This window comes from Leucopleurus acutus (genome assembly GCF_964270905.1).
Source record: "Leucopleurus acutus genome assembly, chromosome: X".
Classification (NCBI taxonomy): Eukaryota; Metazoa; Chordata; class Mammalia; order Artiodactyla; family Delphinidae; genus Leucopleurus; species Leucopleurus acutus.
This window is the reverse complement of record NC_139148.1, coordinates 15,148,784-15,405,838: the sequence shown is the minus strand read 5'-3', so window position 1 is coordinate 15,405,838 and position 257,055 is coordinate 15,148,784. Positions and strand designations below refer to the sequence as shown.

Genomic DNA, 257,055 nt, shown 5'->3' with positions numbered 1-257,055 from the left:
AGGGGCTGGGGGGGGCGGGTTCCAGGAATTGGGCCAATGCCTACTTTTTGGCCTTTTAGGGTCAGCCTCAGAACTCTCATGGCGCCTGTGGCTGTGGCCTTTAGCATATGCTAATGCATTACAATGAGTGTCTTAATATAACAAGGCTCAAGACCTAGTGGAAGTCAAATCTTCCATCATCTTGGGCCTAATTGATTCTAACCAGTTTTTGTATCCTCAAGGGCTTAGTCATTCTTTTAAAGGTTGTGCCCTGCCCCCTTCCCTCCTGTCTCAAATCCACTGTGAGTCAAGAGTCAAGATGAAGTAGAAGGTTTCTTGGTCAGAGCACACCTAATAATATCTCCCCTTGCCGTGGTTATATTTGTGAGACTTGTACTTTTTAGTTTTGGTTTGAGCAAGATGAACAAGACATTTGGAAGAGGTTAAGTGCTTGGGGGATTTTGCTGATGACGGACCATAATGAAAGTGATTTGGGAGTTGAAGAAAGACAGAATATGGGGTGAAATTAGGTCAGCTGCTCCGAAATTTATTTTTACCATGACCCACAGTATGAAATACGGTTTACAGCATGACCCAGTATACACACATAGACATATATAATGGAAATAAAGATTTCATATGAGCAATACTTAATCTTTACTACATGCATCACATTCTATTTCCTATTTTATTTTCTCCTCTTCTGTGCTATTCTGTTGCATTTTATTCTGTTCTCTTTTATTCTATTTAATTTTTAATATGTTGGTCAAGATTCTCTAGATTGACTTTACAGCCCACTACTGGGTTCCAATATGTGGTTTGAAAACACTGGGTTAGGAGCCATGTGGGTTTGGGAATTGGAGGAAAGAGAGGTGACTTGGGGTTCTGGGCTTCAGACAACAGAGATGGAGGCTGTATTATTTTGCTAGGGTTGCCATAACAAGGTGCAGCAGAGTGGGTGGCTTTAACAATAGAAATTTATTTTCTCACACTTCTGGAGTCTGGAAGTCCGAGATCAAGTGCTGGCGAGTTGGTTGCTCCTGAGCTTGTGGATAGCCACTCTCTTGCTGCCTCTTCACATGATTGCTCCTCTGGTGTCTCTTCCTCTTCTTTTTTTTTTCTTAGAATTTTATTTATTATTTTTAAATAAATTTATTTATTTAATTTATTTCTGACTGAGTTCGGTCTTTGTTGCTGCCTGTGGGCTTTCTCTAGTTGCGGCGAGCAGAGGCTACTCTTTGTTGCGGTGTGTGGGCTTCTCATTGCGGTGGCTTCTCTTGTTGCAGAGCACAGGCTCTAGGCTCACGGGCTTCAGTAGTTGTGGCACGTGGGCTCAGTAGTTGTGGCTCGCGGGCTCTAGAGTGCAGTCTCAGTAATTGTGGCGCATGGGCTTAGTTGCTCCACGGAATGTGGGATCTTCCCGGACCAGGGGTCGGACCCGTCACCCCTGCATTGTCAGGTGGATTCTTAACCACTGTGCCACCAGGGAAGTCCCTCAGGTAATTTCTTTCAGGAAGATTCCTAAAAGTGGAATCACACAGTCAAAAGGTATAAACATTTTAGAGCGTCTTGATATATAACGCAAATTCTTACCAAAGGTGGTTCCAATTTTTACTTTGAGCTGCAGTGTAGGAGAGTAGAAAGGGCACATTCCTGCGTTTCTAAGGGTAGGTGGCTGGTGGCTGCACTGACTGCTGGAGTTACAACCAGAAAGCCCTGGTTTAAACCCTGACTTGCCAACTATGTGACCATGTGGGTCACTTTTAGAAGACTTGGTTTCTTCAGTGTCTAATGGGACTAGTGACACCTTCTCAAAGAGCTATTGGAATGAATACCTGAGAAACTGCACATGTGAGGCTTACTTCACACCCCCTTTCAGTGCTGCTTGGAGACTAGTTAATCTTGGAAATGAATGAGAGTTTACATTTTAATGACCAGTGATGGTCTAGTGGATAACCCTTCCCAACAATCTTCACCAGAGCAGACTACATGGGAACAATCTCTTCTCTTCCATTCCCTTCCCTTCTCCTCTTTGTGACTGGCCAAGCACAGAGGCTGGAGGTGGGGCTTCCCCAGAACCCCTAGACCACATCACACCAGTCTGCCTGCCCTGCCTCCTAGTGGAGGGCCCTTCCATCCCACTTTGGTAGAGTAATAAGCCACATGGTAGATGCAAAACTTTGGACTAACATTTCTGGTTTAGAAATGGTTTCACTGTTTTGAATTCGGCTGAATACCACACTTGCCAACAATAGCAAAGTAAGAATACAATTCAGCACCTCATTAATCCCAACATTATCACATGTGTGGTTTTCATTTCACATTTAATGTTTATCTTTCTCAAGAGAAAGCCAGGACCAAGTTAGGCAGGTTATAGTCATCCAACCTGAAGGTCAGGAAGACACTGGTGGAGGGGGAGAGGCAAGGGTTTCTGGGGGAAGCAAAGACTGTGGCTGACTTCAGTTCATGTCCTGATGGGTAACACTCATGATCATTTTTATGGACTACAACAGTGAAGTGGATTTTTGGACTGACTAAACTAAAATTATGGGAAGCATGAATAAATTTAGTCTCTGAGCCTTTGAATCTACCCACCTATTTATTCCCAGCAACCACAGCTTCAAATCACAGAACCTTGTTAGTAGCACGTTAGCTCTAAAGTGGATCTGAGAGACAGCCTTCTTGTTTTCCAGATGAGAAAACTGAAGTTCAGAGAAGTTACGTGACTTGTTCAATATCACGTGAGCTATTAAGGGCAGAGCCAGGCTATAGCTGAGGCCTCTTATGTTGCTTAGTTCCGCATGGCACACCGTCTCCCTCCCTCTGTCTGCATTTGGGAAATGTTTATCATTACAGTACCTATTGTGGTTTAAACAAACTAGAAAGCAATTGGAAAATCAGTGGTTTAATTCCTCCAGAGAATTTAAGTTAAATTCCAGTATACGAAACTACAGGAGGACTTTCACCTGCAGAATTTGTTCCAGTTGGGCTGATAAGAGCCCTAGCTCTGGAATGAAAGAACTGGGGATGAAAAAGCTGTTTCTAATCTAGTCATAGAAAATTGTGGGTCAAATGCTGGGGAGGGTATGGGCAGATTAAGATCCCGCAAGCTGCGAGGCACGCCAAAAAAAAAAGGGAGAGGGGTTTGGACTTTTGTTCCCACTTATAAGGTGGGGTAATAGTTAAGGATTCAGAGCAGGGGGAACAACAGATCCAAGCAATGCTTTAGGAGGAGGGATGATCTGGGAGCAATGGGTGGTAAGGAAAGACGAAAAAGTGATTGCAGGCCAGAGGCCAGGTGGGGAATGTATAAAATCATCAAGGAGAGAAGTGGGGAAGACCTGCCTAGAGTTGCAGAACCAGGAATTATCTCCATTTGGGATCTTTCCAGAAGCAGACTCCGAGACAAGGATTCAATTGCAAATAGTTTCTTTGAGAGGTGATCCTAGGAAACCCTGGTTGGGGAGAGGGGGAGTGAGACAGGGAAAGAAAGGAAGACACTGGCAGGTCTTTTAGCAAGCCAGTTAGTGGAGTGGGCAACTGAAGGTCAATCCCGCTGGGGAGCTCTGGGATACAGAGGAGAGCATGCCTTGGGGTTGTCCCCACAAGGGACCCGGAAGGTGGAGGATCTATTCACCCATTCCCCATCCACCATTGGTTTCGAACTGCTTCCAGAAGCACTAACTCTCCAACACTCTGGGCTTGCCCTGCTTACGGGCCAAATGTGCTCCAACAAAAAATGCTCTCAGGATCCAGGAGTGGAGAGGTGAATGTCAAGGGAACACCAACAGTCTGATACACAGACACCTGTTTCTCCTTGGAGATACTCAAGCAGTCCTGGATATTGTAGACAGGACTTAGCACTCTGTACATAGTTGGGTGGGAAGACCTCAAACTTGACCTTTTCTAAGTTCTGTGATTCCTTTGTCTTCAAAAACAGGCCACCCTGCCTATGAGCACCCAGTACATTCTTGCCTGTATCTAATCCCAGGTTTTAATCCATGCCCCTTTAAAAATTCTACTCCATAATACAAATTTCCTTGAAGAACATGTGATTAGTGTTTTGTTGGGTTTTTTTGGTGGTGCCGCAAAGCATGTGGGATCCTAGTTCCCCGACCAGGGATCGAACCCATGCCTTCTGCGTTGGAAGCACGGAGTCCTAACCACTGGACCACCAGGGAAGTCCTGTGATTAGTGTTTTCCATGTCTTTTATGGAATTGTATTTTTAAAACACTTCTCTAATGAGATTACAAAAGACTGGAAATTATAGTAATGAAGGTATTAGTCAGGCACGTGATACCCAAGGTAGGAAAGAAGAACACATTAACTCAACCTGCCTTAACTTGCTTCAGTGAAGCTGGCAACAGGCAAGCTATCTGTCGCCATCATTTACCAGAATTAATTCAAAGTCTGGCTAGGATTCAATCCCGCATAGAAATTGGCCAGGACTTCAAATTGGAAACCATTCAACATTAAAACCAGTATGACATATTTTCTTTTTAGAACCACACAACTCAAAATTTAAGAAATTTGAGGAATTTCTGGAAAATTCCACAGTAAGTCAATGACGTTTATTTCAAGAAGACAGAAGTGACTTTCTTAGGGAAACAATAAGTTGCTTGCATTTATGGACCTTAAAACGGACCTTTCTGTCTCCTTCTGTTAGTTTAGTAAGGGGGTAGGGAGTGGGAAAGTGCTAACGGCTCCCAGGATGGATTTTTGAGTGCTGAGGTCCACCCAGTGAACTCCGGAGCCAAGTAACCAACCCTTGAAAATACGTTTACATCATGAGTAGAAACGCCAAACACCAGATGGCCTTCCTGAGAGGGAATAAATGTAAAGTCCAGGATGAAAGAAAGCACGGCGTCTCTGAAGAGGCAGCTTTTCCTTCATTGTTATTTGCCCCTTTCCTTTGACCGCAGACCCATGCAGCCTCTCAGGGTTTGGTTTGGAAGATTGGAGGCGGCTTCTGTTACTTTTACACCCAGCTGGAGTGGCCTGGGTGTTGACCCAAAGCTGGGTGAAGCCGTTTTCATGAAACTAGTAAATATTTATTGAGCACCTACTAAGTGCAAGGAACTGAGTCAAATGTTACATGGTTTATAAATGTCTGTCCTGGAGGACCTTAGACTTTGGAAGGGGAGATAAGGCTCACAGATAAAGAACTCTAAAAAGTCAAGAGGAATAAATGCTCCTCCTCTGTTCCAACTTCCCTTTGTACTTGTAACCGTTAAAACAATCATAACAATATTAATAATGATAGGAACCCATTTATAGAACAATTTCAGTAGTCTAGACTCTGTGAGGTGAGAGTTATTGCTCTCTTATTGTACAGAAACTAAGGCACCTGCCCAAGTTCACACAGCCAGTTAGTGTTGGAAGTGAGATCCAAATCCAAGCAGTCTGGTTGCAGAGCCCACACTCTTAACAACTATACTTCCTACCACACAATAATGTTTTTACTATTAAGTTGTTCATGTACACAGCTGTTTCCTGGTTATTCTGCAAAGTTCTATGAGGTAGGAGACTTGTGTTTTCATTCTTGTGTTCGAGCACTTCCCACAGAGCCTGGTCCCAGAAGCTTCTCAGTAAATACTGAATGAATGAATGGTTGAACTTGAAGCAGGGGTGAGGCTCTGTGGCTGTTCAGAGAAGGAAAAAATGACATTTATTCATAGGCATGAGGGAAGGCTGCATGGAAGAAGTGGCCTTCGGTCTCTGCTGTGATGGGTGGATAGGATCCATGGAGCTGGAGGAACGTTTTTCAATTCTGTACTGCAGATGCAGACCTTTGGTCACTTGGGAGGTTGCTGGCTGGTTGGAGGGCCTATAGCCTGTGACGTAGCAGGCCTGCTCCCCAGAAGGAATGGACATTCCACTGCCAAGTGCCTAGAGCCATGGGCCCATCTGCCTCCAGAGGCTGGGGGACTGCTGGAGACAGAGCGAGGGGACAGATACCCCACAAATGGAGGACTGAGCATGTGGGAGGCCAGGGAGTGAGAGGCAGCACCACCTGGCTGTGCTGTGCTGGGTCCCACCCTGGAGCCCCAGGACTCTGGACAGAGGCGTTGCTAGTTCATGGAATGTGTACACAGGGACTGCTGCTGCCGGGAAGGACCCATCAAAGTGAATCACGGGTGCAACGGGCCAGGGGATGCCATGCCCAGTGGAGCCCACCTGGTGGTGCTGATGGTGGGGTGCATAGCAGCAAAAAAGGATATTGGCAGATTGAGAAAAGCCCAGACAGAGTCCAGGCCTGAGCAGGAGTCACGTGGCTCTGAGCGATGTCCCATCTGTTGGGACTGGGTGAGCTCTTGAGCGACCTTACTTGGATTGGTAACTTTGGTAAATCAGACCTCAAGGGCGCTTAATATATTTGTGATGAAGGGAACCATTCACAGGGGGCCTGTGGAGAATCCAGTCATGGTCCAAGGCTAACTCCAGGGGCTGATCCCTGGATTGTGTAAGCTGCATTGACAAAGAACCCAAACAGAATTGCTTAGGGACTCATAATACTGTAAGGTTGATGGGAGACTCTTGGGGCTCTGCTTGGTTGTTTAACCCCCCGATCGCAAATTTGGATTGTGTGAACTACTGTGGAGAGGTGACTCTCAGTGTTAAGTGGCTGGCTGTGTGTAGGAAGCAGCAGGGAATGCAATTGGACAACCCCAGACACAAAATATAGGCTCCGTAGTTTTAACCTCCTGTTTAATGACATCTCAGCTTGGCAGTATCAGTAAAGCCCAGGCAGAGTGGTTAGACAGAACTGGAGGTACTCACTCAGAACCTGAAATTCTTCACCCTCACGGTCCCACTCTCTGATAGCATCCTCCCTCTCCCAGTGTCCACAGCAACTGTTTCAAAGTTTCACAGCACACTTGAAGTCCTCTACTTTCAGCATGTGACATTCTCACACAACACAGAAAATTTGGTCTCGTCTTGCATCCACCTGGGCAAGGTCACCCCTTCCTTCCTACTTCTTTGGTTACTCGATTCTCCTGCATCTTCAACCCCCATAACTCCTCTGCCTTTTATTCATCTAGGATATAAACACTTTCAAATCAAACTCTCTCTTTACTTTCTCTCCCATCTCGCCACAGCCAATTTTTTTTTCCTTCCCTTTCGATCCAGCTTCTTTATTATGATCTTCACTTCCTGCTCCCATTCATTATTCAAACCACTTCAGTTTGTCTTCAGCCCCTAGCCGGTCCCAGCAACCGCTCACACTAAGGCAGTTAAGGAGCTCATTGCCAAATCCGGTTCACACCATGGTGCTGGCCATTGCCTTCTTTTCAGAACTTGCCTCCCTTGACTTACGTGATGCCGTGTTCTCCTCCTGTCCCTCCTGCCCTTTGATTGCTCTTCCTTCGTCGTCTTCATGGGCTTCCCATGGTTGCCACCTCTCTCCTTAAATATTGCTGCTTTCCAAGCTCCTGTCCTCGGTCTTTCAGTCACCTCTCCTCCCCTCACTTCTCCTCCCTCTTCACACCTCTTCTTTCACTGCCTCACTTCTCATTCCCACTTTTCTCTTTTTATTCCTCTCTCCACCCAGTTCTTTCTCCATAGATAAGTCCATTCCCAAGATTTCAACTACACCCATGTGTAGATGGCCCTCGCCTCTGCCATTTATATTCTCCTGCCAGGAATACCCTCCTGAACTCCAGACCCATGGGGTCAACCCCTCTGGACAGTTCCACTTGGATACACCCACACTCAGCATGTCTGAAACTGAACTCACCTTCCACAAAATTCTCTCTTCTCCGTGATCTCCCATCTTGAGGAGCAGTGCTAGTGTCCAGCCTGTTACCCAAGTCAGAAAGCCCAGAGACCTGGCGATGTCTCTTCACTACTTCCTCTCCTTTCCCCCTTCATACATGGAGCTGCCAATATCTAGAGGGTCATCCTGTCCCCTCTGTCATTTCAATCCCCCACTTTCCATAGCTCTTTTTTCTCCGCTGGATCCCAGCACTGGTCCAACCCATCCTCTGTCAAGTACCCCTTTGGAAATGAACATCTGTTAGATCATTTCCCTGCTTTCTGTCCTCATGTGCTTCCAAATGATCCAGACCTCTGAGGGCTCTGGTCTCTGCCCAACCCAACATGCCATACTTGCCTGGCTCCCTCCTCACCTGGCTCCCTTCTCGCTCCCCTGCCATTGTTCCTACCTGAAACACTCTCCTTCTTTTTCCTTACTTCCCCTTCTTCGAACTTGATCTCCTCTCCTCTGGAAAGTCTTCTCCAGCCTTCCTCTCCCTACCCATCTCCAGGCTGGACTAGCTGCCCCTATTCTGCCTACCGCCCCCTGCCCATTTCTAGTGTAATCCTCAGCACACTGCTGAGTTTCTTTGTCTTCCATTATTGGTCTTATGTGTAACCTGACCTTGTTAACCTGTGTACTCTAGCATCGAGTACAATACTTGACACATACTCAGTAATGTTGTTAGATCCATGCAAGAAAAATCCTGGACACCATGCTTGAGAGGGCCACAGATATCCCAAACACCGCCCCCCCCACCCCAGAAAAGAAGTATTGAATACTGGGGCACCTCTGTCATGAGGAATTCATTGCTCAGCCTGGCACAGCACAACCTGTAACTTAAAACATTTATACTCTCATGACTAACACTGTTCAGGCTCAAGGGAAATGCTTCTGCACATCTCTCATCCTGTGGCCTTAAAACAAAAGGCAGCTGTGTCCAACTGCTGTAAGAGTTCATGGTTACACAGCAATTGGCCTAAAAAAACATCTGTAGCTTTGGAGTACACGGAAGATTTCAGTTGTGGAAATGCCTAGATAAGAGAAAATCCAAGTTAATTAATTAACGTTCCTTGTCAAATATAATGGATGTAATGGATCCTTGCATAATGAAATATTGCTTCCGGCAGTCCCAGGCATCCAATTGTTTCCTTCCCTTCTCGATTCAAAAATATTTGTGAGTTAGCATGGTGTTCACTGTGGTTGCACATGGTGGCTGGCAAACAGTTCACAATATTGAACAATTCATTAGGCTTAATTTTGTGTTTTTGTGTATGCATAGATAGATGAAAAATGTGTGAAGCATGAATGACACTGATTTTATTTTGGTAAGGCTGCACTAAACTTTCTTTTTTAAAAATTTTTATTGAAATATAGTTTTACAAAGTTGTGTTAGTTTCAGGTGTACAGCAAAGTGATTCAGCTACATATATTCTTTTTAGAATATATATATTCTTTCCCATTATAGGTTATTACAAGATATTGAGTATAGCTCCCTGTGCTATACAGTAGGTCCTTGTTGGTTATCTATTTTATATATAGTAGTGTGCATATTTTAATCCCAAACTCCTAATTTATCCCTCTCCCCCTTTCCCCTTTGGTAACCATAAGTTTGTTTTCTATCTCTGTGAGTCTATTTCTGTTTTGTAAATAGGTTCATTTGTATCATTTTTTCAGATTCCACATATAAGCAATATCACTTGATATTTGTCTTTCTCTGTCTCACTTACTTTACTTAGTATCATAATCTCTAGGTCCATCCATGTTGCTGCAAATGGCATTATTTCATTCTTTTTTTATATGGCTGAGTAATATTCCATTGTGTATATGTACCACATCTTTATCCATTCATCTGTCGATGGACACTTAGGTTGATTCCATGTCTCAGCTATTGTAAATAGTGCTGCAATGAACATTGGGGTGCATGCATCTTTTCAAATTACAGTTTTCTCCGGATATATGCCCAAGAGTGGGATAACTGGATCATATGGTAACTCCATTTTTAGTTTTTTAAGGAAGCATGAATGATACTGATTTTATTTTGGTAAGGCTACACTGCACTTTCTTTATGAAGCATTCTGTGCTTTAGGAAAACCATCATTTTATTATTAATCTCAAATCACTTAGTTGCAATGACTTTTAAATAATTCCATTCATGCAGTGGTTTGTTACTAGTTCATTGCAATGTGCGTGTGGTAAGTGTGCAGTATGTTGATATTCATAAATTCAAAGGCTTTTAGAGAAAGGAGAGACAATAAAATTGAATAAGCTTCCTAACATTCCTTTAAAATATCTTCAACATGAATCTTTTGAATCTGAAAGAGAACAACAAAGAAATAATTTCAGTAATGAACTGCAGCCTGTTACATGGTCTGGTAGTGGCAAAAATCACAAACAGCTTGAAACATCCTTTGATTTCGGGTAAGAATCAGTTCAAAGTAAAATAATTTGTAATTCCACAATTAAAAACCGCTTGATTATTTCAACAAAAAATACAAGTAGCTTATTATTCCTACTTACATAATGTTAGGGGCAAATGGACTCAAAAGTTGTATCACTAATATGGAAGTGCCAAACATGCATTTTTATCAAAACGGCAATTATGTTCTGTTAAAACTCATGGTTCCAAAAAAAAATGCACAGTCATCAATCACAAAAAATTTGAAATAACATCAAGAATCAATTCCATAGGGCTTCCCTGGTGGCGCAGTGGTTGAGAGTCCGCCTGCCGATGCAGGGGACGCGGGTTTGTGCCCCGGTCCGGGAAGATCCCACATGCCGCAGAGCGGCTGGGCCTGTGAGCCATGGCCGCTGAGCCTGTGCGTCCGGAGCCTGTGCTCCGCAACGGGAGAGGCCACAGCAGTGAGAGGCCCGCGTACCACAAAAAAAAAAAAAGAATCAATTCCATAAAGCTTTTGAAATAGTAAAAACATTCCAAAAATATTTAATCAAAAAGTCAAAAAAGCAAGTAAAAAACATTTAGAAAACAATCAGAATTTTAAACGCTGTCTACTGTGTAGTTAAAAATAATCAAGCTTCTTCAGAAAGGAAAATTTTATGGGAACTTCAAAGAAAGAATAATACTGATATAAGCATATAATGCAATCTAGACTTAAAGTCCTTCTTATTATAAAACTTATTTAGTAAAATGAGAAAATAATTTTCAGGAAAACATGAAACAAGAAGATACAAATTTTAATAATTATCAAAGGTGCTCTAGCTAGTCACATAAAAGAATTTTAATGACATACTTAAATTATGAAATTCAAGACTAAATATAGTTTAATGAGTTTTGTTGATATCCAGAAACCAAAAGGAGTAATATATTAAACTCTACTGTTGGTGCTTGGGAAAAAATATTTAAATGACAAATATTTACAGGAAAATCTTATTGCTTGATAAAAAGAATGGAACTTCGGTCAAAATTTTAGGAAACTTTCTGTATATTTTAGTTTGGAAATAAGCCACTGCATTCGATTATTTTGGATGATGCAATAAAAAGGTCAATTAGATAGAATAGAGATTGTTCTCTGGGCCCATGTGCCAAATCTGGCCCACTGCCTGAATTTGTATGGCCTGTGAACAAAAGAAGAAAAATATTTTGTGACATGTGAAAATTATATAAAATTCAAATCCCAGGGCCTTCCCTGGTGGTGCAGTGGTTAAGAATCCACCTGCCAATGCAGGGGACACGGGTTCGAGCCCTGTCCCGGGAAGATCCCACATGCCTCAGAACAACTAAGCCCGTGCACCACAACTACTGAGCCCAGGTGCCACAACTACTGAAGCCCACGCACCTAGAGCCAGTGCTCCACAACAAGAGAAGCCACCGCAATGAGAAGCCCGTGCACCGCAACGAAGAGTAGCCCCCGCTCGCCGCAACTAAAGAAAGCCTGTGTGCAGCAACAAATACCTAACTCAGCCAAAAATAAATAAATAAGTTAATTAATTAAAAAAATTTTCAAATCCCACTGTCCATAAATACAGTTTAATTGGAGCCCAGCCCCGCCCATTCATTTACAAATTTGTGACCGCTTTCATGATACAACAGCAGAGTTGAATAGTTACTACAGGCACCGTGTGTCCTGCAAAGCCTAAAATAGTGACAGAAAAAGTTTAACAACTACCAAAGTAAAACACTGAAAATCCTTTCTCCATAAATTTTATAATATGCTGCCATACAAAAATAATAATTGGAAATAAATAAATTGTCTGAAAATCTGGAAATTGAAAGTAATGAAAATGAGAATATTTTGATCTCCTGGGGCAGTCTGTAGGGCTAGAAGCTGCAAAAGCAGTTTGGAGAGGATAGCTAGCCTTGTACCGTCACGTTAATTGAAATTATTAAATGGAATTAATTAAATATTCTGAGATGTCAATAACTTTCTTCAGCTCTCCAAGCAAGAAAAGTTTTGATATTAAAGCTGGCAGATTAATTTGATGAAAGGGAAAAGTTATTGAGTATATAAAATAAAATAAATCAAAGTGTAAAGAGAGGTGGATGATATTATTAGAGATAGAGAATTAGGGCATCCCTTTGAAACTAAGTAAATATCAATTCCAAGAAGAGCTACCATTCACTTGCCTTAAAAATTATTTTAAAATGGTTGTGTTGTTTAATGACAAATATGAGGGAAAACTTCCTAATATTAAAACCTGAAATTTGACCAAATGATGTTTATGAATCTCTTTAAAGTAGAGCAAAAAGTGTTTAAATGAAGACCTTTAGCAGTAATAGCCCATGTCGAACAAAAGACCACACTAAGATTTTCTGAAAATCACCAAATAATTTAGAAATTAAATTTTTTGATGAATGATTTAATAAGCAGCTTTATACTATATAAACATATAGATTTTAGAGAATAAAAGGATTTATAAGCATTTCATTCTTATTAATGTTATATACTATATATCAATATACCAAATAATGTCTTTACCTACATGTATTACATTTCTATATCTGCAGCTCTATGTTACTTTACCTGTTGTGAAATATTTTGACCATGGCCCCTAGGCCCACACACAGTCCATACTAGTTTTCTGTCCTGGCCTCACCTTTCGAATGGCACACATGAAATTGACTTGGCAGCTCTGACCGTGGCTCCAGTCAAGAACTATTCTGGTTCTCCCCTGCAACTGGCTGCACAGCCTCAGACTGCCTTGAGTCACACCCGTTTTAATTCAGTGCAGGCCTCAGACAGTCTCAACAGGGCCTGAGTAGTTGAAGGAAGCCCGCTTACTCCCTTTCTGCCTATATCAAAGCTTACAGTCTGGGAAGCATCTGAACTCTTGGTCAAAATGTTCTTTTCCCAGGGGCCATTTTTATTTCATATCTCGCAGAAGGAAAAACTCTATTCCTCTATAGAAGAATTTCAGGTATCAAAGGCAAGTGGGGAAGAATTTTGGGAGCTGAAGAATCTAGAATCCTAATGTTTTATGAGTCCACCTGTAAGTCAAACGAGAAAAAACTTGGACTTTTAACATATTATTTTTCCAGAGCGGGAAAGAAGAAGCTTCTCTACATCCTCTGGTTTCTGATTTATCATTTGGATGGATCTTATGAGTGTACAGGCCTAAATGAGGTGAAGTTGCTGACTGATACATCACTTGTTATGTCATGGAGTATAAAGTCATGAGGTTTAATGGAAAAAGACAGCTTGAAAAGACATCTGTGTAAGCCAGCTTTTAGAATCATGTTCAAGAGGTCTTAAATCTTGACATTGATTGATAAACTGACTATAACTTCAAACGAATAAGTATGTCTATACTTTCAATAGTCCATACAATAAAAATAATCGCTAGTGTTAACTGGCTGCTCCTCTATGCCAGATGTTGTGTTAAGAATTATATATGCAATCTCATTTAATCCTCAAAACAAATTTAGGAGATAGGTACTATTTTTATCCCCATTTACACATTTTACAACATGCTGAGTATTCTCTGTTTGAATCCCTCTTCCTAATCCATTTTTGGCCCATCCGGGTCCTACTCTGTGCCCCAGGCCTCCCTTATCCTCTGGATTCTGTTTGGGTTCGGCCATTGGGAGTCACCACCGGAGATTGGAGGGTGGGAGCTGGAAACACCAGTTTTTCCCTTTCTCCTTTCCAACCCAAGGGTAGTAAGCTTCCCGCTGTTGCTGGTCTCTGAGCACCCTGACATCTCTTGGTTCCCTTAGCCCTGAACACACTTCCAGAAATAGTCTCTTCACTAAATTGTCTTCATAGATCCCAGCTGAGTGTGCCTTCTATTTCCTGCTGGAACTCTGACAAGTTAATATTTGATCTCTGAACTCCCTGCCAAAGATCCTGTCCACTTCTTCACTTACTGCCTTCTTCTAAATGCTATATTTTTGTTTGTTTGGAAATGTCTGTTTGGCTTTATTTGAAGGGAGCTGATCTTACCTATAAAGTTACCCATTTTTCAGGTGAGCATCGATTATTTCGACCCTTCACTGTAGGAACCATCTTCTGTAGCTATATTTACATATTCATGGGTATCAGTCCTCTCCGTGGTATTACTACTTCTTATTCGCCAGTGTGTGGTTAGAAAGTCTCAAGGGCTGGCATTCAGCTTGACACAAGCACACATTTTAGTAACTGGCAAGCAGTTTTTATCCCTTTAAACCAAAATAAACATTTGGGGGCATTTCTGGAAAATGTGATTAGGCAAATTTCAGTAAGATGCTGTTCATGGCTTTAGCCAGGTTGTGTGGAGAAGGATTTTCTTTATTGGCAGCTCAAGGAGTTGAGCAGCTCAATTGCACTCTTTGGAAAACTTGAATATTTACAATATAATTTTATAAATGGATAAATGTTCTTGTGTCTGGGCAAATTAATATGCTTTTAAAATCAGAGCAGAGATTGGAAATAGAGGCTTGAGTTGCAGCTTCACACTGGCTCCCAATTTCTTAGCAGTGAAGTAAGAAAATATATTTAAAAACTTGTCCTGGGATCTATATGCCTAGACGTAACTCAGTATTAAATAATGTGTAAGACAACCACACATATAATAGATTTTAAATAACACGTAAATGTAATCCAATTTTCCTTTTCACAACCCTCATGATTCATATTTTCTTAGCCACTGGCATTCTTACATATAGTTTCCAAGTTGATAGGATTGACTTTTTTTTTTAATGGTGGTGTGACTAAGCAGGGATAGCTTCCTGTTCGAGCTACGGTGCTCCAGGCACCAGTTCACCACCTGGGTATGTTATGCCATGGGCATGCATGTGCTAAGATAATTGTGACTTATCAAAGTCCAATTCTGGATTTTAATTTCCTCAGCACAAGCCCAGGAAACAAACAGAAAACACATTATAATAGTGCACAAGTCTGAATTCCAATTTTAGAAAATGGGATTTTTATCCAAGCCAATCAAACTTGGTAATTAAACATTTATTTACCTATTATAAAGTGTTCTTTTTTGCACTTAACCATTTAGATGAATTATTGCATAAGAAAATAACACTTCAAATGTTGCCTTATAGATTGAATAACATTAAAGAGTTGCTAAGGTAGAAAATTATTACAAAACACAGCTCCTAATTTTATAGATATTAAGGCTGTGTTCCAGAAGAGATCTCAAAATCCCAAAGAAGATCTAAGACCTCAATATCCTATCTGCTGACTTCCGCTTGAAACTTTAGGGTAGAGTTTCATTCTTTTAGTTTAAATTCTTATTTATTTATTTATTTGTTTATGGCTGCGTTGGGTCTTCGTTGCTGTGCACAGGCTTTCTCTAGCTGCGGTGAGAGGGGGCCACTCTTCATTGCAGTGCGCGGGCTTCTCATTGCGGTGGCTTCTCTTGTTGCAGAGCACAAGCTCCAGGCGTGAGGGCTTCAGCAGTTGTGGCTCGCGAGCTCTAGAGCGCAGGCTCAGTAGTTGTGGTGCACGGGCCCGGTCGCTCTGAGGCACGTGGGATCCTCCTGGAACAGGGCTCGAACCCGTGTCCCCTGCATTGGCAGGCAGACTCCCAACCACTGCGCCACCAGGGAAGCCCCTAGGTTAAATTCTTAATGCCTGTTAAAATGCAAATACCACCACTGGAAGGTAGGAGTTTGTATTAGATTTAGCTTCATGTAACCAAAAACCCCACATAGCAGTGGTTAAACACGTAGGAGTTTATTTTCCCCTCATGTATAGTAATCCTAAAGTAGGCAGTCCAATGTTGGGAAGGAAGTTCCATGATCATCAAGAAAACAGCTCCTTTTGGTCTTTTACTTTATCATCCTAAGTGCACGCATTCCATCTCCAAATTCCACTCAGAGTCCAAGATTGTTGCTGAAGCCGAAACCATCATATATGTATTCCAGTCAGCAGGAAAAAAGAAAGAAAGGCAAAAGGCCCATTGGTACCAGTTTCTATCCACTTCTAAAGAGGCTTCCTAAACATGCCATCCAACAACTTCTTTTTATATCGCATTGTTCAATCCTACCTGAAAGGTTGGGTAATGTAGTCTTGTCACTTGTCTCATTAAGATCTAGTGTAAAACTAAGATGCTGGGCTTCCCTGGTGGCGCAGTGGTTGAGAGTCCGCCTGCCGATTCAGGGGACGTGGGTTCGTGCCCCGGTCCGGGAAGATTCCCACATGCTGCGGAGCGGCTGGGCCCATGAGCCATGGCCGCTGAGCCTGCGCGTCCGGAGCCTGTGCTCCGCAACGGGAGAGACAACAACAGTGAGAAGCCCGCATACCGCAAAAAAAAAACAACCTAAGATGCTGTACCTGAGGAAGAAAGATAATGAGTGGTCTTGACCACAGAAGGATAATGTTTTCAATCTTTTATCAGTCCTTTAAGCATTAGTGGGGGGACTTCCCTGGTGGTCCAGTTGGTAAGACTCTGCACTCCCAATGCAGGGGGCCCGGGTTTGATCCCTGTTCGGACGACTAGATCCTGATACATGCCACAACTAAGAAATCGGCATGCCTCAACGAACATCCCGTGTGCTGCAACTAAGACCAGGCACAGCCCAAATAAATATTTATTTATTTTTTAAAAAATCATTAGTGGAGATAAGGGACCTGAATAAATTATTTAAAGAGAGTATAGAAAAGCACTGAGATCTGAGATGAGAAGAAGGGAGAGAGCAAAACTGAATCAGGGAAGGAAAGCTAAAGAAAATATTCAGTGCTTGGCACTTAACTAGTTAATCAAGAAGGATTTGTGGAAGGAAGGGAGAAGAAATGGAGGAAGGAAGGAAAAAAGAAGGAAGGAAGGAAGGAAGGAAGCAAGGGAGAAAAGATTGCTTTTTTGTAAATGCTTTGGAGATATAGACCTGTTTTGTTGGTTTTTCTACCCCTAAAAGCCCCCAGCACAGTCTCTTGCCATTTAAGCAGTTTGGATGTAAAGTCACTCCTTTCTTTAAGATATGATATATTTTGTTCTCCCTTGAAAATGTCATATCATTTTGTCATCTCCTTATATATCACTCTCTCCCACTAAACCATGCATTCTCAATGGGAGAAACATGGTCCCCAAGGGACCAAAAATCTTAGATATGACAATGATTTATGGCTCTTCAAAGGGCCACAACTACATAAAGAGATAAACAGTGTACCTGTGCATTTAAAATTTCGTGAAGGACGGTCTCTTAGGGGAAAAAACAGGCCTACAAAGGCTCTTTAAGTGGGGAGATAATGAAAAGAAGGTTGAGAAACACTGTGCTAAACTCTGAGTTCCTTGAGATTGGAAAGAAATCTCATTTATTCTGTGTTCCCAGAACCTAGCATGGTACCTGGTTTCAGAAGGTAAATGAATGTCTGTTGAATCAATAAATAAATGTCCAGAGGGACAGCTTGATAGAGAAGAGTCCAAAGATACAAAGAAATATTTTATTAATATCACAGTTTGGGACCACCTCTAACCCCTGCCCTACCAACTATGCCAGACAGCAAATAAACTCTATCTGCCCACCCCAGGATGTATGAACCTCGATGCAAACGTAGTTGATGAAAGAGAGAATAAAGATGAAGGCAGAATTTAAGCAGGAGAAAAAGAGTTAAAAAAAGAAAAAAAAAATGTATTGTTTCTAAAAGTACTAGAAGAATAGGAAAGAAAAGGCCAGAGTGGGGAATGTGGACAATTTCCTGTTCCCATCTATCCCTTCGTTTCTCTCTCCCTCCTATTTTAATATTTTCTCCTTTTACAAAAGTTTTTAAAAGTTAGTTCTGAGTAAACCAGCAGGAAGGCATTGAAACTTCAAAAATAATTCATCTTTTGGAACACTGGAGAAGATCTGAAAGTGTTTCTCACAATGAATACAATATTATTTAAAGCAATGGCTCCCAAGCATTTTGGAGTTTCGATGTGTAGTTGTTTGAACATATGGACTAAATGCAGATTGTATAAATGCCTGCACATGTGCACACACACACACACACACACGTGCACACACACAGAGACACACACATACATGACACATGTTTTGTTACCCTATAGAAATAACCTAAAAGGAAACTCTTTGTGTGGGGCTTTACAATTTTGATCACCCTGAGGATCCCTGAGGTATTCATTTTGGTAGGTCAGTTCTAGATCATTCCAGCTGACAGGGACTTAAGCACCAATGCTTTCTAAATTTTTTTTTTTAAATAACAGTTTTATTCACATACAGCTCACCCATTTAAAGTGTACAATTCAATTTTTTTATATTTACAGTTGTGTAACTGTCACCACAATAAATTTTAGACCCATTTCATCACCCTAAAAAGAAACCCTCATACTCATTAGCAATCACTTTCCATTTTCCCTCAAACCTCCCCCTTGCCCCGCTCCAGCCCTAGGCAACCACTAATGTACTTTCTGTTTCTATATATTTGCCTATCCTGGACATTTCCTATAAATGGAATTATGCAATATACAGTTTGTGGCCTTTTATGACTGACCTCTTTCACCTGGCATCATGTCTTCGATGGTCATCCATGTTGTAACATGTATCAGTACTTGTTTTGTTTGGCAGCAAATTATGCTTAGAGACTGAGATTGTCTTTGCCAATAATTTATTTAACACAAGTTCAGTGCAGGAATTATAATAATTTCACAAGCCAGTAGCATACAGGATAATGTCTCTTAATAAGCCAGTAAAGAGATACACCAAACCAGTGAGAGGTTAATCACACTACTATTCCAGACAAGGAGGAGATGAAAGGAAAGTCCACATTTAGATGACGTGTACAACTTGGTTCTCAGGAGGGTCGGCTTCGCCAACCAAGCGCTGACATCCAGCTGCGGGCTGCAAAAGTTCAAGTCCCTTATTTTTAGAGCATATTGCCAAGGAATACAAGCACTGGTGTTGGTGGGCAAGATGATCTCCTTCACGGGGAGCTTCACAGTTTTCACCACTGCCAGGAGAGAGTTACTTTGCCTGGGCAGGAGCTAATGCCCCAAGGTCTTTGGAGAGCTCTTCAGTTCAGCAGAGTAGACTCGTCCAGACTGGACACTCTCTAGTTGCTGGTCAAACCTCTCGGTATCTAAAGCTTAAATATCCCCCAGCCACAGTGGCTCTAACACGTGTTCAGTAGCTCAGTAGCTGAGCTACTGAGGGCTTATAAACAACCACAGATGTTAATGACAACATCCTGACGTGGCCTCCTCCATGTAAACAACTTTACTCTTAGAACTAAACAACTTCATTCTTAGATCAAAACAAGTGGTTGTGAAATCATATCAAACGAATACACAAAAGTACCTCCTTCCTTTTCATGGCCAAATAATACTTGGCGGTATGGATATGCCATGTTTTGTTTATCCAGTTGATGGACATTTGGCTGTTTCTAATTTGGGGCCGTTATGAATGATGCTGCTATGAACATTCATGTGCAAATTTTTGTGTAGACATATGTTTTCATTTTTCTTGTGTATACACCAAAGAGTAGAATTGCTGGATCATATGGTAACTCTATGTGAAAGCTTTTGAGGAACTGTCAGACTGTTTTCCAAAACCACTGCACCATTTTACATTCCCACCAGTAGTGTATGAGGGTTCCGATTCTCCATATTCTTACCAATACTTGTTATTTTCTCTTCTTTTAATTATAGCCATCCTCATGGGTATGAAATTGTATCTCATTGGGGTTTTGATTTGCATTTCCTTGATGACTAATGATGAGTAAATTTTCATGTGCTTATCGGCCATTTGTATATCTTCTTTAGAGAGATGTCTGTTCAGATCCTTTGCCTGTTTTTAAATTGGGTTGTCTTTTTATTATTGAGTTGTAAGAATTCTTTATATTTTCTAGGAACAAGTCCCTTAGCAGTTATATGATTTGCAAATGAGAGGGAGCAGAATTTGCTACCCCCAGATGTGCCTCTTTGGCATTTTATTTTGAGCTGATTCTTTTCGAGAGGCTGCAGACACAGGAAAAATCTCTGAAATCTGAGTGGAAGTTGCCCTTTTGTTAGAGATGTTTTACATTTTTATAAGGAAAATCTCCATTTGTAAGGGTGTCTCCATCGCTGTAACAGGAAGAGAAAAATGACTAAATCTCTGGTAACTCTTACCAATGGAGAAGGCGTGAACTTATATCTGCATAACAACCTTACCCTTGTTTGTTGTTTCCTGGTAACCTCCTATTAACTGGCCTTCCCCACTGCTACCCCCAACATCTTTTTTCTTTAGCTGGAGCTGTTACTGAAGGTGGTGGCTTGGGCCTTTTCAGGGAGTTACTCAGTTCCCCTGGGTCTCTCCCTTGTATACCGCAGGTGTGCATGTTCTTAAACTTCTATTTGTTTTTCTCCTGTTAATCTGTCTTTTTATTATGGGCAGGGGTCTCAGCCAAGAACCTAGAAGGGTAGAAGGAAAATTATTTTTCCTCCCCTACACAAATATTTTCTTCCAATCTGTGAGTTTTCTTTTTATTTTCTTGATGCTGTTCTTTGAAGCACAACAGTTCTTAATTTTGATAAAGTACAATTTATTTTTTGTTGTTTGTGCTTTTGGTATCATTCTAAGAAATCATTGCTTAATCCAAGGCCAGGAAGATATAGGTCTATGTTTTTTTCTAAGAGTCTTACAGTTTTTACTCTCATTTCGGTCTTTGATCCATTTTTTGAGTTAACTTTTGTACATAGTGTAAAGTAGGTTTTTATGCTTTACACAGTGTAGGTCTCCAGCTTAATTCTTTTATGTGTGGGTATCCAGTTAGCCCAGAACCATTTGTTGAAAAGACTATTCTTGCCTTATTGAATTGTTTTGGCACGCTTGTTGAAAATCAATTGACTGTAAATGTGGAAGTTTATTTCTGGACTCTTAATTCTATTCCACTGATCTATATATATGTCTGTCCTTATGCCAGTACCATAGTGTCTTAACTAATGTGGGGTTTTTTTTTATATGTATTTGAATTTTTTATTTTTATTTATTTATTTTTTTCAGGCATTCTCAGGTTGGCTTTATCAAACATTTCTAAGCTTTTAGTTCAAAATGTTTTTGCCCTTTTTGTTTTACTTTCTACAAAACTGCTATAAGATGCCAAAGATGAGCAGAAATTGGGAAAACTTTCTATCTCAAAAATAATGACAGAAGTTTAGAAACAAATGTTAAGAGAAAAACGGCTTGAGTGTTAAAACATAATTATCAACCCATATCCCTCTAATGTATGATAGTCCAAGATGTTGATCATGGAAGTAATTGAATAATTCAGTAAGTCTTGTGTAGACCCTATTAATTTCTTTTTTTTTCTTTAACCAAGGAGACACAGACATACACTGAAAACTATAAATTGTTGCTGAAAGAAATTAAAGATCTAAATAAATAGAAAAACATCCATAATTAATGTGGTTTTGTATTAGGTTTTGAAATCAGTAAGTTTTTTTTTTTTTTTTTTGCGGTACGCGGGCCTCTCACTGTCGTGGCCTCTCCCGTTGCGGAGCACAGGCTCCGGACGCGCAGGGTCAGCAGCCATGGCTCACGGCATGTGGGATCTTCCCGGACCGGGGCACGAACCCGTGTCCCCTGCATCGGCAGGCAGACTCTCAACCACTGCGCCACGAGGGAAGCCCGAAATCAGTAAGTTTAAGTCCAAATTTGTTATTCTTTTCAAAAATTGTTTTGGCTATTCTGGGTCTTTTCCCTGTCCATACGAATTTTAGGAACAGCTTGTCAATTTCTGTAAAACACCTAGCCTAGATTTTGCATTTAATCTGTAGGTCAACTTGAAGACTACTGCTATCTTAACAATTTAATTCTCCTGATCCATGAACATGGATATCTGTCCATTTTCTTAGGTCTTTAATTTCTTTTAACAATGTTTTATAGCTTTCAGAATATAGGTTTTGAATTTCTTTCTTTAATTTTATTCCTGAGTGTTTTATTCTTTTTGATGCTACCGTAAATGAAATTTTAAAAAATTTCATTTTCTGATTGTTCATTGTAAGTATATAGAAATACAATTGATTTTTGTATATTGATTTTATATCCCGCAACCTTTCTGAACTTGTTTATTAGTTCTAGTAGATTTTAGAGAATTATTTGGGATTTTCTATTAATTATTTGGGTCATGTTATCTGTGAAAGAAGATAGTTTTACTTCTTCCTTCCTGCTATGGCTGCCTTTTATTTCTTTTTCTTGCTTAATTTCCTTGCCTAGAACCTGTAGTACAATGTTAAGTTGAAATATTGAGAGCAGACATCCTTCTCTTCTTCCTGATTTTGGGGAAAGCCATTAAGTGTGATGCTAGCTGTGGTTTTTGTTGTTGTTGTTGTTGTTTGTTTTTTGGCAGATGCTCTATCAGGTTGAGAATATTCCCTTATATTTCTAGTTTGTTGAATGTTTTTATCATGAGGAGGTATTAAATATCTTCAAATGCTTTTTCTGCATCTATAGAGAGGATCATGTGGTTTTTTTCCTTTATTTTATTAATATAGTATATAACACTAATTGATTTTTGCATGTTAAACCAACCTGCATTCCTGGGATAAATTACACTTGGTCACAGTGTTATAATCCTTTTTATAAGATGCTATGGATTTTTACATCTGTATTTATGACAGATATTGGTCTGTAGTTTTCTTTCCTTATGATGTCATAGTCTGGTTTTGTTATCAGGGTAATACTGGCCTCATAGAATGAGTTGGGAAGCATATCTTCCTCTTTTATTTTTTGCAACAGTTTGTGAAACCCGGTATTAGTTCTATAAATATTTGGTAGAATTCACCTGTGAAGCCATCTGGGCCAGGGCCTTTCTTTGTGGGAGTTTGTATGGTTACTTATCCAGTCTCTTTACTTGTTATAGGTCTACTCACCTTTTCTGTTTCTTCTTGAGTCAGTTTAAGTAGTTTGTGTCTTTCTAGACGTTTGTCATCCAGGGTATCTAATTTGTTGTCATACAGTTGTTGATAGTATTCCTTATAATCCTCTTTATTTCTGTAAGGTTGGTAGTAATGGCCCCTCTTTCATTTCTGATTTTAGTAATTTGAGTCTTCTCTCTTTTTTTCCTGGTCAGTGTAGCTAAAGATTTGTTAATTTTGTTGATCTTATCAAAGAACCAACTTTTGTTTCATTGATTCTATTGTTCTTCTATCTTATTAATTTATGCTCTAATCTTTATTATTTCAATGTTTTTTTAATATTTATTTTAATTTAATTTAGTTTATCTTTATGGCTGCATTGGGTCTTAGCTGCGGCATGTGGGATCTTTTGTTGTGGCCTGCGGGTTTTCTCTTCCCTAGTTGTGGCGCATGGGCTCCAGAGCGCATGGGCTCTGTAGTTGCAGCACGCAAGCTCTCTAGTTGTGGTGCGCAAGCTCAGTAGTTGTGGCACACAAGCTCAGCAATTGTGGTGCATGGGCTTAGTTTCCCCGCGGCACGTGGGATCTTAGTTCCCCGACCAGGGATCAAACCTGTGTCCCCTGCATAGGAAGGCGGCTTCTTTACCACTGGACCACCAGGGAAGTCCCAATGTTTTCTTTTATAAATGAAAAGAACTATGGCTTTAAGAGGCAGAGAGAGTTGCCCTAAGAAATTAACACACATACCTTTTATCCTTTCTTTCAAATGTAAGTCTTAAGCTTTGGAAGTATAAGATGAATCAAGTATCAAGATTCAAGATGCACAGTACAGGGTTTTCATATAACCCTGTCCACCATAATTAATCAATCTTGCGTGAATGAATGTGTTAGAGTGGCTAGCTGATCACTAAAACTAGATCCTCTTCCTCCTGGGCACCTAGGTGAACCGCATTTCCCAGCCTCCCTGCAGTTAGGTATAGCCATATGGCTGAGCTCTAGCCTGACCAATAAAATGCAAGCAAAAGTGAAGTGCACCATCCAGACCTGGCTCATAACACTACCCATTCACAGTCCTCCCTCCCTTCCCCCCAACCTGCTGGCTGGATGTTGGCCCTCAGGGCAATCTTGAAAGCCATAGACTGCAGATGGTAGAGCCTCTCTTACTGGCTGTGTCTACCCTGTTCATCCACACTCAAGAGTAGTGTAACCAAGTTCCATTGTGATTTTTGTTATAAAGAAGAAAGAATTGAGGCTTTCCAGAATTCAACCCTGAGATGACTCTAAACCCTGTAGATACAAAGTTTTCCCACTTGAATCTGCTGTAGCCTCTGTGTGCCTGAATCTTTAGAATTTGCATGGTGACTTAGGAGGTATAAAGGGCTGTCATATATTATCTCATTTAATCCTAAATGAATGTAATGTCAATGAGAGTGGAGAATATGCATAACTTGGCCCCTTCCTCATTCCCAGCACCTCCCGAAGTATCTGGCACATAATAGGTACTCAATAAATACTTGCTAAATGAACGGATAGGAAAGCTTGATTAGTTTGAGGGCATGGAGAGAGAGACTTACAAGAACCTAGAAGCAGTTTAAACTGTGGTTCTTATGTCTAGAGCAATATTAATGTACAGTATCAGTGCCTGACACATAGTAGGCATGCAATAATATATATTATTTATATACCTATAATGTATATATAGTATATACATCATGTATTAGATATCATATATACTATTATTATATACTTTAATAAAGCATAATTTTACTAATTAATTTATTTAAATATATATAATTGGCATTAGAATGACTTGAGAACTTGACCATCTAGCCAGAGTAAACTTGATGAATAGGCAGAATCCAATAAGAGGCATTCAAGTATTTCAGCCCTCTGAGATAGGAAAAAATTTCACAATAGAGTGAAGCCGTAGATAGATTAGGTAAATCCAATCAGACAGTGAAGCACTCTGGATTGAAGAGTTTTTTATTGACTCTTATCAGATGAAAACGGGGAAAGAAGTTACAAGAGTAAATAAGCCTTGACTCGAACTTACTCCGGGGATTCTGAGAGCAAAACTAACCTCATTTATGGGATCTGAACTTGGAGTTTTCTGTTGGGATGGCCACTATGACAAAATGTTGGGGCAGAGGGTGGGACCATAAGGCCGTTTGGTCATAAGAAAGATCACTATGAATGTCTGTAGTTCCAGATCGCACATTCTGACCAAATCTCAGCCAACTGAGAAGATAACCCCAAAATTCACATGGGGTGTGACCCCAAATTGCTTGCAATGACATCATTGTCTCCTTAAATGGACCTTTAACCCAAGGTTTCTCCACCTTGGCACCATTCTTATTTTGCACTGGATAACTCTGTTGTAGGGGACTGTCCTTTTGCATTGTACCATATGTATCAGCGTCCCTGATCTCTACCCGCTAGATGCCAGCGGAATTTCTTCCCCACTCAGATTGTGACGGCAAAAACGTCTCTGGACATAGGCAGATATGCCCTGAGAGGCAAAATCACCCTCTATTGAGAACCACCGCTTTAACCCTATGAAGATTTACAGTTCAGTGTAGAGCTAGATAAATAAATCAAACCCACAGTGTTAATATTTTTGTCTTAGATGTGGAAATTCTCTGTGTATATCTATTTGCAATGTTTAACATAATTTTGAGTATTTGACTGTCTAACAAATTGGCCTTATGTTTCTAATTTAAAATGTGTACATGACTAATTGTTTGTAAACAATATTAGAACATTTGAGAGAACTTATTTAGAAGTTTAATTTATTAAATATATTAGAATCAGTGACATTCTTGAGGAAGTTCTTTGTTAGGAAACAACTGATATATTTAAACAGAAAATAAAATATATTAAATGTGTAAATTTGGCTTAAGGACTTCCCTGGTGGTGCGGTGGTTAAGAACCTGCCTGCCAATGCTGGGGACACAGGTTCGAGCCCTGGTCCGGGAAGATCCCACGTGCCGCAGAGCAACTAAGCTGGTGTGCCACAACTACTGAGCCTGTGCTCTAGAGCCCGCGAGCCACAACTACTGAGCCCTTGAGCCACAACTACTGAAGCCTGCATGCCTAGAGCCTGTGCTCCACAGCAAGACAAGCTACCCCAGTAAGAAGCCCGTGCACCGCAACAAAGAGTAGCCCCCTCTCGCCACAGCTAGAGAAAGCCTGGGCGCAGCAACGAAGACCCAACGCAGCCAAAAATAAATAAATTTATTAAAAAAAAAAATTTGGCTTAAAATTATTTAAAAGAGCTTACCTGTCAAAGTCCCTGTAAAGTTATTGATAAAATGCAATTATGTTTATAAGGAAAACAACAAGATTTGTAAGTTGATCTTAAAAGCTGAAGAAAGATCAGGTTTTTAAGTTTTAAAATTTGCTAATTTAAATCAAATATTATTTCCAAGAACCAAATTAACCTCTGAATAATATTTTCTGTGTGCGAAAGCCATCCTTGAGGACAAAAAAGAACTTCACGTTGACAGTAAGAAGTTAGTTACCTCATAAGGGGTGTGACTGATGGTTTTACACATAGTCCCTGGGGGGCTGTGAGGAACAGTCTTTCATCCTCTTATTTCACAGAATCACTTTCTGGAATGATGAATAAAATGTATGACTAAAAATGAGAAAATCGAGGGGATAATATGGAGAAAAGTATTCCCTCAAAATGAGGGAAAATGTTATGGGGTATTTACTTATTTAAACGACCATTTTATTTTATTTTATTTTTTAATTAATTAATTTTAAAGTTTTTGGCTGCGTTGGGTCTTCGTTGCTACACGCGGACTTTCTTTAGTTGTGAAGAACGGGGGCTGTTCTTTGTTGTGGTGTGTGGGCTTCTCACTGCGGTGGCTTCTCTTGTTGCGGAGCACAGCCTCTAGGCACGTGGGCTTCAGTAGTTGTGGCTCACGGGCTCAGTAGTTGTGGCTCGCGGGCTCTAGAGCGCAGGCTCAGTAGTTGTGGCGCACGGGCCTAGTTGCTCCGCAGCATGTGGGATCTTCCCAGACCAGGGATTGAATTCTTAACCACTGCACCACCAGGCAAGCTCCTTGGGGTTTTTTAAATTGAATTTGAGGGGGAAAATATTCAGGATAAGTTGTCAATACTCTCTTAAACGTGGAGTAAGAACCAGCACATCTAACTTACAGGCCCCGATTTCCCAGCCCAGCTCCCGGGAAGAGCCTGGTGTTGGAAGGACAGGGGCGTAGAAGGTGGCCCTGGTCAGCTACACGCTCCACCTGGCACACGCCTCAAGGACAGTTTGGGGACAGCTCTCTGAAAACACAGAGCAGGCAAACACGTGAGCTGAGAGCTGTCTGAATAAACTAGGCCCTGCACATGCTCTGCTGGTGGCTCTCGCCTCCAGTCTCTGTCCTGGAACCAGCTGCTGGAAGGCGGGCCTCAGGGGCACAGGCGCTCTGCTGGCTCTGGGGATGCCGCCATGTTGCAGCTCTCTCCCGCCAGGGGCCGCTGGTGCTGGGCTGCACACTCAACACTTTGCCTTTATTATCAGTGAGTCCCCCCAGAGCTGGCTGCTGTCTTACCCCCAGTGACGGATGGAGAAACTGAGGCTCAGAGGGGTGGCCACTCAGCTAGGGAGGATAAGCTGTCAATCTTCTAGGCAAAAACCAGTGAGTTAAAAATAAAGTGTCAGAAGAATCAGAAAATAATCTTATCATAAAATGAGACTGATTTGGTGAAGTCTCAGGTAGCAAATGCTACATTCAATGAGCTTGGGGTTTAGGGTTGTGTTGATTTCTGAATTTGTTTGGTAATATGGTGAACCGTACGTCCAGAAAACACTAAACCTTTTTTTAAAAATCACAATGTCATTGGGTTCTTTGGTTGTCAAATTTCACTTGCATATAATTGCCTCAAAGTGTAGGTACAGCATTTGAAACAAAATGAAAAAAAAATTAAACTGATAATGATGATAAACAGAGATGTTTATCTCTGTTGAAAAAAACCCTTAATTTAAACCTTATTAAACTATCAGCTAAGAAAAGCCTACAGGGCACTTACCATAAGACACTAAAGGGACTTCCCTGGCCGTCCAGTGGTTAAGACTCTGCTCCCATTGCAGGGGACACAGGTTCAATCCGTGCTCAGGGAACTAGATCCCACATGCTGCAACTAAAGACCCGGCACAGCCAAATAAATAAGTAAATATTTTTTAATAACAGACACTAAAGAGGATCTAAAGTAATTTACATTATTTTGAGGAAAAAGTGTACTTGATTGTTAAAAAAGCAGGATCAGAATGAGCCTCAGAAACCCAAAAGAATGTAAGGAGTGGTGGATATGCTGGGTCTTAGAACAATTCTTTTTTTAAAAATTAATTAATTTATTTAATTTTTTATTTTTGGCTGCGTTGGGTCTTTGTTGCTGCATGCAGGCCTTCTCTAGTAGCGGCGAGAAGGGGCTACTCTTCGTCGCAGTGCGTGGGCTTCTCACTGCGGTGGCTTCTCTTGTTGTGGAGCATAGGCTCTAGGCGCCCGGGCTTCAGTAGTTGTGGCACGTGGGCTCAGTAGTTGTGGCTCGCGGGCTCTAGAGCACAGGCTCAGTAGTTGTGGCGCATGGGCTTAGTTTCTCCTCGGCATGTGGGATCTTCCCGGACCAGGGCTCGAACCCGTGTCCCCTGCATTGGCAGGCGGATTCTTAACCACTGCACCACCAGGGAAACCCACCACAATTCTTCTAGTCTATACTGGGAGAAAATTAAAAAAAAAAAAGAACAACAAACTGTACTTTGATTGGGTGCAGTAAGATTGTGTGACTATATCAAGAAATTTCACACCTATCCCCAGTGTGCATAAGATTACCAATTTTGAAGATTTCTAGATTCACTAAGAACAGTTTACACTATTTATGAAATGATTCATCCACTCATTCAACAAATATTTGTGAAGCACCTGCTATATGCTAGACACTAGATCCTGAAAATATGGCAGTAGACAAGACAGATATAGAGGTTACAGTCCGAGAAGGGTGCTGCCCGTCCTAATGCTCTTGCCCTTGACTTAAAGGGGAGGAGGCATGTGACTTAGGCTTAGCCAATCATTATACTCCATCCTCCTCACCATGTGATGGTTAAAGCTGGGCCAGTGAGAGTGTGTCCCTGAGATTATTATATTCAATACACCGAACCCTGAAGCAGGAATTCTGTTTCTTCTCTGGGATTGCCATCTGGGCTAATAGAAGCTAAGGGTGTCTTCAGCCATGTCTCATGCAACTTAGCGTGGAAGAAGCCCTGTGAGAAGGGAGGGGATTGGGACCAGCTGCTGAGAGAGAGACAGAAATCCGATGACATAATTTGAATTCCTGTATCCAGAATGTATTCCACCTCTGTCCTTCCCAGATATGTGAGCTGATAAATTCCCTTTCTTACTTAAGCTGGTTTGAGTCAAATTTCTGTCATTTGCACCCAAAAGAGCTCTGATTCAGACTTACAGACTCACTGAATGAACAAGCAACATGAACCTCTGAGTTTTTCTAATACAGTGGCTCTCAGACTGTGGCCCCTGAACCAGAACCTCGGCCTCACCTGGGAACTTGGGAGATGCAAATCCTGGAATCGTATCCCAAACTTACTGAATCAGTAAGTGTGGAGGAAGGGCCCAGACATCATTTTTAACAAGCCCTCCAGATGATTTCAATCCACATTAAAGTTTGAGAAACTGTTCTAATACAGCCCTTTCCATAGATGTGAAACTAGAAGCCCAGAAAAGGGAGGTAATTTGCTAAAGTTCACAAAACTAGTCAGAGGTTGCTTTAGACCCTCTTCGTAATCCAAGGACTGTAGGGTTTAAGAAAGGAGGGCCACTTGGAGTTTTGAGGGAAGTAAACACATGGATAGGCAACTAGAAGGGGGAAAAATATTTTGGGTCAAATAATACAGTACGGTTGGAAACACTGGCTGTGTGTTTCCACGGGAGTTTGGAGAATGTCTTACTCATCTTGGCTCCCCAGCTGAGCCAACAACAATGTGTTAAAGCTCCATGGCCAATGGCAGGAATCCAGGAGAGTCCTTTCTGTGTGCCAGCAAAGAGGAATTTCTTAGAAAAGCTACAGAAATTACGCTACTATCACATTTCACTTTGTGGAGTGAAAGAATAAAGAGGATGAAACAAAAAGCAGGGAACTTCAGTTATTCCCAAGAGTCCCACCTCTGCAGCTGGGAGAAAGGGATTTTATTGTTGTTCCTGCCAGGGCAGAAGTTCCCCGGAGGGAAACTGGGCACCTCACCTGGTGACTTGGAGAATAACTTGCTTTTTTTGAACTTTTTTTTTTCAGGTGGAGGAAGAGAGCAGCAGTGTTCCTGAGTGTCCCTGGAAACTCTATTTAGTAGCCTGCTTTCCGAAGATTTGCCCACCCTGCCCTGGGGACGGGGTCTATCCAGAGGCAAACCTAAGAAAAGAGAAGCCCTGGCACCATATGTATGAAGACTTCTTCTTCTGTCCTTCTCCTCCTCTTGAGTATACAGATAAGCATAGGAGGGGGCAGAGCAAAGAATCAAGGGAAGTTTCTGGCACTACCAGTTTCAGAGAGTACAAGCTTTTAATAGCCAATATACACTTTTGCTTTGGTATATCTACTCAGGCAAGGCCAATGCCCTCCAGGAAGTTACCTGATAGGAAAACAAAAGCATCACCTCCTCTCATAAAAATCCATGATTCACACATTCATCAATTACTTATTAAATATCAACTACGTGTCAGGCACAGGTCTAGGCACTAGGGAAACAGCAGCAACAAAAATAGTAAATACTAGGGCTTCCCTGGTGGCGCAGTGGTTGAGAGTCTGCCTGCCGATGCAGGGGACACGGGTTCGTGCCCCGGTCCGGGAAGATCCCACATGCCGCAGAGTGGCTGGGCCCGTGAGCCATGGCCGCTGAGCCTGCGCGTCCGGAGCCTGTGCTCCGCAACGGGAGAGGCCGCAACAGTGAGAGGCCGCGTACCGCAAAAAAAAAAAAAAAGTAAAAACTACAACAACAAAAACAACCTTGCCCTTATGGAACGTATGGAACTTTCTGTCTTTTTGGGGAGAAAGACAATAAACAAAACAAGCAAGTACATAGGCAATTAGTGCTATGGAGGAAAACTAAAACAGGGAAAGAGTAGAGACAGAGCTGGGGGTGGTGAAGAAGGGAGTTTGAAAGAATAAATAAATAGGGCGACCAGGGAAGGCCTCACTGGAATTCAGTGTGGCCTTGGTCATAAACCCTCAAGAAAGATCTCTTGAAGCTGGAAAAGACCCTGAGAAAGAGACTCAAACAATCGATCAAGAAATAATTTCATCAGGTAACTACTGATATCTACTATGGTATAGATGAGTGCTCATCAAATATTCCATGTACTTTCCTACATTTCCCAGCCTTCCCTGCATTAGGTTGGAGCCATAGGACTAGTAGTCGCCAATCGTTTGTGAGCAGAAGTGATATGGGGCTTCGCTGGTGGTGCAGTGGTTAAGAATCTGCCCGCCAATGCAGGGGACACGGGTTCGAGCCCTGGCCCGAGAAGATCCCACATGCCGCAGAGCAACTAAGCCTTTGCGCCACAACTAGTGAGCCTGCACTCTAGAGCCCGCGAGCCACAACTACTGAAGCCCATGTGCCTGGAGCCCGTGCTCGGCAACAAGAGAAGGCACTGCAATGAGAAGCCCGCGCACCACAACGAAGAGTAGCCCCCGCTCACCACAACTAGAGAAAGCCTGCACACAGCAACGAAGACTCAACGCAGCCAAAAATAAATAAAAATTACAAAAAAAAAATCCTGTTAAAAAAAAAAAGTGATAAGTATCATTTCTGGGCTGAGGCATTTAAAAGCCCAAGTGCTTCCTTCCCCTTCCCTTGCCTACCTTGGCCATCTTGGAGGCACATGCTCCTGGCTGATTGTCTACCCTCAACCCGCTCCTCTCGTCTCCTCATTTTTTTTCAGGCATTCATCTTTCCCTCATGCAGCCCATGTGACTCAAGGTACACTGAGCCCATCCTTAGCTGCAAAGCCAGTCTGCTGGGTCTAACCCAGTGGTTCTCTTTAAGTGTGGTTCTTAGGCTAATGACATCAGCATTATTTGGGATCTTGTTAGAAATGTACAATCAGAAAAGTAAATTCTCAGCCCCCAACCCCTCAAGACTACTGAATCAGAAACGCGGGGGCTGGGGCCCTGCAATTTGTATTTTAATAAGCCCTCCTGCTGATTCTGATGCAGGCTTATATTTGAGAACCACTTGTCCTCACCAATCATGTTAATCACATTCCCCTTGATAGTGATTGGTTCCTGAATCCAGGTTTAAGCCAGTCAGTGTCTGGCATTCCCCTGGCAGCTGAACTGGTCCAAAGGGAGTCATGTGACTTAAGTTGGCCCAAGTCAGACTGAAGAGAAGGCTATTGAAGCCACAGTTGAAGGAGGGTTTTTTTCCCTTCCTAAGCTTTCCAGGACCCTGCTCCTTCCCTTACCCCTTTTGATGGACATGAGTGAGGTTGCCTTCTTTGCCGACCATGAGGGAAACTAGGCTGAGGGCAGAGCTGAAAGGATCACAGTGAAAAGGAGCCAGAATGCTTGCACTGTGCCTGTTCCCTGAAATAACACATTTCCTTATGATTTAAGCCAGTTGGACTTGTGGTTTCTTGTACTTACAGCCAAAAATGTCATAACTACAAAGAAGTTATGAGACCAAGGAAGTATGGGGCCAATGGGCATACCAAAAATATTCTAGGATGATGAAGGACGTATTTAGTTAACAGGGATTTTTTTTTTTCCACCAAGTTCTCAAACACTAGACCCAGCTAGAATGACTGTTATAACTTGGGAAAAGCAATTTAGGACAAATAAAATGGAGCATTACTTCATGCACTGGGTCCCCAGGTGGTGAACTGACTAAAAATACACAACTAATATTTTTTTAAAAAGAGGGGGACTTAAGTAATCTTCTTAAGTGAAATGAAAAAAATGGAGTAATACACAAGATGAGCCCAGAATATATTGTAGTTCCAGAAAGTAAGAAAGTGCTCAAAAAAGAATGGAATGCAGGAACCAGCCTGAAGGAACTCCCAATGACTGAAGCCAAGACAGTTTGACAACAAAATAAATAATGATAGCATTGGATAATAAACCAGACTAAAGTAATTACCCATGAGTCCGTAATGATATAAACAAATAATTGAATAAGTAAAGAAATGGGAGAGAAGATATAGCTCTTCCCTATAGAAGAGTTCCAATGAATTAATGTAGAAGGAATGAATGAAAAATGGAAAAGCAGTTAGAACACCACAGCAATCATTGTTGCAAGTGTGATCCACTGATGGATGCTAAAATTAATGGAAGAAGGTTTGAAGAGAAACAGGATATTTGTATAGTCTCAAAGTATCTTCCTCAAGGGAGAAAATGAACATAGAAGACAAACTAGGGTGTCACAGGGCTGTGTATGTCCAGGGTTTTCCCCTGAAATACGCCCTGTGGTTTCAGACACAGGTAAACAGATTTGGTTTAAAATTGCATGGCCAGGACTTCATGGGTTCCTCCAAGAAACAAGAAGGGGATCAGAGACCTTCAGTTAGGACTGAGCTGGATGAGGCCTGGCCCAAAGTGTCCTCTGTGTTCTACTGAAGAACCCAATGGGTTCGTCTTCCTCACCGCCCCCTGCATCTCTACTCCAATGCCAAGGCTGCTCTCTGGAGGCAGGGTGGTGGTCAGTTGCACAAGCCAATGCCAGTGTGCAGATCTACTGGGATGCATCTAGTTTCCTCTGGATTTTCTGGTTGGTTATTTGTGTTGGCAGGGGGCCATGCTCAGTTCCTCCCAAACTGGAACACATTCTCTGGAAGGGCTGGTCCCACCATTCTCATCTTGGTCGAGGCCAAAGTTTCATTGTTCATTAAACTACCATTTGTAATTTTCATCGAACAGAATGACAATCTGTCCAACCGTCTTCATTCAGTATTTCAACAAGAGAGAGTCTTTTTGCCTCCCACGAGAGTGTGTGATTTACTTATCTCTTCCATTGTGCAGTAGGTTCACCACCATCACAACTAGCGCAATGTTCTGGAGCAAAATTTTGTTGTATCACACGGTGACTTCACTCACATCGGCAGTGACTGGTTTCTCACCTAAATCCACCAAAGCCTACACCACAGAGGATAAGATCACATCAGCAGACACTTCTCTGGTCTGAGTGTGAGTGCCTTGGAGGGCTGGGATCACCTCTTGCCCATCTTCATCCTGCCCAGAGTCCGGCACATAGTAGATGGGATAGTCATCAGTGCAGTTCATCAAGTATGATGAACTACCTCTTCACTTCCTAGGTCCTTGTAGGGCTGCATTTCTCGGCCCTCTGTGCCTGGGTGCAACTATGTGAACAGTTCCAGCTGATGAGTTCGGAGCAGAAGTGTTGCACATCACTTCTGGGCTGCAGCACTGAAATGCTTGTGGTCCAGAACTCTCTTTTCCTTCTAGCTAAGCAACCAGCCGTGTTTGAGAAGGTGGCTCCTCAGTCAGCCTGGGTCGCTGAGTGACGGGAGGAAGTAGAGCTCCCTGTTCCAACCTATAATGACAACACAATGTCAGACATAAACCTTTGTTGCATTAGCCATAGAGATTTTGAGAGTTGTTTGTTACTGCAGCATAACCTAGGATATCCTCACTGATACTGTAGGCATTAAAAACAAATGTTTGTTGAATGAATGAATGACTTAAACCAGAAAGGATTTCTGAGCAGTGGTAGCTCCAGAGTTTCTATAAAAGGGAAATTCAAACTTGATAAGCTGATTACAGTTTTGTGGGAATTGGGGGCCATGTTGGGTTAGGGGAGTTTTCTTGTTTTCTGTATGTAGTACACTGTTTTTGTTAGATGCCTTTTATTTGGGCTGTTGGAGCGTTGATGGAGATTATGGGGGCCTAAAGGACCCCATGCCAACTCTTGGCACCACCACTGGAGTTTAGATTGACATTGTTACCAGCTATGTATTTTTTTTTTTTTTTTTTTTTTGGCGGTACGTGGGCCTCTCACTGTTGTGGCCTCTCCCGTTGCGGAGCACAGGCTCCGGACGCGCAGGCTCAGCGGCCATGGCTGCTGGGAGGATCCCACATGCCGCGGAGCGGCTGGGCCCATGAGCCATGGCCGCTGAGCCTGCGCGTCCGGAGCCTATGCTCCACAATGGGAGAGGCCACGACAGTGAGAGGCCTGCGTACTGCAAAAAAAAAAAAAAAAAAAAAAAGATGTAAAAACCGAGTATGTTCATCATCATCATCATCATCATCATCATTCTAGTTCCTCATCCCACTCTTTTGCCTTGCACCCAAGTCCCATGTTCTCTTTGTGCTCATTTCCCTTGGGAAATAATGAATCTGTTTGAGGCCATTGTGTAGTATATTTTTAGACTAGCCACAGGTAAAGTTGCATTTCCAGTTCTAAGGAGAGAGCTGGGCCCTGAGCACTGGCGAGCTGTCCTCCTCTGCCACGTCCCTTTGCTGCCCACATGAAGGGGTCCAACCAGTGGAAGAGGGCAATGAGACAAGGACTTATGCCCTCCCCACTCAGTCTCTGCCATGTTTCCTGACCAACCGATGTCTGGGGATCAAACTCTATCACTGGTTCAAAGACCCTGTGGGGCAAGAGCCAAAATTGCCCACTCTCCAATTGCTGGGACGTCAGCCCACGGGCTGTGGATGATTTAACCGCAAATCCTAAGCGGCCACGGCCTTCCTTCATGTCACCAGACAGTGCCTGTGTAGGAAGCGCGTGACCAGGGCCCCCTCTCTCGGAAAAGGCAGAGAGCCCCATGGCTGGAGGGGCCCCTCTTCAGCCCCAGCCTCTTTCCTCTTCTGTTGATCCTGATGGCAGAGTTTTGTTGATCTGAGCGTTTGTCAAGGAGAATGAAAGTTTGCCTGGAAGTCCATCAAAATAGGAATTTTAAGTTTTAGGCAGTATCTCATTTGTGTATTTTAGATATAGTTCCCCAAAGTGCCTTTTTTTTTGTTTTTTTTAACGGCCAGGTTGTTTAAAGGAAAAGCATACTTATTCTGGTATTGCTCTTTAGAATTTCAAGCAACTTTTTTTTTTTTAACATCTTTATTGGAGTATAATTGCTTTACAGTGGTGTGTTAGTTTCTGCTGTATAACAAAGTGAGTCAGCTATACATATACATATATCCCCATATCTCCTCCCTCTTGCGTCTCCCTCCCACCCTCCCTATCCCACCCCTCTAGGTCAAGCAACTTTTAATATGAGCTCTACATATATTAACTTTTTATTGAAGTAGAACATACATAGGGAAAAGTACACATATCATAGGTGAGCAGCTCAATGAATTTTCACAAACTTAACAGATCCATGGAAGTAGCACCCAGATCAAGAAACATTACCTGGGCTTCCCTGGTGGCGCAGTGGTTGAGAGTCCGCCTGCCAATGCAGGGGACACAGGTTCATGCCCCGGTCCGGGAAGATCCCACATGCCGCAGAGCGGCTGGGCCCGTGAGCCATGGCCGCTGAGCCTGCGCGTCCGGAGCCTGTGCTCCGCAACGGGAGAGGCCACAGCAGTGAGAGGCCCGCGTACCGCAAAAAAAAAAAAAAAAAAAAAGAAACATTACCTGTACCCCATAAATCCTTATCATCCTTATAACTGCTTCCAGTCATCAGCTCCCCAGTGACCACCATTCTGGCTTCTAACTTCACAGATCGGTTGTGCCTGTTTTATACTTTGTATAAATGGAACCACATAGTATGTATGCTTTTGTGCCTGACTTCCTTCGCCCAATGTTGCTTATGAGGTCCATCTACACTCAGCGTGGCAGTGGCTTGTGCATTCACTGTCTGGTATTCCATTTTGAGACTATACCACTGCAATGTTTTCAAGCCATTCTACTGCTGATGCACATTTGGGGAGCTTCCAATCTGGGGCTATTACAAATATATGGCTATGAACATTCTCGTTCCTTTCCTCTGGTAGACATAGGCACTCATTTCTGTTGAGTATATACCTAGGAGGGGAATTGGGACATCAGGTAGTTGTGTGCTCAGTTTTAATCGATTCTGCCAAATAGCAGTGTATGAGATTTCTGGTGGCTCTACACAACGTGAAGTCTTTTCTAACATATGCAAGTGTTAAGTTAATGCCAGTGGAAACAATTTAACCCTTTGGAATAGCATTCAATCTATTTATTAAAATATACTATTTTACTCTTCATCACAATTCTGCCTCCAACTTGTTATGTAACCTGGGTGAGCTTCCTGCCGTCCACTCCCCCTTAATCCAACCCTTTCCATTCATTTATCTAGCTAGAATGTTGTGAGTGTTAACAAACTGGTGTTTGCAAAACAAAATCGACCCCCTCCTGCAAAGCGGAGTATATATCTCACGGGTGTTGTGTTTAATATGGCAGAGCCAGACAGGGGTGTGCTCTGTAGATCTGCACTTTATAAACATCCTCTCCAAAGCTCTGAATGCAATTCAGAATCTAGAATTTTGTTTTACTGGTAAAGAAAAATGGAATATTCTCCTGTAGATTTTAACGAAAGAAAGAGAATGGTGCTTTGAAAGTGATAAAGCATCGTGCAAATATTGGAGTTAGTTGACTACAAAGAGGAGGGCTGGAGAGGGTAGTGTGGGGATGGTGTAAAAGGGGCCAGAGAGGGAATTCAGAGCCCTTTTCCCCCTGGCCTGTACAATCAATTCTTATTGTAGAACCGAGCTAAGTTCCCCTGGGCCTCGGTTTTCCCATCTGTAACATTGGGTACTTTGACAAGCTGGTTAGGTGATCTGTAAATCTTATCCGGATCTAGCTTTTATTCTAGAATGTGCAGAGGCAGGAGATGCTGACAGAAAAGGTAGAGGGGACCAGGGACAACTCACTTCATATACTACCCCCCACCCCCCAGCAGTCAGAGCGCTGGGGATCCCAGTTTCTAGGTATCCGGTGTGCCAGGTAACCATGGAACCGAATTCGTTCTCAGGACCCTTTCCTTTTACCGACCTCTGTAAATCCCCCTCCAAGCGGTCTGACCTCTGCATCAGGAATATTGTGGCAGAGGGGCGACCTCGGGGTTCCCACCCATCACAGTACACGGTGCTGAAAGTGGTGGGACACGCATTTGGGTAACAGGGCGACCCCTAAAGGTGAGCGGCTGGGTCTGGAGACTGGAGGCCCCTAGGAGCACGCCGAACCGGACGCGGGGCAGCGGAGGTGCTCGCGGTCCAGGGAGTCCAGAAGCGCCACGCGGGCCTCTGCAGGGTGGTGTGGGCCGCTCGGCCCGCGGCCCCTACTTCTCTCCCCGCCCCGCAGCCTGGAACTCCCCCCGGCTTCGGGCGGCCGGAGCTACTCGCTCACACCCTCCCCCCTCCGCGCCCCGCCCGCTCCCCGCTAGCTCCCCACCTCCGCGTCCAGCCTCGCAGCTGCCGAGCGACGGACGCGCCGGACGAGCCATGCCGCGCTGGGCCGCTGAAGAGCAGGCCGGCAAACCGTCCGGGAGCGGCGGGGGCGGTGCCCAGCCCGCGGGCGGGAGGAGGAGGGCCGCGGCCCGAGCGAAAGGGAAAAAGGAGGGCTGGAGGGCGCCAACAGCCAGCCCGTTGGCGGGGACCGGCAGGTAAGCGCGCGGCGCCGGGATGGGTCTGTCTTTCTCGGGTTCCTGAGACCCGGCCGGGGAGCCGCGGAGCTGGCGACCAGCGTGGGCGGCTCGGGCGCAGCGCCTGGACCTGGAGTGCGACGGGACGGCGGGGCGAACGCTCCCTCCGCCCGACTGCGGCTCTGAGCCGGGGCCCTGGGCCGCCCTAAAAGGCGGAGGCTGAGGGCCGAGCTCCGGGAGCTGGCACCCCGACAGTGGGAGAGGGCGCGCCGTGGGAAAGGGGGCTCTGGCGACGCGTTCTCCGAGGGAGAGGGGCGTGTGTATCCAAAAGCTTAAAACGGGCTCCAGCTCTCCCCAACCCTCCGCGAAAAAGAGCCACGAGCTTTGTTCGCGCGGGCGGTCTTCGAGACCCGACTGGTGGGGACTCAGTTTGCCGCGCCGCGCGGTGGGTGCGGCGGAGCCTGCGGAGCGCGGACGCGACCCGGGCCCCAGACGACTTGGCGCGGCAGCGTCTGGCTGGACGCAGAGCAGGTGGCTAAGGGCGCGGCGGGATGGAGCGGCAGCCAGGAGCCTGAGGCTGGGGACAGGAGACTGGAGGTCTCGGGTGAGCGCTTTTCGACAGGGAGTTGCCATTTCAAGGCTCCGGAGCTAGATACGTTTCAGGTGAGGAGAGGGAGCGCTGACGGTCTCCTGAGAGCCAGATGAGGCAGGCAGCAGAGGTTTTCCGTGGCTGCTTCGACAGTGACACTTATTTGTATGTACCGTACACACGAATTCCCTGGGGATCTTGTAAAAATACAGATTCTGATTCAGTAGGTCCGGCCGGGGTGGGGCCCGACAGTCTGCATTTCTGACAGGCTCTCAGATGCTGCTGCTCCATGGATCACACTTTACACGGCAGGCCCTGCAGAAGTACTTTTTGTCCAACAGGCTGAAAACCTTAGGAAAACTGGGACATTGGGAGAGGAGGTCCTAAGACTTTACAATCCCACCTCCACCCCAAATACACACATTTAAACGATTGCTACTCATTTAGTAGCAAAATGCTTTACTCTTCTTACTGGGTTACCAGCCAACTACATTATCTGATAGTAGAGCTGGCTTCATGGGCATGCAACCTGTATTTGGTTTAATGTTCTGCTGTTGCTGTCGAAATTCTGAATAATTTTTGAACAAGGGACTTCGCATTTTTATTTTGCACTAAGCCCCACAAATTATGTAGCCGATCCGTAGGCAGAGAAAGGACCCATTTCTTTCTTTTTTTTTTTTTTTGGCTGTGTTGGGTCTTCGTTTCTGTGCAAGGGCTTTCTCTAGTTGTGGAGAGCGGGGGCCACTCTTCATCGCGGTGCGCCGGCCTCTCACTGTCGCAGCCTCTCTTGTTGCGGAGCACAGGCTCCAGACGCACAGGCTCAGTAGTTGTGGCTCACGGGCCCAGTTGCCCCGCGGCATGTGGGATCTTCCCGGACCAGGGCTCAAACCCGTGTCCCCTGCATTGGTAGGCAGGTTCTTAACCACTGCGCTACCAGGGAAGCCCAAGGACCCATTTCTTTGATCCGTGTTCAGAGCTGGTGGGTGATGGAGAGTGAAGGTTTATTAAGCAAAGACAAGCTAGATGTTGCAGTTCCTTCCATCTTTCTCAACTTCTTTTCAGCTATTTTAAGAGATAAGCCTATGAGTATAATTTCAGTTCTACATGGTATGACAATATTTATTTTAAAAATAATATTAATAACCTATTAAGAGCTTAATTATTAATACAATTAAGTTCGATGTTGTAATAGTTTGTGAATTGAGTGACAAAGGCGTGTGCTATTTTCAAAGGATTTGGAGAGTTTTTATTTAGTGTCCCAAAGTTTTGCTTACTTAAGATCTAAAATGAGCTGGACATTGCTAAATTGGCTGCTTTTTTCAGCTCAAATGCAAAGCTGGAAAATAAAAAGTGGCCAAATTTTGAAGCTGTTCAGGGGTATTGCTTTACAGGGCCTCAGTGCGACGCCAGCCCCTATCGGATTCCCTCTGCTTTTATCATTCCCACATCCCTGCAAGGTGACTTTCATTAAAAGGGGGATAGAGCAGACTTTGCTATTGAAAAACACTGAAGAAATGCAGGGCCAGCATTAGTGTTTTCTGTGAATAATTCTTGCCCCAAACCCACAGACTGCAGGTGTGTGTACTTTTCTAGAGAAAAAATAAAAAATGTTGGAGACAGAGAAAAGAAAAAAAAAGGAACTTTAATTATGGATATGATTTTGTTCAGCAGAGGGAGGAAAAAGCCTGGGAAATGGCATTTCATTGGCGGGTTTGGCAGGCAAAGGAGAGCTGCTGTGTTTCTGGTACCATGAACAGCCTTACAGAAATGGCAAAGTGAGTTTGCTCAGGTGTTAGGGAGAGCCAGTAAGGAAGCTGCACTTCCACGGCTAATGTGGTCATTCTGGGTGCTCCAGTGTGGCTGTGGTGTGCCTGAAGCTGGTTGGGGACTCAGCGAGGGGGACATCACCGTGAGTTTCCTAGTGCTTTCACAGCGTACATGAAACTGACACACATATTTTTCCATTTTGTTGCCTGAGAGTGCCAAGATAGTTCAAATACACACTACAAACTGGGAAGAGCACCATTACATTGAAAAGAAAGAGCTGGGCGTCGGGGGGAGGGGAAGAATGCATTTCTGTGGTGGTAATAATTCTGAAGATAGAAAGGAGAGATTCTGCCTTTAGTAAAAACCTGGGAGCTGCCTTTTATGCCTCACTGAGAAAGGCCTTCGCTACCTCAAGATAGAGGAAAACAATTTTTCTGCTAAAATGTTCATGGTGTTAAAAATACATGGGTCTTTAATCCACATGGAAATTATCTGGGGGTTGTGGTGTGAGGTGGGAGATGTTGGACGTTAAGAAATGGGGTAAACATTTGGGAAAAATTGTCATAAAATAAATCCCCTCAATCAAAGTCTGTGAACACTCTGTTCCATTTTATTTATTTATTTATTTATTTATTTTATTTATTTTTTTCTTTTGCGGTACGTGGGACTCTCACTGTTGTGGCCTCTCCCGTTGCGGAGCACAGGGTCCAGCCGTGCAGGCTCAGCGGCCATGGCTCACGGGCCCAGCCGCTCCGCGGCCTGTGGGATCCTCCCGGACCGGGGCACGAACCCGTGTCCCCTGCATCGGCAGGCGGACTCTCAACCACTGCGCCACCAGGGAAGCCCCTGTGTTTCATTTTATAAATCTGCTTAACTCTTGAGCCGATTCCATGTTTTAAAAATTGAAGTACAATTGTAAAGCAATTATACTCCCTTAAAGATGTTAAAAAAAAATTGAAGTACAGTTTATTTACAATAACATTCACCCTTTTTAGTGTACAGTTCTGTAAGCTTTGAAAATACATGTAATCATGTAACCACCCCCATGGTCAAGATATAGAAGAAGTCCATCACTCCAAAAAGTTCCTTGTTGACGCTTTGTAGTCAACCCCTCCCACCACTCTCAGCCCCTGGCAACCACTGATTTGTTTTCTGTCCCTATAAATTTGTCTTTTCCAGAATGTCCTGTGAATGGATTCATACACGATGTAGCCTTCTGAGTCTGGCTTCTTTCACCTGGCATAATGCACTTGAGATTCACCCGTGTTGTGTGAATCAGTAATTTGTTCCTTTTTATTGCTGAGTAATATTCCACAGTTTGTCCATTTACCAACTTTTGGTGATTATGAATAGGGCCAGTGTAAACGTTCACATACAGCTTTCTGTGTGAACATAAGTTTTCATTTCACTCCAGTAAATACCTAGAAGGAGGATTGCTGTATTGTGTGGTAAATTTAACTCGATAAGAAACTGCTGAACTTTTCCGAAGTGGCTACACCAGCGTGCACTCCCACCAGTGATGTATGAGAGGTCCTGTTGCTTGGCATCCTTGCCAGCCCTTGGTATTGTCAGCTTATTTTATTCCAGCCATTCCAGTAGATTTGTGGTGGCATCTCTGTCGTTTTAGTTTGTGCTTCCCTGATAACTAATGATGTTGAGCATCTTTTTGTATGCTTTTTGGTCATTTGTATATCTTCTATGAAATGTCTGTTTTTTTTTTATTGTATTGTGTGTCATTATTGAATCGTAAAAGTTCTGCATACATCTGCACACAAGTCCTCTGTCAGATATATGTATTGCAAACATTTGCTTTTAGTCTGTGGCTTGCCTTTTCATTTTCTTTATTTTTTAAAAAAATTGTGGTAGGAATACCTAACATGAGGTTTACCCTCTTAACGAATTTTGAAGTGTCCAATACAGTATTGTGAACTATAGGCATGGTGTAGTACAGCAGATAGCTAGAACTTTTTCATCTTGCATGACTGAAACCTTGTACCCTTTGAACAGCAATTCCCCATTTCCCCCTCCCTCCAGCCCCTGGCAACCACCATTCTACTCTCTGTTTCTGTGAGTTTGACTCTTTTAGTTGACTCATACCTCATATAAGTGGAATTAATGATTTTTTTTTTGAAGAGCACAAGTTTTAAATTTTGAGAAGGTCTAATTTATCAGGTTTTTTTTCTTCTATGAATAGCACTTTTGGTAACCTGTCTGATAAATCTGTGTCTACCTCACATTTACCAAGATTTTCTCTTGTGCCACCATCTAGACATTTTATAGTTTTATCTTTTGTATGTAGGTTTATGACTTCATTTTTCTAAAATTAATTTATTTTTGGCTGCGTTGGGTCTTCATTGCTGCACGCGGGCTTTCTCTAGTTGTGGTGAGCGGGGGCTACTCTTCATTGCGGTGGCCTCTCTTGTGGAGCACAGGCTTCAGGTGCACAGGCTTCAGTAGTTGTGGCATGTGGGCTCAGTAGTTGGGTCTCGTGGGCTCTAGAGCGCAGGCTCAGTAGTCGCGGTGCACGGGCTGAGTGGCTCTGTGGCATGTGGGATCTTCCCGGACCAGGGCTCGAACCTTTGTCCCCTGCATTGGCAGGCGGATTCTTAACCACTGCACCACCAGGGAAGTCCCACAACTTCATTTTGAGTTAATTTTTGTATGCGTCAAGGTTCATTCTTTTCCATATAGATAGTTGCCAGTTGTTGCAACACTATTTGTTGAAAAGACTATACTTTTCCCTCATTGCATCCCCTTGGCCCCTTTGTCAAAAATGAATTTACTGAGTATGTGTGGGTTTAATTTTGAACTCTCTTCTGTTCCATCGATCTATACATCTGTCCTTATGCCTATACCACACTGTGTAGGTGTTACACATTCTTTTTTTTTTAATAAGAGGGTATTTTGTTGTTTTCTTTAAAATTTTTTTTGTTTCTTTTTTTATTTTTTGGCCGCGCTGCGTGGCATGTGGGATCTTAGTTCCCCAACCAGGGATGGATCCTGCGCCCCCTGCATTGGAAGCTTGGAGTCTTAACCACTGGACTGTCAGGGAAGTCCCACACATTCTTGTTAGGTGCATTCCTAGACTGTTTTGTTTGTAATTTGTATTGCTTTTAGAAATTGTATCCTTTTTTGCCCATTTCATTTTATTTTTATTATTTATTTATTTATTTATTTATTGGCTGCTTTGGGTCTTCCTTGCTGCGCGGGCTTTCTTTAGTTGCGTTGAGCAGGGGCTACCTTTGTTGTGGTGCGTGGGCTTCTCATTGCGGTGCGGTGGCTTCTCTTATTGTGGAGCGTGGGCTCTAGGTGCACGGGCTTCAGTAGTTGTGGCTCGCAGGCTCTAGAGCACAGGCTCAGTAGTTGTGGCGCACGGGCTTGGTTGCTCCACGGCTTGTGGAATCTTCCCGGCCCAGGACTCGAATCCGTGTCCCCTGCATTGGCAGGCGGATTCTTAACCACTGCGCCATCAGGGAAGCGCCCCCCCCCCATTTTATTTTGTTGTGACTATACTATTGTATAGACAGGCTTTTTAATTTTTTTGTAGGTCTAGCATATTCAAGCCATGTTACTGAACTTTCATAAGTTCTTATAGTTTTTCAGTCAGTTTTCTTGAATTTTCAAGGTCGACAATCAAACGGGCTGCAAATGGCAATGGTATAGGGGTCCCTCCCCGCCCCCAATATTTTTTCCTCAGTTTGTCTGGTCTCCTTAGTGGCTAGGCTGCCCTGTTAGAGCAGTGTTGAGGAGTAGTATCTGACTCAGGTGGGAACGCTTCTCATAGCTTACCAGTAGGTATTCTGCTCGCTGTGGAGTTCTGACAGTTACCCTTATTAGTACCTTCAGGGGGTTTTCTTTCCATTTTTAGCTTTGAAATGTTCTAAAATTTAATTTTAAAATTTCTTGTTCTGCTTGGTTTTTTTTTTTTTTTTTTTTTTTTTTTTTTTTTTTTTCATTGAAAGCCTAACAGTTTAGAGGTGAGTCAGTCTTCCCAGCTTTGGGAGGTCATATTTTGACCTTCTTCCCTGGAGAAGAAGATAGTGTAGCAGAAGTCAATTCATTTTATTTAGACTAGGAAGAAACTACCTTTGGAGCTTTTTTTTATAATGTTCTCATTTGCGGGGGATGCCAGGTACAGCGAGGAAGGGAGAGAATAAAGGAACAGTTTATATATAAATAAATATCTTAAGTATAAATAAGATAAGATAGCTTTTTGTAGTGTTTTTCAAACTTTCCTGCCCACCATTCACAGTGAAAAGTATAGATCTCAACCCAGTATGAACATACCTGTATATAATTGAAACAGAATCTCACGAAGTATTATGCATTTTTCCTCTGTGCAGTGTATTCTGAAAATTTCAGTTCTCTTCCATCTGTTCTACTTCATTTAAAAATGATGATCATGACCCTCTGCATTGATTTGACACTCTTTCATATAACCCTGTTTTATAAAACTGTTCATTTATGTTCTAAGCCCCCAAACTGCTGAACTGTGTCCAGGACAGATTCATTTTATATCAGATCCTGTTATGATACAAAGTGAGTTCATTCTTAATACCCTGAGATAGTGGTAGCTACCCAGATTTTTCTCTTGAATTAGGATATAGCCTCTAACCCAGTCTCCCAGCACCCAGTCTTGACCCCAGAGAATTGCCAGTAAAGGCAGTCTTGTAAATCCACTGCTCAAAACCTCTAACAGCCTCTACCACATTTACGCTAAACCCCCAGCTGCTCCCTGTAGCCTCTGAGGCCCTATATGACTTTTATCTCATTCTTCCCACACTTCTCCAGATATACCAGCCTTCTTGCTATTCATCACCCAAGCCAAGCATTTTCCTGCTTCCCAGCTTTAGTATTTGTGGTGCTACCTGCCTGGAGCACCATTTCACCAGATAATCACATAACTTGTCCCTCTGTTTCATTTGGGTCTTCTCTAACCCTCATTCTAAATCAGCATTCCTCACCTACCACTATAAATGTCCACCCCTCATCCCACTTTTGTTTTCTTGTAACACTGTTATCTGCAATTATATTATTTAGTTATTCATTCACTGATTCTGTGTCCTTTTTTTCCCTGCTAGAATACAGGAAGGCAGGGACTTTGTGTATCTTGCTCACCGTTGTATTTTCAGGACCTAGAACAGTGGGACATAGTAGGTGCTCAATAAATATTTGTTGAATGGATGAATGAGTGCACCTAGAATCTAGAAGAAATCAGGCACTAATCCTAAGAGAAATTCAAATTCAGTTTTGGTGTGGAAATTTCTTTAGGTTAAGCATAGAGTATATTTTATTTGTATTTTTAATTAATTTATTTTTAGAATATATTTTAATGTAAGTCATTAATCAACAGACATCTGGTATCAACTACATTTCTGACTCTGATAATAATAATGATAACTAACAGCTAATATTTATTGGGCAGGCAGTGCTCAATTTACGTATATTAACTCATTTAACCCTCCCATCCTCTTGGGGCAGGTACTATTATTATCATTTTACAGAGGAGGAAACTGAAGCACGGAGAGGTTAAATACTTTGTCCAAGGTCATACAAATGGTAAGCAGTAGATCCAGGGTTTGAACACAGACCATCTGATTTCAGAGCCTGTGTTTTGTTTTTTTATTGAAGTATAGCTGATTTACAGTATCATATTAGTTTCAGGTATATAACATAGCGATTCAGTATTTTTACAGATTATGCTCCATTAAAAGTTATTACAAGGTAATGGCTATAATTCCCTGTGCTATACACTACATCCTTGTTGCTTATCTATTTTATACGTAGTAGCTTGTATCTTTTAATCCCATACCCCTAACTTGCCCCTCCCTCTTCCCTCTCCCCAGTTGTAACCACTAGTTTGTTTTCTATATCTGTGAGTCTTTTCTGTTTTGCCATATACATTCATTTGTATTATTTTTTAGATTCCACATATGTGATATCATACCGTATTTGTCTTTCTCTGTCTGACTTATTTCACTGTCCATCAACAGATGAATAGATAAAGAAGTGGTGTGTGTGCACACACACACACACACACACACACACACACACACACACAGAGGAATATTACTCAGCCATGAAAAAGAATAAAACTCTGCCATTTGCAGCAATGTGGATGGACCTAGAGCCTGTGTTCTCAACCACAGTGCTCATAGGAACAAGGAGCATACACAATTCCTGATCTTTATAAACATGTAATGTTATGGTTAGAAAACAATAACTTTCAATGTTGATAAGGAGACCAACATTTGGTAAACAGTTCAGTTGAATTAGTAGGATGGATCTTACAAGCCTGATCCAGATTCTTGGGTCATCTGCCTATCACTGCTCTTGTCGTCTTCTTGTCCTGATATGGGTATCATTTGGGGGTCAGCAGGCCTTTCTATATATCAGTCCAATGCAAAGGCCCTTCTTAAGTGGGAAATATGAATTCAAGAGTCAATTCCCTTCAGTTTCTCTGCGTATGAGCTAGTTAATAGCACCTGATAAGGGTCCTTTTATCTAGGTTGGAGACAGTCCTTTAAATGATGCCTTTTCCAGTATGCATAATCTCCTGGTTGCAGGTCACGGGGCATCTGATCTTCATCCAAAGATAGATTGCTGTGATAAGCTTCAGAAACAAACTTTGAGTGTTCTTTTAATAATTCAATTAAACTTTCCAATAATATAACTTAACAACAAGGAGCTATCTGGGAAGTGAGTCTTAAGCGGTAAATACAGACCTCAATGAACAAACCTAGAATTTAATACTCACTGAAACAATCTTTTTCTCTCTAAAATTACCCTCATTTCTACCAAATATAGCCAAATTAAGACTGATTTGTTTGCAGAATAAGTCTGGCTAATTGACCAAATAGGCTCTTTTAAATTGGCTGTGCTGGAACTTTTCCTAAGGAATCTCGGGTCGAACTTTTAAAAGGCCTCTCCAGGCTGGGAAATCCATGGCAAGGGCTAGCCAGATTCCGCCTGTGATATGTATAGATTTGGGTGAATTCCTCTCTTCTTGAGGTCCACCAAACATCTTGAGATTCTTGTACATGTCAGGAGGTGACCTTCCTTATTCACCTGATAAGACATCTGGGAACCTAAGAGTTTCCAATTTCTGGACGGATTTGGTAGAGAGAAAATATAAATGTTTCGATTCCACTTACAAAGGTATAATTTACCAAGTTGCTGTATGCCATAATTACCCTGAGGGGAAAGGTTTCCTTATATCTGGAAAACACAGATTAAAAGCCAGTACTATTTCAGACAAAAACCATGCAAATTATAATCATATTCACCAGTCCACTCAGTCCAATGTAACGAATCCTTTTTGTTAACAGTTTTAGGAAGCCATCAGGTTTTCTGTTAGGATTCTTTAAATTTCTTACCTTGTTCAGCAGTATGGTCTGAAAGTTATTAGAAACCTGTACTTGTCAAAAAGTCCTTTCTATGAATCTTGAAGATGAAACATTTTTGCAAAAGGATCAGAGTAAAACAATAACTGTCTATGAATGACAAAAAAAACTTAAAAAGGCATGGTTAAACACATGATTACAATGCCATTGACAAAGAAACTTGATTACTGCTGTGACAAACAACATTTTAAGATAATAACTAGAATTATGACTGATACCATTTTACTAGGATGTATTCAAATTTTAGGAATTCCATATAATTTCTAGTATATCTATATTAATAACATTTACCCATACAGTATAACTTAAGGTTTATCCCTCATTTGACAATGCTTCCTATGTAATTTAACATACCAAGCAAGCCTAATTAGTTTAGTATTTCTCTTTGATATGCCTTAGGGGCTCTTTGGAAAACTCAAAGTTAGCTAGAGGTCAACGGACTTTAATTAGAATTTGATCTTTGGGAAGTTTGTCAAAAATATCGAAAAGTTTCAAAACACTTGGTCAAACACATAGGTCACTGGGAAACAATACTTGTTCACTTAACCAAAGTGACAATAAAAGATTTCAAAAGCAAATACAGAATGTAACAACAAATTACTTAAAAGGTAAAGAAAGTTTACAATCTGATATCAAAAGCAGCTCAATAGTCCAAAAAACTTTGTTTTCTTAACAGAGGGAAAACCAAATTCCAGTCTTGTACCAGCTTACTTTTAATAAAATCAATTTACTTAATTAAATTCAATCTAATCTTAGCCAACCCTGACCATGCACAAAACACTTTTCTCAGGGTTCCTTTTTTACAAACCTTCCACAACTTTTTGTATCCGTATTAATTTGTCCCTTATTTTCTTTCCCATCCAGAAACAATTAGCTCTAGGACAAAATTACCACTTTTTTCCCTTAGCAAAATGTATTTCTATTCCTCATACCTTCTTTTACTGAAAACACACATCCTACTTTCCTTGCATACTGAAAAATTTCCCTTGTTATTTCTAGTAGCTCTAATTACATATATATTAAAATTTTTTAAAATTTTTATTCATTGTGAACTTTTTTCTTATAAATTTATTTATTTTATTTTTGGCTGCGTTGGGTCCTCGTTGCTGCGCACGGGCTTTCTCTGGTTGCTGTGAGCGGGGGCTACTCTTTGTTGTGGTGCACGGGCTTCTCATTGCAGTGGCCTCTCTTGTTGCAGAGCACGCGCTCTAGGCATGCGGGCTTCAGTAGTTGTGACACGCGGGCTCAGTAGTTGTGGCTTGCGGGCCCTAGAGCACAGGCTCAGTAGTTGCGGTGCACGGGCTTAGTTGCTTTGCGGCATGTGGGATCTTCCTGGACCAGGGCTCGAACCTGTGTCGCCTGCATTGGCAGGCGGATTCTTAACCACTGTGCCACCAGGGAAGGCCTATCCTTTCTACTCTTGATGGGCCTTTGGTTTGTTTCTAGTTTCTGGCTTTTATGAATAGTGTTGTGAGGATCACCCTTGTACATGTCTTTTGATAAACACATATGTGCATTACTACTCGGTAAATGCTGTATTCCCTCTACCTTTCTAGGTTCTTGGCTGAGACACCCCTGTAATAAAAAGACAGATTAACAGGAGAGAAACAAGCACGTTTAGTAACATATATACCTCCTGTATACATAGGAGAGACCCACGAAAACTGAGTAACTCCCCCAAATGGCCCAAGCCCAACCACCTTCAACACCTTCTTCAGCTAAAGACAAAAGAAGATTTTGGGGGGTGGTGGCGGAGGAGGCCAGTTATAGGAATTATCAGGAAAAATACAGTAAACAAGGGTAAGGTTGTTATGCAGATTTAAGTCCACGCCTTCTCCATTGACAAGAGTTTCTAGAGATTTAGAGTCACCCTTCTCTTCCTGGTACAGAAAGGGAGATACCCTTAAAGTGGAGATTTCCCTTATAAATGTAAATGTCTCTTACAAAAGAGTAACTTCTACTCGGTTTTCAGAGCTTCTCCTTTGTGTGCCGATTCTTAAAAATAATCAGCCTCAAGATAATTCTTATGCCAAAGAGACATTTTGGGGTGTCATATTGTGCTCCCCTTCAATACCTAAAAGAATGCTTCAGATATATTTCTACTCATTTTCATGCTTGTCAGTTATTTTCTTCTCTGAATGCAATTAGGATTAGTAACCACCGCTGCATAAACTTCCATATCTGTATCTATATACAGTGTTGAGGCTTTTTATTCATAACTTGAATTGTTTTAGCATCAGTTGTTTTTCTACTTCAGTTTTTTTCTAAGAGTGTTTCTATGTTCATTTATTTACCAGCTTACCTATATCAAAATGTCATTTTTAAGTATCTCAAGAATTTTGACTTTTTCTTTTCCTGTGAGACACACACACACACACGTAATTATTTTGAAATGAAAAACACTCCTGGAACTGTCAAATGTATTTTGCAGATATTGAGGCAAAGGTTTACCCCACCTGAATAGTCCTGGAGTGGTATAGGCTTATTAAGCACTGATTCCTAATTTTGCCAAGGGGGGAAAAAGGGAAGAACAAAGTGAATGAAAGCGGTTTTGAAAAACTAAAGTATGCTTTATTGTGTTGTGATTACACCCAGGTCCGCAGGTTGACATTATTATCTCCCTTTGTCCCAGACTGCATTAACTTATTCCATTCAGCAAATCTGAAGTTAACTCGACAAGCTGAATAGAGCAAATATAGCCTGAAATCGAGCAAATACCTTCCATCTGATTTTGGTAGGAGTCACAGCCGCTGAATGTACTCTTTATGTAGAGAACACAGCGAACACTATTATCTATGGCACTGCTTTTCACATGTACACATCAATCAGCTGGGGATCTTGTTGAAATGCAAATGCGGATTCTGGGGTTCTGGGATGGGGCTGGAAGATGCCTGCTTTTTTGGGGACCACACTTTGAATAGCGAGGCTTTAGAGCACAGCCGGGTTTACGTGAGACCTTGGTCGGTTGCCCATTCAGGGGTCATCCCTGCCCCAGTGCCTCTCGGGTTGGCCTCCCAGTGCGGGCTGAAGAACCAGGTGTGTGCAGTCCCCGTTAGAGCCACAAAAGCCCAGTGCTCTTTGGATGTTTCTTTAAATCTCAAGTAGCAACTCCTTTCAATCTCCCCTCACCTAGTCTCTCCTCAAACATTCCGAACACCTGAAGAAAAACGACTGCACTCCTCAAAAGCACGCCAAACCAACATACACACACACCCACACCCCAACCCCCGCCCTTACGCGCGCGAGCACACTTAATCCCAGGTACTGACCTGGAGGAAGGAGTGGGGCAGGGCAGGCACGAAGCCGCTCTCCCCTCCCCTGGCTTCAGTGCTTTGTACTTCCTCGTTCATTCCACAGAGACTGGGTGTCCGTTTCAACATCCCGGTGGGAGCACTGCGGTACACACCAGCCCCCTTCCAGCCACTAGCTGTGCATTTCTCTGCCCGCCCATGTGGCAGCCTGGAGGGCTGGGGAATTAACAATCCCCAGCCCACCCTGGGAGCAGCCCTCAGCCAGCGCCTGATGAAAGCTGGTAGATAAAGAGCCCAGCTCTTTGCCCATGAGCAGGACCACTGAGACGGATGGACGGTCTGCGCTGGCTCCCAGAGCTCCCCAGGACTGAGACTCAGCTGCCCCCAGTGGTAACACCTGTATTAGCTGCCTTCCTGCCTCCGTCTCTCTTCCCCATTCTCCTGTGTCCTGGGATCACATCCTAAATAAATTGCTTGCTCTCGAATCTTTGCCTCGGAGTTACCTTCTGGAGGAACCTGAACTATGGCAAGGCTCTTTGAGGCCAACAGTCAGGAAGTACTTTTGTTTGTTTTAATAAGACCCTATTACAAGAAAACCCAGGAGCCCCTTGGGTTTGTCCTAGGAGGGTTTCACCACTGTCTAGTTATTTTGTTGGCATGACACCAACCATTCAGATGGCTGGAAATAAGCCCGATCATGGAGAGCGTGCTTCCGTGTTCCTGGACTGTCAACAGAGTTGATATCTGGGGTCCCTAGAGAGCTGATTCTTGTCTTTCTGACTCCTGACCAGGGGCATGTATCTCTGAGTTCTGCCTCAGAGCCCTGAGCACATCCTGTGGCCCCTGCAACCCTCATCCTGGCTGCCTCCTACTTCCATGCTCCTTTCCGTAGGCCTCCTTCCCTGGGGTTCTCTGTTGTGAGTTCTCTGCCCAGCCCTTTGGGACAAGGAGTCCTTTCTTGGACCTTCAGTTTACTGCATGGAGGCTCCTGACTTTAAGTTTCAGGGACGTACCACCCCTGTCCTCCAAGCTTTGCACCAATGATCAGTGCTTCTCATAGCCGTGTCTTTAGCTTGTCCCCCTCCTCCTGCCTTCTTCCCCAGACTGGAAATGGATCCAAACCTTGGCATAATTTAAACTTCTGAGTGCATTTTAGAACTGCCTGTACCCAAATGGGGGATCTTAGCCCTTCTATATGTTCAGAAGTGTGCCTTTTCCCCTCAAGACCTTGTATGCAGTGCTCCGCTTTCTGTGGTTCCTTGTATGATGGGAACCCCCACCAGGCAGGGATATTTGGGAGGGTAGCCTGACCTGGCACTCTAGAATGGATTGCTCACAATCTTGCTGTACCCCTGCCAGGGTGCATTGCCCACCAGGCTGAACACCCATGTCTTTGTTTGGGCCTCTTGGGGTTCCTGATTAGAGACCCTTGTTCCTTTCGATTTGGTATTTTAAGAGTACACACGACATCAGTAGGACTGTCTTTAATGTAAACATCCATGAAAACATCAAGGATGGATGGCTAGGTGACTGCTTCCCTGAGAGAGAGAGGGGTGGGGGGTGGGGGAAGAGGGAGGGAAGGAGGGAGGGAGGGAATCTTTCTCTTCTTATAAGGCCACAGCCCTATTAGATTAGGGTCCCACCCTTATGACCTCATTTAACCTTAATTATCACCTAGAGACCCTGTCTCCAGATACAGTCATGCTGGAGGTTAAGGTTTCAACATATTAATTTGTGGGGGGAGAGACACAGTCCAGTCCATAGCAGTAACTGTGCCCAGCTTCCCCCCCACCCCCTCCATTCATCTAGCTGTATCCTGAAATTCCACAATTTGAGATTCATTTCTTTGGTTTAAAGAGTTGTTAAAATGTAAATGGGCACAGAATTTGGTTGATGTGTCTTGATATGAGGTCGGCCCCTGAGAGCAGGTAGGGTTCAAAAAGTAGGAGGCCACTGGGTACCTGCAAGTTGGGAATGGGCCCCATCTAGAGGAGAGAAAGGGTACTAAAATGAAAGTTGGTTTTCTCGGAGCAGTGTCTTTTTGTTAACTTTGCCAAGGCCTGTTCAAGTCCTCAGAATTATTTTATCAGTTCCTGCAAAATAACCCTTAAGATCAAAGAGCTGAGTACTTAACGTTGCTTTCTTGGATCTATGAACAATTTGAAAGACATTGCCTTTTATTTTTATTTATTTATAAATTTATTTTTTATTTATATTATTTATTTTCGGCTGCGTTGGGTCTTCATTGCTGCTCGCAGGCTTCCTCTAGTTGCAGGGAGCGGGGGCTACTCTTCGTTGCGGTGCGCAGGCTTCTCATTGCTGTGGCTTCTCTTGTTGCAGAGCAACAAGAGAATGTTTAAATGTTGCAGCCAAAAATAAATAAATAATAAATAAAATTTTAAAATAATGATAAAGAGGGAGTCTTATTGTCTCTCTGCAAAGGGAGAAGTAGGAGTACAACCTCTCATTGGTTTTTCCAGCCTTCTCTCAACACTTTTTATTAGCCACAAATTATGTGTAATGACAACAGCTGTTTGTAGTAATGATTCTTATGTGTCATTGGAGCCTAAAGTACTTTTTGAATCATCAAAGATTAAGTTATGTATGGGATAATTTTCATATTAACTGTGATATTGATGAAGTCTTTTTTTAAAAATTTATTTAATTAATTTATTTTTGGCTGTGTTGGGTCTTCGTCGCTGCGTGCGGGCTTTCTCTAGTTGTGGTGAGTGGGGGCTGCTCTTCGTTGCAGTGCACGGGCTTCTCCTTACAGTGGCTTCTCTTGTTGCGGAGCACAGGCTCTAGGCGCGTGGGCTTCAGTAGTGGTGGCACACGGGCTCAGTAGTTGTGGCTCGCGGGCTCTAGAGCGCAGGCTCAGGAGTTGTGGTGCATGGACTTAGTTGCTCCGCGGCATGTGAGATCTTCCGGGACCAGGGCTCGAACCCGTGTCCCCTGCATTGGCAGGCGGATTCTTAACCACTGCACCACCAGGGAAGCCCCGATATTGATAAAGTCTTGGTTACTGCTTGTTACTGAATGGTAATCCTTTATCAACCAGGATATTTCCATTTTAGTACTTCATCCTTCTCCCACGCTAACATCAAAATGGTACCTGAGGTAAAGTGAGCCCTTTTCGTGGCTTCTTATTGTTGGGATCGGCTGCTTGTGGATAATTAGCTCAGCTAATCAGAACATTGTGTATGAGTCGGGCATATGGCTTTGACCCCATGTGGCCTTTGCTCCTAGGGGGACCCATAGAGGGTGGGTCAGTGCTGTTTCAGTTCTGCTAAGGAAAGTGCATGGAATTCCATCTCCTTTGGACCTGCTCCATCAATGGTGTCATCTAGAAGTCTTTAACCCTGGCCGTACATTAGCTTTAAAAAAGTGCACAGAGGTAAGCACTATCCTGAAACTGGTGTTCATTTTCTCATATATTTCTTTATACTTATATATGAATATGTCCCTAGGCAAGAGAGAATGCTACTTGCATGCTTTTGAACTTTATATGATTGGTATCTTTTTTACCCTCATATTATTCTGCAACTTTAATTTTCAGTGTCTTTTTTTTGTGAGATGTGTCCTCGTTGCTACATGTAGCTCTAGGTCATTTCTTTTTCTTTGCTCTGTAGTAGTCCATTGTGTAAATATATAATCTATTTGTACATTCTTCTATTGATGGTCATTTAAATTGCTTCAGATTTTGTTGTTAAACATGAAGCTGCTATGAACAGCCTTGAACATGTTTCCTTGTGCTAATATATAAATATTTCTGTAGGGATTATATTCAGGAATGGGAGTACTGGGTGGTAGGGTATGTGCCTCTTCAACTGTACTAGTTGTTGCCAGATTACTTTCCTAAGCAACCGTGTAAGAAACTTCCTGTTGCTCAGCATCCTTGCCAACACTTAGCATAGTCAGACTTTTGAATATCGCCAAGATGATAGGTATGATATTTATCTCTTTTTGTTGTGATTTGCATTTCTCTCAGTACTAGTGTTCACTGACTAAGTTTCATCTTCGTGAAATTCTAGTTCAAGTTTCTTACCTATTTTTCTCTATCAGTTTATCTGTATTTTAAAAAATTGATTTGTAGATGTTCTTTATATGTTCTGGATACTGATTTTTAGTGATATATGTTATAGATAATGTCTCCCAGTCTGTGGCTTATTTTTCACTTTTTATGCTGTTTTCTGATAAAGGTCTTTCAATGTAGTCAAATTTCTTCTTTTTTTCTTTTATGGTTTGCACTTTTTTTTTTTTTTTTGCGGTACGTGGGCCTCTCACTGTTGTGGCCTCTCCCATTGCGGAGCACAGGCTCCGGACACTCAGGCTCAGCAGCCACGGCTCACTGGCCCAGCCGCTCCGCGGCATGTGGGATCTTCCTGGACCGGGTCACGAACCCGTGTACCCTGCATCGGCAGGCAGACTCTCAACCACTGCGCCACCAGGGAAGCCCTATGGTTTGCACTCTTTGTGTTCCTATCCCAGAGACATAAAGATATTCTTCTCTATTGTCTCCTAAAAGTTTTAAATGTTGGCTTTTGAAATAATTTTAGTCTAATTGGAATTGAGGGAGGAAATCTGTGTGTGGATTGTTTGTCCATGTGGAAAACCAGTTGTCCCAGGATCATTTATTGAAGAGTTGATCGTTGCCCTCCCTGAGCTGCATCTACCCTGGCACCTCCTTTGCTATATCAAGTGCCCATATATGTGTGAATCTGCTTCCAGGCTCTCTCAAATTTGGTTTCCTGGTATATTTTTCAAACCCTGAGTGAATACTACACAGCCTTGATTGCTGTAACTTTCTCAAGAGTCTTGGTATCTGGTAAGTCAAGCCCTCCTTTGTTATTCTTTGTCAAATTGTCTTGGCCACTTTGTTTTACATACACATCTTGCCCTCCATATCCATTGGTTCCATATCCGAGGATTCAACCAACTACAGATTGAAAATATTTGGAAAGAGAAATTCCAAAATGTTCCCAAAACCAAAACTTGAATTTTCTGCAAGTCGGCAACTATTTACATAGCATTTACATTGTATTAGGTAGTATATGTAATCTAAAGATGATTTGAAGTATACATCCTTTGTAGGTTATAGGCAAATACTATACCACTTTATATAAGGGAGTTGAGCATCCTTGGATTTTCGAACCTGTGGGGGTTCCTGGAACCAACCCCCCATGGATGCCAAGGGACGACTATACACCTTAGAGTTACCATCAAGTTCCATAAAGAACCTCATTAAGATTTTGAGTGAGGGCTTCCCTGGTGGCGCAGTGGTTGAGAGTCCGCCTGCCGATGCAGGGGACATGGGTTCGTGCCCCGGTCCGGGAGGATCCCACATGCCGTGGAGCGGCTGGGCCCGTGAGCCATGGCCACTGAGCCTGCGCGTCGGAGCCTGTGCTCTGCAATGGGAGAGGCCACAGCAGTGAGAGGCCCGCGTACGGCAAAAAAACCACAAAACAACAACAAACAAAAAGATTTTGAGTGAAATTACCTTGAATTTGTAGCATTATATATTTTTTTCCAAATTACTTTGATATAGATGATGTCATTTGTGTCTTGCAACAACTTGAGAGGTAGGTTAATATTACCCCCATTTCTCAGATGAGGAAACATATTAACAAAGAAATTAAATGCCTTGTCCACAGCTCACAAAGCTAGTCGATTGCAGAGCCTGGTCTTTTTTTGTTTTTAATATCCCTCTCTTCTTTTTTTTGTTAAGAAATAATTCACATACCATAAAATTCACCCTTTTAAAGTGTACAATTCAGTGGTTTTTAGTATATTCACAAAGTTGTATAGCCATCACCACCATCTAATTCCAGAACATTTTCATCACCTGAAAGAGAAGCCCTGCACTCATTAGCGGTCACTGCCCGTTTTCCCCTCCTCCCCACAGACTCTGGCAGCCACCCATCTACTTTCTGTCTCTGTGGATTTGCCTGTTGTGGAGATTTCATGTAAATGGAATCATGCAGTATTTGGCCTTCTGTGTCTGGCTTCTTTCACTTAGCCTCATGTTTTCAAGAGTCTTCCATGTCATGAATCAGAACTTCATACCTTTTTCTTCCCCTTCTTCATTTTTTCTTGGGTTCATTTCCTTTCTTCATTTTCATGTTCTTTCTTTTTTCATTCTATTCCTTTTCCTTCATGTCTTCAGTCCTTTAGCCAAGTCTTTTGACTCCAAATCCAGTGCTCTTTTTACAGTTACCATGTTAAATCAATCAGTAAGTGGAAATTTATTTCTTTAAGAAGTTAAGGATGAAATGAAATGATTACGCGTGAGCCTAACAACGAAGTTCTTCAGCCTCACTCCTTGCTGGCATGCGTTAGGCACTCAAACATTGAGCTGACTGCACCAGAATAGAGGGTTCAGCATCAGAGTTCTTTAGAAGAGTCTTGCCAGTGTTGTTTATGCTAAGCCAAACTTTCGCTAAGCACTGTGCCTGGGAAGTGGAATATTGTTCAGGTTGTGAGCTGTGCATTAGATATGCAAACTTGCTTTTGTAGAAGAGAAGTCGTATTTTCTTCTAGCAAACATCAGGTTGTTCAGTTGATTGTGTTACATAGATCTTGATTTGAAAGACAGCATAAAGCACTGTATATAAAGAACCCTTCTCTCTTTAAAAATGTACTTATTCAGTTAATCAATATTTTGATGTTAACCTTGAGCTTGAGTTGAACTATGAAGAAAAATCAGAAAGAATGACACTACAATTTGCCAAGCCCTGAACTAAACTAGGGACAAATATGTATGTTTCCCTGCCAAGTCTGCTGAATTAATTCCTTACCACTCCCCAGACCACTCCCAGTGAACAAACTGAACCCACATTTGGCAGGGTAGTGGAAGAGGAGAGATTAAACATGCACACACATGCACACACACACTCACACACACTCATAATTAGTTGATCTGCAGCAAACCTCAAGCTATTCTCTTAACTAAACTTAAATCAAGCCAATAATTCATTTAGATTTTAACCAGCTCTTTTGAAAATTGTTTTATAAGGCTTTAGTTCTTCCAAATGTTCACAGCCCACAAAATTGGTTTTGGAAATAATCCTTTTTCCCTTTGCCTACAAGGAACTGCAAAGTTGAGTTTGAGTTCATTTGCAGTAGTTTTTCTTTCCGTAGGTTTCCAGATATCATCCTTTTTCTCTGTTTCCTTTTTTAACTTGCCATGGATTTTCCCTTCTTCCCCAATAGTATGTCCAACTCCTTCAAAATCTCTCCATTCATTCATCCATGTACTCTTTCAACAAGTATTTCTAAAGTTCCTACTATGTGCCAGGCAACCTTCTAGTCACTGGGGACTCAACAGTGAACCCAAAGGACAAAACCTCAGCCTTCAACAAAGCTTATTTTCTAGTGGGCAAAGCAGATAATAAGTAAATAAAATACACATTATGTTAGATGGTGATTAGTGCTATCTATAGAGGAAAATGAATCAGAAAAGAGGCACAGGGAGCATTGAGGGGCTTCAGTTTTAAATAGCATTTCTCTAGGTCAGGAGTTGGCTAACTTTGGCCTGTAACCTTCTACCTTTTCCTGTGAATAAAGTTTTATTGGCACACAGCCACACCCATACATTTAGATGTTGTCTGTGGAGTTTATTAGTTGGAACAGAGACCATATGGGCTGCAAATATTTACTATTTGGCCCTTTGCAGAGAAAGTGCAGATTTTTATATATGATAACTTTTTAGAATTAATATGCATGTCACACTTTTCAGCTTCCAAATCATCTTTACAAACGCTGCCTCATTGGAGTGTGGTAGAGGTGTTGGGAGAGGTCTAAGTAGCTTTGTTTTATAGGTGACTGAACTGGAGAGGTTACTGAGGTTGTCCAGGGCTGCTGCGCTTGTAAAGTGGTGATGTTTAATTCTAAAAGCTGGTGCTTTTTCCAGCCTAATCACCTGCTCCTGATGATAAATAAAACCCAGCTTTTTAGCACCGGGAGCTTCCTAGCGTACACAACACAGAAAGGCAATACTACGTAGGCATCAAGAGTGTGGGCTGTAAAGCTTGGCTGCCCAAGTTCAAATCCTCACTCTGCCACTTACCTCTGTGACCTCTGTGCCTTGTGACAGTTTCCTTTTCTATAAAGCAGTTATAATAATATGCCTCTGGGTACGGGGGTGATACATCCCAGTTTGCCTGAGGCAACCCTGGTTGATGCCTATTTTCTCTGCGTTTATTAATAGTGTCTCATTTTACTCTCAGGTGCTCCAGTCTGGACATTAAATTATATACGTACCCTAGCTAGGGTTGTCACTGGGATTGAGTTAGTACAAATAAAGGACTTAGAATCCTGCCTGACCATAGTCTGTGGCAGTGGTTTCTTATCTCAATGTTGTGCCTACTCATCACTTAGTTTTCTTCTGACTCATTTTTTGATTCCATTAAGTCCAGACTGGTTGCTGTCTGAAGCGACTTTGTCTGTCTGGGTTAACAGGTGATGGAGGATCCTTCTTCTAGGGCACAGAGCCCTCCATCTGCAGTGTTCATCCCCCCGCGAGCCTCCCGGCTCACTCCCTGGTCTCCTTTGGCGGGTCTTTGCTCAGATGTCATCTTCTCATGATGCTTTCACAGGCCACGTCTCTAATTTGCCATGCCCTCCCATACACTTCGTGTCTACTTCCCTGCTTCTACCTACCTAGTTTTCTACCTAATACTTACTACTGATAACATGTAGATTTTATTGAGCGGCTAATAATGTTTTTAGTGTAGTTTTGTTTTGCTGTTGGATAGAAAGAAAAAAAAACCAAATACACTATGCCTGTGAGATTTATTTTTCTGTTTTTAAAAATAGTGTAGCTTTATTGTTAAAATTTGAGAAATTACAGAAAACCACAGTGAAACAAATATAATCCACCCATAGTCCCACCCCTCCCCCAGGGTTGTCATTTTGGGGTGTATTAAGAAGAAAGCAATTTTACACCAGCTCTAGAGGGGATGCATTTTCTAGTCTAATCATAGAACTTTAGCTGAACAACTTATAAGCAAATGAAGATTTCCTATGTTCTGTAAGTATTATAATTTTGATTCCTTTAAGATAAACTTTTCTTCATATTTTCATCTGAAACTGGTCTGAGAGAAAATATCAAAGCAATACTGGTCCAGCCTGGTCTCAGCCCCAGAAGTAAAGAAAAAAACATGGCAGAGCAGCTGAGTGAGACGGCAAGTTTCCCCACTTGGAATTAAGGTTTCCTGGCGTGTTGGCAGTGTGTTAGTCCGACTCTTGCCAATGTAAACGCCTTAATAGAAAGGGTCATGTGGTGGCATACTTTTTATTTGCTGACTTCCTTTATAATATAGAGCAAGTTGCACATTCTTTGTGTGTCACTCTCTCCTCCAAGAATATAATTCAGCTCCGTGTTTGCTCCACAGCCCTCTTTAAAACTTGTGATTGTTTCATATATTTGTTCGTTTACATTTTTATTTGAGTGCCCCACCAGCATGTAAGTACCAGAAGGGCACAGTTGTATCTGTCTTGCTCACCACTGTGTTCCTAGTGCCTCACGTAGTGCCTTGCACATGGTATTTACTCACTATACATTTGTTGAATGGGGAGTCCACTGAGCCTGGTGGTGCACACTCGCCCACCGCGCAGGGGTCCAGGATGGGGACGACCCGTGTGCCGGGTTCTCAGCTGCGAGAGAATGAAGCCCTAAAAGATGGCCTTGGCCCCACAAATATCATCCTCACTTTCTCCCTCAGGCCCCCAATTCCTTTAACAAATGGCAGAGTCATCAATTCAACCATCTGAGTTGGTTTCAAGTACCAGTGCCTTTTGAGACAAGGAAGCTCATTAAGATCTTCACACTCGGAGATCAAGAGGGATGTTAGCTGCGGTCTTGGGGGGTAGGGGGTAGTGGTGATAGGGTGGGGATGAGGAGAAGAGCACAGGGCAGGGAGGGGGAAGAGGGCCTGCAAGGTGGGATGGCCAGGGAGGAAAGAGCGCAGGAAGGGCAGCGTGCCCGCCGCCCAGGCTTCTCTAGTCTCTGCTAGAGAAGCTCGTTCAGTTTCACGTGCCGCCCAGGCCGATGAAGCAATCAACCGAGTGCCTGACACACCTGAGCAGTGGATGATGGCAATAAGGCAATAGCTACATTTTTTGAGCATGTACTGTGAGCCATACTCTATGCTGAGCACTCTTCCTGTACTTACTACTCCTTTGCAAGAATTTTAGGACACAAATATGATGATTATTCCCATTTTATGGATAAGGAATCTGAGGTGGAGAGGCATTAAATATCTGAGACGACTTCATCCTGCAGCTTGTGGTAGGCTAAAATTTCATATTCATTCTCATCAGGACTCAGTAAAAATGTCTTGCTGTCCCTGCCCTCCCCCCCCCCGCAACTGTTGCTTGAGGTCTGGGTGGCAGAAGGACTTACAGGAGCTGCTTCTGCAGAGTGGCCTTTCTACTATCAAGTTTGCTGACCCCTCATAGAGTTCAAGGTCAAACCAACTGGCCCACACATGATATCCCATGGCTTTCCTTGCAGTGTATTAGAGAGTTACAGACCTTTATAACAGGCAGGCCCAGTGCGCCTCATGGTTCAAGGAGACTTTGAGGTCTGGTGGCAAGTGAGTAGCTTTGGGACCACTCATGTGGTCTGCTCCAGTTTTCAGAAAATATCCGGGGAGTTAGACTCTTGCTGCAAGGGAAAAAAATAATACTCTCTCACCACTTGGAACACCTTGGTTTTGGAAGAATCATTAAAAAGTAAAATACTGCAAAGCCCCTGATGCTGCGTGATTGCTGGAGGGTCATTAGGGAAGAGGCAGTGTCCAGACACTTGTGGGAGGTAGGATTTTTTTATAGGCTGTTCGTGTGTCCAGTTTTGCAGTTTTTGGAGGAGGACTCCACTGGGGCTGTGAATGAAAACCATTAAATCTGTCACATTGTTGTTAGCCAGGTCACCTGGAAAAACACCCTGACAAATTGCAGCCCTGGGCGGGTCAAAGAGGGGAACATTAAAAAGAGAAGAAGAGAGAGCATGGCCCTGCTCTGGTTTGAGGCCAGGGCTCGGTGTCATAGCAAAATTCCCCGGTGAGAGAGGAGTTTCCACCATCGGAGGCTTTCCCCACCCTACTTTACACCATTATTTTTTACAGTCTGAAAAAATAATTCCACTTCTGGTGGAGCCAAGTAGAGTCACTTGAGGCAATGTAAACAAAAGGAACAGGTAGTGTTGATGCTTTAAGAGAACATCCTGATGAGGGAGGGAAAAAAATGAGAAGACCAGCTAGCAAGTGGGAGGTTTTCCTGGATGTAGGCGAGCTGCTTGGAATGGCACTGACTTCTGGTTTCTAAGGACCAGCCCAGCAAACCTAAACCTATAATGTAGGCAAAGCCTCCTTGGGGGTCTCTTCCCCATCCCTCTCCCTTTGCCCTCACTGAGCTAACAGCAGGTTCCCAGCTCAGTGCCCCTGTGTTGTCTGTGCCTGACCTCAATGGGCTCTCCCCAGTCATCCCTGCCTGTGGGATCCCTACTCACCAGCAAAGCTGATCTGATCAATGGAGGCACGCTCGTCTGTTAATGACCACAGTCATTGAAATTTGCATCTTTAATGGGTTGCAATGCCTTACAAAAAAAACAAGCCTTGAGAGGTGATCTTTTGGTTATTAATCAGAAATTAAGAACTTTGAGGGTAGGAGAGGAGTCCTACTCCAGGCAAGCTTTAACAGGGCATCCTCTCCTTCAGTCCCTTTGATATGGAACACATTTCTCTGTCTTCCACTTCCCAAACACAAAAAGAGTCAGTCACTCCCATCTTTGTGTCCTCAAAGCACTGCTCTTAGGACTAGAACGCATTTTATAACACTGTTCATCTGCGCATAGGGGTTGAGTGAAGATGTTTCTTGCCTTCCCAGAACATACCCCTTTATCCTTTCCCTGTGCAAATATGGACCAGCCTCCATTTAGAAGAGAGTCTTAATTAGGAGCCACAACTTCCTGTAGATGATGTGATCAAACATCCAAGGCTGCTGACAGGAGGATTTAGCCTAGGACTGAGAAGTGACTGCTGGGTTAGGTGAGGTGGGAGTCCCGGGCGACCTTGATAAGAGTAGCACAAAAGCCTATTTGAAATCAGTTCGAGAGAGGCTGGGAAGAGAGGAAGTGGTGATCGTGAGTACGGCCAAGCCCTGAGCAGATTCAGTTAAAGACTAGTTACAAGGAAAAACTTTGCTTCCTTCAAGGATTGTGTTTTCTCCTCTTCATGGATGAGTTCAGCATGGAATGTGATTCCTTTTCTCTCTGGGCACCAGAGAGCCATGTTTGTGGTTTGATATTTGATAATACAAATGTGAAGGCCTTATGACCGTGTTATTTGTTTTCTAATTCCCCTCCTTGGTTTTGATCTCCTTTTCTAATTTATATTCTCCTTGAACCTGCTTTCCTTTGTGTGGGGAGGGGACTACAGAATGCCATTTTGTCATCTGTGGTCTTGGTGGTTGATTACCTCTTGGCCTTTTGTCTACCATAAATCACCATACAAATGGAAGGGATTGTTACTATCAAGAACAGATGAGAAGGAGGGCAAATAGTTCTCTTGAAATAGGGAGGTTCGGGCTTCCCTGGTGGCGCAGTGGTTGAGAGTCCGCCTGCCGATGCAGGGGACATGGGTTCGTGCACCGGTCCGGGAAGATCCCACATGCCGTGGAGCGGCTGGGCCCCTGAGCCATGGCCGCTGAGCCTGCGCGTCTGGACCCTGTGCTCCGCAAGGGGAGAGGCCCGCAACAGTGAGAGGCCCGCGTACCACAAAGAAACCTAAAAAACAAAAGAAAAACAGGGAGGTTCTATAGACAGTTTTGGAACATGGGAAGGGAGATATTGGAAGACAGTTGAGGCAATAAAGTCTTCCTCTGCTCTTCCAGAAGATGGCATTGAGAAATCGAGAAAAATCCTAGAAATGTGTTCCAGAGGGTATACTTTCGATTTATTCTTGTTGATGGAAGCCATTAAAATCTCTGTACCTGACAGACAGTTGGTGGTCAGTTTCAAAATACGTTCACACATGCACCTAGAGAAGAAGTGAACTTGTGCAGGGAGTCCTAGGGAGAAAAGAGTTCCATTTAAAACACCATTAAAAAAAAAAAAGTGAACATTTATTCAACCCTGACATCTCATTTGCCCTTCCTAAACATTAATGTTGTAACCACAAACAAATGACAGGTTCCAGGACACCAGGGAAAAGTAAGCTTTTAAAAAGTCTGAAAAAACATCATTCAGGGGAAAAAATAAGTTAGAGTGGGAATAAAGTACGGACTATAAATGTGGAAGAGGAAAGAAAGCGTTTTAAGAAATAACCTTCTGGCTTCTGAGTTGTACTGAGTGGTTTGATGTCATTAGTAAGATGATCCTATTGATTTTCTTTTATTCATATAGTAAAGAAATGGAAATCTAACCATTTTACCACTCACAGTGCGTTGTTTCCTGTAGTTATAAATGTATCTTACAGTCGCTTAGGCTGGGCAGCCAGGTGAGGGAAGGGGGTTGGGGCTGTGCCCCTTAAACCTTGGGTGTCTGGCATGAAAGGCCTGTTTTCTTATTGTACTTCCCGTCTGGTTGCAAGGAGTTGACCGGTCAAGAGCGGAGGGCTAGAATGCTTCAGTAGTCTACTCAGCAGGTCACTGTGATAAATGACTCTCCCAGGGAGATTATCACCAACAAATGCCCGGAGACGGACTGCAAACTCTGCCAGGAGTCCACCCTCTTGCCTGGCAGTCCCCAGAAACATCTTGCTGAATCACTTTATGAGTGAGTCCCAGAGACCGTGTCTATAGACTCTGCTTATGCGGGCTTCAGAGGGAGTGGGCTAGAAGGAAATGAGGCCTTGAATTTGAACTAGCCCGGGCCAGTGTCTTTTGTACCCAGTGGGTCCTTAAACGGGTACTTGTAGTACTTGCAGAAGGAAAAGAGGAAAGCAAGAAGCGTGGGGGGAATAATGAAAGGGAGGAAAGGTAGGCAGAGAGGAAGAGAAAGAATGAAGAGGATGGAAAGGAAGAAGGAAGGTACATAAGTTAGTTTGCTCTGTGTAACAAAACACCCCGACACTTGGTGGTTTAAATAAAGCCACAGCCATTTCATTTGTTCCCAGTTCTGGAGTGTGCAGTGTGGGCTGGGCTCAGCTGGATGGTCCTGCTGGTGTCAGTTTGCTCACTGACACCCCTTCAGTCCCCTGCCAGTCAGCTAGATGACTCTGTTCTGGGGGGTGGAACAATGGTGGTGACTGGGCACGTGCCTTTCACCATCCAGCAGACTAGCTCAGGCTCGTTTCCCTGTTCACAGAGTGGCTCGAGGTTCCAAGAGCAGCAAGAAAGTACAGACTTCTGCGGTCAAGCTCTTTTCGAGCTTCTGCTTGTATCACATTTGCCAATGTCCCATTGGGCAGAGCAAGTGCAAGTCCGGCCCACATTCAAGGGGTTGAGAAGTAGACTCCGCCTTTTGCTAGGAGGAGCTGAGGTCACATTGCAAATGGACAGGCATATTAGCATAGGGAGAATTTTTGGCCAGTTTTGCAATCTCCCACAAAGGGAAGGGCTAGAACTTTCTTTTGCTGGCAAGGTTGGCAGAGACACAACAGTATAGAGGATGAGTTTGAGGCCCTCACCTTGAATTTTATTTTATTTTATTTATTTATTTTTAACATCTTTATTGGAGTATAATTGCTTCACAATGGTGTGTTAGTTTCTGCTTTATAACAAAGTGAATCAGCTATACGTATACATATATCCCCATATCTCCTCCCTCTTGCATCTCCCTCCCACCCTCCCTATCCCACCCCTCTAGGTGGCCACAAAGCACTGAGCTGATCTCCCTGTGCTATGCAGCTGCTTCCCACTAGCTATCTATTTTACGTTTGGTAGTGTATATATGTCCATGCCACTCTCTCACTTCATCCCAGCTCACCCTTCCCCCTCCCCATGTCCTCAAGTCCATTCTCTACGTCTGCATCTTTATTCCTGTCCTGCCCCTAAGTTTTTCAGAACCATTTTTTTTTTTTAGATTCCATATATATATGTTAGCATACGGTATTTGTTTTTCTCTTTCTGACTTATTTCACTCTGTATGACAGACTCTGGGTCCATCCACCTCACTACAAATAACTCAATTTCGTTTCTTTTTATGGCTGAGTAATATTGCACTGTATATATGTGCCGCATCTTCTTTATCCATTCATCTGTTGATGGACATTTAGGTTGCTTCCATACCTCATTGTAGTTTTGTTTTTTTTTAAATTTCTGCATTCCATATCAAGTGACCTTTATTAGTAAACAATCACGATCCATTGCTATAAGAGGTGTCCATTGAATTCTGGAGTTCAAAGAGACCCAATAATTTTTTATTTTTATTTTTTTACTCACAAATGACCTGTGTATGTTTATTTATTAATTCTCTTATTAGTCATCCATTTTATACACATCAGTGTATACATGTCAATCCCAATCTCCCAATTCATCCCACCACCACCCCGCCCCCCACTGCTTTCCCCCCTTGGTGTCCATACGTTTGTTCTCTACCTCTGTGTCTCACTTTCTGCTCTGCAAACTGGTTCATCTGTACCATTTTCTAGGTTCCACATATATGTGTTAATATACGATATTTGTTTTTCTCTTTCTGACTCACTTCACTCTGTATGACAGTCTCTAGATCCACGATGTCTCTACAAGTGACCCAATTTCGTTCCTTTTTATGGCTGAGTAATATTCCATCATATATATATATATATATATATATATATATATATATATATACCACACCTTCTTTATCCATTCGTCTGTCGTTGGGCATTTAGGTTGCTTTCATGACCTGGGTACTGTAAATAGTGCTGCAATGAACATTGGGGTGCATGTGTCTTTTTGAATTATGGTTTTCTCTGGGTATATGCCCGGTAGTGGGGTTGCTGGATCATATGGTAATTCTATTTTTAGTTCTTTAAGGAACCTCCATACTGTTCTCCATAGTGGCTGTATCAATTTACATTCCCACCAACACTGCAAGAGGGTTCCCTTTTCTCCTCACCCTCTCCAGCATTTGTAGATTTTCTGATGATGGCCATTCTGACTGGTGTGAGGTGATACCTCATTGTAGTTTTGATTTCCATTTCTCTGATAATTAGTGATGTTGAGCAGCTTTTCATGTGCTTCTTGGCCGTCTGTATGTCTTCTTTGGAGAAATGTCTATTTAGGTCTTCTGCCCATTTTTGTATTGGGTTATTTTTTTTAATATTGAGCTGTTTATATATTTTGGAGATTAATCCTTTGTCCGATGATTCATTTGCAAATGTTTTCTTCCATTCTGAGGGTTGTCTTTTCATATTGTTTATGGTTCCCTTTGTTGTGCAAAAGCTTTTAAATTTCATTAGGTCCCATTTGCTTATTTTATTTTTTTTTATTTCCATTACTCTAGGAGGTGGATCAAAAAACATCTTGCTGTGATTTATGTCAAAGAGTGTTCTTCCTATGTTTTCCTCTAAGAGTTTTATAGTGTTCGGTTTTACATTTAGGTCCCTAATCCATTTTGAGTTTATTTTTGTGTATGGTGTTAGGGAGTGTTCTGATTTCATTCTTTTACATGTAGCTGTACAGTTTCCCCAGCACCACTTATTGAAGAGACTGTCTTTTCTCCATTGTATATCCTTGCCTCCTTTGTCATAGATTAGTTGACCATAGGTGCGTGGATTTATCTCTGGACTTTGTATCCTGTTCCATTGATCTATGTTTCTGTTTTTGTGCCAGTACCATATTGTCTTGATTACTGTAGCTTTGTAGTATAGTCTGAAGTCAGGGAGTCTGATTCCTCCAGCTCCGTTTTTCTCCCTCAAGTCTGCTTTGGCTATTCGAGGTCTTTTGTGTCTCCATACAAATTTTAAGATTTTTTGTTCTAGTTCTGTAAAAAATGCCATTGGTAATTTGATAGGGATTGCATTGAATCTGTAGATTGCTTTGGGTAGTATAGTCATTTTCACAATATTGATTCTTCCAATCCAAGAACATGGTATATCTCTCCATCTGTTGGTGTCATCTTTAATTTCTTTCATCACTGTCTTATAGTTTTCTGGATACAGGTCTTTTGTCTCCCTAGGTAGGTTTATTCCTAGGTATTTTATTCTTTTTGTTGCAGTGGTAAACGGGAGTGTTTCCTTAATTTCTCTTTCAGATTTTTCATCATTAGTGTATAGGAATGCAAGAGATTTCTGTGCATTAATTTTGTATCCTGCAACTTTACCAAATTCATTGATTAGCTCTAGTAGTTTTCTGGTGGCCTCTTTAGGATTCTCTATGTATAGTATCATGTCGTCTCTAAAGAGTGACAGTTTTACTTCTTCTTTTCCAATTTGTATTCCTTTAATTTTTTTTTTCTCTGATTGCTGTGGCTATGACTTCCAAAACTATGTTGAATAATAGTGGTGAGAGTGGACATCCTTGTCCTGTTCCTGATCTTGGAGGAAATGCTTTCAGTTTTTCACTATTGAGAATGATGTTTGCTGTGGGTTTGTCATATATGGCCTTTATTATGTTGAGGTAGGCTCCCACTATGCCTACTTTCTGGAGAGTTTTTATCATAAATGTGTGTTGAATATTGTCAAAAGCTTTTTCTGCATCTATTGAGATGATCTTATGGTTTTTATTCTTCACTTTGTTAATATGGTGTATCACGTTGATTGATTTGCGTATATTGAAGAATCCTGGCATCCCTGGGATAAATACCACTTGATCGTGGTGTATGATCCTTTTAATGTGTTGTTGGATTCTGTTTGCTAGTATTTTATTGAGGATTTTTGCATCTACAATCATCAGTGATATTGGTGTGTAATTTTCTTTTTTGTAGTATCTTTGTCTGGTTTTGGTATCAGGGTGATGGTGGCCTCATAGAATGAGTTTGGGAGTGTTCCTTCCTCTGCAATTTTTTGGAAGAGTTTGAGAAGGATGGGTGTTAGCTCTTCTCTAAATATTTGGGAGAATTCACCTGTGAAGCCATCTGGGCCTGGACTTTTGTTTGTTGGAAGATCTTTAATCACAGTTTCATTTTCATTACTTGTGATTGGTCTGTTCATATTTTGTATTTCTTCCTGGTTCAGTCTTGGAAGGTTATACCTTTCTAAGAATTTGTCCATTTCTTCCAGGTTGTCCATTTTTTTGGCATAGAGTTGCTTGTAGTAGTCTCTTAGGATGCTTTGTATTTCTGCAGTGTCTGTTATAACTTCTCTGTTTTTATTTCTAATTTTATTGATTTGAGTCCTCTCCCTCTTTTTCTTGATGAGTCTGGCTAATGGTTTATGAATTTTGTGTATCTTCTCAAAGAACCAACTTTTAGTTTTATTGATCTTTGCTATTGTTTTCTTTGTTCTATTTCATTTATTTCTGCTCTGATCTTTATGATTTCTTTCCTTCTGCTAACTTTGTGTTTTGTTTGTTCTTCTTTCGCTAGTTCCTTTAGGTGTAAGGTTAGATTGTTTATTTGAGATTTTTCTTGTTTCTTGAGGTAAGCTTGTATAGCTATAAACTTCCCTCTTAGAACTGCTTTTGCTGCATCCCATAGGTTTTGGATTGTCGTGTTTTCATTGTCATTTGTCTCTAGGTATTTTTTGATTTCCTCTTTGACTTCTTCAGTGATCTCGATACCTCATTGTAGTTTTGATTTGGCAGTCGGGATTGATTTAATGAGGTGGTAGTTATCCAAATTCAGTTTTCCTGGTGAAATGTTTTCATACCAAAGGAGAAAAGTTCACCTCTAGTTAACTTCGTATGAATACAGCTTAATATAAGACTGTCATTAAGAAAATCCAGTAGATAAGTGTTCTGTTTTTTAAAAAATTGTTTATTTATTTACTTATGGCTGTGTTGGGTCTTCGTTGCAGTGCGTGGGCTTCTCATTGAGGTGGCTTCTCTTGTTGCGGAGCATGGGCTCTAGGCACGTGGGCTCAGTAGTTGTGGCACGTGGGCTCATTAGTTGTGGCGCATGGGCTCTAGAGCACAGGCTCAGTAGTTGTGGCACACGGGCTTAGTTGTTCCGCGGCATGTGGGATCTTCCCAGACCAGGGCTCAAACTCACGTCCCCTGTGTTGGCAGGCAGATTCTTAACAACTGCGCCACAAGGGAAGCCCAATAGGTGTTCTTTTTGTGAAATAGAAAATTAATGTTCTGAGAAAGAATTCATTGGTATATTTATTTATTTATTTGGCTGCGTTGGGTCTTCGTTGCTGCATGCGGGCTTCCTCTAGTTGGGGCAGTGCACGGACTTCTCATTGTGGTGGCTTCTCTTGTTGCGGAGTGCAGGCTCTAGGCATGTTGGCTTCAGTAGCTGTGTCGTGCGGGCTGAGTAGTTGTGGCTCGTGGGCTCTTGAGCGCAGGCACAGTAGTTGTGGCACACGGGCTTAGTTGCTCTGCAGTATATGGGATCTTCCCGGACCAGGGATTGAACCCGTGTCCCCTGCATTGGCAGGCAGATTCTTAACCACTGTGCCACCAAGGACGTCCCAGCATGGCCTAAGTTTTGAAACACCTTTAGTTCCACCATGGTGGGTTGAGGCCTGTGGTAGCCTCACCAAGAGGGTTGGGTCTGCTGATCAGGGTCCTTCGAAACTGGGTCCCTCACTGTGTGCTCTTTAATACCCTCTTCTCCAGCTCTGGGCAGAGGTAACCAGCAGTATTCTATCCCCTGGGATACATTTGGGAAGCCTTAAGCTAGGTAAGGGGAGGGAAGGAAAAGAGGGAAACTGTGGGATCAAGGAGAGTAGAAGGGAAGAGAGGACGAGAAGACTGGAGAGAGGGGAGGAGAGAAAAGAAAGTGTTCAGTGCTGCAGAAAAATAGCATCGGACCAACAGTTGCAAGAGGTCCACCAGCTCCTTTCCCTGGTCTGGTTCATTCCACTTCTGACGCAGCCTTATCAGGGTGACCAAGAGGTCATCTTCTTAGATGTTTCGGAAAGCAATTCCAAAAGCTCTCTTCGTCACTTCTACAGTTGAACAATGCTCCATATCAGGACGTTCTTCCTCTTGTTAATTTAAATCCCTTGGAATGTGGTTGAAGCTACCTTTTAGACATCACCTTGTGCCCATGGCAGAGACGAAAACCACCTCGCTGCAATGGTTCTTTCTCAGAGGGCCTTGTATACATCGTGGATATTATTCATAATCCATCGTAACCTCCACCTGGACATGCAATGTGGATTGTTCCCAGTCTATTCACAGATTAAAAATTTAATACGTTCCATCGGTTGTCTGCTCCTTTCCTCCAGGTCCCTTCTGGCCATTCTCTGATTTGCTTGTTATGCTTCAGCAACGTCAAGCAGATTCTAAGCCCTGCCTACTCCATGCCAGTCTTTGACTCTGTGTCTTGGTTCAGGTACTTTCCTCTCTTTGGAATGCCCATTCCCATCGCTTCACGTAAAGGGCGTTGCACATCCTTTAAGATGCAGCATGACTGTTATCTCCTTGAGGAAACTCTCCCAGATCCGTTTCCCTACAACAGGTTAGGTTCCCTTCCTTGGAGCTCCCGCTGTGCCTGTGACAGAGCCCGCTGCCAGTTCATCTGCGCTTCCAGAAAGCCTGGCCATCTGCATTCAGCCTCTAATGGTCCTCTTGGCCAAGTGCCCTTGGCACACCCAAACAGAGCGGCCCTGTTCTTTGGCACACAGTAGGCATTTGGTAAAGTTTTGTTGAATTAATTATCTTTGAAGTCTTTCAGAGCCATATCACAATTTAACTCCTCTTGAATGGTGGCATCCAGAACTGAACAAACCAGTCTGTGCAGGTAAAGGTCCTTTTAGACGGGCTCCCATCAGTAATGGGGCCACCACAAGGTTTGAGAACCATTCTTGTTTGTTCCTCGATGGCCATACCTACCACTCTACAGCCAAGACCTGCATATCCCTGACCTTCTCCTGTATATGCCCACAAGCCTGACCTTCACCATTCTCTCCATCTGTGCAATTTGCTTTTCCTACTAGTGTGGAGAAGCTTCTCCTTGCTTATTTCTACTCTCATTTTCAATTTATCAAGGCCTTTGTCCTCTGGTCCTTTCTTCCGTGGTGTTGGTGTCATTGCCTGGAAGTGTGAGCCACTCTCTGCCCCTCAGTCTGGGCCAGTGATTAATCATTAGGTTGTAAATGAAGTGCCGAGCCCTCAGGATGCTGCATGTCACTGGGTTTTGTTTTGTTTTGTTTTGGTTCCTCCTTGGACCAGCATCACATTACCCAAGAGGACAGTGGGAAACTGTCTGGGGCTGCTGTTACCTGTGCCCTTTGCCCGTTGTTTTGCTGATTGTTCCAGGATGTGTGGGCCCTGTGGTCAGCACCCAGGGCCCCTGAGCAGGCTGTGAGCACAGGAGTTCTAATTCCTGGATGCAGCCTCTCTGAGAGCTTCCTCTGTGCTGGAGCAGGGCTCTAAGTACATACAGAGATCATTTCCTTCCCACCCAAACCACTTGTACAGTCTGCTTGCTTTTTTCTTTTTTTCTGGTTATGCTGGTATTACCCTGGGTTTTAGCCAGCTTGATAAATAGAGGAAGTTGGATGCCTTTCCAGACTTCCTGATGTCATGGTTTGGTGGAGTCTGCAGTTGTGGGAGGTTTCAGTTAATCCTAGCAATTGGTGAGTTTGCTGTTCTTCTCTGAGAAACTTCTCTGTCCTGTGCCATGTCTTACATAAGTCAATATGGCTCCTTTTGTGACTTGCCTTTTCCTTTCAATGATGTAAGAAGCCCAGACATTGGCAGGCACTCTGTCCTGCTCGGTTCCTCGCGGAGATAAAGGACGGTGGATGTGCTGTGGCGATAGTGGCAAAGAGGGATCCAGAGGCCGACGGATGCACAGTTCTTTAATTAAGTTTAGGCCTCTGTGTCCATCAGCCATTTTCACATCATAGCTTTTGACATTCTCTTCCACAACTTACTCAAGTGAGTTCTTGCTCCCTGGCTGGGAAGCTGGTTTCTTGGCTCTGAGACCAGAAGTCTGTGCTCTCAGTGGGGCCTTTCTAATTGTGTTAGAGCAGGGCCAGGGGAGGCGGTATCCAGCTGAACAAGTGATGGCATTACCTCCTAGTTAGCCCCCCTCCGAGCTTGCTTTACTAGTTCTGTTTGGAGAACCTGGATGGCTTGGCCCAGCCTCCCTCTGTTATGCATTTTCCTAGAAGAAATACATGTAATTGTATAAGTAATCCATGAACATGTGCGGGTGTTCTTTTGGGCTTCGTCCTTTCCCCCATCACACGCCTCTCTGTGGAGGTTTGGTGGGTTTCCTTCCAGGATTTTTGTATGCAGCCATACTTGTCACTATATAAATAAGCATACATATGTATAGCTTTGTTTGTTTCTTAACATATCCTAGTATCTATATTATTAAGAAATTTGATTTTATTCACTTGACTTATATGTATTGACAATCTCTATGTGTCAACACATATAGATCAACTTCATTTTTTTAAGCCTTGTATAATATTCCAGAATATGGATGGACCATCATTTTTTAACTATTCATCTACTGATGGAGACTTAGGCTTTTCCCCCTTGCACAAAGCTGCAGTGACAGTATTTGTTTGTATATTTTTGTGTATGTATGTCACTATTTCTGTAGGGACAATCTCCGGAATTAGAATTTCTGGATCAAAAGGTATGCACATTTAAAAATTCAAAACATAGCTAAACTGTTCTCTCAAAGTTTACATTGCCACCAGCAGTGTAAACAAGAGTTCATTTCCCCACATGCTCTCCAGCTTTGGGTATTATTAGGCTTTTTAATTGTTTCATTCAGTGGGCAAAACAGATTTCACTGTTGCTTGCCCTATTTTTCTACCTGAAAGTGTTCCAATGGAGCAAAGAGAGCCTCGTGTTGTTTATTAATAAACTTGGTTACCAGGAGCCACTCAGCATGCTTTATCGTGGTTATCCATAAGGTTTTGGAAGAGGCAATGTACTTGAATTGTGAAATTTCATCAAAAACCCCTATGTAGAAAATTCTCATTTGCACAAATACGAAGTGAAATTATTTCCGTACTTGAAGTCACAGTTGATCTGTTTCCCTGTTTGATTATTTTAATGTTTTTCAGTTGTTGATCCTACATTCATTCCACGTTGAATATTGGTACATGTGTTTGTAATTTGCTCATCCTAGGACAGGACAACATGCTCGGCTTTCATTTTTGCCTTCTTTAAACATTGCTTAATGAGGTTTTCCTGACATATTAGGCTTTATTAAAAACTACTTCTTTTTTCCTCTTAAAGAGCATATAATCAATAGAAACTCACCATGACTCCTTATTTCCTCTTTGAATTCATATTCTGGATCCTCCTTGAGCATTGAACTTCTGTCTTCACGGCTCATTGACTGAAGCCAGGAGTAGGTCAGTTGGTTCCAAGATCACCCTATAGATTGTTAACCTCTTGCACCTCTTTACCTTTATGTCTGTATTTCACATGAGGGGATATCATAGTGTGAAGTGACTGTCATCTTTGAGCTAAGAGCTGTACTGATGTTTTGGTTTTGAAGTGAAGCATGATGGAATATTCTTGAAGATACAAGTCAGGTTGTCAGCAGTGCTTTCTGTCCTGGGTGGGCACACAATTTCCTTTCCCCAGCGTGCATCTGCCTTGTCCCTCACTCAGGTCATTGCCAATGCCTCTGCCTCCCCCTTCTGAGCCAAACATATCAGTAGAGAGTTATTTTTTTAGCCCCTCCATGGAGAAAGAATTCTGCCTCTGGCTTTGGGGATGCGAGAGACATAAATGACCCAATCCTTGATATCAAGGAGTTTAGTTTCTGGGGAAGTTAAGTCACAAAAACTGAAGAAATAGCTAATGAAGCATGGTCTCTAGAAGAGACCATCCCTCCTCAGATCCGATCACTTCATTGTCCAGGGCCCCTGTGATGCAGTTAATGAAACCTGAGACTGAGCAGTAATACATGCTACTAAAACATTAACAAGGTCAGCCCCCAAGCGGGCTTTGAGCTTGTCTTCCAATCTGTAATAAGTTCCTTAGGAGTTGTTGCGGTGCGCGGGCTTCCCATTGCAGTGGCTTCTCTTGTTGTGGAGCACGGGCTCTAGGTGCACGGGCTTAAGTAGTTGTGGCGTGTGGGCTCAGTAGTTGTGTCTCGCGGGCTCTAGAGCGCAGTCTCGGTAGTTGTGGCGCACGGGCTTAGTTGCTCCGCGGCATGTGGGATCTTCCAGGACCAGGGCTCGAACCCGTGTCCCCTGCACTGGCAGGCAGATTCTTAACTGCTGTGCCACCAGGGAAGTCCTCCTTGTGCTAGTCTTGTTAGCCAACACTTACAAATCAGTGTGAATATCTCAAAGGCATAACATTTTCTAAAACACTTAGGGAGCAATTATCACACCTCTTGTTACTCAGGTCTAAAATATTGATAATTGCATACATCATTGCAGCCATGGTATAATCAGATTACATCAGTTAACCTGTGGTAGCACAGAATGACCCTCACTCAGACCTGCTTTGCAGTGGTATCAAGCTATTTCCCTCCTTTTAAACTTTATTCTATACCTAGATGAAGTTAGATTTATCATTTATTACCATTCAAGATTGCACCGATGGTCTACATTTTAAAAAATATGATACTTGTACTATTTAATGAAATTGAAGAGATGCAGAATAATCTCTTGGAGTGGTACAAGCGGGGCCATGGCATTCAGTCATGTAGCTTATGTACTGTTCAACCCTAGGGGTTGCCATTTACCTCAGAGTCTACAACCACAAAACATGAACCTGGGGTAATCGTTAATGAGTGGTTATCTAGTGTCAAGGTCTAGATTCTACTGTTTAAGTGCTAGCAAATAGTTTTCTTTGTAATGGATGCTATCTCACAAGCCATCCTTAGCACCTTGAAATTTTGCTAAGAACCAGTGGCTGTTCATCTTTGCTGTCGACGTAGATAGCATTGAAGCAACCCAACTTGCACCAGAAGATGAAGAGAAGTTCCAGCTGAAAAAGATAAAAATGACTTTTATATATAATGAGTAAGGGTTTCAAACTCTATAGATTTCCCTCTTTAATCAGTGATCCCAGAGACGTCATGACCCAGCAGGATGTCCTCTAGTTTATGCAGAAGGCAGTAGGAGTGGCACTATTTTAAATACCATAACACTTCTTCTCCTATTAGGAAATATATATTCAGCCTTGAGGAAACGTATTCCAGGCTTGGAATATGGACAATGGAAAGCAGTCTTTTCAGTGGCGCCAGGTCTGTAGTAAGTTCTTCCTGAGCCATATTCTCTTTTCAGGATGGTTACTGGAATCACCCTTCGTTGTGCCCTTTCCTGCCGTCATCTGGGAGCTGAGTACAAGCTCTCTTCAGTGGAAAAGCATGGTTTATTTTGATCAGAGGCCCAAGTCACAGCACATACTAACCAGTCACCCAGTGCCATGACTAACTTAATTTTGACCATATCTTATACACCACTTAGGCCCTACCCTAGAAGTTGGCAAAGCTCAAGAATGGGTTTGCAGAAATTTTGAAAATTCTATAATAGCATTTTGAGTTTGTTGATTTATTTCACCTGACGAACTCAAAACAGTTTACTTCCAAGGAGATCAATTCCCAGGAGGCCAGCATTGTGGCCTGGTAGAAAGAGTAGGAGTCCCACCAAACAGCCAGATGACCTTGACCCATCCCCTAGAACACGTTGGGCCTCTCTCTACATCTGTAGAATAAGGGTCTCAGCTAGGTGAATTCTGAATTCCTTTCCAGAAACAGACTGCTCTGATACTCTTTCCAGAACTAAAATTAGATACTTGTGTAGTAAATCTTCTAAGTCAGCTCTGTAAATTCCAGGTAGAGTCAAACCTGAGGCATTTGTATAGGAGAGTTTTTTTGTAGAGGTTCATTAAATATAGCTTATAAAAAAAAGGGGGAATGCTTTTGGAGGGGAGCTGAGTTAAAAACTAAAAATAGGTTAATTTTTAAACTTTATATACAAATTTCTTTTTTTTTGTTTTTTGTTTTTTTTGTGGTACGCAGGCCTGTCACCGTTGTGGCCTGTCCCGTTGGGGAGCACAGGCTCCAGACGCACAGGCTCAGCGGCCATGGCTCACGGGCCCAGCCGCTCTGCGGCATGTGGGATCTTCCCGGACCGGGGCACGAACCCGCATGCCCTGCATCAGCAGGCAGACTCTCAACCACTGCGCCACCAGGGAAGCCCTACATATGAAACTTTTTATGACATATATATTAGTGTATAATTCAATGAATTTCAGAAACTGAACACACCATGTAACCAGCACACAGAATATTACCTGAACCTCAGAAGCAGCACTGAGTCCACTTCTAATTGTTGTATCCTCTGCCCGCTTCCAAGGATAACCATGCTCCCACCCTCATTCCATCGATTAGTTTTGCCTGCTTTTGTTCCTCATCTGAATGGGATCATGGACAACATGCATTCCTTTATGTCTGGCTCCTTTATCTAACATTGTATTTCAGAGATTCATCATTATTATTGTGTGTAGCTGTAGTAGACACTTAAATTTTCCTCCAGAGAGACATTGCTTTATCTTTGCACAACAACGTTATCATTCAAGTGACTCATTCGGGAGGGTCAGTAATATGCCATTATGAACAGAGAGAGGATGAAAGTGCTGGAGAGAAACCAGAGGCACTTTATAATTTATTAACATAGTGTGTTATTAATATATAATACAATTTACAGTATTGATTTTAAAAATAGAAGTCCTCTTCGGAAGGACAAGGATTCACTTTCTGCTCTAAGACGTTATCATGCCTTGTCCAAGGAAAGAATCATTCCTCTGGTACCGGCAATGGCTGTTAAATTATAGGATTCTTAAAGATTGCCAGCTTTTCCTGGAGACTGAGAAATCGTGATTTATTCCCACCTTTCTGTGTCTTTATCCCTGCAATCCCTGCACTATCTTACCCTGCACATATGAGGTACAAAATAGCTATTTGTTGGGCTTCCCTGGTGGCACAGTGGTTCAGAGTCCGCTTGACGATGCAGGGGACACGGGTTCGTGCCCCGGTCCGGGAGGATCCCACATGCCGCGGAGCGGTTATGCCCGTGAGCCGCTGAGCCTGCGCGTCCGGAGCCTGTGCTCCACAACGGGAGAGGCCACAACAGTGAGAGGCCCGCGTACCGCAAAAAAAAAAAAAAAAAAAGCTATTTGTTGACTGAATGAAGGGTCTAGCTAGCATTTATAGTGCCTTCACAGTGCCAGCCCCTGTGCCCAGATCTCTTGTTTACTCACCACAGCGACACTATCAGGCTGGTGCTATTATCACAGTTCGCTAGATGGGGAATCTTGGCCATCGGAAATAACTTATCCAGAGTCACTCAGACATTGTGTGGCAGAGCCAGGACCTTTGATCCCATGCTCTTTAGCCTTCACCGCGGTGCCTGCACACTCTATCTCAGGCCAACAGAAGCTGCGGTGGTGGCTAGGTGCTTGGATGCCCTGCGGCCAGGAGCTCTGCCAGCTGAGAACACGCGGCCTGGTCTGTCCCGGCCCCTTCCCCTGTGGCCATGTAGAAGGAGCCTGCTCCGTGGGCTCTCACTGCCCGAGCCCCGTGGGTGGCGTGTGATTTCCTCGCTGGCTTCTTCCTCCCTCAGTATCCCCCGCCAGAGCCTGCTGCTGGTGCTGACTGCCTGTCACGGGGTTCCGTTGGCCAACTCCTCCATCGGGAGAGGAACGGACGCAGCCTTAGCATCTGCAGTTTTCTCCACGTGCCGAGCTCCTCTCAGCCTCTGCCCCACCTCCCCCATGTGTATTTCATCTAGTTGCTGCCTAGTTAACCCACACATCTCATCTGGTATATATTGGCCCTTGATGATTATTCGTTGGAACGAAATGAATAAACGAATGGTAAATGAGACTTAAAAATTCAGTATTGATATAAACTTCACTTTTTAAAAAATGTTGACTCTGCCCTCCCCACTACTAAAAATGTAAGCGATGGGCTTCCCTGGTGGCGCAGTGGTTGAGAGTCCGCCTGCCGATGCAGGGGACACGGGTTCGTGCCCCGGTCCGGGAAGATCCCACATGCCGTGGAGTGGCTGGGCCCGTGAGCCATGGCCGCTGAGCCTGCGCGTCCGGAGCTTGTGCTCCGCAACGGGAGAGGCCACAACAGTGAGAGGCCCGCGTACCAAAAAAAAAAAAAAAAAAAAAAAAAAATGTAAGCGATGATAATGAATTAACATACAATAAAGAGGAAATGCAACACACCCATCCTTTTACGGTATGACATAAATGGGATAGATCATTTATAAGATTCTGTGACCTCTTCTGATTCTTAGCATAGTTTTTAACCAGCCTTTATATAGTGGTAATCATTATATATACGCAGCATTTTGTGTTTTTAAATTCTTTTCTTGATATTTTGCATGTGTTGATGTTTTCCATAAATCTACATGGACTACCTTGCTTATCATTTTTATTATAATATCCCACTGGATGGGCCTCCCGTAATAAACATGGGTTTTGCTTTTTGTAGCCAGTGCCCACCTGGCATTGCCAATTCTCTGGACTAGAGTAATTTAAAGGAAGCAGGTTGCAGGTTGTCTTGCTTGAGGAACTGGCCTTTTGGGCATTGTTGTGTCGTGATTATGGCAAAGCTGTGATGATGTGTCCCCCTATTTTATTCCAGGATGCTTTTCTCTGGCAGGCAGTGTGGCCATGTTGGGAGACCTGAGGAACTTTTACTGACGTTCAAGATATTCCTTGTCATCATTTGTCTTCATGTCACTGTGGTTACATCCCTGGAAGGTAAGGTGCCCATTTTCCTTCATCTTTTCCTATTTTATCTGTGTGTGTGTGTTTATTTGGGATTGTTTTACTGTGGTAAAAAAAACATAACATAAAACTTACCATTTTCACCATTTTTAAGTATATAATTCACTGCCATTAAATGTATTCACAGGTTTGTGCAACCACCACCACTGTCCAGTTCCAGAACACTTTCATCATCTCAAACAGGAACTCTGCACCCATTAAGCAATAACCTCCCTTCCCCCCTCCCCCCAGGCCCTGGTAACCTCTGTTATTTCTGTCTCTATGATTTTGCCTATTCTAGGTACCTCATGTAAGTATAAGGAATCATACAATATTCATCCTCTTGTGTCTGGCTTATTTCCCTTAGCATGTTTCCAAGGTTCATCCATGTTGTAACATGATCCAGAATTTCATTCCTTTTTAAGGCTGAATAATGCTCCATTGTATGTACATATTTTGTTTATCTCGTCAATGTTGATGGACATTTGGGTTATTTCCACCTTTTGGCTATTATAAATAATGCTAGTGTGAACATTGGTGTTTAAGTATCCGTTTGAGTCCCTTCTTTCAATTCTTTGGGGTATATATACCTAGGAGTAGAATTGCTGGGTCATATGGTAATTCTGTGTTTAACTTTTTGAGGATCTGCCAAACTGTTTCCCACAGAGGCTGCACCATTTAACATTCTCACCAGCAAGGCACAGGATTCCAATTTTTCTGTATCCTCACCAACACTTGTTATTTTCTGTTGTTTTGATAATGGATGTGAAATGGTATCATTGTGGTTTTTATTTGCATTTCCTTAATGATTAGTGATTTTGAACATGTTTTCATGTGCTTATTAGTCATTTGTGTATCTTCTTTAGAGAAATGACTATTCGAATCTTTGGTCCATTTTTGAATTGGGTTGTTTGGGGTTTTCTGTTGTCATTGAGTTTTAGGAGTTCATTATATATTCAGGATACTAATCCTTTATTATATATATGATTTGCAAATATTTTCCCCCTTCTGTGAGTTGTCTTTTCACTCTTTTTTTTTTTGGCTGCGTTGGGTCTTCGTTGCTGTGCATGGGCTTTCTTTAGTTGTGGCAAGCGGGGGCTACTCTTCATTGTGGTGTGCGGGCTTCTCATTGTGGTGGCTCCTCTTGTTGTGGAGCATGGGCCCTAGAGCATGCGGGCTTCAGTAGTTGCAGCACACAGGCTCAGTAGTTGTGGCGCACAGGCTTAGTTGCTCCACAGGATGTGGGATCTTCCTGGACCAGGGATCAAACCCGTGTCCCCTGCATTGGCAGGCAGATTCTTAACCACTGTGCCACCAGGGAGTCCCTTTTCACTCTTTTAATAGTGTTCTTTGATGCACAAAAGTTTTTAATTTTGATGAAGTCCAATTTGTCTATTTTTACTTTATTGCCTGTGTTTTTGCTGTCATATCCAAGAAATGTCATGAAGATTTTTCCCTATTTTTCTTCTAAGAACTTTATAGTTTTAGACCGGGGCATGAACCCGTGTCCCCTGCATCGGCAGGCAGACTCCCAACCACTGCACCACCAGGGAAGCCCCTATTTGTTTTTAAAAGTACCTACTCGAAGGCACTTCTGCATGGAAATTTAAGGGAGATAGAGAATCACCCTAATGAAGCAGCATCCATTTCAGAAAAGAGGATCCTTAGAAGCTTATGTGAGAATGGGAAAACATACCTGAGGAAGGCGATAAAAAGTCCAGAAACCCCAGGGCTGCAATATCTTTGAGTACAACTGCCAAAAGAATACAGTGCTATGCAAATATAAAAAATCAGTATTGAAGAAGACATTATTAAGGACATACAGAGAAATACCTTACCTATTTAGAAGAGAGTTGCAAGACCAAGGAATCTTTGTTGGATAAAGCAAATATCTACTAGCAGCAAACAACAGCATAAATACAACAGACACACACAGATGCACACAAACTAAATGGAAAACTTGCAACAGATTAAAACACAGTTGAGGGCTTCCCTGGTGGTGCAGTGGTTGGGAGTCTGCCTGCCGATGCAGGGGACACGGGTTCGTGCCCCGGTCCGGGAGGATCCCACATGCCGCGGAGCAGCTCAGCCCGTGAGCCGTGGCCGCTGAGCCTGGGCGTCCGGAGCCTGTGCTCCGCCACGGGAGAGGCCATAGCAGTGAGAGGCCCGCGTACAGCAAAAAGCAAACAAACAAACAAACAAACACAGTTGACAGTCCTTCAAAAGTAGGCACTGGGGCATATTGTCAAGAAGCCATGATACTTTACACAAAGAAATAAGAGCTAAATGTGTATTGACTGCTTACAATGCGCTGGGTTCCTATGTGCTGTATATACATCCACTCTCTTAAGCTGCTCAACCAAATCTATTAAGGGGAGATCCTAGTCTTAGCACCATTTCTCAGATCAAGAAACTGAGGCTCAGAGAGATAAGTAACTTGCTCAAGGGAGTGGCCGAGCTGGGAATTGTACCCAACTTGGAATTTTGTGCTCCTAACCGCAAAACCAGAGTTCTCAAACTTGAGTATGCATCAGAATCACCTGGAAGGCTTGTTAAGCCAGATTCCTGGGTCCCTCCCTGAGAGTTTTTGATTTAGTAGCTCTGGGGCGGGCCCTGAGAATTGACATTTCTAACAAGTTCTCAGGTGATGTTGATGTGACTGGTTCAGAGACGATACCACTACCTACACAACTGGCAGAAGACATAAGTAGGGAGAGAAAACTCCTCCAGATATATATCATGGGATACAAATTCTTTTATGGCCATGTGATGTTCATGTAAACTGTGCTCAGACACATCATCTCCTTGGGGCATTAAGACACCACTGTGGGGGCTTCCCTGGTGGCGCAGTGGTTGAGGGTCCGCCTGCCGATGCAGGGGACACGGGTTCGTGCCCCGGTCCGGGAAGATCCCACATGCCGCGGAGCGGCTGGGCCCGTGAGCCATGGCCACTGAGCCTGCGCGTCCGGAGCCTGTGCTCCGCAACGGGAGAGGCCACAACAGTGAGAGGCCCGCATACCGCAAAAAAAAAAAAAAAAAAAAAAAATTATGAAAATGGGGCAGGTAAACATGAGAGTTTCATGGCTCTGAAACCAGCCTGAGTAGGGAAAACCTGTGTGGATGCTAAGGTCGCTGAATGTATTTCTTGCTCTGGCTCTCTGATGAATTGATTTCTTAAGGCAGTGGTTCTCAGAGTGTGGCCCCCAGACAAGCAACATCAGCATCACCTGGGAGCTTTGTAGAAGTGCAGATTCTCAGGCCCAGCCTAGACCTGCTGAATTGGAAACTCTGAGGGTGGGGTCCAGCAGTCTGTGCTTTAGCCATCCCTCCAGGTGATGCTGATGCATTCTCAGAGAGCCACAGTCTTAAAGAATTGGCTGAAACATTACTGTGCCCCATGATATAGTAGAAAGGTGGTGAGATCTGGAGTTAGAGCCCTCCCCGTGCCTGCCACCTGCTATTTGTATGATCTCTATTTGCCAGTAGACTGACATGGGACTCTATTTCCTCATCTTCAAAATGGGTGTAATCCTGAGCTCCCCCAGTGGGCTCTTGTTTTTTGTTTTTTTTAAACATTATTTATCTTTTATTTTTTAAAATATTTTATTTATTTATATTTGGCTGTGTTGGGTCTTCTTTGCTGTGCACGGGCGTCCTCTAGTTGCGGCGAGCGGGGGCTCCTCTTCCTTGTGGTGCACAGGCTTCTCACTGTGGTGGCTTCTCTTGTTGCGGAGCACGGGCTCTAGGTGTGTGGGCTTCAGTAGTTGTGGCACGTGGGCTCAGTAGTTGTGGCTCACGGGCTCTAGAGCGCAGGCTCAGTAGTTGTGGCGCATGGGCTTAGTTTCTCCACGGCATGTGGGATCTTCCCAGAGCAGGGCTCGAACCTGTGTCCCCTGCATTGGCAGGTGGATTCTTAACCACCGCGCCACCAGGGAAGCCCTGGGCTCTTGTTAAGGCTCAGTATATGTTTTAAAAAAAGAACCTCCATGATGGCAAAGGTTTTTCTTTTTCTTTTCTCTGTTTCTTTTTCCAGCTTTATTGACATATAACATTTAACATTGCATAGGCAAAGGTTTTTCTGAATGAAGTGTTTTGGGATCTGGAAAGGGCTAAATAGGAGTTCGTTATTGTCTTTCAGAACTCCAACTAAGAGTATTCATGTTATTTAATAATCACTTTGATAATATTTACCTGTGCCAGCCGCTGTTCTTTGAAGTAGGCACTAGCATTAGGCTCCGTTTTACAGACTTACAGGAAACCGAGGCCCAAAGAAGGTAAGCAACTTGCCCTAGGTTAAACATTTTGGTTGCAGAGTTGCAATTCGAACTCAGGCCATCTGACCCAAAGTCTGTGTGTTTAGCCACTACGCTATCCTGTCTTCAGCATTCTTAACCTCTCTGCTACACTAGGTTGTGTACTGTGCTTGGTGGTTGTGTAGCTGTAGGTTAAACATCAAGGTGGAATCCACTTTTGGACTGGATATTGGACTGGATCATCCAGACGGCTTATAGGCATCATCTCTCTGAACAGCTTTGGACTGGGGCAGGTTCTTTTCGGTTCAGGATGGCTTAGGTCTGGTCTTTGATGAAGGCCAAGGGGACCTGCTACTTCTACATTGGATAATCAGTTGCGTGGTAATGAGTGCCTGCTGTGTGCCTAGCATTACTGGCTGCTGAGAGGACATCATCTCTGACTCCAGGAAATTTGCACTCCAGTTGGAGGGACATGACTATGACACATGAGAACAGTACAAACTGTAACTAAATCCTGAAGCGTGAGTCAGTGCTATAGGGCTTTAACATATGGCCTTCGGCCAAATCCGTGGGTGAGTCTAGTTAAATGTTAAGCCACCTGTAGCAGATGCTATTGGTGCGCTGCCCATCTCCCCTTGGCCCACCCAGAGGTCACCTAGAGACAGATCCTGCACATGCTGGTGGCTCCCATGTCTCCCTGACTGAGAATGATCTGTACCCATGCACCCATGCTTGGCCTGCACATGGAACAAGCTAGTAGTGCCGGGGAGTTAATACCCCAAAGCAGTGAAGAATGGGAGTTCGTGTTTACCTATGCCAGCTTCCTTGTCCCTTGGTGGGACAATGCTAAGGTGTGTTCTATACACCTAGGAGATTGTTGGATTGGGCCACAGTTGCCCATAGTAGCAGTGTGCTAATTAATGTACCCATTATTGGCTTTACTCTCTTCCCTACCTCACTCCCCTACTCCCTCCCTCTGCTTCCTGGGGTCATCCCCATTTGGAAACACACTCATTTTCCAAGTCTAGCCCAGTATTACTGCCTCTATGAAACCTCCCCTCATGTCTTCATAAGAATTAAATCTCTTCTGCCTTTTCTGTTTATCCCTTTTCTGTTTATCCATGTCTTTTTATGCTTGTCACTTTGTATCATGTCATGATGTACTTCCTTTGCATCATGAGTCGTTTCAGCACATGGTCTCCCTTTTCTGTTTATCCATGTCTTTTTATGCTTGTCACTTTGTATCATGTCATGATGTACTTCCTTTGCATCATGAGTCGTTTCAGCACATGGTCTGTGCCAGGTGAGAAGGGAGAATGAAGGTTTGGCAAGGTGGGTGGGAAACTAATGGGGTGAAAGCAGGCAGAGGGCCTGCTCTGGGGCAGGCCGTGATGTAGATCATCACATTTAATCCTCACAAAAACTCTTTATGGTAGATATTTTAAGTCTCAGTTTGCAGACGAAGAAACTGAGTGTCAAAGAGAGTAAGTCGTTTGCCCAGAGTCACACAGCTTGGAGGATCCCCCATTGGAATCAGTAGCCCGTACTGTTCATACTATACCAGGTTGCCCAGTAAGTGAAGACTGAATGAACGTGGCACTGAGGCACGGAGAGAAGAGGGAGAGGGAGCCTGGAGTAGACTGCCAGGGAGCAGCCGTTGCCCCTGGCTCTGGGGTATCTGGACTGCAAACACAGTAGCTTCGCCCTGGAAGCCTGAGAGATGACTCAGTGGCTCTCGACAGTGAGGAGGGATCGGACTGACACTCCCTTTTTTTTTTTTAACATCTTTATTGGAGTATAATTGCTTTACAATGGTGTGTTAGTTTCTGCTGTATAACAAAGTGAATCAGCTATACATATACATATATGTATGTATATGTATAGCTATACAGCTATACATACACATATACATATATCCCCGTATCTTCTCCCCGGACTGACACTCTCTTGTTAGGCCACTGACCAATAGAGAAAACCCTTAGACCTTGACACTTCCAGTTGTGTAATTTGGTGATGTTCGAGGGAGTCATTCGTGGTCTACCAGAAGCCCAAATAAGTTTTGGCAGGTAACTTACCTCTAGCCTCTAGCTCTCTTGGGCTGTGCCAATACCTCTTTTCTTTTCTTCCTCCCTCCCTCCCTCCCTCCCTCCCTTCGTTCCTTTCTTCCACTGCTTTTTTTTTGTCTTCCAAGAAGGTCTTCTTTTAGGTACAACTGTTTTCCAGAGCGTGAGATGACATATTAGTGGAAGATGGTTATAATTTCATTCTTGCAGAGTTGTCGTCCCCATTTGGAAACAAGTACACATTTGAGCCAGTTTGGTGACCTCATGAGCTATAATCCCAACTTACTGTCTTTCTGGGCTGGATCTAGATCTTTCTGTGCTGAAGGCATTTCTAGTGATAGATTTCTCTCTAATTCCCCTTGTCCAAGGCCTCACTGGCTTGTCTCCTCTTACCGTCTCATGCTTTGTCCATCCAAGTCTTTGTTCTTCTTTCCAAACCCAGTGGTGGTCTCCTCGTCTCTCACTTTTCTATCTGTAAAATTGCGATTATAAATACCATAGTGCTGATCTGATACTCAGCCAATTTCCCAAGCCCCCAGAATCCCACACAGGCATGAGGTCACTTCTGCTGGGCCCTGACTCTTTCCCTGGCAGGTAGAAGTGGTGACAAGGAATGATAGAGAATCTAGATGGGTTGAGGGGGAAACTGAGAGCAGAGGACATTGTGTCCCACTTTCCACTTAGAACTCCGGATGAGAACCCCTCACAGTGGACTGTAAATCAACATGGGGCAGTGGCAGAGATGAGAAATGGTGGCACAGTGTGTTTAGGCAGAGTGAAGGCTGGAGGTGGTGTCCTCTCCAGGTCTTTCTCATCTCTTGTGTGACAGGGAAGGGATTCAAAATTGCCCTCGTGTTCCTAGTGGGTAGCTCTGTTGAGAGCCAGGGGCAGGGACAGGGCTGCAGAGATGACGGTGTGGACAGCTGAGACCAGGGGCCAGATGGAGGATGTGACAGACACCCAGTGGTGAGAGCTGAGAGGACCTAGGTCAGCAAGAGAGGGACCCCCCAGGCCAGGGTGGGATTCTGAGAGACTAGAACATGGGGTGCACTGGACACAGCCTTTAGCAGTGGATGCCAGCTGGACCCCCAGGAACCCTGCAGGGTGAGGGAGCTCCCTGGAGAGACCCTTGAGAACCCAGGGCTCAGCACGAGGTGATGTAGGTCCTTTCTCCCTGCTGTGCAGAACACTGGCACCCCATTCCTAACCTGGAAGCCATCTTGACTACCAGAAGGAAGAGGAGGGAAAACGAAGATTGTGCATTTATCTGGAAGACACTGAGTTACCTAGAGACCATTTTAGAGCGGAAGAGAGAGCTACCTTAAATCATCAGGTTTAAGGATCCCTTTCCTGTACCTCTGGAATGGAGGCTCCAAAACAAGATGGAGTCATCCTAGACATCAAAGGAAAGCTCAAGGATTTCTTTTTAATTTGTTTATTGTCACTATTGTTTGTACATCTAAATTACGTCTATACATTTTATAAGATTTTTTTTTTAATTTTTATTTATTTATTTTTAGTTTTGGCTGTGTTGGGTCTTCGTTTCTGTGCGAGGGCTTTCTCTGGTTGCAGCGAGTAGGGGCCACTCTTCATCGCGGTGCGCAGGGCTTTCACTGTCGCGGCCTCTCTTGTTGCGGAGCACAGGCTCCAGACGCGCAGGCTCAGTAGTTGTGGCTCACGGGCCCAGTTGCTCCGTGGCATGTGGGATCTTCCCAGACCAGGGCTCGAACCCGTGTCCCCTGCATTGGCAGGCAGATTCGCAACCACTGCGCCACCAGGGAAGCCCCGTATGTCTATACATTTTATACTAACTCTAAAACATCCATACTGAACAGTTAGGATGTGTCAGGACACTGCTAGCAGTGGTGAAGGCCATCATGATATCCTGAATTCTGCTCCTCCTCCTGGTTTTATCTTTGCAGGTATGAAGGAATATCTGGTCAGGTCCTGTCTATATCCTCCATAGTGTTAGCACATAGTAAGTGCTCAATAAACTGGCTGTTTGGTTGGTTTTGATTTGTGGCTCTAGTCTAAAGCCTAGAGATACACTAAAACATGGACTGCTCTCCTCAGCTTACACCACCAGCATTATCCTTATCTGAACCCAATGAGTTCTGATACAACATATATTCCACTAAACTTTTGTGTAGACCTCAGTGAGGTGGCTGTACATTGGCTCCAATTACCCTTAAGGAATGTATTTCCTTTCCTCCATGTGATGAAGGGGCTCAGCTGATTGCCTGTTAAGAGTCCTTCACACTTTGACATTGTGAGTTCGATTACCCAGTAGGATCAGTCTTTGGATTCCTGATTTGTTGTCCTGGGATACCCGGGATCCTTGAGGTCTGCCTCGAACTAAGAACCACTCATCTCTGCAATCCCATTTTAAGGCTGCTCTCCTATTCAAAGTTCCTAATATGAAATTGGAAACAATTTAAAAGTCCTATTTTCTCCAGACTACTTTTTTTAACTTGACGTGATTTCGAAAGCTCTTAAAGTTACAGTGAAGCCAGTGAATCTCTTGATTTCCATATTGATAAAAGCTCCAGACATGGCTTTTGCTGACTGGTAAATCTCCCAGTTGCCAGTGCTATCCTTGCCTTGTTGTACATGGAAAAGTCCCAGTGTCTCTTTGTAGGATCCAGTGGCAACAGCACATAGCACTGAACATTAAGAACAGCGGTAGCAACCCATCTGGACATTTCTGTAGGTCTTCATGGTCTACAGAGCACCTTGGCATACATCATCTCCTCACGTCCCCCTGAGGTGGGTGGAGAAGTTTGTATTATCCCCACTTTGCTGATGAGAAGACTGAAGCGCAAAGCAACGGATACTTTTCTAGGTTACCCAGCAAGAGACAGTATCAAGGTGCTGAAAGCAGCTCTCCAGAACTCTTTCTTGTACACCAGCCTTCACGAAGTGCTTGCTTTTGGTTATAGGAGTATGTTTTAGCCAAGATCTTTAACAAGGGTGACTTTAACCATGAGGAATGTCCCTCTAAATGAGGAGTTGGCAAACTTTTCTTCGAAGAACCAGATAATAAATATTTTGGCTTTGTGATCCTTATGGCCTCTGTGACAACTACTCAACGCTGCCCATGCAGCTCAAAAGCGGCCCTAGACAATATGTAAATGAATAGATGTGGCTTTGAGCCAGTGGAACTTTATTTGCAAATACAGTTGGTGGGCTGGATTTGGCCCATGGACTGTAGTTTACAGACTCCTTCCTGATCTAGACAGTGCAGAAGTGGTGCGGCACTTACTACTGATCATTTATATTACACCCATTCCTTGCTTTTCTTCTTGCTGGCTAAGCCTGGCTTCGTAGGGTGCTCCCCTCTTTCAACACTCAGGAGTAAATGCTGATTATTCTAAGCCACCCGTGGAAATGCTGTTCCTTGCCAATATTTGATTTAGGAGTGGGTATGTGACTGAATTTTTTTTTTTTTTTTTTGCGGTATGCGGGCCTCTCACTGTTGTGGCCTCTCCCGTTGCGGAGCACAGGCTCCGGACGCGCAGGCTCAGGGGCCATGGCTCACGGGCCCAGCCGCTCCACGGCGTGTGGGAATCTTCCCAGACCGGGGCACGAACCCGTGTCCCCTGCATCGGCAGGCGGACTCTCAACCACTGCGCCACCAGGGAAGCCCTGTGACTGACTTTTGACCAAAAAGACACCTGGGAAAATCTGCTGGGGGACTTCTAGGAAAACATCCCCACTCCTGAGACTCAATGAAAAAGAGTTTCTCTTCTTACTCTGGACACGCACTGTCCAATATGATAGCCACTAGGCACATGTGGCTATTTAAATTTAAATTAATTAAAATTAAGTGAAATTAAAAATTCAGTTCCTCAGTCACACTAAGTCACATCTCAAGTGTTCAGTATTCACATGGGGCTAGTGGTTGCCGTACTGGATGGTGCAGATATAGAATATTTCCATCGTTGTAGAAAGTTCTATTGGCTAGTGCTGTGCCTAGACATTTTCATGTTTGGATTTGATGCCTGAAACAGTGGTAGCCATCTTAAAAACACTGAGAGGAGCTAGGGAGTGCAAGTAGAAAGTGGAGATAACCTGAATTTTTGAAAGGTTGAGTCCCTGAACTAACTGTATCCTGAGGCTGAATGAACCGACGGCTGGAAAAGGCCTGGGTCTTTGTTGCCATCACTGAGCTGTAGGACCAGCCTTAGAACTGTCCGCTTTTGGAGTTCTTGTTAGGTGGCTTAATTGAATGTCCTTAATGTTTGTGATACTTTTAACTGAATGTTCTGCGACTTGCCTCTGAAAGCATTCTAACACATCTAAGTTAACTTTACAAAGGTTTACTGTGTGTCACATCGTTTTAAATGCTTCGTGCGTTACCTCCGTGAATCCTGATAATAGTTACGGTCAGGTGTTAATCCTTCATTTTCTAGATGAGGGAACTGAGGCTTGGACGGTTTGAGTCACTTCCAAGTTCACACAGCTGGAAAGTAGAAGTGGTGGCATTTTAGAACTTGTGTCCTTAACCACTTCCTCAGTGTTTAGTCCCTGAAGCAGTTGAAAATGTTTTTTTACACGACTTTGACTGAAACTTTGCCATATTCATTTATCCTGGGATGGGTTTGTACCTCCAAAGGACTAGATAAAGATTAAGAGAGATCTGAGGAATAAAAGCAATAGTTCCGCTGATTTAATCTGTTAAGAAGTAAGTTGTTCCAAGAGAACATGCTGTTGAAATGTACCTTGATGTGGGTACAGCTTTCCTTCAAGGAAATAACAAGAAACAGATTGATCTTGGCAAGAAGCCTCATGTTCACAAGATCACAGCGCTGTAAAAGAAACCCATCAAGATAGATTGAGAGTGCTTTTGCAACAATGTCTGTGGCAATTGTGTTTGTTTTTTTTTGTGTTTTTTTTTTTTTTTTGCGGTACACGGGCCTCTCACTGTTGTGGCCTCTCCCGCTGCGGAGCACAGGCTCCAGACGCGCAGGCTCAGCGGCCATGGCTCACGGGCCCAGCCGCTGCGTGGCATGTGGGATCCTCCCGGACCAGGGCACAAACCGGTGTGCCCTGCATCGGCAGGCGGACTCCCAACCACTGCGCCACCAGGGAAGCCCAATTGTGTTTGTTTTTAACATCAGTGTCCTATTTGACCTATACCCTTCCCTCTTCTTTCCCTTTAGGAATGCACACAGCATAAAGTAAAAGTTACTCTCTTGTTGCTCTAGTATTTAGTATAGTATAGAATTTTGTTAATTTAAGGACGAGACAAATGAAAACTATCAAATGGGTGGTGGTGTTGCTTTGGTGAATAAATGAGAATTGCTTATAATTATCTGATTAATTGAATAAACAAGGACTGAACACATAGCTGTCTTGTGTCTCAACTCTGTAGCCTTTTTCGCCTTGCTCCTAATGTAAAATAGGCCTTGTCGTTACACTGGTTACTGGTTTGGATTCACAGTGAAGGCTAACCAATTCTGGGTTTTGATGTACAGGCAGGAGGGATGAGTTAGTGAAGAACTTTCAGTCATAGGATTTTTTTCAAAGTAGAATTTTAAAACTTTCAAGTGAGTTGCATAATATCACTAAAATGTAAACTCTGTTTGAGGCCAGGGGTTTGGTTTTATTCCTGCTATAACCCCAGTGCCTGGCATACAATTGGCCTTCAAAAATTGGAATAAGTGAATAAGCTTTGGGCAAATCCCTTCATGTTCTGAGCTTCTTTCCTCCCTTGTAGACTGAGGGGCTTGGACTAGTTTGGTATTTAGTCTTTTCCAGACCTATGGCTTATGTTGTAATTCTTTTCTTCCAGTGAACTCCAAGTCCTAAAAGATACTATCTTTCAAATGGTTTATTTAGGTAAAATTTTCCTCCCATTTTTGTGCTGAGCAAAGACAACAAAGATAACTGCATCCAGTGTTTGTGATCAGTAGTAGAAAACCAGGAGAGATGTAATTTCAAACAAAGCAAACATCACACTCTGTTTTCTCATGCAGTCTATTGTGGGTAAATAAACCATTTTTGAAGTAAAGAAATATAGTGTAAGTCACTACCTTTGCCACTTTTCTGGATTCACAATATTATACTAGGTCATCTTCAAGTCTCCTTCGCCTCTGAAATGGATTTCTATGAACTTCCATTTCCTGATGTGTAATACAAAGTGATGGAACCCCACGGTCTTTCTAGGAGATGTCTTCCTATGATGCTAACCCATGGAAACTTGAATTAGACAAACACAGTTTTGTAATAGATATTCTCACTAATCAAGCATTAGTGAATAGATAGGAATGTTTTAAAGTTAGAATGGAAATCACATACATGCAAATCTTGGAAAGAAACTATCTTTATGATTTCTTAAAAACGCCCCTCTGCAAATTACTGATATCACGTTGTTTGTTTTAAGGGAAAAAAAACCAGTTTATTACATAAAGGTAAACTTTATCCAAAGACACAGAATCATGCAGAGTGAATTAATAATAATTACAGGGACTTCCCTGGTGGTGCAGTGATTAAGAATCCGCCTGCCAGTGCAGGGGACACAGGTTCGAACCCTGGTCTGGGAAGACCCCACATGCCGTGGAGCAACTAAGCCTGTGCGCCACAACTACTGAGCCTGAGCTCTAGGGTCCACGAGCCACAACTACTGAGCCCGCATGCCACAACTACTGAAGCCCACGCACCTAGAGCCCATGCTCTGCAACAAGAGAAGCCGCCGTGATGAGAAGCCTGCGCATCGCAATAAAGAGTAGCCCCCGCTCGATGCAACTAGAGAAAGCTCATGTGCAGCAACAAAGACCCAGTGCAGCCAAAAAATAGATAAATAAATGAATTTTAAAAATAAAAAAAAAAATAATAATTACAACTTACTGTTGGAACTGTGATAAAAATACTTTGTAAATGTAATATAATTTCCTTCAAAGCAAGCACCCCCATTTTTACAGTTGAAGAAATATAAGCAGAGAAATGTCAGAAACTTACTCAAGGCAGAGCAAGGATTTGGACCTCTCTCTCAAGAGCCTAGTCTCTTAATCACATTTAAAGTTGGTTAAGGAGGCATGCTCATTCATCCATTGGAAATATATGGACATGGGCCTTTTATCCACATGGAGATTACTAACTCAAGAGTTACACATTATTAAAAGTGAGGAGTCCCAGATCAGACTTCAAAGCTCATGACAAGCCAAAGACAATAGAAGGGGAAAACAGTAGAACAGGAGCCGCCAACATACAGAGGCCTTAGGGCCTCCTAAGCATCTTCTACCCAGAAGTGCTACAGCAAAGGTTAAGGTTTACATGGCTTCAAAACAGAGGGAACTCAAAAATACAACTTTTTCACCTAAGGATGCAGCAAGAATATCCATAATTCAGCCGTTCTCTGTGGCTTTTACTAGTATGTCACTGTTTACAGAACTGGTTTGTCACACAGGAGTTCTACAGTTGGGGGTCATGAAAAAAACATGATATGGATGTTAGCTAGGAGCAAAGCTGGGGAGGTGAGTCACAAAGAAGGGGGGATTCATATTCAGCCTCAGAGTGGCAAGGACTCCCCCTCCTCTGATTCATATTGATTCCCTGACTTTTGACCTAGTCAATATGAGGGCAAAGAACTGGAGAGAAAATGACTGGGGAGAGTGATTTTAGCATTAATTTTGACCTATCATTAGTTTAATGGGTATCATTACTCTACAACACTCAAATTAAGTCTGATGTGGCAGAGACTGGCTGGCAGCTCACCAAAGCTTTCTTCCTTAGCACACAGCTAGACTACATTTCCCAGCCTCCCTTGCAGTTAGAAGTGGCCATGTGGCTGAGTTCTGGCCAGTGGGTGTGGGGAGAAATGATGTTTGCCACTTCCGGGCTTAGTCATTAAAAATCTCCCACCTGGGGCTTCCCTGGTGGCGCAGTGGTTGAGAGTCCGCCTGCCAATGCAGGGAACACGGGTTCGTGCCCCGGTCCGGGAAGATTCCACATGTCGTGGAGCGGCTGGGCCCGTGAGCCATGGCCGCTGAGCCTGCGCGTCCGGAGCCTGTGCTCCGCAACGGGAGAGGCCCGCGTACCGCAAAAAAAAAAAAAAAAAAAAAAAATCTCCCACCTGTTTGCCTGGCTGGATGTTGCTCTCCAGAGCAAACTTGGAATCTTCATGTTGAAAATGGCAGTGCCTCTGTCAGCCTGGGTTCCTGAGTGATTGCATGGAGCAGATGCTGCTCTCTCTGTCCCACCCTACCCTCCACTCTAGGCTGCTGATTGGACTTCACACCTGGAAAATTAACTTTTTTTTTTTTAAGTGTCTGAGATTTCAGCGTTTATTTATTGTAGCAACTTTCCTTACCTTAACTAATGAGGCAGGGTAGTTGGTACATCTCATTCATTCTGCCATTGGAAGGTGGGGTGGGATGGGCTAGGCATCCCTTCTTTCTTGAGATTATGTATGAACCCAGGTTCATACAATCTAAGAAAGCTGGAGGAGGCTATTCTGGGCGCTATCAGATTATCACTGTCCAATCAGGAGAGAGTCATTTGTAGTCAGGAGACTCCACCAGAGCTGCCCGCTCCCTTTGTGCCAACCCAGGCCACTGGGACCTCCACAATGTGGTATAAGGTTAAGACTACAGGCTCTGGACTTCCTGGGGTCAAGTCTTAACCTCTGCCATTTATTAACTCTGACTGTACCAAGGTATTTAATCATTGTGCTTCAGTTTCCTTATCTGTAAAGTAGCAGTATCTCTCTCATAGAGTTACATGCAGATTAAATGAGTTAATGCGTGTAAAACAGATGGCTGAAATGCGTTTGACACGTTGTAAGAACTCCGTAAAAACTATAGCCGTCATCACTAGAGACCAGCATGATCTAATAGAAATTTTTGTGATAATGGAAGTGTTCTATATGTGTCCAGTACAGTAGCCACCAACCACATGTGGCCATTGACCACTTGAAATGTGACTGAGAAACTGAATTTTAAATTTTATTTAACTTTAAATTTAAATAGCCACACGTGGGTAGTGGCTACCATATTGAACAGTACAGCTATAGGCCATTTGTTCTAATTGTTTCAGAATTTTTTGAATTAGTGGTTTTGGGGTTTTTTTGGATATATACCCAGGAGTGGAATTGCTGGGTCATATGGTAGTTCTATTTTTAGCTTTTTGAGAAACCTCCCTGCTGTTTTCCACAGTGGCTGCACCAATATACATTCCCACCAACTGTACGAGGGTTCCTTTTTCTCTACATCCTCGCCAACATTTGTTATTTGTTAACCTAGCTGCCGCACTTGAGGGATTCAGAGCAATGTCATCTGCACTGTTGGGGTTTGATAAGTTAACTATTCTGCTTCTCCCTCACCGCAACATCCCCTACATCCTCTCATCTTACCTTAGAAGTGTCTGTTGAACCTCTCTTTTCATGCCAGCTTCCCAAGCACCGGTTCAAGTCGTCATCATGTCTTGGCTAATCTACTGCAGTAGCCTGCTGTCTGGCCGTCCCACTATAGATCACCCTCCTCGTTTATTTCATAGCTATATAAAAAAAATATTGTTCTGTGCCAGGGGCTGGGGAGGATGGGGAGTCCGTTGTGCAGCCAAGTCCTTACCTTAGGCTCCGCACCCCCGGAGGACCTAAGCTAAGATGCCAAGGGGGTCACTGCTCACCTGTGAGCTGGCAAAGAGGGGCATGATCGGAGGGAGACTGGAAGAGTTTCTGTACCCTACCCACTGGTGCCCCACCCCCCCACTTCCAGGTGCTTCTGCACTTAAACATCTACCACAGGGAACTCTCACTACCCATAAATGACAGGTGCTTTGGAGTGAAAGAACATGTCAGCTGACTAACAGCAGAATCACCCGAGACACTAGTGGGCATCCGGGAGGAGAGGGGCACCCAGGCAAATGTTGCTTTCCTTAAGCTGGATCTCTTCGGGAGGAAATGGAGATAGCCCTGGAGTGTGCATTCTCTATGGGGGCCACTTCGCCCCCATGGGAAGGAAAATCGGTTCTTGGGGGCCAAAAAAATTTGTTTTTTTGGCTGCGTTGGGTCTTCATTGCTGCGCGCAGGCTTTCTCTAGTTGCGGCGAACCGGGGCTACTCTTCGTTGTGGTGCACGGGATTCTCATTGCGGTGGCTTCTCTTGTTGCGTAGCACGGACTCTAGGCGCGTGGGCTTCAGTAGTTGTGGTGCGTGGGCTCAGTAGGTGTGGCTCACGGGCTCTAGAGCGCAGGCTCAGTAGTTGTGGCGCATGGGCTTAGTTGCTCCGCGGCATGTGGGATCTTCCCGGACCAGGGCTCAAACCCGTGTCCCCTGCATTGGCAGGTGGATTCTTAACCACTGCATCACCAGGGAAGTCCCAAAATCTTACATATTACAGAGGGCTGGGACTTGGATGAGGCAAGTGAGGGGTCTAGGGCACAGAATGTTAGGAGACACCCCCTCTTAGGGCTGTGTGTGTGTGTGTACACACATACATAAATACACGCATACATAAATATATACATACTGTTTGGATGGCAAGGAGTGTTGTGGGTAAGGGGATGGAAAGGGTCGGGCAAAGGGAGAAAGTGTTGTGATTTTAAATAGAGTGGTCTGGATCAGTCTCTCAGAGAAGGTGATATTTGAGCAACATTTGAAAGAGGCAGCAGGGCAAACCAAGGGGTTCTCTGTGGGAAAAGTATTTCAGGCAGAGGGAGCAGCAAGTGCAAAGGCCCTGAGGTGAGACTATGCCCAGTGTGTTGGAGGAACAGCAGGGACACCAGAGTGGTTGGGTGAGGGGAGAGGAGGGGGAGATGAGGTCTGGATAGAGGGCCATGTTTCACGGGCATGTGGGGAGATTCCATGAAGAAGCATGGGTATAATGCCACTGTAATAAGTGTTCAATAGAGGCCAGTTTGCCTCTCTCCCTCCCTGTCCCCTGAAACACTAAGCAGTATTTACCTTTCAGACTGAAAAAGCTCCAGAAGCTACCAGCCTTCAGAAGTAGAGTGAACCCAAGTTGTGGCTAGCATTTTATAATGGAAAGCACAACCCAAATACTCCATTATCTGCACTGGCCTTGACGGGCAGCCTAGATTACTGTCTATGTGTCTAACTTCAGGGGGGCTGGGAAGGGGGGATGATGCCCTAAAACCCCCACCTGTCAGAAACAGTTTATTTCAAGGCTCTCCTCCTTCCTAAAGTATACATCCCTCCCAGTGGAATGGGGTGGGTGGCCAGCAGGTCAGTGGCTCTTCACTGTTTTAGACCACAGCCCAAGATGAGAAGCAGCCCAGTATAGTGGGGCTGGAAAGCCTGGGCTCAGATCCTAGCTCTGTCCCTTTACTACACACGTTATTTGACCTCCCTGTGCCTCGGTTTCCCCATCTGTAAAATGGGGTAACTTGCCTCGTATTGTTGTTATGAGGACTAGATGAGTTAATATTTATGAAGTGCCTGGTCACAGTAATGCTATATACATGCTTGTTAATTTAAAATAGAGTCCCTTTTGGGACTCTACTGTTCCCAGAAAAAAACACATATGAATACACACAAATTTGCATTCTATTCTAGGGCATTTATGGACACTCCAAAATGTATCTCCTAGATCCTCAAGGGAAGGGACTGTCTGTTAACCTCTGAGAGAGGCCAGATCAGTTCTAGAGGGGTTAAGGGGCGAGAGGGCGGGTGAGTGGTACCGTGTGAGGACAGGAGAGGAGCAAGACCCAGGGGCTGGGGAATCAAGGCCACGTTTCACCCACTTCCCATTTTGGCCAAGACCCACCTAGAATTGCCAATCGTTTGCACTTTGGGAAATTCCACCAGCTAGGAGGTGAAGTTTTCTTTAGGAATGTCATTATCGATTGTTTAATAAAAACGTTGTGTCAGAGTATTTATTGAGCACTGTGACGCGAGATGGTCACAGCTCAAGTAAACACATTTTGGCTGTGCCGAAGTAGAAATGTCTTCAGTCATTTTGTTGGTTCTGTAGTAAAATCTGAAAAATACAGTTCTTGTAAGAGTGTCTGTTGTCCCAAGCCCTGGAGAGCCACTGTCATAATAATTTTGTTTTGTTTGGGGTTCCTGTATAAGAGTGCCTAGGCGTGGCACCTTGTTTTGAATCATCTCTCTATGGAACAGTAATTCAATCCAGAGAAGGACTGTCACCGGATTACAAATTTTAGTTGGTTCTAAAACATTCATGCAAGGGGGGGCTAGTTGTATTCTCTTTAGATCCACTCCTAGAAGATTAAGCCTTTATCTTTCCCATCCAACTTCGGGGAGAATGTGCTGGGTGTAAAGAGAACCAACTGTCTGACGTTTTAAGTCTTACATCTCCCACATATCAAATAGCAGAAGAAAAATGAAAACCTCAGAACCCTCAGGCATGACCTTGTATGTCTTGGGTGCAGGTTATTTGGGAGGTGATCCCAGGAATCAGGAGTGAGCGAGCAGGGAGAGGGCATTAGGAAGAGGAAAGGTTGATAAAGGGTACGGTATTGAGATCATTGCTGTAGGCAACGTTTGTGATACGGCAGTTGAATGGCCATTTTAGTATACGTTTAGAAGATCTGTTAAGCAAGCTACCTGCTGTGATTGGCAGTTATAGCTATGATTCCAAAGTACAGATTCTGAACCATAGCCATCTAAGAAGTATTCTCAAGTCTTTCCTTCATGGACTCTGCCTCATTGCTCTCAGATCTTTTGCCCATCTTTCCCCTGCTGTGCTTTGTATCACAGGGACCTGACCCCTTGCAATATTTGCATTAAATTGCTGCTCTTGAACTACCTGTCATATATTCATGACTGCTGGAGACTCCTTAATGATGTCATCAGTCAATGCAAAAATGCAAAGCCCTGCACTGGATTCCTGGAGGATGATAAAGAATCAGGCAGCTTAGCATTTAGTTGGGAAAACAAGACATACAGTGGAAAAGTTAAATAACAGTGCCTAACAGTATATGTCCAAATGCCAAGTGAATGGTGTAGCCAATGAATAAACTTCAAGATACTAAGAGGAAAGAGCCGTCTCCATCAGTTTCATGCCAGGGCATGCTTTAGGGGGCTGGAGAGCTGACAGAAAGGGGTCATCTAAAAACTTCCAATTTTGGAAGGGTAAGAATTTGGAATTTTATTTGAAATCTCCTAATTCTTAAATGTTGGTAAGAAATTCAAACTTTCAAAAACTTCAGTGTGAGTTCCATCGTGTGGGCAAGATAGAACTCGTCGGGGAGCTGAGCTGGGATTGGGAGCCAATGGTGTGCGTGCGGGGGATGGTTTACTGAGTTGGGTGAGAAGTCAGACGCAAAGAACGTTAAGATCCTTGCCAATGAGAAGATTCCGGGTTCTAACATTTCACTTATATGTGAGGCGATCAAGATCTGGGCTTAGAAGGGGGCAGTGGGCATGGGAAGAAAGGAGAGGTAAGAGACAGATTAGGGAATATGAATACCCTCCATTTATGTACTAGTTTATGGTCTACACAGTTTGTCATTGGAGGTGGGATAGAGTAGAGGCCCAGAGGGTAGGCTTTGAAGTCAGACTGCCTGGGTTCGTATCCCAGCTCTACAGTGAATTCCCACGGAGGCCTGGAACAATTCACGGAACCTTGCGCAGCCGCAGTTTCTCAAGCGCTAAAAAGGACTGATGCTAAGGAATCCACATATTTCATAGAGTCGTTGGCTGATGTTAAACAATAAAATGTGCAGGAAGCTCTTCGTGCGTTAAGCCTGGCTCACAGGAAGCATCAATCAGTGTTCACTCTTACTGTCATCACACACATCATTTCTCTTTAATCCTCGCAACAGCTCCCTGTTAGGGTGAGAAGAATGCACAGGATGGATGACGGAATCTGGGGGTGGGATGGGAGGTGGGGAACAGGAGGAGTCAGGAGCGATGGCCAGAGCGTTAGCCTTCGGTTTGTAGACTCAGCTGTATTGCTGAAACTGACTCTAGTTTTCTGGGCCCTTCACTTAACCCCTGTGGGATTTTTCTTCCTAAAGTGTGGTTCCTTGCAAGTCATATTCTCCATAATTTAAAAAAAACTGGATTTTTGAGTATGTAGGAAGAATAATGGCTCCCCAAAGATGTCCCCTTCTAATGCCTCAAACCTGTAACTATGTTGCCTTACATGACAAAAGGGATTTTGCAAATGTGATTAAAGCTCAGGACTGGGAGATGGGGAGGTGATCGTGGATTGCCTGGGTGCTCCCGGTCTAATCACTCGAGTTCTTAAAAGTGGAAGAGGAAGGCAGAAGAGTGAGTCAGACGGATGCTGCATGAGAAGGACTCCCCCTACCCCATCCCACTGTTGCTAGCTTTGAAGATGGAGGAATGGGGCCAAGAAATGTGGGTGGCTTCTAGAATCGAGGAATGGCCCTCAATTTATAGCCAGCAAGAAAATGAGGACCTAGGTCCTCCAACTGCAAGGAACTGAATTCTGCCAGTTATCCAAATAAGGAGGACACAGGTTCTCCCCCAGAGCCTCCAGAAAGGTGTGCAGCCTGTTGACACCCTGATTTTAGTCTGGTGAGACCCATGTTGGACTAATGACCTACAGAACTCTAACGTAACAAGTTTGCATTGTCTTAAACCACTAAGTTCATGGTAATTTGTTACAGCAGCAACAGGAAACTAATATACTGAATTTTCCAGTTTCAGTTGTTTGGCTGGTGTTACCAGAGGTCCATCAAATTCAAGAATGATATGGAAATGCTGTGGGGCGATGGGGGACAAGGTCTTGGATATATGGGGTTGGAGAGGCAATGACAGTAAGGCATTCACATGGCAGTGCTCAGACCACACTTGATCATGTGGGATTGGATTTGGGGAGGTGGTAGCAGTAAATTTGAAAGAATGTGCCAGGGAGGCGATGTAGGGAAAGAGACCCCGTCGAGGGGGGCCGCTTTCTTGAGTTGCCAGTTCCTCTGTTTGGCGTCCATTCGAAGCTTAGGCATGCCAAACTCCTGGTCATCATAATTGCAATATACGGACTTTGTTTTAAAAAATCATTAGGGAGTCATATTGAGTAAATTTTATAGACAGCTCACAATTTTATTTATGGATTTAAATCGAGACTTCAATAAATGAATAATGCTTTAAATTTTGCTCTTTGTAAGTTTCCAAAGGAAAATCTGAAAAATTTAAATGTTTTTCCTTTCTTTGCTTGCGAATCTTTTTTTTTTTTTTTTTTTTGCGAATCTTTTTAACAATGGAAATGTTTTGTCTCCTAAGAGTGACATGGAACTCAAATATATGACTCACTGGAAATGCCGACCACCTCCTTGGTTTTAACAAATGAGAAGTGAGTTAGGAGAGAGCCCAAGAGAAACAGAGGCTGATACTCAGGAAAATGTAAGGCCTATGGGACGTCTCTATGTGGCACCAAGAGGAGTGATGTGGAGCGTTATAATGAGAGACAGAAAAAGTGAATAAAATGTTAGTCACTGAGTAATCGGGCCCCTAGAAGAAAAAAAATGCCAAAAGACAAAAAGCGGACAATAACAATTTAAAAACCTTTAACTTTTATTTACTGGGTTCCCTCCCTTCATCAGTGTAGGTCTCTGCTGGGAGCCCTGTAGGCTGGGCTGGGCTGGCCCTTGATCTATTTTTTTTTTTTTTTTTGGCTGTACGCGGGCCTCTCACTGTTGGGGCCTCTCCCGTTGCGGAGCACAGGCTCCGGACGCACAGGCTCAGCGGCCATGGCTCACGGGCCCAGCCGCTCCGCGGCACGTGGGATCCTCCCGGACCGGGGCACGAACCCACGCCCCCTGCATCTGCAGGCAGACTCTCAACCACTGCGCCACCAGGGAAGCCCTGATCTATATTTTGATCAGGTTTTACCTCTTGATTGTGAATCCATGCCTATCAAACCTGTCTACCCAGAGATGGCCAACCAGGAAAGTTCCTTCTCTACTCTGGCTCTCCTATTACCCTTGAGTTGTCCATTTCCTCTAGCATCTAAGAAAGAGATAAAACTCAGATGAGCCCCTTTCCCTGTGGGTATACAGCTCTTGTCAAAGGATTTAGCAATGGAGAAGGTTGAACAATTGGTGATTCTGGTCAACCACTGGGCAAAATTGAAAAGGAAGCAGTATTAGCCCCTGTTGCCCTTCAACATCACTCTCCTTCCCTCTTCCCTGGTACTCAACTCTTCCTCAGTGCCTTCATGCTGTTCCCTGCCTGTGCCACGCTCCCACACCACTCTACCTCACCTGCCTAAACTGATGTGTCATTTTCAAGTAGCCCATATTGAATGTTGATTCTTCCCGGAAATTTTCAACATGGCCCAGTATGGTAGGTCTTTGCTACATAATCAGAAGACTTCAGCCAATTGGAATTAATTCATACTAAGCTGTGAATGACTGATTTCCCCTTAGTGCTCCCAGGAGCATTCTCAAAATTAAACTCCTGTTAATTCAACAGACTCTTTGATTGGTGGGATATTTAAGGTAGCATGAGGGATATACTGAAGGACAGAGACTAAGAAGAGGCAATGCCAATTAAATTAGGGCATCAAGACACTAACTACTCTGCGCCAACCACTGGAGCACTCATTCAGTCCTGCTTTCAAGAAGAACTGTGTTTTAATTATACCAGAAAATAATCAGTACCCTACCACCATTTAAGGAAAATAGGCTCCTGGAAGCTACCAGGTATGTTTCACTGTGCAATTTTAGTTTCTAAGTATACTTATTCTTTCTTTTTAATTGTATCTCAAGATACCACTATGGAAATAACCATTCCTTTGTAATTAAAAACAGTTTAAGAATTTATAAGGTAATACCCCATTGGGTGAGAGTTTGCGAAAGTAACACTCTGATGTACTGCAAAGAGTGGTATAAATTGGTTTCTTTTCTGTAAGGCATCTTGGCAATCAAAATTCATGGAATTTCTGAAAGAAATAGCAAGTATGTATGCAAAAATTTACCAAGAGGATTTCTTGTAGCGTTGTTTGTAATCATGAAAAACTGTGCACACTAAAATGTCCATCAAAAGGAAATTTGTTATATAAATTAATGGTACATCCAATCAATGAAATGCTATGCAGTCATTACAAAATGGTATTGGGGAAAATTATTTAATGATATAGAACAATGTTCAGGATGTAGTGTCATGAGAAAAGCCAGGTTACAAGTAGTTTTAAGTGACATGATCTTTCTTGTCGTACATATAAGTACATATGTATACACATACATTCATATATTTATATTCATATGTAGATATACATTAACACATAGAAAGAGAAAAGAATATATGTCACAATGTTAATGTCATTTATGTCTGGGTGGTGAAATTATAGGTGGTTTTAATTTTCTTCTTTTTGTTTATCTGTAATTTCTGAAGTTTCTCCAATAAGTGTATTATTTTTCATAGAGAAAAAAATAGAATTACTTTTCTTTTAAGGAATCTAGCATCCTCCCAAAATAAATAACACAGCAGTTCTTGTAGTTTATATACCCAGAGGTGTCTGATTGGCTTAATTAAAGGTATAACGTCTGTGCTAATAGGTATAAAAAGAAGTACAGTTACGGGAAGTTTAATTTATGCAGATGTATACATTTACACATTCTAATGAACATTTGCCAACAACCGAAGTTCTTAGTCATCATTTTTATTTTAAAATGTACTAAACCATTATATAACAAAATATATAGAGTACCATCAACAGTTAAATTGGAAGAATTGCTTCACCAGAGATATGTCTTTGTGGAGAATTGAAAGAACTGTTTAGGCTGTTGAAAATAATAGTAAATTAACATACTGCCCTCTTTTGGTAGCTATTTGCAACTCATTTTACATTCACTGCCGTTAAAGATGTTAATCTACAAATTCATGTACAAACTAATTTTATTTACTTTTACATTTTTTAATTGAAGTATAGTTGATTTACAATAATGTTGTGTTAGTTTCAGGTGTACAGCACAGTGATTCAGATATATATATATATTCTGTTTCAGATTCTTTTCCATTATAGGTTATTACAAGATACTGTAATAATTCCCTGTATTATACAGTAGTTCCCTGTTGTTTAATCTACAAACTAAAGTAACTTTAAATCACCTTTTTCGTCAACAGAGCATGCTGATAATTCCAGTTTGTTGTCACCTTCTGGTAAGATTGTTATTTCATGACTTTGGGGGCATTTCAGCAAAATATTCTAAAAGTTCTCCATGCAATGTCAGATACAGAAAAATTGTTTTCTTCTATGAAGCTTAATTAAATTCTGTCATTAAACCTACTCCCGAAAAATCAAAGCAGACACAGACAACAGGATAGTCTATCAATCCCCCCCAATTGCTAAAGAAAGCTAGGGACTAAGTTGTGGGTTTTCATCATGGTAACTGCTTCAGTTCTTCAGTGTTATTTTTAGTATTCTAGTTCATGTCTCCTGAAGAGTATCAAGGACATAAACATGCTAAATGTTTCTATATTTGAGGGTTGAGATGTTCTCTTAAATATACTTCCTCAGCACCCCACTGAATTAATATTTTTCAAAAGGCTTCTAAAGGCTTAGCACTCATGAGAATGGGAAGGCAAATCATTAAAGAGAAATTTATAACTAGGACCCGTCTTGGCAGGAACCAGGAGCTGAACCTGCATTCCAGACTGCTGGCTACAACGGGACCTCAGGGATAAAGTGGTCCCACCCCATCCCTTAGTTAATAATACGGTGCAGCCTGGAGAGGCTGCGTAACTTATCTAAGTTCACATGGCTTCTTGCCGTACATCACAGAGGCAGCACATGGCTTCTCTAACTCCTACTTCTGTGTTTCATTCTGTAATATATATACCATATAGTACAGAACAATCTTTTACGGTAAGGAGTGAGTCAACTCACATTGTCCTTAGTTGTGTGAAAATGAGCTTCTACTGTTATTAATTCATTTAACTAAAATTAGTAATGATCGCTATTACTGCTCACGCACATACTAAATGTCTGGGAGTCTTCCGACATCTCTTTTTGCTTCCAATCTTGCAGTATAGGGATCGTTATATTCATGCTATAGATGAGGAAACCGAGGGTCAGAGAGGATGAAACTTGCTCATGTTCACACATTCTCTGGAGCCGCACTACTTGGGTTTCAATTTGGCCACCCCCCCGCCCCCCCACCTCCATTGCTATCTGTGTGGCTTTGGACAAGTTCCTTCACCTTTCTGTGCCTCAGTTTTTTCATCTGTAAATTGAAGAGAATAACAGTACTCGCTTCATAGGGAAGTTGTGAAGATGAAATGAGATAACACATGTGCCTAGCACAGAGTAAACCCTCAGTAAGTAATAACGATCATTATTATTATGTTTTACAAATTTACTTATTTAAAATTTTATTTATTTATTTATTTTCGGCTGCGTTGGGTCTTCGTTGCTGCGTGCGTGGACTTTCTCTAGTTGCGGTGAGCAGGGGCTACTCTTCATTGCAATGCACTGGCTTCTCATTGCGGTGGCTTCTCTCGTTGTGGAGCACGGGCTCTAGGTGTGTGGGCTTCAGTAGTTGTGGCATGCGGGCTCAGTAGTTGTGGCTTGCGGGCTCTAGAGCGCAGGCTCAGTAGTTGTGGTGCACGGTCTTAGTTGCTGCACGGCATGTGGGATCTTCCCAGACCAGGGCTCAAACCCGTGTCCCCTGCATTGGCAGGCAGATTCTTAACCACTGTGCCACCAGGGAAGTCTCTGATCATTATTATTAAGTTATTAAGTAACGGGGCAGAGATTCAAACCCAGGACTGCAAATCTCCAAAGCCCAAGCTCTTTTAACTAAGCCAGTTTGCCCCCTTGTTATTAAACTTCTAGGATAAAATGAACCACTGTATTTTTCTTCTGCTGCAGTAGCCTTCTCAGACTTAATCATGGTGATATCTTTGCAAAACTCTGTTTGCATGGAATGAGGTCGAGGGTTTGGAGGCACACAGTGATGCCAGGCACAGCCCCAGGGCCCCAGGGGAAAGCCAGCACACATCCAGGGATGGACAGGCGGCAGTGCCTGCAGGCCTCTTTGGATGGTGTCACCCATTCCTCTCCAATCAGAAAATGAATAGCCATTGATTAAAAACCACCTTTGGGCAATTGTATTGTTCTGCCCCAAGAGCAAAGGATTCCAAACCCAGGCTTTGAATCTTATTGCTCAGGAACTGTCTTACTTCTCAAGAAATATACTTGGTAATTTAAAAAAATGACAAAATTTGGAAGGAATAATGTAGGACAGACAGGGTGTGTGTGTTTCAGCCAACGCATGATTGGTCTAAAACAGACAGGCCAGCCAAGCGCCTCGACACACCCAAATGTTGTCCTTACCAGCTGAATATCAGGCTCCCTATTGCAGAGCTCAGTTTAGTTGTAAAATGTTTACTTGTCCTGTGTATACGGAGAGGTCAAGCCATTGGATCTTTTTAATATTTAAACATGCAAAGTGTGTGCAGTAGACTGACCTCTTAGCATAAGTAGAGTTATTCCACAGGAAATTTACAACTTGATTGTCTTAATAGCAGCCATATTTTATTTTATTATTTTTTTTAATTAAAAAATATTTTAGCTATGTTGGGTCTTCGTTGCTGTGCATGGGCTTTCTCTAGTTGCGGCGAGCGGGGGCTACTTTTCATTGAGATGCACGGGCTTCTCGTTGCAGTGGCTTCTCTTGTTGCGGAGCGCGGGCTCTAGGCATGCGTGCTTTAGTGGCATGCGGGCTCAGTAGTTGTGGCGCACGGGCTCTAGAGCGCAGGCTCAGTAGTTGTGGCGCACGGGCTTAGTTGCTCCGCAGCATGTGGGATCTTCCTGGACCAGAGCTCAAACCCGTGTCCCCTGCATTGGCAGGCGGATTCTTAACCACTGCACCACCAGGGAAGTCCCAGCAGCCATATTTTAAAATAACTTACCAGGAAGTTGTGTTAGGTAGTACAGTATTGAGTGATAGCAGTGTCATTTTTTTAAATCTTAAATTCATTGTGAGAAAAGTTACCAGGTGTCATTATAAACAGAGTAGAACCTATGTGCCAATATGTTTCATAATTGTAGTGTGACAAATTATTAAACTATAAAATGTTTTCTAGGACTCTGTGGCTGAAAAATTTTGAAAGTAGTATGTCTCTATTTTGTTGTGGTTCCTAAAGTTATTTCCATAATATTCCATAGGTCAGAGCAAGCTTCGTGGTCATGAGTCTCATATTCTTTACCTGTAAAATGAAACAGTTGTACTCATTTCATCTCTTGGGTTCTTTCTTTATGATTTTCTGATTAAATGTATACTCACTGAGTGATTATGGGGCTTGCAGATTTAACTACATGTTGGTCTGATAGCCTGTTTTCTACTTTCCATAATTATATCTCAAAAGTTTAACTCCTTAAAACTCAATAAATAATTGTTTCAAAGTATTAATTGGAATTTTTTTTTCTCCTGCAGCTGAATCATCTCTTGTTGGTTTTGTCCCCTACTCCAATGGTACTCCAGGCAAGATTTTGAAAAAATTTAAACCTATATTTACCCCAATTTGTTAAGTTTTTGATTTAATCATACCTTTGTCTTGTCATTTTTCCTTGGGACAAAAGAGGTTGAAACTACAAGCTTAAATGGTAAGAATTTTTCTGTAGCAAGTGAAAATTGATAACCCTTAATATGAATATAAGTATAATGAATGGTGTTGAAGGTTTCCTTATTCAAATAACAAACACAAACAAACACAAAAAATCCCCCAGACCATCGACCTTGGAGAGCAACCTAAACTTTCTGGTTAAATGATAACATTCTTATTGTGGAAGGAGGACAGCCGTACACCATTCTAACTGTGCTGTGAAAGGAAAGAAATTATCGATCACATTTTGAGAGCTCTACTTGCTCTCCAACACGATCTGAACACACTTTACAGGACAGATTGTTTAAATGGGAAAAGCCCATCCAGTGACTTTAATGTGATTCACCCTAGATTTAGAGGCACAAAGTGTTCAGAGACAGCCTTTTTTTTACAGATGATTTTATCAATTTTTAAATAGTATGAAATGAAAAAAAAATCTGGCTTCATGCTAGGGAAAAAGGCAAAGAATTGGGCTATAATCGAGGGAGGTGGGCAGGGCAGCACATTCTGTTCCCTTTCTCTGTGGGTAGACAGCCTTCCATCTTATTGCAGTCAAAACCCAACACTTTTCACAATCCCTTAGTTAAGATGAAATCTCACCATGTGGTTGGTGGTTAAGGAGCTAAACAATCATAGATGCAACTCATGCCAATCAAAACTGGTTTAAATTCACATTTGGTCCAGTGGGAAGGAAAGACGTTATCTTTTTTTTTTTTTTTTTGGTGGTACGCAGGCCTGTCACTGTTGTGGCCTCTCCTGTTGCGGAGCACAGTCTCCGGACGCGCAGGCTCAGCGGCCATGGCTCACGGGCCCAGCTGCTCCGCGGCATGTGGGATCTTCCCGGACCGGGGCACGGACCCGTGTCCCCTGCATCGGCAGGTGGACTCTCAACCACTGCACCACCAGGGAAGCCCAAGACATTATCATTTTTATGTGCAATTACTTTTTACAGTGAAAAAACATCTTTAAAATAGCCTTGGCAGTAGTTTTTGGATCCCATTTGTGTGGGTTTTTTTTTTTTTAAGTGTAATAATATATTACAGGCCTTTTTTCCCCCCTTAAAGTTTCATCCAGAATAATAAATTCTAGAAGGATTTTCATTTAAAGAAATACCAATAGGGTAGATTTTAAATTGGATTTTAAGTGAAACGATCAAAATGAGATTTCCTTAAAAGTTCGTTGAATATCATGTTCAAGAACTCCAAATTTAAACTAGAATTTCTTAACGATTGTTTTATAAGAGTATACCTTTAGGTACAAATGCATTAAGCATCTATAGGGCTATGTATAATATTAAAGTTACTACTAACTACGGAAATGTCATATCCCTTAGAGACTTTCATTATAATAGAGAAAAAAAGGGGACAGAATATTAAACAACATAAATAGGTTTATTTAAATCTAATGATTATAGGAGTGCTGCTATGTTTTAGACACGTAAAACGTGTTCAGGAAACACATTTTTAAATGAATGAATACTTGCTGAGGAATGGTCTGCGCGGGTTGGGGAATGGCTAGTGTCGTGAGGGGGTGGACCAGTTGGCTTTTGCAAAAGTCTCTAACTTCTCCAGGATTTGGGGAAAAGTGAAATGTTTAAGGAACTTAGGAAGATGCATGTATTTGTTAACCATGTCAATAGCTGTGCTAATTTTTATTATTTTATTTCAGATGCTACTTCGAGCGTATTATCTACTTTGAACAAAACAGGTAATGTCAAGTTATTTCTAAATATAATAACTTGTCTTCTGTGGCTTCTTGAGTTTCTCACTTGTGTGGTCTTCTGGGTTAGTAAAAGTTATCTCCTTGCCCATTTCCTATGACTCCAACTGTTGATTTATTACTCGTTTTACTTTGACATTGAACTATAATTCTGGTGTCACCACACTCCTGAACTTCCAAACTCTTATGGCTATAGCACTCCATTTAAAATAACATTTACAATTTTTTTGGTTACAGTAGTAATACATCTTAGCTCATAAAAATTGGGGAATATAGAAAAATGCAAAGAAGAAAATAGCAATCATCTTTAATGTTACTTTCCTAAGACTATTACAGTTAATAATTTGGTATATTTCCATTCAGTATCATATATATATATACACACTATGTATATATATAACAAAATAGTCATAGTTTACATGCATTTTTGTATCTTACCCTTTTGACTTCATATTAAATTATAAGTATTTTCCAGCATCCCTTACTATTAATGACTTGATAATATTCCGTCGTGTACCATATGTGAACATTAAATTTGTTTCTACTTGTTTTTTTGTTGTTGTTGTTGCACTGTGCAGCATGCGGGATCTTAGTTCCCCAACCAGGGATGGAACCCGTGCCCCCTGCAGTGGGAGTGCAGAGTCTTAACCACTGGGCTGGGAAGTCCCTGTTTCTACTTTTTAAATAGAAATTGTTGCAGTGAACATCCTTGTGCCAACATCTTTGCATTTCTCCCTGATTTTTGTAGAATGCTCTTCAAGGATTGGACTTATTTGGGTCAGCATTATGAATATTTTAAGGCCCTTGATACCAATTGCCCAATTACCTTTTAGAAAAGTTGCACCCAACAACATTCCTGTCTGCAGTGGATGAGAATGTCTTTGTAACCGTACCTTTGCCTAGAGCTGAGACTATGTCATATACTATTAGATTTTCCTCTCAATTCCTTAGGTTCTATTTTGCATCTTTTCATATTTGTGAGGTTGAACATTTTTCCCCCAAAGATTTTTTTTTTTTTTTTTATCTTCTTTGCGGTACGCGGGCCTCTCACTGTTGTGACCTCTCTCGTTGCGGAGCACAGGCTCCGGACGCGCAGGCTCAGCGGCCCAGCCACTCCGCGGCATGTGGGATCCTCCCGGACCGGGGCACGAACCCGTGTCCCCTGCATCGGCAGGCGGACTCTCAACCACTGCGCCACCAGGGAAGCCCCCCCAAAGATTTTTTTACTGGAATCAGAAGTTCATTTCACAGCTGTGGTTTGTTTGCTCTGGAAAGGAAAGTGTCAGGGCAAAACAAAATAATATATTAAAAGGATTCTTAATAGTAATGCAAAATGCTGTCAGCTTTTATAATTACCACCGATCATTGCTCATGGGTCTTTCACACACTGAAACAGAAGCTTGTCAATAACACATACAGACATGAGATTTCTGAAACTGTCAGGATAACGTCATCATTCTTAAGTGTTTCTCCAAGATCTGAGCTTTGTGTTTTCTTCAGAACTTGCTACTCACCCTAGGAGACAGACCTTCTTTGTAAGTCTGTGCCCGGAACACAGTCTCTTCTAACTGGCCATCCTTACAGTAAGGATTTCTGAGCCTGCTTCTCTATTATCTGGGAAATAAGCCATGGGCTCTGTTCCCAAAGCGTGTCGGGAAGATATTTCTAAGGTTCGTTTCTTCAGAGTGTGTTAATATTTGCCTGTGAGTCATTGACTTGGAACAATTCTGTCCTGGTTCTGCTGTGAGCTTGTTGGATGACTGTAGTTGGATAGTCTCAACCTCTCTGAGAATAATTTTATCTATCAATAATATTACATTATTATTATTAACTCCTAAAGAAGGTAGGAGGACACTGTTGATATTCGGGTATAGTAGCAATATTTTGATAGTAGATCCTGTGTTTACTATTTCCATTCATTTTTATTCTGAATCACCTGCTCCTTACAACCTATCACCCGAAGGTCCTGATAGTGACTTAATTCTGCATATCTGAAGTGTAAGTTCACATTAATTTGTCTAGCAGCAGCGCATGGAAACTGCAGTAGAATTATGCAGGCAGTGGGGTAACAGGAATGATCTAACTGGGTAAATGTAGGAATCCGAATCCAGACCCACCCTCTGCCAATGCTATATGATCTGAGTATGTAATTCTCATTCATTCTGCTGCTGAGATGACCAATAGTGTCTTAAATGTGTCAACAGTTTGATTTTCTTAGCAGTTCACTAAAATGATACTCATGGCAAATTGTTTTTAAAAAATAACAATTCTGCTCTAATATTTAAATTGCTTCTTTGCAGAAAAAACTAAAATCACTATAGTAAAAACCTTCAATGCATCAGGTATGACTTATTATCAATATCAAGACTTTCTTTTTTTGTAACTAAAGTAAAATTAAACAAATGGCTGGTGTTTATGTTTTCTTTCTCTTTTTTCCTGTCTTTTAAAAATCAAATCTGTTCTTCACGTGTAGGTGTTTATGCACTGGGTACCTTAAATTGTACTAAATGTTTGGGGTTATATAATAATGATCAGACACAATGCCTGCCCTCTAGAATCTTCTAGTCTATGAGGAGAGACAAGGCAAACAGATAACCAGCATGAACATGTGTGCAGATAAAGGCAATGATTTCACAAGTGATTCTGACGTGGATAAGAATCATGAGAGATAGAAGGGCTGGTGCTAATGATTATCAGTGAGATGCAATTTATGAAGGAAAGATTCTTAGAGGAGTGAACCTCAAACTCTTTTTAAATCAAATAAGGGATGTACTATTAAGTGCCTGTTATAAGATTAAGGATACATGATTTGCTTAACAAAGGCTTCCAGTTGATTTAAAGCAGGGGTTGGCAAACTATGGCCTGTGGGCCAAATATGGCCCACCACCTGTTCTTGTAAATAAAGTTTTATTGGAACACTGCCATGCCCATTTGTTTACACATTGTCTATGGCTACTTTCCCGCCACAAGGAATAGTAGAGTAGCTGCAACAGAGACTATATAACACACAAAGCCTAAAATATTTACAATAGGGTTGGCCCATTACAGCCAGAGTTTTCTCGCTCATGATTTAAAGGCTGACTTGTGGCCATGTACTTGGAGGAAATTATGGATAACAGCCCTAGCAATAGGAAAGAAAATTCTCAGTATGAATGAGTAGCAAAAGATACGCATCACTGGAAACAAAGGTGCTACTAAAATTTCGAGAAAGATGAGAGATGGAGATGAGAGAATGCAAAGCTTAGTAAGCAATAGAACAATGTTTGACCAAGAACATTAAAGCATTACTATCCATAGTAATCTATAGTATTTGCATAGTGTATGTTTCCAGTGAGTTATGTCCATAAGCAAGTATATTTAAAATGAAATCTTTCTCTTTTGGTGTGGGTAACATTGCTGCAGAACAATATAGAAATCTACATGTCAGGTAACTTTTGGCACCTAAATTCAGTTCGCTCACAGAATCAAAACTCTTAGCTGAAACGTGATGCCTACACACCAAATGTCAACTAAATCATTCTGGCAGGAACCACATCGCATGCACTAACTCAAATTATAATTTTAGTTTGTGTCCAAACTAGTTCTCCTGGGAAGAATTAAGCACTCATAAAGTACTATAGAAATAAAATAGCAATCAGGCATTGCATACATTAATTCTGACCAAACCAGACCTAACAGGGACATCAAAATATTTCTTAATATGACAACCTTCTCCCCTTGGCAGTCTGCTAATACATTATCAGCATTTGCCCCTCACACTTATTATAGATTTCTTATACTTTGCCAAAAGGATGAAATTAATGAAGGGAAGATTCTCAGCAGAGTAAATCAAATCAAAGAAGAGATGTACCTCTCCTTTCACCAAAGGAGAAAGTATTTCTCAGGTTAATACGTATGAAGTATTTTTTCTAACATGGCTTATTTCACCTCCCATTCGTCTCTGCCTCCTTTGTATGCCTACGTCATCTGTTGTACTGTCCATCACTCCATTTTGCCCTCACTATAACTTTTTATTTACTGGCCAGTATCACTCACTAGACTGTAAGCTTGTTGAGGGCAGGGTCTGTATCTGGAACCTCCCAAAGCCTATAGAATAAGGTAGGTGCTCAGCAAACATTTTTTGAATTTTGTAGTTTTTGCCCATGTGAAATGACATCATGACACTGATGTTATTTCATACATACATTTGCATAAGGAGCTAAGACCAGCGTTAGAGTGTTCATGGAATCCCCTGCCTAGGAAAGGAAGGAGGACCTATGAGTAAGGAAGGGCTATTTCATTTAAAGTCCCTATACTCGATTGTATTCATGCTGTTTCCTTTTATATTGGACAGAAGAGGGATTAATTGGGAATGGGACAAAGAAATTTTAGGGAGTAGGGGATCAGACACTGACATACTAAAGAATAGTAGAGTCCAGTTCCATAATTGAACTACTAAGAAATGAAAATTCTCATTCCTTTAGTCTTTGTGGAATTCATCCAGCCAATTATATCCAAAATGTAATATTTTGGGTGCACGCTTAATGCTTGAATTTGTGAATTCTCTTAATGTAGTATGTAAGTGCAGGTGTTTACATGCTTAACCCGCTGTGTTGTGTTTTCTTTGCAGGTGTCAAACCCCAGAGAAATATCTGCAATTTGTCATCTATTTGCAATGACTCAGGTTAGTTCTTGTGTACACTACACATTACCGGGTAAATTAGCTCCACAGAGAAATGGTTTGTTTTCCTGCCGTTGAGTATGTGATGTGTGCCCCTCTGATTTATCTCCTTTCATCACACCTGGCTACTAAGAGTCTCGAATGAAAACAAAAGCAAATTTTAGGTCAGGCTGAAAGTGAGATAATGGGTTAACTTCCTTAATATGAGAACATGAAGCTCTGCACCAAATATTTTTCACCATAGCTTTAAATCCATAGCTAATGCCCTTAGAGTTGATTTATGAACATAATAATGAACTTAATTATTGAAAGCCAGTTCTTATATATAATATCCTCAAGGTTTTCCATAGGACCTTAAGTATTATAACTTAGAAACAGGATGTTGTCTTTTGCTAAAAACAAAACAAACCACTCTACTAGAATGTTGCAAATCTTACGTACACCTAGTTTAATTGGACGCTAATTGCAGTAGTGCCCATAGCGTATTTTGCCATCTCTAACTAGACTGTCCACTATTTTTAAAAATTAAGATGGCAGTCGCTTGAGAACATGCTATTTTTGAAATGGGAATATTTTCCCTTCTGCCATGGGCCAGAAGGAATGAAACAACCACTTTTCTGATGTTGGTTTGGCTCTCTGGGGTCCCTTCCTTATTAAAACCAATGAAAGAGATGTGAAAAACAGAAAAATATGGTATGGCAGGTCAGAACTGGACCATGGGAAGAAAGAAGAGGAAAGTAACGAAGTATTTTATAATATTGAAGTCTTAGCGTAGCTCCAGTGATACAAAAAAGCCAATCATTATAGGAATGTTTTCCTTTTATTCTGTTCCTTTTAACAGTTTAATAATTTCTTTGAAAAACATAGGAAACAATTTCAAGTGAAGTAAGTTAAGGTTGGATAGTTTAGAAAACTTCCATTGAAAGAATGTTCCACAGACACTTTCTATTTATGTGATTGTGAGGTTTACTTACATCAGCTTTCTGCTGATAGTATGCTCCAGGTCGAATATAGCAGGAAAGTGTTAGCTGGCTTTGATTAAGGGGAGCAGAAACTTGTTGGATACATTTCACTTTTATATATTGTGGAACTCTCTTCTCTCCTCCTTCTCCTCTCCCTCCTCTCTTACCCTTCTCTTTACTGAATTCTCCATAATTTCGTTATTTTCATGCTTCATCTATGTTTTGGACTGGTGACTAATGTCTAGCTTAGTGTTACGTCTACATGATGTTTGATAACTGAAAATTGAACATTAAGTCAAAAAAAAACCTGGTCATCTTGAGTAACAGATGCCAGGAAGCTGGTTAGAGTAATGTTTTCCCCAGTTAAGCTACTGAATTGACCATCTGTTTTAGTGTCTGGTGAAAACAGCCTCTTCAGGGGACCTACTGTTTTGTCACCAGAAATTCCACGATATCCTCCCAGAAACTAGAAACCTTCACTTCTTGCAGTTTCCAATCTGGATTCATTAAGGGAAATGGAGGCTGGTGAAAAAACTGAGAGCTGACCAGGTAGAGTTAGGCTGAGGGTCAGAAGGTGGTTGCTTCCTGGTTGCTCTGCTACCCCTGTGCGCCCAGCACATTCTTGAAACTCAACATGTGCTGAATAAGACTGAGGGATGAACTTGGAGAATGGAGAGGTGAGGGAGAAAAATTGTGGGTGTCAGCACACACACACAGGCACTAAATAAGTTTTTAAAAGCTAAGATTTTTGCAAAAATGTACGAGTAATTCTATGCATGTATCAATTATCTTTTCTTTTTAAATTTATCTTTGGCCGCGTTGGTTCTTCGTTGCTATGCGCGGGCTTTCTCTAGTTGCGGCGAGCGGGGGCTGCTCTTCATTGCGGTGCGCGGGTTTCTCATTGCGGTGGCTTCTCTTGTTGAGGAGCACGGGCTCTAGGCCCGTGGGCTCAGTAGTTGTGGCACACGGGCTCAGTAGTTGTGGCTCGTGGGCTCTAGAGCGCAGGCTCAGTAGTTGTGGCGCACAGGCTTAGTTGCTCCGCGGCATGTGGGATCTTCTCAGACCAGAGCTCGAACCCGTGTCCCCTGCATCGGCAGGTGGATTCTTAACCACTGCGCCACCAGGGAAGCCCCATCAATTATCTTTACTTTTAATAATTATGTAGTGCATTAATTGAAATTTCAGTATCAATATGCAGAGTTTGAGGTTCTCAGTAGAAAGGTTGCTGGAATAGATAAATCATGTTAATCACTGGCCTAGTAGCGTTGTCAGCCATTTTAAGGGGAAGTGGACCACTGGGTCCTTGGCTGTGGGAATCAGTTGTTCTTTGTAGTGCAATAAAAGATGAGACGGGGTGGCCTTCCACCCTCTAGCTCAGGAGTTGGCAAACTACTGCGCATAGTCCAAATAATAGCCTGCCACATGTTTTCGTAAATAAAGTTTCATGGGAACACAGCCATGCCATTCATTTATATACTGTCTATGGCTGCTCTTACGCTACAACCGCAAAGTTGAGTAGTTTCGACAGAGAACCTATAGCCCACAAAACCTCAAATATTTACTTTCTGATCTCTTACCAAAAGAGTTGGCTGCATCCTGCTCTAGTTTATATGATATCCTTGCCCTTCTGATCAGGAGGCCAGTTTTTTGTCTCTGTAGATTATGAAGTGCACACAGTGTACTTCTGTTAAGGAGTCTCTGTTTTGTCTCCAGATAGAGCCAAAGCCCTTCCGAGTATACCCTGCAGGAAATGGCATTGACTGAAATTGAGTTGTGTTTCCCAAGGAGAGCATTTTCAGAACAGGGTTTTCTGGCGTTTCTGGGACGAAAGCCACAGTGAGTTTTTCAGCTGAAGAAAGGATTTGCTCTGCATTCTGTTCAGGTTTCAAAGCAAAATCTCAACTTTGCTCCTAGGAAAGATAGTGCATTTGGTAGCTGTATTTTATTTTATTATTATATATATATTTTAATTTTCATCTGGTAGCTGTATTTTAAAACAAAAAAGAAAAACCCAAAATGGCAAGGAATAAATAGACTTTCATAAGGCTGTGTAACTGCTGAGAAATCCTTTTTCCCTCCCTCCCGTGTCTCCCATAACTGCAACTATAACAGCTTAAAAAGATTTGCAGTGTTAGAGCCACAGTTCCCCAGTTAACATCATTAAGGGAAACAAAGTCCTGATGCGAAGCACATAGATAGGGATAAAATTTCTTGACAAGGGGACAAGTTTTTTGTTTTTCTGCATTCCCACATAAAATGTATAGTTGATATTTTCTGAAAATTATACTGATTGATAATCGTTGGGTAACTTTGTGATAGAAAAGAAAGTAAATGTGAATAACAAAGAATTTGATGAAATTGTTTATAAAGTAATCTGATAATATTTTTCTGTATTGTATTAATCCTCAAACTCTAAGGATTCAAGTTTCAAATTGCTTTTTGAAAATTTATTTTTAGCCTTTTTTAGAGGTGAGATCATGTTTCAATATGATGAAGAAAGCAATGTTACCCAGGTAAGTTTTAAAGATTTTTTAATTGCAATTTAAAAAGTGAATTTTCATGTATTTAAAGATTTAAGGTTCAAATTATTTCTGATATTTAGCATATTTTATCACCAAATTTAAATAAAGTACGTGTTGTTGAAACATTAGCTTTGTTGAGAGGGCTTGACTTCATGATAATCATGGTATTTTGTTAAAAATTATATTTTAGTTTTCACTAGGCTTGATGCTGAATAGAGTGTTTATATGATACAGTTCTATTGCCAGTCAAAATTTAAAATTATATTAGAAACTCCTAGCAGTAAGAAATGTAATATATTGAACCTAAAGATTGTCTTCTCAATCTGATCCTGTTCACCCCATGGGGGATTCAGACACAGTAGTATCAGCCTTCCCATAACCTAGATTGGTTCAGAAGATCCCAGCTAAATATGGTTTGTTAATTCAGTAAATATTTCCTGAGCACCTACTATGTGCCAGGCAATGAGCTAGGTGCTAGAAATGCAGTGATGGTTGCTACCAAGTGTCCCTGTTTACATTCACATAGAGAACTTTAATAGTGTTCTTTTGGGGGACCCCTTGGAACAACAAAAGATAGAAATTAGCACATCAGACTTGCTGATTCAGAATATTTTTTTAAAGAAAACATAAAAACAAAAACTGACTCAGCCAATATATATTTGATCGTTTGCTAGACAATATTCCATGCCGTTAGGAATCACAGTCTTTGGGGTGTAGTTCTTTGGGCGCCCAACAAAACTGAAGAACAGCTTCTTCTTAGAAAGTGTTATAAAACAAAACAATATTTGTTGTATTCTTAATGATTTTGTGCTTCTAGCAGAATCAAGTTATGGCTAATGGCACCTCAACTGGAATCCTGTCTCTAAGGGAATTGAAGTGAGTAATCAATCTGCTGTTTGATTTAAAACTTAAGACATCAACTATGGAAAGATACTTGTTGCGCTATCTATACTTTTGGAAACTGAGAATAGGAAAGAGACAGACCCCAGAGGTCATAAGGAATTGGTTCTTGAGATCTTTGCAAACTAACCATAGTCGCCTGTCTTCAACTAATATATCTGTGAGGCTGTTCTCTTTGATGCTATCGAATTATGTAAGAGTGTCACCAAACCAGATTCGTTTTGCCCAATGCACAGCAAGCCAAAACACTGAGAGGCCAAGGTTTGCAGCAAAGAGAAGGGTTTATTCCCAAGGCAGCCACATGAGGAGAACAAGTCTCAGATCTGCCTCCCCGAAGGCCAGGGACTTGGGGTACTTATGAGGTAAAGAATAAAGTGGCAGGGCAGTCTGAGGCTGGGGAGCGTGGGGAGCATGGGGAAAGGTGATTGGAAAAAGGTGGGTAATCTTTGTTCTGTGCAGGTGTTACTAAGCTACAGACCTCTCTGCATGTTCAAAAATGGAGGCGCTTAGCACCATCTGAGGGTGGAGTTTTCAGCCCTCTGATGCCAAGGACATCGGACACTCGCGCATGCCCAGTTGGAGGGTCACGGGTCCTAATCCCGTCTTAACCAGTTCAGCTAGAACTAGATACAGCTGACTCCAAGTTCCTGGAAAACAACTCGGGAAAACATCTTATTGTTTAGGCTACATGCTGCTTGGAGGACATGCAGGTCTTAAAAGGACTTTGATTAGTGAAGGCAGGTTATAGGCGAAATGGATTTGACTAATAATTACCCACAGTTTCAAGAGCTCCATCTGAACTGGTATTTGGGTTTTAATATGATTTGGTAGCCAGCCAGGTTGAAATAAGAGTTCAAGGTAGGACTCCATGTATACCATTTACTCGTGCTTTCATGAGGCATCTGTCATTCAAAAGTCAGAGAGAGGTCTTTGTTAAGTAGACCTCAGTTTACAAGGGTAAGCACAGATAGTAAGAAATGCATTACAAATAAATGCTCCTAGTTAGACAATAGGTCAAAATGTCGGCCAGCAGACAGTCGCACCTTGACTGTCACAGGTGAAATTCATCCACTCTCAACCTTGCTATTATCTTTCAAAAGAGATTTTCGTAAACTTTTGAACCAAATCCAGAAGCTCTGAGGAGTATCTGTGATGACACTGGAGAGAAAAACTTTTCCAAGGTATCAATAAAAAAAAACACACGTGATAGGAAACATATTTTTAAACTCACAAGTTCGTAAATAGAACACAACCTAGCATACTTGTAAGTAATTCGTTTTAATTGCTAGACTTGAAATATAGATGAGTTCATTTAAAGCCATCAAGCATTTGTTGAACACCTACTGTGTGCTAGGCATTGGGGATACAAATGGGGATAAACCCAACTCTCTGAGATGGAAAACTGGGTCTAGAGCAGTGGTTCTCAACCCTGACTGTATATTAAAATCACCTGGGGAGCTTTTAAAATGCCTGCTATCCAGGCACATTCCATAACAATTAAATCGGTATTTGGGGCCTGAGTTGCAGGCACTGGTGTTTTTGAAAACTCCCTAGGTGGTTCCAGCGCGAGGCCAATTTTGAGAAGCAGGAATCTAGAGTCTGATGGGAAAGAAGCAGGAAGCAAACAAATGATAACAATACAGTATAATCCCTGCAATGAAGGTGACACGTACAGGCTACCAAAGGATGTTCTGAGTGTCTGAATATAGAGTAGGCAGAGTAGTTGGATATGACTGGAGTGGCCAGGGAAACCCCAGAAAGAAGGTGGCCTCTGAGCACAGTTCTGCAGGAGCAGCTCCTGCCAGCTTGAAAAGCTAGCTGACTACTGTTGCCACGATACTTCTCTTCTCTCCAGACCTTCCCTGGAGCCAAGAACTATTGCCCAGTCCTTAGAGCAGGATTTCTCAGCCTCAGCACTGTTGACATTTGGGGCCTGATCATTCTTTGTTATGTGGGGCTGTGCTGAGCATTGTAGGATGTGTAACAGATCCCCGGCCTCTACCCACTAGATGCAGGGAGCACCCTGCCCCCAATTGTGACAATCAAAAATGTCTCCAGATATTGCCAGATGTCCCTGGGGGGGGCAGAGTCACCCCAGTTGAGAATCGCTGCCTTCATGTGAGTTCTTTAACTAGATTTTTTTCATCCTAAGTTCATGTGAAGCTCTGCCACATTGAAGAAATAAAACTGTTGTTGGAGTGGGATTGGAGGAGAGGAATGAGGGAAATTCCTAAAGAGGAGTTGTGAGGAGGGGAAGGCAGGGCTGGGGAGTGCTAGAGGGCAGGTGGGGTCAGTTGGAGAGAGAATGAGTAAGAAATCAGAGACAGACCCCAGGGTGAGTGGCTGGCCCCTCTCAGAAATTTTGCTTCCGGCCAGCTCTTCCTCTGGCCCTTTGCCAGAAGCAGCTGCCTGGGGGTTGCAGTAGCCTAATGAAATAAGATTGTTCAACCATAATTTATATCTTGCTGTTGGCTAGAACCGATACAGCTTCTGTCTGGTTAGTTTCCCTTGTCATATAAATAATGAATTTTTCCCACCTAGGAATCTCTTGTTATACCCAGTATTTCTTCAGAGTGAGCACTGCAAGCAATAAATACCATCTGCTTAATTTAATTGCTAAAAATCTAACTTGTTTTGAACTTAACATCACCAGTGATCTCCTTCATATCAATTTCTCATTTTATTAACAGACGATCAGAACTCAACAAAACCCTGCAAACTTTAAGTGAGGTAATCATAGTACATCCTGTATTTGTTTATAATTATTGTTATTGTTTGGGGGAGAGCATGGAGTTCTGTACTCCTGAGGAGATATGTGTTCAAATTACCCCAAATCTGTCATGTATAAGAATGAACGGGCTAGTTCCATTACTCCAAAAATCAGAACTAGGCTCAATGGATGGACATTACAAGGGGGTAGATTTTCCTGTAAGTAAAACCAAGTTTCTTAAAACAAGGGCTCCAGGAGAATGAGCTCCCTTGTGTGGTAATGAGTTTCCTGACACTAGAGGTATCCAAGTAGAGCCTGTATTGGCCTGAATAGCTTTGATCATATGTCGTTAATCTGGTAGGAATGTGAATTGGATGATTCCTAGGGGTTCTTGTGGTTTTAAGATTCTGTGATGCTGTGATTAGTCCTGGGTCATCTTGCCTGACATTTTCAACTGTCAAACTAACATGGATTTTTTTTTCTTTTGTTTCAGACTTATTTTATAGTGTGTGCTACAGCAGAGGCCCAAAGGTCAGTCATTTTTAATACTTTTATATAAATAACCTTATTTCGCTACTCATGAGAAATAAAGTACAAGGAGTCTTAGGGTGCAAATTCAAAAGCATTCCTCTAAAATAAATACACATTAGTGACATTTTGGATATATAATTTTTTATTCTTCCAAACACATATCACTGTCATATCCATATTCTCATTTCTTTATGAAGCACAGAGGGGTGGGTGGTGTTGGGCCATTTGCCTCTGGTTCTATGAAGCTAAGGGTCATCAGTTCCCTTAGCCCCATAAGGCCACCAATAGGAACAATAAATGGCTCCCAGTGGTCCAGTCAGGGTGAAGGCCACACAGAGAAGAAGGAACATAATATGGCGCTAGGAGAGAAAAGGAGAGAGGGGGAAGGAAAAGATAGGAAAGAAAGAGAAAAGAAGAAAATAAAAAGTGTGTGCAAGGGTCGGGACTTCCCTGGTGGCGCAGTGTTTAAGGATCCACCTTCCAGTGCAGGGGACACGGGTTCGAGCCCTGGTCTGGGAAGATCCCACATGCCGCGGAGCAACTAAGCCCGTGCGCCACAACTACTGAGCCTGCACTCTAGAGCCCGTGAGCCACAACTACTGAGCCTGTGCTCTGGAGCCTGTGAGCCACAACTACTGAAGCCCACACGCCTAGAGCCCATGCTCTGCAAAAAGAGAAGCCATCACAGTGAGAACCCGGCACACCGCAACGAAGAGTAGCCCCCGCTCTCTGCAGCTAGAGAAAGCCCGCGTGCAGCAACAAAGACCCAGTGCAGAAAAAAAGAAAGAAAGAAATTTATTTAAAAAAAAAAAAAGTGTGTGCAAGGATGAATCAGAGATTGCCTGACAGCTATTTGAGGTTACACAGATTATCATTTGAAATTATGTCCATTGGCTGTCCTGGCTGCATAAGCCAATGGCTTTTAGGTCGATAATCTCACTACCCGAATCTTGAGCATTCTGTGAGAGTAAAAGTCCTAGAAAATAACAGTTTCTACTCATCAGACGGTTCATTGGTACAAATAAAGGCAAGCCTTCCGTGAAATTGTAGATAGGATTCCTATTCACTGTATGTATTTGGTTATTTCACTTTTCATTATTTGCAACATTAAACCAAGACGAAAGTAAAAAAGAAACAGAATGTCTTAAATTCCTGGTTATCTGATGACCTGAATTGAACTGCCAGAAAGATTTTGGATTTAAGAGACCTTGCTATTCATCTAGGCTGGTATGTGAAAGGGCTCTCCTGATGGAAACGCAAATGCCTCCAGACACCGGGTGGTATGGGTGGGTGGTAAGACTGTAGATGTCAGGACGCTTGTCTTTGCAACCAGGTTTCACCCCTGTATGTTCATGATGCGGGCAGGCAAAACGACTCAGCAGCTGTGTGTGGTCAGAGGGTCTCTGGTTTGCAGTCCCTGTGAATGTAAACCTCTATAAATTCTTCATCCTAGAAAGTCTTTGGGGTAAAGTTCAGCCCTTGATAGGTGGGTGTTTACAAGCTTATTGGGGTGACATTGCAGGTTAACAGTATCAGTGCCCCCTTTCCTCACTCTAAGCTTGAAAAAGCAATTACAAATATGTAGGTAGGTTTCCAGTTTAGTAATACTCTGGTTATATATATTTCTCTTTATAGCACATTAAATTGTACATTCACAATAAAACTGCATAAGACAATGAACATATGTACTGCGATGGTTGCTTGGCAAACAGTAAAGATTCGACGGATGGGTAAGTTGTCTCTATCTTTATTGCTGTGTTCATTTTCACACGACTTTGATGTGTTCTTTTCAAAATTGAAAATACAATGAATAAATTTACATATGTTACAGCTTTCTGTTTTGACTCTTTTGTCCTTGGGCAGTTTTTAAGGAGCTCTAAAAGGTGATTTTTCCTGCTTTCTCAGTAAAGTTTCAGTATGCTGTATTGCAAATCATGATAAAACAAACCCTACTGAGAGGGAGAATTCTATTTGGAGTGCTCGATCGATTGCTGCTGGGATGTATTTACTCCTGAATTTCTCTTAGGAGTTGCTGAAGAGCGATTGATACTGTGTGCATATAACCCCAAATTATTCACTCAATAGATATTTTTGAGCACCTACTATTTATATATAATTGTCAGTATAATGGAATCCAATTTATTTTATCACCTGTTTTAGACTAATGCTCTTCAAAATCCCATCAGTGTAAGAACTGTTATACTTGACGGAGCTGAGCTTCTACCTTGCCTTATTCTTGACCAATGCATTTTCTTCTTTCTTTTCTTTTTGTTTCCTGCAGAACAGTGCTGCTGTTCTGTCAGGATCCCCTGCCCTTCCTCCCCGGAAGAGTTAGAAAAACTGCAGTGGTATGTAGCAAATATGCTGACCCTTTTCCTAATAATAATAATACTTAATCGCCATGCTGGCTAAGGAATTTGAAATTTTGACGGTGAAGAAGGGCTTTCAAGTTTAGGGAAAAAGCACAGTTTTCTTTTGTATGAAGTTTCCTTCACTTTAAACTAATGGTTTGCAATCTTGGTTGCACATTAGAATCACCTGGGGAGCATTGACACTATTCTGACTTCCCACAGCCTCACCAACTGAATGTGTCCTCATACTGAAAAATTTTTCCAGTGTGGTAGATGAGGAATGGTGTCTTAGTGTTATTTGTACTTCTCTTATTAAAACTGTTTGAACATTTTCTTTTCATATATGTGGGGCCATTTTTTGTATTTTTGTGAATTGTGTGTTCATATCTTTTTCCACTAGATATTTAATCAGTTTTTAAGAGTAATTTATATATTTCTATATTGTGGATATTAGCCCTTTGTCTGTGGTATATGTTGCAAATATTTTCTCTCCAATTTGTCAGTTATCTTTTGACTTTGTTTATGATGTTTTTGTCATGCAAATTAAAATTTTTTTATGTAGTTAAATTTACCAATCTTTTATTTTATTGCTTGTGAATTTGGAGGCATTATTAGAAAGCCTTTCCCTACGCCTGGCTATAGAGGAATTTACCCTTGTGTTTTTATAGTACTTGTATGGTTTCTTTTTTTGTTTGTTTGTTTTTACATTAGATCCACTTGGAATTTATTCTTATGTAGTGGGAGGTATGGGTCTAATTTAATCTTCTTCCAATGTCTATCTAGTGGTCCCAGCACCATTTATTAAAAAGTCCACCTTTTGGGGCTTCCCTGGTGGCACAGTGGTTGGGAGTCTGCCTGCCGATGCAGGGGACACGGGTTCGTGCCCCGGTCCGGGAGGAACCCACATGCCGCGGAGCGGCTGTGCCTGCGCGTCCGGAGCCTGTGCTCTGCAGCGGGAGAGGCCGCGACAGTGAGAGGCCCGCGTACAGCAAAAAAAAAAAAAAAAAAGTCCACATTTTCCTCAGTTACCTGAGATGCCACCTTTGTCATATGCTAAATTTTGGTGGCTATTTGGGTTAAACTCCAAATGTTAGATATTAACATTGGGGGAACCAGGTGAAGCTGGTTCACGGACCCCACTTTGAGTAGTGGAGTTCTAGACTGTAGAACAGTGGTTCTCAACCCTGGCTGTATGTTGGAATCATCTGGGGAGTTTTAAAAACAGCAATGCTGGGAATTCCCTGGTGGTCCAGTGGTTAGGACTTGGCACTTTCATTGCTGGGGCCCGGGTTCAATCCCTGGTCAGGGAACTAAGATCCCACAAGCCACGCGGCACAGCATGTACATACATGCATACATACATACATGCATACATACGTACATGCGCTGATGCCTGCCTCCCACCCTCAGAGCTAGGGATGTCATTGGTCTGGGGTGCAGCCTAGGTTTCTGGATTTTTTAAAAATTAGGCTAGAATTAGATGATGGCCCAGTGTCTTTCCAATGCATTGGTTCTTAAGAACCAATTAGAAACACATGGGGCTCTTTTAGAACTGATGTGTCAAGGTCTCCTTCTGGGTGCTGGAAATAACTCTATATTTTGATCCGGGTGGTGATGATAGAGGTGTATACATATTACAATTACAATTTTTATAATTCTTCAAGCTCTAAATGTAAGATTAGTACAGTTTACTGTATTAGGCTCTGCCTCGGCAAAGAAGCACATTAAAATGAATATGGATGCCTGCACCCACCGCGGAGATTCTCGCTCATTTGGTTTGGGTTGGGAGCCCTGGCACTGGTGCTGAAGTGCTCCAAGGTTTCTAACGTATAGGTGGCGTTGCCCGCCACTGCTCTGCTGCTCACCACGTACCTCACCCGGTGGGTTAAGGGCTCTGATTAGCAGAAGTGATGAGAGCAATACAGGGCAACCTCTTCATGGTTGAGCCCAGCGAATGGGAGCCCCATGCTAAGGGGTCCGGCTGCTGCAGCCCCCAGATAATATGAAGGAAATTTAATTTACACTTCTCAAAGCACCTTTGCCACAGCTTGGCCAGATGGGTTGCCACATTATACAATTTAGGGAATGGAGGCTCAGAGAAGTTGGGTGGATTGTCCAGAGGAGTAGTGAGAGCTGGAGCCCCAGCCAAGGCTTCGCGACTCATCATCTTTCTATCTGGCACCCCTTTGTCCATACTGCTTCCCGAACATCAGGCCGTGGGGAGAGGTTTCTCGCTGGGTGCCTGGCCCAGACTGGGTTGAGCCCGCATTTCTTTTTATGGGTATGACTTTCCTTAGGTCTCTCAACCTGATATTCCTCCCTCCTCTAACCCAAGAGAAGCTCCAGGAATACATTCTCACTGGTGTTCTAAGTCACCATCTAAAACTGGATCCACCAGAGTCTTCCCTGGGTGATAATTTGTTGCCTTGTCCCCTGAAGACTGGTGGATTTTATGCCAGATGGTAGATGAGTTCTTCTCAGTCTTCCATGTCATGAAAATACATGGGCCTGGGAATCTCACCCCCACTCCAGGACCAACTGAATCAGATACTTAGGAGAAGGCCACAGAAATCTCTCTGTTTTTTAAAAAAGTCCTCTACGTAATTCTCAGACACAGCCAAGGTTGAGAACCACTGGGCTACAGTAACATTGAGGGTGTAGCTGATGTACAAGCTGGGGACCACCCCTTTGGCCCCAGCTTGATCCATGTTTTCATTCAGCAAGCATTTCTTGTTCACATACTACGTGCTAGTTAGGACCATGGCAGGCTATAGCAGTATAAAATTGATCCAGACAGATTCCTATGCTCATCAGTTTCACAAAAATTTATGTATTGTTAACTCCAATTCAAGATTTTCTTGAAACAAAATTCAATACGTTGAAGAAAAAAAAATGGCAGTGTGATTTACCTTTCCTAGCCAGTATCACCAGTGTGCATGTGAATGACCTAAATTTGAAGTTTCTTGGAAAGGAAAAGCTTATTTGTGACCCACCAAGACCAGTACAAGAATTTGCTGGAATTAAAAATTCCATTCTACAAATTAATAATAGTGATTTCTACATTTTTTTTCTTCTATCAATCAATATGCAGAAGATTGTAATTGTAATTGACAGAATTATGTACTTTGGTTGCAAAAAGTGTAAGAAAAATTTGAAGAACATTTTGTTGTTACTGGTAAATTTAGAACTGCTTTTCAGTTTACACCATACCACTTTGAAGCCATTGTTAATACTGAGTTGACACAAGAGTTAGTGGATCTACTATGGACAGACATAGTTTTGAAATGGGTGTGCTTTAGCTTCTAAGTCAAATCATTTCCAAAAATGATGAGCCAGTTTTGTCAGCGTGGATTTGAATATTAAAGGAAAATGGTATTTTGGCATTTGATTCAGTTTTTAGAAAAATTTTAAGTATGTTGGGAACAGTTTGGGCATGTGATTCCATTTTTTTTGAGAGTAAATTTTGTAAAATCAAAAAAAACACCAAAAAAGACAGATTCCTAGTATATGGAAACTACCAGTTGGGTTGCAGGGCATTTAATAGCTCCCCTCCGCAAGAAGCACCTGGAAATGTTACAAGATCTCCTCAACTGACTGATAGAGTCAGGGAGCGGCAGTGAATAAGTGAAGCAGAACTGGGAATTCATGAAAGAGCATCCCTCCTGGCTAATTCCCCTCCCAGGGAGAAGGTGGTGGCAGTGGGCAGGGGCAGGAGGCCAGTAGCAGGTCCACAGAGGATGTGCAGTGGCAGGTCCCTGGTGGAGCCATGTCACAGTGGTGGTGTCAGATGGTTGCCAGAAGAAGAGATTAGCCTCTGTAGCCCATTCGTGTCTCACGTGCATCTCTCTGACTCTTTCCTTTAGTGACGTGCAGGATCCCGTTGTGTGTCTTGCTGGTCATCCACATGGTACACCATTTTCTTCTTCCAGCAATTCCATCCCAGTTGCTCCTCAGGCCACCATTGTGTCCCAGACCTCCAGTGCCTTCTCTTTTACTGAGCTTCTAGCTCATCCATCTGTAATCCAGAGCCCTCACTCTCCAACAGGGGTGATTCCCCTTTCTTCTCCCCAGCCTTCAGCTCCCATAGCTTCCAGCCCTGCCATTGATATGCTCCCCCAGTCTGGAACTATCTCTTCCCCTGTGCCTCCAACTCATCTTTCCCACACCCTGCCACCTGTGAAATCCTTACCTCCCTCTCCCACCACGTCTGCCCCTGTGAATGTCAACATGACCAGCACACCTCCTGACAAGACAGGTAAGTACAGGGAGCAACGCTGCTCCCACGTTTGTTGTAATTCTGGTCACGTGAAACCCAGCTGCCAGCCTGCCAAATCAAAATACCTGTAATGAAACCACGTTAAGCCTTTGCTTTTGTGATGTCTACTTGATTTTGAGAGCTTTCCTTTGGGCATTCTTAGAACATAGATAGGGCTGAGTTTGATTGTTTGGCCAAGAGAAATAGCTCTGAGGCAAACACAGATCTCATTTTGTCAAGATGAGTTCTTTTATAGGTTTCTTTCTCCTACAAAAGGTTGTTGGGTCACTGTTTTCGACATTCTGAAGAGAAAGATTTTGAACTATTAAACACAGTAACTCCATTTAGACAGAAGACAAAAGAAAACATTGATGTTCCTGAAAACCAGTCAGTCACAGAGTGCCAGAGCTGGGGCTGAGCCACAGTAGCCGTGAGGAGGAGAAGAGAATTCAGAAGACCTAGGGGTGGGTCTGCCCAGGCCCTCACAGGCGGTGGGATCCAGAATAAGCCATTTAGCTCCCCCTAACTTAGCCTGCTCTACCTCAAGATGGAAATAATCTCACTATCCTCATAGGTTTGGAACCGTGGCGGACATGAGAATGCCATGGAAACTGCACGGGGCTCCCCGGACACAAAGTAGGCTTAGGGTTAAAAGGATAAAGGGAAGAGGGAAGGAAGCAGAGAGAACTCTGGTTACTCTCTGGAGTTTCAAGCCAGTGAGTAAGAAGCAGGCCTTCCTCTAGAATTTGGAGGGTGGGAGGCAAAGCCAACTTCTTGGCGACATGAGATTGGAGCTCGAGTTGTGGTCCTGCCTCCTCTACCCCGGGCAAGCATCCCCAGGAGATCTGGAGCCAAATGACTGGAGATATTTTTGAATTCCACAAGAGAGGAATGATGAAATATGATATGCCACCTCAACAAAATGTCTATTACGCAGCTGTGCATAAGAACAGCTAGACAGAAACTTGGGGCATTTTTCAAGTCTTGAGTGAAGTGAAAATAACGCGACAGTAAATAGTTTGCACACCATGTTTGTAATAGTAAGTTATAACAGGTGGATAAAGATTAGAAGGGAATATGCAAAATAAGAAATAGGATGTTAGGTGGTGAAATTAAGAGACTTCTTTGTTAGAAGACATACAGGTGGCCAGTAGGCACATGAAAAGATGCTCATCATTGCTAATTATTAGGGAAATGCAAATCAAAACTGTAGTGAGGTATCCCCTCACACCGGTCAGAATGGCCATCATTAAAAAGTCTACAAATAATAAATGCTGGAGAGGGCGTGGAGAAAAGGGAACCCTCCTACACTGTTGGTGGGGATGTAATTGGTGCAGCCGCTATTGAGAACAGTATGGAGGTTCCTCAGAAAACTAAAACTAGAGTTGCCATATGATCCAGCAATCCCACTCCTGGGCGTATACAAAGACAAAACTAAAATTTGAAAAGATACATGCACCCCCTGTGTTCATAGCACTATTTACAATAGCCAAGACATGTTAACAACCTAAATGTCCATCAACAGATGAATGGATAAAGAAGATATATATATATATTTTTTGGTGGTACGCGGGCCTCTCACTGTTGTGGCCTCTCCCGCCGCGGAGCACAGGCCCCGGACGCGCAGGCTCAGTGGCCATGGCCCACGGGCCCAGCCGCTCCGCGGCATGTGGGATCCTCCCAGACCGGGGCACGAACCCGTGTCCCCTGCATCGGCAGGCGGACTCTCAACCACTGCGCCACCAGGGAAGCCCGAAGATATGTTTTTTATATATATGTGTTTTATACATATATATACAATGAAATATTACTCAGCTATTAAAAAGAATGAAATAGGACTTCCATGGTGGTACAGTGGTTAAGAATCCTCCTGCCAATGCAGGGGACACAGGTTCAATCCCTGGACTGGGAAGATCCCACATGCTGCCAAGCAACTAAGCCCATGCGCCACAACTACTGAGCCAGCGCTCTAGAGCCTGCCTGCTGCAACTACTGAGCCTATGTGCCACAACTACTGAAGCCCACGTGCCCTAGAGCCCACATGCCGCAACTACTGAAGCCCACGCACTCTAGGGCCCGTGTGCCACAACTACTGAGCCCACACACCTCAACTAGAGAAAGCACACACACAGCAACAAAGACCCAACGCAGCCAAAAAATAAATAAAATTTAAAAAAAAAAAGAATGAAGTAATGCCATTTGCAGCGACGTGGATGGACCTAGAGATTATCATACTAAGCGAAGTAAGTCAGAAAGAGAAAGACAAATGCCATATGATATCATTTATATGTGGAATCTAAAATATGACACAAATGAACTTATCTACAAAACAGAAACAGACTCACAAGACATAGAGAACAGACTTGTGGTTGCCAAGGTGGAGAGGGATAGGGGAGGGAAGGATTGGGAGTTTGGGATTAGCAGATGCAAACTAGTATATATAGAATGGATAAACAACGTCATACTGTATATAGTACAGGGAACTATATTCAATATCCTGTGATAAACCATAATGGAAAAGAATATGAAAAAGAATATATATATGTATAAGTGAGTCCCTTTACTGTACAGCAGAAATTAACACAACTTGTAAATCCACTATACTTCAATAAAATTAAGAGAGAGACTTCTTTGTTGTTAGACAGGTTTATATCATTGTATCCCAATTAAAAACACTACTAAAAATCAGGCTTACAGCTGGTAGTCCAGCTGTTGATTTCATAATATTCTCCTTTCCACAAAAAGAGCTTTTAGTTACATAAAGTTCTGTATTCATGCTGTAAATTAAATACATGTGTATTTATGCTTATACAGATATACACTAAATACACTAATGTGCTTTTACATTTTTTTTTTTAAATTTTTTTTATTTATTTATTTTTGGTTGTGTTGGGTCCTAATTGCTGCGCGTGGTCTTTCTTTAGTTGCGATGAGCGGGGGCTACTCTTTGTTGCAGTGTGCGGGCTTATCATTGCGGTGGCTTCTCTTGCTGCGGAGCACAGGCTCTAGGTGCGTGGGCTTCAGTAGTTGGGGCACGCGGGCTCTAGAGCACAGGCTCAGTAGACGTGGCACACGGGCTTAGTTGCTCCGCGGCATGTGGGATCTTCCCAGACCAGGGCTCGAACCCGTGTCCCCTGCATTGGCAGGCGGATTCTCAAGCACTGCGCCACCAGGGAAGCCCTACATTTTTTTTTTTTTTCGTTAGGTTTCTTGAAGTATAATTTACCTACAATAAAATTCATCCAGTTCTATAGATGAATGAAATTTTTATAGCTCTATGAGGTTGGATAAATGCCCACAGTCACGTAACCACCATCATGATATATAACGTTTCCACTATCCCCAAAGTTCCCTCGTGTCCCTTTGTAGTCAACTCCTACCCACTACCCCAAGCCTCTGGGCACCACTGATATGTTTTGTTTCCCTATGCTTTCAGTTTTTCTGGAATGTCACATGAAGAGAATCATACAGTATGTAGCCTTTTGAGTCTGGCTTCTTTCATGTAACATAATACATTGGACTGTTGGAGACCTGTCCATGTTGTTGCATTTATCAGCAGTTCATTCCTTTTTATTACTGAGTAATAGTCCACTGTATGGATGGACCACAGTTTGTTTCCTCATTCTCCAGTTGATGGACATTTGGGTTGTTTCTAGTTTGGGACTATTATGAAAGAGGCTACTATCAACATTTATGAACATGTCTTCTTAAGACAGGTTTTCATCTCCTTGGGGCAAATACCTAGGAGTGGGTTTGCTAGGTCACAGAGTCTATGTGTGTTTCTTCATTAGTGATTTTTTCCATTATGTGTTCAGAAAGTGATTCGGCTCTCTGTTATAGAAATTGTTCACACCAGCAGCGTCAGTGTTTCTGAGCTTGAGAACCAAGTGTCCCGGATGGAGAAAGTTCTTTCCTTAGGCAGCTTGGAGCCTAACCTCGCAGGACAAATGATAAACCAAGTCAGCAGACTCCTTCATTCCCCGCCCACCTTGCTGGCCCCTTTGGCCCAAAGGTATGACTTAGCAAACTGATGTGGTCATGAGAGGGGACCCTCTAGTGATAATGATGCTTCTATATGATTAATTAAAGCCAAGTATTTTTCTCTCACGTACGAGGTTCATGATGACTTGTTAAGTTTCTACTCAATATTCTGCTTAGACTGGGGAAAACAAAGTGGGAGTGCTGAATTTGAACGGCTACTTCTCTTTACAGATTGCTAAAAGTAGTGGATGACATTGGCTTACAGCTGAATTTTTCAACCAAGACCATAAGTCTGACCTCCCCTTCTTTGGCTCTGACTGTGATCAGAGTGAATGCCAGTAATTTTGACACAACTACTTTTGCTGCCCAAGACCCTGCAAATCTTCAGGTACATCCTAATTTATTGTGGAAAAGACCTTTTTTTGTATATGATTATAGTCCTTGTGTACTTCATGATTGAGGCAATTACTGCTATACTCAGGGGTGATATTCAAAATATTTAACATCTAGAACAATGGGGCGCCACAGAATCAAGAAAAAGGACATTGGTCTTGGCTGGAGCAGGATCTCAGAGGCCCTCGTTGTGCCCAGTGTTAACCCTTTAGCAGCTGGCTTGTGGAAGTTTGCGGGGGGGCAGTCAAGTCGGGGAGGTGTCCAGCGGGTTCTAGGCAGTTGGGAGAGAGCAGGGACACCGGCTACTTCGCTTTTTCTTTTTTTTTTCTTTTAACATCTTTATTGGAGTATAATTGCTTTACAGTGGTGTGTTAGTTTCTGCTGTATAACAAAGTGAATCAGCTGTGTGTATACATATATCCCCATATCCCCTCCCTCTTGCGTCTCCCTCCCACCCTCCCTATCCCACCCCTCTAGATGGTCACAAAGCACCGAACTGATCTCCCTGTGCTATGCGGCTGCTTCCCCACTAGCTATCTACCTTACGTTTGGTACAAGCTACTTTTCGACCCATTTCAGTAATTTTTTTAATATATAAATTTATTTATTTATTTTTGGCTGCATCGGGTCTTCGTTGCTGCGTGCGGGCTTTCTCTAGTTGCGGCAAGTGGGGGCTACTCTTCGTTGCAGCGCGCGGGCTTCTCATTGCGGTGGCTTCTTTTGTTGCGGAGCACGGGCTTCAGTAGTTGTGGCACGTGGGCTCAGTAGTTGTGGCTTGCGGGCTCTAGAGCGCAGGCTCAGTAGTTGTGGCGCATGGGCTTAGTTGCTCCGTCACATGTGGGATCTTCCTGGACCAGGGCTCGAACCCATGTCCCCTGCATTGGCAGGCGGATTCTTAACCACTGTGCCACCAGGGAAGTCCCCATTTCAATATTTTAACAAGTGTTACGACTACACTGGTGTGAATAGTGGTGCTGTATATCAGTCCTGCTTCTAGTGTTTTCTTTTAGAGGGACTGGGGACTGGAAACATGCAAGTAAAACCAAGTCTCGCCTTTAAACTTAATTTGTCTAGTCTTCCCTTCACAAGTTTAGTGCATGTGGTTCTATGATGACTTTGCTCTAACAGGTCACCAAGTTGGTGTGTCTGCTGCTGTGGTCTCCTTGGGCTCTGCAGTTATCCTGAACTTTCTCCCCTCCCACCCTAGCTTTATTGAGATATAATTGACATATAGCATCCTGCACTTTCTGACTGTTTCTGTATATCCTTTATCCTTAAAATGTTTCCTTTCCTGCTCCGAGGCCTCATCTCCCTATTACACATCCTCTAATTTCATAGCAGTCAGAGAAAAAAGAAGAACCAATTGTACATAGAGACACCACAAATAAATGCCCTTACAGGATCCTCCATCTTAATTAGGTGTTGTGTTTTCCATCTCTTCATTATACTAGCCCCAGGTGGCTTTATGATCTTTTACTTGATTTTCAGGTTTCTCTGGAAACTCAGGCTCCTGAGAATAGTATTGGTGTTATTACTCTGCCTTCTTCGCTGATGAGTAATTTACCAGCTAATGATGTGGAGCTGGCTTCCAGGGTGCAGTTCAACTTTTTTGAAACACCTGCCCTGTTTCAGGTAAAGTTGCCTCTAATTGCTTTTGGTTTCGGTTTTGGAGGGGACTGAGGGAGTTTTCTTTCTTTTAATCCTCACATATTCTTAAGCCTGCTATAAGTCACATGAATTGCTGAAAAGCTGTAGTTTATTTTTTTCTCTCTCTTTTTTTTTTGCGGTATGCGGGCCCCTCACTGTTGTGGCCTCTCCCGTTGCGGAGCACAGGCTCCGGACGCGCAGGCTCAGTGGCCATGGCTCACGGGCCCAGCCGCTCCGCGGCATGTGGGATCTACCCAGACCGGGGCACGAATCCGTGTCCCCTGCATCGGCAGGCGGACTCTCAACTACTGCGCCACCAGGGAAACCCTGTAGTTTATTTTTAAACAGGACCTAATGATGCTGCTGAGGATAAATAACAATAACTGACACTCACATAGCATTTATCACCTGCCGTGCAGTATCATAAGCACTTAGAAATGTTAACTCTAATCCTCTCAACAACATCATGAGGGAGGAACAATTGAATTATTATTCCAGTTTTACAGATGAGGCTATGGAGGCACAGAGAGGTTAAGTAACTTGCTCAGAAACACACAGCTTAAATGGCTTAATGTTACGTTCCCTTTAAGATTCATGAGGGTCTTGTTGTGTCAATCTGTGAAATTTAACTCAGCATTTAGAGCACTGTATAGTGGAATAAGCTCTGCCTCTCATTATGGTCCTTGGGAAAGTCACTTTACTCCCTGCCCCTGAATTCCTGACCTAGGTAGTAAAATAAACCAGTGTGGACTAAATAGTCCTTAGGGTCCCGTCTAGCTCTAAAATTCTCTGATAACATTTCATTTTCCCTTGCCATCTTGTTGATTCTTTGGTGTGCTAGGACCCTGCCTTGGAGAACCTCTCTCTGATCAGCTATGTCATTTCCTCGAGCGTGGCGAACCTGACAGTCAAGAATTTGACAAGAAACGTGACGGTTACATTAAAGCACATCCACCGGAGCCAGGTGGGCGGGGCCTGTCTGGTCTGTTCATTGACCAGAAACACCTCATGCAAACTATGGCTGTAAGACTTTGCCTGAAAAAAGTAGATTCAGCAGATCCTTAGACCCAGTTAGGGCAGTGTGTAAGACTAGAATCACATAGTCACTCCGTTGGGTTTTAACATGCCTAATAACTGCCTTCCTAATTTCCAAGAAGGAGCAGTGTAAAAAGCAAGCTCTTCTTGCCAGTTTTCAGTGCTTTATATCTGCGGCTACAGGTCTGATTCTCACCTCCAAAGAGAAAGCATCTTGGTTCAGTTCACATTGAGCAGCATCTGTGACCTCGCTGCTCAAAGTGTGGTTTGCAGACCTGCAGCATCAGCATCACCTGGGAACTTGCTAGAAATGCAGACTCTCAGGCCCCACCCCAGACCCACTGAATCAGAATGTGCCTTTTAGCAAGGCCTCAAGGTGATTCCTACGCACAATTGTTGAGTTTAAGTGCTGACGTATATGAGACTCACTTGCTTCTAGAGACCAGTGTAAAATGAGAACTCTCCTAAAATCAGGAACGAGATTCTGAAATTTTAAAATACCGTTTTTTTTCTAATCGCTTTCCAGTTTTTTCAGTTCTGTAAATTAATTATTTGTAGTTTATCTTTCTGTTACAGGATGACTTAACAGTGAGATGTGTATTTTGGGACTTGGGCAGAAACGGTAGGTTCCAGACATAACTTTTTCAGTCTTGAGTGGGAAGGGGAGGGGGAGCAAGGAGGGAGGAGCAGTGATTGGCGCAGTGGCTTTGCTGACGGGCAGACACTCTTTCCAATGCCAACAGGTGGCAGAGGAGGCTGGTCATCTGATGGCTGCTCTGTCAAAGACAGGAGGCTAAATGAAACCACCTGTACCTGCAGCCACCTTACAAGCTTCGGCGTCCTACTGGTAATATCCCCACTCTACCTGGCCTTAGATTTGGGTCTGAGGGTTAGCTGGGGATCATACCATGATGTCTAATCTGATGGATAACTTTGATAGATCAGCAGGTTTCATGATATTGTGGCAAAGTTATAGACCAATGAAATGACTCTTCTAATAAGCAAATGTACTTGAAGGAAAATACTTGAACATAGAAGTATTTTTTCGCATTCTATTTTTACATTTAAGTTTTTCTTTTTAAGATAGCTATAAGAGGACTAGGGAATTCAGATTCAAATGGGTAATAAAATAGTTTTAATGCACTTTAAAATTTTATAAAACATTTGACATAAATTATTTTATTTAATCTTCCCAACAATCCAGCAAGATAGGTAGAATAGGGAGTTGTTATTTTCATATTAATGAAGTCAGAATCAAGACTCACTTGTTAGGTAATTGTCTACAGTCATAGAACTAAGAAATATAAGAGCCAGAAGCCAAATTCAAGTCTTTTGACTTCTAGCCTGGTGCTTTTCCAGTGCACCATAATGCAGTGATCAAGTACATGGGCTTTGGAGTCGGCCAGACCTGAATTTGGATCCTGGCTCCTCTACTTTGTAGCTGTGTGACCCTTGGCAAATTACTTATCCTCTCTGGGCCTCAGTTTTATTATCTTTACATGATGATAATAATTGCGCCTATCTTGTAGGTTTGTTGAACGAACTATGGACGGGTACCTGAATACCCAATAAATGTAAATTATGACTCTGTTATTTATTTAAAAATATTTGGTCTTGAAAGCAATATTTTATTTTCCAGGACTTGTCTCGAACATCCTTGCCACCGGCTCAGATAATGGCCCTGACATTTATCACCTATATTGGTTGTGGGCTTTCATCAATTTTTTTGTCAGTTACTCTTGTAACCTACATAGCCTTCGAGTGAGTATCTACAACTGGAAACTTGGATTATATGACGTAGCACCTCAATTGCCAAAGTGTATTAATTAATTAAGCATGCTCCTTGGCCTAGCTTATCCTGTCCACCCATCTAGTGGGGCCACCTATATGTAAAACTTCATGGGACTTTTTGGTTTATATACTTCCTTCCTTCCACTAGTTCGTGCACTCACTGAAGGCAGGGGTTGTGTCTTAATCATCCTTGTACCCTAAAATGATGCCTGGTACCCAGCTGGCATTAAGTGAGAAATGAAAGATGGATGCAGACCCCGAAACCCAAGAGCTTACAATGTGAAGTAGACCATAGCTCCATGTACAGCACAAGAGCTGTGTTTAATATGTTAAGTTTCTAAATAATAGTGAGCAAACACAAAAGATTAAATGCATTAACGGGTGTGGGGATGAAGAAGAATAAAGTGTATCAAGTGTCACTGAAAAATACAGATACTCAGTGAGTGTGGCTTTGTAGGTCAAAGCAAGAATGACATTCCAAATGACAGCATCTCCTTCTTGCCTTATCAGAAGGGTCCCTTTGGTCACTTCTGGGGGGGATTCCAATAAATTCTGTCGGAAAAGAAATATAGGCACTTTTATTGCATTAACTAAATGAAATAATATGTAAGTTCTGGGATTTAGATTTTGGACACTGATCAGGAAATGCACAAATTTACTTTTAGTGCCAAACTTAGGGTCCAGCTGTGACTACAGATCTTCTAGTGGACCTTTGGAAATAGCATTAATGAGACTAAATTACTATAAGGCCAACCATTACTCAGAATGATCTCACCAGATCTAATTTCACACGCATAAACATGTACATGTCATCAGTTAGCTGTATTTTCCTATGGCTGTTTCATTTAGCTATAGTTTGAACTCTTCTTTCCATGATCTCATTTTAACTACTAACATAAGATAAGAGGAGAATCTGGCTTTTTGAAGATCTGAATAGAGGAGCCTATTGTATGAGAAGCAGCACGATGCTTCTAGAAGTAGTTTGGGAGAAGTGGAGGTGGGTGCTCAGAAGATTCCACTATAAACTATTTGAAAGGATGGGTCAATAGTCAGCATGTATTAAAAGGTTCCACTGAAATACAAACATGAATTTTCCATATGGTTATCACAGATGATTTGGTTTCGATTTTCCCTTTGTTGTTATTGTTGGCTTTAATGCCTCCCCCCCACACACATACACACCCACGCTCAAAGAGAGGAAATTTATACATATAGACATTTACCAAAAAATACAAATAAATTGCTTAGAACACAGATATGTTCACATAAACGTTGGCAGATTGTGATGCTAATTCTTTTTTTGTCCTTTCCTTTTAGAAAGATCCGGAGGGATTACCCTTCCAAAATCCTCATCCAGCTGTGTGCAGCTCTGCTGCTGCTGAACCTGGTGTTCCTCTTGGACTCGTGGATTGCTTTGTATGACATAAGAGGCCTCTGCATCTCAGTGGCTATATTTCTGCATTATTTTCTCTTGGTCTCGTTCACTTGGATGGGCCTGGAAGCATTCCATATGTACCTGGCCCTTGTCAAAGTGTTTAATACTTACATCCGAAAATACATCCTTAAATTCTGCATTGTTGGTTGGGGTATGTACAATTTTGCTCACACAGTGCCTGGGTTTTCTCTGCTTTTTCTCCAGTGTTTTGATTTTTAATCAGATAGAGACATTGATGAAGCAGGTCATACTTGGCAGGTTTCTAAAACAGCTTTATTCTCCTTTTCATGTTTCACTGCCCAGAGAGCAACCTCGTCACGTCTCTTTCTAGAACACCTGTATATTTACCCTGGATTGGTTATGACCACAGCACTCTGAGGTTAGGGCTATGAATCCTCTTTGTATCTCCAGTAACTAGAACTGGGGCTGGCACACAGAAGGTGCTCAATCAATTGAAAATATGAGCTTGGCGATAATGAGGCCAGACTGTCAGTCCCCAAGCTCCCAGCCAGCCTCACTCTGCTCTGTACCTCCCAGATTCACACATGTGCACGACAGTGTGCTCAGCAGGGCAGAGCGAGAGAACGTACAGATAAAACCTAATGTAACTTCATCACCACACCGGCCCGGTATTTCAGATCATGCCACCTGTCAGTGGTGGATCACAAAGTCTTAGACGCCCCCAAGATCTTGAAGGTTTATTCATTCAACTCCCCACCAAATGTAGGAGCCTCCTGGACTTGACTTACCCTTGACTAAAGATAATTTAACCTCTGCTTGAATTTTTCTATTGTAGGGGAGCTCATTACCTTCATTAAAAAACAAAATTCAGCTGAGTACATTTGAAAGCTCTTACTGGCTTTATTTCACAATTCATGAATCAGGCAGCATCCCGTCTAGCAGATAGAAAGGAGCTCTGAGGAGCTGTACCAAGTGAAAGACTTTTTATAGGCAGAAGGAAGCAGGAATAAGGAAGTCATTCTGGGCAATAAAGTGGGTTGGTTATTGCAAGGTTACTTTCCTTCAGGGGTGGCAGGGGTCTATCAGGCAGGTTACCTACCTAGTGCTGATAAGGTGGTTTCGGATTGACTGGTTTAAGATTCCATTTCTGGGAGAGCCGAAGACTTAACTCTGTAATGGAGTTAAGTCTCAGTTTGGTGACCTGTGGCTAGCGTAAGCGAATCCATTTTGGGCCTGTTGTCTCGTTTTTAATACCTTACAAGGCAGCCAACGATCATCTTCTAAAGCACCGCAGGTCTGTTTTTCCATTAAGTTCACTTGGCTCTCTGGTGGCACTCCAGCGGTCTTGGTTTTGCTCTCTCAGGAGAAAAAATAAGAAGCTGATACCTCTTCTGCCAAAGAGTCCTTTAGATAATCTACATGTAATGTATATGTATAATGCTCTATTTCTCAATGTATTTTCACACAAGTAACCCCATAAGAGACAAGTCAGTGAAGTTAGCAAGGCAGTTACTGCTAATACCAGGTGAAGAACCTGGCTCAAAGTGATGACGTAATTTACCCTGATTTCCACAGCTCGAGAACAGCCGAGGCTGGCTTTCTAATTTCCTTTTTTTTTGCGGTATGCGGGCCTCTCACTGCTGTGGCCTCTTCCGTTGCGGAGCACAGGCTCCGGACGCGCAGGCTCAGCGGCTATGGCTCACGGGACCAGCTGCTCCGCGGCATGTGGGATCCTCCCGGACCGGGGCACGAACCCGTGTCCCCCGCATCGGCAGGTGGACTCCCAACCACTGCGCCACCAGGGAAGCCCTCTAATTTCTTATGCATATCCCTTCCACTGTATTATAGCCGCCATCCCTCCCAGACTCCCTCCTCTTCTTCAGGCTAAATATTCCTTCAGGGACTTCCCCTGGCGGTCCAGTGGCTAAGACTTCGCCTTCCAATGCAGGGGGTGCAGGTTCAATCCCTGGTTGGGGAGCTAAGATCCCACATGCCTCGGGCCAAAAAAAAACAAAAAACAGAAGTGATATTGTGACAAATTCAATAAAGACTTTAAAAATGGTCTACATCAAAAGATATTTTAAAATATATGTATATTAAATAAATATTCCTTCAGATATTCCCTATGCAATAGGATTGCAGACCCTTTTCCTCCCTTGTCATCCTGCTTGTTATTATATCTTTGTGAAGAACAACACCTTTCTAGAAAGTCACTTATTCCCAGAAAAAGAAATCCCTGCCTCTGATCTTGGGCACGGATTCCGTCTTCTTTGTACAATCCTGAATGGTCAGATTCCCTTGTCAAGGAAAAGCTCCACACCCCCAGTATTTTCTTTTTAGGAAGGTGTCTCGCTTAGGAAGTCACCATATGTCAGGGTCTCCGTAAGGTACAAATACAAAAGAATTAAATGAAATATTATGTTAGATGGTACCAGGTAGCCCAACCTGGCTGTGAGAAGGAATTGTTTTTTATTTACCAGAGCCTTGAGATTGTATGCCAGGCTGGTCTGTGTGCACAGAGTGTGAAGTGTCAGCGTGGGGTGGGGAGTGATGGGGTAGAGGGGTGAGACGGACTCCTTCCCAGCCCAAGGTCACTTTAAGCGGGGAGGAGCCTTTTCATTATGCTTCCTCTTAGCCCAAGCGCCCTGGGAGAGCCAGTGAGAGAGCCAGTGTAGTGGCAATCAACACCCCCAAATCAATCAGGTCAGGCATCTCAGTCCATCAACGGGTTCCAGATAATCAGTTGAGGACTTTGGGGTTCATAATGAAAGATTTTCCAGAAGTTGCTGGTAACCCTAACAGGTTGATTCTTTGGTGTATATTTTGGAGTCCTTCACTTTGCCTGCCACCTGACCCTTAAAATTACATTCCAGATGGGTGTAAGTTAAGGCTAACACTAGCTACCATAGCAGACAAACCCTGAAATGTCAGGAGCAGGTAATTTCTTACTCATGTGCAGTCCAGTTAGCAGAAGTGGAGGGGTCTCTGGTCTTGTGATTTTTCAGGAGCCAAGCTGCTGGAGACTCTGCCTCAAGACAGGGCTTCGAAGGTCGCTCTGAATTTGGGAGAAAAGAGTAGAGAATCTCACTGGAGGTTTTTATGGGCTAGGCCAAGAGGTGGAGCAAATCACTTCTGTCCATGTTCCATTGGCCAAGACTTAGTCAAGTAGCCACATACACCTAGCTGTAAGAGAGGCTGGGAGATGGCCAGCCACATGCCGGGAGGAAGAGAAACTGGGTTTGGTGAACAACTCACCAGTCTCTGCTATTTCAGAAGAAAATAGAACGTGATCTCTATTCTTTCTTCTCACCACCTTTGGTTATTAGAACTGTGTGTGACCAATGTTTCCCATCTTCCAGGGGTACCAGCTGTGGTTGTGACCATTGTCCTGATTATATCTCCAGATAACTATGGACTTGGATCCTATGGGAAATTCCCCAACGGGTCACCTGATGACTTGTGAGTACAAAGCCCCCCTCGGAATGTTAAGTGAACTGGAAAGCAGAATTCTCCAAGAAAATGGAGGCTCTAATCAGCATATCAACTGGCTCTCATCCTAATAAAATCCAGTAACATTTACAGCAGGCTTTGCAGTTATATATGTAATGAGATCAGCTAGTTAGAAAAGCCATGCTACTATGTAAGTATTAAAAAATGAATTAGGGGGAAGTATTTCAAAAATACTTTTATAAGCCTCTGATAAAAATAAAATACCAGCTACACTATGTTAGTAAAGACTCATGGAATAGAGTTACTAGGATCTAAAGGGGATAAAATCTTTTAATGTCTTCAAAGAATATTTTTTAAATACTTTCAATCACCAAGTGTCCTAAAATAAACCCTCTTGGAGTTTTTCCCCTAGAGCTATAAATGGCTGTGGAGATCAGAGGTTTTATCTTTTTTTTCTCTTGTAATTGTAGGAAAATGTTTCAGTAAAACAATATAGATTCATTGTTATCATTTTGAACCATATTTCAGCAAAAAAAACCATAATGTGTTTTCCCTGTTTTTTCCCCCCAATTCCAGTTGCTGGATCAACAGCAATGCTGTATTCTATATTACGGTTGTGGGATATTTCTGTGTGATATTTTTGCTGAACGTCAGCATGTTCATTGTGGTCCTGGTTCAACTTTTTCGAATTAAAAAGAAGAAGCAACTGGGAGCCCAGCGAAAAACCAGTATTCAAGATCTCAGGAGTGTCGCTGGCCTTACGTTTTTACTAGGAATTACTTGGGGCTTTGCCTTCTTTGCCTGGGGACCAGTTAATGTCACCTTCATGTATCTCTTTGCCATCTTTAACACGTTACAAGGTAAGCTCTACAGCACTAAATACACACTGAATGACCCAGTCGAACTGAAAAATATTGCTACTAAAAGTTAGAGTATCTGCAAAGTGGCTTACTTAGTAGCTTAAGATATAATCATGGAAAAACAGATTTAACTTTGAGAAAGGGTGCTCTGAGAGCCTTGGAAGAAAGGCTAAATTCGTTAAATTCAAGAAGTGGTCCTTTTTTCCTCCTTATCCATCACTACCTCCTGGGAGGGAACAAACATATCAAGGGGAACCTACCAGGGAACTGTTTCTGGGAGAGTCACTCACTCTTCCTTCACCTGGTTCCTTACCTTTTTTTCCTTTAACCTTTTTATTGAAGTAGAACATGCATACAGAAAAGTGCACATACCCATAAGTGTCCCCGTGAGGTCTCACCACTCTGACCTCCTAGGTCTGTGTTTGATTTGAAGACAGTGATAAATGTGAAGTCAATGGCAGCAGCCTGGCCCAGTGCTTAATCCCACGCAGTTGCTCTGCCCTGACATGCAGCGGGAAGGGCAGGCTCTGTGTGTGACCCTTGACCTCGGAGCTTCCCCTTAGTTAATGAAGCCCAGCCGCAGTCATTTGGGAGCCCTCTTCCATTGTATTCTTTTTTGTTTTCCTCTGGTCTCATTGTATTCTTTAGGAAAGCAAATTACTCATTCTTCTAGATCAGCATTATAAAAGAGTTGTCAGCTGTGATTAATTTTTTTTTTTTTTTTTTGGTTGCGTTGTGTCTTCGTTGCTGCACACGGGTTTTCTCTAGTTGCGGCGAGCGGGGGCTACTCTTCGCTGTGGTGCCCGGGCTTGTCTTGTTGTGCAGCACGGGCTCTAGAGTGCAGGCTCAGTAGTTGTGGCGCACGGGCTTAGTTGCTCTGCAGCATGTGGGATCTTCCCAGACCAGGGATCGAACCCATGTCCCCTGCATTGGCAGGCAGATTCTTAACCACTGTGCCACCAGGGAAGTCCCAGCTGTGATTAATTTTTCATGGACGCACTTTGGCATTAAAAGCGGAGCAGGCTAATAAGTTTACGTTACAATAACAATCATTCGTGTCCCTTGGTTTCCTTTTACTCCAAATCCTCTGTGTTGATGCCTTTAATTGCATTCTCATCCACTCGTTTTCATCTTTTGCTGGTGGCTTTTAGCTCCCAGAGCATTCTCCTGTAGTTCTTTCAGGCAATATAGTTCATTAACCTGAGATTGAATTCAAATGCCTAATTTGGCTACCGGTTCTTATTTTATTCGGAGGAAGCCAGTTAACGTGCTTGCTGGGTACATACAGTTGTTCATTTTTACCTACAATGTACAGTTCCTGAACTGGTATATCCAGGTGTTGGACAACTTATAAAAGTTTTATTTGCCAACAATGGCATGCTAAAAGTAAGAGACACTTATTTTAAAGAGAAAAAATATATGCCCAAATGACACTAATCGTAAACATGAAAGCAAGGTACCTCCCCTCGCATATTTACCGTGGAAACTGAACCTGCCTCTTTTTCATTTCCCTAGAATGACTTCTCATTAGAATATGAGTGGACAGAAAGAATGTATTGTTTTATTTATAAAAGGGAACTAAAGCCTAATTCACAGGGCTTTGAGGTTGATAAAAGGAGAGATGTATACAGGTTCTGATTTGGGCCTTGGGTACCCCCATTTTGATGTCTCCCCTAATGCAACCAAGTGTAGCTGCCCAGGGTGGCAGGTGGACAAAGGTGTGCAGTACTCGAGATATCAGTCTTCAGGCTGGGCACGTGTACCCTACTAGAGGCAAACCTGATATTTTAACATGCAGGTTTTAAAGCAGATAGCTTGGGGGCTGGGGAGAGGGAGAACTCAATTCGCCCATTCATTCTGCTAATATTTGTTCCCGTTCAAAGCCTTGGGGAGTGGTAGCGAGGGGGCTGTGTGGGGAGCCCTGCGCCTGCATGCAGTGGGGGGTGGAGGCAGAGCCTGAGGGCCTCTTCCTGTCTGTAGTGTTGTGGCCAGGACACCACTGGAGAGTTTCCTTGAGCCTGTCACAGGGAGGCTGGAAGGTAGACAAGGCTATGGCTGCAGTGCCCCAGGCTTCGCAGGAAGGCCCAGGGAAGGGATATGGCTGTGGACTGGAGAGAAGGAGGGAGGGGTGTGAGACAAAGGAGGAGATGGCATTTGACAGAACTTGGAAACCGATTACGCATATGGAGGGACGGGGAGGTAGGAGCTGTGGACTGAAAGTAAAAAAGCACAGGGACTTCCCTGGTGGCCCGGTGGTTAAGACTCTGCACTCCCGATGCAGGGGCCCCGGGTTCAATCCCTGGTCAGGGAACTAGATCCCACCTGCCGCAACTAAGCCCTGGTGCAGCCAAATAAATAAATATTAAAAAAAAAAAAAAAAAAGCACAATGTGAGAGCTGTGAGTTTCAATTTTCTTTGGGGGAATAGAGTCCGGGAGAGAGCCGCTCAGAAAGCTCTGAAGAACTGCTCCGAAGAGGTAAGGGGGGAGATCAGCATATGTGTGAGTTTGGAGAAGGGGTATGTACAGTCAAGCACACATCTCGGCAGAAGGTTACTGCTTGTCACAAGGCACAGATATCTTAGTTAATGCTTTTAGTGCTTTTCTAAGTGTGGGAAGATGCAAGAAACTGGGTTCATAAAATTTTCTCCTGAAAATACCTAACCATCCGAAGGCCTTTTCTACCAGTTTTCCCCGAGCACAGAGCGCCTCATGCCTGACCTCCATCCTGAAACCCTTTTAGGGTGTGTTGAATGTCAGTGACTGCAGTGGCTTATGACTCGATCCTTGTAGAGCTGGATGGCCAGCAACATTCTTTAGTTGGCAGAGCCTAGGTCTGAGCTGGCATCCTGGGTAGATGGCTCGTAATTCCAAAGATAGGGAAGGCCAATGACAGGATGTGAGAGGTGAGACAGTGAGTTTAATTTTGGACATATGGAGTGATATTCTTTTTACAAGTATTTTTTTTAATCTTACAGAGAGAGTCCTCCCAGGGTGCCTTTCGAGAGCAAACTTTCCCAGGACTTCGGGCTTTATTTTCAATCTGCAAAATTTCATTTTGCCTATGGCTGCCAAAGGTTTTATCTTTTGTGCAGAGTAAGCTCATGACATTCAAGTCTTAGTTTGGAATTCATTGTGTTATGTTTTTCCCCCCCTCCCCATAGGATTTTTCATATTCATCTTTTACTGTGTAGCAAAAGAGAACGTCAGAAAGCAGTGGAGACGGTATCTGTGTTGTGGAAAGTTACGACTGGCTGAAAATTCTGGTACATATTTACCTTACTTTTTCTCCTTCCCTTAAAGCTTGAGGAAAAGATTGTATAAGTTAAGATCCAAAGCAATTAATGCCAAAGGAATATCGGGTCTGGAAATCAATGAATGGAGCCTGCTCAACACAAAATATCCATTGTGAACATTAGGGGAAAAAACCTAGTGAATTAAAAACCAATTACTCACATCTGGGAACTTAGTGAGCAATAGAATTAGTGGCCTGGCTGCTTCCTGAATGAAGCAACAGTGAAATTTTTAGAATTCATTTCCTTTCGAGTGCATGCTTTCCATTTGTCCAAAGAAATTTTTAATATTTACCTCCCTAACTTTTTAAGTCTTGACTCAACCTTTTTTCCACAGGTCCTGGTTGTCAGTGACTTCATTTATTTGTTATTGGGCCAGACTTTATATATAACCCTTAGCATACATTTGGTTATTTTGAAGTTATTTTCAGCTATGCCCTCCTGGGTTATAGAGCAAATAGCTCATTTTTAAGAAAATAAGAAAAATGAAGTACTCTTTGAAAATCTAAATTCCTTTTGCATAAATATTACCCATGAATACAGACTTTGCAGTATTGCAAAGATCTGGTTGCACAAGATTGGAAAATGGCAGTACCTAGAGTTCCATCATTTGCCTGGATTGAAGAGCCATTAGTCATCACAGCAGGTCGATTTGTGTTCTTGTGAAGACAGTCCTTGGCTCTGAAATATTACCTAATTCAGAGGATATTTATAGACACAATCAAATTAGCTTGGCCTTTAGTTCCCAGAGAACATAGGTTACTGTTAACCAGGCAGTCATTTAAAGGACGAATGTATACAGTCTTAAATGAAAATACATTTTATCACACCAACCTGTGAAATGTGGGATTCTCTGTAAGATCTGGAAGCGAGAGATCAGTTGCTTAGAACGAGTTATGCTGTGACCTGTCTCCTGCATCAGAGTTTCAACATTCTGCCCTGTTTTTCTGTAATGCTTACCCTACTGTAGACTGGAGTAAAACTGCTACTAATGGTTTAAAGAAGCAGACTGTGAACCAAGGAGTCTCGAGCTCTTCAAATTCCTTACAGTCAAACAGTAACTCCACCCAGTCCACCACGCTGCTAGTGAATAATGATTGCTCAGGACTCACGAGCGGAAACGGTACGTTATGTCTCAATATAGTATTTCTCAAGCTAGTGTTTGTTGTATTAAAGCACTTTTATCCTTTAATGGCATTTTTGCTAAGCAAAGTGTATAATTACATGTATGACTAGTGGATCAAAATGTGGTTCCCTTATAAAAGAGAAAGTTTATTAATCCAAGTTCATTCGTTTTAGAGCAGTTTTTTTTTTTTTAAGATTTAGGGGTTGTTTTTTTTTTAAAGATTTAAGTTTTCACGATGGGAATTGATGACGACCTAAAAGTTTTAATGTGGCAAATCCAGACTTAAGTATTGCCCAAAGACTTCAGTCCTATGCTGTTTCTGTGCAAGCAGTACCTAAAATACTCAGTAAGACTATATCAATTTTTTAGTATATCTATAATTATACACATCTTCAACACTTTTAAACCTTCCTATTTTTTGCTTCTCATGTTTGTTCATTCTTTTCCACAGCGTGGCTGCCTTGTGACAGTGCCCAAATCCCCATGAATATGTCAAATACTGAAAGATGAATTGTGACCTGTATTGGTGACTATATATGTCTCCAATATACATACAGATCATTGCTGCTGTGCCTCCTTTACTCATTAATTCTGACATTTCTAGCTAGAACTTCCATTACGTTTTCTTTCTTTCATAAGACTGGGCAGTTCATTACTCATAAAAACTTATCTGTTTCTCTCTTCTTTGGCTTCTTAATATGTCTTTTGCATTTTTATAAAAACTTAAATTCTGCTGGTATACTTTCTCCTTTCCTGGAGAATTTGCCTTTACTTATCATTTTAGAATATTAGTTATTTGCATGACAAATTCAGATAAATTTGTGAGAAGGTTCATATACTTACCAGATAATTTTCTAGCCTCCCAAAGATGGGAGGTCCTACTGGTTTGTATAGACTTTTAAGATACAAGAGGAGGGACTTCCCTGGTGACGCAGTGGTTAAGAATTCACCTGCCAATGCCAGGGACACGGGTTCGAGCCCTGGTCCGGGAAGATCCCACATGCCGCGGAGCAACTAAGCCCGTGTGCCACAACTACTGAGCCTGTGCTCTAGAGCCCACGAGCATCGCAATGAAGAGCAGCCCCTGCTCGCCACAACTAGAGAAAGCCCACGTGCAGCAATGGAGACCCAACACAGCCAAAGATTAATTAATTAATTTAAAAAATTGTTTTTAAATAAATAAAATACAAGAGGAGGTCTCTAAATCAAGGTTTCTCAACCTCGGCACAGTTAACATTTGGGGCTAGATAACTCTCTGTTGTGGGGCCTGTTCTGTGCATTTGAGAGTGTCTAGCAGCACCCCTGGTCTCTACCCACCAGGTACCAGTAGCACCCAGCCGCTCACCGCCCCCCCCAGCTGTGACAACTAAAAATGTCTTCCAGTATTGTGGAATGTTCCCTGGGGAATAAGATCGCCCCACCCCCCAGTTGTTGAGAACCATTGCCATATCAGATGAGAAACAGTTGCCATGGGGCCTTAGCTCTTTATTGTAGATACCAGAGGGAGAGCTGGGCTCTATGCCAAGTTGCTATAGCGGGAGTGACTCAGTGCAGGTAAACAGAATAGAGGCAGTGGCAGTCAAGGCTGATTCATAAGTTAGTGGGAGAAACCGAGTTCAAAGTAGAGAAATCAGAGGTGTGAGCTGAGTCATCAAGATCCCTCAGAATCACAACGTATCAGTCAAACCTACTGGTTTGGATAGAAGTTTTTGGGTCTCTTAAAGCCATATTTTTCCGTATTCTAGAAAGAACTCAGAGACGAAGCCTCACTTGCCTAGCCTACCAATATGTTGCCATCCTTCGGGGAATCAGATTGAATGGAGGCAGCACATTTTGCACAACTGTTTGACGTGGCTGACTTCGCACAGCTATTTTCCATGGCTGACAGTGAGGGTGGGGTACATTTTAGGTCAACAAAATGGCCACGTGTTTAATACCACATAACCTGCACATCAGGATCTGGGATGGATGACAGAAAAAGAAGCTGGAAGTTTAACGGTTTGTTTGTTATACCAGGTCAAATTGTTCCTGCACAAGAATGTCCTCGAACCAAAATGCCTAAATCAGAAGAGCAGCCTCAGACAGTCACTTGCCCATCGCTATGCCCAGAGGTGGAGCTGTGTTAGCCACATCCGTCACCTCGTGTGTGTGAATACTACCTATTTCAGTTATGCCTTGGAGGCTTGGCTACTAGCAGCCATGTTACTCAGTACACAGGGCCACAAGCTCACAGCTTGGAAGAAACATCACATGTTGACTCTTTCGCTTCTGAGCCATGTAACCTTAAGCAAAGCACTTACTTTCTGACACCTTAGTTCCATCGTCTGTGAAATGGGGATGATAATAGCACTCATCCCGTAGGGTAGTAAATGAGATAATTCTTATAAAGTTCTCAGCACTGTCATTATTAGTATAATTATGGCATGAACTAACAGTTGGGCTTATTATTCAGCTTTCTACATTGTCTTCAAATGGTGTAACGGTCAAAAAGATGGTGCCAAGGAGCTAGAGGATCTCAGCATCTGTGCCCACCCCACCCCCGCCCACACACACACACACACACACACACACACACACACACACACACACACACAATTCAGGGCCTGCCTGGGATTGGGGAGGCCCACCTGCTCCCTGGCCTGGACTCTGAGGTTGGACTCTGTTGTTTCCTCCTGGGAATCAGTCTTATCCTGATTTAGTGAGAGGGGCTGGTTTAGTGTATGAGAGATGATTTTTTTTCTTGCCAGGACTGTTGTCACTCTGGGTTTCTCTGGTACAAAGTTTTACTTTATAGGAATCTTAGGGAACTGAGAACCTTGTGAGGGATCTCTGTTAACCTTTGGGAGAGACCAGAATATTACCTTGAGTTAAATTATACATACGCTACTACTTGAAGGCAATATATGTTCAACCAGAGTTAGGAAATGGGCCTTTTAAAATCAAAAACATTGCTTTGCTTCATATTTTGACCATTTCATTTTAAAAAAGCTGCCATAGAGAGCTGGTTTCTGAATCATTCTCCAATTTGTTTTGCTTACTTTGAGTGGTCTTAGGAAAGGAATGAAAAGTAAATAAAATATGACAATATATCAGACATTTTTTTAAAAAAAGACATGCTCTACATGTGCATACTTAAGAATAAAGTGACGTTTGTTTATTTTGAAAATGCTTGCTATAGGAGCAGTTCCACGTGTAGATGTATTTCTGATGTATCTGTGGGGAGGAAGGTGATCTCCGCGTCCTACTCTTCCGCCATCTTCTCCTGTCCCCTGAAAATGCTTTCTGTGGATACTTTATGACGCTGATTTTGTTTTTCCTCATACAGCGAATGCTTCTACCGAGAAGAATGGTTTTTCTTTCAGTCTTCAGAATGGAGACGTGTGCCTCCATGATTTCACTGGAAAACAGCACATGTTTAATGAGAAAGAAGATTCCTGCAATGGTAAAAACCGTATAGCTCTAAGAAGGACTTCAAAGCGGGGAAGCTTACACTTTATTGAGCAAATGTGATTCCTTTTCCTAAAATCAAAGCATGTTGCTTGACAGTGTGAAAATGTCCAATCTTATTTTTTACACAATGTGAGTTGTATGAAAATCAACTAATTTTATACTCAGCAACTTCTGGAGGAGCATAAGCTAATTGAGCGCAATGGTTGCTATTGGAAGAGGAAACCAAGACGTTATACCATGGTTCTTAGACATTTGTGATTTGGTTTCTCATCCTTCATTTTAAAAGAAGACTGGTTTTAAACAACACACTAAGAATAAGACTCATTTTTAAAAAATCAAAGTAGTTCATTTCCAGCCCCAGTTAAAGATGCTAAGTTATCTTTGATAACATATAAAGCCACTGTTGGCTTCAGCCTGTTGGTGAGTTTCGTTGTGCATGCCTTTGTTGTAAATAAGATAAATTCTAGTGACCCACATGTCAAAAATCTTACTTTTCCATTTTTGGTATTTATTTTCTACTGTGTAAATTTCTTTCTTTGTAGAATCACGGTTGTGCTGTTGTGTCTAATGTGATAATTCAGAAAATCCTTGCTGATTCAGTGACCTCTAAACCTCCTTTTGGAGATTATATGGGATGTGAAATACAGGAACTTCACTGAAATCAAGAAATAATGACGCCAGCCAGACTGGAAAAATGTAAGCAGATAGTGCCACAATTAGCTCATATAGTGCCTTGGAGTGAGTTAGAAAAAGGTGCCCCCACTGGGCAGACACAGCCCCATGGGCTCGTGATTTGGCAAACAGAATGAGGGCCATATTTTCGTCCCACTCACCCTCTTGGATGCACCGTTGTTCAGGGTGGCACCTGTACAACCGTACATAGCATCCGATACTGACACCCATCTCCTGACCTCTTCCCTAATCATCAGATTATGGAAGCTGCACCAACGTGTTTAGCTGAATACCTTGGGCACCGAGAGGGAAGGAACTGTAATCTAGACCATATGGTAGAAAAATCATGATGTGGAAGCGATACATACACTGCCACTTCTCAAATCCCTAGAGCCTTTCAGAAGAGGGGAGTAGAGTAGGATTACTTTTTAAAAGAGATGTACATTAAAAAAAAATCATATTGCTGTTCTTTAAAAAGCAACTGCATGGTACTTTGTTGATTGCTATGACTGGTACACTCTGGCCCAGCCAGAGCTTTAATTATTTTTTTTTAAAGAATTGTCTTGATGAGTGTATAGTGACAAGGGGGAGCAGCTATTGGGAACAGTGAACTATCCTGCAATGCTATTGTTTCCATATGTATCAAACCCTGATTGGTCCTAGTCATAGCGAGTCTATCTTGCTTCCTACCTACAACTGCTTGAGCAGTGCCTCAAGTATGTCCTTACTAGGAACATTTCAAAAACCTTTAGTTAGGTCTTTCGCCAAGGTTCCCTTGCATATATTTCAAGTGAATGTTGTATCCCAGACTAACCACAGTAATAACGTAATACACTTCTGTGAGTGCTGATTTGTCTTTGCAATATTTCTTCTCCGATTTGTTTAATTGTCTTGTATTTATACGTTAAAATTGACAAAAATGTTAAAATTGCCAAAATAAATTTGCAGTTAAGCCCTTTAAGTTCAAGAACTTTCACAAAAGGAAAACATTTGTGATCTCTTTCCCTGGTGGTGGAGCTTGGAAGCGGTAGGACCACCCTGAGGAAGGCAACTCGACAGTAGCATCCTTTGGCAGGCGGCAGGCACGCTGTGACCGTGAAGTCGGAGCAAGGATTGTCCTGCCTCCCGCGATTGCTTTCTGAGGTCTCTTTTTCATTTTCCTCTTGCTCTTTCAAGATTATCTCTTTAACACACGTTGACATTGGCTCACACAAGCCCCAGATTTGGATCCCCTCCAAGTGTCTGCTTCCTCATCATCAAACAGTAGGATTTCAAGAAGGTGAGGATCGGAACTGGGGTTTCTGGGGAGCTGATTAGCATATAGGAGCCACAAATGGGGAAAGCTGGCCTCAACTCCACAAGAGGTGTCTGAGCAATCTCTCCTTCCACGATGCTCAGTTGCCTCAAAGATGTTGAGTACTAATTTGATGAGAGAGGTGGTGAGATACTCTAGATTTGGGGGTGAGATATCAGAAACCAAATCTCCCAAAGCAGATTATATAAACAAAGTGTACACAAAAGGATACACAATGTCTGACAACCCTTAGGTCCTGCCCCCCACCCCTTATTTTTCCTATTGTGTTTTGTGTCTGGCTACAGTCCTTAAGCCAAATTCTCGTCTGTATTTTTACTTCAGACAGATAAGGGGCAGGACAGAGAGAATGTTCCTGAGAAGCACCCTCCTTTGGCTTTCAAATTGGTCCCACAATCTGAGACTCTACTGAAGGAGACAAAGGTGGTGGCAATATGAGGAGGCAAGGAGTATCACAACAGTGGCCAGTATTTGAAGGAGTATTTTCTCAGAACATTCGAGAATTTTTTTTGTTTCGTTTTGTTTTTCCCCCAAAACACTGCATTCATTAATCCCACAAAGTAACTCTGTTAACTTCAATGAACAGCATCATGATTGTTCTCAGTAAAAAGGGTGAAATGTCTTCATTGGAGATACTGGGTTGTGTCTAACGAGGTCACCTAGGAGGCAGGTTAGTTTGTTGAAGGTCATTTCCACAAAGAGCTAATTTACTGAACAAGCAATTTATCAAATGGACTAGTGCATTGTCACTTTGTCTCCATAAGAGCATTTTAAGGACTATTGAGTTTTTCTCTGCTTCAGCTCCTCGCTACTGCGGTTGGAGTCTGAAGGACGGACAGGAGAAAGATAAGACTGAGTGGACATAAGAACATCATCTTGAACGGGAAGAATTCTTAGCAGTATATTCTTTTTTCTTTTCACCTTAGTCTCTAGGTACAGCATCAAAAAGTTGGGGTGGGGCTTCCCTGGTGGCGCAGTGGTTGAGAGTCCGCCTGCCAATGCAGGGGACACAGGTTCGTGCCCCGGTCTGGGAAGATCCAACATGCCGCTGAGCGGCTGGGCCCGTGAGCCATGGCCGCTGAGGCTGCGCGTCTGGAGCCTGTGCTCCGCAACGGTAGAGGCCACAACAGTGAGAGGCCCACGTACTGCAAAAAAAAAAAAAGTTGGGGTGGACAAAAATTGAATACATTCTTCCAGAATGTGTTCTTTTAAATATATTTATAGGACTTCCCTGGTGGCGCAGTGGTTGAGAATCCGCCTGTCAATGCAGGGGACACGGGTTCGAGCCCTGGTCCGGGAAGATCCCACATGCCGCGGAGCAACTAAGCCCGTGCGCCACAACTCCCGAGCCTACGCTCCAGAGCCCGCGAGCCACAATTACTGAAGCCCAAGTGCCTAGAGCCCGTGCTCTGCAACAAGAGAAGCCACCACAATGAGAAGCCCGTGCACTGCAATGAAGAGTAGCCCCCGCTTACCACAACTAGAGAAAGCCTGAGCGCGGCGACGAAGACCCAATGCAGTCCAAAATAAGTAAATAAATAAAAATAAAATTAAATATTTATAGATATATACCTCGCTGTGAAGAAATCTTATGCTCCCTGGCGTTTCTCTCTTTACCTCTCAGTCTCAAACTAGCTGCAGGAAGCTGGAGCAGAGATATATTCAGCATTCTTTAAAATATTGTGATAAAAAACAAAATGATCTCCAGTCAACTAAAATTAAATTGTCATAGAAATTATTTGGCAAATTGGCTATTTTCAGCAAATTAATTCAGAACGGACCCTCTCTTCTGTGTCAAAGATGGCGTGCTTTTCTTTAGAGTCAAAGACCTGAACCCTCCAAGAGAAACATTTGTTGTTTTCCACCTTGGATGCTGACATGTGGCTCCCTGGGAACTTCCTTGGCAGAAGCCCCCCATGGCAGGACAAGGGGCAGACCCTCTGGTTGGGGTCAGAGAAGTTATACATGGTGCTACCTAAGGGTCTAGTTTCAGACTTTCATCTTTATAAAGATCATGAATCAGCTTCAGAAACAACAGCATACCCCATCACATTCCATATCTGATTCTTAACAAACATTTGAGAAATGACTCGGAGATGGGTTTCTATTGGGACACAACCAGAGAACGTTTTCATGGATATAGGGACCAAGATATGGAGGTTTTATATCTCAGGGACATAGAAATCTAAGATATGAGTCTGATTTTTATATAGCAGAGCTTGTAGTCCAAAAAGAATCACTGAAATTTGCTTGGAGATTTAAAAGCTAAAAAAGTAATAGCCTTCCTTCTTTTTGGTTTTATTCCTGAATTTCAAGCTTATTGAAAAATACAGCTTATATGATAATATACATTAAAGCATAGACCAAAGCCTAAGAATGTAGGCTGGCTATGCAACCAAAAGAGGTATATGTGTGTAGCAGAATTTACAAAGAGATCAAGAGACTGAAAATGTTTCTATCCTGGATGGAAATGTCAGGTAGTATGTCAAGGTCATCAGTTATTTTCCCCTATGGCTACAAAATGGACCCTTGAAGAAGAACTCACTGTGAACAAAGGCAGTAATGAAAGGAAGCAATAATCCCAGCTTTTAGTTACAGTATATGTGAGAGTTCTGTAAGAGTACATATTCACATTCCAAGAGATTTAATGGTGATAACTTAATGTCTAGTTTTATTTACCCCTAGACCATAGCAAATTTTGCATGGAGGCACATCACGTGGATTGCTGCATTATTTAAGAGCCAATAGTAAGAAAAAGTGAGATAATGGGTTTGGTGCTTTAGTCGAGTGACACAGATTCATGTTATGGAATTTTGAAAATGAACTTGGTTAAGGATGATACATAGGGGACCCAGCTGAACATGACTTATTTTCTTTCATTCATTCATTCATTCAGTACCAATTGAGCTACAACTACATGCTCAACACTGTACCAGGTACGGTAGGAGATACCAAAACTGTTTCAATGAGTAACTTACAATCCAGTTAGAAAAACATGCCTCACGTGAAAACAATATGAGCAGTACATTGTTGTCAAATGATGATGGAACCAGCTGTGATTCATGAAGTACTTTCCTATGAGCCAAGCATGGTGCTGAGTGCTTTATATTCACCCTCTTGTTCAAAGCCACCCTAGGAGGTAGGTGCTATTATTATCCCCATTTTACAGGTGAGAACATTGAATATCAAACAGCTAAAACATCCCAAAGCTCGCACCACTTGTAAATGGCAGAACTGGAATTTGAACTCAATTTGAACTGACTCCAAGACCTAAGTTCTTACTAAAGAAATTGTTATGGGAATTCAGAGAATGGGGAGAGCTAATAGGGAAGAGCCGAGCAGGCCTTTAAAGCAAAGACAAGCTTCAGATAGGCAAGGAGGAGGAGGCCTACTGGGTCAAGCATACAGTAGATGCATGGAGACTAGCAAAGGGCTTGAGTTAAGGATATTAGCTGAGCTGTCCTCTGGAATTAATATGGGACCAGATTTTGGTGGAAAATGAATAGTGGGCAGAAGATTGTAAACACTGTGGGTAATGATAGGCCACGAGAAACTGTAATGTCGAGTTTCAAGTTGCAGGTCTGGAGATGGACTGCAGGCCAGGCTCGGTGAGCTTCTGCCAGGTGACTAGTGGCGAGGCCGCAGGCGCGGGGGGCAGCTGGGGGACCCTGCTCTGCCCCAGTCGCCCCCTCTCCTCTTCCCCCCGGGCCCCACTACTCTACTTCCGCTCGTGGGCGCAGACGCGCCAGGGGCAGAGCTACTATTATGGTCCGCGGAGGGGCGCCCAGGCAGCCGCAGTGGGCGGACCTATTTCTCCCACCTCTGGCGAGGTTGGCAACCCATTCCGGGGCCCTCTTAGGAAGGCAGCCTTATCCCCCGCCCGGAGTCAGTCCTTTATCTCCGCAGCTGCGAGCTTTCTGCTCCGCGACGGCGGATCTAGGGGCGGTGCTAGAGGGCGGGGCCAGGGATGGGGTTGTAAGCTCATCTCAGGGCTGGGCGGGGCCGCCAGCGACAGAGCGTGTTAGGCGTGTTCTGGGCCTCAGGCCCGGCTCCACGGATTCGGCTCCGCGCCGGGGGCGGGTCCGGGGGCGGGCCCGGGGCGTCCAGATGCCCGCGACGGAAGGATCTATTTCAACAGCCCCCGCTGAGGTCGACGGCCGGCAGGGAGATAAGGGGCTGAGAGAGGCAAACGTTCCTGCCCGGAGCCAAGTTCCCCGCTGCTCTCGGGGGCCACCTCGTTTTCCTTCCCCCACTGGCCGCGACTCGGAGGGTTCCGTTCCGCGGCGGGGGCGCGGCCGGGGACTGGGCTGTGTGTCTGCTGCGGCCGGCCCCGAGGCCGTCTCACGAAAGCCTGAAGACAAAAAAGGCTCGGCGGGGGCATCGTCGCCCCACGCCTGGAACCCAGTTCCCCACTTCTCCCGCGGGGCCGCGAGAGACTCGCGAGCGTCGGAAGCGCTACGGACCTGGTCAAGGCGGGGCAGCCGTAGCGCCAGCCCCTTTCTCCTCCTCCGCGCCTTTCAGCAGTAAGAAACTCTAGTTGGCTTGCTTTCCAATCATAGTTTGGTTCTGTCGTTTAAAAAAGTCCCTACCTCGTAACGCCGGGCTCCATCTCGAGAACTGACCGAGGCTGTGAGTGCTTGGGAACCGGGCCCGCTCGGCGGCCGCAGCCCGGGCGTTTCACCTCCTTGTAGCAGGTCGGACGCCGAGGCCCCGGAGCAACGCGGAGATGAGGAGCAGGAGCAATTCCGGGGTCCGCTTAGACGGATACGCGCGGCTGGTGCAGCAGACAATCCTGTGTTACCAGGTAAGGAGGAGCCACCCCGAACTGCCATCTCGAGGCACTTATTCTCCTACCCAGCCCCCTCTCGTGTGCTGAGACTTTGCAGTTAAGAGGAAATTTCCTCTTTAAATCCGGTCCTTGCTGGCCGGTGGTTACTCCCCACCCCGTCCACTTTACGAGCCAGGGGACCTAAGGGCTGTGCGGCTACACTGCACAGGATTCTTTGACCGCTGTTTGGGATCGAAGATAGAAGGAGCCCCCTGGGTGCCCTGGGTACAAAATGCGTCTTTCTGCATTGACTCTGCTGCTTTTGGATGGAAGGAGGTGTGTGTAGGTTGGACAGAGCACACTGAATGAGGATGGTGAGCTCTGGACTGCGAGGACAGTAGACGGGAGTGAAGAAACTCCTGAGGTGTGCCTCCCACTCCGGGGTGTGTGGCGACTGCTGCTATTCTGCCCTTGAATTATCTTGTTAGAGACCCACCTGCGAGGGTCTTAGGGCTTACTCTGGTTGCCATTTTACAGATGAGAAAACTGCAGGCCAGAAAGGTTACTGCAGGTAGCAGGGTTAGACCCAGTGCAGGTCTTCTCCCAAGTTGGAGGGGATCTTCGAAGCTGCCCGTGTAGTCTGAGGTATGGAATGTCTCCTGTTTTGTATTACCCGGCTAAAGTTACATCTGGGCCCATCATGTAAGACCACTGGACTATTTTTATTCCTAGTGAAGACAACAGCTATGTTGCTTGCCCTCCATCAACGGCAATTATTTATAGGAGCTCCACGTCAGAGAAGGAAGTGGCCTTCCAGGGTAGAGGCCTGGCCTTCAAGTTGGGAGCTGTGGTCACTCCCAAGCCACTGACCCTTTTCCCTATAGCCAATTTCACAACCTTGTTTCTTCATTCAGGAAATATTTATTGTGTCCCTATTATGTGCAAGGCACTCTGTCAGGTGCTGGGCCTACAAAGAAGAATAAATACTTGTAGTGCAGTCAGATTTATGTGTAGGGAATAGGTCCAGAGTCCCTTGTCTGAAACTCCTGGGGTCAGATGTGGTTTGCAAGTCAGCAGTGTTTGGATTTTAGGAAGGTAATATACATATATATTCTCTAGTAACTGCAGTGAAGTCTAGGCAGCACCCTTAATCAAACACATTATTATTTTCCACATTGGAATATGAAGATTCACACTGAGTAGGAAAAGTAAAGACTGAAAGTAGTTTCACATCAGGTCACCTTTTGCTACCAAACGAGCTTGCTGGAAAATTATGAAAACACTTTAAATTTTCAGAGCATACTGGCTTTTGAAATTGCACATGAAGGACCGTGGTTCTTATTTTGGGAGCTTAGCCCAGTTTGGGGAGCAGGGAGGAGTCCTGGAAGAGACGATGTTCAAGCTAAGAACTGAAGAAGAAGTAGGCAGGCAAGTGGGGGTGATTTTTTTTTTTTTTTTTTTTTGCTTTCCTCTTTGGAATATATTATAATTACTTCTACAAAGTGTTTTAAAAATCCAAGTTGAAAATCCTGGCCCTTCATTACTGTGATGGAAGGGGCTTTAAGGAGAACTGATCAAGCTTGGTTCTTGTGTCACACCTGGGTTTGAATCTCTAGCTCGTCCTTCAACTACAGGTGTAACCGTTTCCCAGCCTCTCTGAGACTATGCCCTTATCTGTAAAATGAGGATATAAACACCTGTGATTACTGCCCAGTATGTTGCCTGCCCCCCGCCCCAGTAGGCAGTTAGCAAATAGTTGAGTGCTGTTGATGGTGTTACGATTTTGATATAGGCCACACATATCCAGGCCACAAGTCCTCGCCTCACCACCCTGGCCCAGGATGCTCTTTTTCCTGAAGGCCTTGATACAGCTACTAATTGCTTTCTGGTCTTTGAACATAATTATGTCTCCTCATGGATTCTGTGAGATCCTTAAGCACAGAGACCTCATCAGTTTCATTCCTTTTGCATCAAGCAGTGGTCCAGGCACATGAAAAGTACCCTTAAGTCCTTGTTGATAAAATATGTTCTGCAGACTCTGAGCCATCCTAATGACCCAGCTATTGATCCAAGCTTACCTTCCCTCAGGAGCAAAAGAACTGTCTTCCCATTAAAGCAAATCTGCGGCATTGGACTTTCCTCTCCAACATTTTAATGATTAAAAAAAAGTTGTCTGAGCCTTTAGTTGTATTTATTTTGGGGGTAGTTCGTGAGAAGCCCTCATGTTTGCCCTGTTTTTCCCTTCCTGACTGCATAGTCAAGCTTTTCTGGTTAACCAGAGCACTCCAAGTACGGTTCTGTTGGAAAATCCCGTGAGTCTGCACATGCAGAATCACTCCTTCCCACTTGCCCCCACCTCGCACCCATCCCGCCGCAACAGCTAGTTTTCACAGTTGTAGAGCCCTAACCCATTTAGGGCCTGGTCATCTTTTCTGAGTGATCTTAGGCAGGTCACCTGTCCACTGTGTAAGAATGAATGAGCAATTTTATGTTATGCATATTGTACCACAATAAAAAATGAATGAGCTGGACTCTGAATGAGTGGTTTCTAAAGTTTATACTATATTTCCCATCCCCTGTAGATAGGTGCAGATGTTTATGAGGCAGTTTTCATTGTCAACTGGTACAAGGCTGACCTCTTTCTGATTTGTTCGGTTTTTTTTTAAAGTATAGTTGATTTACCATATTAGTTTCAGGTGTGTAACTTGGTGATTCAATAGTTTTATAGGTTATATTCCATTGAAAGTTATTATAAAATAAGGGCTATATTTCCCCGTGCTGTACAAAATATCCTTGTAGCTTCTTGATTTTATACATAGTAGTTTGTACCTCTTAGTCCCCTACCCCTATCTTGTCCCTCCTCCCTTCCCTCTCCCCACTGGTAATCACTAATTTGTTCTCCATATCTGTGAGTCTGTTTCTGTTTTGTTATATTTGTTTGTTTGCTTTATTTTTTAGATTCCACATATAAGTGATAAAACACAGTATTTGTCTTTCTCTGTCTGACTTATTTCACTAAGCCTAATACCCTCTAGGTCCATCCATGTTGTTGCAAATGGCAGAATTTCATTCTTTTTTATGGTCGAGTAGTATTCCATTGTATATATACACCACATCCTCTTTATCCATTCATCTGTTGATGGACATTTAGGTGCATTTAGGACATTCCATATCTTGGCTATTGTAAGTAATGCTGCTATGAACATTGGGGTGCATGTATCTTTTCAAATTAGTGTTTTTGTTTTCTTTGGATATATACCCAGGAGTGGAATTGCCGGATCATATGGTAGTTCTGATTTTAGGTTTTTGAGGTCCATACTCTTTTCTGTAGTGGCCGCACCAATTTACATTCCAACCAGCAGTGTGCTAGGGTTCCCTTTTCTCCACATCCTCACCAACATGTTATTTGTGGTCTTTTTGGTGATGGCCGTTCTGACAGGTGTGAGGTGGTATCTCATTGTGGTTTTGATTTGCATTTCTCTGATGATTAGTGATGTTGAGCTTTTTAAGTTGACATCAATTTACATTGATTTCACTTGTTAGAAATCAGTGTTAAATATACCAAACTCGTAATTATTCTTTTGTTAGAGGCAATACTTTGTTCAGATCAGCTAGCATATCAACTAATTCCTTTTCCTGTGTCTGTGAAAGAGAATTTTTTCCATTAGTCATTTGCCAAATGTACTTACTGCTAAATAATAAAGATTGACAAAACCAAAAGCCAGTTTTTTAAAAAGGCAATCACAATAGATGTAAAATTTTAAATTAACCAGATAATGGAAATTAATTTTTTAAAAATTTTAAAGATATATGTGACTTATAAGAGACAAACCTAAAACAGAGGATACTGAAAGTTTGAAAGTAGTGAGACAAGATATACTAGGCAAATGCTAACCAAAAATAAGTTGGAGTAATTATATTGATACTAACATCAGACAGATAAGCTTTTGAAATTTAAAAGAATTCTATTAGGGATTAAGAAATGTTATTACTAGATGATAAAAGGATAATTCACCAAAAAAAATAGAGCAGTTTTAAACCCACAGAATACTAACAACATAGCTTCAAAATGTATAAAGAAAAACTTGACTTAATTGTTAACAAATCCATAACCATAGTGGGAGTTTTTAAATACCCTTCTCTCAGATACTAATAAAGCAGAGAAATAATTAGGACATAGAAAATTTGAACACTTCCATAAGAAACAAACTTGATCAAGTATACATACGTAGAATTCTGTGCCCAACCAGTAGAAAATACTTATTTGTTTCAACCTTGCAAAGTATATTTTTCAAAAATTGATGACAAATTAGGGTATAAAGGAAACCTCAAAAAATACTGAAGAGTCAACTTTATGCATACCACATTTTTTGACCAAAATGCAAGAAAATTAGCAATAAACAATGACTGCTAACGCCCCGCCCCCGCCCCCCCCCCCCCGCCAAATATGTTTGGAATCCTACTAAGCCCACTTCTAAATATATTTAAACAGATAATGGATATGTACGTCATGAATATATACACACACACATATATATATATGTACACATATGATGTCATGGATCTAAGAAGAAATTATAATGGAAATTATAAAATATTTAGAACTGAATAAAAACAAAGGCATTCCAAATACCAATTTATGGAATATAGCTAAAGTGGGATGTGAAGAGAAGTTTATATCCTGAAATGTATAAGAAAAGAAGAAGGATTTACAAATTAATGAACTCAAGTTGAGAAAAGGACAACAGAGTATACCCAAGGAAATAGATGAAAGGAAATAATAAAGACAAGACCAACAATTAATGTAATATAAAACAAATAATAAAGATTGACAAAATCAGAAGCTAGTTTTTTAAAAAGACTAATAAAAATGCAAACTTCTGTCAGGGTTGATGGGGGGATGGGAAAAGGGAAAATAGACAATATTAGGAGAAAATGAAAAAATACTATGAACAATTTTGGGCAGTAAATTTGAAAACGTAAATGACAGTTTTCTAGATAAATGTTACCACTGTTAAAGCAAGAAAAAATTACATCCTAATTAGACTATAACCATTAAAGAAAATTGAATGAGTGAAAAAATTCCTAGTCCAAGATGAGTTTATAGATTAGGACCAAGGAACATTTAGAGGTTTATTTATTCATTCATCTTTGAATGCTAAGGAATTTGGCTTTTATTCTGAGTGGGAAGGGAAGCCGTGAGAGGGCTTTGAGCAGATGAGTGGCATCATCTGAATGATGTTTGAAAAGAATCACTCCACCGGCTGCATGGAATATAAGGTGTCAAGATGCACAACAGGGCGACCAGTTAGGAAGCTTCTGCAGTTGGAGCATGATGGCTCAGGCAAGGGTGGTTGTAGTGGAGACAGATAGGAATGGTTGAGTTTGGGGAAAATTTCATAGGTAGAGACAAGTTTTACTGGTGGACTGAGTGTACGATGTATGGAAAAAAGTCAAGAATGACTCCAAGATTTTTGGCTTGAGTAACTGGTAGGATGGAATTGCCTTTTACTGAGATGGGGAAGATTGTGGAGGAGCAAGTTTCTGGGGGAAGATAAGGAGTTTTATTAATTTCGAGGTGACTGTTAGACATCCAAGTGGAAATGGTAAATAGACAGTTGAATATATGAGTCTAGAAGTCAGGGGAGAGGTTAAGGCTGGAGATGAAAATCTTGGAGCTGTTGGTACACATAAATGTAATGAAAGATAATGAGACTGGATGAGATCACAGGAGTGAGTTAAACAGAGAAGAGATGACATTTAAAGAGGAGCTTTCCAAAAATGGAGAGCTCCGGAAGATGAGGAGGGAACACCAAGGGAGACTGAGAAGCAGCAGATGAGGAAGGGGGAAAACCAGCCAAGGGTGGTTGTCATCCTAGAAGCCAAGTGAGGAAAGTGATTCAAGGAGGAGTATCAGATGGGGGAAAGACTAATAATGGGTCAAAGACAAGTAGCAACAAGACTGAGAAGTGACCATTAGATTTAGCGGTGTGGAAGTTGTTGGTGATCTTGTCATGCAGTTTATGTGAGTATTAGAGGCAGAAATTGGTTGAGGGGAGCTCGAGAAGGGAAGAACAAGAGCTAAAGATTGCGTTGAAACGATTCTTTTGAAGAGTCTGCTGTAAAGGAGAGCAGTGGTTGGGTGGAGATGTGAGCTTGAGAGGGGTTTATTTGAGAAATTATATATCTGGTAGAAATGATCCAGTACCTAGGGAAAAACTGATAATGCAAGAGTGAGAGTGGGAATTACCGGAGCAGAGATAGTTTATCCATCAAAACAAGAGGGAAGGCAGGGTACGCGGGCTCAGTGTTCTCTTTTGATTGCTTCTGCTTTCTCAGTGAAACACAAGGCACCGTCATTAGCCGAGAGTGAAGTTGGAGAGGAGTTACCAGAGGTTTGAGGAGAGGGGAGAAGGTTTGAAATTGTCCTTTAGGAGAAGAAGGGAATGGATGGTCCAGGGATTTCTAGTATGATTGTTGGACAGCATTAAGGGTCATTAATTTCAAGCAAGTTCAACCAGTATGGCTGTGTTTTTTTTTTCCAGCTGCGCAGGTGCACCCCAGCGGTAGGCAAAGAGTCAGATTTAACCAGAGCTCGGGTTTTTGCGTGGTGACTACAATGGAGTGAGAGAGGGGCAAGAGATTAACAGATAACCCCTATCTTAAATAAACTGTTTCAGATAAAAGATAAAGAGGGATAACTACCAACTCCTTTTATGTGGCCAATATCCCAAGATACCATAGTCAAACAAGACGTAATGAGAAATACTATTTATGGAGGAAATTCACTTATAAATATTGATGCAAAAATATAAAGTAAATTATTAATAAAATGAAGCCAGCAATGTATTAAAAATACAGCATAATCAAGTAAAGTTTATCTCAGTAACACCAGGAAATTTTCTTTAAGAAAATCTATTAATATAACTTACCATATTAATAAAGGAAAAAAAGCCTTCAACTTTATCTGTAACATTTTCTTTCTTTTTTAAAAAAGGAAGGAATTTGTACCGTTCCTTCATGGTGGAATGCTTTCATTTGTTGGATCTGAGTGATGGGTATTGGTTACATTGTTCTCTCTGCTTTCCTGTATGTTCGAGATTTTATTAAGTTGTAAAAATTAAGGCCATATTAATAAACATAGTCTAGGAGTAACCCAGGAGTCAGCTTGGATTTCTTCTTTTCCCTCATGCCCCACCAAAAAGTGAGAGAATGTCCTAATGAATTAGATCACCAAAATCTCTCTGCGCTCCACCCACTTCTGTGCCTGTCCACTGCCCCCACCCGAGTCCAGGCCACCATCATCTCATGCCTGGACTGCCCCTCTAGCCTCCTGATTAGTTCTTTGCTTCCACTCTTGGCCTCTCCTCCCCAGCAGTAAGCAACCTTACATCAGGCACCAGACTACACTGCTCTCCTGCCTACAACTTGCCATGGCTTTCGTCACTCCTAGAATAAAATGAAGAGTTCTATCAAACTTTGCAGTCCAGCTGCAGCCTAGCTCACCAGCTTCTCACGCACCATCAGTGGTGTGCTGGTAAATGCTTAACAGCTGGCTCAGCTGACTTGAAAACGTGACTTTGTCAAGAGCCATACCAGGAGGGAGAAAATGAGAGAAAACCACCCCCAATCTCTCATGCCCAACAGCAAACTCTTGATCTTTCCCAACAAATCTGGGTACCACCACCCATTTGGAGCCCCAAGTCAGCAACCCAGGAGTCTTTTTGGCCCCTTCTTTCTTCCTTTCCCACCTGTATCTATTCCATCACCAAGCTCTGCTGATTCTATCTCCTGAACGTCTCTCGAATCCATCTGCTGCTTCTGCTCTGCTCTACCGTCACCGCCCTCCTTGTCTAAGCTGCCAGCCTTGCCAGTCTCTACCCCGGTACTAGCTTCCCAGCCTGTTTTCTCTCTGCAGCTACTCTCAGTCCCCTCCCGGTATTTCTCCTGACTGCAGCCAAAGTGGTCTTTTCCAAAGCAGGTATGCCCTCCTGCTGCACCCTCACTCTGGGTAACATCTTAACCTCTCTTCCACCCCGGCTCCACCGGGGGAGCCCTCCCTCCCCTCCCTCCTTGATGCCCTCACAGCATGACACACATCCCCTTTGCTGCACGTAACCGAGTTGGAATTTTACATCTATTTGTGTGACTTAAAATGAATGAATTCCCACTAGGCTATAAAGTCCGCTGCACAGGACCAAGGATTTCTTTTTAATTACCATTTTGTCCTTAGCACTTAGTGTCTGGCAGTTGTAGAGATTTTAAAAACAGTTGTTGATTGAATGAATAAATGAATGAAATAAAATGCTTAAACCACATAGTCTATGTGCTGTAGTATGTGCAGTTAACAAATGACCACTGCTCTTGTTATTATTATTCATCAGACCTCTACCATACAACCATCATTTGGGGATTCTTAGAACCTAATTGTATGTCCATAAAAAGAGACTGGGCCAGAGTTGCTGCAACCTATCCGTTGTCCTTAGTTCAGTTTAATCTAGCAGGAATTTATTTAATAGTCAAGATGGGAATGAGAACAGTTGTGGGCCAGGGCATACACAAGCATTCCCAGCAGCCCTGAGTCCAAAAAGGGCAGAAATGACATTTTTCGTCCGTAGTCAGAAAGGGACTGTCTGACAGATGGTTGTCTGGTCTGTGTGTCGAAGATTCGAGAAAGAGAGTACTTGATAGATAACCTAGTATCAACCCCAGCCCTGCCTTCTGCCATCTCCCACTTCAGTTCTTTTTAGGTACAGCCAGGAGGGGGGCTTTTGCTGTGCTCTTTTCAGGACAGCCTTTAAATATTTTAGTGCCAGATAAAAACATTAGAGTAATTCAATGAAAAAAGTCCTTGAATCTTCCATTTACAAATAAAGGACCATAATAGACCCGTACGAGGGAAATGTCGCAGGGATCCAAAAGGTCATGTAGATCGCCTAATCTCCTTTTACAGTTGAAGAATTCCAGCCAAGGGAGTTGAGGGGACCTTTTTCAAGGTCATCCTTTTGGTGAGCTGACAGCCCCGTGATAAGTGCTCCGTCTTGTTGGAAACAGGCCAAAGAGTAGAGATAAATACTTTAGACATACCAGATTGCTGTGAAATAAAGTTATTCACTAATAGAGTGAAGTAAATATCACATCTGCCTCATAATAGGTAGGGAGAACAAAATGGTCATAAAATACATTTAGAGAAGTGTTCCTTAATCAAATGGGTTAGAGACCCATTTGAGAATTTGATGATGGGTGAATATCTTATCTTCTCCTGGGAAAAATGCTCACATAAAAGTTCCAGGAGTCTAAGGACCTCCAGCTCCCTGCCCCCACAAAGCCCATCTGTGGACTCCCGGGGAGCCCAGAGGCAGAGTGACAGGTGTGATGCCACCATGCTCTGAACCCGAACCTGATGGAATAAAAGTCATTGAAAATATCGAATGGTGACATTTGGAATTTTCCTGTTCAGGTGAAAGGTTACTAGTGTGGCACCCAGTAATCCCTTGATACCTCGGACTTCAGGCATGGCCAGGAGGATTCTGACAGCCCTACTGAGTTTGAATGTGTTCTGTAAGTTTCCACAACACCAGGCTAAGGACTGATACCTCAAGCTAAGGAATTGGCAAGAGAGTCAAAGAATTAAAATCTCCTAAAAGAGTGGTAAAGTCATTTGCACATTTGATTGTAGCTGAGGGGCCCAGAATGGTTTCTGTGAAGTTTGAAAGTTTTAAGATGCGCACTGGGATCTGGAACGAAGCTAGAACAAAGCTAAAATGAAGTGGATGCCTGCAGCGCTTGGCCTCCGACCCAGTTTGTTTCCCTGTAAGCCATCACTCAGTCGTATGAGATGATACAGATGCGTCGGCCCAGGGCAGCTTGCAGCCTGTGCTTTATTTGTGAACCCAGAGGGGGAAATCTAATCGGCAGCAATTTAGAAAAAGACATCATTTGCAAGTGAAAATTGCACACCTGTGATCTCCTTAGGTAAAGCATGAGGCTGCTGCATGTTAGAGCTTAAATTTTCAACATTATTCTCTGAAAGCTTGAGGTTTACATATCAAATTATGCAAAACCTATCTTTTTTTTTTTTGCGGTGCGCGGGCCTCTCACTGTTGTGGCTTCTCCCATTGCGGAGCACAGGCTCCGGACGCGCAGGCTCAGTGGCCATGGCTCACGGGCCCAGCCGCTCCGCGGCACGTGGAATCTTCCCAGACCGGGGCACGAACCCGTGTCCCCTGCATCGGCAGGCGGACTCTCAACCACTGCACCACAAGGGAAGCCCAAAACCTATCTTTTAAACTAATGGAAAAGGGGCTTCCCTGGTGGCGCAGTGGTTGAGAATCCGCCTGCCAGTGCAGGGGACATGGGTTCGAGCCCCGGTCCGGGAAGATCCCACATGCCGCGGAGCAGCTAAGCCCATGAGCCACAAATACTGCGCCTGCGCTCTAGAGCCCGCGATTCGCAACTACTGAAGCCCGTGTGCCTACAGCCTGTGCTCTGCAACAAGAGGAGCCACCGCAGTGAGAAGCCCGCACACCGCAACAAAGAGTAGCCTCCGCTCGCCGCAACTAGAGAAAGCCCGCGTGCAGCAATGAAGACCCAACGCAGCTAAAAATAAGTAAATAAAATAAATCTATTAAAAAGTAAATAATAAATAAATAATGGAAAAAAGAAAGGTTACTCACACAACCAGTAGTCTCAATTACAGATGCAGTCATTTTAAAACCAATGCTGCTGTCATTCCCACTTTAAAAAACCTCTCCCAAGTCCAAGGCATTGCCCTTCCCCATCTCCTTTCACATTTCAAACAGTTGCTAGAACAAAATTCCCATACAACAAATGAATTTAACCAGTTTTCGGGGTTTTTGTAATAGAAATTCTCACATTCTATTTTTTGCTTTACCAGCACAGGGGCGGTAGGGAACAGGGGGCTGGGGGAGTAATCATGTATTTTCAACATTTATCTTAGTTTCTTTTGGGCATTGCATTTGAATAATTGAACAGTATATTCCTCCCTTGGAACTGAGCAAGTTGGTGGGATGCACTTAGCGATTCTTAATCCAAAGGAAAGAGGTCTAAGGGTAGGAGTTAGCCGGAGGCCTCTGACCTCTGTCCCTTGGAGCATAGGAAAGGGAGCTTCAGGAAGGCTTCATGGAGGAGGGAGCATGCGAAGGAGAGGCGTTTGCTGGAGAGCATTACAGGCGGGGAGAAGAGTGTGTGCACAGGCCCAGAAGTGCGAGAGCAGAGCATGTGCAGGAAATACTAATTGGAGTTTTCTGGGGAGCTAAGGAGGGAGCGATGGGTGATGAGGCGGGACGTGAGAGGAAGAGCCAGCACATGATGAGCCTTGTGTGGCTACCCAAGGGACTTCGGTTCTATCTTGTAGGATCGGAGAATTCTGAGCAGGGCAGTGAAGGCTTGAGATTCTAGGTCTTTCAGTGACCTCCCTTTGTGGAGGATGGATTGGAAGGAAAGCAGTTACTAGAGGTAGAGAGATCAGTAAGGAGCTATTCCGATTTTCTTTTGGGACGGAGGGAGGGGAAGAAGGAATCTATCCTCTCTGTGCCGTTTTTGGTGGGTAGATGACAGCATCCATCTGTGTGCCCTCCAGGTAGAAATTGAACTGCAAAATGTTAAGTAGTTTGGTGCTACCATCTAGCTTATGTATTTTGCCTCAATATTGCCTCAATCTTAGATTTCTTTAACAGCATCAAACGTTTTTACGGTATCTAGTTCACTGTGGCCAGTTAATAGGCATTCGTAGTTGTATCTGTCAGGATTCTTTCAGATGTAACTGACACAAACCCACCTCAAATGGCCTTTAAGCACAAAAGAGAATTTATTGCTTAAATAACTGAAAATCCCAAGCGACTGGGCTGGATTCAGGCATGGCTGGATTTAGGAGCTCAAATGATCAAGCATATCTCTTTGTATTACTTGGCCCTGTTTGACTCAGAGTGGGCTTTATTCTCTGGCAGGCTCATCTCAGGTGGTGGCAGAAGTGGTCCCTTGGCAGCTCCAGGTTATAGTCTTTCAGATTGGTGCCCTCTGTAGAAAGAAAGCTTTTCCTATAGTGCCCCTAGAGAAAGTCCTGACTGTGAATGGCTCTCAGTTGGTCCAGCTTGGGTCGTGTGCACATCCCTGAACTGTGCCTAGATTGGCCAGGCTGGGTCACACGTCCTTCCCTGCAGCTGGGGCTGTGGCCAGGGGTCAGGCAGTTATGGGATCAACCCTGCCTCCCCTCCCCAGAACCACTACTGAATCAGAGCAGGGGAAATTATAGGCCATTACCAGAAAAGGGGGGAACAGTTACTGGATAGGCAGGGGCAACAGTGGTTTCCATTAGAATGGGGATGAAGTAAAGGGCCCGAGCGGTCCCAACCCTTGGTCTCCAGTCTGCTTCGAACCCTCCTTTTTTTTTTTTTTAAATTGCTAATGCAATATATTTTTATTTATTTATTTATTTTTTAACATCTTTATTGGGGTACAATTGCTTTACAATGGTGTGTTAGTTTCTGCTCCATAACAAAGTGAATCAGTCATACATAAACATACGTTCCCATATCTCTTCCCTCTTGCGTCTCCCTCCCTCCCACCCTCCCTATCCCACCCCTCCAGGCTGTCACAAAGCACTGAGCCAATATCCCTGTGCCATGCGGCTGCTTCCCACTAGCTATCTACCTTACTACGTTTGTTAGTGTATATATGCCCATGACTCTCTCTCGCCCTGTCACAGCTCACCCTTCCCCCTCCCCATAACCTCAAGTCCGTTCTCTAGGAGGTCTGCGTCTTTATTCCTGCTTTACCCCTAGGTTCTTCATGACATTTTTTTTCTTAAATTCCATATATATGTGTTAGCATACGGTATTTGTCTTTTTCTTTCTGACTTACTTCACTCTGTATGACAGACTCTAGGTCTATCCACCTCATTACAAATAGCTCAATTTCGTTTCTTTTTATGGCTGAGTAATATTCCATTGTATGTATGTGCCACATCTTCTTTATCCATTCATCCGATGACGGGCACTTAGGTTGTTTCCATCTCCGGGCTATTGTAAATAGAGCTGCAATGAACATTTTGGTACATGACTCTTTTTGAATTTTGGTTTTCTCAGGGTATATGCCCAGTAGTGGGATTGCTGGGTCATATGGTAGTTCTATTTGTAGTTTTTTAAGGAACCTCCATACTGTTCTCCATAGTGGCTGAACCAATTCACATTCCCACCAGCAGTGCAAGAGTGTTCCCTTTTCTCCACACCCTCTCCAGCATTTATTGTTTCTAGATTTTTTGATGATGGCCATTCTGACTGGTGTGAGATGATATCTCATTGTAGTTTTGATTTGCATTTCTCTAATGATTAATGATGTTGAGCATTCTTTCATGTGTTTGTTGGCAGTCTGTATATCTTCTTTGGAGAAATGTCTATTTAGGTCTTCTGCCCATTTTTGGATTGGGTTGTTTGTTTTCTTGTTATTGAGCTGCATGAGCTGCTTGTAAATTTTGGAGATTAATCCTTTGTCGGTTGCTTCATTTGCAAATATTTTCTCCCATTCTGAGGGTTGTCTTTTGGTCTTGTTTATGGTTTCCTTTGCTGTGCAAAAGCTTTGAAGTTTCATTAGGTCCCATTTGTTTATTTTTGTTTTTATTTCCATTACTCTAGGAGGTGGGTCAGAAAGGATCTTGCTGTGATTTATGTCATAGAGTGTTCTGCCTATGTTTTCCTCTAAGAGTTTGATAGTTTCTGGCCTTACATTTAGGTCTTTAATCCATTTTGAGCTTATTTTTGTGTATGGTGTTAGGGAGTGATCTAATCTCATACTTTTACATGTACCTGTCCAGTTTTCCCAGCACCACTTATTGAAGAGGCTGTCCTTTCTCCACTGTACATTCCTGCCACCTTTATCAAAGAAAAGGTGTCTATATGTGCATGGCAAACCCTCCTTTTTATACAAAAGGAAACCAAGGGCCAGAGAAGTTAAGTAATTCGCTCAAGATCACATAGCTAATAAGTGGCAGAGCAGATTTGAACCCAGGTGTATCTTACACAGTGTGGGGGCTGTGGCCTTAAACACTGCATTATGTTCCGTGCCTCCCTTGAGGAACGGCCTTCAGGGACCTTCTGCACAAATAATACCAGAGACTGAGCTCACATTACCTACAACCCTGTCCATTCTGTTTGGAAAATTCTAAATATTAGGAAGCTCTTACGTTGAGTTGAAATCTGACTTGAGTTGAATAGCCAAAAAAATCAAATCCCTCTTTCAGAGGACAACCTTTCAGCAATTTGAAGATGCTAACTTGCTCTCCCTTAAACCTTCTCTAAACACCCTATTCTCCCTTCGTGAGCTGTGGCTCTCAGCCTCTTCATAGCCCTGATCAACCTCTGGGTATGTTCCAGGTAGGGAATATCCCTTTTCAAACATGGTGTTTGGCAGTGACAGTATGCCAGGTGTGCTCTGCCAGGCTGGCAGTTCAGTGAGACACTCATTTCCCTTGTTCTGAAAACTCTACTTCCATTAACATAGCCTTGATTTTTTGGTATCCACTCACATGCTGTTCGTAGGTCGTTCGTTGTTAAAACTTGCAGGCGGTGTTGTATAGTTGAAATTTCTTGTACCTAAATACTGGGGCAAGATGTGGCTGGGTCAAAGGGTAGCTGCTGGGATGGGGGAGTGGGGGGTGATATGGAAAAAAGAGAAGAGGTTCTGTTTAAAGAGTTGTTGGGGCCCTGGGAGTGGGAGTATATGTGTAAAGGGAGCTGAGTCATCTCAAATGTGTGGGAGTGATTGCTACTAAAATTAGTTAAGCAGACATTTATTGAACATGTAAGCCCAATAAAAAAATTCTTGTTGAATTGTATCTAGTTTTATTTCAACCTGTTTTCTAAGTCCTTAAGTGTTCTGCTGTTCTGGGTCAGCATCCACTTTGCAGCCCTTACCTGCCCCTCCTCTCACATGCACACGCCTTCTTAGGAGCAGTGGATGCCACCTTTTCAACATCGCTGCTCTCTTCTGTTGTTAATCCTCCCCATCCCCTGATTGCTCTCAGTATCATCTTGGTATTGCCACCAACCAAGAAGATTGTATAAGTGTTGTTTCTTGAGCGTGTATGACGAAGACTTGAGCTTTTATTATCTTTATTTTTCAGGTTGATAATTTTAACATTGAATATATGTTTTTAAACTACATACCCACCACCCTAGGGAGCCATGTACAGTCTTCTTCGGTCATCTTGTACCACTGTACCGTTACCCTCACTGAAATTCACTGCCCTAACTTCTGCCTCCTTAAACTTCACCTCTGTCCTTTGAGTTTACTATTCTCTGTTTCACCCATCTCATCTCTGAATCTAGGGATAAGCCATTTCCTATGCTTGAAGCAGCTCCCCTGTTTTACCCACTTTTCTACTTATAAAGCAAAAATGAGGATTTACCACCTGTTTGAATCATTCCCAAGATTCATGCTTCTTCAGAGTTTCCTAAAGAAAGACTACAGTTCTATGAATTTTAAAACATGTATAGAGTCACGTAACCACCACCATAATCAAAATACAAAGCAGTTCCTTCGACTAAAAAAATCTCCCTCCTGCTACCTCTTTATAGTCACACATCCCACCCAACCCTAATCTCTAGAAACCGCTGATTTGTTCTGTGTCACTATAGTTTTGTCTTTTCAAGATTGTCATGTAAGTGGAATCATATGGTATGTAACCTTTGAGAGTGGCTTCTTTCACTTAGTATAATGCCCCCGAGATTCATCCAAGCTGTCGTGTGTATCAGTAGTTTGTTCTTTTTCATTGCCGAGTAGTATTCATTATATGGACATATCACAGTGTGTTTATCCATTCACCCGTTGAAGGAAATTTGAGTTATTTACAGTTTCTGGCAGTTATGGATCGAGCTGCTTTAAACATGCATGTAGAGGTTTGCATTTCTCTAGGGTAAATACTTAGGAGCAGGTTTGCTGGGTCATAGGGTAAGTGTCTGTTTAACTTCATTAGAAATCGCCAAACTCTTTTCTAGAATGGCAGCACTATTTTGCATTCCCAGCAACAGTGTATGAGGATTCAAGTGGCTCTATGCCCCTGTTAACGCTTAGTATTGGCATTAGTTTTTCTATACTTTAAATTTTCATTTATTTATTTATTTACTTATTTATTGAAGTATACTTGATTTACAATGTTGTGTTTCTGGTGTACAGCAAAGTGATTCAGTTATATATATACATATTCTTTTTCATATTCTTTTCCATTATGGTTTATTACAGGATATTGAATATAGTTCCCTGTGCTATACAATAGGACCTTGTTGTTTATCTATTATATATATAGTAGTTTGTATCTGCTCATTCCAAACTCCTAATTTATCCCTCCCCACCTCCTTTTCCCTCTGGTAACCGTAAGTTTATTTTCTATGTCTGTGAGTCTGTTTCTATTTTGTAAATAAGTTCATTTGTATCATATTTTAGATTCCACGTGCAAGTGATATATGGTATTTGTCTTTCTCTTCTGACTGACTTAGTATGATAATCTCTAAGTCCATCCATGTTGCTGCATATGGCATTATTTCATTCTTTTTTATGGGAGAGTAGTATTCCATTGTCTGTGTATACACACACACACACACACACACACACACATCACCCATCTTCTTTATCCATTCATCTGTTGATGGACATTTAGGTTGCTTCCATGTCTTGGCTATTGTAAGTAGTGCTGCTGTGAACATTGGGGTGAATGTATCTTTTCAAATTACAGTTTTCTCCAGATATCTGCCCAGGAGTGGGATTGCTGGATCACACGGTAGCTGTCTTTCTAGTTTTTTAAGGAACCTCCATACTGTCTTCCGTAGTGGCTGTACCAGTTTACATTCCCACCAACAGTGTAGGATGGTTCCCTTTTCTCCATACCCTCTCTGGCATTTGTTATTTGTAGACTTTGATGATGGCCATTCTGACTGGTATGAGGTGATACCTCATTGTAGTTTTGATTTTTTTTAATTAATTTATTTTTGGCTGTGTTGGGTCTTCATTGCTGTGCTCAGGCGTTCTCTAGCTGCACTGAGTAGGAGCTACTCTTTGTGACAGTGTGTGAGCTTCTTGTTGCAGTGGGTTCTCCTGTTGCGAGCACGGGCTCTAGGAATGCAGGCTTCAGTAGTTGTGGCTTGCGGGCTGTAGAGCGCAGGCTCAGTAGTTGTGGCACACGGGCTTAGTTGCTCTGCATCATGTGGGGTCTTCCCAGACCAGGGCTCAAACCTGTGTCCCCTGCATTGGCAGGTGGATTCTTAACCACTGTGCCACCAGGGAAGTCCCTAGTTTTGATTTTAATAATTAGCAGTGTTGAGTATCTTTTCATGTGTCTGTTGGCTATCTGTATGTCTTCTTTGGAGAAATGCCTCTTTAGGTCTTCTGCCCATTTTTTGATTGGGTTGTTTGTTTTTTTGTTATTGAGTTGTGTGAGCTGTTTGTATATTTTAGAAATTAAGCCCTTGTCAGTTGCATCATTTGCAAATATTTTCTCCCATTCCGTAGGTTGTCTTTTCATTTTGTTTATGGTTTCCTTTGCTGTGCAAAAGCTTGTAAGTTTGATTTGGTTCCATTTGTTATATTTGCTTTTATTTCTCTTGTCTTGGGAGACTGATCTAAGAAAACATTCTTACATTTATGTCAGAGAATGTTTTGCCTGTGTTCTCTTCTAGGATTTTTATGGTGTCATGTTTTATATTTAAGTCTTTAAGCCATTTTGAGTTTATTTTTGTGTATGGTGTGAGGGAGTGTTCTAACTTCATTGATTTATATGTGACTGTCCAGCTTGCCCAGCACCACTCGCTGACGAGATTGTCTTTTCTCCATTGTATATTCTTGCCTCCTTTGCCGAAGATTAATTGATCATAGGTGTGTGGATTTATTTCTGGGCTCTCTATTCTGTTTCATTGATCCATATGTCTGTTTTTGTGCCAGTACCATGTTGTTTTGATTACTGTAGCTTTGTAGTATAGTCTGAAATCAGGGCGGGTTATACCTCCAGCTTTGTTCTTTTTCCTCAGGCTTATTTTGGCAATTCTAGGTCTTTTATAGTTCCACATAAATTTTAGGATTATTTGTTCTAGTTCTGTGAAAAAGGTCATGGATAATTTGATAGTGATCGCATCTAATCTGTAGATTGCTTTGGGGAGTATGGCCATTTTAACAATATTCTTCCAATCTAGGAGCATGGGATATCTTTCCATTTCTTTGAATCATCTGTAATTTCCTTAATCAATGTTTTATAGTTCTCAGCACATAAGTCTTTCACCTCCTTGGTCAGGTTTATTCCTAGATATTTTTTATTTTTATTATTATTTTGCGGTACGCGGGCCTCTCACTGCTGTGGCCTCTCCCGCTGCAGAGCACAGGCTCTGGATGCGCAGACTCAGTGGCCATGGCCCACGGGCCCAGCCGCTCCGCGGCATGTGGGATCCTCCTGGACCGGGGCACGAACCTGCATCTTCTGCATCAGCAGGCGGACTCTCGACCACTGCGACACCAGGGAAGCCCCCTAGATATTTTTTTATGTGATTTTAAAAGGGGTTGTTTTTTACTTTCCCTTTCTGATATTTCATTGTTTGTGTAAAGAAATGCAAAAGATTTCTGTTTGTTAATCTTGTATCCTGCTACCTTGCTGAATTCGTTTATTAGTTCTACTAGTTTTTGTGTGGAGTCTTAAGGGTTTTCTGTATATAGTATCATGTTATCTGCATATAATGACAGTTTTACCTCTTCCCTTCCAATTTGGATACCTTTTATTTCTTTTTCTTGTCTGACTGCTGTGGCTAGGACTTCCAGTACTATGTTGAAGAGAAGTGAGAGTGGGCATCCTTCTCTTGTTCCAGATTTTAGTGGGAAGGCTTTCAGGTTTTCACCATTGAGTCTTATGTTGGCTGTGGGTTTGTCATAAATAGCTTTTATTATGTTGAGATATGTTCCCTCTATACCCACTTCGGTAAGAGTTTTTAACATGAATAGATGTTGAATTTTATAAAATGCTTTTTTTGCATCTGTTGAAATGATCATGTGGTTTGGCAGTATTTTTTTATTTTAGCCATTTCAATAGGTAGGTAGTGCTATCTCACAGTGGTTTTAATTTGCATTTCCTTAATAGCTAATGATGTTGGCCTTTTTAAAAAATTTTTATTTATCTATTTTTGGCTGCATTGGGTCTTCATTGCTGCACACGGGCTTTCTCTGTGGCGAGCAGGGGCTACTCTTCATTGCAGTGCACGTGCTTCTTGTTGCAGTGGCTTCTCTTGTTGTGGAGCACGGGCTCTAGGCACGCGAGCTTCAGTAGTTGTGGCTCACAGGCCCTAGAGTGCAGGCTCAGTAGTTGTGGCGCACAGGCTTAGTTGCTCCATGGCATGTGGGATCTTCCTGGACTAGGGCTCGAACTCGTGTCCCCTGCATTGGCAGACAGATTCTTAACCAATGTGCCAACAGGGAAGCCCTTTTCAAGTTCTTTTTCAACCAATTTTTAAATCAGTTGTTTTCTTACTGTTGAGTTTTGAGAGTTCTTTCCATATGCTGGATACAATTCCCTTGTTGAACATGTGACTTGCAAATAGTTTCTCCCAGTCTATAGCTTGTCTTTTCATCTCTTAAGTGTCTTTAACAGGGAAAAAGGTTTTAATTTTGATAAAGTCCAGTTTATCGATTTTTCTTCTATGGATGGTGCTTTTGGTGTCATGGCTAATTTTGCCTAATTTTAAGTCATGAAGATTTTTCTTCTACGTTTTCTTTCTTTTTAAAATTATTTTATTTATCTGTATTTGGCTGCCTTGGGTCGTTGTTGCTGTGTGCAGGCTTTCTCTAGTTGTGGCGAGCGGGGGCTGCTCATTGTTGTGATGTGCGGGCTTCTCGTTGTGGTGGCTTCTCTTTGTTGCAGAGCACAGGCTCTAGGCACGTGGCCTGCAGTAGTTGTGGCATGTCGGCTCAGTAGTTGTGGCTCGCGGGCCCTAGGGCACGGGCTCAGTAGTTGTGCCGCATGGGCTTAGTTGCTCTGTGGCATGTGGGATCTTCCCGGACCAGGGCTCAAACCTGTATCCCCTGCGTTGGCAGGCAGATTCTTAACAACTGCGCCACCAGGGAAGTCCCATCTTCTATGTTTTCTTACAGAAGTTTTATAGGTTTACATTTTACATTTAGATCTGTGATCCATTTTGAGTTAACGTTGTGTAAGATGTGGGATTTAGATTCAGATTCATTTTCTTGCATATGGATGTTCATTTGTTCCAATACCATTTATTAAAAAGACTGTTCTTTCTCCCTTTGTGTTTAGACCTTTGTCAAAGGTCAATTTATCATATGTGTGTGGATCTACTTCTGGTCTCTATTCTGTTCTAGGCCCTATGTCTGTATCCCTTTTCCTCTTGTTAGGTGCACACACATTTAGGATTATTATATCTTCATAGGAACTGACCCTTTTATTATTATGTAACATCTTTCTGTATCCCTGGTTGTTTTCTTTGCTGTGAAGTCTACTTTGTCTGATGTTAATATCTCAATTCGTTTCCCCTCTTCTCCCTATGCTGAAGAGTAGGATTTCAGTTTATTACTTTAACAATTTTTTTATAAGCCCAAAAGCAAAAGGCAAGTAATTCATCACCATTTTAATCTCTGAGCACTTTAGATTCAGTAATGATTCAGCTGTGGAGGCGGCAGGTGGGGGTGTTTCCCAGACCATCACAGCTAGCAGGTGATGTCACCATGACAGCATAGTTGTTCACAATTATTCATATAATAATTGTTCACATAGAGGGCAGACAGCAGAAGCAAGAAGAACTACAATTCTGCAGCCTGTGGAAGGAAAACCACATTCACGGAAAGATAGACAAAATGAAAAGGCAGAGGACTTTGTACCAGATGAGGGAACAAGATAAACCCCAGAAAAACAACTAAATGAAGTGGTGATAGGCAACCTTCCAGAAAAAGAATTCAGAATAATGATAGTGAAGATGACCCAGGACCTTGGAAAAAGAATGGAGGCAAAGATGGAGAAGATGCAAGAAATGTTTAACAGAGACCTAGAAGAATTAAAGAACAAACACCTGGAAGAATTAAAGAACAAACAAACAGAGATGAACAGTACAGTAACTGAAATGAAAAATACACTAGGAGGAATCAATACCAGAATAACTTAGGCAGAAGAACAGATAAGTGACCTGGAAGACAAAATGGTGGAGTTCACTGCTGTGGAACAGAATAAAGAAAAAAGAATGAAAAGAAATGAAGACAGCCTAAGAGACCTCTGGGACAACATTAAATGCAACAACATTCTCATTAAAGGGGTCCCAGAAGGAGAAGAGAGAGAGAAAGGACCCGAGAAAATATTTGAAGAGATTATAGTCAAAAACTTCCCTAATATGGGAAAGGAAATAGCCACCCACGTCCAGGAAGCACAGAGAGTCCCAGGCAGGATAAACCCAAGGGAAACACACCAAGACATATAGTAATCAAATAGACAAAAATTAAAGACAAAGAAAAATTATTGAAATCATAAGGAGAAAACAACAAATAACATATAAGGGAACTCCTATAAGGTTAACAGCTGATTTCTCAGAAGAAACTCTACAAGCCAGAAGGGAGTGGCATTATATATTTAAAGTGATGAAAGGGAAGAACCTACAACCAAGATTACTCTACCCGGCAAGGACCTCATTCAGATTCGACAGAGAAATCAAAAGCTTTACAGACAAGCAAAAGCTAAGAGAATTCAGCACCACCAAACAAGCTCTACAACAAATGCTAAAGGAACTTCACTAAGTGGGAAACACAAGAGAACAATAGGACCTACAAAAACAAACCCATAACAATTAAGAAAATGGTTATAGGAACATACATATCGATAATTACCTTAAACGTGAATGGATTAAATGCTCCAACCAAAAGACACATGCTCGCTGAATGGATACAAAAACAAGACCCATGTATATGTTGTCTACAAGAGACCCACTTCAGACCTAGGGACACACACAGACTGAAAGTGAGGGGATGGAAACAGATATTCCATGCAAATGGAAATCAAAAGAAAGCTGGAGTAGCTATACTCATATCAGACAAAATAGACTTTAAAATAAAGAATGCTACAGGAGACAAGGAAGGACACTACATCATGATCAAGGGATCAATCCAAGAAGAAGATATAACAATTATATATGCACCCAACATAGGAGCACCTCAATACATAAGGCAACTGCTAACACCTGTAAAACAGGAAATCGACAGTAACACAATAATGGTGGGGGACTTTAACACCTCACTTACACCAATGGACAGATCATCCAGACAGAAAATTAATAAGGAAACAGAAGCTTTTAATGACACAAGAGACCAGATAGATTTAATTGATATTTATAGGACATTCCATCCGAAAACAGCACGTTACACTTTCTTCTCAAGTGCGCACAGAACATTCTCCAGGATAGATCACATCTTGGGTCACAAATCAAGCCTCAGTAAATTTAAGAAAATTGAAATCATATCAAGTACCTTTTCTGACCACGATGCTATGAGATTAGAAATCAATTACAAGGAAAAAAGCATAAATAACACAAACACATGGAGGCTAAACAATACATTACTAAATAAGCAAGAGATCACTGAAGAAATCAGAGGAAATCAAAAAATACCTGCAGACAGATTACAACAAAAACACGATGATCCAAAACCTATGGGATGCAGCAAAAGCAGTTCTAAGAGGGAAGTTTATAGCAATACCAGCCTACCTCAAGAAATAAGAAAAGTCTCAAATAAACGATCTAACCTTCCACCTAAAGGAACTGGAGAAAGAAGAAGAAACAAAACCCAAAATTAGTAGAAGGAAAGATATCATAAAGATCAGAGCAGAAATAAATGAAATAGAAACGATGAAAGGAAACGATAGCAAGGATCAATAAAACTAAAACCTGGTTCTTTGAGAAGATAAACAAAATTGATAAACCTTTAGCCAGACTCATCAAGACAAAGGAGAGGACTCAACTCAATAAAATTAGAAAAGAAAAAGGAGAAGTTGCAGCGGACACCACAGAAACACAAAGCATCATAAGAGACTACTACAAGCAACTCTATGCCAATAAAACGGACAACCTGGAAGAAATGGACAAATTCTTAGAAAGGTATAACCTTCCAAGGCTGAACCAGGAAGAAATAGAAAATATGAACAGACCAATCACAAGTAATGAAATTGAAACTGTGGTTAAAAGTCTTCCAACAAACAAAAAGTCCAGGCCCAGATGGCTTCACAGATGAATTCTATCAAACATTTAGAGAAGAGCTAACACCCATCCTTCTCAAACTCTTCCAAAAAATTGCGAAGGAAGGAAAACTCCCAGACTCCTTCTATGAGGCCACCGTCACCCTGATACCAAAACCAGACAAAGATACAACAAAAAAAAATTACACACCAATATCACTGGTGATTGTAGATGCAAAAATCCTCAACAAAATACTAGCAAACAGAATCCAACAACACATTAAAAGGATCATACACCATGATCAAGTGGGATTTATCCCAGGGATACACAGATTCTTCAGTATATACAAATCAATACATGTGATACACCATATTAACAAATTTATGAATAAAAACCATATGATCATCTTAATAGCAGAAAAAGCTTTTGAAAAAATTCAACACCCATGTATGATAGAAACTCTCCAGAAAGTGGACATAGAGAGAAACTACCTCAACATAAAAAGGGCATATACAACAAACCCACAACAAACATCATTCTCAATGGTGAAAAACTGAAAGCATTTCCTCTAAGATCAGGAAGAAGACAAGGATGTCCACTGTCGCCACTCTTATTTAACATAGTTTTGGAAGTCCTAGCCATGGCAATCAGAGAAGAAAAAGAAATAAAAGGAATACAAATTGGAAAAGAAGAAGTAAAACTGTTACTGTTTGCAGACGACATGACACTATACATAGAGAATCCTAAAACTACCACCAGAAAACTACTAGAGCTAATCAATGAATTTGGTAAAGTTGCAGAATACAAAATTTATTTATTTATTTATTATTATTTTTTAAAATTTATTTTTGGCCGCATTGGGTCTTCATTGCTGCACGTGGGCTTTCTCTAGCTGTGGCAAGAGGGGGCTACTCTTCATTGTGGTGTGTGGGCTTCTCATTATGGTGGTTTCTCTTGTTGTGGAGCACGGGCTCTAGGCACGCAGGCTTCAGTAGTTGTGGCTTGTGGGCTCTAGAGCACAGGCTCAGTAGTTGTAGTGCACGGGCTTAGCTGCTCCGTGGCATGTGGGATCTTACCAGACCAGGGTTCGAATCTGTGTCCCCTGCATTGGCAGGCGGATTCTTAACCACTGCGCCACCAGGGAAGCCCCGCAGGATACAAAGTTAATGCACAGAAATCTCTTGCATTCCTATACACTAACAACGAAAGATCAGAAAGAGAAATTAAGGAAACAGTCCCATTCACCATTGCAACAAAAAGAATAAAATACCTAGGAATACACCTACTTAAGGAGGTAAAAGACCTGTACACAGAAAATTATAAGACACTGATGAAAGAAATCAAAGATGACACAAACAGATGGAGAACTATACCATGTTCTCGGATTGGAAGAATCAATATTGTGAAAATGACTACTATCCAAAGCAGTCTACAGATTCAATGCAATCCCTATCAAATTACCAGTGGCATTTTTTACAGAACTAGAACAAAAAAGTTTTAAAATTTGTATGGAGACACAAAAGATCCCGAATAGCCAAAGCAGTCTTGAGGGAAAAAAACGGAGCTGGAGGAATCAGACTCCATGACTTCACACTGTACTACAAAGCTACAGTAATCAAGACAGGATGGGACTGGCACAAGAACAGAAATATAGATCAATGCAACAGGATAGAAAGCCCAGAGATAAACCCACGCACCTATGGTCAGCTAATCTATGACAAAGGAGGCAAGGATACACAATGGAGAAAAGACTGTCTCTTCAACAAGTGGTGCTGGGAAAACTGGACAGCTACATGTAAAAGAATGAAATTAGAACACTCTCTAACACCATACACAAAAAATAGACTCAAAGTGGATTAGAGACCTAAATGTAAGACCAGACACTATAAAAGTCTTAGTTGAAAGCATAGAAAGAACACTCTTTGAACATAAATCACAGCAAGATCTTTTTTGATCCACCTCCTAGAGTAATGGAAATAAAAACAAAAATTAACAAATGGGACCTAATGAAACTTAAAAGCTTTTGAAAAGAAACCTACAAACAAGACAAAAAGACAACCCTCAGAATGGGAGAAAATATTTGCAAACAAGTCAACAGACAAAGGATTAATCTCCAAAATATATAAACAGCTCATGCAGCTCAATATTAAAAAAACAACCCAATCAAGAAATGGGCAGAAGGCCTAAATAGACATTTCTCCAAAGAAGACATACAGATGGCCAAGAAGCACGTGAAAAGCTGCTCAACATCACTAATTATTAGAGAAATGCCAATCAAAACTACAATGAGGTATCACCTCACACCAGTCAGAATGGCCATCATCAGAAAATCTACAAACAACAAATGCTGGAGAGGGTATGGAGAAAGGGAACCCTCTTGCACTGTTGGTGGGAATGTAAATTGATACAGCCACTCTGGAGAACAGTATGGAGGTTCCTTAAAGAACTAAAAATAGAATTACCATATGACCCAGCAATCCTACTACTGGGCATATACCCAGAGAAAACCATAATTCAAAAAGATACATGCACCCCACTGTTCATTGCAGCACTGTTTACAGTAGCCAGGTCATGGAAGCAACCTAAGTGTCCATGTACAGGTGAATGGGTAAAGATGTGGCACAGTACAATGGAATATTAGTCAGCCATAAAAAGAAACAAAATTGAGTTATTTATAGTGAGGTGGATGGACCTAGAGTCTGTCATACAGAGTGAAGTCAGTCAGAAAGAAAAACAAATACCGTATGCTATCACATACATATGGAATCAAAAAAAATTGTTATGAAGAACCTAGGGGCAGGACAAGAATAAAGATGCAGACGTAGCAAACGGACTTGAGGACACGGGGAGGGGGAAGGGTAAGCTGGGATGAAGTGAGAGAGTGGCATGGACATATATACACTACCAAATGTAGAATAGATAGCTAGTGGGAAGCAGCTGCATAGCACAGGGAGATCAGCTCGGTGCTTGGTGACCACCTAGAGGGGTGGGATAGGGAGGGTCTGAGGGAGGGAGATGCAAAGGGGAGGAGATATGGGGATGTATGTATATGTGTAGCTGATTCATTTTGTTATACAGCAGAAACTAACACACAATTGTAAAGCAATTATACGCCAATAAAGATGTTAAAAAAAAAAGTACATATATACAATGGAATATTACTCAGCCATAAAATGGAATGAAATTAGGTCATTTGTAGAGACATGGATGGATCTAGAGACTGGCATACAGAGTGAAGTAAGTCAGAAAGAGAAAAACAAATATTGTATATTAACGCATATATGTGGAACCTAGAAAAATGGTACAGATGAACCCGTTTGCAGGGCAGAAATAGAGACACAGATGTAGAGAAAAAATGTATGGACACCAAGGGGGGAAAATGGCGGGGGTGGTGGTGGGATGAATTGGGAGATTGGGATTGAGCACGGATACACTAATATGTATAAAATAAACTGTATAAAAAGTAAATAAAATAAAATTCAGCAATTCAAAAATAAAAAGTATTACAGACGTGTCTAAGGCAGGTACAGATGTTGTGATGTTGGTCAGCTTTTAATATTCATAACTTGTGATTTCTTTCCTTGGTTTAAATAAATATAATTTTCATACCTAAAAAGTAATAGTAATAATAATTATTCACATAATGGTTGTTCACAGTTATTTGCTTCTCACCCCTGGGAGAGGCTTCCACATCCTTACCCTGTGGAACTTAGGAATGGCCATGTGACTTGCTTTCAACAATGAGACGTGAGAGGAAGTGATATGTGTCAGTTCTAACCAGCAGCTGTAAGAGGCAGCTCATGGTTCACTGCCTGTCTTCTCCTCTGCCATGAGATGGGCAGTGTTGTGGGCATAAGGCTGTCCCAGTAGCCTGGTTCCTAGATGGAAGGTAACACAGAGCAGAACCACAGCTGAAAAGGGATGGACACAAGACATGGGCGAGAAATATAAGCCACCAAGATTTTAGCGTTGTTATGACAGTATAGGGGCCAAGCCCTGGGCCCAGTCCATTCTAAGCCTTAGGGTCCTACCCTTTTTTCCCATAAACAGGAGCCAGGAAAGGCACTTCCCCTAAATCAGAAATGAACAAATGTTGGAGAGGGGCCGACAAATGACTGGATTTAAAAGAGAAACTGCCCAGCTGTTGGCCCCTTGCCCTTGATGAAGCACAGTTTATGTTAGGCTCATCTGTTTTGGACCTCTTCTTCTACAGTTTAAGGATGTCATTGTCAGTTCCCCTACAGCAGGAGTGCTGAGTCCCAGTGCAGGTCTGTGCTACCTCCTCTAATACTGCATTGGGACACTACCGTTGACTCTTTGTAGCTCTCCTCGTAGCTGCCCCCTCCTCTTCCTATAAGGGCGCTAATCCCCTTCATGAGAGCTCTGCCCACATGACCTAATTATCTCCCAAAGGCCCCACTTTCAAATACTGTCACATTGGGAATTAGATTTCAACGTATGAATTTTGGGGAGACACAGGCTTTCAGTTCATAATAGTAGGTATTCCTTTTGCTGAGTGCAGTAGCACTCTAATTTAACATGGCTTGTGTATGCAGTTTTGAATATGGGGATCCCCTGAAACACCCAGACTGCTTCTCTGTAGTGGAATGAGGCTGAGACAGTTTAGCTCTGGGTGGGGATGAACTAATCCACTTATAGTTAAACCCAAACTAAAGAACCAAAGAGGTGACTTTCAGTTAACAGTGACATTTCATAATCCAAACCACACTTGGCGCTGTGTAAGCAGTCACTGCTGTGTCATTGGAAGGCTGTTTGTCTCAGTGGACTCACGGTTGATGGGTACGCCAGGAAGGGGCTGAGTTCTTTCTGTGCACCTCCTGATGGTTTCCTGCCCTGAGTTTATCCAACAGGACCCAGAACAGATAAAGATGCTTATGCTATACCTTGTTGGTGCATAGTGATTTTTAAAAAAAGAACTCCAATAGTCCACTATTGGAATGACTCATACCGTCCCTCAGCCATTCCTAGACTTCACTCCTGGTTGACTTTAATATCATTGATCTGTAGTTGTTGGCTGTAGGACAGTGTCAATACACTGAATGCTGCTGCCCCTGAAGGCCCATCAGTTGCGTTTTAGATGTTTTTGAAGAGGGCATAGATTAAAGAGGAAGTCAAATATTTAATTCCTTAGGTGGGATCATCTGAAACTATGCCAATATTTTTTTTACCCAGTAACCTTGGCAGTATCACTTTGAAAGTACCCAGCAGCGTTTTTTAATGAGCCCTCTTGTAAATAATTTGGTACCCTTTTGAATAATAATTTAAGCTGGCAGGGTTCTGATTGCTATGATGTATTTTATTAGATACATATTTCTTTGCATAATTTCAGGAAAGTCAACAGAGGCTTTATCTTTGTGACTCTTTTCCTATCTTATCCATTTTATTTCTAGGCACAGAGTTTATTAAGACTAGATTCTTAAAAAAGTAATAGCTTTATTGACATATAATTTACTCACCATACAATTCATCTAGCATGTACAATTTACTGGGTTTTAGCATATCCACAGAGTTGTACATCATAACCACAGTCAAGTTTAGAACGTTTTCATCACCCCCAGAAAGGAAAAAACCTGTTAGCAGTCACTCACTCACTCACTCACTCCCCATTTCCTCCCATCCCACTCCTACCCACAGCCCTAGACAACTACTAATCTACTTTCTATCTCTATAGATTTCCTATTCTGGACATTCTGTACAATTGGAATCATACAGTACGTAGACTTTTGTGACTGACTTCTTTTACTTAGTGTAATGTTTTCAAGGTTCATCCATGCTGTAGCATGTATTAGTACTTCATTCCTTTTTATTGCTGAATAATATTTCATTGTTCGTATGGATCACATTTTATCCATTTGTCAGTTGATGGACACTTGGGTTGTTTCCTCTTTTGGGCTACTATGAATAATGCTGTGAACATTTGTGTACACTTTTTGTGAAGGTCTGGCTTTTTAGTGACTCAGCTGCCCTTTTAAATACTGGTGATACCATAGGAACCCTGATGGCCCCCCCCTTTAAAAATAATTAATTAATTAATTAATTTTTGGCTGCTTTGGGTCTTTGTTGCTTTGCTTGGGCTTTTCTCTAGTTGCGGCGAGCGGGGGCTACTCTTCTTTGCGGTGTGCAGGCTTCTCATTGCGGTGGCTTCTCTTGTTGTGGAGCACGGGCTCTAGGCGCGCAGGCTCAGTAGTTGTGGCTCGCGGGCTCTAGAGCGCATGCTCAGTATTTGTGGCGCACGGGCTTAGTTGCTCCGCAGCACGTGGGATCCTCCCGGACCAGGGATCGAACCCATGCCCCCTGCACTGGCAGGCGGATTCCCAACCACTGTGCCACCAGGGAAGCCCCTGATGGCCCCTTGCTCGGCACCTCCTTTTTAAGGTAGGTGGCTTCCCCGGTCACACAGAGCTAGAGTGGTAGAGTGGGGCCTCTTGCTCCCATGTTCAGTGCTTTACTAAATGGTGTGGAAACACAAAGGGAGAGGAAGATCTAATTGTGTAATGCGCATTTGTAAAAGCCTTGAAGGCTTTTTCTGTTTGCTGTTTCTTCTGTTCGTTACTTACAACAGTATGGTCTGGTCTGAAAGCCAAAGAACAAGTACTCACAAGTTAGAAGAGCCCTCAGAGATTTTTTTAGTCTAATATCCTCATTATACAGATGAGAAAACCAAAGCCTAGAAAAAGTGATGTCACTTCTCACCCAAGATCACACTGTTGGTGGCAGGGTCTCTTCACTTCTCATCCCGACCCTCGTGCCCCGATTAGGGTGAGCGTTCATTGCCCAGGAGCTAGGTGAAAGGCCGTGCTGAATCGTTTTGTCTTCTCTGATAGAATCCCGTCACGGGGCTGCTGTCAGCCAGTCACGAGCAGAAGGACGCCTGGGTGCGGGATAACATCTACAGCATCCTGGCTGTGTGGGGCCTGGGCATGGCCTACCGCAAGAATGCTGACCGCGATGAGGACAAAGCCAAGGCCTACGAGTTGGAGCAGGTAAGGCTGACTGGCAGCCGTGGCTTGGCGGCTCGGCACCTTTTCCTTGAACTGAAAAGCCTACAAGGAGGTAGCTGTGTGTGCAAAACAGTCTGGTACAGGCTTCTCCTCCATTTCTGCTATAGTATATTTTGGGGAGGCACTTTGGTGGTCTCAGCCTCTCATGTGTCTCTCCTTTTGAGATTTTTCCCTCCATAAAAAAACAACAAAAATCGCACTGAATAGACATCCAAATTTCTAACTAGCTACATTTATCTCACACGTGCTCTGTCAATTTTATACATACTTATATACAAATGTCATTATAAACTAATATGATAGTTTTTAAAGAGTCAGCACACCAGAACTACACATTCCAAAGTGTATACTCTTTGGAGTAATCATGTTGAAAGGATATTTATCCAAACATTATTGCCACTGCTTAAAACATGTTTGGAATTTCCTTTAAAAATGCCTTTCAGTTTGAGTCATTCCAAAGCAGTCTTTTTAATTTATAGTCACCCTTTAATTTTGAACCACATTGGTGGTGTCCAATTTTTGTGCCTGTGTTACCATACAGCACAACGAGGACCTTTTATTGTTTTCCAAAATTAGAAACCAGCATACCCACCAAAGCGAAGACTTGCCTATCACTAAGTATGTAAGAAAATAATCTGCCCCTGAGCACAGGAAGTATTTTCAGAGTGTTTTGAGTAATAGCATTGAAGTAAGGAGCATTGATGTATAAAAGTATAGATCTCTTGGCATGAGAGCGTTTGGGATTTGTCTTTGATTCATCATTTCTCATTGGCTGGCACAGCCAGTGGATTGTCAGGTCCAGGGGGAGTTCTTACGGCCCAATTGGTGATTGTTTATAGCAACCAAAGTGGGCATGAGTGGCGGCAGCCTTGACAGCAGTAGGGAAGCTAAGAGAGGAAGCCTGTCTGTGTGAGCAAGGAAAGGACAGTCTGGATTTGACTAGACATGCTGAGTATGAGGTAATGAAATCACCTAGTCTTGGAGGTAAGGCAAGAATGGGTAGTATTGAAAATGCACATAGGGACTTCCCTGGTGGCGCAGTGGTTAGGAATCCTCCTGCCAATGCAGGGGACACGGATTTGAGCCCTAGTCTGGGAAGAACCCACATGCCGCAGAGCAACTAAGCCCGTGTGCCACAGCTACTGAGCCTGTGCTCTTGGGCCCGTGAGCCACAACTACTGAGCCCGCGTGCCACAACTACTGCAGCCCACGTGCCTAGAGCCTGTGCTCGCAACAAGAGAAGCCACTGCATTGAGAAGCCTGCACATCACGACAATGAGTAGCCCCCGCTCGCCACAACTAGAGAAAGCCCACACACAGCAACGAAGACCCAATGCAGCCAACAAATAAAACAATTAATTAATTAATTTTAAAAAAGAAAATGCATACAGCAAGCACTGAATGCTCCTCTAAGAACTTGGCTATTACATAAGTGAATCATTCATTTAACAGTATAATAATTTGACATTCATGTCCTCCAAACTTCCTATCCTCCTCTGACACAAAATCCAAGTAAACCCATGCCTGTCTATTCACACTCACATGCATGCGTGCGCATACACACACACACACACACACACACACACACACACACACACACACACACACACACACACACACACACACACACACACACACACACACACACACACACACACACACACACACCCCCCCTCTCCTCTAAGCAATTTCTGATCTGGGTTAGAGTAGACTAGATTTGCCTATCTGTGACTGACAATAGAGAGGCACAAATAGGCCACATTGTTTGATTTGTTGAGTGTGGTTAATAACTAAAGAAGACATCTCCCTTGATTATGGAAAATAACACAGGATCTTCCAATGATCCTCAACAGGGACACTATTGCATTTGGGGCTTAGGCAGTACAGTTGTTATTGTGTGAGACTGTCCCATGAGTTGCAGGACATATAGTGTCCTTAGTCCTTACTCACTAAATGGCTGTAGCTCCCACCCCCATCATGGTGACAATAAAAATGCCTCCACCCCACATTTCCAGATGCTCCCCCATCCCCAGGGATGGTAATGTCACCACCAGTTGGGAACCACTGTGCTTCTTCACAATGGAAAATAACTTTTCTTTATTTGAGGGGAAGTCGAGTGGCAAATGTTTACGCTGCACACCATAGGAAATGTTAATTATAACAGTGTTAATAATACCTTTTAATTATGAGGTAATATTTTCTGCATCAAAAGAGTTTATGACATAAAGTGAGATTATACTCTAGACTCCTAGGATTTTAGAGATGGAAGAATCTGAAGGGTGATCCATTTCAGACTTTGGCAATTAACTTTCGTGGCCCTTCACTATGCCTTCCCCTGCAAACCATGTGCATTCTATAAGAGAGGAGACGCTGAAGGCCCTGGGTGGGAACTTCTTTCAGCCAGGCTACTTTGACCTAAAAATATCCCATTCTCCAGCCACTTGTGAAGTAGTTATATAGAGTTTTTAATAGGACATATTAAGACCAGTCTTTCAGTGGGCCTGAATTGTGGAGCAAGTGGGAGGCAACACAATGTATTGACTAGGAGCTCAAACTCTGGAGTCAGAGGACCTGGGCTCTGTCCTTGCTCCCCATCCTGCCAGCGGAGAGACTTGAGCAATGTTGCTTCATCAGCCTCAGGTTCCTCATCTATAAAGTGGGGAAATAATAACACCCACCTCATAAGGGTGTTGCAAGAATTAGTGGGAACCCAGGTAAAGTGTTTTGTACAATACCAGGACAGAACATCTGATTATTATAGCGATATTGATATTATTTATAATAATAATACATATTATTAAGAAACGTTGGCGGCTACTTGCATTTTGTAAGAACTTTACTCAGCGGTCCAGTAATGTGTCACAAATGGCTATTTTGGCAAAGCATCATTTTGGGGCAGGCATGGTGGTGGACTTAATTCATCTTTAGTATAACAAAAATAAATTACTAAGAATTGTGATATAAAGCTCCAGGGTACTAGGCTTATAAAAATTGTCTTGCTAAAAGCAGGAGTCACTGGATTTCGGTGCCAGGAGGTACCATCTGGTCCAGCTCCTTTATCTGAGATAAGTCACTTCGTCAAGAATTTCTTTGTGATGCAGTGGATAGAAATAACCCAAACAATCAGAATGCATGTATATGCCTTCTTGGGGAAGGCTCCAGGCAGCACTGGCTTACCAGCCATGTGGTCAGGAGGTTGTTTTCATGGAGCAGGGAAGCTGGCCTTATTACTGATTCCATTTTATGTCCGTAGAACGTGGTGAAACTGATGCGGGGTCTTCTCCAGTGCATGATGAGACAGGTAAGTGGAAAACGACAGATGTATTTTTGGGTCATCTGAGTGGGCACTTCATATTCATGGTGACAACTAACACTCTTAAAGTGTTCTGAACTTTTCTTCTCAAGATGAAGAGAAATTGAAAATATTTTGCTTACTTTCTCCTTTTAAAATTATCTTCAATAATTTTATTATGCTATAGAACCAGAGTCAAAGAATACTTTCTCAGAATCTCTTTTCAAGAGTTAACTTGTGTAAAAGGAGAATGTGCCCTTTTTTTTTTTTAACAGGGAAGAAAACGTTGTTTTTAAAAGCCACTCCTAGAAAGCCATGTACTGTTGTTTATTCTGTTGAGTTTATAAAAGGGTTTCTTTTGAGTTGAAATGCTTGAGTTTTTAAAACTTGACATTGATATTATTGATATTTTCAGTGAGGGGTAAATAAAACAATTTGTTGAGCATGTACTGTATACAGAACATCATACTAGGATCTACACAGATCCCAAGATAAATATGATACAGTCCCGACCCTTAATCGGCACGTGCCTCATTAGTCTTCAAAGACGACATTGCTCTTTCCCTTTCAACATAAGGAAACAAGATTGGAAATTTAAAGAGGAAGAGGAGGTTCCTCTCCCTCCCCTCCTCCCTCCCTCTCATTGAGTTCCTACTGTGTGTCACAGCTCATGCTGGAGATATCAGACAAGGAAACCCTGCAGCTTGACCCCTCAGCCCTTCAGAACTTGTTAAAATGGCGCTGGGCTCAGACATTTCTGGTGATGGGCAGGAAGAGTCCCCCGCACAGCCTCTCTGTGTGGTGCTCACTAGTGAACATCCATCCCCTGCCTTCCATCCCACTGGCTCCCAGAGGTAACAGATAAAAGGTCTAGATCCAAGAGATTGACCTTTGCCAGCCATGAACCCCTTAGTTGCGAGCAGCCGACTTGCTTTCTCAGGTGAATAAAGTGGAGAGGTTCAAGCACACTCAGAGTACCAAGGACAGCCTGCATGCCAAGTACGACACCGCCACCTGCAGCACCGTGGTGGGCGACGACCAGTGGGGCCACCTCCAGGTGGATGCCACCTCCCTCTTCCTCCTGTTTCTGGCCCAGATGACTGCCTCCGGTGAGCCAGGGCTGATTGACCTCATTGTACTGGGAGTGACAATCCAGAAGGGGGCGGGGAGGGGCAGGCATTGATCAGTATTCAAAATAAGCTATTTCTGTAAAGAAAAAGCATGCTTCTTTTTGCGTTGCATTATGTGCGCTACTCTGTGGCTCTGTTGACAGTCAGCCTCCTGAACCCTTGCAGGACGAGGGCTGTTGCGCCAGCTCTGTCAGCATCTCACTGGTTGATCCCAAAGCTTCCTTGCTGTCTCTGTCGCCTAATTATTGGACCATCCTAGATCAGATCTATGTTCAGCAGTTCAAATATCTGCAGACGGTGTCATGCTCCATTTTAGAGTTTTCTTCTCCAGGAGTAGCAGGCCCTTCAGCTCTTCTCTCACTACCCTGTCACCCTCTTTAGACACACCCTCGTTTATCCAAATTATAAACAAACAACATAATTTCTAGAAGTCAGCAGTTTGCCCAGAGTTGTCTTTCAGTCCATAGCACCCATGCTGTGAGTGGGCCAAAAACTCCTGGGTGGTGAGCATTGTTCTCGTTGAAGCCCAAGCTGTTGGCTTTCATGGAGGCCTGGACACCAGGCCTCCCGAGCTCCAAGCTGCTGCCCCGCTCTGTGCACTAAATAGCCTCAAGTTAGGTCACTTAGCTGCTGTGTCTCAGAGTTCTTATCTCCAGTCCCCTAAATTCACGCTCCTGAGTTAGAGGCTTCCCATTTATTTCAGGCTGCAAATGTGAAACTCTAAAAATAGGAGAAGTCAGTAAATAATACTGTTATGGCTTCATGAATAAACCAGGCACTTTAAAAAATATGTTTTGGTTATGAAAGTTAACATGAGCTCACTGTAGATATTTTGGAAAATATAATGAAATACATAGAAAAAAAATCTCACTGCCAACTTTCATTCGAATGTGTCTCCTCCAAGTTTTTTTTTTCTATGCATTTTAAAAACATATTTAAGGTCATACTATATGCATAAATATAGTCTTTTTATTACATAGCATTATAACTTAACCATTTGCCCCTTGATATTACAAGCTGTTTATAAACATAATTTTAATGACTTTATCAGTGGATATTCCATAATTAGTTTAACTATTCCTTTATTCTTTTTTTTTTTTTTGCTATTATAACTATGTTGCAGTACTAACGTTGACCCCCATCTCTATTTGCTTCCTTCCCTTAGTTAGATATCATTGAAAGGCTACTCATACTTATTGCTAAATTGTTTTCAGAGCAGTTTACTAGTTAAACTTCCCCCAGTGATGTTAAGGGTGCATATCTTACCATACCCATACCAGCTTCAAGAATTCATACTTTAAAAATACATATTGGGGGCTTCCCTGGTGGCGCAGTGGTTAAGGATCCACCTGCTGATGCAGCGGACACAGGTTCGAGCCCTGGTCCGGGAAGATCCCACATGCCGCAGAGCAACTAAGCCCGTGCGTCACAACAACTGAGCCTGCTCTCTAGGGCCCGTGAGCCACAGCAGCTGAGCCCATGTACCTAGAGCCCGTGCTCCGCAGCAAGAGAAGCCACCGCAACGAGAAGCCCGTGCACCGCAACAAAGGGTAGCCCCCGCTCACTGCAACTAGAGAAAGCCCGCGTGCAGCAACAAAGGTCCAGCTCAGCCATAAATAAATAAATTAATTAATTAATTAATTTAAAAAAATAAAAATAGATGTTGGAACTCTGCTCAGTATTCTGTAATAACCTAAATGGGAAAAGAATTTGAAAAAGAATAGATAGCTGTATATGTATAACTGAATCACTTTGCTGTACACCTGAAACTAACACAACATTGTTAATCAACTATACTCCAATATAAAATAAAAATTTAAAAAATCCAACAGGAGAACCAAAAAAAAAATAAAAACATGTATTTGTCATAACCAGTTATACATTCAAAGACCCGAGCAAAAAACCAGCTCTCCTGGTCACTGCCTGCTTTAACACGTTGATGTAGCCGCCTGGGCAGATCCATGAGGTGAAAAGCCATCTCCTGTAGTTGAGGGCTCTACTTTCCCCATCTGCCATTGGGGAAAAGTACCCGCCCTTTGGCTCACTCAGAGATAAGACAGTGGTTGCTCTGGGCTAAAATGCTTGCTTTGTGGAATCTTCTCTGCACAAATCCAACACATACCCGAAAGCCCCACATCTTCTCTTTCGATCCTTTCTACTCCTAGGCACACACACAAAAGTGGAGCCATTCTTTCCTTCCTCCCTTCCCTCCCCCCATCCTTCCTTCCTTCCTTCCTTCCGAGATTAGACATTAACTGTTACAGTTTACTTCATACTTAATTTTTGATGCCCTAGTAAGAAAAATGAAAATGAGGGTAAAAGGATTTATTTCCTAGTGTAATGTTTGTAATTTGTAATTGGCAGCTCTCTCTTCACAACATAATTCCGTTAACTCCATTGTTTGTTTTTCTTTACTAGGCTTACGTATTATTTTCACTCTTGACGAGGTGGCCTTCATACAGAATCTTGTTTTTTATATAGAAGCTGCATATAAAGTCGCTGTAAGTGTCAAACCCTGTGTTTTTTTTTTCAGGTGTCCCAGTGTCAAAAAGAATAAAAATCATATAGCTCTTTGAGGGCCAGGCTGTTTGGGGCTGACCAGAAGTTAGCAAGATTAGAGCTATAAGATTACGTCACCTCTGCACACAAAGTGCACGCTTCTGTCCAGGAGCTCAGTTGGGGAGCTTCTGTTTTTGGAATGTGCCATATGCTCTCTTTGAATCCATCACGCTTATTTTAAATAAGACTCTAAAATGTCCTGTGGCACGTCCACAGGCCAGCCTGAATCAGGATGAAGGGCAACACCGCAGGAGCTGCGGTGCCGTGGGGATCACCCCAGGCAGCCCACAGGTAGGAGGCTGGAGCCAGATGTGTGCCCTGGGCCAGGTGTGTGCGGGTGTAAATATGTAGAAACTCAGTTCCTCCAGGCTTTTGTCTGCTACAGAGAGTGGAGCCTGACACTTGTAGAGTACAGCTAAACTGCAAAGCTGAGCATAAGAGCAGTAAGGAAAGGGTAGAGTTTGTTTGTTTGTTTTTCTAAAAAGCCATTAAAGCAAGGACCAGCAAACTTTTTCTGTAAAGGGCCAGAGAGTAAATTTTTTCAGCTCTGCAGTCTCTGTTGCTGCTACTCAACTCTGCCATTGTACCACAAAAGCAGCCATAGGCAACTCGTGAACTCGTGAACGTGGCTGTGTCCCAAATAGACTTTATTTACAAAAAACAGGTGGCAAACTGTTTTGGTCCAAGGGCCGTAGTTTGCTGACCCCAGGTCTAAAGTGGCGATTCTCAACCACGGGCAGTCTTCCCCTCCCAGGGGACATTTGGCAATGTCTGGAGACGTCTTTGGCTGTCACTCTGGGGAGAGTGCTACTGACATCCAGTGGGTAGAGGCCAGCGATTCTGCTGAACATACTGCAGTGCACAGGACAGCTCCACACGACCGAGAATGATCAAGCTCCAAATGTCAGTGGTGCTGAGGTTGACAAACCCTGGTCTAAAGAAACTTGGGAAGTCTTTGTGGCAAGGGCGGGACTTTAGCTGGACCTTGGTGGATGAGTAGGGTTTAGATTGGCAGAAGGGAGGGAAAAGGGTGTGGGAGTAGCAGGAACAATAACAGAGGCAGGAACAGGCTGTGAGCATGGGAACAGCTTGGGGAAAGGGGTGCAGAGTGAAGGAGTATTCTTAGGGTGAAAGCTGAGTACTTAAGAATAGTAGAAAGTAAAGTCAGCTTGTGGACGTGCAGGAGGTGGGGCTGGATAATAGAGGTATGGCCATACAGAGAGAGAGATTTGAACGTGATCCACTAGGGAATAAACAGGTCGTCATTTTAGACTCTTCTGCTGGAGAGTGAGCTGATCAAAGCAGTTTTTAAGGATGAGTCAGTCCCTTGGCTCCAAGGTTGGAGTGAGGACGGGTTGGAGCGGAAAGGCCCAGCTGTGAGGAGTCCTGAAGGGAAGGGGTCCTGGGGCTCAGCAACAAGGCCTGCTTGGCAGGGAAGAGTCTGAAGTCACTCTCGTGTGTCTAAGTCTAAAATTTCTCATTTTGAAAATGTTCATCTTTCTCTGTAATAATAAATGCCAAAATTTTGGCATTGGTCCTGTTCTTCTTGGGTTGCAGCCTTTCAGTAGTGCATATAGCATTATTTCAAAACGGTATCCAGTGCTTGGGTTTCTTCAGTGAAAATATCAACTATAAAAGTTAGGTATGCATGTATCAAGTCCTCTATGTGGATGGGCTGTTCTAAGCCAGTTCCTATTAATTTGTTTCAAAATACCAGGAAAGTCCAGTATTCTGAGCCTCAGTTTTGACTTTGGCTTCTGTTAGTTGCTGAGCATTTTTTTCCCAAGAGGTAATGTTAAAAGCAGGTATTAAATTATTTTAAGTGGTTTGGTTGGCTTCACCTAGTTATAACCCATTTGTTAAAGTTTCTTTGTTCCATCTTACAATTTAATACAAGTTCAAACGTATTAGATAAGTAAAGGGCAGCCTTTTATTTTAAGATAAAATGTTCTGGTCTCTACAAATCAAGAGTTTCTTACAAATTACTAACTTTAGAAATAAGAAAATTGAGAGTGTCTTTGTATGCATTTTTGTTCCACTTGAGTATTTACTTCCAAAAGTCTACCCAGAGGTCAAATGAACTGAAATCGAGAAAGAACGCAGCTCGAATATGTAAAGCCATGATTTTAGTAGCCTTCGAGAAGAGATATTCATGTTTCTTCATGCCTGCAGTGACGTGAACGAATCATTTTTCCATAGCACTTTTCATATACCTCTTTTTCCCTTTTTCTCCCGCAGGATTATGGAATGTGGGAACGTGGAGATAAGACCAATCAGGGCATTCCAGAACTGAATGCAAGCTCTGTAGGAATGGCCAAGGTGACAGTCTCGTCCTGTTTGTTCTTCCTTCTGTGCGTCTGTAACTGCTTTGGTTTGGTTCTCATCGTTAGGGGTTTGGATTTGATCTGATTAGCATATTTTTCAAAAGTCAGCAGCAAGTATGGAATTCAAGTGGCACATGTACCCCAGCCAACTGAAATTATAGGTAAAAAAATGTAGGTTTCTTACACCGAAATCTGCGTGTACCTGAAAATAAGTGCATTCCCTCCTTACTCTCCATTGTTATCACCCACACATCTAAGCTCTTGCTGTTGTCGAAGAAGCTGGATGTGTGATGTCCAGTCTTCTTTTCTGGGTCATAAAGGGGCTGAAGAATATGACCACTTTGTAGGACAGGGCTCACAAGTTTAAAAGTCTACAGGGTCAGGTCAGGCGAGTAATGTAAACAAGTGAAGCCGGCCAGATAGAAAAATATCAGGGGGTATTGAGGACGCTGCAAACTTTCTCTGTAGGTATTCTAATTCAAAATCATTTAAAAAACTTCCTCAGGCCAAACAAAACATGCCTGTAGGGCAGATTCAGCCCGCTGGCCACCAGTTGACATGTCTTGCCCTAGACATTTAGCACGCCTCCTCTCTCCCCTCTTCCTCAAGACTGAAGCATAATTTTAGACAGAATAAAGACTCCAGAACTAGAATTTTTAAAGCAACAATAAATTTGCTCTGTTAAGGTCAACTGACAGAAAACATACTTAATACTAAAAAAAGTTAACATTTTTAAGTGCCAAATATGCTAATGTTAGAAGTCAACCGCTAAAATAGGTGAAAGAAAAGCCGCCCATGAATTTAGCCCTCCACCCCTTACACACACAAAGCTGTGTTGTTAATGTTTCATTATTGGGGAGAATAGTAATTTCATTTTGGGAAATGGTTTTCTATTTTCTCTTTCTTGTTCCTGCAGTGAGCAGCAAAACACAGGAAAGCTCTTATCCACTGAAAATAAGGATAGAAACGAGTATAAGACACTTTAGTGGATTTTAAAGATTTGTTTTACCACGTTTGGGAAAACATATATGCTAGATTGCTTAATGAAAAAGGGGTGCCAGATGTGGGAGTGTATGTGTACTAGCAAGGAAAAGTAATTCATACCTGTGCTTGTAGGCAGCCCTAGAGGCAATTGACGAACTGGACCTTTTTGGAGCCCATGGAGGTCGCAAGTCCGTGATCCACGTTCTGCCCGATGAGGTCGAACACTGCCAGGTAATGGCTCAAGGCTCTCACGTTCCAGAGAGTAGGGAAGGAGACTCATGAAGTGGAAGACTTGGGCTCCAGTTCAGATCCTCACCTTCCTAGCTTGATGGGACTTGGCTTCTTTGAGTTTCAGTTCCCTCATCCATAAAATGGGCATACTGGGACCTTCTCCTCCTGCTGCACAAGGTGGTCACAAGGATCAGAATAAATCAACTTAGTTTGTCAGAGTACTTTGTAAACCAGAAAGTACTGTGCAAACATAAGACACAGTGATGATGTTGTATATGGAGTCAATAATCAAGGCAGCCTTGTTTCGTTGGAGGCAAAATCAGTTTTATGTTTTTTGAGCATGTAGGTGGTTTTCTCTCAGGTTTATTTCATGAGGTCCCCAAATTGGATGACTAGCAGGCAGGAGTTCACTTGGGGAGGGAGTGGGAATGGGCAGAATGGATGGTGGAGGAGAGATGATATGGGAGAAATGGCAAATTAGTAAAATCTCCCTGAAATACCCGTCAGAGAAAGGTGTGATTTGATGCAGATTAGGGGACTCCATTTAGCAGACAGTAGGTCACCAGTTGCTGACACATCAGCAAACTCTTATTTAGTGAGGGCTTACCGCATGCCAGGTACTGTGCTAGGGCTGTGGGAGTGAGATATATAAAAACCTGTAAGCAGAGCGCTTCCGGTGGGAGTGTGTGTTTCAGGCAGAGAGCCGAGGGAGAGTGACTAAAGAACTGGGCTTGGGGGTCATTTGGCTATAGAAAATGAAGCTTTGTTCTGAAGCTGAAGGGCTCCCCCCCATATTTAACTCCTTCTAGCTCTTTCCATTTCCTTCCATTATATAGTCCTTAATGGGGAGTCTGCTATTTCTTTGGGTGTGGTTTAATAAAGTCAAGCTGGTATGCATCTTAATAGATGTGTAGTCCCTAGTAGAGATTGCATGAGCTCTGTAGCCAGCTGGACCTGGGTTAGAATCCTAGCTCTGTCGCAGACTGGCTGCATGCATTTAGGCATGAGTCTCTGTGTCTCAGAGTCCTCACGTGTGAATTGGACATAGTTCTCGAATTCCTTCATATAGAAGATTTAATAAGCTTATGTTTGCAGGGGTCTAGTCCCATGTCTATACATGTTAGATCTCAGTGTTAGCTCTCTTCCCTTCCCAAACTTTTCTTTATAATTTCACCTTCCTTTAGTTTACAGTACCTAATCCAACCACCTTATAATTGAGGCCATATTATAGTGCCACTAAGTAACCCATTCTTTCTAGGACTAAACTAATTCTGTTTTGACTAAACCATTTTGCCTGTTCATGTGGTCTTTTGAATTTGACTCCTTTAAGTAGTTCCTGGGTCACCCAGTCCAACTGGTCACATTCCACAGAAGCCAGACATTTCTTTGGCCTGGTCCCATATGTGTGTTCTTCTCTGTCTCTTATCTTCACAGCCAGGACACGCTAGCCTACTGACAAGGTAGTCCTTAGTCCCTTCCCTGCATGTCCTAAAGGCCCAGCGAAGTCAACAGAAGGCACGAAAGGAAGGGGGACAAACAGTTCTCAGCATGGGCTCCAGGCGTACTACTGCTCTCCCCAGACCCCTTTTCTCCTGCAAGGAGCAGGAAGCATTGGCTGGGTAGGTGAGGTCGCCCAGCAGGGGCCATGTTGGTAGGAAAAAGCTCTGCTCAAAATTGGCAAACTCATTCAAATGTTCCCTTGGGGTAAAGTCGTCGTTTCTAGATACTGTATGTAACTATTAGTGCTTCCGAGGTTAAAGCCACCTGTTTGTTTTTCGTTCAGTCTATTCTGTTCTCCATGCTGCCAAGAGCATCGACATCTAAAGAGATTGATGCTGGACTTCTTTCCATTATTTCTTTCCCGGCCTTTGCAGTGGAAGATGTGAACCTTGTGAATGTGACGAAAAATGAAATTATTTCCAAGCTCCAGGTAAGCATTGGTCACACTGGTGCCCTTCTGCCCTGTGTTAAGTGCCCCTTTCAGACAGTGACGTGGAGCAGCTCACCCAGGCCTCGGTTCTCCATGAGATCCGTTGCTCAGTATCTAAGTCGACTCATGATTGAGGTTTCCAAAGCTGAGTCTGGATAAGTCTTGGAGTGATCAATGCCTTGGTTCTCTTTCTAAGTAGCAGAGCTTCAATTCAAGCTGGCACCTTTAAATCCCAATTCGTATCACTCCCGTACTTCTAAGGCAGAGCTTCTTAACCCTTTAGAGATCCCAGACAGACTCTTTTAAGAATCTCTTGAAAGGTAAAGTCCCCGCCAGAAAAAAATGTACATGTCCCAATATCCTGAAACTTTACACACAATTTCTGGGGACTTGGAGATCCCAAAGTTAAATTGAGGTTAAAAAAAATCCCCGCTCCGAGGTGAAATGCAGCAACTATGACACATTACACCAAACTGAGAAGGTTATTCAGTACTCCAGCCAACTGAAGTTATCAGTAAAATGATTGAAGAATGTAAGTTTCCTAAACTGAAATCTGCATTTGATGATCCTACTTAGATTCGGTGAAAAATGCTTTTAGCCTTTGGAAACAAAGGGGTAAAGGGTCTCCAACCATATCCCCAAAAGAAGGCACTGTCTCAGTTAGGGGCCAGTGGAGAAAACAGAACCTCTTTAGTTTGTGGAAGTAGGCAGGGAATTAATGTAGGGAATGAAGCGTTTCAAGGGGAGCAGTTCAAGACCGGGCCTCCCAGGATGCCCCGAACACTACAGGGCTGGCCACTAGGAGCGTGCCTGCCTCCATGGCCAGTGCTAGAGCAGTGCCACTTACTTAAGAAATTGGGCAGTGGACACCCAAAACTGCGGTCCAGGGATTAGGGAGGCAGATTCAGAGAGCACTGCCACTGTCCTTCTTTCCTGACCCCCAAGAAGCTGGAGAGGAACACTGGAGCCTGCAGCAGGAAAACCAGCAGCGATGGCCCTAAGCCACAGGGAGCCCTGCCACCTCCCTCACCTACTTCTTGCCAGGTGCAGGCTTCTTTGCATCCGGAGCCTAACTGCGAGGAGTCTGGAATGTCCTGTGGCTTTCCAGTCTTTGCAGTAGAAGCAGTCCAGTCAATCCACGTATCTGCCTCGGTGGCTTCTCCAAGCAGTAAGGGCCCCTTTGCATCTTTGCACGATACAGCAAATCAGAATGAAAGGATGGTCATTCAGTGAACTATCGGTAATTAATCTCTCAGCCCTGACTGCCACTCTAATGGAAGGTTTTGGCATTCCCTTCCAAGCACTGATCAAACCTGAATTTACTTTGCTTATTACTTAAAAATAAGTTTTTGTACTGATAGCAAAGAGCATTTGGTACCCATTTTGTTACTAAAAGATTCATGGGAAAGGGGGTGAAGGGCTGACTTGAATCAAAGAGGCAAAGAAATTCTGTTTCATCAAATGCATCTTTTTTCTTTATCTTCTTAGGGGCGTTATGGATGCTGTCGCTTCCTTCGAGATGGTTATAAAACCCCAAGAGAGGTTGTATTTAAAGATTGTTTCTTCTGATTCCTTAACTGCTTCATATCTAAGTTGCCACTGTGGTGTTCTCCCTCTGTTGATTATAAAATTTACATGTTGGAATATAAAACTTACATGTTGGAATATTGGAAGCAAGTCTTAATTTTGGAGTCAGCAAGCTGGAGTTAGGCAATAGAATAGTAAGATCATCTGGAGGACAGCAAGCTGGTGGTTTAAAACCAGCTTTTAGACAAGGACAAACAGTTCTGTGGCTCACACGTGTTTTTAAAAGGCTACCTGTGGCCTCCTTGGGTTCCTTTGCCATAGTGACTGATATAATGATATCAATAAAACAGATAGTCTGCCCAGCACTGTGAGAGGCAAATTGCTATTTATTTGTTATAGAGATATAGTAAGCTTTAAATAATAAACTACCCAGGAGTGTTGTGTACATTTGATTTACTTTTCTGAAATGTTACCATGGAAAACTGCCAAAAATAGCATCTCCCCATTATAGCAGAATCCTAATTATGCCAGCCTCAAAGCTGCACTGAATCAGAAAGCAGGGGACACCCAGTGAGGTACAATGGTATTATGTATGTAATCTGACATTACCTTTTAGAGGGTTTACCTGTTTGGTTCCAGGACCCAAACCGATTGCATTATGACCCTGCTGAACTCAAGCTCTTTGAAAACATTGAATGTGAATGGCCTGTGTTCTGGACTTATTTCATAATAGATGGGGTCTTCAACGGTGATGCTGTTCAGGTGAGAAAATGCTGGGTGTTGTGTTGGTAATCAGCATTTTCATTCCACTGGTGTGCTGATTATTATTAGAACATAGGGTTATGCAGGAATTCAGGGCACTGTGTCAGTTATCTGTCACTGCTTAACAAACTTCCCTAAAACTTAGTGAATTAAAACAACAACTATTTTGTTTGCTTATTATTCTGCAATTTGGGCAAGGCTCAGCAGGGACAGGTTTTCTCTGCTTCACCTAGTGTCACCTGGGATGGGTCAGTGGGGCTGGAGGATCTACATCCGAGATGGCCTCCCTCACAGGGTTGGCAGCTTGTTGGCCCAGACCTTGGTTCTCCACGTAGCTAGCTTGAGCTTCTTACAGTATTGCAGTCTCTGGACAGTTAAGCTTTTTACATGGTGGTCATCTTCTCCCAGAACGCGAAAGCAGGAGCCGCCAAGCTTTCTTAAGGTTTAGGCCTGGAACTGGCCAAGTGTCACATCTGTTGCATTCTGTTGTTTAAGGGCTGTTGTTGCCAAACCAGGTTTGTCTTGCCAGAGAGCAGCAAGCAAGCCAAAACGCTGAGATGCCGAGGTTTGCAGCAAAAAGAGGGTTTATCCGCAAGGCAGCCATGCAAGGAGGAAGTCTCAGGTCTACCTGAGCGAAGGCAAGGGGCTCGGTGTATTTATGGGATAAAGAATAAAGCAGCAGGGCGGTCTGAGGCTGGGGAAAGGTGATTGGAAAGAGGTGCAGTAATTGTCATTCTGCCCAAGTGTAACTAGGCTACAGGGCTCTGCATGTTCCAAAATGGAGGTGCTTAGCATGCTCTGAGGGTGGAGTTTTCAGCCCTCCGATGCCAAAAGGTCAGCGGACACTTGGGCATGCCCAACTGGAGGGTCAGTGGTCCTAACCAGTCTTAACCAGCTCAGTTGGAACCAGACACAGCTGACTCCAAGTTCCTAGACAACAACTCGGGCAAACATCTTATTATTCAGGCAAAGTGCTGCTTGGAGGACTTGCAAGTCTTAAAAGGACTTTGATTAGTGAAGGCAGGTTACAGGTAAAATGGATTTGACTAATGATTACGCTTGGTTTCAGTCCCCCCATCTTTTTTTTTTCTTTTTTTTGCGGTACGCGGGCCTTTCACTGTCGTGGCCTCTACCGTTGCAGAGCACAGGCTCCAGACGCGCAGGCCCAGCGGCCATGGCTCACGGGCCCAGCCGCTCCACGGCGTGTGGGATCTTCCCGGACCGGGGCACGAACCCGTGTCCCCTGCATCGGCAGGCGGACTCTCAACTGCTGCGCCACCAGGGAAGCCCCCCCATCTTTTGATCATTCCTCCATCTTAAGGGAAGAAGAGAGATTACCACTCTGGATACTTCCTGCCGATAAGGGGCATAGACCCACCTAGGGCTTGTGAAATGAAACTGTTTAGCACTCATTTGAAAATATTGGCTTGTTCCCAGTTTCAAGTTAACATTTTGATCCCAATAAACAAATACCACCTATGTGCCAGCTGTCAAGGCATCCATAGGCCCAAGGTGGGTAAACCATAGACAGAGATGTAGCCTGAGGGGGCACATAGAATGCCACACATTGTTAAAACTTAGGCTCTTATTTTTAGGGATTTTATATAGGATAAGGCAGGGATCAAGTGTCTTACCTTTTTCCATATTGGAGTGTCTTGATCATTATCAGTTTGGCTGAAACAATTAGATATTAAATATGGAAGGGACACAGGCTGGGAAAAGTAAGTATGGTTTCTATAATATCCTGGCCATGTAGAACCTTGACAAGGGTAGATGCCAGGGTCTTTTTTTTTTTAATCTGAGGACACAAGGAGAGGGCCAAATTTCGGCTTAGGATAAAACAGGTGACAGGAAATTCTCTGTTGATTAGCCTAACCCAATATGTTACATTTGAGGGCCTTTTATCGTAAGTCATTCAAGGGGAGGGCCCTCCATAAAGGCTGGAGGACTAGGAGGCGGGGGTCGTCGGGGGCCGCCAAACAGTCTTCCACACACAGGTTTTGTTGTTGCTGCTGTTCTTTTCAGACCAGCAGTGCTTTTGCCATCCTTAAGGGTACTCTTAGCTGATGTCTCCCAGCCTCGCTTCCTGCTGTTTCTCCACACCATTGCCAGTGATCTTATTAAGAAAGAGACTATGCTACCGCTTTGCTTAGAAGCTTTGAATGGCTTCCTGACTGCTTTTGGGATGAGGTACAAGCTCTTCACACGTTTTGTAGGATCCCATAAGATTGGGTCCTCGTTTTCACCAGTGTACCCCCAATTTCTTGTTACTTATTTCCTTTCTTGAGTTCTGTAATCCAAGCACATGGAAACTTTTTCAGTCCTTTGAGCAGGCCATGCTGTCTCTCCCCTTCTCTCAAATGCCCTTTCAACCCCCAACTTCCCCTCCCTCCTTCACGTGATTCGTTTTAAGTGTCTCTTCTTTCAGAAAGCCTAAAAGCTGGGTCAGGTGCCCCTTTTATATGCCCCACGGTTCTTACAACAGCTTGGCACCTGTAACAGTATTTCCCACTTAGTTGTCAAAGGACCCTGGTAGAGGTGGTCTCTCTCCAGTTCACTGGTGTATGCCCCACGCCTAGTACATAGTAAGTACTCTGAATATTTGTTAATGCAGCATTCATTTGTTCAGACAGATTTCTTTAGCATTTCCTGCCGTGCATACTTTGGTGAGCAGAACAGACCTGTCCTCATGAAGTTTACGGGGCTGACAAACTCAAACACTTTGCTGTTTTTTTAATCTGTTCAGATCTCATGTTCTGGGGTAGGATATGCAATCTAAGATTCGTTTTAGTTTTTGAAAGCTGCCTCTATTGAGGAATGCAGAGGTGTTTCAGAAGCGGCAGTAAATTTCAAATATTAATGTTCCCTCTTTGTTGATTCTCACTCTTATGCTTCAGTGATTATCTCGGTTCTTAACGTTTTCTGTCTTTTTATCCCAAGACTGAAAGATCTCAAAAAGATTGAGTTGGAATTTCAATTATGAACAAGCTTGAAAATTATCAGAAACAACAACAACAACAAAAAAGCTAAGGAGACAGAAAAGCCTGTTTAGTACCTTATTTTGTAGGTCTCACAGAATTTACTTCTCTTAGCCCCCTGTGCTGTCTCTTCCACTTGCTGCCCAGTCACATTTTAAAGTGATGCACCCTGTCGTGCTTTGCTGTCCATAAATTTCAAACGAAAAGAAAATGAGATCTGGAAGGCATTTGACTGGGCTCTCCAAAGATGAAGTGTGTCAAATAGCTGGGTGGCTGTTAAGGGTTTTTTTCTCTCCATTTCCCTTTTCATGTATAGGGTTTTATTGCTGCCTTTTTAATTTAATAGAAATGTTTACATCAACAGCTTTTACTGAGTAGCACATCCTAAAAATTGGGGTACATGGATCATAGTACCTACACTTCCTTTTCTTCACATCTTATTCGTTCAGCAAATATTTCGTGAGCAATAAATGTTTGAACGAGGGCTTCTTCAGTGGAAAACTACCAACAGGTGGAAATGGATGCACTGCTTAAGATCTGGCCTCCACTCCATAAAGCTTATAGTCTAGCTGGTGAGACGAAATTTAAATATGTGAGAAGTTAAGAGTGAAGTATTTAAATCACGAATTAAAGACAACACATAAAAGGCTAGTCGCATTTAGCTCCTCCTAACATTTGCTGTCAGCAAGAGTCCAGGTTCCTCCTGCAGTCCTTGAGCTGAAGGTATTTGTGCATTTCTTAGCCTTGTGTCCTACTTCTGATCTGTTTGTTGCCAAGAGAGCTGTTTTTCTGTGTTGCACTGCTGTTTCCTACCGTGGGGGATGGGGCTATTTTCCAGGTCCAAGAATACCGAGAGGCCCTGGAGGGAATATTAATCAGAGGCAAGAACGGGATCCACCTGATGCCTGAACTCTACGCAGTCCCACCTAACAAGGTAAGCAGGTGCTGCTTATCTAATACAAAGTGAGATGGTGCTTGGCATTTTAGTATTTTTCATTCCCCCTTCAGACCTAACACTTTTTCTCCAGGAGAAGTGGTTTCTAAAGCCTTCAGTAGTGTTCCTGTTTATCACAGGAGTTACGGCTTTGGAGCCATGCTTGACCTGGCTGGTGCCCAAGGGAGGCGTTAGTTGAGGACCTTCAGAGGATACTTGTCCTTCTCCGAGTCCAAGGCCACACAGGCCCTAAAAAGCACAGAACACTATTAGGCACCATGTTCTCACACATTTCCACAGAAGAAGAAACCAGACAGAATCTCCCTGGGAGAGGGGGAGAGGTGTATAGGCATACCTCGCTTTACTGCAACTTCGCAGATAACTGCGTTTTTTTTTAAACAAATTGAAGTTTGTGGCAACCCTTAATTGAGTTCTTCCAATAGCATTTGCTCACTTCGTGTCTCTGTCACGTTTTGGTAATTCTTACAACGTTTCAGACTTTTTCATTATTACTATATTTGTTATGCTGACGTGTGATCAGTAATCTTTAATGTTACTACTGCTGAACTTGATGAAGGTTCAGATGATGGTTAGTATTTTTTAGCAACAAAATATGTTTAAATTAAGATACATACATTTCTTTTAGACAAAATGCTATTTCACACTTAGTAGATTACAGTATAGTGTGAACATAACTTTTATATGCAATGGGAAACCAAAAAATTTGCGTGACTCCCTTTATATTCATTTTATTGCAGTGGTCTGGACCCGAGGTGTGCCTGTGTAGGGTAGCTGAGAATCTCTTCCTTTGAGTCAAGCAGTTCCTGAGCTAGAGCTTGAGTAATCACTTAGAAACCATTCTATATCATGAAGAGGGAAACTGGCCAGTTCCAAGAAGATGCCCAAAGATCGTTTTTTCTATCCACTTTGCTAGCTTGGGTCATGATGGACCTATATATCTTAATGGGAAGATTTCCCCATACATATCTCATGTTTAGCAGAAAAGAATTCTCGATTCAAGGCTATTTCTCTTTTGAATGTTCCTGTTGCTTCAAAGCTTCATTATTGCACTTTGGGGAGGAAGAGATTTCAGAGAGCAGTGTGCTTCCCCCGGTTGACAGGGCCTGCACTAGAGCGTAACCCTGCTGTCACACAGCAGCTTGGGTCTACGAGTTTGTGGTTGAATCAGGCCCACGAGCACATGGTCAGGGGACTGGCAAAGACCTTTGAAATTATCTGCCTCAGTTCAGAGAGGCAGAGCTCAGACAGCACTGGGCTCTGCCTGGAACCAGACCCCAGGTTCAGGGCCTCCTCACAACCCCATGCTGCCTCCTAATGGGTGGTGCATTTCCAGGGGATGGACAGTCCCTCACTGTAGAGATCAGGCCATGGAGCCTGCAGGGGCTGTTTTCTTTCTAACTGTTAGAAACCTAGGTTTCCTGCAAACGTATTCATTTTACTATGTGTGATGTGTATGTGGTGGTGGGGGGGGGGGCTGACAGTGGGGGCTGGGTACTTCCTAGCAACTGCGTGTTCAGGTTGCCCCTTTTCCAGTATTGAGGCACTTGACAAAACAAAGTTGGTAATGGGCCGTAATTTGGAACCTGAAAGCATAGCAAGGGAAAATAAATAGCTTCAGGGGTATTTTGCCTATTTTATGATAGAGAATAACCATCTATCCATGTTCTACTAAAAGGCATATTTCCTGACTGTAGTAACTGCTAGGTGTTATAAGCTCTCCTTTTCTTCCTGGTGAACAGTTCTGGCTACGTGTTGTAAAGGGTTACTCTGCAACTTTTCTCTTCTGATCTCTACACTGACCTTTGGGCTTGTACTTGTCATTTCAGTATCCTCCTTTATCCAGTGTGTTTACACATCAGCTAGGCACCGATTTTGAACATTCTTTTATTTTGAGCACAGTTTGTATCTGTGCTGGTTCTGGATGACAGCTGGGAAGGTTCACCCATCACATCACAGTAACATGCAGAGACCACCACAGACAGGGCTGCCCCGACCCATATGGCACCTTTGTGCAAATTAGAAAAAGAGCCTCACCCTTGGAGTGGCCACAGCTCTGGGCCAAGGCGCCATCCAGCCTGACTTTCAGCGTCACTCACTTCCTCAGGTGGACAGGCTTTTGCAGGGCGCCACTACCCACGGGGCCTCCATTGGACAGCTCGAGACTAACGCAAGCGTACCCAGCAGACTTGCTTGGAGCAGCTGCTCCGGGCTGGGCAGCAGGCTAGGTACTGGGGTACAGAGGGGTCATGACGCTGGCTCTGCCTCTGCGAACTTGCAGGCTAGGGGGGTCGGAGGAGCGAATCCATGGGATGGAGGGCAGACAGAGGACCGCCGGCGGCAAAGGCTTGGTGCATTAGAGGACCTGCAAGCAGATTGGAAGGACTGAGGTGGAGAGGGGGAGACACATACCTCCACGGGGAGGCAGGAGCCAGCAATGGGTGGGAGGAGGGCAGAGCCAAGCTGTCTTTTGACCCAGATATCTTGTCTACCTTCTGTTCTTTGCATCGACTATTTCCCATTCCAGATCTATGTAATCTTTCTTAACAGTACTTACATTTCAAAAAGTTTTAATGTACAATCTGACTGTAAAAGTAATTCTGCATACTGCAAAACATACAAGATTCTATAGAAAGAAAATATTTCTCCCGAATCTTACTTCCCAAATATAACCACAATGATGTTTTGGAGAATCTCCCTCCACGTATTATCCTATTTGATTATTTGATTACTGGTAACATTTAATTCTGTTCCATTTATGAGCTTAAGTTTTTCTCAGTTTACTACAGAAAATTTTTTTAAATTCACTGCATGTATTAACAACATCACTGATTAATTCACATGCAGAGAATGGCTCGTCTCATGATGTGATTTTCCCCTTTGGAGAAAGATGTGTTTCCTATTTCCTTCAATTGGCTTATGTTTTCTGGAGAAGAAAGTGGTCACTAACATTCCCCCAACCAACAAACATTGTAATGACCCAGAACCCAAAGGTCAGCATGGCGTTTACAACAGAGAAAATTGCAGCCTTTTACAACACGTAGCCAGCACTGTCCATCAGAAAGAGAACTGTAGCTTATTTTGATGAGTCAAAAGCCCCCAATGGATTCAGCTTTTTGAGTCCCTGATGGAAAATTAGTGATCTAATAATACAGTTGTTTTTCCTCAATAAATAGCGCCACCTTCTGGTAATTTTCTTGCATCTGCACACTGTGTTTATGAACCCCTGAGGAGAGCAAGATAGAAAGCTGACTCAGCATCCAGAACTACACTGCCATGGCTGTTGGCTGATGTTTTAGATCATTGTACCCATAATGCAACCAAATATAAGTATGAGCTGTGACATTTCTTGTTGCCCAGAGTTGTGCTCAAAGACAGCAGGCCCAGTTTCCAGTGCCTATCTCTCTGCCTTTTGCCATCAGTGTGCTTGTGGGAAGAGCACTGGATGGAACCAGGCCTGGGTTTGAGTTCCACCTCTGCTGCTTTTAGCCACGTGGCCCCCCGCGCAAGGGCCTCAGCCTCCATGGCCTCCTTATCCTAGCTCTCGCATAGAATTGGTTTGGAGGATCAAATGAGTGGCATTTTGTAAATCCTCTGTGCGCTCCCCATGTAGTGACGTTGGCCATTTTCTCCTCTGACATTCTGACTTCGGGTTTTCCTCTCTTTGCCAGGTAGATGAAGAGTATAAGAATCCTCACACGGTGGACAGAGTTCCTCTGGGGAAGCTGCCCCATCTGTGGGGTCAGTCCTTGTACATCCTCAGCTCCCTGTTGGCAGAGGTAAGGGACTTGGGGGCTTCACAGACTGGAAACCATCTGATTGGAAGTTCAGGGGACCCTGGAAGAACACAGGGGCTCTCTGCTCCATGTGGCTATGAATATCTTTGGCATCTTTTTTTTTTTAAGATTACATTCTTTTTAAATTTTTTTTTAAGATTTTTTTTAACGTGGACCATTTTTAAAGTCTTTATTGAATTTGTTACAATATTGCTTCTGGTTTTTTTTTTTTTTTTTTTTTTTTTTTTTTTTTTTTTATGTTTTGGTTTTTTGGCCGCGAGGCATGTGGGATCTTAGCTCCCCGACCAGGGATGGAACCCACACCCCCTGCACTGGAAGGTGAAGTCCCAACCACTGGACCGCCAGGGAAGTCACCCGTCTTTGGCATCTTCATGGCTTTCAGGTCAACTGGTTGGGGTTGACTCTGAGGCTTGAGACCTAGGCTTGTGTCCGTATTTATAGTAAACCGTTTTGGGCTTAGCTGCAAGCCAAGCACTCTCTGTCCCTCCCCCAGCGCCCCTTCCCACCAGCATTCCTGGTCTGTGGCTAGAACCTGGTTGAGTTGATGGTCGGTAGGAGGGCTGGAAACTTCTCAGCCAGGATCAGCACATGTATGAAAGATGCAGGGTTTGGGGGACTACTCCACACGGTCTTAGGTGCAGGAAGCAGGAGGACTCTGACGCTCCATTGCTCTCTCCAGGAAGGGGCAGCGGGCTGGTTCTTCTGTAGTGGATTTTGTGTCGGCCGCTCCCTCAGCCAGTAGCACCGCCACACAGAAGGTCTGCTGCCTCTGACTCATTCCTCCTTGTTAAGCATTTTCTTGCTCCCAGGTTTAAGTTTTCAAAATACAAATGCTTTTGTGCCAGCTAAACATGAATCCTCCTCCCCAGTCCTAAGTGTGAGTGATTTTTATCGGATGGCTCATCTTTCCTGGGAGGATCCTGCCCAGCTGAGTGCTTTGGACCCCTGGGGAGGGGTGTGGGATGTGGGGGGCGGGGGAGCCAGGGGAGCAATGGGTTGGATGTCACTGGAGTTCCTGGTGGGTGAAAGGAAGACCCAAGTGAAGCTATCACAGTGCAAGTGGCCCTTAGGTGCTGAGATGGAGCAGTTGCTTCATGGATATGATCATCTCCGCAGTTTCATGGACATGTTCTTGGGGGTGGAGACTGTGTCTTATACTTTTGTCTTTATGAGTAGGGAAGCACATATATCTCCTTTGGAAAGCCAGCCCTGCCTCTGACTAGCTCTTTAACCTCGGGCAGGTCTCTTAATCTCCCTGGGCCTCGGTTTCCTCATCTTTATTATTATTATTTTTTAATGTTGTACAGCTTTATTTAAATATAGGGTTTTTTTTTTCACGTTTCCTCATCTTTAAAGTAAAGAGGTTGGGCTTTATCATCTCTGCAATATGGTGCAGCTCTGATTTCTGTATCAGTGACATGGGAAACAAACTTGCTTTTGTTTCCTCCTCCCAATGTAAAGGCCCTCATCTAGGCCCAGCATTAGGTCCAACTTCTCAGAACTCCCAGAACACCTTGATCCCTTCTCTTAAGGTTCCCATCATTTATAGAAAATATGAGGAGATCCACATTCAAAAAGCACTCTGCCAGCAGGCAGGGGAGCTTTGTGTTTCAGGACAGTCAACTCTGGGCCAAGTCCTTACCCTAAGGACATTGCCTCGGTTTCCCCACCTGTAAGATGTGCGAATGGTAGTGCCTCCCTGTTAGGAGGCCTGTGTGACAGTGCATGTACAGGGCTCAGCACGGTACCTGGCGCGGGGTAAGGGCTCAGGAAGCATGAGTTACCCTTGTTCTTTTCACTCACACAAGTTTGGCGTCTCTGACTGGCCCTGGAGAGCTGGGTGCCAAAAACGCAATACATTGATCAGTGCCATCTAAATGGTATACTGTAGTTCAGAGAAAATAAGCATTTGCCTTGAAAAATGATAAAGGAATAAAACACTGAAGATTTTGAGCCCCCAGATATTTTATTTTCAAACTTAGGTTTAAGGTGAAATTTCAGTTAATCAGTATTTCATAGTGTTAATGCTCCTCTTTTCCTAGGGATTCCTTGCCACTGGTGAAATTGATCCCTTAAATAGAAGATTTTCCACTTCCGTCAAACCTGATGTCGTAGTACAAGGTTTGTGAGCATGTTTACTATTCATACTTAACTTTGTAAAACCAATGTTATTTTTAAAGCGAAGTGTTCCTATGTAATTTTTAAAAATCTGCATGTGTATATACTTTAGCATGTATTAGTTCTGTGAAATGTGTTCTGTAACTCAGCTGCTTCCAATCACAGTTACTTTCTACAAAGCAGTTGTTTCTTGAATCTAAACCTTGATTGCAACTGGGGCACAAGTGATTCATTGAGCATCATTTTTCATAACTGCTCTTCTTTGAAAAGTAGAACGCGACCTTGTTGAAAACTCAAAACCCAAATGAGGGTTCACTCGTTCCTCCCTTGGAGGTCTGACTTCTTTCCAGAGCTGCAGGCCCATGTTTTCACCTCCCTCCACCCATCTCCCCTCCTCTCCAGCCGGCAACTCTTCCGCAGAAGTGCAAGGCCAGCCTGGGCTACTGCTGCGGCACTGGCTCTGACTAGCCATGTGACTTCACCTCTGTGTGCCTCGGGCTCTCCTGACCGGTGCTCTCTCACAGGGTGGTCTTGAGAGGAATTGAGATCCACAGGGAAAGCCCTCAGTGCAGGGCCAGGCCTAGAATGCTCCCTGCTGGCCAATTCTCTCCCTACTTTTCCTCCTAGGAAGGACTCTCCAGGAGCTCACAAACCTCATAGAGTGACTTATATACCAGCTAAGTATCATAACGTGTCGTGACTACACCTTGTGTCCTCTAGAGGACACTGTACGTTTCTTAAGGACAAGGGCCTTATCATTTTGTAGCTTCTATGTTGATTGATACACACGCATTCAATACATTAAAAACAATTATTGAGCAAATGAAGGGCAACCCTCTCTGTGGCCACGGATGCATTTGGCTATGCCTGTCCGTGATACAGCAGAGGTCGTGCAGGTCATCACCCAGTCGATACTGTGCCGCAGGCCCACCGAGAGACGCACCCAACCATCACAACATTCCGATCAGGTAGAAAGTGTGACGATCATGATTATCATCCCCCTCTTACACATGAGGCTAAGGGGTTAACTTACTCAGGGACCCACGGCTGACAGCTGGAGGTGCAAACCCAGCTCTGACCTCCAGGTGGCGTGATCCAGCCTGACCCCACAGTCTCTGCCCGTCACCAGAGTACATGCTGCTAAGTGACCCCTTAAGTCCACAAGGCCGCTCTTCCAGTTGCGGGCTGGGGTGCAGCGATGGATCCTGAGCACCACTTTTTTTTTTTTTTTTTAAATGCAATGGAAGAAAACAGAGTAGAAAATATCAGAGGCTGTGGTCTGGAGGAAGGAGAAGTGCAGTTTCAGAAACTTCTCTGCGTGCATCTCTCTCAGATCACCAGGCTCACGGGTCTTGGTCAAGCCACTCGTCTGAAAGAGTCACTTCTACAGAGTGACCGCCTTGTGGCTCTGATATGTGGAGATCTCTGCACGGTGTTGTAATCTTCCAAAGAGACGGGTGTTAAGGGAAGCTGCTCGCCCAGTCCTGCATGGCTGATGTTCCCGTGCTGGGGCCTGGGGGGTTAGCTTCCAGTCCCTGCTCAGCTACGGCTGGCCAGTCGAGCAGCAAGGCTTCCCCTCAGGGCCTTGCTGTGAAGCTCAGATGAGATCATGAATATTAAAATACTTTGAAACAGCATCATGTGCTATGTAAATATAAGGAGGTGACATTCAGGTCTCAGTGGCATTTATATGTATCATACGTTCAGGTGCCACCAGCCTGAGGGTACAGTGGTTGGGCTCAGGGAGCTGCCTTAACAGTAACCGAGTCTTTCCTCTGGCCTGAGCACCGCCCCGAGCCCCTGCAGTTCCTGGCAGGCTCAGCTGCAGGTGCACACAGCACCAGCCGCTCTCTCTGTGGCCAGAACTCCCTTTCTCCAGTTCCCTCCCCGGGACTCCTTCCTTTTGCCAAAGCACTGTCCCTTCTCTCTCTTTTTTTTTTTTTTTGCGGTATGTGGGCCTCTCACTGTTGTGGCCTCTCCCGTTGCGGAGCACAGACTCCGGATGCGCAGGCTCAGCGGCCATGGCTCACGGGCCCAGCCGCTCTGCGGCATGTGGGATCTTCCCGGACCGGGGCACGAGCCCGTGTCCCCTGCATCGGCAGGCGGACTCTCAACCACTGTGCCACCAGGGAAGCCCTGTCCCTTCTCTTAAAAGCCAGCAGTACTGGTACAGCAGGTATGGGGGAGTCTGAGCCCACCTCCGGCCCCCACATCCCAGGCATCCCAGAGCCTTGCCTGCTAGAGAGCCAGATGCCCAGCCTCATTCACTGGAGATGGGGCTCAGGCCGGCCCACTGGGTGCGTGGCCCAGCTCTGGGGTGGCTCTTCCCTACTAGCGGGGGGCCCTGTGCTGTGTTTCCCAGTGGGCCAGGCTGCCCCACTACCACCAGCCCACTGGTAGGCCCACTTTTCCTTCTCTCCAGAGCATAAAATCTCCTCCCCCCTCCTCCTCCCTCCCCGTCGGTCAGAGCATCGCCTGCTGCACACACCACTATATTGCTCTTCTGTCTTTGAGAGCAGAGGCACGGACTTCTTCTGGTATCCCCTTTGCAAAGCTGTTTCCACTCCTGACCCCATGTGAAAAGAACACAAGACAGGTTTCGAATAAATGCAGACCCACAGGGAAGCAAGACGTCATTTGAGATGGGTAATTCAGCTTGGGACCTGTTGAAGACCACTTCTAGAAGTCCCAGACTGTCTTGCACATTGAGGGCACTCGATAAATATGCACTGTGGGTGCTGAGGGGAGGCAAGGCCAGAGCGAACCAGGAAGAGCGACAGGACAAGCGCTCTCCCTTTCAAAAGCACCCAGCACATGGAGAGCATGCTGTCACAGGCCAGAGAGGAGAGGGGACAGCAGCACACATCCGCGTGAGGGGACGAGGGCCGCCGTCTCATGCAGGTGCTATGTTCTTGTTCACAGTGACTGTTCTGGCAGAAAACAAGCACATTAAGGAGTTGCTGAGGAAACATGGGGTGAGCTTGCAGAGTATCGCCGACATTCATCCAATCCGAGTCCAGCCAGGCCGGATTCTTAGTCACATATATGCCAAGCTTGGTAGGTTTGGGGAAATAGCAGGGCATTTTTGGCGAGGGGGCATCTCGGTTCTAGGTTTGGGGTCTGGGGGAGACTGTGATATGTGTAAATTAAAGGAATTGGGCAAAGCACTAAAGTAGGTGGTTTGACAGCTTCCACGTGAAGAGGAATGGCCACCAAGCACATTCCTCTCATGCCTGTTCAGGAGATGTCACCACAGGTAGCAGTGTGATTCGTCAGCTCTGTTGTAAAATAAGGAGCCACCTTTGAAATTTCACAGTTGGAACAGTCATTTGTGTCTTGGTGATGTTTCTAAATTTTATCTGTGGTCTAAGAAAATGCCCATTTACCCATTAAAATGGGAGATGGGTTCTCTTTACTTTTTCTAAAATCTGACTTTGTTTAGGATCATGGTTCAATACTAAATAAATAAAAAGTGAACATTAATAAAGTCCTTTTAATAATTTTATTCCATATAGATGTGGCACCGGGTGCTGTTCTTCTATATGCATGAAAAGAAGGGGGTGGGATTTGTTTTTAATTCATCCTTGTCCCAAAGAAGGATAACAGTATTAGAAAAACCAAACCCCAAAGTGAGTTGCTTAACATATAAATAAGCCCAGTCTTAGCCAGAATCACTTGGATTAGATGTCACTGTATTTGCTCTAGCTCGAATTTCTCTTTTATTTTCTAAATAGGACGGAATAAGAATATGAAATTGAGTGGGCGACCGTATCGGCACATCGGAGTCCTTGGAACATCTAAACTATATGTGATTAGGAACCAAATCTTCACTTTCACACCCCAGGTGAGAAGAGCAGGCCAGTAACAAACCAACAAGCATCTGTCTATTAAGCTGTCTTTTCTGTCTGGGGAGGCACTTTGAATGTGGCAGAATGTGCATGCGTGTATTCAAACAGAGACATAAGATGACGCCCAGTACCTAATACAGTTCTTTACTCGTGGTAGGTGCTCAATAAATGCGGCTTGAATCGAATTGAGCGTGCCCTCACTTCCAGTATGAAATTCATACCACTTTACAAATTCGCTAGTGACATGCCACTTGACTCGCAGCCCTTGCGCCCTAATTGCAATAGTCCTTAACCCTTGCTTGGGCTGTTAGCAGGTCCTCTGTCAGCAGAATCCCACATGGGAAGTCTGATTTCTTAGGTCCCAACCCCCTTGACAGGATCCTGAATATACTGATTATGGAACCTTTCTTCAGAGTTTTTGTTTCCAAAGGAAACTAGTCCTGTGGAATGCAAACGAAGCGTTTTTCATCCATTTGGGCAGCTAGAAAGGCCAACTGAGGGATCACTTTGTCAACATGGGGCATAGCCGCCCAGCTGTCTGGGGACATAGTTGGACTGTAGGGTCATGGGCCTCAAGTTGCTCTTTTTCACCCAGCCTGTGCTGCTTGCTTAAATCTTGTGAGTTATTTCCCTTCGTAACAAATTTTAGACCAGAACTGAGCGTGCACTGGTCCAGAGGCCAGGACGACAGTGATTTTCATCAACATCAGGCAACAGTGCCTTTAGTTCACATTAACCAGGCCATGAATCAGGTAAACACAGTCTCCACGTCTCACCTGCTCTCAGTGGCCCCACTAGGAAAACATCACCGAGCCCAGCAGCCCTGGACAGTGTAGGAATTCAGGAGTTATTGCTTTACTTTCAGGGACAGCGGTATTGGGGCAGGTCCTTAAATCCCCATCCAAGGAGCTGTAAATAGATCTCGTTGTGCAACTTTCCCTTCTGCGCTAGCACTAACGTAGCTCTGGCTCCTGGGCAGGCGACAGATCGATTTGTCTGATCGCGAGGAGAGCCCCATTATGGGGGCGGATTACAGCCAGGGTTGAGCCTCTTCTCTGGAAACAAAATGCAAGGATTAGTGCTGCCGTGAATGACAGCTGGGTTATGTCGAGGGAGATGAAGGACAGCCTTGAACCTGGCCTCTTCTGACTTGCAGTTCACTGACCAGCATCACTTCTACCTGGCCCTGGACAATGAGATGATTGTGGAGATGCTGAGGATCGAGCTAGCCTACCTGTGCACCTGCTGGCGGATGACGGGCAGACCCACGCTCACCTTCCCCATCACCCATACCATGCTCAGTAACTCCATGAACTTGATCTGCTTGACTCATGTCCCACTGGTGGTTTGGACCCTTTTCAAAATGTTTAAAATGCGTCCCATGGACAGAGCTAAGTACTGAAGGGGGTTCTTAGCAGTTAGATTTCTTAGGTCGGGAATCTTCTGCGCCATACATAGTTTAATTAGATTTTGTTGATGAAAACGTTTCAGTGCATAACGAAACAAAGTATTCCCAGATTAAGTGAACTAATTGATCTTTTTTTTTTTTTTTAAGCAAACGATGGCTCAGATATTCATTCTGCTGTTCTTTCTACAATTCGAAAACTAGAGGATGGATATTTTGGAGGAGCTAGGTAATTTGTGATTTTTTTAAAAAGCAAAAGTAACGTTGACCTTTCTTAAAGTCTTTTGCTGCCCTTCTCCCATTTTCCGTATCACCTGCCGAACATAGAAGCGTGGAGCTTTAGAGTAAAAAGGGAGTTAAAACATCTAATCCAGTCACCCATGTGAAACTGGAATCATCTCTAAGCATCAGTTGGTGGGTGTTTGTGAAGCTTTTATGGACGCCAGGAGGCCTGGGGCATAGAGAGATGAACATATCAAGTCCTCCGAAGTGGCACTCTCGGAATGCATGTATGGGATGCTGTGTCTGTTTCTACTCAAAGGCTAGAAAACACCCAGGGCCTAGGATCTGGCCGGTGCTCAATAATCAAATCACTCCCGGAATTGACTTGAGTGTGCTAACGCCGTAAGAATAATTCACAGAACTTTACAAATTCCTTCGTGGCCCTCAGAGCAGAGCACCTGAATGGGCCTCCCTAGACCACTGTCCCCTCATCCTCCGTGGAACGACGCCCATTCCGATTTGCAGGCCCACAGTCCAACCGGTGCTCCCAGCTATTACAGTGAAGCACCTTGAGGGATGGGAGGCTCACCTCCCATGGAAACCCCTTTTGTTTTTGTACCCCATGACTGTCACAAGGCAGAGGATTTCTCAGTAGCATCTATGCCCTGATCTCTGTGAATCTCCTGGAATATGCCCGAAGGGCCCCAGGATAACCTCACCACGCAGCTGGCCCGAGTAATGTGTGGCCTTTGCCGAGCTTGGGGAGGCTGCCGTTTGGGTCCTGATGGAGTGCCAGTTGCTAAAAGTGTTTGGGAGTTGAAGTCAGCCCTTCTTGTCACATCCTCCCACACCAGGGACCCTGCTGCCACAGTAATTTTTTTAAATTATAAAATACACATAAAAATTGCCATCTTAACCATTTTCAAGTGTACAGTTCGGTTGCGTTAAGTATATTCACGTAGTTTGCAACCAATCTCTAGAACTCTTTTCATCTTGTAAAACTGAAACTCCCCCCACCCCTGCCCCAGGCAACTACAGTCTGCTTTCTGTCTCCAGGTGTCTCGTCTCAGTGGACTTATCCAGTATTTGTTTTTTTGTGTGACTGGCTTATTTCACTTAGGCTAATGTCCTCAGGGTTGAGTCACTGGATTTCTAAGCACTGGGTTTGGCACCTCTGCTCACCAAGCTCGCTGTGGGTTTTGCTGTAGACTCGAAGTGGCCCTCGCTCCAAGCTTCTCCTGGCCTCTCTCATGAGTGTCAGCGAGGCCATCCCCAGCATTCTGCTATCTAGCTCCCAGGGCTGGCGCCATAACTGCAGTTGGCATCTGCTTTCGTACATTTCATATCCAGCTTGGATAAGTTACCACCTGGCATATGGCGTCATAACCGAGAGACAGTACTATACGCCCATAATTAACTGTTTTCCAAAATGAATTCTTTAACTGAAATTTAATCATTGTCAAAAGGATACCGTGTGCAGTTAGTTGAGCACTTGCAGTGTGTTCTTTGTGGCTTTGCACCTGTTGTCTCATGTTGTCTTCACTTTGTCGTGCAGGCTGTATTCCTATTTTATGGGCAAGGATCTGTAGGCTCAGAGAGCCAGGGGCACAAGATGAGTAGGTGCAGAAGCTCTGTGTGAATCCAGAAACGGGGCTGTAACCACCATACTGAGCTGGATGAGGGCTTACAGGAATCAGGAGGGCCTCCTGGTTACAGAGTATGGCAAACAATCCAGAGAACCATGGAAAGAAACAGGAATGCCTAGGCTCCATCAGCTGCCCTTCCTACTTAGTTCTTCATAATTAAAGTTGAATGTCATTTTGTCTCTTCTTTAGGTCTGAGGGTATTTAAAAAACTGAACTCGCTCTACATGCCAGACTCTACCCTCTGCACCCACCTGGGGTCGCTTGCTATCAGAGGGTTTAGCCTTTCCGCCTTTGACCTGATTCCTTTCAACTTCCTCAGAGAGGAACTGGTCCCTGGCTCCACCTCATCTCCTACTGTTTCCAACCGCAGGGCAAAACAATCCTTAGAACTGACCCCAGGGCTCTAGGGGGAAAGTTTTACTTGATTTAAGGGAAGGCTTTTCTCTCCCTCAGGCAATGTCTCTTGACAGCGTACTTGCCCGCGGAAGCTCAGGCACCTGTGAGTTCATTTGAGCTGCGAGCTTCTGTTTACTCTCCTCAAACTAAGCCATTTAAACACGTCATAATCTGATGCTGGTAGCTCTGAGGCATCCTACACTCTTCTGCCTCCAGATCTAACACTTTACGAAGCACATAGTGCCCGCTTTCTTTCTGTACAGTGGACATCCCGCTTGCCCCCCGAACCTGGGGGTGGATCAGGTTCAGGGAGCAAGATCTCGGAGGCTGCTGCCTTTGTAGCAGAACCCCATACTGCCAAACCCAGCTCCCAGTTTTCGGTGGAACTTTTCCCAGCCTGATAATAGGGCCCCTCTGGGCCACTGTCTCTCTCCGGGGATGGCCCGGCCATCACATTCTTTCTAGAGAGAACTTTGGCTCTGAGACGTGCCTCTCCCAACATTTCCCCCCATCCTCCCCCGGGCCTTGTGTGGCCGAGTGATAGGGACTCATAAAAGGTAGCACGAGGGCACCCAAAGAATCGTTGCTTGTGGTTTTGTCCTGGTCCAGTTGTTTTAGGGCGAAAAATACCCGAGGGTTGGTTCTGGTTAAAAGTGGTTCGCTCAATATGTTTTGTAAAACTTTGGTTGGTTCAATAAAATAGATTTCTATTTGTGTTGGGTTTGGGGATAAGAAATCAGCATGATGCATTTTGGCTTTCAATATGCTGTGTGCTTCTACTTCATACTTGCTATTGAATTTTCATTTTAATTTCTTGGCTGACTGCTTGCATGGGGCAGTCTGCAGAGTGACGTGCTTACTGATTCTGGCAGAAGTGCCACCTGGTTATTGAAAAGTCTCTCGATGATTCATAGTGGAAGTTTGTCCACATCCACCTATATCTCTAACATAGTGTTTCCTTGGCAGAGTAAAATTAGGGAGCCTTTCGGAATTTCTCACCACCTCTTTCTACACGTATCTGACCTTCCTGGATCCAGACTGTGATGAGAAGTTGTTTGACGATACCAGTGAAGGGAGCTTCAGTCCTGATAGTGATTCAGATTTGGGAGGATATTTCGAAGACAACTATAATCAAGGTACGGCTTGGAATGCCTTTGCAGGTGTCCCTGAATTTATTTAAACCTTGGCATTGTGATAAAATTGCCCTAAAACTCAAGCACAGAAAATGATTTGTAATTAACATGACAAAAGAGTCTTTGGAAACTTTCACGTATTAAAATGCCACTTTAATAAACCTAAACTGTGAAAGTGGGGCTTTTTTAAACCTAGAGGGACAAAGAGTTTCAGGAATGTGGACTTTTCACGAAATATAAAGAAAGAAACACACTGCTTGAATTTTCAAAGAAATGGTAGAATGATCTTGGTTTGACTGGATATAAGTGATGAAGTCCTTTGTGTATAACATTTCTCAAACTGAGGAAGGTTTTGGGTTGGAGTGACCTGTTTTTCACTTTTAGATAGTACTTGGGATTGCGGCTGGGGATTCCATAATGCTTAGCTCACTCATGACAAATTAAAACCAAAAGATGAGATGTTGGCTGCTGGCCCTCTCATTGTCTACATATTCAGCTCATCTTGGGATGATGTGATGTAAACACTATTTGGACCTGTATTTTCTTTTTCTAGGATGAAGTTTTTCCAAACAATAACTTTATGAATACATGCATTATCTATGTAAATCTCTTTACCTTCCAGCGGTAGAGTGGAGGTCAAATATCTATATCAAAATGTTGTCTTTCACTAAATCTACTCAGCACTTCATGCTACACGTAATCACTATTATGCATTTAGGTTATTTCTACAGCTTGTTTTCACTGGCTCTTTTTCTTACCTGTGTAATTATAGAAAGCCAGGATGAACTTGACCAGTATATCAACCACCTCCTGCAAAGCACATCCTCGAAGTGCTATCTGCCACCTCTTTGTAAGAAGACAGAGGACAGCCATGTTTTCAGTGCCATCTACTCCACTCGGGATATACTTTCCGTGATGGCAAAAGCAAAGGGTTTGGAAATTCCATGTACATTATTAACTCTTTTCTGCCTGTTAAAATAACTTCTTTTATCAAAGTAATGCATGAGCATGATGTAAAAGTCAAAGAATCCTAAACGACAACAAAATGCAGCTGTTTCCTGCCTCACCTCTCCCCTCCTCACTGCCCCCAGTCCTTCTACTTAGAGGCAACCACTTTCAACTCTTAGTTGTTTCTCCTGGTATTTACATTTTTCTAAATAATGTGTCTGTAGTGCTGTCTTTGATGCATCGATTTTATTCAGTATCTGTTGACTTTTTCTTGTGCAGGTGAGGAATTCAGCTGTGTTAAATCACCACTCCTCTGCTTCACTTCCCCTAACCTATCCATGCAGTTGTATTAAGGTTTAGTTAAATCAGTATTCACTATTTCTGTCATTGTATGTATGCAAATATTATTCCCAACTCAGTATAATAATATACTACATTATCATTTTTCCTCTTCGTTTTTTCTAAAGTTAACAGTTGCCCTATCTTTTAGTTCGCTTCGCTTCCTTTCTACACCTTCCAATGGCCTCGCAATACAAATTTCCACAAGGTGAATCATGTATGAATCTCACAGTTCCACTGCTTTTCTTAGAGTCCAAAAGTTTCCTCCCATCTGGCTGATTGCACTCTAAGCCTCTTGCATACCTGGCATCCTGGGTCTTTTCTTTCTGATAATCCTTGGAATCTCCTTTGCTTGTCTCTGCAGTTGGGTTCCCTGTTTCTTGATTCTGGCATATTCCCCTTTCTCAATTTATTCCTTTGGTGGAATACATTCTAGAACAGTTTCAGTAGGTTTTAAGAAATGGTGCAATGGAAGAGGGCACAGTAATGACAGCCCTTAACTTGCTTGTTTCTGGAGTTCACTGCCCCTTTTGGCCTGGTCACCCTCCACGTCCAGGATGTAGATTTTATCCTGGGATGTTCCTTCATCATCATCTGGGAGACTTCCTTGTCTCCTTTGTTAGCTCTCCTGTTTTCTGTGTCTCAACTTTTCCTCTTTCTTAGCCTACTATCTTATTTTGGTGGAGGACATCCAGTAGTTTCCTAGGAAACAGTTCATGGTGGGTAAAATTGTTGAGACCTTTCAAGTCTGAAAATATCTACAAATTCTCCATTTGAGAGTTAGGCTGGGTATAGCATTCTAGATTGAAAATAAATTTTCCTTAAGAATTTTGAAAGCATCTCTTCATCGTCTTCTAGCTATCAGTGTTGCTTCTGAGAAATCGGAACCCATCCTGATTTTTTTTTTTTTTTTTTTTTTTTTTGCGGTACACGGGCCTCTCACTGTTGTGGCCTCTCCCATTGCGGAGCACAGGCTCCGGACGCGCAGGCTCAGCGGCCATGGCTCCCGGGCCCAGCCGCTCCGCGGCATGTGGGATCCTCCCGGACCGGGGCACGAACCCGTGTCCCCTGCATCGGCAGGCGGACTCTCAACCACTGTGCCACCAGGGAAGCCCCATTCTGATTTTTGATCCTTGAAATACAAACTGTTATTCTCTTTCCAAGTTTGTAGGATTTTCTCTCAGGTTCTGAAATTTCAATGATGTGCTTTGTTCTGGGTGTATTTTCATCCACTGTGTTGGCTACTCAGTGGGCCTTCTCTATCTTGAAATTTATGTTTTTTAGTCCTGTAAAGTTTTTCTGAAAAATTCCTTGACTCATTTCCTTCCCTACATTTTCTCTGTCCTCTCTTTCTGGTACTTTAGGATTCCAATGTTGACCTCCTGAAGAAGTCTTTATCGTTTCTCTCCCGTCTTCCATTTCTCTGTCTTTTGATCTGTTCTGAGGGCAATTGCTTCAACTTTTTGTTCCACCTGCTCAGTTGAGTTTTTCCACTTTTGCTGTCATGTTTTAAATCTTTGTTCTCTGAATTGTATCTGTTCTTGTTTCATGAATGCAATATAATTCTTATTACTCTAAGAATTAATGGCAGGGCTTTTTGTTTTTGTTTTTACATTTTCTTGTCCCTAAATGGTTTCCATTTCCCCCAAGTCAGTTTTTCCTGTTTGTATTGGTTTCTGTCTTCCAGAGCAGAGTCTTTCCTCCAGTGCTGGGTGTTCCTTGGTTAACTGCTTATGCATATAAGAATCTCCAAGCCTGTACCTGTAAATGGGGCCCGTTGGGTTTATGGGTGAAGGCGGGGCAGATTTCCCAGAGATGTTGTGCAATATCCTTTGCAATCTCCTTTCTAACCTGTAAGGGTCTGATTGCCTTGAGCTATACAGTCATTTATTCCCCCAAGGAATGTACCCACACCTTCAGACATGTGGGTCAGCATCCCCTCCAGAGACACACATACCACCCCTTTTTTACCCTCTTCAGAGAGACCTTCTAGCCTTCTATCAGGGTGAGCAAGGCAGTTGCCAAGCTGTGTGGAGTTGCACAAGGCATCTAGGGAGCTCACTGCCTCTCACACACCTTCTTCTCCATCTTCCTTCTTATGGTTACCCTCTCTGGACCCCCAAGTTCTAGAGGTCCATGGAGCAGCAAGCTCCTTAGACTTCTGAGGATTCTCTGTTAGAAATCTGACTGGTTCTTGGTTTTCCCCACTGCAGTCTTGGGTTTGGTTGCCTTGTGTCCACTAAATGTTTTCATCCTTCAGCTTTCCCACTTCCAAAATGTTACTATTGTCTTCTCTCCTGCTTCCCTATTCTTTAGGATTTGCCTTTTTAAAAATTATTTTTTTTGTAGTGTTAGTGGGGGTTGAAGAGAAAGTAAAACTTATGTTTAATCCACTAGTGTTACCTGAAGGTCTATAAATGCCTTTTATTTATTTATTTTAAAATTTATTTATTTTTAATTTTTGGCTGTGTTGGGTCTTTGTTGCTGCGTACGTGCTTTCTCTAGTTGCGGCAAGCAGGGGCTACTCTTCATTGCGGTGCGTGGGCTTCTCATTGTGGTGGCTTCTCTTGTTGCAGAGCATGGGCTCTAGGCACGTGGGCTTCAGTAGTTGCAGCACGCAGGCTCAGTAGTTGTGGCTCGTGGGCCGTAGAGCGCAGGCTCAGTAGTTGTGGCACACGGGCTTAGCTGCTCCGCGGCATGTGGGATCTTCCCGGACCAGGGCTTGAACCCATGTCCCCTGCATTGGCAGGTGGATTCTTAACCACTGTGCCACCAGGGAAGCCCTATAAATGCCTTTTAAATATACTTCATCTTTACCTGGAAAGCTTCCTATTTTCCCAAGGTGATATGACATACCCTGGCAGACAGAGATGGCTTAATGAATAAATACTGATAACAGCTAAAGGTGGTTAAAAGGGGAATTCCCTGATGGTCCAGTGGTTAGGACTCGGTGCTTTCACTGCTGGGGCCCAGGTTCAGTCCCTGGTCAGGGAACTAATAAGATCCTGCAAGCTGCACAGCACAGCCCCCCAAATTAATTAATTAATTAGGTGGTTAAAAAAACAGAAGCGCTAACACCCAGCAGTGGCAAAGTGAAACACACAGTGGACAGGAAGCTGGTACACCTCGATTATGAGAAGGCCAGTGACCTTGGACAAATGACAAGGTCATTGGACAAACCTTGGACAAACTCTCTCTGGTTCTCAGTTTCCACATCTGAAAGAAAAAGAAGCTGGACTCAATCATTTCTAAGGCTCCTTCCAGTCCTAGATGCTATGTAGTTTTCCCTGAATTCTAAGAGAGAAAAGTGGAATTCAGCTCCTTAAAGCAAGATCTGTGTGTGTCCTGCTCATTTCTTATTTCCAGAGTTAGCACATGATGTGGCCACATGAAAAATTCTTTTTGAAATCAGTGAAACTAAGTAAGTAATCATTTCTTACTTGGTTTGTACTGAATAGGGAGTAGCCACCGTACCTCTTAAAAGAAGTATTTTATCCTTCCTCCTGCTCCGAAGAGCTTTCTCTTTATTCGTTTGTTTTCTAGTTGTTCCCATGGCTTTGCCAACTAAAGTCCTAAGTGCCCACCGTAAATCGCTGAATCTTGTTGATTCTCCTCAGCCACTTCTAAAAAAGGTAAAGTATTTAGAATCACTTTTTCAAAAAGTGTAATGTTCTTTGGTGCTGGTGTAGCCCCAAGAACTCTTTTAAATGGTTGAACTCAAAAGAGCACATTTCTTGGTATCCAGAACTTTCAGGATTAGAAGTTCTGGGTTTTGATGCGCACCCACTCACTTAGTTGTCTGGCTTCTGGTTTGTGTCAGTATGCACACTGAATTTGATGCAAACCTTTATATTTTGCGTGTAGGAGATGGCTACTGACATTCTGCCTACTCATCAGAATCTGTGTCACATTAGAGGAAGTGAGCTAGCTCGCTACCAGCCCCGTCCTAGCTGTGCCAGCCAGCCAAAGCCGGGCTACTTGTGGAGCAGGGCACAAAACCAGAAAAAGATTCCTCTGGAGAATAAAATCCCAGGGTGTTCCCCACTAGTTCCCATAATTTGTTATTTTATCCAAAGTTCCCTTTGATTTTATCAGAAAGATCCAGCGTCTGTTGGAGACTATTTTAACCTAACCACAATTTTAGGTTGTTTAAAACTCACATATTTTTGTGTGTGTGTTTTGCCTTCAAAAAACATGTTATTGAAGTTTAACATATATAGAGAAAAGTATATAAAATATAAGTATAGAGCTCAATGAATTATCACTGAGCCAACAGACCCGTGTGCGTAACAAGCGCCCTTTGTGTCCCTCCCGGTCGCTTCCTCCCCCTCCACTCGAAAGGTAACTGCTAGCATGAATTCTAACACCAGGGGTTGGTTTTGCCTGTTTTTGACCTTTACATAAATAAAATCTACACATATTTTAACCCGTTCAGTTCAGTCTCCTGCAAACATCCACTAACACAATGATTCACCGATCAGAAATATAAACAAAAAGCCCCAAAAGATACAATGAAAACCTGAAGCATAGCACAGCAGCAGAGTTCCGAGACCGGGTTGGTGTGTCACTTCCTGGTCTTCTGGAAGTTGGCATGCTCAGCCCCCTCCCCTGCTTTTTGGCTTTTGTATGGACAGGCCCCCGAAGATGACTTCCAGTTTCCCAGAGATGACCACGGCAACATAGACTGTGAGAAGCTGGCTGAGCAGCTGAAAGACTGTTCGAACCTACAGGACCAAGCGGACATTCTGTACATTCTGTATGTAATAAAGTAAGTGGGTGGTCTTCACTAGGTTGAGCTTTCTCTCTTCTCCTTGCTCTTTGTCCTAGGCTTCTTGGCCTTCCAACAAGCCACATCATGGTCATAGTCACCCAAGCTACCCAGACTCACCGTGAACAGACTCCCATCCCCTTCTCTACCTACTAGTGTTGCCCTCCCAAGATGAGAAGGCTGGGTGAGGCCAGGATCTCACCATGTCCTGATGTTAGGCTTCTGTTTCAAATAGACAGAAGACGACGCAGCCCTCTCGGTGAGACTCAAAGGCACTGGGAAGCCCCCAGGCACTTGGCACAATGCGTGGTGATTCATTCCCCTCCCTGCCAAGTGAGCTCTATTGCAAGAGAATCTGGCCTTGAAACGTTCTGGGCCATACTTCTGGGGTTTTCCATGTCTTGACAGGGGTCCCAGCTGGGACACAAATCTCTCTGGACAGCACGGGGTCACTGTTCACAACCTCCTCAGTGAGCTATATGGAAAAGCCGGCTTGAACCAGGAGTGGGGTCTGATCCGCTACATCTCTGGCCTACTCAAGAAGAAAGTGGAAGTCCTGGCTGAGGTCAGAACCACCATGCACGTGAAGGGTGTCTGTTTGTCTTCTCTAGCCCGGTGCCGTCTTCCTATTAGGAAAGCTGGAGGCAAGCACCTCCATTTGTAAAGGAAACGCGTTGTTTAATATACAGACGGAGCTGGGCCTTCTGTCCTGACCTCCCACTGCTCTTGGAAGACAGGCAGAGGAAATGAAATTCAAGTTGATTCGTTTTGTTACTCCTTAGCTGCAGAAAAGGGTTTACCAAGAAATGAAATGAAAGTGCTCTGTGGCCCTGCACCCTCTTAAACAGAGCTCTCTTATTTCTGCACATCTGCCATACAATCATCATCAGTATTTTAACCCCAAGGCCCTGCAAAATCCAGAATTGCTTTCTATGACATTCAGGTTCTTTTTTTTCCCCATTCATTCATTCATTTATTTATTTTATGGCTGCATTGGGTCTTCATTGCTGCACATGGGCTCTCTCCAGTTGCGGCGAGCGGGGGGCTACTCTTCATTGTGGTGCGCGGGCTTCTCATTGCGGTGGCTTCTCTTGTTGCAGAGCATGGGCTCTAGGCACGCAGGCTTCAGTAGTTACGGCGCCTGGGCTCAGTAGGTGTGGCTCACGAGCTCTAGAGCGCAGGCTCAGTAGTTGTGGCGCATGGGCTTAGTTGCTCCGTGGCATGTGGGATCTTCCCGGCCCAGGGCTCGAACCCGTGTCCCCTGCATTGGCAGGCGGATTCTTAACTGCTGTGCCACTAGGGAAGTCCCCAAGTTCACTGTTTTAGTAAGGTGATGGTATTTATTATATGTGAATAATGGGGAAACTGGCAACTTAGGACTATAATATGGTCATTAACTCTTAACATCAGTACTTTAGGACTCACAGCAACTCATCCTCCTTATGGAATATCAGGGAATCCAGTGTGTTTGCTACAGGGGGTGAGCATAAAATACCCACTAATAGGCCCTGCAGAGCCAGGCCTGGGGCCACATTTTGGGGACAAAAAGATCACGGGGACCCAACTCTGGCTGGGTTGCTCAGTCTGGGGTCTGTGTATGAATTTTCAAATAAATAGCAGCATGGGTCATAAAGTTTGTAAAGGTAAATTTATGATCTTATTGGCAGTGATCCTTCCCCACCGGCTTTGCTAATCTTTCTCCCCCTCACCCTTTTCCTAAATGTGTAGGCCTGCACGGACCTGCTGTCGCACCAGAAGCAGCTCACGGTGGGCCTGCCGCCAGAACCCCGGGAGAAGACCATCTCTGCGTAAGTTTTCAACCTGGGGCCTCAGGTTTGGGGGCGGTACCTGGGGGGAAAACATCAGTGCTGTCCACCATTCAGGAAGAGAGTCTTTTTATAGACACTGTCACTCGAGCACTTCCAGCAGGAAAATGAGGATATTCCATAGAGGACTAGGAGGCATCTTTCCTGGTGTTTGTGTCCTGACGCTCCTTCCTAGGCCTCTTCCCCCCGAGGAGCTCACAGAACTCATCTACGAAGCCAGCGGGCAGGACATCAGCATCGCCGTGCTCACACAGGTCAGCTGGCCACGGAGGGGCAGGGCTGTCTCGGGGCAGCAGGGGCTTCTCCGCCACCAGCCAGTCTCTGAAGCCCTGTCTCCACGTCTGTCTGTGTCAGGAGATTGTGGTTTACCTGGCGATGTATGTCAGGGCACAGCCCAGCCTCTTCGTGGAGATGCTCAGACTCCGGATTGGACTCATCATTCAGGTGATGGCCACGGAGCTGGCGCAGAGCCTGAACTGTTCAGGTGCAATTCTCACGCGCGGCTCCCACAGCTCCTGCACCCACCCGCCCCTGGGGAGCCCTGCCCAAGTATTCTGGAACCAGGGCTTCTGAGCCTTTGGGTGGGCTCACGGCTTCACCAGATTCTCTCGTTTAGATGTAACTTCCGCCAAACCATCCAGCACAGGGTGTTGAATTTCATAGGTTAGGGAAAATGAGGCACTAGAATCTTCTGCTCTGCTCCTGACATCTGAGTTCCTCACTGTTTCTCCTTGTGGTAAGATGTCACCCCCCATTTCATAAAACCTCTGCTGGGAGAAATCCTACCAATTTAAATATGTAAATCAACTGCAAGGTGCATTCCAACATTGGGGGTTATTACAGTGAGAAAAATTATGCGTCTGACTTAAGAAAATATACAACTTAAATAGCAGCATTTAGAATCACCAAGGATCAGTACCTTTCAGTCCTGAAGCAGTAGAGAGGTGATCCTGAGCAGGGAGACCTCCCACAGTACCCTTTGTCTCCACCACCACCCCACGCCCACGCCACTCTACCTTCCCCTGCCACCAGGCCTGTGTCGGGACACTTACACGATGTTTGTTTTTAGGAGAAGAAGCTTCTGAAAGTTTGATGAACCTCAGCCCTTTCGATATGAAAAATCTCCTACACCATATTTTAAGTGGAAAGGAGTTTGGTGTTGAAAGAAGCGGTAAGTAAATGCCCATCTTACTGAGGGGAGGGGGTCAGAGAGGGCTTGACTGACGTGTCCAGCGTGGCCTGGAACTGCTTCATCTCTATACAGATCAACATCAGTAATCGCGATTCGGGACATAATGTTTGGGTAGCAGGTTCCTACTTCACTGAGATGGACAGAGTTCTAGGTTTAAGGTTGTGACTTGTAGGGCTTTGTGACCCCTCGTCGGCTGGCTGGGAGAGCTGCGGTCCCATGTGGGCGTGGTGCACACGCTGGCCTGCGGCCTCCCTCCTTCTGCAGTTGGTCCAGGCACTGTCACTTGTGCACAGGGGTTAGGAGCAGGTGAGGTGACCAAGGTGTCAGCATGCAAGGGCCCCACCTTTAGTGTGGGTTGGTTTTCAGTTAGACCCCCATCACCCTTCATGGGCCCAGATAAAAGCCCTCTGCAGCCTCACAGCACCTTCTTGCTGAGTGAGTTTGCCTCGTCCCCTTCTTGCTCTCTCTCACTTTTTATCTGTACCGGAACCCTGTTTGCAGTGCTAGGAAATATAATCGCCCAAGTCCTGGTGGAATTCTGTTCTCAAATGCTCCCTAATTATAATTGAAGCAATTATCATTTACCCTCCTCATAATAAGGTGAAATGATTTGCAGACACATTTGTGAATTTGTTTCATCAAGCCAAAGAAATGCAGTGTGGGCTGTCATTCTTTTTATTTAATAAGGACATTGGGTACTTCGGATCTTTTCTTTAGAGTGGGCACGAGCAGGCAAACGAAACCGGCATCGTGCGATCAGGTGTGTTTTGGTGGGTTTTCTCCTTTCCTGAGGAATGGTCAAGATCCTTTTCCAAAAGTAATTTTCAGTTCTTTCAAATGCACAGTCCTTGAAATGTAAATATATAAGATTAATATTTAATGTGCTCTGCTCATCAAAATAATATATGTGGTTTGACACAGATAATTACTAAAAATGGTTATTAAACAGAGTAATGTCACTTGAAACCATAAATATGTCTAATTGCAAGCAAGGCCAGAAGAGGTCCTGTCTTTTTGCGTACAGCATCATTTGGTAATTGTCCTTTGTAATTGTTCAATTTTTATAAATCAGGAAACTCAAATAGTCTTAGAATTTTTATTATATCCTGAGATGTCGGAGATGAGTATTTTCAGCTAATGCCCACTCTATACAGGCCCCACTGTAGCTTCCCAGACCCCTTTGGGTTCTGTTTTCCACTCTCCCGGTGTCCCTCCTCCCTCTCTGGCTAATCGTCGTGTCTCCTTTGTGGGTCCTCCCTCTGTGCTGTCCTTTGGCTCCTTATTTGTCTCTACTCCTCTGGGCAGTGCCCTACTCCCATGGCTTCGGGGGTGGGGTGGGTGGGAAGGCAGGGCACGCAGAGGATGCTGCCCGAGGAAATGACCTTAGAGTCGGGCCTGCAGAAGGAGAGGACGCACCTGGCAGAGGGGAGCAGGCAGGCCAGGAGGGAGCCGCCTGTGCAATGCCCAGTGCTGAGTGGCTGGCCTGGAGGGGACAGCTAAGAGCGGCGGGTGGGCTCAAGTCGGTAGGGCTTTGTGTGCCCCTTGTGAGGCTTTAACCTGAAGACAGGGCTTTTAACCTGAAGAAGGATTCGAGGTGGACAGTGACATGGTCACACGTGCCTTTAAGAATGATCGTTGTGAGCACACCGCGGAGAACCGGTTAGTGGGGGCAGGGCGGGCAGCAGAGTGGAGCCAGGTGACGGATCCTCCCTGCCCCTTCTGTGTGTCTTCGCCACCTCCAGCCTTTGGTCGGCTTGTTCTCCCAGGACTTCCCTCTCCGGCCCCAAGGCTGGACCTTAATTAGGTGGTCTCAGTTTTCTGCAAGGAAGGGGGTGCATTTGGAGAAGTAAAAAATTATTTTAAAAAACATATCCAAATCATTGAAGGGTTTCCTGGCCACTCAGTGTTTTCTGCATGCTGCTTAAGTGATGTTCACTCTGTCACCCATCCACTCAAACACATATTGAGCCTGTGCTGTGTAGCGGGCGCTGCCCCAGGTGCTGGAAACAGAGCGCTGGCTAGGGCAGACACGGCCACCTCTAATGGAGTGCATGGTCGAGTGGGAGAGAGAGACGCAGATAAAAATAAGCACATGCGGGCTTCCCTGGTGGTGCAGTGGTTAAGAATCCACCTGCCAATGCAGGGGACACGGGTTCGAGCCCTGGCCCGGGAAGATCCCACATGCCGCAGAGAAACTAAGCCCGTGCGCCACCACTACTGAGCCTGCGCTCTAGACCCCGTGAGCCACAGCTTCTGAAGGCTGCGCGCCTAGAGCCCATGCTCTGCAACAAGAGAAGCCACTGCAATGAGAAGCCTGTGCACCGCAACAAAGAGTAGAGTAGCCCCCGCTCACCACAACCAGAGAAAAGCCCACGCGCAACAACGAAGACCCAACGCAGCCAAAAACAAAATAAATAAAATAAAATAATTAATTAAAAAAATAAGCACATGCACGTATTCCTCTCAGGGTGGACAAAATATCGTTTCTAAGAACGATGTGTGTGTTTCCCCTCCAGTGCGGCCTATCCATTCCTCCACATCCAGCCCTGCCATCTCCATCCATGAGGTGGGACATACTGGAATCACCAAAACCGAGAGGAGTGGCATCAACAGGCTGAGGAGTGAGATGAAACAGGTAAGAAGAGCTCTCGGCGCCAGGAAAGAAGTGGGCTTCCTATCTGGGCTCAAGTCAGAAAGTGATAGAAACCCAAGGCATGCAGGGTACAGCCTGCTTTGTAAAGGACGTGCCATCCCTTCTGTCCTGGAATCTGAACACACCCTGTGCCCAGACATCCCAGAGCCACTCACGTGCACCCACCACATGCTCATCCTTAACGTTAAGGTGTTATGCGAGCATTCTGGAAAATACCCTTCCCCGTGTTTGCCCGAGAACTAGTCATTCAAATGGATCACAGCCATTTAAAAAGCAGAGTCGCGCAAAAGGTAACTGAATCATCTCTCCATCAAATGTGTCCTTCAGGTGAAACAGAGACACCTTTATTTTCCACCATCCACAGGTGTCTCTTTTGTGCTCACCTTTATTTAATTCACAGTAAGTTCCTTCTCAACTGATCCCACAGGACTGCAAGTCAACAGCCTTTCAGTCCTAATGTGCCAGTTACTGTGGTAGGACTTGACAGTGATCTACAGTAGGAAATAGTTTCTTTCCTTCTGACCGTGACCTGCAGTGAGAGACGCACTCGGATTTTCTTCTCCATTTCAAATGATGACTCAGTAGATTGAGTCTGTGAGGCACTGAGGGTCACACGCTGCAGCTGGAGCAACACTTCCTTGGATAATCTAGAGGGTGATAGAAGTAGTAAGGCATCCTTGATTTGAAACTGGTTTTTGTTTATCTTCTGATGTATTTTTACTTTCAGATGACTAGGCGATTTAGTGCTGATGAACAGGTGAAACATCTTTGTCTTGTTTCCTCCTTTACTGTGCTTCATGTTCTTTCTGGCTTGAATGGGGAAAGCAAGGCTGTGAGTACAGAGAGTCTGAGTGCGTGGAGAACGGTTCTGCCCATCCAACATGCTTGGGTGGAGGGGACTCTGCAGGCTGTGGGAGGCAGCCCTGGGGACAGGCAGAGCACTGGACTTGAAAGCAGGAGAAATGACCTTGCCCTGCGCCTTTAAACAAATCCATGTATCAAACTCTTGGATTTTACAGGAGGCTATGTGAAAGGGATGGTCCCGGGTTCTGCCTCGGCAGGAGTTTCTGTTCAAAAAAAGGGAGGAAATAGGGACAAATAGATTGTGGTCATTGATTATAGCAGTAGAAAGAATACTGCTACTTCCTGTCCCTAGATTGTCTGGGGGAATTTAACCCTGGAAGGAAAAAAAAATGTAAGGATACTGTTCTTTTATGTCACCCTTGTGACATACTTCCTTCGCCTCCTCCATCCAGAAGATCAGAGTCCCTTTCCTAATGATTTAATGTCTCTGTGAGAGAGCTCAGAGGAGTCACATACTGACACGCGGATTCTCTGTGTTGTCCCAGGGAAAAACGTCCATGCTGTCTCATTCGAATTTATGCTCTTTCCAAGTAAGGAACAGATTTTCCAAACATCTTCCTTTGCCCACCACTAGGTGGCACTGTCCCTCTTGTTACCTACATCCCGATGGCCGCTGACTCTGGCTGAATATGGGTGGTTCCTTCCGTCTCCATTTAGTGCCGTCCTTACATATTACGGGGACAAAATGATCACCTTTTTTCTTTGATCGGTTTAGATTCAGTTAGCCAGTACAAGTTTTGTATTTGGCCACTTACATCAAAGAAGTATATTATCCTCTTTCCAAAATTAACATAAAAAATTAGCATTTCACGGCTGGGAGTTTGGAAAATAAGTCGTGTGCTAACTTGATGAGGCACCCTCCACATCTGACTAGATATGGGAACACCCCACACTCAGAGGAAGCATTTCCCGGGACCTCTATTGCGCGAGCCCAGAGATCTGCCCGCTGCTCTGCAGGCCATCTGCCTGGGGGGGTGAGTGAGAACTTGTGGCCACCCGCATCCTCTGCCTCTTCCTTCCTTGGCTGTTTCTGAGGCTGTTCTATGTTCCTTCTCTCTGCGTGCATCCTTTGGTGTCATTGCACATGACTGAGTGGACTCTCTTTGTTTTGTAGCTCTTTTCTGTGAGCCAGGCCCCATCCGGCAGCGCACACTCCTCCAAGTCTGTGGTAAACAGTGTGTCCCAGCCATTGTCCCCTTCGCCACCTCCTTCTCGTTTATGGTGTCTGAATCCTCTCGTTGCCCTTCTCGTGCTCCCACCACCTCCCTAACTCCCGAAGATGTGAACAGGTTTAAGTGTTTCCACTTGACTATGATTATGAGTAGAGGCTAGAAAGAAAGCCGAGAACCTGTGGAACTGAGCTCTGTTTTTCCATCTTGAGCTCTCTGCTTATGCTCCTCGGTGGGGTGTGACTGAGGAGCACTTTTCTCACCAATTCCCAGGAGCTTCTGGAACTTTCGAGGCAGTGGTTATGTGCCTTTCCGTTGAGTCACGGGAGTGAACCACTGCCAGCAGGTGCTGATTGGCACTTTGTACGCAGAATGCCCCCCCCGCTTGGCTTGAGGCCGCAGCTGAGATGGAAGGCTAGGAAGTGTTCTCATTGCAGAGGCGAGTCTGAATCCTCCTTGCGAAACTAGAGGCAGAAAACCAGCTGAGTCATTGATGAGCGTGGCTGTAATTACTTTTATTTGTATCTAATTGTTGCCGTATTTAAATGGCAGTAATGAGCCCAATGGAATAACCCAGCCTAACAGCCTTTTCAAAATAAGATCCGCTGAAGTCTCAATGCGCTCCAAGAAGACTCCTGCCCTGCTGGCCTGCTTGACATTGGGATTGCATTTTAAACCTTTAAATTTGACGTTGCACACTGAGAAACGAAAGTGCCAGGTAGTCCAGAACAGAGATAATGTGTAAGGATGAAGGTTATCCCTTCCCCGACCCAGAGGCCAAGGGGTGAGAATCCATCCACGGGAAGAAAGCAGGTGTGAGCTTTGCCGCAGGGAGGCCGCCGCTGAGGGAACCGCTTTCAGGCCTGGTCTCAGGCCCCACCGGGAGCCTCTCAGAGCTGCCTCCGCAGTCGTGGGCGGGCCTGTGGCTCCCGAGGCAGAAGCAAAACTGCTGGCCCTGCCCCAGCGCTTCCCTCGTGGAGGCCGGAATAAATCCAGCCTCGGGGAGGAGGTGGGAAGGAGGTGATACCCCTCCTGCCTCAGCAAAGGCTCCCGGCTCGGAGGTGGTCATCGCCCCAATTAGGAGAAAGCGCCGTGCTGAGAACAGGCAAAGTAGAAAGCGACTGAAAAGGAAGGTGGAAATACCATAGCCCCTGAGGCCCCGCCACAAACGTGGCTTCCAGCCTTCCCTCCTTCCAGGGCTCCAGAGCCTTGCCCTGCACTGTGTTGTGTTCTCGTGGCAGCTGCACCGCAGGGGAGTGACCACCACTCTCCGCGGCACCACAGGAGGAAAGTGGTCACTGTGGCGTTGGTCTCCGTGGGCTGCGGCGCCCGAGGAGTCACCTCCTCCAGGTCCGAGGCCTCCCCAAGCCCTCCAGCAGCAGTGCCTGCCGACCTCACGGCCGGGCGTGCTCCCAGGGTTTCCCGCATCTGCACTCGGGGTGCGCACCTGTGCCCCACTGCTCAGATGAGGCTGAGCGCGCTCGCGGCAAGTTAGACTGGAGCAGCCGATGTGGAGTCGGGATTCGCAGCCCCCCCCAGAGCCCACCCCCTGACCTGCTCGGCCTCTCCGTTGGGTCAGGAGCTTCTTATGCTGTACTTCCTCTTGGGGGCTGGGAAGAGTGCACGGAAGGAGCTTAGTAAACGAACCGGGGCAGGAAGGAGTGAATCCAGCTGGTGGTGTTGACTGGTTTACGGAGCCGCCCTCTCGGTGACCAGCACTGCCAGGGGGTGCCGGCTGTGAGGCTTCTGAAGGCCGCGCCTTTTCTGTCTTGCAGAGGTCCAGCACCCCATCCTCACCCACGGGCACGTCATCGTCAGACTCAGGTGGGCATCACATCGGCTGGGGGGAGCAGCAGGGCCAGTGGCTGCGCAGGAGAAGGCTGGACGGGGCCATCAACAGAGTCCCCGTGGGATTTTACCAGAAGGTGTGGCAGATCCTTCAGAAGGTGAGCTTGGCCGCTGTGCTGCATTCCATAGGCACTGGTGCTGAGGCGTGCTGGCACCTACAGGTAGCAGGCGGCTGCAGAACAGGCGCATAAGCCCCAACCTTAGGTAGCTCACGGCCTAGAGCAGGGTTTCTCCCCCCTCGGCACCACTGACATTTGGGGCTGGGTAATTCTCACTTCCGGGGCTGCCCTGTGCATTGTGGGATGTTAAGCGACATCCCTGGTCTCTACCCGCTAGATGCTGGTAGCACCCCCTCCCCCAGTGTGACAACCAAAATGTCCCCAGACATTGCCGAGTGTCCTCCGGGAGGCAAATTGCCACTGGTTGAGAAACACTGGCTGGAAACCCAACACGATAAGGTGGCAGCCCAGGTTGTGGGGGGCCACCTTTGACGTAATTTAGGAACGCAGAAAAGTCGGAAGGTAGGCAAGAACCAGAGAAGGCAGGGAAAGCTCTGGATGAAACGCCGTAACCGGCTGACCCAGAACAGCCGCAGGGGCCACGCCCCTTGGTCCCTGCACCCGCCTCCTGTCTCGCTCCCACATCAGCCTCAGAGCGTCCCGGTGTCTCCCTGGGCCCCACCAGAGGGACTGTCTGCCTCCATTAGAAGCTTCTGTGCAAACCAAGAACCACAGGCAGGACCGAGTTTTCCCCTAAACTATTTTTGTTGGCTCATTTCACAGTAGAAGAGGCGAGGAGAGAAGAGGCATCCCTAAGACCTCGTACTGCAGCCCCTTCCCAAAGCCACAGCCCCTTTCGGCTGCGTTATGTCCCCTGTGAGGTCCTCCTCGTGGAGCTGGGCATGGAGAGGTCAGAGGGGTCCCTGTCCTCACAGCTGAACTCCGGTCCCCACGTGGGGGCAGGGCCCGAAGAGGCCTCTTGTCAGGAGGAAGGAGCGTTTGCTGCCGCTGCATCCTCAGCCCACCTGGGACGGAGGCGGTGCAGCTGCTGTCTCCAGGGCACAGGGAGTCAGGAGGCAGCCTGTGAGCCCAGAACTGTTCCTGGGGCCGGGCTTCCACCGGCTTCATACCAAGATGCTTTTATTATGAAAAAGCAGCATTTTGTATTGAGCCAGCGCTGGTTATTTATATACACGGGTGTGCGTGTGCGTGCATGTGCTCTAGTCTTTTGTGATTGGTGCTTATTATAGAAATCTCAAAAATAGGTGCCTGCAAAGGCATAGAAGTATCACTTCGCCAGCAGGAAACATGCACATCTCCCTTTATCTGGCACCAAAGGGGGCCTCTCAGCCGCCAGGGCCGGGTTGCCAAGTGAAACTCGGAGCTCCCACAGAGGAGGACCCGGCAGCTCCCTGGGGCGTTGTTCGGGTGAGATCTGAACGATGCCTGCTGGTTCCATCAAAAAACACAGCCTGTGGGCAGTGAGAACAAGCTCTCTAAAAATAACTCCGACAGTCTGGCGTGTGCCAGTCCTCGTGCTGGCTTCCAGGGCAGAGCGACTTGAGTGTGCGCGCGCCGTTTTTAATCACGTTCTGGGATCTGACTGAAATGCGTGTTCTGCCTCCAGTGTCACGGTCTGTCCATCGACGGTTATGTGCTCCCATCCTCGACGACGCGAGAGGTAGGATGGGAAAAACCCGAACGCCGTGAGTTTTCACTAAGTGCTTTATTTCTTGGACTCTGACCACTCGCCCTTCTTTCAAGCTTGTTACATACAGGGCATTTGTAGATCCGATCTTTCTAGACACTTAACCCTCAAGTTTTGCAAAGTTTTTTTTCCCACATTTGTTGCATCATCTTTTCTCTTTCCCCTCAGAAAGAGCATGTCTGGACTATCGACATCTTTAGATTTGTTTCTGAAAACTCTCTTAAGAGCAGAGCAGAGTTGCTCGCCATGCTTATTGGACCCACGGCAGAGAACAGTCATCTTCCCTGGTTTCTTTCCCCCATTCATTCTTTTAAAAACTTGATCTTTTAGTTTTTACACCACCCAAGGCACCATGCTGTGCGCCACAAGGAATAATGAAGAAAGAGAAATAAGAAACGGCCCTGCCCCTGGAAGTCGCAGTCCAGCGGGATAGGTGACTAATGCTAGGACCAGGCTGACTGACGCCCAGGGCAGAGCTGTCAGCTTCCTGCCCCAGAGGATTCCTGTGGGCAGAATTAGCCAAGTGGCCGGAGAGGAGGCAGCGTTTACGCTGAGCCACTGGGTGCTGTGGGCAGCGTGGGTGACAGGACTGTGTCTGTGCTCGGTTCACTCGTGACCCCCTGCTGGTCCCTTTGGCAGATGACCCCACAGGAGATCAAGTTTGCTGTCCACGTTGAGTCGGTGCTGAACCGAGTGCCGCAGCCTGAGTACCGGCAGCTGCTGGTGGAGGCCATCATGGTGCTGACGCTGCTCTCGGACACGGAGATGAACAGCATTGGGGGCATCATCCATGTGGACCAGATCGTGCACACGGCCAACCAGCTGTTCCTGCAGGACCAGGTGGGTGTGCCCAGAGCCAAGGTGGGGACGCGGCAGTGCAGCCGGCTTGGCTGGCATTTATCTCTGTCGAGGCTGGAGATCCTGTGTCCAACAGGAAATATTCTCGAACAAAGATAATGTCATCACAGATGGTGGGAAAATGTCAACCATTTGGTTTGAAAATGGCACAGTGGCCACTGGGAGATCTAAAGACCTTTGGAGATGGACAGGCCCATTTCAGCATAGGTTCTAGTGCCAGCACCAGCCTCGCGACATGTCTGGCCCCAAGTAAACCAGCCACTTAGCCTGCACCAAAGTCGAGCTAGAAGAAGCCGTCCTCCCATCCTAGAATCAGTGATGTGCTGCCAACTCGGGCGGGTGGGGACACGGTGCCCAGAGCAGAGGCCATCTGTCCCCCCGTTAGGCCGGTAGCGCCAGCTCTGCTCACGTGTTGCCTCTGCCCTTTCCTGCTGCAGATGTCGATCGGTGCCACGGACACGCTGGAGAAGGACCAAGCCACGGGCATTTGCCACTTCTTTTACGACAGTGCTCCCAGCGGGGCTTACGGGACAATGACCTACCTAACGAAGGCGGTGGCTTCTCACCTGCAGGAATTGCTGCCCAATTCAGGCTGCCACATGCAGTAGGGCCTCGGCGCTCTGAGCCCAAGATCCCCTGTGCTGTCACAAAAGCATTTCCCATCAGCAGCCCTGGCAGGGAGGAGGTGGCAGTAACACACCTGAAAGCAGTATACGTCCAAGCCGCAGAATCCTGTGCCCGCCCCCGAGGAGCGCCCTGGGATCATCTTCTTACATTCATTTTGCTGGGAAGTTTGTCACAGCATCTGGTCTCCTGGAGTCTGAGGAGGTATCGGAAGTTGGTCTCCTCTTGTGAGTGCAGAGTGAAGTGAGAAGGCAGCTTAAATTGGCTTTCGCAGAGTTGCCGAACAGGCTCAATGAGCTGGTGATACATCTTCAAGATGAAAAGATCCTTCCAGCAGCTGCGGACCTTGACCAGGGGCACATCTTAACGGTACAGTCTGTCTGTGGGCCAAAATGTGTAGCAAATAGAACAACTCATTGTGCAGAGGTGTGGTTGTCTCGTGCCTTGTGTCTTGCTTTCCTTCTTGGCTTGTTGCTGTCTTACTGGCAGCTACCTTTGCATGACGGTTCTCCTTCACCAACATTTAGAAAATTGCTCCCACTTGACTTTGGCTCATGGTCTTCAAGGATTTTATCTTGGCCACCCGTGAGTTAGGGATTTCTCCTGCCTTATGAAAATATCCCACATCATCTTCCAGAATCTAACCAAAAAGAAGAAAGGCAGAGGAGAAGCCAACCCTTCTTCTAGCTGGGCCAACTGTTGTTTTGGGGCTGGCATGGGCAGGGAGTCCCTCTGGAAGGCCTGTGCCCCCGCCCCCGTCGTGGGGTGACGGCCGGCAGGGAGCGGCACGTCCACCGTGTTCTGGGGGAGCCACGTGCTGAGTCTGCAGCACCAGACGCCACAGAAGTGCGTGCCGTGCTCCCTCTTCAATGCTTCCCTCTGCGGCAGGGCCAGGCTGGGGCCTCAAGCCCTTCTCACAGCAGCACTTTTGCCTTAAGGCTCTCAGGTGGGTGTAGCTGGAGGCCTTGCTTGCAGAGGCGTGAGGACAAATCCTGATGGGGCAGGGCCTCGCCAGTCTTTCCTTGCCAAGGTCCTGATGGATGGAGTTTCTCTCCAGGTGTCTTACGGGGATGGGGGGTGGGCATGACACACAACAGGGAAAACCGTTTCCGTGGATAATGGACTCTGAAGGACAGTCACCTGGTGTCCTCGTGGTGCGCTCTGGCTGGTTGAGGGTGACGGCTTAGATTGGTGATGACTCTGCCTCTGAAATGGAAACTTGGCCATTGGATCTTTGCGTGAAGGTGGAGAAAGCCGATGCTCAGGCTGCTTTGAGAGGACAGCAAGGTGCCCAGTGCCCCCCAGAGTCAGGATGCGGCACTGACCAGTATTCTTGAAGCAGAGGAAAGGCAGGGAGGGTTCCTGCTAAAGAGCCTCGCTTCAGTCCAAGCCAAACACTTTGTCGTTGCCCCTGGGGGAGAGTCTGGAACACGAGTCTTGGCTCACTTACCCGCTCGGTGGTGCACAGGCACTGTTTACACGGGACATCAGTGCCTTGGCTTCATATTTGTTTGAAACCATAATATTTTCCTTGCTGAGGTACAGAGTAGTTACATAGAGAAAAGTGCCCAGGGGCTTCCCTGGTGGCGCAGTGGTTGAGAGTCCGCCTGCCGATGCAGGGGACACGGGTTCGAGGCCCGGTCCGGGAAGATCCCACATGCCACGGAGCAGCTGGGCCCGTGAGCCATGGCCGCTGAGCCTGCGGGTCCGGAGCCGGTGCTCCGCAACGGGAGAGGCCACAACAGTGAGAGGCCCGTGTACCGCTAAAGAAAAAAAAAAGAACAGTGCCCAAAATCTCTCTCAATTTCTGCTCCAGTGGACTCCCACATCCCCTCCCCTTCCTATTACTGTCGGTATGTCAAACCTTTCTCCTCAGATTACTAGATGGTTCCTTCTGTCATTCATCGGCACGTGTGAGATGCTCTGTCTGTGACTCGGTGCTCAAGGCCCTCAGCCTGCGCAGGAAAGCCAGTGTGAACAGATGACCAGGCTTTAGCGTGGTGGGGGGGGTGTGAGGGAGCTGGACGAGGGCTGGGCTGGGAAGGTAGGGACGGCCCAGAGCCCTGCCATCAGCATGGCAGATCCCGGAGACAGTGTGGGTGGCCTGGCGCTGTGCCCCGAGCCCCCGGCAGTGCCCGGAGCCTTCCTGTTTGTGCCCCGTCTTCCCTTGGAAGCCAGTTCGCTCTCATTTGCCTCGGCGGGTCCAGGGGGGTCACAGCCACCCACGTTTCATAGTCGCGTTTTCATGGCCTTTATTTCTGGTGTCTTTAAGACATGCTTGACATAAACAAGACTCATGTCGTTCACCAGATAGACTCCCTGGTGGATCATTTCAAACACAGATAATGTAAGAAAGGCACAAGCCGCTAAAGGCCCGGTTGCTTCTTGGGCAAAGGCTCGAGAAGAGTTACAGCCCTCCAGAATGAGCCAGGTGCTAATTTAGAACGATCACCTGCCTGTGGATGACGCGCAAAGTCGCAGATGCTGTGTTTGGGCTCACCAACCGAGACGCGGGCGGCCAGGAGAAGAGCCATAATAAGCAATTCAACTGAGCCTTCGATTCACTCTTTTGAAACCTCTTTGAAATGAAATCCTGAAATAGTACCACATTTCCACAGGCACCAAGCTGTCAGCTTCAAAGAAGAACAGCCTTCTGAGGCTTGATCCCTTTCACGAGCAGCTGAGGCCCACACCACCAAGAAGAGGAACAGATGTTCGAGGGGGATGGGAGAGGCGTGTCCTGCCACCATCCTGGCCTCTGCGGATGGGCCCAGGTTTCCATACCAGGAGCCCCTGGCACCTTGGGGCTGGGCAGCAACGAAGACCCAACAGAGCCAAAAATAATAAATAAATACATGCATACATTTTATAGGAAAAAAGAAGAACTTGAATGTTATAGAAAGCAGTTCTGGATTTTGCAGGGCCTTGGGGTTAAAATACTGATGATGATTGTATGGCAGATGTGCAGAAATAAGAGAGCTCTGTTTAAGAGGGTGCCGGGCCACAGAGCATTTTCATTTCATTTCTTGGTAAACCCTTTTCTGCAGCTAAGGAGTAACAAAACTAATCAACTTGAATTCCAGTCACAGGAAGCCAGATATGCCCAGTAGCAACCCAGGCTGGGCTGGGGGAGCCGGGAGGCTGTCCGGTCAAGCCAGCATCTCCCCAGTGGACATCAGTCCGGAGGTCAGAGCCTCTGCAACTCCCCTGAGGTGCGGCGAATAAAAGGAGAGATCGTTACGCAATAGCTGCCTGGATAGAGAGGATATAAATGCTCCTTATGTAAAAGAAAGAAAGAAAAAAGACCAGAAGATCAGGAGGCAAGAGAAACAAGTTCGTCAGTTGATGGATGCCATTTATTTCTGGACAAGAAGACAGGTGGCTCGGCCTCCCTTGATGTAAATTACAGCAGAGCATCTCTCAGTTCTGTTGACTTGCGCGGGAGTCTGGCAAATCGCTTTTGTCTTCCCTGCTTCCTTGTCAAAAGGTACAAAAGCCTCCCACCCCCTCCCTTGGCGCCATCATCTTTCAAGGTGACTCTTATGCTTTTGAAGTCCCTGCCATCTGTTTTGTACAGCTCTGCACTTCGCATGTTCCCAGAATGCCTTCTGTTCTCCCGGACTTGGCCACTGATAACTCTGCTTGTGAGGGGAAGGTAAAGACACACTGCCACCTTCTTAGAGCCCCGTGTGCCCTTGTTCCCTCAAAGCCATTTAGGAGAAGCCGTATCCTTAAGTTACCAAGAGAATTCTCTGAGGAACAAGACCCCTGAAACCGCAAGAGAGACTAATTCTCAAACCCAATGCACACAGTGTTTGACAGTTTGGGAGAGGGAAAAATTCCATCAGAAAACAACTGTGTATGTTTTTAAGGAACATACGTGCAATTTTGGCAAAAATGCCTTCTTAGAAGGACTGGCATCATCGTAACCATTGAACTCTGAAGTCACGTGATTCCTCCCTCTGTCTTGTTGCAGTATGTCAGCTATTCTGAAAAATGAATTGCTCAAGAAGGCACTTACTGGGGGCCTATTACAGTATTACCCAGGCGTCACTCTGCCCACAGAATACGGACCAGCGTGGCGGGATGAAGAAACGCCTGTCGTTTGAGAACACCTCTAAGGAGGCACGTTGTCCAGCGTCCCATGGAAGCATTCCTAGCACCCCTCCACCAGGACAGCCATGCGTCGGCCCTCAATCCTGAGCCCTCAATCTTTGACCTGTCTCAGCGGGGTGGCCGCCAGGCGCCTTCAGCTGGTGGGCTAAGGGTGTGGCCCCGAGCTACTTCTGAAATGGGCACGGGGCAATGGTTATGCCTTCCAGTTTTCCTTTTTGAAAGACCTTTCCAGATACAAGCCCAGGATAGACTTGCCAAGGAGAATTCATAGTCACTGGCTCTATTCTCTCACGGCCTCTGTGTCACCTTTCACCACTGTGTTAGTGGCAAATTACAGACAGCAACTCTAGCTGGGTAGGAAACACGTTTCTTAAAGGATATTGGATAAGTCACATGATCACTAGACTTGGCGACTCCCCAGCCAAGAACAAGGCCCCAGGTCACCGGGCTCACGCCCTGGAGCTTACACCACAGATGCCCCCAACGCTGACCAATGTCACGAGGACCACCGCCTCCTCTCTTTCAGAAACTATTTTAAATGTAGAGGCTGCCACCTGTCAACAGAGTAGGTTTCATACAGTCACTAGCCGTCAAGTCAGACTCTGGCAGGTGTGTTCCATCAGCTGGGGCGGGGCTGTCAGCTGAGAGGGAGGTTGGAAAAGCCAGCATCTGAGACTTCCTCCTCCTCGAGTGGCGGCGGGGCCGGCTTCATAACATGGGGGACCACCCCCCCAGACCCAGGAAGGGCGTTCCGATGCTGAGCATCTAAAACTAAGCGTCCACTACAGCCAGGACCCTTGGCTTGTATTCCTCTGTCCCGAGACGCAGGACATGTGCTCTCCTGGGGTCTGCCCTTTGGCGAGGCTTGGTCAGTGGGAGTGAAGAGGGTGTGCACAGCAGGCGGCCAGTGCCCCCTCTGGGCTCAAGCTGGACCAATCACAGCTTCTCTCTGCCTGTAGAAATGTTTCTAAGTCATAGGGGCTGGGTCGCTGCTGCTACCCGGACTGCACAGCAGACCACCTCCTGCCACTCAGCTTCCAAGGAGCTGTTGCAAAGCTACCGGCATACCAGCCCAGCCCTGGTAGCCTTTTCCTGGACCCTCTGAGTGACAGCCCATCTGGGACAAGACGCAAATGATTGTCTCATCTTTCCTTCTAAGTCTTTAGCCAGCTGGGGGATTTAAAAATAAAGAGTTGGAACTGATTCGAAGTGTAAGCCTGTGTCCTGACAGTGTGAATAAATTCCCCCAGCTGTCACCGAGGTTCCATCCCTGAATTCTCACAAGCGTCCGAGCCACTGTCTCCTGAGCTCCAGAGAGCCCAGCCGCGGAGGCGAGTCGGCCTCTGGCGCTCCCCTCCCTCCCTCCCTCCCTCCGTGGCAGCTCCCCCGAAGTGCTCTCCCCCTCATTAACCACAGAGCTCCATCTGGAGTGAAAAACGGCCCAGCAGGCGCCGAGGCGGTCTCTGTGCCGGAGATGAAGCCAGGCTTGGCGGCCCCGGCGGTGCAGAGCACTGGAGCCTGAGTTGACCTTGCAGCCCGAGTCTCCAGAAAGGTCTCTGGGCTTTTCATCCCCTAAAGCAGTGAGCTGACATGTGCTACGGTGATCTCACACACACACACGCTTCTGTCCCCAGGTCCCCTGAGACCAGAGATGGCTTTTGTGCCGTCAGCACACATTTCTGCGGCTGGCGCTGTGCTCAGCAGGCTGGGACACAGCAGCGCACGCCTACTAAAGGCAAGAGACAAAATAAGCAGGTCAACCGTGGGAGGGGGATCAAATCAAGAGCCCAGAGCAAAGGGTCCACTCTGAGCACGGGGCCAGTGGGGAATCTGCAGAGTAAACTCACCAGCCCTCCACCAGGACCACTCTGTTTTCTCGACAATGACGACACAGGAAGAAGAAGAAAGGGCAGCCCCAAACCGTCCCCTGGGTGCGATGGGCCTCCCTCCCCGAGCAGGTCACGGATGAGTAAGATACCCACCTGCAAAACGTTCTGGGTGACGGGGCAGGAGCTTCTCAAGAATGTACTGGACCTCGGCCTATAGCTGTCCGAACCCAGCGCGGGGGAGGGGGGTGGGGGGTGGGGTGCAGGGGAGGGCACGGGGCCAAGCCCATCTCCCTGTCTCCATGTAACTCGGCCAAGAGGGCTGAGAAGCCAACCCCCAAGTCCTCCTTCCTCTCCTGGCCCAGATCATAAACGAATGAGCAATTAGATGCATAATGTGTTGGGATGACAAGAGGCTGGACAAGATTAAAGCAGACAAAGAGGGCAGGGAGGCCTGGGGGCAGCGGGGACTGTCATATGGGATGAGTAGACAAGACCCCTGATAAGGCAGGATTTGATCAGAGACCTGGAGGAAGTGAGGGCCTGAACTTAGGGGAAACTAGGGGAAAATGCGCCAGATCGAGGGAACAACCAGTGCAAAGGCCCCGAGGCAGGAATGCACCTAACATGTCTTTGGAACAGGAAGGAGGCCAGAGGGTGCACACTGCTACCATCAAGGGGAGGAGTGTAGACCTTGGCTTTTGCCCCAAATCACTGGGGGGTTTGGGACGGAGGAATGCCAACCCTTCCAGAGATCGGCTCCACAGGGACGCAGGGGCAGAGGAGAGAAGGGTTCATTTCGCAGCAGGTTTGGAGAGACTGTGTCTCTGGGAGGGTGAGACGAAAGGGGCAAGTGCCCAAGGTGATTTAACTTCCTTCCACCCCACTTGAGAAGCAGACAAGCTCCTCCTGGAGCTGGAAAATGGAGGTGATCGAATGACTGAATGACAGAGGAGAACTATTCCTGTTCCCTTCCTTAACCCTCCTCTCCCTCTCAGGCCTAAAACCCCGTGTCATCCTTAGATCATTTTCAAGCAAACATACACACGCGTGCGCCCAGCCATCGGCCGGCCACCGCCTGCCACACTTCCTGTGCCGGGGCTGCAAGTCCTGTGCAGAGCAAGGGGCCGCAAAGGGAACAGTGGCTGCACTTGGTCCCCAGGGCTCCGCCCAGGCTTGCAGTCTCCTGCTGTCCCCACCCCTGAAGAAGTTTCTCCCCGTCCCCAACCCAGGGGACATCAGACCTCTTCTCTGCCATCCACAAGAGCCCAGCTGCCTTTCAAGTCGGGCCTCAGAAAGCACGAGGAAGAATGGGGTGGCTGAGGCCTTCTAGGCTCTAAAGGCTTCACATTCTGCAAGCCATTCAAAGGCTGCTTCCTCTGCACTTTAAATAGCTGCGCTGTGCTGAGTTTTAAATTTGACACATTTCTTTTTCTGAAGCTAAAAAAGGCACAATGGAGAAAGCAAGCAAGCAAGAAATGTAGTGAGTCATCGGGAGGAAGAGAGCTGCTCCCGCTTGGAGGCCGTGGTCAGGGGAATGGTGGTGGGAATAGGTGAGGCCAACAGGATTGGCTCTGAGTCCTCTCGGGAACAGGCGAGACTCTGGCGGGTCTTAACAGCTGGTAAGCCCCAGGTATGTTGGAAAGATAGAGGAAGGCGGCAGACATTTAAACTGAACATCTGGTCGAGTAGCACATCCCTCAGACATTGGAAAAGAACACACTTTCACCCCCGTACATTTGCTTAGTTAGATGACCATTCTTAGCACCAGGATTTTACAGATGGGGAAACGGAGGCTCAAAAGGCTTGTGAATTTCATAAATTCTCCTGCGTTAGATCAGGACTAAAGCCTGTGTTTCAAGACTCCATGTTTACCTAGATCTGGGCAAAGAATATTGCATTTCATTTACAAATTTACCTCAGAAGACAGCCTCTCATTTTCTTGGATTACACAAGACTTGGACGGCAGATACGGAGACAGCTATTGCAGGGGATGCATTCCAGCCTACTTAAGAACCAGACGCGCCGTACAGGCAGGCGCCAGGCCTCAGGTGGGCACAGAGCTCGGGGCTAGACTAACAGTGCTCCGAGCGTGGCCCTCAGCCGGCCCCTAGGTGGCCCTTAGCTCCCCAGCTAAAGCCGGGAGGCCATGTCCTGCTCCACTTTCTCTAAGGGCCCATTTCAATTTAGAAGAAATGTGGTTAGTGCTTTGGAAACTGCAAAGCTCTTAACCAGAGTGTCTGTTTTAATGTGGGCCCTGCCACCCTAGAGACCTTGACCAGATGGTGAGCCTCTGACAAAATTGGAAGCAAGGCAGAGGCAGCGGTTGCCTTAAGGCATCAAACCTGGCTTTGACCGCTTCCGGGGCCCCCAGCCCTTTCTCCCCCAGGCACTCTGGGGTCAGCCGGGCAAGCAGTCAGATCCCCACATTGCTGCTGGGAGCTGGGCACCCTTGGATTGTACATAGTCTCTAGGTGCCTCAGTTTTCTCCTCTGTGAGATGGGATGGGGATTATATAAACCGTCCTCACTGGAGGTTCCAGAGATTAACAGGATAATGTGTGTAATAATAATCATAATAATGTATATATACTAATGTCATGATAACGCGTGTAAGCCACTGGCACGTGGCAAAGGCTAAGTAGACAGCGGCTGTATCACCTTCCCCCACGGCGCCGCCCACCTAGGTCTGCAGGCTCCAATCCCCATGGGAGGCAGCCCAGGTGCTTTTGAATGTGGGCTGTGGATCCAGACAGGCTGCTTTTTAGCTGCATACCCGTGGACAGCAACTCCTTCCTCTGAGCCGCGCTTCCTCGTTTGTCAAGAGGGGATAATCAGAACTCTCCATTTAAGGATTTGGAGGACGATTAAAAATTAGATAATGGGAGTGAAAAATTGTTTAAAAGAAGGTCCATCAGTACTGCAACCTGGCAAAGCTTGGGTTAAGCCCAATTCAGGTGTTAGTTACACTCTAGAGAGGCCAAGGTCACTGCCCTCTTCTCCGCCCTGAGCAGGGCTCTCTGCTGTGGACCAAGGACAAAGCAGGGCAGACAGAGGCAGGGGATGGCACTTTGGGGAGAAGGAGCAAAGAGTTTCAAAGCCCTATCTTCATCTTCAACCTCTGAATTCCTTCTTCCTCTTGGAACTTGTCACCAAGGGCCTGGCGTGACAAGAGAGGGCTGGAGCCTCCTCCCTTCCTTGGGAGAAGTATTGCTGCTCTCGGAGAAGAGAGCATCTGGGATGGGCGCAGGCCAGGCAGCAGCTGAGGGGCAGAGCCAGGGAGCCAGCAGGACATGGCGTTGCTTTGCTGAGACCACAAGAGATGCCTTGCTTGGGAATGGTTCAGAGCACCGCCCCTGAGCTGGTGCCTGCCTGCCTGGGGTCCAACTCCGCTGTGAAGTGGGGCCTGTGATAGCACCTCCATCTCATATGATTGTTACAAGGATTAAATGTATTAATTCTTAAGGTGCTTGGATATCACTTGGTACCACAGTAAGTGCTAAGTAAATGTTTGTTTGAATTTTCTTGAAAAAATTAGATAGAATAAAACTCCTGGAACCTAGCAAACATTCAATGAATTCCTGTTTAAAAACAGCCCCCAAATGCCTTCTCTCCCCGACTGTCCTCACTCCAGCCAGTCTTCTGTTTCCTCTGAGAGACTCATGTTGCTGAAGTATTAGAGGAAAGAAACCTTGATGGTCATTGGCCATTCCCAGCCTTTTCAGGGGTGTTTGCCTTTCATAAGTCATGTTTTAGCCTCAGTGAAAGCAATAACTTGTGGAATCTCAGCCTCTGAGCTAGACAGTATGATGGGGAGCTAAAGGGGAAAGGAGATGGGACAGTAAAAGGCCCTCAACCCCCTCCCGTCATGTTTTTTCCTTAAGTATGGGATGGCACTGCCCAAGGCCATGGCGGGGGGGGGCGGGGGGGCACACGTGCTCTGAAGACCTGTCTCTTCCCAGAACTCTAAAAGGCAGGATGATACTAGTGGATAGATTCTTCAGTAATCTCTCAGGATACTTTCAGCTGTACATCATAGGCTACCCAGCTATCAGTGGCTTAAACAATAAAGATAATCATCATCTCATTTAACAAGGAGTCTGGAGCCAGGAGGTTGCAGGGTTGGTTCAGTGGCTCAGTAATGTCATGAATGATCCATACACTTCCCATCTTCCTTCTCTATCATCTTTAGAATGTGTTGTTTCCTTCTCCCATGGTTGCAAGACAGCTGCCACAGCACCAAGCATCACACACTTAAAAGACAACCAGACAGGGAGGGGCAGGGCTTTCTTCTTGAGTCTCTCTCTCTCCCTCTTTCTCCCTCAACCCATTCCAGGCAGGGAAATCTTCCCCAGAAACACTCTAATAGATTTTCCCATAATTCTGATTGGCCAGAACTGAGTCACATGCCTGTTTTAGACTAATCATTGGCAAAGACAATAAGGATTAACAGGAGAGCTTTAGAGCTACCATAGTTTTGAATATACAACTATTTGTGGCCCTGGGGGAAGGAGCCACCTTCTGAGACATCACCTGTCAAATACCTGACACAAAGTTGGGGTCCTATTAACAAGGAAGGGGAGGGATGGCTGCTGGATGGGCAACCTGGAGCTTATCCTGAACACTTAACCCCCTGGGTCATTGTCTTGGCCTCTTTCATGTTTCTTGAAATTTCCTGTGCCTTGTCCAGGGCCCTTTGCAGCTGTAGGAAAGGTGTTGCTCACTAAATACTTCGGGCGCTTCTACTTGTTGCCATAACTGTAACCACCTCCCCCTGCCTTCCGACCTTCCTACATGGTGGATTAAAGCAGAGAAACATAGACAAGATGAGACAAGCCACAATGTAGGTGAAGGTGTTAGAAAAAAGCTACAAGAGAATCATGATTAAATGTTCCAGACTCACCAGTTAAAAGACAAATGTCAGCAAATTAGGTTAATATGGAGAGATATGTACTGCTTATAAGCATACAGACATGAAAGGTTGAAAGGAAAAGGATGAAAGAGGACATGTCAGGCAAATGTTAACCAAAAGAGAGCTGGTATCACTGTGTTCATGTCAGGTAAAATAGACTTCAGGACAGAAAGCAGTATTAAGGATGAAAAAGATGACTATGTGATGATAAAAAAGCAAATTCACCAAGAAGAGATCTCCATTTTAAACATATATGTACCCAACAAAATAACTCCAAAATATATGAAGGAACCATTGATAGAACTACAAGAAGAAACCAATGAATCCATCTTCCTAGTGAGAGATTTCAACATATATCTTGACTACTAACAAGTTAGGCAGAACAAAATATCATCAAGGACGTAGAAGACCTGAATGACACAATTAACCTTGATCGAATGGACAGATAGACAAGTCAACGCAACATTTTGAGAATACACTCTGGGTTCTCCATGTACACGTGTAACAGTAAAATTTTGATTATATACTAAGCCATAAAGAAAAAAATTTTTTTAAAAAGAGCAAAGCTGGAGGAATCACACTCCCTGACTTGAGACTATACTCAAAACTACAGTCATCAAAACAGTATGATACTGGCACAAAAATGGACACATAGGTCAATGGAACAGAATAGAAAGCCCAGAAATAAACCTACACACTTATAGTTGATTAATCTAGGACAAAGGAGGCAAGAATATACAGTGCAGAAAAGACAGTCTCTTCAAAAAGTGGTGTTGGGAAAACTGGACAGCATCATGTAAAAGAAAGAAATTCGAACATTTTCTCACACCATGTACAAAAATGCACTCAAAGTGTATTAAAGACCTAAATGTAAGATCAGAAACCATAAAACTCCTAGAAGAAAACAGAGAACACTCTGACATAAATTGTTTCAGTATCTTTTTGGATCTGTCTCCTAAGGCAAAAGAAACAAAAGCGAAAACAAATAAATGGGACCTAATTAAACTTAAAAGCTTTTGCACAGCAAGTGAAACCATCAACAAAATAAGACAACCTACTGAATGAGAGAAAACATTTGCAAATGATATGACCAGTAAGAGGTTAATATCCAAAATATATAAACAGCTCATACAACTGAATATCAGAAAAACAACCCAATCAAAAAATGGGCAGAAGGTCTGAATAGACATTTTCCAAGGAAGACATACAGGTGGCCAAAAGGCACATGAAAAGATGCTCAGCATCCCTCATCATCAGAGAAATAGAAATCAAAACCACAATGAGATATCACTTCACACCTGTGAGAATGGCCATCATCAAAAAGAACACAAATACAGGGAACTCTACTCAATACTCTGTAATAAACTATATGGGAAAAGAATCTGAAAAAGAATAGATATATGTATATGTATAACTGAATCACTTTGCCATATACCTGAAACTAACACAACATCGTAAATCAACTATACTCCAATATAAAATTTAAAAAAAAAATACAAATAACAAATGTTGGTGAGGATATGGAGAAAAGGGACCCCTGGTACACTGTTGATGGACAGGTTAAGTTGGTGCAGCCACTGTGGAAAACAGTATAGATGTTCCTCAAAATAACTAGAAATAGAACCACCCTATGATCCTGGTCATGTGGTCCCCACCCCATCCCATGCCCCATCCCACTCCTGGGTATATATCCAAAGAAAATGAAACATTAATTCAAAAAGATACATGTACCCCAACGTTCACAGAAGCATTATTTACAATTGCCAAGATATGGAAGCAACCTAAGTGTCCGTCAACAGATGAATGGATAAGAAGGTGTGGTATATGTATACACAATGGAATACTTCTCAGCCATAAAAAGAATGAAATTCTGCCATTTGCAACAACATGGATGGACATAGAGCGCATTATGCTCAGTGAAATAAGTCAGACAGAGACAAATACTCTGTTATCACTTATATATGGAATCTAAAAAATAAAATGTATATTAAAAAAAAAACCAAACAGACTCACAACTATAGAGAAGAAATTAGTGGTTACTAGTGGGGAGAGGGAAGGGGGAGGGACAGATGGGGTAAGGAATTAAGAGGCACCAACTACTACATATAAAAATAAATAAGCTACAGGGATATATTGTACAGCACAGGAAATATAGCCAATATTTTATAATAACTATAAATGGACTATATTCTATAAAAGTATTGAATCACTATGTTGCACACCTGAAACTAATATAATATTGTAAATCAAGTATACTTCAATAAAGAAAGAAATATGCAGACCACAATCCTTGACCTTTAAAAATGTAAATAACCCCGAGACATTTACAAATGTTTTAAAAATTGCTAAGTAACTCACAGGCTAAAGAGGAATTCACATGAAACTTTTTAAAATCTCCAGAGGTGAATGAAAATGAAACTGGTGCATATCAAATCTTGTGACATACAGAAAAAGCAATGCTTTGAGCGAAATTTATAACCTTAAATACTTGTATTAGAAAAGTTGACAACCTCAAGATTGATGAGCTAGGTTTCAACTTTAAGAAATTAGAGAAGGAACAACAAAGATAATAAAATAAGCACAGATCATTGAAATAGAAAACAAAGATACAAAAGAGATCAACAAAGCCTAAGGTGACCTTTTTAGGAAAAGTAACAAAATAGGTAAACCTTCATCAAGTTTGCTCAAGAAAACAGAAGAAACAAAAAGTATTATGAATGAAAAGGGGGACATGACTACAGAAGAACTAGATGTTAATAAAAAGATAATAAAAGAATACTAGCAAATTCAACAATATGGCAGCAATTTTCAAAGTGAGACAAGAAGTGTCGGTGATGCTTGTGGCACACTATTCACGACAGCAAATGCCTACAAGGGCTTCACCTGTCTGCGGGCGGGAATATCTTCACCTGGCCAGATTTTCTGAGGGATTCAGAAAGAATGAAGCACTGTGAGATGCAACAACATGGATGAATCTTAGCAATATAGCAGGATGATCAAAAAGATTACAACCAGCATGACACCCTTCTTATAAAATTAAACACACACACACATTTTAGGAACATATACAGATGCATATGAAACCACAGAAAGGCAAGGGAGAGAAGAACAAGGCACACAGCCTGCTTTAACAAGATTCTGTTGGCTGGTGAGACAGGCATGAGATGGGGTAAGGACCATGTGACCAGGCTGAAGTTAGTGTCAGGGTTCTGACTTTTGTTTGGGGTAGTGGGTTTGCATGTGCTTATTGTTAAAAGTAGCAAGCTAAGGATTTCCCTGGTGGCGCAGTGGTTAAGAATGCGCCTGCCAATGCAGGGGACATGGGTTCGAGCCCTCGTCCGGGAAGATCCCACATGCCGTGGAGCACTAAGCCCGTGCGCCTCTACTGAGCCTGCGTGCCACAACTACTGAATCCTGCGTGCCTAGAGCCCGTGCTCCACAACAAGAGAAGCCACCACAATGAGAGGCCCGCACACCGCAACGAAGAGTAGCCCCCACTCGCCGCAACTAGAGAAAGCCCGTGCACAGCAACGAAGACCCAAGGCAGCCAAAAATAAATAAATTTATTTAAAAAATTAAAAAAATTAAAATAGCGAGCTAAATAACTAAATAAATAGGAGCAGGCCATGCTGGACCAGTGATGAAGAGTAGGTTGAGTGGAGAAGAGAAAGAGGCAGAAAAGCTATTCAGTTGGCAATCATCATCATTATTCTTCCCCACAATCTAGGGGACAGACAGAGCTAACACAGCTGAGCGGGGGTCTTCGCTTGGGCCACTGCTGTGGGTCTGCTTCTTAGCTTCCCCCAGCTCAGCCCCGGCAGCTGACACCTCTCGTGCCATGTGCCATGTGGAGGAGACAGGGAGACAGGGAAAGTGAGCCGCTGTAGGGTGGAACTTAGAACAGCTGAGGTCAGCTCTTCATTCTGACAGGAACCAGCAACCGTTGAGGATTATGTCTTGACCCTCCCTGATACAAAACTAACCAAAGAGGAGAGGATTGCTGAGATGGCACGGTTAGCCTGAAGGCAAAAGGACCAGGTGACAGGCCACAGAGACCTTGGAAACATCATTCAGGTGTCGCTCAAACTCAAGGGCCACTGGCTGCTGCAGGTGCCTGAGGGTGGCGGGTTATGACCTCCTAGAGAGGGTCTCCATCAACCTAGGGCAATTCAGGGGAAAGTAGTGCAGCTGTGAGTACTTAGTGATGGAGGGGGGGGGGCTGCACCGCTGAGCGGGATGTGGGCGGCCACTGCAGCTTGCCTCTGCCTCGTGTGCCAGGCGCTCGGCTGCATTCTCTTTCACCTGTGCCATCGTGGCCGCACTTACTCTCATTCTGCAGGAGAAACAGAAGCTCCAAATACTCGAGTCATTTTTTCCCCCAGCGTTTCAGAGCCCCTTCTGCTCCTGGCAGAAGGACAGACGGGCAGAAGTTGTGTGACTTCAAAGGCCAGGTAGGGTTGCCAAAGTCAGCAAATAAAAGCACAGAATGGCCAGTTAAATTTGAACTCCATGTAAACAGAGTCAATTTTTAGTTCACGCATGTCCCGGCTAATATCTGGGACATGCTTATACTAAAAAACTGTTTGTCATCTGGAATTCAAATTGAACTGAGTGCCCTGTATTTTGTCTGGCAACCCTGAAGCCCGCGGTATCAGGCCGCCCTCTGCCACCATTGGTGACTCAAGAAACAGAGGCCAGGTGGTGTGAATTACGCAGAATGCCAGGCAGTGGAGGCAAATGCACCATGTGCAGCTGAAATGCACACTAATGCTTTCCCGCTTTGCAGGGGAGGGGAGCTACTGGTTTTGTCTGCGATCAAGGATGTAACTGTGGGCTCATCCCCACATGTGTGAAGCGATCCCCTTCCAACGCAGAAGCTCCGGCGCCCGCACGAGCCAGCCGGGAGGCAGCCTCGGTTTCCCTCCACCTCGGCGCGAGGGAGCCCTGACTAAATGCTGTTTCTCCCCCTCCATCCATCACTCCAGACACTCCCGCTCCGATGCTCGCGCATCGCAACTCCAGCCTCTGCACAAAGGGGAAGCCCGAGACGCAGACACCGCACAAAGCTTTGCGGGCTTGGTGGAGGAGGCGCCCTCCTTGCCCACGTCCTCTAGAGAGCCGCCCGCCGCGCCTGATGTAACCAATGGCACCCGCGGCAAACCATTTCCAGTGCCCTCTGCCACGCCTCCCCAGAGGCATTTCAGCTTGTGGAGCACCACGGTAGGGAGGGATGGGATGTGCTCCGGAGGCTCACCGAGGCAGCCGCGAAGCAAGGCTAAAATTAAATCAGACTGAACATATTGTTCGCGGAAACCTTAGCAGAGCATGAGTCATGGTGGTGAAGTGCATCACACAGCCTCAGAATTCCCATTTATATTAGGTTTATTTGGGGTCTTTATGCTTTGGCTCAGGATCCCTTGCTCCTCTCCCCTCCCCCGCCCCGCACTGATTCTCCCTCTTTGGGGGAAAGCCTCAAGCCTATGGTGGCTAAGGGTCCAGCTGGGCAGCCAGGAAGCAGAGCAGGGTGGGCGCCTGGCGGGTACCAAGGGAATCAGCTCACCAGCGCCAGAGGTGGATGCCCCGGGGCCACCAGGAAAGAAAAGGTGGGGAAATCTGGCCATTTCGACGAATGCTAGCATCTCAATTTTTTTTTTTTTAAGTGAAATTCGGTGAGAGCCAAGAGGTTGAAACTCCAGGTTAAAATGAACTTGCCAGGTTCTTGTGCAGTTTTTGGTTAACTCAGCCTCCAGACAGCGCAGCCCAGTGAGCACACACACGCTCACTGCCTCACAGCCGTCTCCACAGACCACTTACCAGCTGCATGACCCGGGGCAACTGGCTTCATCCCTCTGTGTCCATGAAATAGGAGTGATGATAATAATATTTACCTCTAGGGTGGCTGCCACGATTACTGAGTTAATATGCGTGAAGTACTTAGCACTTGGCTCAGAGGAAATGCTAACGTGTGAGCTTTCATCACCATCACCACCACCACGCCCCCCAGCAGCGGACCCTCGGTGGCACTGCCGGGCACTGGGGGG

The 257,055-nt window shown here is 43.9% G+C and overlaps 2 protein-coding genes across 8 annotated transcripts; both read left to right on the top strand.

The window, feature by feature from the left end:
- Positions 1-80,172: 80,172 nt before the first annotated feature.
- Positions 80,173-151,204, top strand: ADGRG2 (adhesion G protein-coupled receptor G2; the record flags this gene model as incomplete). Of its 3 annotated transcripts, none has more annotated exons than XM_082864198.1 (27): positions 80,173-80,291; positions 104,632-104,667; positions 107,946-107,993; positions 108,092-108,115; positions 109,783-109,821; positions 112,134-112,175; positions 114,443-114,496; positions 117,913-117,968; positions 118,795-118,853; positions 121,568-121,607; positions 122,081-122,118; positions 123,754-123,848; positions 124,400-124,466; positions 128,333-128,724; positions 132,565-132,736; positions 132,937-133,093; positions 134,587-134,730; positions 135,587-135,709; positions 136,357-136,402; positions 136,524-136,627; positions 137,420-137,541; positions 138,889-139,157; positions 142,327-142,426; positions 142,994-143,277; positions 146,440-146,541; positions 147,539-147,691; positions 151,020-151,204. In XM_082864198.1, the coding sequence occupies 27 exons, from the start codon at positions 80,174-80,176 to the stop codon at positions 151,202-151,204; spliced, it is 3,069 nt and encodes a 1,022-aa protein (XP_082720324.1). The 3 variants fall into 3 exon arrangements, with proteins under 3 accessions (XP_082720324.1, XP_082720326.1, XP_082720325.1); XM_082864200.1 differs by having other exon boundaries at positions 80,174-80,291; positions 107,946-107,984; positions 118,798-118,853; XM_082864199.1 differs by having other exon boundaries at positions 80,174-80,291; positions 118,798-118,853.
- Positions 151,205-157,454: 6,250 nt separating this feature from the next.
- On the top strand, positions 157,455-240,586 carry PHKA2 (phosphorylase kinase regulatory subunit alpha 2). Of its 5 annotated transcripts, none has more exons than XM_082864192.1 (33): positions 157,455-157,932; positions 187,955-188,113; positions 191,385-191,432; positions 192,364-192,532; positions 194,972-195,054; positions 197,351-197,431; positions 198,553-198,651; positions 200,435-200,581; positions 202,070-202,123; positions 202,748-202,870; positions 206,687-206,782; positions 210,472-210,579; positions 212,640-212,718; positions 215,638-215,772; positions 216,450-216,559; positions 217,720-217,864; positions 218,119-218,197; positions 221,199-221,368; positions 222,138-222,296; positions 226,196-226,284; positions 227,287-227,420; positions 227,829-227,985; positions 229,149-229,228; positions 229,323-229,500; positions 229,601-229,730; positions 230,316-230,417; positions 232,955-233,073; positions 233,819-233,848; positions 235,070-235,123; positions 236,900-237,070; positions 238,599-238,652; positions 239,319-239,519; positions 239,975-240,586. In XM_082864192.1, exons 1-33 carry the CDS (start codon positions 157,855-157,857, stop codon positions 240,143-240,145), a joined length of 3,792 nt encoding a protein of 1,263 aa, XP_082720318.1. In that variant the 5' UTR covers positions 157,455-157,854; the 3' UTR covers positions 240,146-240,586. The 5 variants fall into 5 exon arrangements, with proteins under 5 accessions (XP_082720318.1, XP_082720319.1, XP_082720317.1 ...); XM_082864193.1 differs by having other exon boundaries at positions 222,138-222,311; positions 229,422-229,500; XM_082864191.1 differs by having other exon boundaries at positions 222,138-222,311.
- The last annotated feature ends 16,469 nt before the right edge of the window (positions 240,587-257,055 follow it).

What these genes read in the sequence shown, in the direction of transcription:
- PHKA2 (XM_082864191.1), top strand. Translation starts at nt 157,855, where the DNA reads ATGAGGAGCAGGAGCAATTCCGGGGTCCGCTTAGACGGATACGCGCGG. An exon ending in AAGCTGCATATAAAGTCGCT is followed by an intron (nt 195,055 to 197,350) that starts GTAAGTGTCAAA and finishes TTTCTCCCGCAG; the next exon opens with GATTATGGAATGTGGGAACG. An exon ending in GCATCGCCGTGCTCACACAG is followed by an intron (nt 229,501 to 229,600) that starts GTCAGCTGGCCA and finishes TGTCTGTGTCAG; the next exon opens with GAGATTGTGGTTTACCTGGC.